This window comes from Serinus canaria, chromosome 1, assembly GCF_022539315.1.
Source record: "Serinus canaria isolate serCan28SL12 chromosome 1, serCan2020, whole genome shotgun sequence".
NCBI lineage: Eukaryota > Metazoa > Chordata > Aves > Passeriformes > Fringillidae > Serinus > Serinus canaria.
This window is the reverse complement of record NC_066313.1, coordinates 34,294,701-34,567,993: the sequence shown is the minus strand read 5'-3', so window position 1 is coordinate 34,567,993 and position 273,293 is coordinate 34,294,701. Positions and strand designations below refer to the sequence as shown.

Sequence of the window (273,293 nt, the reverse complement as noted above, 5' to 3'; positions counted from 1 at the left end):
TATTTGTGAGCAACTATTTTTTTTAACAGGATGCAAAAATAAAATGTGATCAGATTAAGTATGAACATAAGGCAGAACCAGAACAAATTATTTGACTTATCATTTTAACATTTCATTGTAAACTGCCTTTCTTGGATTAGCACATGGCAAAAGGAGGTGAGGGAAGTAATATACTCTAAATTAGAAAATAATTTTTTTTCTTCTAGAATTGATAGCATTTTCACAGTTGATGACACGCAGAAGTCTGCATGACAGCCTTCTCCACAGTTTTGTGGGAAACACAGACAATCTGCCAATAGATTTTCAGAAAGCACTTTGAGCATCTGTCTCTGGATCAAGAAAAAAACATTGACTCCTGTTTTTCTCCCATCAAGCAGTTTGCAAACACCATATCTGTGCTCCTTACTCAATATGTTACTGGGCAGCCTCCAGACCACCCACCTCTTTCTTCTTGTACATTAGCCTGAGGAGAGCTGACAGAGCTGCATGAGCAGATTTAAAAGTTAGACATTCTTTGAAGCTGCCCCTTGGAGGAGGACAACTGCTGGGCAAAGCACACATGAGTTATCCATTATTTTCTTCATCTACTACTGCTGTTAATATGAGTGGTTTTCTTGGGTTTGTTTCTTACTAAAAGCTTTGTGAGTTATTTCCTTGTGCTTAGTGGAGGCAGGAACAACAGACAGGCAAATGAAGTGAGAACTTTGCTGGGAAACGAGGCCTTTGCTGGGATCAGGAGGTCATCACATGACCAGGCTGAGGAGCACGAGGTGCTTTAATCCTGTTGGCTTCTATGCCTCAGGTATTCCAGGGGATTATCCCTTGGTCCCACTTCCAGGGAGCCTGTGATGGGGGAGCCTGGAGCAAAAAAGACAAAGGGAAAGTATTTGATTTTTCAAAAAATATTTCTAACCATAGTTCTGATGTTTACTATTTTTTAGCTGATTCCACTGGTTTTCATGTTCGGCTTGTAAAATATATTCTATCATAGAAAGGTTACTAATTTGATTTATTTTATTTTGTTTGTATCTGGCTGTTTAGGAAACCTTACCGTTTTGTTTACCATTCTTCCCATGGATGTTACTACAAAAATACTATACATGAGGAGAAGCCCATCTCTGAGGTTAGCAATATGTATTTTTTAATATCCACTGAAAACCCACAGGGATTGGGAGAAACTTGAGGAAGAGCCTCTGAGGGAACCAGAAAAGCCCTCAAATATGTATTTATGCAGACAGTGATACAAACAAATACGTTCAATACCCTGTTTCAATATTCAAATGAGATTTTATGTTCAGTGTTACAAAAGAAGGATCTGAGCCTTGAGAGTTGCCATGTGATGAGTTTCCGAAGCAGCTGGTTAACCACGGAATTCCCTGTGCAATGGTACAAATGAGGAGCTTTGAATCAGGAATGTGACTCAGGAGCAGCACACACCCCTCTTGCTTTATAAAGATGTCAATACTTACTAGAAGGAAAACTCCCAGAGAAGGGAGAAATCTTCCTGAAGCTCACCTGTTGGCATGCTTGCAGCGTCAGGATCAGATTTGCAACACTGTGCTGCAATGCTAAACTGAGCTTCACAGGGAGAAGGCCTATGGATTTCTGATGTGGTTATGGACAAGGACAAGGAATATTCCAAGTAAAAAACAATGGCATTGAATGGGGGTTCACATTACCTCATATAATTAATTCCTTGTTTCCTCAGAGCTGAGTGGGGTGATCTTCAAAATATCATGTCCTCCTTTTGTAAAATGCCATGGAAGTCTCCGTTCTGGGCTGGTAATACTGAAGCAATCAAGTAGTATAAGTGGGTTTTAAAAAATTCTGATAGCTGGATGGCACCATGAAGGAAGTATCCCTCAGTGTTGCTTGTTAATTTCTTGTTAGGAATTCATGAGGATTTTAGGTCTAGTTGGCTACGCTGAGTGGGGAAAAAAGAAACTTGTGATGGGAAAATGGAGAATAATTTTAATTGTGGTTATTTTAAAAGTCAAGCATAAAATTGTGGAGAAGCAAGGGCTGGATAGACAAAGTTGATGCTGTATCTTCAATTACCAGTGAAGATACAAATTGTCTAGAGAAAAAGTGAAAAAAATGGTTATTTGAGATTGATAAGCACAAGGACCACTTGACAATTAGAGAACAAGTGGAAAGACAGAGAGTCTATTAAACAGACAGGAAATTCAGTCTGATAAACCAGAAGACTCAGATTGTGTGAACCAGTGAATGTTATCAATTCAATGCTTTTATTATGTGGCCATGTTATTTTTGATCTGATACTGGGATACCCAGACACAAGCTTAATGCATCAGAAAACAGACATTCAGACTGGTATGAAAACACAGGCCAAATATTAGAAGCAACTTCTAAGAGCAAGAAAAATGTCATTGATCTGCAGTCCAAAACAAGGGAGAAGAGATGCTGATGCAATCAGAGCAATGAAAGTATAGAAACATTAGCAAAAGGTAAAAGGCAGTCTCTTCCTGCTATAGACTGCAGATGGCACGTAGCAGAAAAGGAGATACCAATCTATCAATCTCCAGTCTGCACAAAACTTGCCTCATACCTGTCAGGCATGATGACAGGGCAGCATCTAAGGGGGATGCTAAAGCAATATTTCCTACAGTTTCTTTACACTCCACTTACACTTCACCTCTGCTTTCAGATCTTTGCTGAGAGGCAGTCTGGCTTCTGGCTTTTGGAAGCACGCTGGGCAAAGTGGAAATTTTGGTGTGTGGCTCCGAATGCTTTCCTATCAGCTTTCAGAGGAAAAGTGTCAAACAGTTTCTGGGTACTATGTGGCTCATACCTGTGGCCATGATAGCAGGCCAGGACCTAGATTTAACTAGGTGGATAATATCGTGCTGTTTCAGGAAATTCCTGTCTCTTCTAAGAGCTCACTGAGGCTGAAAGCCCAGAAAGTTTTCCGGCAACCTACAGGGAAATTATTCATGTTTTTTCTCAGTTAATGTTCTGCTAATTTTCCAAGGGAAACTTGCCTGCTGAGGGGTCAGACAAGCAATCCACCCTGTGCAAAACTAGTGGTGGAAACAACTAAGGGAGAGGCAAGACCAGCTTTTGCTCTGTTGGGGCTCTCCTGGACTGAGTCTCTCATCCTTCCAAGCTGCATCCTCTGCCATCAGGACAGGTTCCCCACAGTTTTGTCTCAATCAGTTTAACTCTTGCAGTTCAAAGCCTGTGGTCTTCCTCCTCCTTTCCAGTGTCCTCTGATCCCAGTGACTCCTCTGCAAGTTGACCAGAGGAAGCTTCCTCCTGGGCTGCCCATAGTGCTGGGTTTGTCTTCAGAACCAGCTATATCTAACAAATGTCTCTGGGCATTCTCACAGGCTTGTCTTGCTTCATTTACCCAGCCCTGCAGAGAAACAGGAAAAGAATAAAAACTATTAGTAGCTGTGTGTTGGTTTTCTCTGTGTGCATGCTTTGGAAAACTGGTAATCCAACAGTGTTTTAAGAACCATGAGAGTGACATTTAGAACAGAGCAGGTCACAACAGCTCCTGGTGGTAAGGCAAACCAAGCTGTGCAGTGTCAAAAAACTAAATTTGGAAAAAGAGTGAGAGAATCAGTTGGGACAGGTACAGGTATATAAGTCAGCTGGACCCTTGGAGGCTGAGGTCACCTCATATAACTTCTTCTGGACCCAGAGCAGCCAGGCTTTTATTAAACCTAGCTTTTGCTTATAGGTATAAGTGCATCAAATAAGCAGTTGAAATGCATATTTTTTCTCTGAAATTCAACCATACATTATTTTATTCCTAAATTGATCTTTAAATAATCAAAAGTGGTAAGGAAAATACTATAGTTTTTCTAAAGTGTATCTGAAAGCCTTTCTGAGGTAAATAAAATCTTTATGAATGGAAAAAGAGCCTGAATTTTACACACCAACAGAATATCTTTTAAAATTTAAAAAAAAATCACAAAAAATATGTGATTAAATGTGGCCAGTTCTAGTGGAAATAAAATATGTGCAGAAGAAAGTAACACCATATGCTGCTTTCAGATTTTCCTTTGAGTATTACCCTTACCTGCAGTAAACTTTACCTCATTTCGGTTTGAAAAGAGGCTTAGCTGGCTAGACTTACAGAAACCTCAGAAAACCCATAAAACTTTGTGATTGTTATTGCCAGTGGGTTCTTAAATTCTGCAGTTTTTTTCTTCCCTTGAAATCCCCTTATCTCTGTAACTCTGGTATTAGGAGCAATCAGATAAAACTATGCTGACAGACTACAAAATAAAACATGCAGACATCTTCCATGAGATATAATGAGAGAAGGAAAGCTGTGGGAAAAAAATGTCCCCTAAATCCCAGATTGCTAGGTGCATACCTGCTTATTATTGTAAGATTTGCAACCAGAGGACTGTGCTGAAATGGGCAAGAAGGAGAGGACCTGGAGGCCCAGGGGGTCCACAGGAGAGTGGTGTGTGTCCTCCTTCTGCTTCCCCCACTCTACAGAGGGGAGATCAAATGGTCCTTCACTCCCAGATCAGTGCAGGGAGAAAATGCAGATAACAAAGAAGGCAACTATAGTAGCTCCACTCATGTTTCTAATCGTTTAAACCTCTCTACAGCATATGAAAGATAAGGGGAAAAGACACACATTGTTTATACATTGTTTAGAATTCAAAAAGTCTTATTAACCTTCCATAACTGTCTGATAGTACTCAAAGACCCAGCTGCATGAAAGACTCCATATGTGGTCTCTAATTTCACCCCCCCTTTCCTGCCAAATAATGACTGTAATGAAGAATCAAATCATACAGAATTTTACATTCTCTGTGGAACTTCACTAATTATTCCAAGGCTAAAAAATATATAAATAAGACCTTGACATTCAATTTCACTTCAATGCAAACAGCGGATAGGAAACTCTATTACTCAGACTGCAAACTCTCTGAATAAAGAACAAAATGTCTTGGTAATACATTAGGCATCTGGGAAAATGAAAAAGTCCTTCCAATGTAAAATTATTCTGATAATAGCTGACAGTTTTGAGCAACAAAGAGAAGTGGAATTACAAGACATTTTTCCTATTGTCCTCCTTAATTTTTTGCCATTACAATGCAGTGCATTTGAAACAAGCAGAGGAAGATTTTTTTTTCCTTCCTACAAGTCATAGTCAAGTTGCTATGCTCATTGTAGCTGAAAATTTTGATGAGTTCAGAAACTAACCAGACAAATTCAGGAAAGAATAAGCCACAGAATCATAGAATATCAGTGCACCATCTTGGGCTCCTGAAATCTCAGAACCCTAAATTCCTTGAGGAAGGGAGATCACTCCAGGGAAGTGACTGTATAGGCTTGTTCTGTGAAAGATCCCAGATCCACAGTGCATCTGCCAAGGGCCATTGAAGGAGCAGGATAATGGACAACAAAGTCCTTTATTTTGATCATTCCTATGACAAAAATGAATTAAATATTGCCCAGTTGCAGTGGTATCTTCAGCACAAACGTCACCAGGCATCTGGTCTATATTGCACAACAGTGCACATAATACAGCATATACCTTCTTAACATTTGTCAGCAAGATCCTCAAAGTAGTTAGAAAGAAAAAGACACAAAGATTTGGAGTTTATTTTACAAATTTTAAAAAGTAAGCCTGCTTTCAACTTTTCAGAATAAAAAGCAAAGATCTGGAACAAAAAAAGCCTAACACTTTTGTGGGTAACAAAGCAGGTTTTGTGGAGGTTATTCACATGAATACTGTAAACATTATTTGTGCATGAGTTATACACTCTGGGAGGCTTAATGTACCTAGGTAAACATTTGAAAGAAATGGGTGACCAGGTGTGTTCCTGGAATTCCTTTCTTCTCCCCAGGCCAGAGAACAAACACGTAGAACATACCAGAAATAAATAGTTTGGAAATCAATTGATGCATCAATTGTGCAGGGTACTAAAGTATTTAATAAGAGAAATCAAAAATGTTAGGTAATATGTTTATACTTCTGGCATAAGAGTAAGAGATTCTTGTGACTGAAATGGCTAAATTAATCTTAGATTGTCCCTGGTCATCTGAAATGGCCTTGACCTAAGCAATTTTACCATTCCAATCTTTTTGTTAGAATATGGTTTCGACAAAAAAACTCCAAATCACATAAAAATTTTGAAAGCCTTGAGTAGCAAGGGTAATTTCAGAAACTGTAAAGGACTGATTGGGTTCTGATCACTGGGATTCAGCAGTGATGATATAAAAATACTAAAAGCCCTCATGCTTATGCCAGGATCTTTTGTCACCCATTTGCTCATCTTCAGATAACATGTTTATCTCCCTACAAGGAGTATTTAGCTATATTATTAATGAAAGGATTCTATTTTGTGTGTATGCTCACTTACACTGATGCAAAGTTGGGCTTTTGCACACCACAGACATGGGCTGACACATCAACAATAAATTGCTACAGTTCTCAAATAAATTCATTGTCAGGCACAGAAAAGGTGTTGCTGGAGGTTTTGTGTACATTTAGTGATTTTTTGGGTGATCTAGCATTAAGTACTGCCAAATTTATTTCGAGCTTGACCTTCCACTTACAAATAACAAAGCCATGTTTGGTTTTACGTCAGGTAAAATTAATTTAAGCACACAGAAGCTGCAGGGCAATATTGTGCATCCTGACAGCACCTGCCTGGCCAAAGCATGACCAAAGATCTCTTCACCACTAAGGAGTGATAAATGCAGATTGAAAGAATGACTGAAAGTGAGTCAGAGTGTGAAAATTACTGCCAACATACATATGGTTACTCTTAATTGCCCCTTACACCAAAAATAAGAAGATACCAGTGAAGAGAAGGGACATCAATCCCTTTTGTATGAATGCTTTCTTGAGGAGTCTGGGGTTTTTTCAGTTTTGTATGAGTATTTTGCAAGTGATGATTAAAAGCAAACACTGGCACGAATGCCACATTTCAGATTCAACCATGGAGAGATGCAAAGCTCAGAAATTCCTAAAAACATTTGCCAGTAGCTTTTCTATATGAAGTGATGTCTCAAATTTTCTAGGTCTGATATTTTGGGATCTCTCAGAACTGGAAGTAAGTGTCAGTTCTGCTCTACTTTTGGGACTGTCTTCATTTCATGAGGGCAAATTTCCTCTTTTCTGTTTGAGAGCCTGAAAAATGCTGGACTTCTTACTACTTGGTGGGTCTTCCTATTTGGTGGGCTTTACAAGGCGACAGGGTTTTTTTATGACACTTTTTTCCACAGGTTACATTGTAATTGTTTTTTGGTTTATAAACTGTCCTTACATGCATTTGATTTCAGTGTGATCAGTATGTCTCTATGTGTAAAATCTTGGACTTTGAATAGTTTATGTCATCAAGAGAACTGCAAATGGATAATATATTGGCATGTTACATAATATGTATTTTGCCCTAATTCTCAGATAAAGAAAATTAAGTGGAGAGAAACAAAGCATCCCTGTGCTCCCACACAAACTTTTAATGTGTTTGAGAAATGTATGAAAACTAAAAACATTGAATAAAGTTAGTTTTCATGAACATAATGCAGAAGAGAGCTGATTGCAGTACCCTTCCACTTGTGTCCTACATGCCCAGTCATTTCACCCTGAAACAGAGGACTGTGATAATTCAGTTTAATCCCTTTCAGAAGGGGACAATTTCTCTCCATCGTTAGAAAGAAAAGACAGGACAACCAGCCCTGATGCAGGCATCTGAAGCAGGCTGAGACATAAGAAAGGGGATTTACATTTAACCATGCATTGCCTCCCCAGGGCAAACCAGAGCAGTCCTTGAGCCCAGCAGAGGTGCAATGTGCTGCCCCCCAGTATGGCACTAGCTTGAATTCATCTTCACTGAAATATCTTTCTACCTCTTGAAAGCGGAAATAAAAACATCCCTGAGTGGGTTGCTGATAGAGTTGCCAAAGACATCTATCATAAAAATGAACTTGCCTATCCATTTTTGAGCTGTACTGATAAGTTTACATTAATTCCACAAAACTATCCTTACAAAGAAATAGGCTGGAAAATGCTCTAATTTTTAAATGAGAGCTATGCCAGCTATACACTTCAAAGTGCAGATAAATCAAAGAACAGAAATTCCTGCAATATCAGCTGTTTTGTAACTTTTATTATATTTCTAGACAATCTTCTGACATAGAAATAACATTAGGATATAAGTAGCTTTTCTAACTGTGAACAGTATATTTCCTGCAAGTAAAAGGAAAGTTCACCATTACCAGATATATGAGCAAATACATGACATGGAGTATTTCTCCCTTTCCAGAAAAATAGTATTGAAGATGTAAAGCAGAACTATTTAAAGGAGTCTGTACATATGTTGACTTTAAAATGCAATTTCTATGGAAACAACAAACAAAGAGGATATCACAGAGAGTGCCAAGCTCATATTCATGCCTGGACTGATTTCAAGTCTTTTCCTTGCTGAGAATTAAAGCTGAAGGTTTTCATGCTGAATTCTATTATAAAAGTCTTCCAGCATGTTATTTTCATTCCTTGACTTCTCCCCGCTCCTTTTTGATAATAAAGCATGAATAAAACTTTTTTAAATTCTTAAAGGCTAATAATTTTGTATGCCCCAAATTTTGGTGTATCTACTTGTTAAACATTTTTTCACTTACAAATATTACCATGTCAAAGTAGTGCTGCAAAACTATGCACCTGAGTATGTCAGGCCAGGTTTTTATGATCAAAGTGGAGGAATGGATGATTTTTAGTTGCAATCAGTATGGCCTTTTCAGATATCTACATCACAAGGATCTGAAACGCATTCTCTAAACACCAATTTATTGTAAAAGGAATCTGCAACACACAGACATATATATATATATGTGTGTGTGTGTGTATTGCTAAACATAAAGATGTTATGGTTTATTACACCAAATATAGTAGGTACATATACAGTATAATCTGTTTACCAGATCATTTTCCTAGGGACATACACCCAATTTTAAAAGAATCTCGAAATATGAAGGAAAAAATCCTTGGAGACTAATTTGTATATTGATAAACTGTGAAAATCCAACAGTTCAGAGAGCTTGTTTTATCAGTAATCAATTCATTTTGTGTTTCAAGCCCTTTATTAACAAAAAGGTCTTTTTAGCAGAAATAAAAAATTCAAACAGAAATTTCAAATTTTAATACAAAAGAAATAATTGTAAAGGACAGCACTAGGAGAAAATATTAACGTTTGCAAGATATAGAATGCTGCTTGACATTAAAAATGATACATGAAAATAAGTAATTTTTTTTTAACAGTGTGTGAAAAAATGTCCCTTGTCAATTTTTTTTTAAAATGTATTTTTTTGAAAAAACCAAAGAATATTCAGGACTTTTAAAGAAGATTTTGCAGCTGCCATATACTTTTTTGGAATGGAACAGATAAAATAATAGCTGTATTGCCAGGTTTTTAAGCTTTAAAACCACTAAGTTTTCAGAGTTTCCTTAATATTGCAGCACATATTTTATAAGGGTAAAGAACAATTAAAATGTGGGAAGCAGAAAGACTTTCATCTGAAAATATAACAATGTAAAGAACACTGAGGATCTACATTTCTGAACTTACTTAAATAGGTGTTAAATTTGGAGTTTGAGTTGAATAATAGTAATTATAACTTTCTTCAGTTTAGTTTTCTTCTTCTACTTTTCCTTAAAAAAACCAAACCAATGTACATCAATAGAAAAAGAAACAGAGAATCAGTTTCTCAAAAAAAAAAAAAAAAAAAAAAAAAAAAAAAAAAAAAAAAAAAATTGAACCATTATATTTTGGGTTTATAAATTATTTGTTTAAAGGTTTTGATAAGTTTCTTGAAAGACAGCCTGAAGTTCCATTTTTAAATGAAAAGTTTGTGCATTTTATTAAAATTTCTCAAACTAAATCTTCATTCATCCTAATTTTCTCTCATCCATTTAGACAATTTCAAGCTCAATTTGCTTTTGTTTTAGAGTGATTAAACCTATATTTATTAATGAAAAACTGTCCTTTTTTCTCTAAATATCTATTCAAACATCTGAAGACACACAATCTGGCTTCAGAATACACACACGCAGGAGGAAAACTCATAAGAGCAAAATATTTCATAAATTGCTACATTTCAAATGAAAACAGCTTTATTTTGACATTTCCTTGCAAAGTTTGTTTTTGTAATGTAAAGGTTTTGTGTAGCCTTGTCAAAGAAAAGGGTGAAACTAATTAAAAATTAAACTGTATCTGGCAGATGCAGCTTCTTTTGGGAGTTAAGATGCATACATTTATTTACCTGCAAGCAGGTGCCTCCAAGGATGTGTGACAGGTGAGACAGGGACTTAGTTCAGGTCTCTGGAGATCAACATTTGAGCCATTTCAGATGGAGAAGATTAGAAGAGGAGGTAGATTGGTACCTTCTGGACCAGGCAGACAGAAAGTTGATGAAATGGACTGAGGCATCTTAAGGGAGTCCTGTTGTGAAGATCAATCTTACTAAATAATGCCATGGTAACTTTTGTCTTATTAGTCACAAAACCATGCTAACAACTGATGAAAAATAATCTTGGTGCTCAAAAAGCATGTTGTGATAACCAGCATAGATTGAATGCTGTATTTACATCCACCTTGAACTGGAGTTTAGCTGCAGGAGACAGTGGTGCACAGCAGAGCTTGAAAACCTTTGAGGAAATTACACAGGCTGAATGCATTTTCCTGGGTGGCTTTGAAGCAAAATGTGAGCAATAAGTATCACCTTTTGAGGACTCAGATTTCCCTCTGCTTGGCCATGTCCTCAATGCTTTTAGCCTTTGCTGCAGAGAGGACTCCCTTGGGTGAGATAAATCTGCACAGTTAGTGCTATGTGTAAAGCATAACACATTCAGACCTGTGCTATATCTTCAGAGCCCTACAAAAGCAAATTAATACATTGAGAAGTCTGGCTGTTATTCTTATTTTGACAATGGCCTCATTATTTTATCCTGCTAATCTGATTTTCAAAGATTTATACATTAATTTTTTGTACATTAATCCCTGAAACTATGCTTGGAAAGCCCATGCTATTAATACCACACGACTAATGCACATGCCAGGAGTAGACAAAATTTACAAGAAACAGACAAACCTCAGAATAATAATTTCATTATATCACCCTTATAAATCATCCCAGCTGTTCCGACACTTTAATTACAAAGTGACACTTCCAGTCCTAAAGTATTGTGTCCTGTGTAATAAATCATTTCACTTCATACACGTTATGAGTCTGACTACTGTAGAGGAGTCATTTTATAATCCATCTCCTTTACAAAGGCAGAGAGTATACAAGAGAATAAATAATATAACTACAAAACTCAATAAAAATATTGTGTCAGTTCTGAATTTATTACAATGTATGTACATGCAATATATGCAGTGTTTTTCACATACTCCTTCCCAGTATCCCAAATAAGCTTCTAGTGGACTGCAGGTATGGGCTGAACAGCCTGGGAGTGGGAAGCAGTTGGCCAGTTCTGGAACTATTGTGCACAAAAAGTGATATTTTATGAAAGCTCCATGTAAAGGACAAGAGTTCCAGAATAATTTCACTAAGCAACTTGTGGGCAAGGAAGTAGGAAGAAAATCTGAGTGAGGAAAAAAAAAAAAAGTGTGACTTGTTTTCAGTCTTACACACTCTCAACATAATTACAATTAAGAAAAAGCAAAAAGAATAGAACAGCTTGCTTGCTGTAAACAGTGGCTTCAGGATGTCAAAATGAAAATGAACAAAACTGAGTAATTATAGGAGTAAATACAGTCCTAGCATGGACCTACTGAGGTCTGCTATTCTGTTAGACATGTACAAAAATTCACATAATTTTAATAGAGGCTGCAGAGACAGACAGTCTTGATCCATACACCCATTCCTCCTCAAATTTACCTGCAGAGCTATTTGTTCTATAACCTTAAATCATGAGAAGCCATTGTTGTTCAAGAAAAAATGCCATATTTTCTCTTCATTTTGTGGTGTACTTCATCACAGACCTAGCACTGAAGCAGCAGGATGGCTGGCAACCATGTTATGCAGCCTTTGTGCAAAGTTGTGTGCAATAGTAGATGGGTTGGAGAGAGGTCAAGCTGTTTCCCAGGGACAGAGCCTTCCAAAGCAGTGGCTTAGATGCTAGAAATGTTCTCCCTTCTTATCACATGATCCTTGTCTCTGCTGCATCTTGCTACATTCACTTTGCTGAATTCAGTTTGTTATCATCAAGCTGTAAAGGCATTTGACTAAATCAGAAATATGAAGGTTGCAATTAACATTGATTTGCGTGCCTTGCCCTTTGCAAAGATGAAATAATATCACAGATGTCTCGGGACATGGAATTTTTATGTCATCCTATTAACCTCAGCCTAACAAGCACTAGTCCATAAGCTGTGAAGCGTTATCAGGCTGGCATAGAGATATCCATTATTTTGCTCAAAAAAGAAGCAGCTTCCCCCCACACAATCATTGCTTTCAGATATTAATTCTCCCAGCATACATCCTGGTTACAGTATTAAAATTGTGTGATGCAAAGTGGTATACATAATTAATGAGCATCTCAAATCTAGGCAGTCATTATTTAAATTTCTCTGTTGCTATTTTTGTCTTTTTTAATTTGTGAGATTTGAAAGGAAAAATAATATTGTGGCCTCTGTCCATCAGGTTTATTTTTTATTCTATACTTTTTTTCCCTATTGAAAGTTTCATCTTTTTGTCTGTGAACCAGCAAGGTTCTGCACATAAAGAAACCCATTCTGAAATCAGCTCCATATGGACAGACCATATGGGCACACTGAGTCCCACTGAAGTGAACTATGGTTAGCATTTCTTATTTCTGCTATAATAACATGCATGAGTCCCTAACCATGGGCCTGGTTGTGCCAGGCACTGCACAGACACAAGAAAAACTTAATCTTAGTGCTAGCAGATAAACCATCACATAAACCATAGCATGAATGCTGCAAGCCATTATGGTGGCAGACGAGATTGTTAAATGGTACATATTGGTATTACCCTGTCAGATTTAAGGAAATCACCATTTTTATACTGTTCCCTTTATTGTGCATCCCTCTAGAAGAGGTCATTCTCATTTCCTTTCTGGGTATAAATCACAAGGTTTCTTTCCTGCTGTCAGTGAGGTTGCACATATGTGTGTTAAGGTTACAATGAAACATCATTTTGTACTCCGGATATGTCCAGAGAGGGAGGTAGCTGTGGAATATGGGATAAAGGGAACATGTAGTGTATTAATAATCTTACAGGAGCTCATTTTTGTTAAAACTGGGTGCAGTAAACTATTCAGCAAAAATGTCCATGTGGAAAGGCACTGTAAAATACCAATTTCCATATGAATTTATGCCTATAGTGCTTTACAGATGTTCCCTTTTTAGGAAAATCCTGTATAATGACAGCAGAATTAAACCAAAGGTTTATTTCCTGACAGCTATGTTTTTTCATGGCAAATATTTACATGTAAAAGATGGAAAGAATGATGCTGATCCACCCAGCAAAGGTGAGGATGTGCTAATCTATCCTAGGAACATTATAAAGGTGAGTCTTCAGAGAAAAGGAAGAAAAGGCAGAAAGGCATGTACATATTTTGTGTTCATCAAGGCTGCTCAAGATTTCACAATCAAGCTCTTTCCAAGTAGGTCACAATAATATTGCAAACTGCTTGCTTGAAAAATAATGGTGGGTAATAATCTGGAAACTGAAGATTAAAAATAAGAGGCAAAACCTTAAGAGTTATGATAATATCCCATTAAACAGTTTATCTGGGGCTGCAATGGATTCTCTATTATTAAAATTCTTTAAATCAGGTTTGGAAGGCTTTCAGGAAGAAATGCTCTGGCTTAATCCAAAGTTATGGGCTTTACTTACAGAATTTCGGGTGAGAGTGTCTGACCTGTACTGTGCAAGCAGTCAGGTTAAATGATCATAATGGCTCCTTCTGGCCTTAAAATCTATCAATATATTAAGCCTCCCACTGTAATGCTCTGATGCAGAGGCAATTTACATCAACTTCTGAAGAGCACTTAAATTAATTGTTTCATTAAAACCCATTTGAGTGCTTCTACATCTTGATGCGTGCTACTTCTGGGTGCCTCACAGATTTCACTTGGAGATCTTCAGCTCCAAAGAGCCTCTTCTGTTTGCCTGGCCTGCCTTGTGCCTTCTGCCGGCCAGAACAGCCTGTTCCTGGGGGATTCACGTGGCGAGGAGCCCTGATGCCATGTCTAGTGCCCGTGGGTGGTTCCCTGGCTACCACTAGGAGGTGCTTCCAGCGGCTCCGCTCAGTACTCCTGGTGGCATCATGAGGAATGAGTTCAGCTCTGTGTGGGAGCGAATTTCAGATCTTTCCTACACCTACAGCCTTATGCCAAAAATAAGATGCAATCATTTGTTTCCTAGGTGATGGTGGCACTGAGCATGTGCAGCCCCTGCTGCCTCTAAAATGGTGAAGTGTGTTATCAGCCTTCCTTGCAGAGCTTTTGAGGCAATGTATCAAGCAGCTTTTACTGCAGAACAAATGGCTTCTTGATTATGTACAGAAGGGAGAAAAATGTATTGAGGTTTGCAATTCAGTCCTCATACTTGGCAAAAGTAATTTTATTCTATTTGTTTGCTTTTTCTGTGCTAAGTGAAGAGAAGAGGGAGCAAGAAATGTCAGTCCCGAGGTTTCTAAACAGTAGAAGACCTTTTAGATGTTCTTTCTTGATAGTCTTTCTTAATCTGTATCTGCATGAAGCTGCAGAAGTTCTGGTTCCAACCTTTTTTTCTCATGCAGATTTTGAAAGCTTGTCAAAGCAGAATAACATCCAAGTGTGTCTTCTATCTATAGAGCATTTGAATGCCAAAAAGACATAAATATATTTGCATTATGCTACTGTCCTTTGCAGGAGTTGGTAAAGGGTAGCATAAAAAGTATAAAAACACATTTTTGTATCCTACTAGATTTTTTTAGTTCATCTTTTTTTTTCAATATTTCAAATGTCTGCAAGTTTAAAAAAAATGCAAAGAATTTCTGAGTTCTTGAAATACTGCACTACACTTATCAACTTCAATTTCATTTTCATTTACAATAGATATTTATAGGGGATTTTATTTTAAAATGTAAAAAAGTCTACTAAAACTTCTTTGTTGTCAGAAATTCTTTACTTTTTTGGCATAATGTACACTAAAGGGCCAATCAGTGATGACTCTTGCTATGCATTCTACTCCAGTTAAGGCAAATATTTAGGTAAATTCTTTTATATTTTTTTATATTATTTTATTTTTTTATCCTCTGAGTAGTACTAATCACAATGAGCAAACTGATGGGATTTCACTATATAAAAATTTTTATAGCCCTACTTTTGGAAGCTGAAATTGCTGATTTAATTTATGGACGTTTTCATTCTGATTATAAGCAAGAGTCTAATTCTGAAGTTCCACACTCCTTTGTCCAACTGTCCTGGGATGAAAGTTGGAGCAATCTCTGTGCTCTGTCGTTGATTGGTGTAGTGAGGTGGAATTCCCATCTTCACAAAGTGAAGATGTGCTTCTTTCTCCTGGTGTCCATGGGGACTGTTATCTGCCCCTGCCACATCTAGGGGTGTGAGCATATGGGGAGGAGTTTCTTTCTCTGGGAATTGCTTTTATTACAAAGTGCTCTGCCCCTCAGGCCTCCCAAAAACATGCACATGCACAGACCCCCCCCAAACAAACAAACCAAGCCAAACCAAACCAAAAACCACACAAAAAGCCCCACAAAATTTGGATGATTGACTTCAACTTCTCCCCTACAAAAACCAGTAGATGACACGGAATTGATGAGCAGGCAAGCTTTAAAATATTTGTAGCTAAATACTTCTCATCTTGTTTTTCTACTTTAATCAAAATCCTGATTATTTTATCAGGTTCAGGAAAAGGTCACACATCAAGATGATAATCTGCAGAGCTTTCAAATCATAGTAAACCCATAAAACTTAATTTACATGGACAGTTGTGATATTAAAACCCTGGAGGATTGCAGTTCACGGGACTGAAACAGAGCAAAGTTCTGTGCTTCAGAGGGCATGATTTTTGAAGACAACATGGTTTGTTAAATTACATTTTGATATTATATCTTGGTATGAGATTATAGAAAAAAGTAATGAATCTATATCACAAAAAACCAGAGGTAGATGTGATGAATACTGATATCACATCGGTTGATCTGATAGATGGCCTAGGTGCTAAATTGTAACAGCAAGCCTTGAATATGGTAGGTGATTCTTCCCATCTTTCTAAAAGTATTTTATAAATCTTTGCTTGTTCCAGAAGCCATCATTGAATAACTCACTTCTGGCTAGAGGAGTAATTTTTTTTCAGTCAACACAAGCAACAAACTTGCTATATTTGGAAAAAATTCCTTCAAAATGGCCACAAATAAACACGGCAATGTATGCTCTCAGTGTCTTCTTTAATGTTGCAAATCATTACCAAATTTTTTGTACTCTCTGCAGTTGTTTTACAGCCTTCCTCCATACTTAGCTCCTTTTCTTTTTATTATTTCCTTTTTTTACTGAAATTATAAAGGGTATTTCTGAAGAATTAGCTAGTGTCCTCTTGCTGTGAAAGCATGTCAGTAGTGTCAATATCAAAGAGGCTGCAAATGCTTTGGGTTCAAAACAGAAAAGAGAATCTCAGCTGATATGTCTTGTGAAGTTGGTTCCCTTATTGCATCAGCAAAGCTTTTGCATCCTTGGTTTCAAAGATGTTAAACTCCGTGTAAGCAAAATCACGTTGTTTTATTTGTAAACAACAGTGTCAAAACCCCAGAAGTATTATCAGTATTTATAAAAATCTTAACGAAAAGAAGTTCTTTCCTGTGGAAGTATTGGCATAAACTCAGAAGGGAACTGTCCAGTCAAGCATGGTCCTAACAAACTTGACCATGTCATGGGAGCTTTGTTTCTCTTTTTCCATTAAAGTTAATAGACCTGTGCACAAAAAAGTGTTTTGGGGGCATTTTACATGTGGAATTTGACTGTGTGCGTAGGAGTTGTGGGTTGGTTCTTTTTTCTGTACAGCACATTTCATCTCTGCTTAAAACAATAGCTCTTTGCCTTCCTTACAGTAACACATGCACAGATATCACTGCAGTTTTGGCATTACACACAAATACCATCCATCTTCTAGGTCAGATCCTCCAGACACCTGAGAGGTTCAGATGTTTCTCTGTCTTAGATCTGACCTATTATTTCAAGTTGTTTTTATTCGTGCTGTTTATTCAGTGGGTACTGGTTTGGAACCAGTCAAAAGCCCATTCATCTCTATAAGCATTTTTCTGTCTTTGTGCAGGCTTTGCATATTACATGGCTTTGTGAGACCCATCTTCATCTCACCACAGTTTCATATCAAATAAACAGGGAGTGGCAGATTTTTGTTTACTTCCCTTAAAAACTTTAAAAATTTTTTTGCTTTAGCAAGACATGACCACCTTCAAAGAAAAGTGGGAGATGCAGGTAAGGCAAACGTTTGGCCTACCCTAGAGCTGTACTAGAAATATGGAACAGTTACTGCAGTTTTCTAATAAAGTGAAGCAGAGCTGTACCTGTGGGAGAAAACAAAAGAATAAGAGACTGATTTTTCCCTACCAAAACATAAGGAGTGTTTCACTGTTGCCTTACATATTCTCTATTCTTTTATTTCTTCTGCATTCCGAGATCATCCAAGCTCATACATGAGACCTTCAGAGATACAATCCTAATACTTTTTTTCATTTATTTATCTTATTTTCCATCCTATTTAAGACTGAAATGATGTCTCAGAACTTCTTGGGGCTGCAGTGGGATTTCTCACGTGGCTTCTTAAAATCAGAATTCATATTGGGAGTCTCAGTGGGGCCGCACTGTGATAAGCATTTCTGTCAGCTCAATGCTGTGGGAGTAGCTGCATTAGAAATATGCACAATAAGGTAGGTTTGACGAATGAATAAGCTCAGAGTGTTCTTTAGCACACCATGTGTCTGAGCCGCTTTAATGCACAAACTGATGTTTAAACACAGGAAAAGTGGAGAAGTGATCATTTAAACTTCATATTCAGCAAGTGGCCCATGCTGGGGAAAAAACAGGAGGTTGTTTCAGTCACTCTCCAAAAAGAAGTTTATACCTGAGCCTTGACAATTTCCTAATTAGACAGTTTTTTAAATACTTGTTTTCCTTTTTTATGAAAACCATGTCATCTTCATCTGGCTTAGATCTAAGAGTCCATAAGGCAGGTAACTGCTTCTCAGTTACTCTTGTTTTCATAAATTAGCCAATCTTGAGGCACATTCACTTGAGGACTTCTTAGGGATGACACTATGACACTAATTGTATCAGCCATGCACCAGTTCCTATCCACTGATCATGAAGGAAGTATAGATGACCAGAGGCAGAATTCGAGTAGCCTAAGTCTGATAAGGAAAGTTTTGGTATGTATCCACTCTGAATATCCAAGCTGTTCATGCTCACATGTTACTGTAAATGATTTGGCTCCATCAGCAATCAGTATATTGATCCAGTAGGCTAGCATGGCACAACTCTTGATCTTGAAAGAAGAATCCAGAAAAGATTTTAGGAGAAGCCCTAAGTATAGATAGAATATGACCAGTCAACTGTGGGTTTGTCTCAATAGAGCACCCTTATACATCTAGAGTCATATAGCATTGGGAAAAAAAGCTTAGTTGTATTTTCTTTTAGTGTGCACTGATAGTCAAAGGAAGAAAGTTTGACAGAGAAAAAATTTTGGGCTGTTGTGTAGGTAGATTTTCCGAAGGGAAAAACTGAGTAATGTGTAAGAGAAGGGAAATGCATTTGTTGTTTAATTATAGGTCGAAGTAATTTATTTACTAATTTTCTTCATCAGCCTCTTCCTTTTCTGGAATAAAAAAAAACCCAAAAGCAAAAACAAAACCATTTCACAAATTCAAGAGCTTACTCAAGTCAATAAAAAATTGAGGTGCACCTGCTTCTTCAATGGGCCATAGAGAATTAATTATTTTGACAGAAACTGTCAATATGTGAACAGCAGCCACATTGCTGTGTCTCAACAAAGTAGTCATCTTCAAAATACAAAGACTTTTTTGTCAACTTGGTGTTACTATGGTAACTACAGTAATTGTTTACCTAGGAAAGCAATATTGGGGATTTATAATTTAAAGACATACACCAAACTTAACATCTCCAATTACTGCTTGCCTTAATCCTTTTCCCCCGTCTTTTTGGTCCTGCAGGAAGGTGAGGGACTGAAATAATTTTGTGTCTATGTCCCCTGCCACTGTTACTGGTTCTACTTCTGAGCTGACATTTTGCACAGAAATTGCTACAAGCAAGGAGACAGAGCAGGCTCCAAGTCACCTTCTGTGGCAGGTGAACTGCAAAGCAGGCATGTGCTGATCCAAGTCTGTGCTGCTGCTAGAGCAAGGTTGTTCTGTGCTACGTATTTCCCAGTCTTTTGCCAACCTCCTTTGTTCATGGGGGAACGGGATGCATATCACTGTGTCAGCAGGAGGAATCAGCTGGCCAAGAATAGCTGGAAATAGAAATGTTTCAGCTGAAATACACCACTAAGGTGATTAGTGTGGAGCTTTGCAGTGACATTTTGCCACTTTCTTCTGGAGGACAGAGTTTTTTCTTTTTACTCGGTTTGGTTTATTTTCATGCAGGGTAGTCCTGCATCAAAGGACAGTTCTCCATAATGGTCAGTGATGAGCTGGGGTGCATGAAATTCCACCTGAGAATGAAAGAGTTTATGGGAGAGAGCAGGGACAGGTCACTTTCTAGTAGGTGTCTGTTTCCAACCAGGAACACCAAAAAGATGAGGCCTTCTATAGACAGAAAGATGCTGGCACATATGCATATGTGAGAACACAATCCAGTGAGTGGAAAAGGAAAGCTTAACACCATTTTTAAAAAAGGAAAAAAATAAAGACCATGGGGACCACTGGTCAGTCAGTCAGACAGTCAGTCTGTCAGTCAGTCAGTCTCACCTCAGTGCCCAGTAAATCATAGAGCAGATCCTCCTGGAAACCATGCTAAGGTACATGGAAAATAAAGAAGAAATTGATGACAGCCAACATGGCTTCACTAAGGGCAAATGCCTGATAAATTTGAAGGCTTCCTGACAACAGGCTAATGGTGTTGGTGGATGAGGAAAGAGCAACTGCTGTCATCTACCTGGACTTGTACAAAGCATTTGACACTGTTCTGCAGAACATCTTTGTCTCTAAACTGGATAGACATGAGTTTGACAGGTATACTACTCAGGAGATAAGAATCTGGTCAGATAGTTACAAAGGGCTGTAGTCAGCAGCTTGATATCCATATGGAGACCAATGAAAAGTGATGTTCCTCAAGGACAAGTGTCGGGACCAGAGCTGTTTAACATCTCTGCATCCAGCTCTGAGGTCTCCAACATAAACATGGATGTGTTGGAGTGTGTCCAGAGGAGGGCCATGAAAGGATCAGAGGCTTGAAACAACTCTCCTGTGAAGACAGTTTGAAAGAATTGAGGTTGTTCAGCCTGAAGAAGAGAAAGCTCCAGAGAGACCTCCTAGCAACTTTCTGTAGCTAAAGTAAAGTGACAAATAAGGAGAGGGAGAGGGAGTTTTTAGAGGTGTATGCAGTGACAGAACAAAGGGGAATGGTTTTAAACTGACAGAGGGAAGGATAAGATATATGAAAGAAATTCTTGGCTTTGAGGGTGGTGAGACACAGGCACAGGTTGCCCAGGGAAGCTGAGAATGTTCCATCCCCAGAGGTGCTGAAGACCAGGCTAGATAGGGCTTTGTGCTGCCTGGTCTCATGGATGTGTCTCTGCCCTTGGCAGGGAGGATGGAGTGAGGTGATTTTTATTTTTAAGTTCCTTCCCAACACCTGCACCACACCTATGATTCCATGAATAAAATTAATTTGTAAGAATGTTTACCTCTGATATCATTCTTTCTCATGAGTGCAAGGTCTGGATCCTGGAATGAGTTGAGTTCTCAGGGGAGAATCCAGTTCAGAGCCAGAAACTTCTCTGCCTTGTATTCATATGAATCAATGACACTGACAAAAAATAGGATCCCATTTTGTGTGGCTTTGGGGACTTCACAACACATTGGCCCCATTGCCATTTCCTCCCCACTGCTCAGCTGAAGAGGCCCAACGGGGGTTATCAGGCACGAGTTCAAAACATGAGTTCAAAACTGGTTGAGTTTCACTCATTCAATATTCTACTCTCACTGCAGAGAAAAGATAGTGTATCATACTGCAGCATAATTGGAGGTTTCATTCTGTCAGCCTTCATCAGAAGCACTCCCCCACTCAGATTGGAACTCGCTGAGTAGAAATAAGAGCAGCAGCATCAGATTTTGAATGATGTGAGATGTGTGGATGCTAAACCACTTTTTTTCAGCACAGATGAAAACATCTTTGTAGGGTGTGGTGTTTCCTGAGAACTATAGTGTTACGGAATTTTACTTTTTTAATTTTAGTTTTGTGGTCATGTAAATTTCACTCAATATTCATAGGAAGGCCTGACTATACCCTAAGCTCTCCTTTTAATTTGTGCATGCTGATTGCATTTAATTAAGATCCTCACACACCAGTTTTGAGTCTCTTGATGACTGAGCTACAATTCTTGGGTGGAAAATAGTGATTGGAATAGCATAAGATACAACAGGTAGACATAAAATGCACAGCTACTTCAAGGAAGTGGAAATAACAAAGGAAGCAAGAAGAAATCAGGTAAATATAAGGCATTTTTATTGATTCATAAAGTTAAAAATGTTTATAACATTTGAACAAACAGGAAATTGAACTTGAATAATAGGATAGATATCTTTAGTCATAAAGATAAATATAAACCAAACTTTTGCAGTTGAAGTTACTGCCCCTGAATACTCCTACTAATGTGAACCAGAGCTGTAATTCTGCAAAAGTTCCACTTACCCCTTTTGGCAAGTACAGCCACTTTAGACATGAAATTAATTCTCTAGAAAGTGCAAAGAGGGAGTTACAGGAAGGACACATAGAACAACTTCCTAGGGTAAATTCAATAATTTGCTTCTAGTTTTTTACTCAGATTCCCTGAAAACTGTTTTTTTCTTTTAAAATAATTTCTTATGGGTAAATCTGAGGACATCTGTGTGCTACAATCTCTTAGCAACACCTGACGCACCCTGTTACTCACGTAAATATCCACAGATAAATTCTTGTTCCCCTTTTAAATCCTTTTCAGAGTTTGGTATTCTGTCTTCCTCTTTCATGTCCTGTTTTCCAATGATGAACATAAGGCTCAGGCCAAACAAGATCTTATAGGCATTTCTTATTTTAGATTCTAAATCTAAATCTAAGTTAAGAATCCTTACTCAGGGCCTGAATAATGTTGAAGGAGTTTCAGACCTAGGTTCAGTTTGGAGTTTCTGATTTTTTCCAGCTTCTAAGAGCTGGGTTGCTTCCTTGAACAGAACTAGAACAGTCCTCCAAATATTTGGCATTTCGCTGTCTCTTCTACATTTATGCACAACCAAGAGTGAAAAAATAGTCAGATTCCTTGAAAGCACACAGGTGCTTTCACACCATGGATATCCCTCTGAGGAATAGGTTCACTTTGAAATCTCTGATGAGAAGTAGATGCATCTTAATGTCTCCGTCTTTGTCATCCTAAACAAAATATTTAAGGTAGATCACATGAACTGCACCCTAAAAAAGAAAATATTCCTGTATTCACTCTGCAGTGGTTTAAGCCCAGTTGGAAAATGAGCACCACACAGCTGGTCACTCAATTCCCCTCTTCCCTACCCCCAGTCTGGTGGAATGGGGAGGACAGTCGAAATAATACTTGTAGGTAGAGACAAGAGCAGTTTAATAATCAAAAATCTAATAAAAATAAAATTATGATGATAATAATAACAATTTGAGAAAACTCAAGTGATGCACAATTCAATTTCTCACCATCTGCTAACCCATGTCAGACTCCTCTTCCTGACCCCAGATTTGTTCTTTTTGTGGGTAACTCCCCCCAGTTTATCCACTAGGCATGACAGTTCTATGGTTTGGAATATCCCTTTGGTCAATTCATGTCACCTGTCCCAAATATGTTCTCTCCCAGTTTCTTTTATGCAGTGGCAGAGCAAGACACAAGAAAAAAATATCCTTGACTTAGGATAAACATGACTTAGCAAAACCTCAAAATATCTCATTCTAAATCCAAAACACAACAATGCAACTGCCACTGAGAAGAACTTAACTCTATGGTAGCTGAGACTAGGACAACTTTTAGGGGAATATGAAGTTTACATATAAATCTCCACAAAAGAGGCATATAAAATCAGGCCCTTGCATTCCTCAAGGCTGGAAGAACACAAACTAAAGATAAGGATTCTAAAAGTATTATTATACCCTAGCATGGTAGGGTATATCATGCTAGGGTATGTGTTGCATAGCATACTTTGCACCTTTTTTGTCTCCTAAATAACTGACTTACCATTTGTATACTTACTAGGGAGGCAAGAGTAATTTTCTTGATTTTAAGTATGCCATGAACTATAAGCATGTTGTATTATTCCATCTTATCAAAAAGGGAGCAAATATTGCCATGTATTTATATATATAATGTTTATAATGTGTCTATATATACATATGTATATATATTATATATATATATATATATATATATATATATATATATATATATATAATGCATATAAACATATAATATCAATTTTTTCCCTTCTTTTTTTTCTTTGTTTCAGAGATTACCTTGCAAGAAAGCAGACACTTGGCTTATTTGGTCCATACAACATCACCTTCTTGTCTTCATGTTGATTGTGCTGCCTGTGTCCCACAAGGTTTATTAATTCTTGAACTGAGAGAATCCAAATTAGTATTCCCACAGCCTCCTTATTTTCTGTCTTAAAATGTTAGTGTGCTTAGGATGCTCTTCAGAGACACTGATTATACCAGAGGCTTACTCATACTCTTTTTCCCCCTGCAATTTTCTGTATGTAGAAGTTCCTCAGAGTGCAGAGATACAGCAAATGTACAGCCTTGCCAATGTGTTAGTATTTATAGGTGCTACTGCCACAGAAGTAATAAGTATTACCAATACTGGGCTTGTAAATTGTAGTCATTATGTCTCCTTATTCAGGTACCAGTTTATTTATCTTTTGCTGGTGCTGTTGCAAACAGGAAGGGGAAGCTTTCTTTTTGTTATCTTTAAAAATAGTATCAAAATAAGAGGGAAAATTTGGTAGTAGGGAAAACTAAATCCACCATCCGTAGAGAAGACAGCAACTAATTTTATGAGTTCTGTGAAATGGTTTAGAATGATGGAAAGGGAGGAGGGGAGAAAGGGGAGAAAGAGAGCAAAGGAGAAGGACCTTTTATGTATCTGTATTTATTGGGACCCCGTTTAAAGGGTCAACGAGAGGCATTAGGAATGCAAATGCCATGGCCGCCCCCATCCATTCTGCTTGCCTCCTTTAATCTTTGATCCAGCTGCTCCAAACATCTGGCACAATGAACTCTGACTCTGGGCTGTGATTCACGGGGTGTCCTTGGGGATGTGTGTGTAGGAGCTGCTTCGTATCCCCTATGGCTGCTTCTACCCAGATCTGTGTGTCCTGCTTGTGTGGGGATCCTCTCCATCTCCTGCTGGAGTCACCCTGCTCCCTGCCAGCCAGCTGGCTGTCTCTGCTGCCAATGAGATGTGCCTGCTTTCCGACTCCCTCATCACACACACAGTCCCAGGGGAAGGCAGACAACTGCTGTGACAGCCCAGCAAAGCAATGGCACCTCCCCTCTGCCTCAATTCATCCAACATTGATTCCTTCCAGACCCCTGAGCACAACAATACCACTTTGCTTTTGGTCTTACCATTCCTTTCTACAAACACAAGCCTCCCCTACTTCAGTTTGTTTGTGCTTTTCCGCAAATATATGTTCCTTCTTCTTCTCTGGCTCCTGGCTCCTGGCCTTCTAGCAATTTCACAGCACATGGTTAATGAGAAGGAAGTGAGTCTGAGAGAAGTGTGAAGAATGAGAAAGATTAGTGTCTGAGAGAGCCATGGGTCTAGGGAGGAAGAGGAATGATGGTCCTTACCTGTCAGCCCACCAGGGCAGTGACAGGAATGGCAACTACTGGGGTGTCTCCTGTCATGTAATAACTGACCTTGATTCCTTCTTGCACCAGCACAAACACACTCACAGTGCCCTCTGCTTAAGACTTGGCCTTTTCCAGGCCTTCAGTGACTGAGGGAGCCAGGAAAGCTGGGTAAGGGTGTGAAGCAGGTGCCAGCTGATGGGCTCCCAGCCAGGCTTTGGCTGGGACTGAAGGAGGATGTGAAGAAGGAAGACGTCATGCTCCACACCTGGTAAGGACATCTGGGATAGCTATCCTTCTCAATCTGAGATGAAAGAATCAGTCAAGCTGGTAATCTGCTGGGAGAGAGACAGCAATAAAGGGATCACAGGGAATTAGGGGCACAGATGGAGTCATAGCAAGACTTTTCCTCTATGCTCTAGCAACTTTATCAAAGTTAACTCGGAGGGGCAGGGGTGTGAGTAGGACATAATGCAGTTTGGACATGGCAATGTAGTTGCACTGGGGGAGCCACCTCATGTAGTGGCTGGGATTTGGGTCATTCAGCAGCTACTTTAAAAAAAATAAAAAGAGATAATATTTTAAGCAGCAGCCCAAAGAGGGGAGAACCAGCAGGGAGTGTCGAGCTGTGGAGCAGTATCAGGAAAGGCTGTTAATTCTTGAAAATGGATGCGTGAGCTAATCCTTCCCTGCAAATACAGCCTGGTAAATGGTCAGCAGCCTTTTGAAATGCCAGATCAGCTCTTACTTAAATGGCATTTTGCTTTATTATTTATTTATTTATTTATTAATTTTACTTTATTTATTTGTTTATTTGCTAAGAATAGCTTTAAATAAAGGTGTGATCTCTGTCTGGCGTTGTGTTGTGATGTTTCCTTGGTGTTCCTTGTTGTTGCAGTAGGGCTGCAGGGATGTGTTGAGTTTGTCAGGGCTCCGGCTACCTCGGACCTTTCCCAGCCACCCACGCCTGGCCACAACCCCGCTCCCCGCGCTCAGAGCCTTCGTGCCCGCCCCGGTGGAGGAACGGAGCGGTGCGGGGCCGTGCGGGACGGCTGGGTGTGAATGGAAGCAGGAACCGGGGGTGTGGGGCTGAGCCTTGAAACGGGGGACAGAGGGAGAGGATTTGGGAAAATGCAGGGATACCGGAGGAGAAGTAAAGAATCGGCTGGCTTCCGAAGGGAAGGGTTAACCGAGGAAAGGTAAATGCGCTCTGCGGGCAGCAAGTAGTCAGCAGGCGAGAGTGTTGCTGTGGGATCTGTGGGAGGGCGGGGAAGCGGAAGGGCTCGGAGGGTACCGAGCTTGTGGGCAGAATGTAGGCAAATAAAAAGCCTGTCCGTAGGTCTGCAGATACGGTCCAGGGATGCTGGCTGAGGAAGCAGAGGGCTGCTAGGAAACTGCAGAGCCTCTGGGTCCAGAGAGCCCGGGATGCTAGAGGGGAGAGAGCCGGGCAGGAAAGGGTGGCTGCAGGTAACACCTGCCTGGGGAGGAGCGGGGCGCAGCCAGCGGGGACAGAAGTAGGGGGCACATCCCGCCCCAGGGGCTGGCAGCTCGGTTTGCCCTTGGCGGGGGCATCGCTCCTCATCTTGCCGTGCCCAGTGTTGTCACCCTGCAGGCGAGGGAAGGGGCGAGGGCTGGAGAGGGTAACCTGTCCTTCCTTCCCTCCTTTTTACTTGATATTTCCATCTCTGTGAGTGCATTTTTTTGTAGAGGGCTGGTGGCTGCTCTTGCATCCCTCTCCCTCCCTTTGGCAGAGAGCAGCAGGCAGAGCCCAAGCTGGCATGCTGCTTGGTTTCCTGGAGGGATCTGTGCCACTTGGTGGCACTAAAAAGTTGCGCTGAAGCCCGGTGCTCGCCCATACAAAAAGCCCACCCTCGCCCCCCAGCGCGGTGCGGCAGCGGAGTGCCCGGGACCCCGGCACCGCCACCTGGGCGGACAGAACAGCAAACTTCGGGGGCGCAGTTCAGTTCGCAAAAGGTCGCCGGTACCGCAGGGGTAAACTCTTCCCCGCGACTCCGTTTTAAACAGCTTTTTTTTTTTTTTTTTTTTTTCTTCCTGCTTTTGGATGATGCTGCTCTGAACCGATTACCGCCTTCTTACTTGCCAGAGGGGGAGAGAGGTGTCGGTTTGTAGGGGGACTTTACAACCTTCAGAGCATCTGGAGAGATTTCCTCACAGGGCAGAAGGCAGGGCTAGCTCACTATAAACATAGAGATATTGCAAATGTGAGGAAGGGCGGAGGTATTTAAGCAGGTGGGTCAGGCTGCAGCAAGTATTTAGGAAGACCAAGGCTGTGGTGGCAGAGAGCAAAGACCCATCTGTTGTTTCATCATTTGTTTGTTTATTCCTCCTCCTCATGCCTTCCCCCTCCCTTAAATCCAGGCACCGTTCACGCCTCTTGCAAATGAGATTTGGGCGATGCTGAGAGAACAGCGTGTTGCATGGCGTGTATGTGCATGCATTCGTGGGGGTAGGATACTCAGTCCTCAGCATTTGCCTGTGATCAGAAGAAAATAGGATGTGCCCATAGCTGGAGGAGTGACAATGCTAGCCGAGTGAGGCTCACCTGCTGGTGATCTTTGCAGAGGCATTTGAGGATTATTCAGCTCCAGAAGGTCTGTGTGAGGAGTGCTATCTCTGCCGTGGCTGAAAAGAGGAGGTGCCTACCCCTACCTGTCTTAATTATTGCCACCAAAAGGACTGTTTTGCCACCACTGTGGGAAGAAGCACTTGCTGCCACTGACAAGGTAATGCTGTGGGTTGGGAGAGGGTATGTATGTGCCCTGGATTGTGGACAGAAACCTTGTGGATGAAGGAGGGACTCTTCCCCCCCTCTCCTTCCCTTCTTGCTTTTTCTCTGTGCCCTGGTTGATGGAGGACTAGAGCAACTCCCCAGGGCACCAAAAAACCAACTGGTGGGGTACCTCTCTAGGGGCTGCAGGGGCATCACGGGGTCAGGGAGCTGGAGGGCAGCTGGCACTGATCCCTCCCTAGGAGCATGATTTGTGTGGGGCTGCAGGGACTGGGGGGGTACTGTCATACCTGGGATTGGGGATGTGTGGGATATAGTCCCTCTGCTCACAAGTGGGGATTCATCTTGCCAGGAAGGTGTAATGGAAACGGGAATGTATTTGTTTTCCAGAGACAGCTCAGCCATAGACTTTTCTGTGTGACCTTGGGACAAATCGCTTGGCTCTGCTCAGCGAGTCCCGTCTGTTACTTATTTAATAATCAAAGCTAATCCCCCCACTTACAAAAATGATTCATTATGGGTTGAGGGGGCAGTAATAGCACTAGCCGAGCAAGGAGACAGAGACCTAAGCACCAGTGTGGGTGCACACATGCGTGTCTGTCTGTGTGCACAGCCGCTTAGTTGTGGCAGCTCAGGTATCTGTGTTGGGAGTTAACCTCGTTCAGTAGTTTTCTCTAAGACCCAGATCTATGCATTTATTTTTAAAAATGCAGTCCTGCTTGCCAAATGTGACCACCGTGGCAATTTTTACCACCGGTTGATTTCTAGCTTGTTTTATTTTTGGCTCCCCCTTCCCCAGAGCTGCCTGGTGGCTAACGCCGGCGGCGGGCGGTGCTCAGCACCACGGACAGCGTCCGCTCCTCGCTGCCCCGCTGCCCTTCCCGCAGCCCGCCGGCAGCGCTGTCCCGCACCCAAGGCACCTCCACCCCGACAGCCCCACTCACACCCCATCTCTTCCCTGAGAAGCAATTCCCCGTGGTGGGGAGGGGGTCACTGGGAGAAGGGAGAGCCACGACGTTTCCTTCTCCTAGTCTTGACGACAAAGTAGGGGATCATCTCAAAAGTGGCAGAGGATCATCTTGAAAATACACCACTCTAAATCCTGAAAGGGAAAGATGTATAGAGGAGTTAACTGCCAGGCTCTTTAAATTCCCTATGGCTTGTTTTTTTAATTACCATATTCCTAAACATTTATATGGCATGCTAATCTTTTGAGAATTCTCAAATACTTTGACTACATTTTAATATTTATGTTACGCGATCACAGCATTGATCATTATTTCAAATGTTCACTGAGTATCTTTTGGGTCCCTATATGTCTTTTCTGTCATTTTATCTTCCTGCATATTGCTGGCACAGTGGTAGCACTGGCATCCCACCATAGCCACTCTTGTTGCAACTTGCTGGAAAATGTTTTCTAAAACTGCTATTGTCTTTTGTTGATCACCTCCTCCATCCCATACAGTTTTATTAATTGTTAAAGTGTCTAGGATTACAGATGAAAACACACCTGGGCTATTAGTTTCACATGGTATAAGTGGGTTTTGGTAGCAGAAGCAATATGTAGTACATTTGGCAAAATTACAGAGACAATTGCAAGTTTCCCTGGGAAGTTAAGCACCTACATATTAAAGCCAAAATTGTTTCAGCAACCTGAAAGTGTGTGTAAACACAACATGGGGAAAGATTTCCAGGGATTGCTAAGGATCTTGTCGAAAACTAAAGCATTCTCTGGTTATTAGCTATGAAGAAACGAGATCAACACTTCAGTCTGATATTTCCAGTGGATGTTCTGACCAAATGGTGGAAATTCTCCCTTTCTGCTTAGCTTTTTGGTATTTCCAAGTGGAATTACGGAAAACTGCTTTGTAGTCTCTCCTTTTGTATAAAGCCGGTTTTGTTTTTTTTCAAAGAGCTTAATCTAATGTCCAGTGGAATTTTCAGAACTGATAATATAATGAAAAATGTTGACTTGATGTTGGGGTTTTTGTTCTTTTTTTTTTTTTTTTTTTTTTTTTTTTTTTTTTTTTTTTTTTTTTTTTGTGGACAGAAAAAAAGAAACCATAGTAGAAATCTCAAAACAGAACAGGGTGCTCATATTTTATGATTTTCAAATTAAGACCATTTGAGCGTGTCAGGTTTTGTGAAACCTAAGTGCATTACCTCTGAGGAATGGGTATGGGGGACCTCCTCCTGCAAAATGAGCCTCCCTGGAACATTGGGAGATTGCCAGAATAGCTTAACTGCAATGCTTGGAGTTTGAAATGCCATAGCAGAACTCAGCAAAGCTTAGCATCCTTAGTGTACTTCCTCCTAACATTGGTCCAAATCAAGATGAGCTGAGAGGTTGCTCTCTTTACGTAACTGTTTCTAAGGCTGTTCCATATTTTGCTACTGTAAGACCTTCACCGTGAGAGAAGTGATATGACTGACTCTGAATCAATAATTCGGTTGCTGCTTGCTATGGTTTTGTCTTCTCTGATGACAAAACATAAGTTCATTCCTTGAGATATATTGATTTGATCCATATCAACATATATTATCTCATTTGTGATAGATTTAAATTAATTGTGGTAGGTATTATAAATGAATGTCTGGAAAGCATTTAATCAGCAGATACAATGGCTTAAAGTTATACAGGATAACATATAAGTAAATTTTGTCACTACTAGCAAATGGATTCTAAGGACGTAAGTTTTTGTGATTCTTTTGATCCTAAAAATCCTTTAAGTAGAACCTTAAACTTTAGATAAGTATTTAAAGATATTTGACCAATAGTATTCTTCTTCTGAGAAGCACAGAACATATTCCTAAGTGCTTTTCTGGAATGGGCCATGAGTTCTATTACATCACTGGTCTTTGATTAAGTAATCCGGTGTTTTATTTTTATTATTTAAATCTTCCTGAAGATTCAGAAACTGTGAATGAGCCTGCTGTAAACTTACGAAAGTATAACGAACAAGAAACCCAAAGGGAAGCGTTGTTACTTCTCCTTTTACATTTTTTTTTACTCCCCCATGATAGAGATGAGAATAAATAAAACAATTTCCCTGGGCCGAGTGGATGTTTTGCCTGCGAGGGGCCGTGGTGCCAGGCGGGCTCAGATTGCACAGCGCAGGTGCCTCGCTGCGGGCTCGCTAGTGGGCGCTGCTACAATAATGTAAGCCCCGGTGGAAAGGGGGTCACCCTGCAGCTCGGAACACACTCACACCTGCGGGAGCAGGAGCCCTTAACAACAGTCAGATGCATCCCTTGTATAAACTCTCAGCCACAAATATAGTGGAAAATCAGCTCTTTGTGAACCGCTGCTCGCAGTCTGATTTTTGATCAAGGTGTTTAATAATGCCCTTAGAGTGCTTTTTGGTTCTTTTGGTCTCTACAGACTGCAAATACTGATGGACATGCATTTGAGATTGGTATAATTTTGAAAGATTTATATATTTTAATAATGAAAGATTTGTGTGATGTTTCATGGAATATTACAGATGCTCATTTTCTACTCGGTTAAACCTCAACATGAAGTAGCTGGAACTCTGCCCTAAGGGAACAGCTGAGAATTTTTTCTGACAGAGTCTGGCATGAAGTTTACATTGCCAGGGAGAACAGAGGTCACAGGAACATGTTGAGTGCCTCATCAGATCTGTGTCTTCAGTCATCTGGGTAGTATGTAAACTTTAGTCTAAGGCGAGACTGAATGAAGGACTGATAGGCAGGGTTATTTTTCTGTCCTACTTCTTCTGCAATTGCCCCAAGCCTCAGGTTTGAGAATCAGAAGACTGAGACCAAAGTGTCCTCTATTGTTAAACCATGTGACTTCAGGATAAGTTTATAGCTAAATCCATAACAGATATAAGCAAGAAACATTGACACACCAGTAATTAAGTACCTGATTCCATTTCGTTTATGATTCTGTCAGTTTGGGACAAGTCCATTGATGATGAAGAAATTGAACAGTGTGAAAAATAAATGTGACCATAAGTGCTGTGCATGTTGTCCATCAATGAAAACAAAACAGAGAAATTATTAAATGGGAAACAATTCCCATCACTTTGTGCATGCACTTAGGAGTTTATTGTCTTTGAAACTGCTGATATGTCTGTTCTCAATCTGAGGGCTATGGCATGTCAAATTCCCTTTAGGATTATCTCTAACAAATTAAACAAGAGTTATATTTAGGCTTATGAAATTTTACTTAATTTTGTTTTAGTACTCATCCTGGTTGTAATAATAAGCTGCCTGTAGTAAGAGAGAATTGCAATCAAAACGTGGAGGGACTTGTATGTGATCCTTTTGGGAGAGAAGAATGGTGAAATTTTATATTTGAATAGTTCCCTTGGCCATCTTCTCTTCAGGAAGACTTTCTCCAGGAAATATTATTAGTGTGCTTAGTCTACCAGCTCGCTGCTCAACCATTTTGCCTGAAGTAGGATTTGTTACCTGATTATTCTCAGGATATCTTCTCATGCATGGCCAGATGTGCCCATCGGAAGGATGACAGGCAATAAACACAAGTTGAAACACTGGAAATTCTGTTTAAATGTTTATAAAAAGAATCTTATTTTTTTACAATGACTGTGGTCAAACAAGTTGCCCAAAAAAGTTGTTGTCTCTCAATCCTCAGAGATATTAAGAACCTGACTGGACATTAAGCTAAGAAATGTGTTTTAATTGAACTTACAGTAAGCAGAGGGAATGGACCACATAACTTCCTGAACTTGCTCTCCACCTTAACCATTCTGTTCTTAAGTTTATGAGTGCAAGACCAGAGAACCAGATCTTTATTATGCAACACAAATAGTTTGAAATATTTGTCGATATAAATTCCAAGTTGTTACTTTACATTGTGAAAATATTGTTTTCAGGTGCCTTGGATGTGAATCCTAAGCCCAGTACTATAAAATAGAAACAGTGTTCTCAGTGTAATTAGGAAAGTTTTAAGTCCCAAGTAAATTGACCCAGCTTTAATCTAGTGAAGACAGTCCATTAATTGTGGAGCAGCTGCAGCCTGCATCTGGCCTCTTCTTTCCCCTTGGATGCCATGCAGGGGAAAGGTTTTATTGCTTTCAGAAATAGGAATCTCCCAGCTATGACATATCCTAATATTGTGGAACCAGAAATATGAAGGAGACCTTCAGCTTTGTCTCATTCTTTGCCCTGTAATTTTATACTGATAGACACAACTATAAGCAGAGAAGAGCAAACAGCTGTTCTTTGCAGGGAAGGAGATAAAAATGGCCTTACTTCCCTCTCTTTCTCATATTTCCTGTATGGGAAATCTCAATCCATAAACCCAAGACCAAAAAATTTGGTGAATATGAGTAGCAGAATTAAAATGGTGGATTAGATTTTTTCATACCACAAGCTCACCCCAAGCCCCTGAACTCTCTCTGTTTGCACATCTGCAGATTCAAAGGCAGATAGGTTATAAAAAGGCATCCAATTGTATATCCAGTTACAGTCTGCAGCAGAGCTGGCATTTGTCTATATATACTTGTGTTCTGGGTATGTAGCCTTAATTTGAGAAGTTCAGAAAAATAAGTATCCATGATGTTATGTATCAGAGTACTATTTCTGTTCAAATGTTAGTAAGTTTATAAATGATTTTAAAAAATTTAAAGCCATAACACATTCAATTAATTAAAGGTATAGGAATTTAGGAGCTCTGATTTTGTGCAAGGGTATGCCCTGTAGTTCATTCTTTTTTCTGTTTCAAATTGTATGGTACCAACTTCAGAGTGATGGAATAAAGAATTGCAAGACATAAGTAATAGTGATAGTCCCAGTTAATTAGGGACTAATTAACCTGAACTGAATTGCTGTTATTCCTTAGTGGCAAAGGGTTGCAGTATTGATAAGCCAACTCTTCACAGAATAAAAAAACCCAAATCTTCTTGAAGTGTTTTACAGTTGTCTGAAACTTATTTTATTTTTGGCACTTTATATTACTAAAATTAATGTTACATTAACTTATTAATATTGCAATTAACATTTAAATATATTAAATGTTTCCTCTTTCTAAGGATTTGCATTTTATTTGGGAATACTCACTCAAACTCACTCCTCTGCGAAAATAATTTACAATTTATACATCTTGGTAAAATATTAGAGAAAACCTAGCACCAAGCAGAAGAATGTTTTTTTATTTGTGTGTCTCATCTTCAGAACCAGGAAGAATTTCACTGTGTCACTATACTGAATGAACTCCCTATGAGGAGTAAATTCAAGATTAAAATCCTGTGAGATTTTCAACTCGAAGAAACAGAGGAAGATTTTCAATGGCAATGGTTTCTTTCACTTTACAATATGTAGGCACTGTTAGAGTCATTGTTAATGGATTAGAAGTGATTGGTGGTGTCTGAAATATATGAAATTTTAAATTTTTTTATTGCATCAAAAGATTTGTGTCAATAAAACTGAGACTGTGTTTCTGAAAAAACATAATTTTTCAGTTGTTTTGTTAAAAATGAAATTGGGCATATTGGTTCCCTACGTAGCTTAGCATCTTAGATTTAAACGTGCACTTACCTTTCTGTACTACCAATGTATTCACTGGCAGGTGAGGTGGTATTTAATGTGCTCTGGGATCAAGACCTGGCAAACAACTGTTTAAGCACTATATTTCAAACTGGAAACCTTCTGCTTAAATCCACTGCCAGGTGAAGAATATTTTCAAAGATATTTTCTAGTTCCACAGGTCAACCACAGCCCAAGATGAGAAGTGTTTGCTGATTTATTTATTTATCTTTCAGCAACAGTGAAGATGAGTGCAGAGTACATTTCAGTCTATAGGTAAATCTAGCTGATCAAGTATTTTGGGGATTAGTGCATCTGTACAGTGTTTGTGTTGACTTCTTGATACCAGTGGAGTCTGTAGGGTTGTGTACAGTATAAGAATTTTTCAAATTGCTTTTTGATGATTATTGAAGTAAGGATGTAAAAAGGTGAAAATAATTTCATTGCTTTGATGTTAGAATTTCATTGCCTCGAAGCAATTTCATTGCTTTGCTGTTAGAATTATTGTTTCTTTGCTTAAAATAAATATAAATATTAACAACAAAACCCGTTTTCATAATCTTGCTTAAAAGCCAACTTATTTAACGTATCTTGCAATATGAAACCAGATTTATACATTCTGCATGCCTTAGAATAACAGCTTTGTGTGTCAGCAGCAGTTTCCTAGTGCTGGAATGGATAATAGAATGCAGTCCAGGGTACATTAATATAGCATATGTATATTAGAGATATAGAAATTGCCTAAAATTAAAGGGAGTTGTTTTAGAAGACATGTTTTAGAAATGGCAACACACTTTCTTCTGTAGAACTAATTACTTGCCAAGCTTTTGTTCATTTGAAAACATTTCCCCAAAGAATTTTTAAACACAATTGACAAAAAGAAAGAAGGTGATTTAAACCGGCAGAAGTACAAGCCCAAGATTGCAAAACACTCAAGTGAGGTAAATTTTTTCAGCTTGAAAACAATGAAAGCAAGCATATGCAGTAGACAATGTGTTACAGGCATTGATCACTGTAGAAATAGGTGCAATTTTAGAAAAGATAGTAAGATGTTGTGTCTTAATAGAAGATATATTTTGCTGACTTTATAAAGAATTTTAAAGATCTTTCTCTTATTTGTTAATTTTTGAAGGGTATGAGGATTATGACCTCCTGTGCAGCTCTGCATAGCTGTCCGCTTGGAGATGATGGTGACTCCTTAGAGAACAGATGCCAACTCCTGGTTAACAATCAGTATAGTGCTCCATCTATCCAGAAGATTTGATAACTGCTTTTCACCAGCTCTCCAACTTTTTTTGCATCATGTTGTCTCTACCAGCCTAAAATTTCCTAAAATGGTCCTTTTGCTGTTCCTTGCAATCCTGCTGTTGAAGGAAGATGTCTGTGGGAACTCTGGGCTTTTGGTTTCAGCACAGGCAAATGAGAGAAGAGTGGTTGCACACATGCCTGGTGATATCATCATTGGAGCTCTGTTCTCTGTCCATCACCAACCAACTGTTGACAAAGTTCACGAGAGGAAATGTGGAGAGGTAAGAGAGCAGTATGGCATTCAGAGAGTGGAGGCAATGCTACATACCCTTGACAGAATTAATTTGGACCCCACACTGTTGCCAAATATAACACTAGGATGTGAAATAAGGGACTCCTGCTGGCATTCTGCTGTGGCTCTAGAGCAGAGCATTGAGTTTATAAGGGACTCTCTCATTTCTTCAGAAGAAGAGGAAGGGATGGTAAAATGTGTGGATGGATCATCATCATCATTCCGCTCCAAGAAACCCATTGTTGGTGTCATTGGGCCTGGGTCCAGCTCCGTTGCTATCCAGGTCCAGAACTTGTTGCAGCTTTTCAATATACCTCAGATTGCTTATTCTGCCACAAGCATGGACCTAAGTGACAAAACTCTGTTCAAGTATTTTATGAGAGTGGTGCCCTCTGACGCACAGCAAGCAAAGGCGATGGTGGACATTGTCAAACGCTATAACTGGACCTATGTTTCTGCTGTACACACCGAAGGTAAGAGCTTGCTTTTTACCACCTAAAAATGCCTTTGAAATACTCTGATGTGGCTTAATTGGGGGTTGATGGTAGTTTGATGTTGTTGGATTTTTTTGCCAGTCAGCTGTCAACAGTATAGACTTTACTTGATAATAACTTTACATTCTCTCTGGGTCTGAAGTAGCATCTGAAGTAGCATCATGTTGCCAGCTGCTGAAACACGTGGGATGGTGTGTGCTCTAGGGCCGCTCATTGCTAAAAGTGCTTGATCTGGAGTCTCCAAACTCAATATAATTTAGTTGACATTTATTTTTCTTTATCTGCTAATATGTAGAATAATAATTATGATTATTTTCAAATCAATGGGTAGTGAGAAAGCATCTGGTCTTAGAGCAGATGAGAGCTAAATCATCATTTGAAACTGTATCTGAGTCAGAATGTGTTCCTGCTTAATGTCGGAGCCAGAGTGGCACAGGTACTAGAAAACATGCAATTTTGGCTAATATTTGAATGCAAGTTGTTCCAGCTCCTCAAAACAGATATATTTTTATCCATTTTACAGTACTCCATGGAGTATTGTACCACTTCTTCCTCTGCCTATGGGCATTGGTTTTGGGAGAGAGCGAGGGAAGTTTCCTTGAATTCCCTCACACATTTATGCTCCAGCAGGTGTCCAGAAAATCAGAACTGTATGCTAAATTGCTTTCCTCTTTTTATTTATTTGACATAGAGCTTAAGCCTTTTATTCAGCATTCAGAAGAGTATGTGATTAAAGGGAAATGCTATGGAAAAGTGTACTTGATTTCATTATTCCTTGTACTGATAGAATTGAGTTCATCTTGCAAGAAGTGAGTAGAATTTGATACTGTCTTAAGAGCAAGTTTTATCAGGCCTTGCTTAATGACGCCACCGTTCAAGGAGTTTTATGGAATTAAATTCTGTGATGAGTTTTAGGACCTCACCACTTCGCCTCTGTTCAAATAGACAGATGCTGAATGGCAGGCTCAGAATACAAACTGAGGATGAAAAATGTTAAGAGATGGAGTAGTGGTGGTGACGTTGGTGAACAGTGGCAGATGCTGCTGGCTTTATTACATCCAATAGAGAGCAGATTGCCCTTCCCACACACTGAGTATGTTTCTCTGGCAGGCTTTTTACTATTCAAAGCCCCTTCTGAGGAGATTCTGGTCCAACGGTGTAATGTTGAAATGTCTTTCCTCCTACAGATATGTAGAGAACTTATTCTGCAGTATTAAATAAAAGAAAAGTTAGAATTTGCATGCAGATTGTTGCAACTGTGTTTCCATCATGATAGTGAGAGCTGGTAAATAGCTGAAACTTCTTTTGTAGGGGGATGCATGAATAGAGTAAAAGTTTAATCTAAAACTTCAGTGTTCAAAACAGTGTATAAATCATTCTACATGACATCATGTTGTGAGGGTATTCTGTACCAGCTGATGCCTTTGGCATGGTTAGGTGTGCAGCCCGCCCTTCACAAATATGTGTGAATAATATCATGGTCAAAAATAATGCCACTAACAATAGCATAAGGTTTTATATCCCGAATACTTTAGATGACTCATCTAGTTTCTGCAATAAACAACTTTTACACCTCTCCTTATTGAGCTGGGATGTTTTTATATTCAGTGTGGGAATAGTCATGCTTATATCAAAGTCTGATTCTTTAGAGTGAAAAAAAGTACTTTTTCCACTTTCTGGGGACACTCTTTGGAGCAGATGGTAGCATATGGCATAATCTTACAGCAGAGGAACTTTGTACTCTGCACTGGAAAGAAGGGACACAAGGGCTGGAGTGGGACATAGATGCTCTGGGAAAGATGAGAAGTAAATGAGATGAGAGCTGAATGTGAAGAAGGACAAAACCAAAATTATATATCTGCCTACTTCTGCCATTATTAAAGTGGTTATGGTAGGTGAAGTATTGTTAAAACCTGAAACCTCACACATAGCATGTTGGACTTCAGTGAAAGAACATTAAACTTGGGTGAATCTTATGATCTGATCATTTAGTTGCATAATCTGGTAAGGATGATGAATAGACTCTCCAGGTAAATAGCATCAAAAGTTTTATTACAATACAACAGATGGTATTTATGATGGAATAAAAAAAAAACTAGCTGATCTAGATACTTCTTTGAAATGTGACAATGTATGATCTTCAAGGCACTTTCTAAGGACTATGGCCCATGCTATCCCTTGTATTTTTTAAAAACACCTTTAAAAAACTGTACACATTAATGATAAAGAAAAGGAATTGAGTAAATAAGCAAAAGAGAGATCATATGTTTATTTATTTATGTTGTAATTATTTTTCATTTTACTGTGACATCTTGTAACTTATGACATTCTAAATATGCCACTCAACTCAGTGTCTAACATTCACAGGTATTATTTCAAAACAGAAAAAAAAAATTGAATTCTGCTCCTTGAGATTTTTACTGATGTAGGATCCCAGATGATCCCATAGAAAGTAGTCCTTCTTTTCACACATAGAAGGTAGTTCTGACCAGCTACATTCATTATCTTTAGCTAATTTTCCTTAATTAACTTGCTTATTAACCAGTTTCTTCTGATCTTTATGATCATGTTCTGATCAATATGATCTTTGGCTTCTGTGAATGATTTCCATGGAGAGGGAAATCCTCCAAAGCTGGATGGAGAGCAAGAAAGAGACATGAAAAACCTACTAGTTTCATTCCTTTGGTAGTCTCATCAGCAGATAAATTTTTAGGTGTTTTTTTGGGTCTATTGTAAGAAAAGCCTGTCACACATTAACAGTTTCATAATAAAAAGCTTCTTGTTTGAACCTTTCCTTATGAACTTACTAATTATCATTGTCTGCAGTGGACTAATGTTTTGGAATGTTGATCTGAAGTTGTGTTGGTAAATCCTTACTTAAGACTTAACTACATTTAAAATACACAAAAAATGTTGACATATTCTTGCAAACTTTGTTCTTTTGACATTTAACACTACAAATTAAACTAGGTGATGCCTCCAGGTTTACAAGTGACCTCTAAAAGTAAATTTTTCCTAAAAATGGGAAGGTAGCAAGGACAGCTGTCAGTGTAGCTCTTGTAATTTTTAGGAGGAATGTTCTTCAATCCCTTCAATAGAAAATGTGAGCAACAAATGAATGAAAATTCTCATTAAAAAGAAGACATATTTCTGTAGTGTATTTTACATAGGCAAATCAGAAATCTTTTCAAGCCTTAGTCTCGGGTTGTAATTCTGTCTTTCTTGCCTCTGTCAGGAATCATTATCATCACCTTTCCCCTCTCTTCAACTCTTCCTTACATTGAATCACTTGTGGGACTCTACTGTCAACCAACCTGGCTTTAAAATATAACTTTTTCATGCACAATGAGGGCTGCTTTCCAAAAAGCCATATTAGTTCTGAGGTTCAGTCCACGCTGTGGCCCCATGAACAGACAAGTTAGCAGTGCATGGTAGGGAGCTGGGAGTGAGCAGAAATGAGGGAAACTGGGATGTGAAACTCTTTGTACTAAGGACCAATCACTCAAAGTCTGAAGCAACTGCCTCAAAATTTATGAATTATACAACAGGCATGCAAGGATGTGCTGAAGTTCCTACTGATCCAACTCTTTCAGTTGATGTTACAGATTTTTTTTTCCACTTCTGTGGTAGGAGCACAGCTTAAACAAACGTTCTTTAAAATTAAACCAACATCCACTTCTTAAACCAACTTCGCAGACAGACAGCAAGTCAATAATGCAGCTGAGAACTCAGTGTGTGCTTCTGACTGAGGAAAGGTAGCACAGCAGAGAGAAAGCCCCTAACTCAGTCTCACTGTCTTACAAGAATGTTTGAGATCCTTTTTTGTTGCCCACCTCTGTTGAAGGTAATGCTCACAGGAAAGTGTAGAGAGGGAAATTTGCATGTGTGTTTTTGGGTGGTGATGGCTGGCATGCAGGCAGGCCGTGCAGCTCATGCACCATGGGGATTTTTCTCAGCCTTTTCTTGCTTAACCACTTGACACCACAGTTAATCGAAAGTGGTGGGAGAAATCTGGAAGAGGCTGGCTGGCTTCTGAAAGAGATGGAGTTGCCTGTTTGCCTCATTTCCCATACGAAAGCATTCCCTGGTCTTTCTGAAAGATCAAAGAAAAATATGTGCAATTTTCTCTTCTCCAGTCACTCAGGTTTGAAAGCCTCATTCTGAAAGCCAGTTTGAACTCAGTACCCTCCTGTTAAGCAGACTGACATTTGGGTCAGGCCTTCCTAGTCAGAGACAAGATCAGTCCCTGAGAATCTCTGCTTAAAATTTGCCTGGAGTCAAATGAATTAATAACTAGAAAGGCAATTTTCATTGCCTTTGGAAATCATTTATTTTGCTGCACTGAATGGGGTGAAGAGGTGATGTATGCTGGAAAAATAGAACTGTACAAGGGTGCAATTGAAACACAATGAGCCAAATATATTGGGGGTGGCAAGGGAGGTATTTATTCTGGTTATGTAAAAAGTGTAATTTGCTTTTGAAGGCAGCCTTAAGAAATAAGACAGTTTGTTGACATTTTCTTCAGGCGGCTCTGCAGGTAAACAATGAATGAAACTCATCCTCAAAGTCCTCAAAGTGTTTGACTTTACTTTCCTCCATTTAAATTAATCATAAGTGCGTAGAAAGAGGTGGTTCACATTCATTTTCTTGGGATGTAATCTGGCAAGCATAATGAAAGCAAACCTCTTTTTCCCTGCAAATAAAAGTTATTTCACACAGTTCCTTTCATTATTGTTCAAATGTGCCTGGTTAAAAGACTTTTTTTGCCCCCATCCTTTGCTCCCAAATAAAAAGCTAAATCAAAATTAGTCATATTCTGTGAGGGAAGAAATGAATGAAAGAACTGCAACAAGTTGATGTTAAACCAGTTGCCTGGAACAAGCTGTACTTATATGAAGTCTTTCCTTTAGACTCTAGATTTGTCTCCTTTAGAGACAACAATTGTATCATGGTCAAAAATACTATTTGCTTTTCAAAAAGTAATACAATTGAAATTTGGGTTTATTTTATTTGAAGTAGAGGTGAAATTTTTTCATGCTTTATTGCAGAAAAAAACCCAACTTGAAATAATATACCGAAAGTGTCTGTGCTAGTCCATGAAAATATTTTTATTTGCAGATGAAATCTATTTCTAAAAATCCATTCCTGAAAATTAAAGGATTTCCTGTCTAAAGATTGGAGATTATTCTATTCCAGCAATACTTAATTTTTGCTATTGGGTAAAAATAATTATGTGTTTGGAGTTTTTTCTGAAATTATTTTTAAACTGCTTCAAACATAAATTTTGAGATCAGAGTTATCACAATTTGATATTCTCTTAATCATATTAATCTTCTAGCAAAACTGAAAAATATCTTTCATCTGAAAGAAAATATGGGGAAAAAATACCCAGTTCAAGTTCCAGTCCTATCCTGTTACTTGGTCATTTTTATTGAATATTGACATCTGAAAGAAGTAGCCATTTCCTTGCCTAATTTCAAACATTGATCACAGCATCCCAATTGTGAATAGTGAGCAAACGCTCTCTGCCAGCTGGGAATACTGAGACAGAAATGTGAAGCAACACTGAGTTAATGTTTGTCTTGCTCTGCAGTGAGTGACTGCCCAGACAACATTTGAACACTGCTCAGGCCAGACACACCTGCTGTGAAGGATCTTGGCTGACATAAAAATATAAAGTGGGGGATATACTCGGCATTCTGTGAGGGTAATGGGGATGAAAATTCTTAGGGAGACTACCACAAGACTGCAAAAGGAATATGAGCAAGGAAGTGTGCTTTTCTAAATCTTAAAAAGAAAATTAATTTTTAAATGAATGACAGAAGTTGGACCTAGCTAAGAGCAGGTCATTCGGGTTGTCAAAATGTCACTTTGCTTCTTTTTTTAGGGACTAAGTGTTTAATGTCACTTTTCCAGCCACTTAGACTTTACAGCAACTCAGTGAAAGTTTCAGTGTCATGAAATTTGCCTTCACTGAGAAGAAACAATGGGAGTCCAGCAACTTCCAGCTTCATCTTCCCTTTTTCCACTGCTCAAGGCCTGGAAATAGCCCAGCTACTGTCCCTGTGCCCAGGCTGTGCCTCTTCAATCAGGGAAGGATCTATAAAGCTGATGAGATTTGGAAATCTTTCAGAAAATAAAGTTTCACCACACAGTGCTTACTGGGTCAGAGCAGTTTTATCAAAGATGATTCTTCTAATATGTGTTTTCAGATGCCTAAAGGTAATGGCAGTGATTCCTTTTCTGTATCCCTCATGGATACTTTGTCTTTGAGATTAAAAAGTACATGCTATAGACCTGGTTGGAAGACAGATATTCCATGCAATTTAAAAAAATACATTTCCTGAATTAGTTTTTCTCTCAAGTAATAATTTAACATTTTAAATAGCAACATTTTTTAGTGACTAATAGCTCTGAAAAATTAGAATTTGGTAAAAATAAACTGCTTGATGGGTTTATATTAAGAGTTGATAAAAGATAACTTGATAAATCAAATGAGATCTTTGTTCTAAACTGTGCTCACTTTTAATTGCTCTTCACACATATTAGTGTTCCTTAACAGTTTTGACAAAAGGTGCTTTATTCAAGAAAGAGCTGAAAGTTTCCCTTATATCCCATTTTATTTAGCATGTCTTGTATTACCAATGTGGTACATCACTTAAACATTTTTGGATATATTGAAATGTATCCAAAATGAATACAATAGTTAAGGAGAAGATGATAAACAAGTTCCCATTATTCACTATTTGAAAACATTTGTGGTACTTCTGAATGTGTGTTCCTTATTGTTCAAACTGCATATTTTTCTTTTTTCATGTGTATTACCTAGTGGAAAATTAAATCATTAATTTTTTAAGTAATAATTCATAGATTTTAAGGTCAAAACTAAATTTATATGTAGGTAAAAAACCCCAAACCCCCAAACCTAAAAAACTCCCAAAGCATTGTTGCCTATTCGTTGAAATAGATTTTGTTATTAAGAATTCAGAGGTGATCAGAACACTGTTGAGATGGGAGCCAGGAACAAGGGGAGAGAGAGAGAGAAAAAAGCTATCCAACAGCATTGGAAGGACTAGGATTAGAACACACTTTTCAGAGTGCTAGTTTAAAACCAAAGGCAGGAAAAGACTTTGCAAGAAAGTAGGATTTAATTTCCTACAGAAACAAGGAAAAAAGGGGATGTCTTGCACTTGTCAGTATCTTTATGCATCAAAACCATATCATAGGCAGCCTAATAGTGCAGGAATAAATCAATGATTCTTCAAAATGTGAAAATTTCTGTGCATTTAAGGAGCAGAATAGATATTTACATTGGTCCATACATTAAGAACATTTCCTGTGCCTATAAGAGCTGATTTGTGATTTCTTTGAAAGCTAAGAAAGGGCAAAGGGCTGGTGCTGGATCTTTTAAACTTTTCTGCCTTCCCTAAGGCAGTTCTGACTAGCTGATACTTGAATAATGCAGGAGACAATGATCTTGGAGGAGCGCCAAAAATTATAGATTTACTTTAATTTAGCTTGAAAGACACTGGAGAGAGAATAATGTTGCATCCATCTTACTAAAATCTGATTGCAGGCTCATGATATGGAGGCAGCCCATGCTGTAATGTATGGTGTTTATATCATTATATTGTATGTGTATACATTAAAGGAGTGATTGGGAAAGTTATTAACAGAGCAGTTGCCATCTACCTTGGCAACTGAATTTGAAGACAATACTCCTCATAAATCACTGCCTTGTTTTTAAATGAACATAATGTAACTCATAATTCTGAATATACTGACTGGAAAAGAGTATACTTAAGATTTCCTTTCCTGAGGGATTTGATTTTTCTTTCTGGAAGTCTGACAACATTTATGGCTGGCCAGATACATGGTCCAGGTGATATATGTGAAAGCCTCCATATAAAATCAATTGCATTGTCAAAGGGCAAGCAAACAATGTATGGGGAATGGCTTTTCTCAAAGTGCAATATATACTTGAAAAATTGCAAAGATAATATCTGGGGAGGACGGTAAACCATCATACTGAATGAGTCCCGTGGCCAAAATCCAACCTAACTGTTGAGAACAATGGAAGTATGAGGAAAATTGCACAGACTGTTCCTCAGTCTGTTGTGATCTAGTCAGATGCCTCCCATTTGTCTTTAGCTAGGATTACATGGTTTGTTTGTACCTTTTCTTCTTGAGATAGATTTCTTCTAACTTTCTAGTTGACATTATTGGGGGGTAGGAGGAAGAATAGAGGAAGTACTGCCAAAAGAAAGGTGCAAAATAATAGTGAGGGGACAGTGATAAGAATCTAGGAAATTTCAGTGAAGAAAGCTGCAGCAGACAATTCAGTTGTCCAAGACTGAGATTCTGGAGCGCATAAGGCGAGCATATCTAAACTATGGTTGCTCACACATGGCCGAATCACAGAACATGTTCATCCTTCCCTGGTTTGAGTTTACAGAAATCTGCTCTCCATATCTGATTTCTGCTGGGTAGGACATGTAATGAAATGACAGCTAGTTATTAGTAGCTATCACTTAGGCTAAAACATTGTTTATGAAAATACACACTGAGCATCTTCACCTAAGGACCTCATATAGGGACAGAGTTGATTTCACTACCAGGTAGTCTGTTCAGACTGTGAATTACTCATTCTTCAAATGAAATAACCAGCTGTTTTCTCCAACCCAATGCCCTTTATTATGATAAGTTCTTCCAGGGAAAATCTTCTCTTCCCAGGAAGTGTTCTAATCTTTATTTTGGTGAAACCAAAGAGTTGTAGTTCTCCTGTCACTTCTGTAAAGTGGCTTTTCCAGATGCTGAGTTTTTCTTATAGTCCTTTTATAAATCTTTCCAATTCTGTCAAATTCATTTTTAAGAACATGTACCCTTTCTCTTAGGGAAATTGATACTCTATTTTCTACACCTTGAGGCCAGGCAGGACTTCAGCATACAAAGTGATATTTCTTACCTTATTAGCCAACCAATACAGCAGTGGCCTGTAAATATATACTGTTGACTTTTCCCTTTACAGTTATCTTCCTCCCTCTTGTCATAGCTTCTGCTTATCTGGCTTACTATCTCACCATTCTCAAGGTTCAGGTTTTGTTTTTTTTTTAACCCACTATTTCTTTTCTGATTTTATTAATTCTTTGCTGCTGCCCCTGGTTAAGTATGATTTTTTTTTGCCATTATCCCTCCCTGGTCAAAATAAGATTACTGAGCAGCTTCAGGTAGATAATTTCATAAATATGACAGGATGCACTGATTTTGAAATTTCTAAAACTTTTGGTTCATGTGACCCTGACTATCAATCAATGCAGACTGAGCCCTGGATAAAATAATGGCCATCAAAATTACACACTACTTTTAAAGTTCTTTCACCTAGAGAATCCAGACTCAGTTCAGATGTATTCTAAAGTTCAGGTTTAAGGTCTATATTCTCCTTTTAAAATTTATATTTCTAAGTAGATATATTTTTCAACAAGTCTACATTCTTAAAGCTTAGTGTATTACAGTGGCTAAATTTGCAGATTTAGCATTTAGTGAAAAATAGGACATTTTTTTCACATGCAAGCAAAGCATTGAAGGTGAAAGATAAACTGAAAATCTTCCTCTGTTTTGCTTTTAAACAGGCTTCATACCTAACTTCAGTCTCAATTGCATTAGGATTGGGTTCTTGAACACAATACCTGTTGCACTTGAGGAATCCAACACCATGAGGTGTCTTTAGATATGGTTCTTGTAAGGAAGAAGAGTGAGCTGTCAGGGAGGATGTGGGCATGCTCTTAGGGGTGTTCCTTAACTTGCAGAAAAAATTGTCAGTGCCTGTGATCTGAGAGCGCTGCTGAACAGACAGCAGACATGCATCCTGACAGCAAAAGAGTGAAACTATATTTAAGCACAAAAAAGGAGCAAAACTCCTTTCCCATTTCAAACTTTGGAAGTTTGGAATGGGATCTTATATCTGTGTTGATGGAGAAAAAGCAGTGCGTGTCAGCTCCTTTCCCATTTCCATGATAGCTTTGCATCTCAGAGACAAATTTTATCATAGGTTTCCAAAGAAGTCCAGGGAGGAAAATAAGTAATGTATGAGCTGCTCATTTGGTTTTATGAGTACAACAGAACTTCAGGTTGCATTTGTAAGTAGTTCTTCCTTTTTCTTCTGTCTTGACCACACTGAAGTACAGGACTCAAGTACTTTTCACATTAACAGAAGCTTTCAAAAAGACTAGGATATGTGCCCAAAAGAGAACTGTGAGAGAGTATATATTATCTTTCCAGTATAAGCTTTCCATACCTCTTCAATTGTGGTTATATATAAAAATGGTTACTTTGTTTTTTCATTCTGGCAGCACTGTGGGATGTGAAATTACCTAGCTCATTTTCATGCATATGCAAAATGACAAGCAATTTGTCTGACCTATTTCTTGTCCTAAAGGGAAAGTATGAGAAAACTTCAAATTTAAGGGGTCTAAAAAAAAAAATAAAGTTGGATCAGATGCTCTCTTTCCTGGGCTTAAATATCTGCCTTGAAAGACCACTGTACAGGGTATTTCAATGCTCAGCTTCTTATTTTGGCACATTCATGCCTTCGGAAAAGAAAGTGATATGTAGATGGCCTGTGTCTTACTGGCTATGGAGCTGAAGATTTTGTTCACTCAAGACAGAATTTCTATGGAGAGCCCTTTTATTTCCTTAATCCAAAGATATTTATGTAAAGCATGTCTGTCATCACATTTAAGTGGTTCAGAATAAAACATCTGGTGCAGAATGGATTCAGAGATCTCAGCCTTTGGGCTTTGCATAGAACACAGACTTCTGCAATGACTGGGATGGGCTAGGCACATAGTATCTTCTGGTAAGCTACCTTAGGTCCAACTGAGCTGTGTCAGCTTTATAGTTATAACAACATCCTGCTGTGGAGTTTTATTGAGAAGTGAGAGGTGCTTGACCACTAGATTTACTAATTTTCCATTTCCTCCAGCTTGTGGAGGAGCGACATGCAAATAGGTCTGGCACAGAAGAACAAAGTGCAGAGAAGAGCCTCTGTCACCTGTGGTCAGATATGCCCACATCAGGCTACGGTGAAGCCTCTGTGATTGCACGTGATGGCATGTTCATCACTCAGCCACATTAGGAGAGGAAAGCTTCTTGTGTCCTCTACTCTGTGCTGGGGACTTGCCTTTGCTGCTAGATTAACTTGCAAACTTGTCTGTTGATGGAAAAAAAGTACTCTCTCTTATAGCCACCTTCAAGAGTGGCAGTCAAATCAAATCCCCCAAACCAGAAAAGTCACCCTGAGAATACAGGCCATGGAGAGCAAGAGAGTGGAGTGGCCACTGGAGAAGGGATTTTGGGATGGCTTATGTGGAAGAGAGATCCAGTTGCTTGCTGTTCTGGACTATCTCTGCAGCCCTGATGAAACTGTAGATATCATGCCAATGTCTTATGATGGAGAGACTGGTTCAAATACACATTTGGGCTGTACCGTTGCAGTATTGTGCCCAAACTCCTTAGTCCATTAGTCCATGGAGCACAACACTCTGGAGCTGAGCATCTCAACACAACAGGCTGGATCAGAGCTGCTTTGGGGGTGCCTGCAGTCCCATCTGTAGCCTGGTGGGGACATGCCTTTAGCCATCTGCAAGGGGCCTGCTTAATGACTTTATAATGGCTTGGCATTTTGTAGGCTGAGCATTGGCCCACATGGGTGTCTTTGAAGCATTTATTCCAAACACCCACATTTCAAGTGTGTGATGGAAGTGTTATGAGGAGCAATACTTTGGAGAGAAGGGACACTGAGACACTACTTGCAATGTGGGGCAGAGAAACACACAGACATGCAGTTTGAATACATGTTTCTGTTACCAAACACACAGGGGATTGTGCCCTTAGAGAAGGTGCTCTGAAACATTGAGAAAAAGTATCTTGATTGACATAGCTCCCCTGGAAAAGAGGAAGAGAACACTAGAAACATGGGAAAATGAAACCTGTAAGGCTGGTTCCTGCTTCTCTTTTACACAAAAGCTTTTATCTGATTCTGTTTTTTTTTCTCCTCTTGAACAGTTGGTAGAGTGGGTGTTACATTCAACACCTCCATGTGACAAATCTCAGCCTACAAAGTACTGACATGTTACATTTCATTAACCATATGGGACCTAATTATACTGCCAGCTAAAATACAGGTGCAAGTCCTCCTAAAGGCCCTATAGAATTTTAAAGTATGTTTTCCTACACAAATCAGAGAGTTCATTTGACATTTGCAATATGGACAGCTTCATCAAGCTCTATAGAGCCTAAGTTTTAATATCTAGATGAAGTAAAAGATAAGTTTTTACTCACGTGATTGAAGGGCTTGGAAGAGAAGGGGCAGCATCTGTGTGTAAACTAAAAATATTAAAAATCATCAGAGTCCTCCCAGGAAGTAGTATTTAAGCTTTTTGCAGTCATGTCCATAAAGAAAACTGGCCAAAGGTAGACAGATTCCTTAAAACGGTAGAGTGTTGACATTCCCTGTCAGACAACCTGGAACAAAGTGGCCCAGATTTGGCAGTGCTCTCCCTGTCCTGTCTGTCCTGCTGAGACGTTGGCTCAAAGACATGAGCACAATGTAATGCCACTTGCAGCTATTTCATTACAGATTATCTTATCAGGTGAGCTGTGGAAGGGCAGGAGTGAACTCTGTGCAGATAGGATATGAGTGCTAAGAGGGCTCCTAGCAAGAGGAAGCAGAATACCAAAGGTCTAGGTGAAGGAGAAACAAAAGAGTTCAGGATTAAGAAAAACAAATTGCAGAAATAGCAATGGTGCTTAAGACGAATTGCTTCACTGACAGAATTTCTAGACATGATTACTTCATATACCCTAGTTCCTATTCAGAAAATGCCATCTACAGGCCCTGAAATGTTTCATTAATTTAATATAATTTTATTACTAGGAAATCAAAGACCTGAAGGCTGGCATGTTGTACTGGAGGAAAATCATGATGCCTATCTTTTTTCTCAGACCTTTATTCTTCATTGGACTGGGCTGTTTTCATGGTGATGGCCATGACCTGTTACTGTACAGGAGGTACCACATTGGGTCCTTCAACTGTTGTATGTGTAACACAAGGCCTGACGTTGTTCTTCAGACCAGAAGTGAAAGTGCAGTGAGATGCTCTCAGTACTATTGAAGACACAGTTAAATTTCAAGCTAAAGCAATCTATGGAATACAGCAGTAACTCAGAGCCGTGCTTGCATTATAACCAGTTGATTTGTGCTGAACATGTCAAGTAGAAATGACTGAATTTTGCTTTATAAAATGACTCTTCAAATCCATCACGTTAATACCTTCTCATAAGTTGATGGCTTCTCTCTGGCAAGATGTGTCATTTTGATATGATCAAAATAGTAGAGGTGCTACTTGTTTCATTGCACAAACAAGAAATTAGTAATTACTTCAGAGTTTTGTAAGGGTGCTTGTAAAAAAATCATACATATAACTATGATAATATTTGAGAGATTTTTGTGTGTATTTGTTCTCTACATAGGTGTGAAAACATATTTTTATAACACTTTCCTCATATTTTTTCTGCCGAAAACAATAAAAATTTTATAGTGAACTGAGAGGATTTTTTTTAATGGGAAATGTTTTTCAAAATAGCAAGAACTGGTGTTTGTGCATTTTCATTTTCTGTTTGTGGAATTTGCTGTGGTATTATCCCCTACTGCCCACAGTTGAGGACATCCATAGGTGACACAATATGCCCAATGGCTATTTTTACTGTCCTCCAAAAATAGCAACAGTGAATTTGCAGTGAAACTGTTTTGTTAATCTGCATTGATATGTAAGAAGACGCTCTGGCTTCAAAGATCAGAAATTTGCCATGCATGCAAAATTTGCTGAATAAATAATTAGACTGATTGCTTTGGGTTTAAATATAATTTAAAAAGTATTTGGGGCACCATACCAAGTAATTGCATATCTCAGAGGCACAGGGAGTTGGTCAGATTGTGAAGATGATCTATTTAAGGCCTTTGATTGAAATGTGCTATGTATGAAATATATTACTATAAGGTCCACAGTGAGGTTATTGACCCAGTACAATCTTTCCAACTGAAAAGTCTACAAAAAAGTTACCAAGCTACACTTTCTGATGGGAAAGATCTTGTAGTAAGAAAGGATATTTACTGCTGCATACTTTCTAATCACATACTACTAAAAGTTATGAGCAGTTTACAAACCATCACAAATTGTTTACCAATTACTTATGGGCTATATATTAGCAAGATATCTAACTTTTCTAGTAGAAAGTCCATAGTAGCAAAACACCCAGTCCTGCAGTCGAAAAAGTACCAAGCAGAGTTACCAGACCTATCTGTGAATAAAAGAGCAGTGGAAAAAGCACTCCTTGGGTCTTCAGACTAATTTTCAGTCTGAGTTACATTGCCTTGACTCAGTACTGTGCTTGTATGGTGTTCTGTCCTGACAATTTGTGAAAACACACACTGCCAATTTGGTCAACTGGAACATTAATATTTCTTTCACAGGAAAGAATTTTTTTCGGTTTTTTTTTTTTCTGCAACTCTGCCTTTGCTGTGATTCTGCTGTCTACTTATTTGCACTGAAAGTTTTTCCTCTCTCTTGTTGTGCATTTGAGTAGCATCTAGCATCCAGGTACAATCACCTTAGCCAGTGCTCATACACATAATTTTAAGGAATTTGCTAAAAGAGTTACCATTCCCAAATAGCAGCACTTGCAGTCATGACTGCCTTTACTGATGGAGCTCAAATCCTTTCCTTTTATCAACATTTTTATTTCTGCAGTCCAGAGAGTGCAAAAGAATTGGACTAAAAGTGATGGCAGTTTCAATCCATCACGTACTCTGCAGGGTTCTGGTTCAGAAAGTGCTCTGAACGCTTTAGCTATTTTTGCTCTGAACAAGTGAGCTGTCTAAGGAGCAGCAAACCAGAAAGAATCCTCTTCTGATAGACAATAGACTTCTGATTCTATGTTTGACAAATTTTTAAAATTGTCTGTTTGAACAAGAACAAGAACAAGAACAAGAACTGTTCCTGCTGATGAAGGAATTGCCTGCTTGTTTTAATTACATGTTTCATCAAGGACTCTTATTGTGTGTGGCAATCAGTTTATTAATTTTCCTCCCCACAATACTTTTCTCTGAGCAAAACCACTTGACTCTTTGGTCTTGACTGAAGCAGAAACAGGTATATTATTGTAAATTCTGCAAAACCAGCACCTTGGAATAAATATTCCCCTTGTTGGGGAATACTGGTGGTTACTGAAATGCTTGCTCTGTGTATTTGTGTAGTCAATAAAAAATGGTAGCTGTAACATGCTGGTGGCTCAAAATTGTATCTGTAAATTTTACCGTCATGGAACTTTGGGCTAGCTATTCCAGTTCTTATGCCAACACCTTATGTTTCTCATATTTCTCAGAGTAATTGTAGACTCTTTGAAATAGATTAACCTGCAGTTGTTTGGAACAGGAAATTTAATCTCCTTCAGCATGTGCATATCAGAGAATAAAAAAGATCAATGGCTGTGCGAAGGCACTGCACTCCCTGACTGTTAACTCATCCCCTCCTTCAATTATGGACTATTGCAATGACCCCTGCCCAAGCAAAGCTGCTGCAATGAAGGCTGGAACTAAGCAGTTCATGCAGAATAATTTATGTTACTTGCCCTTGTTCTGTCCATTCCATTCTCCCATTGTGCAGAAGCCCCTCTGTAAACATAAAAAGGCATCATTTTTCTTGGGAGCTTTACAGGAGTAAATGTCATGGAATTCTGATTTTTTTGGTTGCTGCATGTGAAGAATCTCAATTTGCTTTTTCTTGAAAAGCTGGTAAAATCTGATCATACCAGATCTTCATATTTTGAATACTTTGTGATTCATGCTGTTTCCAACTGTGCCTGGAAATTATTTGGGACAGTTCAGGCAAAAAAATGATTCCAGGGACTATTATAACACTTTAATATTGTAGAGAATCATGTTTCATTGCTAGTAAATGTTGTCTGATGATGAATATAATATAAATGTTATCTTTTTTTTTTTTGATAAATACCTTTCTTAACCTGTAGGCATATATTAAACAAAGCAATTATCAGTAGAAGTGCAAACACAGGTTTTTTATTCCATTTGAATCTTTGCTCAAAATACTCCTCTTTGTTTTTTGAGGATCTTAATTTCTTTCCAGCTCTCTACAGCTTCTTGAGATATTTGGTAGCTGCAAATGTATTATTATTAAATGTGCTTTGTTTTATTGGAGTGCATAATGAGACACTAAAAAATGCTGTGAGCTTACTCAGTTTTAATTAAATGAATATATTTTGTATAAACATTTTTTATTGAAAAAGGACTCATTTCAGAGGAAAAGGTGTTTGAGAAATTAAGAAAGATAAGGAATTATATAAATTAGAACACTCAACATCACAGTCGAATACAAAGAAGAGGCACTAGCAAAAATGGTGATTATTCTATGGTTCTGGCTTTCCTATGCCAGTTAATGATATCTGTAGGAATGGGATCTACTTTTAATGTATTTTCCCACTGGGAATGGAGGGAAGAGCTATGAAAGCCTTAAGGAATTTTATTTAGGTAATGTAGCATGGATATCCAAAATAATAATGAAGTAAAAATTGTGAAAGTCGAGATGAATTAAGTCTCAAAAAGTAAATAAAAACAGATAGCTAAAGTCTACTGTTGCTGTCTGCAAAGTTATGAAGAAGAACAAGAACAGATTGAGTCAACATTAAAAGTAATTCAATCTTGGTCCTAGGCCAGAACAAACATTTCTTGGCATAGAAATGGTAGAAAAGATGACTCTATTTCATTTTTTTCAAGCTTCTAACTAAATTGTCCCAAAGACCCTGTTCACACAAAGCACAGTCACTTCTGAGGGGTGATTCAACCCTCTGTTTCATTTAACTCTTCATTAGTTATTAATGCCTTCCTAACTCAGGCACTTTAGATAAAGATTTTAAATTATGTTTGCTGAATAACAGACCTAACAAAGATGAAGTCTTTAGAATATGAAGGAAAAGGCAAATCAATTGGCAGAAGAAATAATATGGAAATGACTGCAAACACAGTGGAAGAACAACTCCTCTGTAAAATTAAAGGCAGTGTCAGATAATTGTGGTCCCAAAGAAATAATAATAAAAAAATATTAACCATCAAAAAGGAAAAGAAGAGCAATTGTACAAGAAGAATTTGGTGATTTTGGAGACTAGGCTAAAAGAAATTGTACCAGGCCCTTAAAATTTTTTCTGTCTTTAGGCATCTAACCTAAATAGTCTAACCAGGGCCATAGTCATCCTAAGCTCTGTCTGTGTATCAGTAAGAAATTCTGAAACGTGCCAGGGGAGGTTCAAATTTTTAAGCAGCTTCCAGATGAGTTCTGAGGTGTGTCATGATCTCTACTGACTAAGTGAGAAGCCTGGTGTGATAAAGTTTCTGTCTTGTCTTCCACAAATACTCCTTTTTCCTTACTGATTAATGTTCATTTCTATTGCTTCCCAGGATGTCAGCACTTAGGGAGAGAGGGTGCAGGAGAAAAGAGAAGCCAGTGTGATATAGATATGAAAAAGGAAAATGGAATCTTGGAGTGGTATTTTCAGAAAAATGGATTATTTGTCCTGATGTACAGGATTCTGTAAATTATCATCTGATTGTTGAAGTCTGGCAGTCATTAATATCTGGGGAAGAGAGAATCAAAGTGAGGACAGCTGTGGAGAAGAGTTATTATTGCAATCTGAAGAGCCTGTCATGAAACCAGGGCCTTAAAGATTTGCCTTTATTTAGTGCATGGAAATGAAGCTTTAATGATACAATTAATTTTTTTAAATGCAGCATGTTGGATGGTTACTATGCCTAAAAGAAAAATGCTAAATAAATCCAAGTTGAGTATAAAAAGGATTTCCACATCCCAGGTGAATGAGGCCTAGAATAACCTCACAATGGATAAACATTTTGTTCAGTCTGCAGCTACAGTGCATGCCCAATCTTCTGTATGTCTATATGTATTTTGAAAGAAAAAACTGCACAGAGGTCTATCTGAAATGATACACTCAGAATATTTGAAAGCAACAGGTAGGAGAAGAAAATGCATATAAAAAGATCGGCATAGTTATTCTTGATGAAGGCAGTAATACAATGAATTTTCAGATAACATTATCTTTAATTCCCTGAGAAAAAACTTTGGCATTAATGAGGATTGAAATGGCCTGAGCCACATGGCTGTGAGTGGGAGAAGAGCAGATACTTGTAAACTGGATAAAAACCCTGATAAATGAAACTGAGGTTATAGAGCCTGATGTCAAAACTGCACCATCTTTCAAATAAACTAATAGCTGTGCCATGTCCAAGTTAGATAAGGAGGCCAGAAAAAATGGCCTGCTACTCAATAGAGGTAATGCCTCTTAAACAGAATTTCTGTGTCAACAAACAAATTTCTGTCTCTTGTTCTTCATTCTCCTGCCCCATTTCCTTTCTGTACTCCAGTGTGCAATAACAAAAGAAAGCAGGATTGAATGGAATGTAGTTTAGTGCATAGGAGAAACCTAAAAATTCTAAAGGAATAATTTAATAGATTAATAATTAATAGCCTAGGATGCTAACTACAGCTCAGAGGGAAGAATAAAGGAAAAGATGAATAAAGTTATCTCAGTATGGGAAATGGAAGGAAGGAAGGAAGGAAGGAAGGAAGGAAGGAAGGAAGGAAGGAAGGAAGGAAGGAAGGAAGGAAGGAAGGAAGGAAGGAAGGAAGGAAGGAAGGAAGGAAGGAAGGAAGGAAGTAAGGAAGGAAGGAAGGACGGAAGGAAGGAATGAAGGACGGTAAGGAAGGAAGGAAGTGAAGGAAGGAAGGAAGGAATGAAGGAAGTAAGGAATGAAGTGAAGGAAGTAATGACAGGACGGATTCAGTACTGTCAGGCAGTAATTCAGGATTCAGTCATGCCGTCCTTCAGTGACAGGAAGTACTGCAGTCCTTGACGGAAGGAATGAAGTAGGAAGGAAGGAGACCCACACACCTGAGTTATATCTCAATGTATTCCTAATGTTAGGAGAGAGACTGGATTTTTTTGCAGGCACAGCAGATGTTTGAAGGCTAGTTCTGGTCTGGACTAACCTCATACCTGGATGTTCTCTTATTCAGATGGGATCACAAGTGTTAACAAGGGCAAGCATTGTTTTATTTGGGGATTTTACATAAGGATGATGCAAGTTTCCCAGCTGGGTTTTAAAATCTCCATCCTTGGAAATATTCAGATCTTGACTGGAAAAGGTCTTGAGCAACCTGATTTTAGTTGCGCCTTCCTGAAACAAGGGGCTGGACTAGAGGACCTCCAGATGCTTCTTCCAATTTCATTTATACTCTGGTTTAAATGCTGCATGCAGAAAAAGCAAGGAGATACATACTATATTGAATTTTGATTTACCTTAATCTTTTCTTCTCCTACTCTAGTATTTTAGGGATCATAATAGTGTCTCAAAATTTTATGAGACAGACTGTGATCCTTTGTTTTGCAGGAGGGAGGGATACAGGATGAGAGTGGTCCCAAGATATTCCTAAACCTTGTTTTTGAAGCAGGACTTCTGAACCCTGAAGGAAGGCTGAGTCAGCCTTTGTTTCATGAATGGGATATAACTGTAACTAACAGAAATCAGAGACAGGGTTACTTTATTGATCTCACTGAAAATTGTGGGATGGGCATGGACAATTCCTACTGATCTGGGCCACGTTGGGGTGGAGCTGTGTGTCCCATATCCTTCCCACTGAACTGTGTCTGAACTAATTTGGTCAGATATGAACTTTCTGCTGCAGATGCAGAAAACTCTCCTCACAATGTACTCTGGGCATATTGAGGAAGGTAGGTGGAGGAAGATGAAGTCTATGTTTCATATTTCTTGTCAAGAAATATGTTCCTTTAGCTCTGAGCACATGGATATAAACAGTGCTGAGATTTGTAGGCCTGTGGTTTCTCTCCTAGGTATCAAACAATAGTTTTAGAAAGCTGAAAAGATCTTCAAGATGGGAGGTAGGCATATTGGTTGTGGGTTGGTATGTGATGCTGGGTTGGTGTGTGATGCCAATCTGTTGCTAAGTGTTATTTTTAAATTAACCTTTTATTATCTTCTGTAACACTAGAAATTAAAGTCGAAGTAAAAAACCTTTTACTTTTAACTGTTAATTTTTAAATCAACTTGTGTTATGAGAATCTTAGGTTGTGTGTTTGCAAACATTGTAATTAAACTGGAGAGGAGTGGAATTGTTTCATCCTGACCCTCTCAGGAGAACAAACTAGAGTTTACATGGACACTGCAGTAGGACTAAAGAGTTTCCCTGTCTGGTCTGCTTTATATCCATTTGTAAATCTGTGGGTAAGCAGTCACATTTACATGTAATTGATCCTAATAACTGTGTGGAGTGACTGTGTGGTGGCTCAGGGTCTGTATTCCTAGGTGACACAGTTATCAGTGCTTGCACTGGGAGCTGCACTGAAGTTTTCTGCTGCCCTTGTTAATGCTGCAATGATTCAGTGCTGGTGATTTCTTTTTTCCCCTGACAAATGCAGTCAGACAGCAAGCAATATTTCACTGTGTCAAAAGATCTTAAGTGGATTCTACCTTGAATAACTGACATTCACAGAAAAACAAAGGGGTTTTTTGATTTATCTATGGTGAGTAGATTTAAACAATCCAGTAGATGTAAGCTAATTGACTTTTATGAGTACTAAGTGGGGCAGATCTTTTTCATGGGTCCCACATATCTATATGTCTATAAATAAATATACACACATCTCTTACATGAAATGATTAGCATTTATTCCAAAGCTCAAAGGAAGTGCATGGGACTATTACAGCCAAATTCAAATATGCAAAAGAAGGTAAATGTATATAAGGAAAAGGAAGAGCAGAGGAAGTAATGATAGGTGTTCTGTTTGATTTTCCTTTCCCTCATTTGCAATTACTGCCCACTTTTTCAAATGTAAGGGCAGAGTTTCCTCTTTCCTAGGTTACCCACTGCCTGTTGGATGGGAAGCATGTCCAATTTCTACCCATCCATGAGCAGAGCCAAATGAATAACGTAGAGAATATATTAATGACTGATTTCTGTGTCTTGCTGATGATATGGTTCCTTTACTCACCAACCCTTAGAAAGGCTTGTGTGTTCTGAGTTTCCACATAGCTCCATAGATTTTAATGCCAGAAGAAGCCCATCTGCTCAGACACTCAGACCTTTTGCATAACACAGGGCATGAGATTTCACCCAGTAAATCAAGCTGTGGAAGAAATCATCCCCTCCTTTAATCTGAGTGTTATCAAGCCCATGAGCTTGTGACTAAACCTGTGTATATCTAATGGAAAGACATTTGGTCTAAGTGTAAGGGCTCCAGGAGATGATTAATCAGATACATCCTTTAATTATGTTACAATGGTTAATTACTCTTGCTGTTAAAAGTTGTCTTGTTTCCAATCTGAATGTGTCTGTCTCCATGGAGACATTCTTCTCTGGGAAGAATAGGGTGCCATGACCTCTTTCTTCATAGAGGTTTCAATTTGTTGCCTTTTTTTGTAGATTGTTCGTCTTAATCTTAGGCCACAATCATCCCAACTGATGGATGCATCCTGATAACTTGGTGTAAATACAGATCTCCTTTGATCAAGACAAAAAAGTGCTTTAGATTTACATAAGTATGAGGCATACCAAAGTCTGCCTCTCACAGTTCACATGCTGCTCTTAATAGCTAGAAGAAATCATTATCTGTAAAATGTTCCTCCATTTGGCTTCTCCTGAATAAACTTAATCAAAGTTTCCAGTTTTGATTTCCATTCAACTTGGCTCTCAGCCTCGGGGAGGTGAGGTGTTTTTGCCAATATCACAGATTTCACCTTCATAAAGACATATTGAAAAAGAAATTAATCTCTCTCAGGAAGGGGCTGGCCTTTTACTAATACCAGCCTGATTTTTTTCACACTGTGGTGTCACTGATCAATTAGTTGTTGGTCAGTACTTATGGTTTAACGTTCTTGATGAAAATAGCAATTCACCCCTTTATTTTAATAATTAATTTTCTGATTTTTTTTGTGTAAATTACTTCAGGTTTTGAAATCTGGGTTTCCAAGCCAGAGACTACTCAGGGTAGTCCTTGATATATTTCTGCCTTCTCTTCTGTTGTCAGCATCTCCTAAACACACACTCACATTCTGTTCAGGCTCAAACCAGTTATCTTATGTAATCCAGCATTTGGGAGCTTTGACATATGCCTGTCTCTGACTAAGCTTGACTGAAACAATCATATTTGGCTACACAGATTTTTCTTCTTGATAAAGCCTGTTTCAAATACCAGAATAAATATAGTCAGTGATTTAAAAATGGTATTTTATTGCCATGGAATACACTAGAGAGAATTGGCTAGTGACAGAGAGGCTCAGAACCACTGTACTTTGCATTTACTTTTACCCAAATGTCCTCCACTGTCCACATGAGAGGGTCTTAAAACCAGCAGCATACTGGTTATTGGGTCCTGTGCTAGAAAGGGTGTGAAGTTGCTTTATTTTATTATGCTTTTCAGATTCCATGCTTTCCCTCCATGGAGATGAGGGCTTTGAAACTACCTCACATAGGACACATCCCGGGAATTTGTGAATTGGAAAGAGTGGAGAGTCTAGGCTGACTTCCACAGACTCTGCTTATATAGCATTTTAATTCACTAATGATATCAAAAGCATTGAATAAGACATTACACCTTGCTAATAACTCAGTCTGCAAATTGCTCAGCTTTAGCACAGCAGTTTAAAAAAATCTGGTTCTAATAAGATGTCTAGAGAAACCGAAATCGCCTCACAATGTGTCCATAAAATTCTATTTGCCCCAGATTTTCATGTGTGCTAGTGTCTCACACCTCATGTTTCCAAGGGATCCTGCTGCTGGATAATTTATACCTTTATTGGTCTTCCTATAACTTCTAAGGGATAGAAAAAACTTGATGCCAAGGTGTAATCAGCCACAGCCTGCATGCAAAGACAGGGGTGAGAGGTACAGAAAGGGGTGCTGAAGCATGCCCTGAAAGAACTGGCATGATCCCAAAGTCCTTTCTGGCTGTTGGTTCATCAGATAAATCTATATTTTATTTAATATGCTCAGATTTCTGTCATTATGACCATTAGTTCCTGTACAGGCATTCAACCTTTATCTTAAACTCAAAAAAGTCTTGATGCCAGCGTAAAAAATAATAAATTTTGGAGGGTTTTTCAAGTTTTCTCTGCTCTTTTTGGAAGGCTTCAGGAAAGTATGAACTTTCCCTTAACTCCTCCATCTTTCTAGATCTGTTTGGTACCCAAGCTAGAATAATCTGGTTCCTCTGTACAGGCAAGAGGCTGCATGTAGAGTGTTACCAGCAGGTGCTACTGAACACAGCAGAAAAAGGTTGAGCTCTGCCTCCCTTTCTCTCAGGAGAGTGACACCAATTTTTGTTTTGTGAAATTTGTTGCAATGTAGCCTCTTTTTGACTTCCATTTTGTATTTTGCCTGAGGTGACTGAAATGATTCAAGAGGTAATTAGAATGGGATTGACAAATGTACTGTGTTCTGAAAAAATCAAGCTACAAGTATTAGGAAGCCTCTGTGGGAACACAATAAAGAGCAGACGTGTTTATTGCTTCCAAAAATCCCCCCAAAAATTGAATTTCAAATATACCTGCTTAAGATGGGAAAAAAATAAATTCTTTCACTATTTCAGTTCATTTAATTATAGTATGGCCTTTAAGTCTTCATTGTATTTGATTTTTTTGAACCTTGGGTACCCATAGGACAAATCTATATTCATAGTCTCTGAATTGAGTCATATAATTTGCTATCAGATAAAGCAAAATTAGTCATAGAAGTAAGATAATAAACATTTTTAAAGCTTTTTATATCTTGAAAAAATCCTGTGTCTCAAAAAAAAAACCAAAAAAACCCCAAAAAACAAAAACAAAACAAAACAAAACAAAACCAAAAAACAACAACAAAAAAACCCCAACAAAACAAAAAAAAAACAACAACAACAAAAAAAAACCAGCAATGCCAAAAGGTTATTTTGGTTCTTGAACTGTTTCGGAAAAAGACATTTTTGGGTGAATAATCAATACATAATTGTAATTCATTTAAGTACGTCAAGAATTTAAAACTATAAAATTAAAAGAATTCCTCTTTTAAAAAATAACCTTAAAAAAGATCCTTGATTGCTTTTTTATTGCAAACAAAAAGGATCAGGCTAAGTCTTGTAGTGAGGGACATTCCACCACCTCTCTGGTTTTATCTATTACAATCTCAGTCTCATAGTGAAGGTTTTTTTTTTTGGGGTTTTTTTTTTTTTTTTTGTGTGTATAGAGAAGCAATTTCCTCTGAAGCAGAAAGTTCCTGTTATCCCTTGCCCCATCCCATAGGCTGCTGTGCCCAGTGCACTGTCTTTTATTCTGTAAAGATCTTTTAGGTGCTGGAAGACAGTGAATTTGATCCCTCTCAGCTTTCTCTTCACTTCTCTAGGCTGAATAAACCCAGTTATTTAAACCTTTCTTCACATTTCAAGTTCTTCAACTTCCAATCACCTTTGCTCACCACTGGCTGTCTTCTGATTTCTCACTTTTTCTTGAGCTGTAGGAAAGCAGCATTGTGTAGGGCCAATAAGTTATCTCCATTCTCTGATGCCATCCATCTAAGCCTGGGTTTTTTTGGGACATGAAAATGCCCCTTGTGTTTCAGTATAGGGAGGGACAAGATTGATCCACTTTTTTTTCCTTTGCTCCCTTTCCTCCACTCCTATCTTTCTCTACTTAAATATTTTGCAGCCTATTTTAACTTTAATTTTATATCATACTCTATGAGGACTAGAAAATGCTCACGAAACTGAAATTTTAGCTTATATCTAGTACTTTACCTTTAGAACCATTTTCATTTTACTTAATAAAAACTGAGACATTTTCCATGCAACTCATTTCAAGGCTTATTGAACTGGTATTTATTACCTTTTTATTATTATTTCAGTTAATAATTATACATCTGAGGTATTTTTTAATTTGTTCAGAGATTAAATGTATTATTTGCACAGGAAATGGTATAATAATGGTCTGATCTTTTTTGGATCATATTTAGTAAGAGCAGAAGTATTTTTCAGACTTCTGGGGTAGAACATATAAAAATTTTTCGAACAAAATCTTGCCCATTGTAGGCTTGTAAAAATTATTTTCCTGACTTTTCTGTCTGTTCCATAATATTGTTTATAAATATTGTTATTGAAAACAACAGAAGGCAATAGAAATTAAGTCATCTACAAAAGCAGCCTACCTGCCATATTACATTTCAGTTGTGGCCAACAATATGTTTTCTATTTTAAAATCAAAAAACCTTATTGAATTATTTCACTGTTTGGTGACAGAAGAACCAGTGTTTCTCCCCAGCTATTCTTACCATCTCCCAGTAGAAAATATTGGCTTCAATGAGTTTTTCCATGCAAGTTCCTTGCTGTAGCTCACTTTTCTGTATTTAGGAATCATACTTACATGTCTTTTGATTTTGTTTAACAATTGGCAGCGTACGTGTCATTGCAGAAGCAGAATAGATGGATTGCTTGTTGCTTCTTTCTTCACCTAAATACTGTAGTGACTCAGATGTGAAAAGGAGATGAATATTTTTGCTTGATTTAGGTAGTTGTGTGATCTGGCTGTGTACTGTGTGAAACTGGAATTTCTCTAGCTGCCCTCAGGACTCCCTGGTTTTGATGTGTTCACCCCTATTTACTGAATCCATGGAGCAATACTTGATGATGTTTGGATGATGGCAAAGAGAAAATCCCAAAGATGATGTTTTTAAAAGACTTTGTGAGCAAGATGTGCACCCACAGGTTGGTGCTAAAAGGTACTGAGAGCTGCCCACCTCCCGTGGAGGCCCTGGGAATGAAGAATGCAAATCTCTCTTCTGTACAGCAGCTGCTCAGCACTGACCAAAACTTTGACAAGGCAGAGTTTTCCCATCATTTTTACACACACCTACTGGCTCCTGTCATGTAGATAATGCCCAGAAAAACATAATGTAAAAAAGAAAAGTACATTTTTCTGAGAATTCAGAAATTTGGGTGAGGTAGAAGTTTGAAAAATTTCAGACACGCTTAAAACAGCTATTCTTATTTTTAAAAAATGGACTATATACATCCATCCAGTTCTCAAGGACCAAAAGCTACATTTCTTCATGATTCCATTAGAAAAGACTCTGTACCTTGAAATCAGTGTGGTGGTTTGGTTCTGACTGTGCTGTGATATTTCACACCAGACATCTTCCTTGAATAAGGTCAAAACCAAAAAAGGTGCCCTCTGCCAGTTCTTAATATGTGAATACAAGAGTCTTGTCAGCACAGATGCCAGTCCCAGCCATTTAGCTCAGCTGTTCTTGCTGATAGCTGCCAAGTGGTGTAGTGGAACAACACATAAATCAAGGTTCTGAATGTATGAATTAAGGATCGATGAATTAAACATCCCCATGAAGCCCACACTTCAAGATGACATATCCATTTACATTTAAGCAGTGCTTAGACTTTAGCTGAGGCTTCGACAGATTTTCAATTTAAAAAACTACTCATACAAATTATATGGTGTGGACTATTTGGGGTACCCTTGTTAGTGGTCTTATCAACTATGTCTTTGTGTATCCCAGCCTAGTTTTAGCTCCCACTCCAGGAACTCCTCTGGCTCCCAGCTGGATAGTGGAGGAGCTGGCACCTGATTTCCACTGCACATGGTGAAAAATTGGCTGAGTGTTTGCCTACAGGGCAGCATTGCCAGGTATGAATTCACAGTGCTGCAAGCTAAGAGAGTCAATAAGACATTCCCATTACTTGCTGCTGTGAGTAATTGATGCCAAGTATCATCAGAATGATGTTAACATAATTCTGCTTTGCTCCAGCTTGCTGGCACCTGCCTGTGTATCATCAGCAGTGACTGGCTGCTGTATCAGTCAGATCTTGTTTCCTTTATCCTCTAGAGTTTTGTTTAACTCTGCTTCTGCCTATGGATTCTCACACTTTTTTCACTGGAGTACTGCTCTGACATTCAGCAGTCACTCAAATGCCTGGCACTGAACACTGATGCAGTCCTGGGCACTGCTGAGTATTTCCAGTTAGAGGAAAACAGCTTTGTTTCATTCTGGAGTTGTTAGAGAAAATGCTACTGAATTCAGGGAGCTTTGGAGAGCCTTCAACATGTCCCTTACCCTGAGGTTGCTATCCATGCATATTACACATCCTTTTTAATGGGTACAGTTCCTCTGCATAATTAGAATTTAAAATAGCAAAACAGAAGCTGAAAGACCGGAGAGGGGAAAGAAAAGAGATCTGAATAGCCTGGAAAACTTCCACTGACACAGGGCCGATTGAGATGAAATCTCCAGCAGCATGGGCGGATGGTGAGAGCAACACTGCCATCTCCTGAATACCCTTGGCAAGATCTGGTTTTCCACTGATTTCTTTTACTTTGTGGAGTACAGCAAGCCTGCAGGTCCATCTCAACATCCCTCGTGCTGGATGCTCCAGTCTCTCTCTCAAAAAGTAGGTAATCTAATTGGAGTCTGGATATGGTGAGAGAGAAAAACAAACAGCAAAAAGGCAGCCAGGAAACAGGAGGAAGCTAAGGGTGGTCTGGTTGCAGTGTTATGGGAAACAAGGTTCATTTCTCAAATCCTTCTTCACAGGTTTGGACTTCTAGAGTGTTTAAGAATAAGAAAATCATTAGATCATCTAGTCTGGATGCCTGCCTACTGAAGTATGTTAGGGTTTTTTTTGTTTTACATTGGGCCTCAGAGCTTAACTAAGGATGAGCTTCAAGAAAGGTGTTAGAGGCTGAAGTGAAAAATGAACAGATTGAGAAGCTCTTGGTGGTTTGAGTTACCCTCATTCTTAGAAATGTCTGTTTACAATGCAGTTGGAGTATGTCCAGCTACAATTCACAGCTGTTGCCTCTTTTCTAAAGTCACAAATTCCTTGTATTTTTGCCTCTCTGAGATTAAGTAACATTACAGCTATGCTCTCAATCTACCTTTTACAAACTGAACATCCATTTCAGAGAAAAATAAAAGCAAGTAAGACCAAACAACAGATACAAATCTAGCATATTATTGCAGCCACCTCATCGCATTGCTTCTGACATAATTTTCACCACACATTTTAATGTTGGTGTTCTTCAAGAGATACTTTCTGTCCTTTGTTATAAATTCTGATCACAGAAAAATAATTACTATGATGATATTTAAAATGTTGGCATATGAATTTAGCAATTCCTGGAAGGAATGTCTCAGTTTGAGATTTCAAAAGATGATTCCTCAGGCTTTGTGAAGATTCATGAGTATATTCTGAAAATAATGTTTGAGTCTTAAGCTGCTAGAAATAATCTTTTAAAAATTAAGCAAAGTTTAAAAACCCAAGACTATGTCGAATGACTGTAAAGCTTCCTGGAACACTTACCCCAGGTAATCCCTGCCTTTTGGGATGGCAGGGCTCTCCATTTGGGAAATGCTGTGTTAGCTAGTGTCAAACTAATGCCACAGTGGTTTTTTTACATACAAATGAACCAACTAAATCACCTCTCAGACTTCTCTAGCCCTCATGTGTCCTCATATAAGAAGGCTATTCTGCAAAAGGAAAATCTCATAAAAAGCTGTCAGTTTATTTCATCCCACTTTATATTGTTTAGGAGGCTTGGGGAATAAAAAACTCAAAATACATTTCTCAGTTAATTGAATTGCCACTCTTTAATTTTCAAATTCATATGATTTTTAGCATCCTAACAACTCAATTCACATTGATTTAAAACTGATCTGGTACATATTTTTTCCTAAACTTCAATCATGAAATGACAGGAGCATTCTCCGTTCTACACTTCACAAAGGTGTGCCAAGTGTTTTCTTCTACCATCATCCAGTGAAAGAAAACCAAAAATATTTCCAGAAGTTCAGATTCTTCTTGAATTTTTCCTCAAAAAACAACCCACTTGTAGATAATAAATTTCTAAAGTAGTTATTCAAAACACACTAACAGAAAACCCTGTAAGAAGCACAAAATGCACAGGTGTATGTTGAAGCAATTTAAATTCCCACAGTGGGCCTTCTAGGGAGTAAGAGGGCTAAATGACCTTGTTCTTTGTACTTCCTTTATCTGAATTCACATCTTCCATTCAAACATTTGCTTCTCCTTTTCACTATATGGATATTCTGTTCTGTGCCCTGACTACAAAAGCAAAGCTACTCAAAATCCCGGGCTCCTGGCCAGTTTTCTCCATGGTTTTCATCCCTCCAGTCACAGTAACATGTCCACCACACTCTTACATGTTACAAAAATTATTCCATGTAACAAACTTGTAAACACTTACATGATTGGTCTGAGTTGATGACAAATTTTACTATGTCTCACAAGTCCTCAGTAATATTGTCACTTGTCATTTGTATCCATCCATTGTTCAGGTAAAAAGTGAATAGGTTCAGTAACATGTAGGACATTTAATTATTTTTTAAGAGAGAGAAAACTCACTAAAAATATAAGCTCTTTTTTTATAAGCAAAATCAAAATATTCTTTGAGGAGTTTATTCTTTTCCCTCATGAAAGGAATTTGGCAAGTGAAATAAGCCAGACCATATCATATATGGCATTGGAAAAATGAGGTTAGCAAGGGAGAATTGTTACTGACTGATGTTATGCACCAAATTTCTCTTTTTAAGGTAGCTCTTGGACATAAACTCTGATGTTTGTGCAGACAACTCATGTATTATTCAGTGGTACATCCATACCTCCCTACAGTGCAGCTGAAAAGACACTGAAAGCATGATGAGCTGCAGCTCAGTTTCTTGTCAGGGCAAACAGTTGTTACTAAGTCAAACTGTTCAGCTGGTGTTACTTGTCAGCATTCTTGGTAGCATTGCTCCAGTGGCTGTATTGATGGAGTAGGGTTACAACATCTGTATTTGTAGAGGAAGAACTGCTGGTACTAAGCACTGCAAGTCACTACCATAAGTTTTGATTTGTTATTTCTTTTCTTTTTCCTTTTACCTTGCTTGTAGCTCTCTGACCATCAATGTTAGTGCTCATTTGTGCTGGTGTACCATAGGTGTGCTTTTTGGAGCACATCTTCCAAGTTGGTTCCATTCATTAGGAACCTACCAGACCACAATAAAAGGGGAAAATTGTGACCATTACTTCAGAAGAAAAGTTTGAACTAAATGTAGATGCATCCATTATTTGCTGAGAAGTATCTGCTACAGAATGAAGAAAAAAATATTCTTTTGTACTCATCAGAGCTTTTATTCAGCCAGTAGGAAATAAGAGCCCTGGATTTCTTTTGTAAGCTGTCAAGCCAATCTGGCCAGCAATATCTGTTTAGATGACTTTAGTACACCAGCTTGACAAGTTGTAGGCAAGGGAGAGCAGTAAAGAATAAATATCAGTGGACTTCTTGACCTTATCCCCAGACTGATCTCCTTCTGAATTGGCCTTTTTCTTTTTCTCTAAGGTTCAGCAGATGTTTAGCACAGCAGGACAGATGCAGGTATACAGGAGAATTTGGCTAGCAGTAGTTATACTGATCAGTTTAATTTGAGATTATCAAAGGCACATTAAATTTACGAGGCAGACTAGAAAGTCAGCTTTAAGTTCTCTTGTGTATTCTAACTGCCTTCAGTTTTTATAGATAAGTATTTCATTTATGAAACCCTCTTGCAATGAAATCCTTAAACGTTTCCATGGATGAGTATCTGCCACCTCTCTGGGCAACCTGGTGCAGTGTTTCACCACCTTCATAAGGAAACATTTCCACCTAGTCTAAGTCTACCCTCCTTTAGTTAAAGACTATTACCCCCTTGACCTACCATTTCAGGCACTATTAAAAATTCTGTCTCCTACCTATCTTATAAAACCCCCCTCAGGTATTGTAAGACCACAATTAGGTCTCTCCAGAGCCTTCTCTTGTGCATGCTTTGCAATCCCAACTCACCCTTTCCTCATAGGAGAGGTGTTCCGTGCTTCTAATCACTATTTAAAGTCACATAAAGAATGTTAGGATCACAAAACCCTACAGAGACTATGTCTAACAGTGAGTACCTGCTTGACTGTTACCACTTTCTATTGCATAAAAACTCAAGTGCTGGACCAGAAGGAAGGCACAAATAGGATACAGGCCCCCTAGCTATTCTTTATTACCCTCATATAAACATTCTTTTCCTGTCTTGTCCAAGTATACAGCTAATTGATATTAATCAAATACTTTGGTGTAGTTCATCCTCATTAGGCAGAATATTTGCTGGACATTTGGCATGTCAAAGTGAATGGAAAAAATTGTTCCAAGTTTTATTTTGGTAGCTTTGCTACAGGAGATTCAATCAATGAAGGGAATCCCATTTTTGGCCACAGGTCCTATCTTTAGTCCTTTCAATTTTTTTTTTTTTTTTTTGTATAAACTAAGCCCCTGTCTAATTAAGTCCCAGTTGTGAAAACCCTCATTACTTTAAAAAGAGTTTGTTGAAGCCAGTTGAAACCCATAAAACAAGCACATGAAATCTTGCATTCAAATATGGCTCTGGTAACCTGTTTCTGTCGTCCTTACATGTCAAATATTTTATGTTGCTTCTTCCTAAAGGTGCCTTACACTACCTTGCCTTTGCATTTTCTGTTTTCTGAAGAGAAAAATAAAAGGTTAGATAATACTATCTCAGGGTAAAGAAAGTAATTTCACTGCTGGAAAACTAGTTTTCTCCTGAACTTAATCTGTGGTATTGAAGTTTCCAAAGTAACAAAGGAAAGCTATTAGGGTAATAAATAAATAAGTATGAACATGGCTCTTCATGAACAATTGAACCATTATTTTAATTAGGTTAGGAAATTAATTGAGCCAAGTTTATTACAAGTCATGAATGATTCCGGGATGGTGGAGAGAGATGAGTAGGACCTGGAACAAGTTGGGAGGAATGAATGGGAAAAGCAAGTACATTCTTTACTCAAAAACATCAAAAACCTTTTCGTAGATTCCCTGGTACCAAAATTTTGAAAGTATTGACCAGCAGCCATAGGAGCTTAGGGTTCTTTTCTTGAAAGCTTCATTAGAGAATACTGACTTTGGAGTCCTGTGTCTTGAAGCACTCCTCAGACTGAAACCTATAAAAGGTTTCCCTCCCTATAAAGGAGGGATTTACCAGAAAGTTGTGTTTGTAGCATTACTGTCTTCCTCTGAGTCTCAACTGGAACTCTACTGCCAAAAGAGAACTATAGTCACCTTCAGAATGAGACTTATTTCATCCTAAGGTTGATATGTCAATGACAACAATGAATTTGGCATTAGAAGCATCTCTTTCCCCCCACTACTAACCTTAAAGAAACCCATAGGTAACAATCATGGTTATAGTTATATCTTGCTTATAAAACATCAGGTCGCTGTTTATGTATATGAAAATGACATGCTTGACTTCTTGAGAGAAAAGGTGAGCAGCAGCAGAAAAGTTGCCTTTTTCTCCTCATTGAAAATATTTCTTCAAGTCTGGCATTCATTCTGAGTTACAAATTCAACTTTCCTTGCCTATTAATCTTAATTGCCTTGCTTGGCTCCAAAATGAAGCCTCATGTGTGACAAGCAGAAGGGAAAAATCACTTGGTTTGATGGGCGTGCTTTTCTTCATGATCCCAGGGTGACTAGTTTCTATCACTGCAAGAGCGCACTTGGTATTTAAATCTTTCCCCTGGACCCTTAGCTCTTTTCCTGCAGACTGTCACCCAGGCAGTCAGGCCTCAGCCTGAACTGAATATATGACTCCTGATTATCCACCCTGTTAAGCCATTAGCAAACTCCCTGGCCTGGTAAAATGACCATTTTTGCAGAAAGTCCAGGACACAGTTGAGCAGCTGGGATAAGCAGCCAGATTGCAGTCACCCTGCTTTAGAAGGTAAAACAGAGGGACAAAGGTTGCTCCACAACAGTTTGCCCAGTGAGAAATAATGATCCAAGGCATAGCTATTCCTATTTAACATGAGCTTGGGTTACCTTCCAGCCTTGGGAGTCTGTGACACTGGCCTTGGTTTCCTCATTTTACTCTCATCAAGTTCTCACCTCCTTGTAATAGCTGATCCCTGGCATTTACTGATTGCTTTACCTTTGAGCCTCTTTACAGAACAAGTTGATGTTCTTTACAAGTGCTGACATCAACCTCATTGGTAATAAGGATAGGAAACTCCCTTCAGTTCCACAAGGATTTGCAAGTCTTTTCTTTTCTTTGTAATTTTTTTTTCAGCTAGACACATTCAAGCAAAATGTGTGGTATAGACACTACCATGCAATTTTGATGACATTTGGCAGAATCTTCAACTCTGTGAAACTTACCTAGATAGCAGTCTGTTATCAAAATTTGTCTAAATTATAAAAATTTTATTTTAATGAATTGTAGCAAAATGAGAATATTAGTGTTACTATTTTATTTTGTCTGTGTTCATTTTTCAGGTTATACTTTTGATTCCATGAGTTTAGGTGAGGAATTTGTATCCAAGACACTAAGTTTAGAATTTTACAACCATATTTCATGCAATTCTGTCTGCCTTTCCTGTAGTTTCATTGGCAATTTACTCATCAGTTCCTAATTTATCATGAGTAACATCTTTTTGCCCCTAATCTGAAAGACATTTTATTCTCCGGTGTGTAGCAGTTAGACTTGCAGCAACATTCCATCATATGGAATGATGGCATTGGGATATACATGTGCAATGGAGACCACTCTGTAAATTTGCAGGAAACGAGCTTTAAATACTATCTCCTTTGAGACTTGCCACTTCCAGCCTCATCCATCAGCTTGGCTGTCTCCTACAGCAGGAATTGTGCAGCAGTTCTGATTCTCTGATTGGGCTTGAATGCTTGTCATTGTAAGGATGTGGTGTCAGTCTGATCTTTTCAGTCACAAGAGAAATGTACTTGCAGGAAAGGGTATAAATGCTCTTTGTCACCAAGATGTTACACATCATTAACACTGTTTAATATTTTTCTTAGAAGCTTTGTATGGTACACAATCAATTCAATCCATATTTTTCACCTTGTCCTTATGTTCATAGTAACATTAAACCACAATTTGTGGTACCAAGTATAAAACCAGCTACGTAAAATGCAAGTATTGTGTTACCTAAAGGAAAAAATTAGCTGCAAGGAAAGAGGCAACTTATCTTTATCCAGTCAGAAAAGGCTTTAATGTCAAAAGTCTTTAATGTTAAAATGTATAGTGTGGGCAGCTCTTTGTAAAGCAGGTTTCTGTTTGATGTAAACAAGTTGAGGGACCTGAAAGCTGATGGACACTGATGTTTGCTTTACTTTGATGTTGGAATATCAACTCTGAGCTAAAAGGTGTGGCAGCATTTTTCCTATGGAGTCAGATATAAAGGAAAACTCATATTCTATCCAGCCTGTATAACATAGCACCCTGACTGTCACTAATTTGCTTTGGGAATTGTTTTCTTCCAGAATAAAACAAACTGCTATTTTTCTGATTTGTGGCCAATAAGAGAAAAAACTTAATCAAAGGTTTCAAGTTATAATGTATTTAATGTTTCCATTGGATACTTGTTTGAATTGCTAAGTACCTTCATATTAAAAGCATAAGTCTTACTTCCAATTTAAATTTTGGAAATAGAACGGAGAGACGCTGGAGGTTGCCAGTCAAGGCATAGCTAAATGGACATGACTTTTAACATCATGGTTTCACCTTGGTAAATAATTTTGAACTTCTGAAGGCACCTCTTCTTGCTGGTTTTTGCACCTCAGTACAAATTTTTCCCTAGCATATCTATAGAGTTTGATATTTCAACCAGAATTCTTAAAAACACCTACATTTACAAAATCTTTTTGGTTTCCAGACCTTATAAGTCCTATCATCAAATGAGATGAAGCTGGGAATTATCTTTATATGCAAGGAAATTTCCATTGATGAGTTGAGGGAATAAAGACAGCGCTAATTGGTTACATAATATTAAAATATCTGGAATGTACAAGAAGACTCAGGCTGTTAATTAAGATAAATTGTGAAAATAGTCACACAGACTATAATTTCCATGTAGGCTTTAAAAGCAAGAAAATTATCTTGGTGAAGGAGAAAAATATGATAACATATTCATCTGAGAATACGATTGTGCTCTAAGAGTTCCAAATCATCTGGTACTGGCACGTGCATTTTGGGTTTTCAGATTTCCTCCTATCTCCAGTATTACATCTCTGTTTTCTACCCAGATGGTGATGCTTTCTTCTAGACTATAATGCAGAAAATTTATCATAAACAATGATTATATTTAAACTTATAATTTGTTATGGCCTGTATGAACTCATATATGGATATCTGAGCCCCTTACGTTTCACTCCTGAGTGGAAGGTACTCAGTGTCCTCAGCCTGATTGTTAGAAATCATCAATGCTTGGTTACTAAATGTGTTCAATAAAAAAATACTGAAAAATAGGTAGTATATCATAAAACAGGATCAGAAGAATCCACATAAGTAAGTCTAGTCCATTATATTTTTCTTGGCTGTGTCATTGGTTTATCACCACTGATTTTTCTCACCTGTTCCTCAGTTTCTCTGGGAATAAGGCTTCTACTACCTCCCTTGGAAGTTTATTCCATTGACAAACTGTTATAACTAGAATACTTTTCAGTGTCTGTAAAATTGCTAACCCTTCCCTGAAACTTGCACATCACCAATATTTTGTAATGACTACTGACAAGACAAAGTTGTACATATCCCACTGGGATTAGGGAGCTGCAGTACTAGATGGTATAAGGATAAGGAAAAACCATCCCATGCATCCCTATTTAAACCTCAAATACTTCACTGTAGATCTCATACTATTCTTAGCACACTTAAAAAGTTGCCCCCAGCTTGCATGTATCTACTCTTCTAACTGATAGGCATTTATGCAGCTATTTCATCTGACAGTCTCAGAGTGGTTCAGAAATTGGGCCTGACTGCATGCCTGCAGGACAGATAGAAATGATACTGCTTTTAATGTAGAGATGAGAAACAGAGAGCACTGGATGCGTTTTACACTGGTCAGAGAATGATTTCACTAAGCTAAGGCAGATTTCACCTAAGAGTGATGTCATTGTCTACAAGGTTCCAGAGCTGACTGTCTCACCTTGTGTCCTCCAGGAAGAGCATGAGGGTGTAGATGCAGTGTCCATCTCCTTCTATTCAAGCAGACAAGTTAAGGAATTCACTGGTTATTATTATGGGAAAATGAGTTTCATGGACCATAGTTTACCTCTACTGAAAATGGGTGATTGTACATCAGTGAATTTTTTTGCAGGTAGAGCAATGTTTTGTGTTCAGCTAAAAGCTGAGGGAGGATCTTTACCATCATGATATCTTTGCCACTTTTTGAGTGTGTTCTTTTTAACCACCATCTTTTGTCTCCTGAAGGTGCAAAGGTAGAGGATGGATAGATGGGTGCATGATCTTATCCAGTATATCTTGATGACTATATATATCCAAATGTTCAAAAATATTTCAGATTGGATAGTCAGTGCACACCCTCCTGAAATTTGAAGGTATACTGCTTAGATATTTAGATCTGTAAATATACAGAAATGAGTTATAAATTAAATGGTTACTGTCTGTTCATCCACTTGGAAGAAAGGACAAAATGGGTTGGGAAGGTGATTATATTTTATCAGTATGTTATTTCTCCAAGCAAACTTCAAGGGAAAACAGACTTTATGAACTAAATTGCTAGGCACTGATTGCAAGAAGTGCTTGGCTAAAGAATGAACTGAATTTAGATGAGGGGGTTTTGATCCATAACTGAGGAGCTGTACAGTGAGCTTGTCTCTTATATTGAAAGTGCTTTGTGTGACAGCCTGTGGGTGGTCCATGATGTACTGATTAAATTTATGCAGTAATCTTCATGTGGAACAGGAAGAAGAAGTTGTCATTGTGTTTTTCCATAAAGGATTCTACTAGTGGAAGGAATAGCCCTCTCATATCTGGCAATATAGGAAAATTCTTCAGCCAAAGTCCCAGTGAACTCGGTGGCAACTTTGCTTAGTGACAGCTGAGAAGTGCAGTTGCACGCTGTCTCTCTGACAAAGATGTGCTTATAAAAATAAAAGAAATCAGTCACTGTAGCAAATTCTGTTTTAACCCCTGAGGGTTCACTAGCGTGCAAGGATAAAACCACCATAGAAATCACGCTCCTCTTGACGTATCTGTGCATTCCCTTCTGCCCCACCCCTGATCATATGAGGAGAATGAGCTGCACAAAAGCTGTGCCAAGAACATTTTTTGGGAGACATCACAAATGAACTATTCACAGCCAATAAGTCCTGTGATATGCTTTGAAGTCTTCTTCCTGGTTTTGCTGAAATTATTGGCAAGCCTGCTTTTGATGCTGGTGATGCAATTAAAGCCCCAAGCACTGTACATGAGCCATGTCATATGAAAAGCAGGAAACCTGAGGAGCGACAGGGAGCAAAAGAAGAAAGGAGATATTTTGACTTCAAAACCTAATGTCTCTTTCATTAAGCATTGATTAAAATAATTTGTATTACAGTATCATTACATAGCTGAAAGATTGAAATTATTTTATTTGATAGCTGCTTTTGAATCACTGAAGTTGCTAATCTGAGTCTGCTATGATAACCATTACGCTTCACTGCCTAATGCCCAGAATTTCTCCCTACTTGATATTTTCCATACCTAGAAGTACCCACCAAGTAGCTAACTTTCACCTGTCTGACTTCCTGCTCATAAATTCACCCATTGTCCTTCATTTTTGGCCTGCTCATTTTTTTCCTTCTGGGTCCACAGAAAAACAGGAAGAGAACTAAGGCACAACACTTTGTAGTGAGATTTTGTGTACTCCCTCTCGCCAGTGTTAGGGTGATTGCCAGATGTAGCTGGCAGCAGTCCTGTGCAGACGGAGCTTGTGTGACTGGAAGGTGCATCCATGGTGATTTTCCTCTGTGACTGAAAAGGTGGTTTTGAAAGCAGGATTAAAACTCCCAGACACTGACTATGGGATTCAGCTGCATAAACAGAGATTTGGTTGCTACTGAGACACCCTTGTATGTAAAATGCACATCCATGAGACACACAGATGTATTGCAAGACTGCAGGGAACTCACATCACTCTAATGCACTTATGACCAAGCTGGATACTGCCTTCAGTTTAGTGTTGTGTTCTGGGCAAGAAGAGAACATACTTAATAAGTAGAGCCTTAAGTTCAAAATTTGGGCTAAATTATTATCTGGTCTTCACTGAGAAGTGAGAATGTGTGTGTGTGTGTCTCTGTGTGTGTGTGTGTGTTTGTGGGCAAATGGGGTGTCCTACTGTAGAATATCTTAGCACCCATTCCTCAGGAGGAGGAGTATGATGGGAATGGCTGATTTCTTCCCTCACTTTTTTTTTTTCCAGCTGTATCTGCCTAAAGTTTTTTTAATATGGTTTTTAACACAATCTGCCTAGCAGCTCTTTTCTTACTGAATTGCAGTTCCATATAAAGCTTGTTTTTTTTTTTTTTTGTTTTGTTATTACCAGACCTACAAGCCTATGATCACTCAAGGACCAGTAATTGTCCACTGTGTTAGTATTTTTGATCATAAATAATTTCTTCCACATAAAAAAGGTACCAGTTTCTACTGTATTGATTGACACTACCAGCTACATCACACAATTTTACAAATCACAGAATAATGAAATTATTTGAGTTGGAAGATCTTAGTGATCATGTTGTTCTAACCCCCCCTGTCAGGGGCAGTGTCACCTTCCAAGTAGACCAAGTTATTCAGAGCTCCATCCAACCTGGCCTTTGGATATCCATTTACAGGGATGGGACATCCAAAAATTTCCCTGAAAATTACAGTGTTTGACCACTCTCGTGATGAACAATTTCTTCCTAATATCTAATCAAAACCTGCATTGTACTTGCCCTTGCTGCACTTCATGAAGTTCACATGGGCCAAGCTCTCAAGCCTATCAAGTTCCATCTGGATGCCATCCCTTCCCTCCACCACAGTGTCATCAGCAAACTCGCTAAAGGTGCCCTCAATCCCACTGTCCATGTCACTAACAAGGATGTCAAACAGTGCCAGTCCAAATACTGACCCCTGTGGAGTGCCCCTTGCCACTTAGACACTGAACTGTTGACCACAACTCTTGGAGTGGGACAATCCAGACAGTTCCTTATGCCTTGGGTGGTTCAAAGCCAAACAAAAACTGAAACAATTATAGGCAATTATCAGCTGATTGCTACACTACTGCTGTCTCAGCTAAGGCAAGATAGAATGAGCTCAAACCAAGGAAGACCCTACACTGTTAGGGCAAGAAAAAATCTGTGACCTTTAATCAATAATGGCAAATTTATTATTCATGTGACTACATTTTCACACCTACCAAAGTAACACTCTGAATCTGCTCTAAGGCACCTGCGTCCTTTTCCATCCAGGAAATTAGCCCAACTGCATGATCCGAGAAAGGATGAGAATGTGCCTTATTTTGTGATGGGCAATTCTGCATCTATTTGCAGACCAGGCTAGGAAGGAACAATATGCTAGGGAGAATACAGAAATGTTTGGGTAAGTGTGTTTTCTTTATAAATCTTACATCCACCTTAGTCTGTTAGTCTGATATCACCCCACTTGCATCCATGCAGATAGATAAAAAGAACTTGTCAAAATCAGGCAAAATAGTAAACAACAGCAGGAATATAGAGCATGATTTTAAACAAGAAACCATGGAGGTGACTGATCCTAACGCTGTTGATGATGTCTGAGAAAAAAAAAAGCTTGAAGGGCAACAAATTGATAAAAAATAGCTCTCAGTTTTTCCTCTGAATCTTATATTCCTTTCAGCATTATGAATCTGCTTTTGTTCAGAAGAAACAGCTTCTGTTGCTCTACATTCTCTTTGTCCACACGATTCAGAAAGGAAATTTTGTGGATGTGAACCCATGATGGCTTAAAAAAGTAATAAATGTTTTTGCTGAAGTTAGAGGCTACCCAGAAGAAGTATCTGAACTCCAGGAGTTTTTGGATAAGGAGATGGGTGAAGAGGTCTCTTAGAAGCTGTGTCAGAAAATAAAGCTCTGGTTAAAGGCTGAAATAAAAACATAGTGTGTGTCTCACCATCTTCTCTGGAAATACCATCAAGACTGGTGAAAATACCACCAAGATCTTCACATAATCTAATTAATTTTTCCCCTTATCTTGGAAAAGCATTTCTATATAATTTAGCTTATGTTTATACTTGATAAGTTTTGATTTAACAATTCCACAATCAAAAACTCTGTTGTGTATCTGTGGTTTGAAAGATTTTAATTGAAAGCCTGCAGGATTCCTTTAGATAATAAACAGCTTTTCTAATATTCTTGCACTACAGAGGTGTAGCATTCCATTTCCAAACTGCCAGCATTTTCCTTCTTGAGTTGAAAGGCTGCTGAGCAAAGCAGAACTATCTTCAGTAATACTGCCAGCAACATATTCGAGGACTGGTATAATGCTTCTCTAAATGATTCAAATAAAGAATGAACAGAATGAAAAGTCCACTGTCTGTTTTAGAAGCAAAAAGCATTTCATGGAGGATTTGAAACATTTAGTTTCTACGGCAACAGGCACTGGAATAATGCTTTGATTTAGGATACAAGAACCTTAACAGTTTACTTGTTTAAATATTATTAATAATTTTGTACTTTAGGAAAAAATGCATCATTTGCATCTGAAGATCTTAAAATGCTGCTATTCTGAAAGGAGAGAAGCAGCAGTGATCTTAAAACACAAAACAATTTGCTTCTTCTTCAGGACAACACAACACAGAGGTAGATGTGTCAGGAGAAGCAAAATGTTGAACCTCCACAATTCTGTTATTCTCTACCTTTTTCAGAGCAAATAGATCAATGGTTTGCAACTAGTGAGATGAATAAGTATGAATACCTAAAATTCTTATTTTTAATCTTCTGAAGATTTTGCATAATCACCCTGAAAGCAGAAGATGGTTTAGGGCAAAACCTCTTTCCTTAGACTTTTACATCATTGTGCAAATTAGGTTATTTTATCATTGGACATCCTTCAGTTCTCGTCTACTCATTGTGCTGCTCCATCAGTCTTCAAAAGTTCATGTTCTGACAGCCAAAAAATTGTCACATCTAATTCTCTTGATCTCTGAAAGATATTTTACTGCCTTCCATCAATCATGGATAAGTTCAGAGCCTACCAGGATCCATGGTAATTAAAACAAATGAGTGCCCTTACCAGCCCTAGGTGCAGCCCTACTGCACGGCTCAGAATTGTAATAGGGTGCGGGGCCTCTCCACAAAGGAGCTACATGCTAATAGTTTGTGTGCCCTTTTCCTCCCCCACAGACTATCCAAAACTTTCAGCCAGACAATTCCAAACCTGCAAGGATCTGCCAAATGATTTGTCATTGATTTAATCAATATTCATTCATTTGTTTGTTGGTTTACGATTCTTTCAGGCTTCTTTCTTTGGCTGTGATTTCCGATTTTCATCTGCATTGACTTTTGTGTTCCAGAAGACACTTATTTCTCCCTATAAACCACATGAATTCAGGACATGGGACTTAAAAAAAAAGTAAATTAGTTGTGATTTGCACTAAATTATTAGAGTTGCTAGCACTGTGGTCCAGACAGATTTTTATTTGTACATTGTTATCCACAGGTCCGCGGCAGTGGTAAGCAGGGGTACATATGCTAACATGCTGTTGGAACTAGACTGAAAGAAAGCATTCTGCTGATATTAGCCTCAAGGCTGTAGAAAGGAATAGGTTTATGCAAGACATTCTGTCAAGACATAGCTTATTAGAAGTGTGATTAGTATCATCTGGCAACAGGAGAGTGGTAGTGTGAAAAAACATTATTTATGCCACGAAATCTATTTACACCTATTTAGAAGTGTTATCGCAGTAAGTGTCTTACAAACAGGAACAGAATTTATTACTGAGCTGTCAGCTTTCCTGGGAAGTAAATAAAAATATGTTTAAAATGGAAAAACACCTTCCAAACATGAATTGGAGAGGAAAAATTAATGAGTGGCAATCACCTTCTTTTCCCCTGTAAAGAAGCATTTGACTTAAAAATAGAGAGAGTCTCTCTCTTAGTATAGGAAGACAAAGGCCTCTAAATAAAATTTAGGATCCAAATACTGTTTGTGCATTTTTGTCTTCTTCTTTTTTAAAGTATTAAAAAAGAGTGAATATGGTTAATTGGTTTTGATTAGGTTTTTATTATCAAAATTTGCAGCATTAATTTATTAAAAATGAGTAGGCCTTTTCTTTGTAGGCAGCACATACTAATTAGCCCTTTTTTTAATCTCTGTCGTTGTAAAAATGAAGTTTATCTGGAAGATTCAAAGCCTTAGATAAAAGGATGTAAAGTCATGTTCAGGATATTCAAGATCTTCTAGAGATAAGAACTCCTAAATTTGGTCACTACCAGCAGATTCTATTGCTATGGAAATCAGTCACAGTTTTGCAAGAGCTTCTCACATAATTTATTGACTGAATATCACAGTCTTAAGGAGGTTTCCGTTGAAGTGTAACTGAAATAGTCAGATATTTTAGGATTTGTTGGGGTTGCTCTTTTTTTTTTTTTTAATTTTATTTTATTTTTAAGCTGTGGACTTCTTGCCTTTTTTGGACTGAAATCCTAACTATGCTTTTGAGAAGAAAAGTAAGTTCTCAACCTGATTCCAAAATCCTATGCCCTGCTTTGTGAAAGATCAGATCCAGATACCTTCTTAGTTTTATATATCCTTGAAGCTCTTCTGCCAACCCTGTCTGTGTAACTCATGTGTCTGCCCTGTCATTCCATACACAAGGAAGATGTTGAAACTTTCAACATTTTCTTTGTGACCTTTGTCTTTGAGGAACATGCAATGTTCCGTGCAATGAACTAAGTTGTTTTCTATAAAACAATACTGCTGCAATATTCTTTGAATCTCAGACAATGTATACTAATAAAAGTAAATTCTGTATTATATCTAGAAGTTCTAAGCAGAGAGAGACCCCATCATGTCAGATTTATCACAAAAAGTCCATGTTATCTTGTAAGACCTTGCTATGGTGTGGCACTCCCTGGCCCAAGCTATTTTGTGAATCATGTCTGCTTGAAATGCTGCTGCCTAACCTGAGCAAAGCCATGGAGGGAAAGTTAAATGTTGTAATGCTGTTAAATGCAGTTAAAGGCTGTACTCAGCAGCAGGCCTGTGTCTGAGTCCATGGCTTAACCCTATTTCTCATAGGGGTGTGGAGGAGCTCAGCAGAAAGGTGCTGAAGGAGACAAAACTTTGCTTAGATGCAGGAGTTTCAGTTCTAGAAATGAGTGTAAAGGCAGAATTCAAAAAAACAAATGCCTATTCACTCCAGAGGTTTCCAGACATGAAGCCATATGCAGCACAAAGAACAAAAAAGCAGGAAATAAAAAATTCTGATTTCTATTATCTACAATAATGATGATCAGAAAACAAAATGATCTGCACAGAAATTTTGTGGAATTTTCATCCCTGATGGTGTTTCAAGGTTGACCAAACAAGGTGAATCCATGTCTGGGAGGGGCATTCATCCACAAGATTTACCTTCCAGCCCCGATGATTCTCCATTTCTATATAACAAGGACTGTTATTACTGGTGGAACAAAGCTGAGTCTTACCTCCTGCTGCTCTCTTACTGGCTTCAAAGACCTAAAGGCATGAGTTGAGACACTTGTAGATATATATATCTATATATATACTCCAACTCCTGCCTCCACAAGATCACAGGTACAGCGCAGAGGGAGAAGACCTTGACAGCCTTGTGGTAAATGAAGCAAAGAGCTTGGCCTTCCCTAATAATTCATTAAACAAGGCAGTTTGTGCAGTGGCAGCAGTAAATCAGTGTGGAAATATACATGTGCAGAGTTTTTCCTTGAAAAGCTGAGTCACACCATGAAGGTGGCTTTTATGACTCTGCAGGATGTTAATTTTCTCGTCTTAATCAAGTGCCTGTGCTCTCTGCATTCTGCTGATGTATCTGCTCTGATCTACCCTCCAGTGTTTCTGCCTTCTGCTGCACTTACAGGGTGTTCAGTCCTTTGGTGACATTTCCTTCACTGAATTTATGGTGTCAGGCACTGTGGGGTGTGTACAGAGCTGCTTTTGAAATTCTGTGTTTATTTCTTACACCAAATGACACATCTCATTTGATATGTTAATTTTAGAAACTAATGAAGTTTTAATTAAAATAATTTGAGTTAATAATCACAGTTCATGATTCTCAAAAAGGAAGGAGATTAATGATAATTTAAAACCGTATGTTTTTACTAATATTATTATATTATTTTTCTTAATATAACTTAATAAAACTACCAGTTATATTCTGGTAAATTGAAAGCAATGAATATTAGAAACTGTTGTAAGGGAGCTGAAAAAAGAACACTCATAATTTTGTTTCAGAGAGCATGAAAGGACAATTTACCACTCTTGTGGAGCTCTGAAGACTAACCAAGAGTGAAGTCTGGTCTCTCTGTTTACTGAAGGTTTAAATAAGGTTTATGTCATGGTGACATAAAATGGATATTGATGAATGTCTCTGTGACCTTGATTCAGGAAAATGGACTTCTCAGTTCCATTATAGATGAAGAGAAGGATGCAGTAATTAAAACTGTTTTGATGAATTGAGATTTAATAACATAATTGCTTTTCGATAAAAAATACTGACTCAGCTGATTCAGCCAAGTGTTTAAGTGTAGGCCTGTTTGTGGTTTTTGGTTTTCTTTTTAAGCAAGCTTTTAGAAAAATAAAAACCTCATTATTTTATGTGCTTCCTGCTAAAAAGAAAAGAGATGAAAATATGATCAGAGAACACTGTTTCAGCTAGAAAATGTCTTTCTTTCAAATGAAGTTATGACTGCTGGATCTAAAGATCTGAGACCTTGATAAATATTTTAGGATCAAAGAAGAAAAAATTTACCATGCAGACTATGATCTGTATTATTAGCATCCTGCTGTCTGACCTAAATAGAGGAGTGAGGAGAATGCTGATTGCTGACAGACTTGGAGTTTCCCAGGTTAAATGTGCCATGGCATGTGGAATGCATTGTGTATAACCTGTATGCATACCTGTAACTCAAATACCTCTCAGAAGGTATTGTGAAAAACAGGTTTACTGCATTTTAGAACTGAAAGCAGGAGCTAACAGGCTGGACTATTTCTATTGGGCTTTTTTTTTCATTTTGGATTCTAAGACTCTTCCTTCAAATGTTCCTCAGCATGTAGAACAGAAATTTATGATGAAAAATACAAAATATATTCCATACTGAAGCTATTGATCCCCCACAGAATGAATATTAGGGTATAAATACCTTATGTCTTTGTCTCAATTGTCAGTGGAAATGTGGATACTGAACAGTACTGGAACTAAAAGTAACTATTAAAGTCATCATGTAAAGAAAAAGGACATATAAAAATAATATGTTCTGCTTTAATAAGATCCATTCAATGAACTACATTACCTACTAATAGAAACCTGCTGACAACAACTTAGACACTCAGATGTAAGAAGCTGATTTCACCTTTAAGTAATAGCACTGAATTATTTAAACATAATTGCCTATCAGATGATTTGCAGAGAAGGTCTGATTTTTCTCCACAAGGCTGAATATTTTAAGACATTAATCATATCCCACTCAACATCCCTAGCAGCTGACTGCAATTTCCAGATATGTGGGGATTTTGGGATTTATCGACTTGTGCTCTCTTGAATCATGCATGTTCATTTCTGCTGGGATTCATATAGGACAGCATTCTTTGATAAGGGTAGCAGATAGCTATGTCTGAAACCCTTAAGCCCTATTTGATTCTGGTTTGATGATTTGGGAATGTAATATCCCCCACAAATTGTCTGTTCCCCACCTGTGTAAAACAGACTTCGTCTCCACTGCATTTACACCATTTGAGATTTCGGCCTGAGTTTTTCTCTTTCAGATTGTCAGATTCTATTCCTTACTCTTCCAAGATGTTAAATTATGCCCCTTGTCACTGGGTGGCACATAAGGAATTTACCCACTGGGCCCCTTTTTGTGCAATGATCCCCGCTCTGTGCTGTTGAACTCAGACTGTGCACATAGGTCAGACAGACCCTGGGGGATCTGTGAGGATCACACTCAGTGGCTTATATTGTGCTGACAGTGATATCAGAGGACAGTTGTGATTTCTGTCCTCAGAGACCTCAGAGTTCTCCTTGCTCTGTGTCTGAGAGGCTCAAGGGATGCTGGGGGAGATGCTCACTTCACCTTCTCTTTTGCACATGCAAAGGTTGTATGAGAGATTTAGAGGCACCAGAATATTTCCTTCTCTGTCATTTAGAACTTGGTAACAACTCATTTAAGGAACTAACAAAGTTTTTGTGACAAGGAGACTGAATAATACTGGCAGTCATCAGTGGAGCTATCAGGTTTCTGAAGCCATCCAACAGAAAGTGAATTTTAGTGTGCACAGAAACCCCAGTAGAAGTGTTATGATTTTGCTTCTCTGCTAAGTAACCCAGAATGAAGCAAAAGGAAATTTTATTTGAGTGAAATTCAGATGTAGCAATGTTATAGGAGCCCTGTGATAATCCACATAAAACTTTCCTCTGCCTATTAGAGGATTTTTTATTCAATTAGATTAATCAACATTATTTTGAGATTAAAATCTTAAAAAAAAAAAAAAGAGGAACTCAGGGACATGAAAATTTTCAGGAAAACTGTGCAAATGTAGAGAGGAATGAGGGATCTCTATCATCATAAAGCACTGAATAAAAAAATAAAATTTCACTTTAATTTTCACTCTTTTATGAATAAGGTGTAGTGGAGTTATTTATACTTCCTACAGTCTTGAGTTCTGTAGACACATGTGTTGCTGCAGGAAACTTAATAGCAAGAGACACTTTTTCTTGATTGTCCCCATAATAAATGTAGAAAATAATTATTAAGCGATTATGAAATAACTGAATCAAAGGAGTTCTTTGCATGATTGGGTGTCCTGAGTTCAGCTGGGCTTAAGCAATGACACTGGACGACACAGATTTTGCTCTTCCTCATGATTTACAGGTGAAAACCAGACTGGAGTACTCATTTACTCTCCAGGAACACTTCTTTAATAACAGATGATTTAATTCTTGGAAGAAAAAATGCAGATTTAAAATGTGCTACAAGAAACCACATGGAAAGCTCGACATGTAGAGAGAGACATATTCTGGTATCTCTGTACTGTGCTACATGAATTGTTTTGAAAGAATCCCATGTTTCCTCATGAGCAGAACAAGAAAAAAGGGACAGTTCCTGGGCAAAACTATTAGTGAATTGGGAGAATTTGAAGAATAATTTTGTCATCTTCAAATTAGATAAATTCTCAATATATTCAAAGCTTCAAAGAGTTTCTGTAATGCTATTGATGATGAAAATACTAATAATAACAACAACAGCAACAGTAATAATAATAACAATGATTCAAATAGCATTTTTAGTAGCAGCATTAGGGACCATAGCTGCCAGTGGAAGGGGAAGCACCACAGGTATATCCTGACCTCATTAATCAGCTGGACACTCACATTGTCAGAGAAACTGCACGCTTCCTACTATGCTCCAAGCTGTGGTTATCAAGATCTAGGCTGCTGGACTGTGAAAGGCCTTTGCCAAGTGAGTCACTGTGTCTTACATTTGCTATTTTCCCCGCCAAATTTCTTCCTATTCACTATTCTCATTCCCTCTGTAATCAACAGATCATCCCCATTTACTCTTTCCCTACTTGCCCTGATCTTTGTTGGCTTGATACCTTTATTTTATCACCATAGCAGTGCTGCCTTGGTTATTTCTAGCTTGGTTAGCAATTCCATTAAGCTAGTACCTCATTTCCCACCCATGATATCTCTCATTTCTACTACTTTCCATGTTGCTATCTCCTTAATGTAATTACAGCAGTCAGAGTTGACAACCTGCATATATAATATTACTTTCCCTTTCTGTAACATCATGAAATATTAGTGTAGTGTCTGATCACAGGTGAACCTCTGCATCCATGCCCTAACAATCACAGATGATCAAAACTGTTAATATAAAAAGCAAAATTCTGTTTCCAGCTTGTGTCTGGACTGCTGATTTCTTTGCAACTTCAAGTCAATTTAAAGGCAGTGATGCAGTGGTCTGTCTACCATTATAGAGTCCCAGTCCTCAGGAAATTCAGGAATGTTATAATTAATTAGGGTATCCTAATTTCAGAAAGTTTTGCATGCTTTTGTAGTGTGGAAACAGCTTCCAAGGACTTTTCAGCCAAGGCAAACACAAAGGTAGGCTTTATTTTTCTCTAGCCATTCCCTCTCCTTGAAAAAAGTTTTTTATTTTTTGTTTACCCTTATCCTGGAATAAACCTGGAGAATGTGTGTGATTTATTGGCTGTTGCGGTTCCTTTCTAAGCACACGGATGTAGGGAATGGGAAAGGATATAGAGTTACTCATAAAGAATTTAGAGAGGTAGAAAGCCAGATGTAGACTTCAGAGATTTCTCTCATTCGTGGAGAACCATAAGTTAGAGTTGCACCTTTCTACAAAAGAAAATCTATCTCTTCTTGGACCTGCATCAGGTTGGAAGGTCCCATCTGGTGAGGTTCTTTAACAATAATATGGACAAGCTATACACAGTAAGAGACAGGAAATATTCCAGGAAAAATGGACCACCACAGAATATGGGAAATGATTGTTAGGAGGCTATTGGACTCTCTCTGGAGGAGCTACTGAAGGTACTGCACAAAATACTGACTCAAGCTATTGAGACCAATCCATCCCTCTGAGCAAGAAGAAAGTCACCTTTTAGTGAGCTTTTGACAGCTAACAGGAATGGGGAGATGCCAGCCTATATATGGTAAATCTGACTAACTGCAAAAAAAAAAAAACTTTCCAGAAGACAAAAAGGAGAAATCTCTAGTGTCAGGCAAAATCAGAGAAGAAAGTGGGGAAAATAGTCCTGTTGCTTCCATAAAACTGATGGGTGTAATAATCTACCTGCAGAGAGATGAATTTGTAAGCACTAATAGTCAAAAAAAATTCTGAATTTGATGGACAAAACTATTTTTAAATTCCAATCCACTTCAAAAGTGTTGAGTACTTGTTCGATTTGGTTTTGTTGTTTCTTTGTGAGGGTTTTATTTTTCTTTCATGGTGTCTTGGGATATTTTTGTTGTGTTTTTTTCCCTCTAGTGTTGGGGTGTTTTTTTGTGGTTTTGGGTTTGCTTTTTTTTTCTGATACAAGCTTTTAGTTATTACCTCTTTTTTTTTCCTGTGGCATTTTTCAATTAAATAAATGCTTCAAAGGATAAGGGCAGAAATATAAAGACAGATACATGGTTAGACACAGAATAGAATACAATAAAATTTTCCTTGACTAATCACAATGCTGATTTTTAACACTGTGCACCATCAACAAGGGAGAAAAGGTAAGAGAAAGAAGATTCTTAAGTATTCAAGAAATCTAGTTGTAATCTCTCACAAGTTATATGGATAGTGGCCTCTTGGAAGGGAGACTTGTATTTATTAAGTAATCACTGAGTGGAGACCAAGAAATTATCATTACCATTTGTGCAAAGAATAACAAAAGAGATCAATGATTTATTCAGCTGGGCTTAGAAATGCAGATTCAAAACAGAACGTATCAAAACAGGTGCAAAGAAAGGATGCAAAGACTTAGGAAGGTGTTCACAAACCAGCTATATTTGTAAAATATTTTGGTTAGTTCAGAGTAGCTTGAAACAACTCCACTAAATCCTTACAAATGTTGGGATGTTGACAGGGAATGCTGTACTCTAGCACCTATTTGATCTGCTGCAGAATACAGCCCTAACTCAGTGGAGGTTAAAGGGCCTGATAATTTATGTTTATCATTTGTTCTTAGAACAAAAGGTTGTCATTCTGAGTTTTTTTCTATTTTTTCCTTGGAATTGATTATCAGGAAACTACTAAAATTTGGTTTATATTCATGTGTTATAACATTTTTTTCACTGGTGAACCTGATCCAAGCTGTGTCCCAAAGGAGATAACCTGAATTAGTAATGATTTCCAATCAATGTGTGTATGGACATTAAAAATGAAGCATTAGAATAAAGACTCATCAGATTATCAACTATGATTTGCAGTGTCTGCATAACCTTTACCCCTTCTGGAAGAAAACAATAAAACAGAACAGTAAAAATCAGATTAAGTAAAGTTCACTTTTAAACTGATCTTTTTTTTGTCCTTTCTGGTCCTTTTAAAGCTGTTATGGGATAGCAAGCAGTCCAGTTCAAGACAGAGAAAAGTTCTCATTGTGCACACATACTGATAACATTCACGGTTTATTACTCCATGAAGAATAGCAAAAAGGACTAGGGAAATAAAAAAATTAAAATTTTTCTACCTTTTTATACTAATTCAATGCAATCAATAATTGTGAGGATATGTGGGAGATTTAATGATGCTTGTCTTTTTAATAAGCAGTGTGAAATTCAGTGTATGGAGTCTCCATCCTTGGAGATGTTCAAACAACAAAAAGTCTTGGTCCTGGCCAACTGGTTCTTGGTGGGTCTTGAGCAGCAGTGTTGGCTGAGATGATCTGCAGCAGAGTCTTCCACCCTCAGTGTATCTGTGATTCTGTGCCAGTGTGACTGCTGTCAGCCTATTTCCACTGTGAATAAAGTCTGGACAGCCACAGGCCTGTGTCCCCTACATTGCCACCTGTGCTTCCCACATTGCCAAGTTATTAAGCCGTACCTCGACCTCAAAGGTGCACCATGAGATGCAGAAGGAATAATGCATTGCCTGCTACACAAGGTGTTTATTCACATCTAAGGAAAAACAAAGAAGTGCAGGTTTATTTAGAGCTTTTGAGCAGTCCTGGAAAGACCAGTGAAGTTTGGCAATCACCATGCCCATGGATTTTTGGATAAATGAACAGCTGCCTGTACATCCCTAAGGAACCTGCTACTCTGCGATCAGACAGACTGAATAATAAGTAATAGAAGCGATTTTTTTTGGCTGAAACAAGAGAAAATGAATGCCCTCACTAGAATCCTGTACTAAACAATTCTGTCTCAGTTGATCTGCAGTACAGATGGAGAAAACATGGATTTTTCAGACTGAGCAAAGTAGAGAATGTGACACGGTTTTCAAATAGTTGTAGCCTTCCCTCAAATTATTTCCATCGGTGCTTCTCAGACTTGAAATACATTTAGTAAAATGAAAGGGAAGAGAAAAGAGAGGAGAAAAAGAAAGAAAAGGAGAAAAAGAAAGCAATGGCAAGAAAATGGAAAGGGAAAAAAGAAAAGGGAAAAAAGAAAGACAAGACAAGGGAGGATTTGTAGCTGTCAGTACAATAATATATATAATTCATAGTACAATCTCTTTCTTTGCATCCATTGACATTCTGTTTCATTTTCTGCTGATTATTATGGGCATGTGTGGAAAGGAAGATAGCAGTTTGAACAATGGATTTAAAAATAATTTTTCTGTTGCTTAATCTTTATTGGCAGAACTTGCTGTTCAATGTAATGCAAATAAACAGGTAGATGATGGAAATCAGCATGTATTCTCCTCATTATTACAAAAAATTTTGAAGAAACAAATATTTCATTGCATTCTCAGTTCACATAATGCAGTTTCCTTCAAAAGCTGTCACAGCTTCCTCTGCTCTTTGAGATAGAGTTCATCCATTTTTTGTGCAGATGCTTCTGTGTGACTTACAGGGAAATTTGGATCACAGGTCTTAAAGGTTAAATGTAAATAGAAAACCCTTGTAAAAATGAGTTTCCAAACATGGTTCAATTATTCCTTTCACAGCTAAATTTGTGCACCAATGGAATTATTTTTAATTATTTTTAAGTGAACTTTTCAGTAAGCTAATAACACCATAACTTAAGGACCAGTGTAGAACATAAAATTGCCTTGGAAGCAGAATTTGTTTCTGGGGAGGTTTAGAAATGTGTGTTCATGTGACTGTGTTTGATGCTGGCTTGCTTGCTTCTAACAGGCTCAGTTTCAGTGATGAAGTCTCCCATTCTAGGCTGCTAAATTTTTTTGTACAAGGTTCAGAGAAACAGCAGGTTTTCCAAAAGGGGCTTGCAGCTCCCAGAAAAGGGGGTGCTCTCTCGGTTTCAGCTAGGGCAGAGTTAATTTTCTCACTAGATGTTACAGTGATGTGTTTTGGATTTGTAACAAGAATGTTGTAAGAGCTGTACTTTAACCAATAGGAAGCTGAAATTTACCATTTCTTGCCTTTTCTCCATCCAGTTTAAGGACTATTTTATTACTGGCTGCAAGGTAACATTTAATCAGGAACAAGGTTCCCCCCACCAGCTTCAAGCTGTTGGTAACATTTATCACATTTAGGTTTCTTATGTACATTATATAGGAGCCTTTTTCAAATGAGTGAGATTGGTAAACAATATCCAATGGTCCAACTCTTCTGGCATCAGCTGGAACATTTCCCTCCCAAGAATCTCCAAAAGATCTCCTCACTGTTAAAGTCTGTCAGAATCCACTTATGTTCCACACATCTTTGGCCAGAAAAGAATAGTCATGAGTTGTAGGGTATTCAGATGGCAATGACACTGGAAACAATGAGCTTCCTATCCACAATATTTTTTCCACACATTATTGACCATTTTGGTCTTTTCCAGTGATGTAGAGGTTTGTCCTTTGAGGTCTCAAGGCCTTCATTCAGCCCAGAAGCTGAGAAGGGATCATAAATGGACCCCATGAGCTTAGGGACAGGGTGTTCTCTGATGTTATCATTTATGAAACATGAAAGGGAGGCAGTATTTGTAAGAGTGTTTATTCACAATGTTGCTTTGTTGATACGTAGAACACTTTTGTAAGAACTTAACACTGATTGACACTTATTTATAAAGGGGAAAAGAAGATTTCTTCAGGTTTTATGAATGAAATCTTTAGGAAAAAATATCATGAGACCTGATCTAGGAAATTGTGCACCAGGATAAACGTGTAGTTAGATGAAAACAGAAGGAAATAATACTTACACTGAGAGGATGCATTAATGTGGAATTTACTTGTTTTTCAAAAAAATCATACGGTTGACTTATTTACAAAATTATAACAAAACCCCTTGTGCCCACCAATCATTTATTAAAAAAACACTTTGAGTGACCCTAAAAATGGTCAATATGTTGTTGCATCACTAAAAATAAAATTATTTGCAAGAATAAAAATATATTAATTTTCAAATTGTTATCTTCAAATGGCTATCAAATACCAGGTTTTTGCTGTTAATTAAAGTACTGGTGCATTCCCTTTACTCAAACCACCATATTTTTGGAAACTTTCTGTTTCCAAAATAAGGAACAATTCAGTGTTGACTTGAACCTTCAAGCTCTTGGCCTTTTTCAGTTGTTACTAGTGCATTTATAGACAGATGAACTAACACATGCTTCAGGCCATGGACTTGATTACCATAAACAGAAGTCAACTGATTTTTTAATTTTTAAAATCCCATGACAATGTGATCTAGATTTATTTTCACCAAATATTTAAACTGCAAAAGAGATTGTTTATAGTTGGGCCATTTTGAATAGTCTGTTTGGTGAATGGAGAACTCTCAAAAGTCTTTGAGGTGTTAGTAGTTCACATAGCAATTCTCCAAATGTGTTATTACTGAGAACCTACAATCAGTCATGTCATTCTTCCCTCAGATTTTGTCTCAAAATGTTCGTCTCAAAATCTTCATCCCTGGGGTAAAGACCAGTGGACACTGAACATAAGAGGACATAAAATCAAACCCTTTTATTTTCCAGGTCTATCACTGGGTTTTGCAACTGCCCTGTCTTGACATTGTTGACTCTTAGGGAAGACCATCAAGTCCCTTCTCCAGCCAGAGGCAAAAGGATTGGTTGTAGCCATTGAGAAGACAATAACATCTAATTAATACTATTTCCTTATCCTCTTGCCTTCCAGGACCTGTGAGAGGTGGCTTCTCAATTTTAAATATTTAAAAATACTTTTGCCCTTTTTGCCAATACATCACATGAAAATTTTCTTTACATTTGCTACTTTATTTTCCTTGAGGCCCATATTACAGCATATTTTTCTCAGATTATATAGACATTACAGACATTGATGTTTAAATTTTTACAAATACTCCATATCATCACCACACACTTGTATTTATTCCTTATATTGGAAAGCTCAGAGATGAATGACTTTAGAACTGTGTTAAGCTGACATTTATCTGAAAGGCAGAACAAGAGAAGTGTTAGTTAAAACAAAAGTTAACCAGCTTACTTCAACAGCTTTACTCTGAAATATTTTTCTTGTTCAAATGCTTTTAAAGAAACAGATAAGAAAGCTGTCTATGCTCTTCCACTAATTGTTTATCTCGTATTTTAGCTGTCCTATCTGGAAAGATGCTCTGACCAAACTTTTTCAGTATCTGTCTTTTTCTCAATTTCAATTCTTGGACTTGGCATTTGCTTAATTAGCTGTTAAAATCACCATTAATTTTGCAATACTGTATACTAGAAAGTGTAAGGCAAAAGTACTGATGTTTACATGGTTTTCAACTGTATAGCTCTCCTTTGTATTGAATCAGCTGCCTTTGCTGCTGCTGGTTTGCAGGGCCTAGAACCCACTGCTGATGATGGATAGTGGTTGTAACCTTGCAGCTGAGAACAGATGATTGTGGGGAAATCATGAAGGTTGTTTCACATCAGACTCCAAGCCCTACCCTGCTGTCAGCAGCACTGACACTCCAAGAAAACAATCTGGTGAAGTAAAGTATCAGGAGTTTTGTTACTGGTAGCACATCTGCCAAATATTTTATAGCTTCACACTTTTTATCCAAGCATTTTAAACAGATTAGTTGCATATTTACCTAGCAGATAATGCTAACATATTTTAGATTTAGCTTAGTAAAATCAGTTTCTTGGGAGCCATATTTTGTGAGAAATGTTTTGATAAGGATAAAACCAGGGCTGTTTTTCCTGACACACACATTCCTGCCAGTGAGTATCAACCCCTTCCTGGGACCCAGGCAGCAAGAGAACCTCTGTGTGTAAACAGTTGGTCTGAGAGGTTTCACAGAATGTCATCAGGGAGATCCCATGGCTCATGTCTCTGGTTCCATTTTTGTCTCTCACTTATCCTCCATGCCCTCTAGGATGAACAAGTTAAATCTGCTTAGATATTTTTAATGTCTAAATAATTTTATGTTTTCAGTGCTATCTGTACTATCAGGAAGGTTTTCAAGAGCAGAGTCTGAGATCAGGAATACTTACATCCTGCACATCCAACTGCATGCTGAACTTGGTGCATGTCCAAGAACTAATCTATGCAGTGATTCTCTTCTGCTTCCCCTAGCACTGTTCTGTTTTCTCGGAAGAACACGATCCCAATGTCCCTGACTGTCCCATTAGGTGTTGTGGTTTGAGGTCACATAAATGAAGACCACTCTTGCATAAAGCAACATTGTGCTCACAAACACAGACCACCCGTACCTGTTCTGCGTGGAATAATACCTGTTTCAGGTTTATTTTACATCAAATCTTTCAAAGTTCCATGTTAATATGTAAAAATACAGCTTCCGTACAGATGTTCCTGATGTTTTAAACATCACCACACTACTGTTTAAACTGGAAAAACGTGTGGTCCTCTGAATAAAGTTTGAAAAAAAAAGTGTCAACAGAAACCATCTGTTATTTTTGTATTTGTCCTGTATTTAATTACAGAAATGATCACTTAATTGGCAACTGTCTGATATGAAGTTGTCCAAAATTTATTTGTTTTATTTAAAAGCTGCCTGTTGTGCTTTCTGATGTCCTGAAACCCAGAATGAGTGACAATGTTAATGTGTACAATACCATTCTTTGTTAAGAATAGTTATATTTTCCCAAGTATCCCACGTTATATTTGCCCAAGTATCCTAAAATTGGTAGTTAAAATACAATGAATCAAATTAGTTGGGTTTGGAAGACAAGAAGGTAATTAGATGTACTCTAAGTGAATGCCTTGCAAACCAGATTACCTTTTATAAACAAAGGCTTCATTTTCATTGAGTCTTTTGCAATATGTTTTATTTTTTTTTATTTATTATAAGATTAATAATTTTTCAGATGTGAAGGAAAATGAAAGATTTACTGAACTCCTAAATAACTTTGCTTTAACTACTCTAGTTCTTTTGTTTATATATAAATAGTACCTTTTTGTATTTGTTAATTTGACTCAAATATAACCAAGAAACAAAAAATGTCTTCATTTAAATTGGTATATTAATTTCTATTGTCAGATTGTTAGAATATTTCCATATAAATTTCTACACAAACTAAGGAAAAGACGTAGAACTTTAACACTAAACTATTCCATTCTGAGTAGGTAGACAAAATATTAGTGTCTTTCACAGAGATTACCATGGTTTATAGTTGACATATCCCATCCCTATGAAGAAGATCTCAGCAAGAGCTGTAAATGTCACTGCATAGAATTATTCTTAATGCAAATGTGATTTCAATAACTTTGATCTGCTTCATCTATTCTAATTATCCAAACTATTTCTGGGACTGTCAACAGCAAGGTACATGGAAATAAGCATTAGAACCATGGTTTTGTCTTATAGTACTACTGAGCTTCTTCACACCAGCAGACAGGATCTGAGAGAACAATAGAAATAGGATAATTCACTTTTCTGATTCTTACTGGGCATTGAAGAATGAATTTCTTCAAGGAGTTTCGCTATTCTATTTCACTCAATATTTTTGCCATGACTCTTCTATTTGTTTCACTGCACATATTGATTGCAAACCATTGGCTGTGAGTGCTCTCCACTGAAAATCCCTGAGGGATTTGTTAGTTGTGGTTTACTGGGGAGGTGGGCTAAGGCTTTACTGCTCTCCAATCCCTCATCCAGAGCTGTAGTGCCAGCTCCCAAAGCACACAAGGCTACCATGGGTGCACAGGTCTTACTCCTTCCCTCATTCAGGCTGTCTGTGTGTCCCACAAGAACTGTTGTGAGAGTCTGTAAGCAGGGCAAAGAGACACAGAAATCATTGCATTTCTTCCCAGAAGAGCAGCCTGAAGAATACCAGGAGAGTTCCCTTTCTTAGTGTGGCAGAAGAACACATTCCTAGAAAGAGCAGTAGTAGAAATAAGCTGCTGCTGGATTGGTCAGCAAGAATTTGTTGTAGTTAGGTAATGTAATGCAGTGTAATGTAATCACAGGTGCAATTCACTCCAGTTAGATGAAAAGGGTTTCACAGAGTTAGGATGGCATTTAGATTTTATGGCCTTTCCACTTAATTATTGGTTAGAACATTATTAATTTCTAGACAGAATCAGGATGGCTTCTTTTTTTTTTTTTTCTTTGTTTTTTTTTAATTCCTTTTTTTTTTTTTTTTTTTTTTTTTGTGTTTTTTGATTGGGATTTTTTAAGCTTGGTGGACCTGCATATCCTGCTTCAAAGCACAGGGGCACTGGGACAGTCTGAAAAAGTGGAGAAAATGAATGCCATCACACTGAGTTAAATAAAATGTCCCTTGAAAATTGTGGGTCTTTGTTTCTTTCCATGGAAAAATTAATTTGAAAAAAGTAAAATACAATAAATCCAAGATACACAATACTTTTTTGTTGTGTAGCTATTTGTACCTATTTTCCAGAATTTCAATGGTACATCAACAGTAGTAGAGCAAAATGATGTCACTTCAGAATATGACAACTAGACATATTTTCACAACTGCTATTCCTTCAATTTTTCAACACATCTTGGTCTTTGTGCATAGCATGATTTCCACCTCAAAATCTCATATATGATGATGGATTATTTTGTGCTACAGTTGTTTACACATTGTGAAATAACATGAAAAAATTAGAACATAAATCCATGCCAGAAGACTATCTTAAATCTTAATTTCCATTTCCAAGAGGTTTTTTTTTCAAACTAATTTTGAAAAGTTTTCACAATTTTAATTTCATGGTAAGTTCTGAACTTTTTTTTCCATATATGTCTGAAAAGTGTTGAAATGCCTAATTATTGTTTTATTGTTTTGATTGCCTAAATGTTGGTAACCTCTGCTACAGTCTCTGAGTTTCACAAGTTGTTTTACTAAAACAACACTGATTTTCCACATTTCCTTGTGTATCCATAATATAATAACACCATTATAACTACCATTTTAAGCTCTGATAATGTCCCATTGAAATTTTCCAATTAACCTTAAAGAGTCAGTATGTTAACTCCACATAGTAAAGATAGAATAATAACAGATAGTCTAAATTGTCATTGTTATTCTTACTTATTTGTTTATTGCTGGCAGTGTGTGCACCTGCACATCAACCCAAGTTTTGCATAAAATTATAGGAAATTATGTGAATCCCATAGAAGCTAGAAATAAGTTTCTGAAACAGGAGAGTGATAGGGGGAGAGTGAAGGGAGAGTGATGGGGAGAGTGAAGGGGTTCTATCAGTTCTATACTGTTTTGAACTGATTTTTTTTCTCTGATGGTTTGGATAGCTTTGTAATTTTATAGGTATCGCAAAGGAAGAAGGAAGGAACTGACATCCAACTTTTGTTTTGTAACTTTACAGAAAGGATTTAGCTGAAAGCAGAGCTGCAAATTTAAGTGTGAAATAACAGTCTCATTTTATCATCAATGTGAACATTTAAATCTGTTGGTTTATGTCCTTTGTAGGAATTGTTCCAGCTGGAGAAAAGCTTAATGAACATGTAAGACAACTTTGAAAAAATAATGCTGTAACTGTTTTCAATGTCCTGGAATGTCATTATGTTCTTGAGATTCCAGCTGGAAAATACTTATCAAAATTTGAAAAATCTGCATATTACACCTTTCACTAAAGACAATCTATATAATTACTAATTTTAAAAAAACTATCAGTAGGGATTATGTGGCTTTTTTCTTCACTATTTGCTCTAGATTTTGAGAATTATTGTCTTGAAATAACATAGCCAATGTGTTTCCAAATCACTTCACCACAACCCTTACTTTGGTGATTCCTCTTTACCAGTCAGTGACTTTTTTTTCCAAGTACCAGCACTGCAAATATTAGAACAAATAGTCTTTAGAAGAGCTCATCTAACTTCTTCTTTTTAATACAGCTTACAAATTTCAAGTTCTCCCACACAGCCCTTAGATTGTCCCTGATTTTGTGTGTTGAAAACGTCTGTAGTTCATTGATGCAGCTGTTCTCTTGTTCTGTAGGTTGATCAGTCAAATCATAAACTCTTACTACCAGTTCCAAAGTTTCCAGAATAATTACACTTATAACCTGATGGTTTCCCTCCTTCAACATGGCCCATCTGCTCGCACATAGGCCAGACTGAGACAGAAATCCACTCTCTGGTGTTCTACTGGTACACTAACCCACCCTACAGATAAAATTTCTTACTTCTGTGATCATCTTCCTAACATCCCAACATCATACTAACATCATAATCTCATGCATCATAATCAAGTCACCTTGCCCTTATTTCTCACAAAATAAAGAGGTTAAGCTTCATTAGTCTGGAACATACAGCGTTTTCTCAAGACTTGGCAAATTCTTTATGCTTTTTTACCACCATTTTTTTAACACCATTTGTCAAAAACAAGAGCACTGGGGTATTTCACCATGTAGGGGTGAATTGTTTGTCTCTCCCAGTGAAGATATTGTGACATTGTTGTGACTATAACAAGGCAGTTTTATCAGAGTAGAAGATTTTCTTTCTGATGTTGATCACACATTAGGTTCACCTGACTTTTTACAGTTTCTCCCATAGTATCACTTCTAAGGTATCACTTTGCTCTTAATCTCTTTCAACCTGCATCTTGTGATTTTCATTGACCCAATAAAACACATTTGGGTGATTATGGTGGCTGTGGATCCTCATTCCTGTGGATTAAACTGTAAATTGTTGTGAAGATTAGCTGAAAATTCAAGGAGCTCCTTGGACCTGACTGATAACCATCAGAATTACAGCAGTCATATCCCAAAACTTTCAAACTAGCCCTGAGCACTAGCTGACACTGTGCTTTGAACTTCTAGCCAACAAGGTTCTCTGTCAAGTCCGCTGCAAGTCACTTTTAAACCTACCAAGTCAAGAAATTTCCAAATTAAAACTTAAGCTCCATCTTTAAATCACCCATGTAATGTCCACATAATTATTTTTATGATGATTATCCAGCTAATTTGGAGTATTGATGCATAATGAGATCAGGTAAGGACTGTATGTCGGCCATAAATCCTGATTTCCTTAATTCACTCTGCATGAGTCAGGCCACAGTATGGACATTTATTTCAGTTAAAATCCCTCATTATCTGCCACAAGTGCACAGTGTCAGAGTAGATGAGGGGGGCACAAAAAACTACTGTAAACAGAACAAGACCGTGTTGAAAAATGTTGTTCATCTGATAGCTATAGAGTCATTCAGCCTCTTCTGAGGTTCAGATTCCTTTCTCTCTTAAACCAGAACACATTCCTATCAAAAGTCATGCCTGGCTGAATGTCTCTCTGACACAACCCTAATTTGAAACCTGCTAGTCAGTGTTCTCTGTGAACCTTCTTCCATTTATCTCTCACAGGAGAAAATTGATCCTCAACTAGAACAAGTGAGGTCAGGTAAAGCCTGCTGCTGACTTTCATAAAGTGATCTGCTGCAAAAATTTATTTTCTCTGCAAGGCAAACATGAAGGTTGGTCAGTTTTATTAAACTAATTTTTTGCACACTGTCAGCCTGTGTAAGTCTAAATTTTGATTTATTTTTTTTTAATAGAAAACATGTTCTTATGGAATAGTGATGGACTGAAAATTCTGGAGAAGAAATGTCAAATAAGAACAAGATAGATGCAAAAAATGAAAGCCAGTATGATTATCTGTGTCAAAATATCTAATCTTTGAGTGTGGGCAACATGACTGAGATGATGGCTATTTGACTTTTCAGTCTTTTCTTGAAGTTACCAACATATTTGTACTTAAGTGGCAGGCCACATGTAGGGGGACATCTCCTGAGAAAGACTTATGCTCAACAAAACTTTCTCTTTTATAAGTCAGCCCAACAAACTTACAACATAGTAATGTCTGTGAGCTGCTACACCTAAAAGTGATTCCTGGATGTCCAGGAGGAATAAAAGACTTTGATATCCTTTATCATTAACAGGATTAGAATATAAAAACAAAACCAACAAGCCCAATGTAAAGCCTATACAATAACTTAGAGGATAGAAATTCAATCTTATGATAATTTTATTGCCTAAAATTGAGTACATTCTCTAGACCTACCTTTTACAGTGCCAATAGATCTTTATGTAGGTACAATATTGTCTAAGAACAGCTGTTTAGAGATTCGTTTAATTTGGGGATCATAGTGTTTGAATAATTATTGACGACCGTCACTCCAGTGAGAACAAGGACAGAGAAAACAAGAAAAAAAAAAGGTTTTCTCATTTTTTTGGACCATATTCTAGACTTACATGTGTCAGCATAGCACCAATAGAGTGCCAACAACTTTGCAGTAGAAAGAAACATATATGTATGTACAAGTGTTATGCACAAAAATACATGGACAATGTTAAAGTTCTGATTTCCTGTAAACCCCTGTGATGATTAACACTGTCATTGTTTTGTTGCCAAATAACAAAAGGAAAAAACCATGCAACAGAGTTAAAGAGGTAAGATAAAAAAGCAAATCTTTAATGGAAGCTTTCTGGTGCACAAAATACAGCCTTGCACATCGGTGATACAGGATTTCTTTAGCTTTTAAAAGGTTAATTAATTAGTATACCTAGCCTGTACATGCAATAGGAAGTCAGTTACTTCAGTAACCCACACCTTTTTCAGCCCCCTAGGGTGGGTCCAGAGGCTTCTTTGCCCTATTTACTTTTTATGTCTCTTAAATTTTTATAGAAAAGAGGATGTCTTTGCAACAAATTCTTTTCTGATGAATATTACTAAACAGAATTTCAAGAATATATTAGTAAGGATTTGTTAAACTGTGAGAGGTGACAGGAAAAATATTAGAAGCTACATAAATATATATTAAAAATCTATAAGGTTACAAAGATATGAAAATATACATAAAAAACTAAAAAATCTTTTGATATCAAATTCACGGTTCAGTTCCCTGTAATTGAAACAAATAAATTCCAAGATGGGTTTAAGTCAGTGCATAAGTTCACAGTTAGCAGGAGAGTTTGCCCTTTTGCTAACATGTCACCTCTGTCAAGCAGAAGACACTACAGATGCTCACCTAGCTGGTGCTAGACAGAAACTGCTATGAAAATCTTCTAATGCAGGTTGCAGAGATTCCTTGTGTTCAATCATTATTTGAGCTACAGAGATCCCTTTATGGCAATATCAGATAAAGCTATCTACATGGTAGACATGTGAAGTTAAATGTAATAATCTCTTTGCACATCCATCTGTATCTCTTACTCTCTGTTAAGTAATCAGAGAGTGAATGAGTCACACAAGTTGCTCTTCTTTTGGATGAGCTGAACACATTGATCTCTTACACTCTTGATGGCTTTTGTCTGAATGATCAACAATTTATCATTTTCTCTGTTATTTTATGCAGAACTAACCTAACAGCAGCAGCTGTACCAAAGCCAAGCACACAGATAAGGTGACTGTTTACTGAGCTTCAATCTGCCTCATTTTCTGTAGAGCCTCATTGCCCAGAAACTTATGCTCAGATAATGAATTAAGTCCTTTTCAAGAGCCATTGATTGTCTGAATAGAATTTTCCACTCTTCAGATACAGACTTCCTCTTCTGTTTCTAAACTTATAATTTCACATTTGGCTATATTCAAATACTTCTGTAGTTTATGTCCAACTAGCTGAATCACCCAGGATGTTCCAAAGCCTTGGTCTATTTTTGTTTATATTTTTCAGTTCATCTGCCTTCATATATTTTGGAATTGATTAACACTTCTTAATTTTTCTCCAGGGCTGTAATAAAAATGTTACATGTCAGAAGGTCTAGGATTACTCCCTGTAGGATCTGGCAACAGTATATTAATTAATTCTCCTTTTACATTAACAAACTATTGGTCAATTCTTAATGTGATGATTTAACTCTGTTAGACACTTGCTTTTAAGGTCCATGAATTAAAACATTGATAATTACTAGGCTGATATTAATATTATTGATTATTAATTTTATAAAAACAAATCTAACTTAATTCTTAAAATCACGTTGCTTTGCTAGCAGCAATTTCTTTGTACCACATTAATGATGTTACTCAACTTCTATTTAGTTGGTTAAATTTCATATTTACTTTGTTTAGTATTTATATCAAACAGTTATGCCTATTCTGCCATCTTAGCTTTGACTCAGCCAAACGTTACTGGTTTGAAGTCAGACTGTATAGGCACCTGGAAGCAGAAAATGGAAAGCCTGAAAGAAATGTTGTTCAGCTGCAGTAGGCAAAATGAAATGTCCCTTCCATTTCTTAAAAAAACAAGGTATGTTACAGAACAGAAAATTATTATCAATAAATGATTTTTTACTGCTATTGTTACAAATCCCAGGAGCACCTGTAACTGTTTCTACGTAATAACTAGAGTTTGAAAGAGGGATTTAAAGGAGAACTTTTAACTGAAGTTTACAAGGTTTTCACATTACTTGATCCATCCATTGTGTACTTGTGCTTATTTTGGGACCAAGACACATTAAATTTATTAAAGTATATTTTATTTGGCAGCCTAGTTTCAAAGCAAGCTACATCCTTTTGAAGGACATTAAGATCTTGGCTTTTGAAATTCTTTCTCGTTATTTGGTATTAAAAAGGATTATTTCATGCTAACTTAAAACGCCCTACTTTTTTCTATTTTGCATGTCATGGATGTAATATTTATCAAAAGGTGGCCTACTTTAAATACATATCCTAATTGCTTATTTTCTGTAAGTGACTGACTCACAGAACAGAGACATCCCATCCAAACTCAGTGAATCACTGTGTACTTCTTGCAGCTCCAAATCTTCTACATCCATCTGGAGAAATTTCAGCTATCCAAATAATTCTATTCTGGACACTTGGGTACCCCAGGAAAGATGATCACAATGCCCATTTTGTATCTAAGTAGGGATGAATTCCAACATATCATTGTGGTTCTAAGCTCAAAGAAATAAAAAAGACTCACACTTCAAAATCATATATAACACATGTCAGAAATGAAACCAAATAGGAATCAGAAAAAGATCAAATTGCTTCTCATTGATAGTTGATATTATTTTTATTCTTTCTTAATTGATTTTTTGCTAAATTTTTGACTTAAGTTTTTTTTGTTCAATGTCTCAGTGCTCAACTCCTTCTAAGGATAAGAGGAAATGATGAGCGAAATAATCCTGGGGATGATCGATATTCTTACTCTTGCTTAGCTGTTTCTTTTTGCTCCCAGGGATGCAACTTCATCACCTTTTTCAATTTATACGCACTTTAAAGTTATTAATAATTCTGTAAGTAATTAATTTCCCATTTAATGAAACTTTTTAAAAGTTTTTTAGAGTGCACTTTGCTGGTGGATATTAATTAAAAAATAAAGTCCTCTAGAGGAGATTAATTTCCGATTAAGATGTTAAAATGTACCTATGTGCATGAGAACTGTGATCTAAATTCCCATGACACTCAAGAGAGATCTATTCTATGGAGCCTAGAGACTATTCATCACATTAGGAAATAGGCAGCAAGTTTCCTACATTTTTCTGCAGATTGTTATCCAGCTGCCAATCCCAAAAGATAAATATATCCAGTACATCCTGAATCATCTTTGTGTAACCCTGCTTTTAAGTCTGAGCAGCACTGGTGCCTTAGATCCTACCAGGCACCCCTGGGACTGAGGCCCTGTGTGCTGGAACACCCAAGTGCTCCTGGGTGTGACACAATGCAGATACCCAGACTGGGGAGCCTTTCTGAATGCTCCTGAGCTGGCCCTCTCCCTTGCTGCCATTCAGGTTCTGTTTCCCCTGTCAGGCAACTCTGATCCAGCTGATCCAGGGTCTAGCCCTGAAGCCCAGCCCCAAACCATGTGTAGTGCAGCGTGTGCCATGCCACGTGTGTGACTTTCCAAGCCAACTGTGCTGGGGACAGTTTCCTCCAGGGAATGGAATGCATTCCCTCCATTCTATGCAGTCATCTTCCAGCACTATCCCAGTGGACCATATGTTGCACAGCACTGAATTCTGCCCTTATGCTTCATCATGCTACAGATAAACACCCTGAGTGTCTTGCTGCACTAACACAACTGGGACGTGGGCATGTGAAGCCTAGGGAAAACACTGCAGTGCACTGTGGACATCCAGACTGGGATTCAGCTGCCTAATTCTATAAATTCAGTGTTAATTTATGTGTTGATAGATACCTCACCATTCTTTCAACTGCAGCTCCAGAAGGAGATGGGTTTTCTGTAAACCTGTCCTTCGTGCCAACTCTGTGCAGATGGTTTGGATACATTAGGGCATATAAATGGCACTGAAAGCCAGTAGCCAATTTTGTAGTGGTTGTTTTTAATAACGCAGATATATTTCTTATCATCTAGTTCATAATGATAATTATAATATTGGCATGTTTTCTTTCAAATATTCCAAGTCTTTCCATTGCACAAATTGAGGAAAAATTCATATTTCACTAGAAAAATGAAGATTCAGCCTTTCTGTTTTCAGGGAACAAGCTGGAAATGTCAGCCAAATACATCCTAGATTCTGAGCACCATGAGGCAAATGAGTAGAGCCCCAAATTCACTAATGATGCATCATATCATTTTTTATCAATTTCACTCTTGCTTTAATTTTAGCAGACAGTACACACAGCATTCCTGCTATTTTTGTATACTAATAGTTGATGATATTACATTTCATCAAAGAAACCTCAGGGGCAACCTCCTTCCTTAGGGAAAAGAGCCAACCACAAGTGCACTCTGGGAAAAATTCATTAATTAACAAGTTATGGAAAGGTTGCAGAGAAAGAGAATATCTTAGGACATGGAAGCTTTGGAAGAGCTTTTATTGGCAAGGCACCATCCGTGTTCCTCTATGTGAGACAAAAAGTAATTTGTAAATAAACTTTGAGACATTAATGATGACATTTGAGAGCTGAAATCTGAAAACCTGCCCTGGTGAAACCAAAACAGAATAAATGATTCCCAGTGAGTCAGAAAATAGTTCAGAGCTCTAAAGAAATGAGTCAGAAACTAAATATACTGAGTTGGCTAAAGGCATGAAAAAAATCTTAAGCGGTCGAAAGAAGCTGCAGGAATCTCAACCTAATTCAGTCAGGCTAATATGATCAAAATCTGTAAATGAATTCATTTGAATTAAACATGGTATGAGGTATTTTGATCACTTTGAGAAAAGTAGAATTACATAATATGTTTGCAAGCAGTAGGAATTAAATGCTTAATGAGAAAGGTAAGAATTCCAAGGAAGGGAAGAAAAGGGAAAACAAGTAAGGTAACAAGAGAACCAGAAAAGGAATAATCACCAAGAAGTGACAGAAGTTTCATTGCTCCAGGCTGGACAGAGCTTGCCAGGGCAGCCTGGAGTCAATGGACAGCTGCAGTCTGGAGGGCTCAGAGGCCAATGCTGTTACTTGGACAGAGTGAGCACTTCCAGCTGCCCTGCTTACTGTGGTGAGCATCCATGTAATTACATCTCCTGCTCATGTAAATGTGACTGCAGCAATAAAATATCCTTTCCCAAAACTGAATACTTGGACTGGAATTTTGCAATACCTATAGCCATTTGAATGTTACACATAAGCATTGAGGGCACAAGGCATCACTATTTGCCCATGGTTTAGTTGTTAACTGTTAATAAATCTGCACATAAAATGGAAGCCAACTGTAGAAAGCATTTTAATCACTCTTTTCTCTATTCTAAATTATATTATCAGTCTGGGGAGATTTATACCCTCAAAACAGAGTTGCAGATGAGATCACGCTGGACATCTTACAACAAATTTCCTGATGTCTGCATTCTTTGTCTCACTCTAACATGAAGGCCTATGTAGAAGTACTCTTACAAGTGAAAAAATATTTCCTTATGCTGAAAGTGTGGGTGCTGAAAAAGAGGGAAATGTACTTTATTCTAATTTTTAGAACTACAGTAGGCTCTAAAAAGAGGGTGTACAAAAAACCACAAAGGTGGTGGTGCCTGGGCTCACAATGAGTACTTTGATTTCCATAGACAGCCTAAGAACAAAAGAACAGCACAAAAATATAGAGGGCATGAAGGAGAAATGAAAGCATCAACTGAAGTGATTAATAAGCAGAATAATAGAAAAAAAACTGTATTTGAGAGATGAACACCTTTGCAAATATTATCCAGGAGCAGATTCCTGTGGCATCCAAACAAGAGGTTCTAAATAATTCAGTGTTTCTGTTTCCATTCTTGCTATAGACAGTATCAAGGAATGCAAAAAAGGGGAAAAAAAATTAGCCTTCTTACCAGTTTTGTGGTTAAAAATAGCAGTTGAATTTCTCAAATTTACAGGATTTTTTTTCCTTTGAAGACAGTATAAGCCGCTCCTTCTTCCTTCTTCCACTGAAAAATATTAAAAAAGGCAAATCAGATCTTTCTCAGTAGAAAAAATTCCAAAACAGGTACAAAAAAATGTTTAAATGTCTCTGAGAATTTTGGAAAACTTATCATACACTAATGGGATGATGGAGAGGTGGTCAGATCATTTACTTTGAGTAATAAATTAGACATTATAAAGTCTAATCTTGCAGATACCTAGACCTTAGAATTATTCTAAGGTCTCAGACTACGACTGAGTAAAGATGGCATGCCTTTTAGATAGACAGGTGATGGTAGTTCTTAAGGTTTTTCAGAGTAATTCAGAGATACTGCAGACTTATAAAGAAAAAATCTGAGTCTGGCCATATGAAATATTAAGTCCAGGTTGTCGGAATATGCTGTGGAGAAGGCAAGTGCCTTTTTGCATTCTTTGTGATAAAAAATTGCCAGATGGAAAATAAATGGGAAAGAAAGGCAACAGGTTGGTCCAAGGATAGCCACATTACTGTTTCCTGTGTTTCCTAAAACTGCATCTCTAAAGAAAGGAAGACAAATTTAGAATAACATTTATTTATTTGATCCTTTGCATGCCCCCTGATATTTATCACCAAGATGGATGTTTCCAACATCCCTCCATAGTGTATGACCTGGAAAAATTCTGTTATCCCTCTTCAAAAGTAGTTGCAGGTTCAAGTCCTTCTGTTGGAGAAGGCATCAAATCTGTCACCCACTTCTGACACGAGTGGTTTAGGTGAGGGCCAAGTATAGAAAGAGTGAGAATTGCTGCCCACCAGCACTGAATAAACTCTTCCTTACTGTCCTTGAACACTCCAATTTGTATTACATTTGGACACAAGAATCTTAAAAATCAATTTGCATATACATACATGATATATTTTAAGCTAGTAATCCAACTTCTTGTGCAGTTTGTTTTTTTCATATTTGCAAGCTGGGCAGAGCCACTAATAATTATTGTCTACATCTCATCTCATATCTCTAGCTCTTTCCTACTGCATCTCCTTACTTGATATGTTCTTGAAACACAGAATATATATTGGTACCCAAAGTCAAATTCATTCAAATACTACAGAGCCTTTTATGCCACATTTTCTTCAATAAGTGATAAATATCTCCTTTAAATAGGAGAGATTTTGCCTTTGGAGTGCCTTTATAATTCTACATTGAATAGTCTAGATGACAGTCTGTATTTGATGTGCTGAGTTCCGTCATGTGTAATGTGGAATTTCCTTTTCAGCACCATATTTCTAAGTATAAGGGTGACTGACATAGCAAAGAGCGTGGCACCAAAGCATAGGCATAGGCACTTCAGCAACAAATTTTGAAGGTAGGTGCAAAGTAAGTATGTGAACATTCTCTTTAAGAAACTTCACAGCTCAAAAGTAATTATTTTTTAAGAGGTAGTTACATGTGTTAAAATATTAAGATACCTCCTTATCATGCCTTCCTTCACTGATGCTTAGAGCTAACATTAATGATAATAATAGGTAATGGCTATAATATTTACCAATTAATGGTGACCTCTTTTCTGAAGATTGGCTAAAAATTAAGCTTCCAGTCTTCTTGTGAAGTCACATATCCATTTACACCAATGGCAAATACATAGCATGCTCCTATTGTCATTTACCACTTTTTTACTTTCCCTACTGTTCAGTTATGATCCATTTTTACATCTTAATTTAAATTACATTTTACACCTTTGAGAGCATAATTACCAATTCCTTTAGATTTTTTATTGGCAAGAACTGCATTGCAGAACACTAATATAATGTTAATAATCCCAGGGACTTAAAAATTTATCACAAGGCTGTCAACAGTAGAGTATGAGTAGGGAGGGACCAAGTAAGAATTCTGTCAACCTACGCAGGTATTAAAGGATATTTCAATGATGAACCACATAAGCTGCATGTGGATCATCCTGAATGAGTGGCTTCACTATTTGAGAGCATTCTATGCTTTCTATTCTATCATCTTTCTGATGTGCCATCAGCATATTGTGATGGATTAATATAGAGATATGTTAGGTACCAAAATACCTTACTGAAACCACTTCATGATAAGTAATAATCCTTACAATACTGTAGGGATTGTGATTGTTATGCAGGTTGAAACCCAGAGCTGAATGAATATGTAGTAAATTTTGCTTTATTAACATAATGTATTATTTAAAATACTAAGTTTATCCTTTATTGATTTTAAGACATTTTCTTTCATGTAGACAGACAGTATTCCTCTTCTTCCTTCTTCCTCTCAACTGACTTGAATATACTTCCAAAGATCAAGACTTCTGGCAAGAATAATGGAAAAGAAACTTACATTTGATATCATAAGAAGACTGAGAATCTATATTTTTCTCATTTGATAGAAAAAAAATCTATAGAATATTTTTGTCCTAATTGGGAAATGTGCATTCTGTAAAGAAGTCCATTTCAATAACATATTTCACACCGAAATCTGAACATAAAAGTTGGACTTGAAATCTTTGATCTTCAGGGATGTCTCACATTCAAGTCCAACTGTAGAGGGAAACATTTCATCTGTACTGCTGTAATAGGTCAAACTAAACTTAATTATCAGTGAGTGTTTTGCTTTGCTCTTCTCCAATATGATATTTAAAGGTAGGTGTTGTCTTCTGGGCTGTCACATCCACTGTGACATAAAAACGCTGTACATAGTGATGAAATTGAAACTGCTAAATATGTAGTGGTGACCTTTCTGTACTGTTCCTCCTGAAAGCTCATCAAAGAGGTTGAAAACTTAAGGCTCACAACACAAAGGTCACCCATCATTTATTTTTGTTTGGAGGGACTTTGGCCAGGAATTGATTCACTAACAGGTCTGTGTTTTGAGAAGCTGCTTCTTCACCAAGGTAACAGTCCAAAAGGTGCAGTACTTACAAACAAAATGTGATCTGAGTAGAAGAAATTATTTTATCACAAACAAATCAACATTAATAAGACAAAGTACTTAGTGAACAGTCTAACATAGGTGTAAGGTAATCAGCAGATAGTTGACACTTCCTCTTCCATTCCTCCAGGGCTCATTAGCACTTGTCTTGCACCACCACTTTTTCAGACTTGGCAGTACAATCATTACTGGTGTTCTCATGCCAAACGCAGGAATAATGAGGGTAGGAGTCGTGTATTTATGAGGAAAACTTTAGAAAACCAAACTTTCCTATAAACTGTTCCACACCTTCATTCTGTACATCATTCTTCATCTTTGCTTTGAGTAAGCATTTCTGAACATTATGTGTTAAGTTATTTTATTTTCCTAACGATTATGATCAAAAATGCATTTGTTGCCTGTGTTATGTTACCTATGATATACTCTTTGAAAGTAGCTATATTACAAGAAAATCAGTTCCAATTTACAAACTGCATGTCAGTGTTCCCTCTACTCTTGGATATAAACCACGATCAGAATCAATAATACACTGACTCAATGTTTTCATTTGGGAAAGTAAATGTCTCTAATTATTTCCAATAGTTCAGTTTCATCAAATGAACTTTGCTTATAAATTGTGTGTTTTGGATGGCAGCAACTGATATTTTCATGTCTTGGGAAAGACTAACTACAAATACATTTAGTGGATGGCTGAATAGTGATATGATTTAACTGATACTTTGGAGATGGGTAGTTGTGACATGGACAACCTTGATTATTTGTTTCTTGTGACCAAGCTTACCTGCTGATTTCAATTTACTGGCTATAACACAGTGCTACTCAGCTCTGGCATAGAAATCTGGGTTTGATGTGCTCCATTACTGCATGAAGAGATGGACTCTGAGCCAATTCAGAACAAATAGCTATCCAACAGCGGTGAGCAAAAAGAAGAATGTGGGACTGTAACATTATGTAGATAGAAGAATATTTCTATCTGCATAAGAAAAAATGTAGATTCTTCTTAGGAGGGGTCACAGAGATTTTTTTTTAAATAAATAGTCAATAGTTGGATGATTCACTGATTTTGTAGAATTTACTAATTTTGAAGTTACTGTAACAGAAGAGCTCCAACAGGATTGTTCCGTCATGTTGATGAAAACAGTAACTCACATGAAGAACTAAACTTGAATTTTCATTGTGAAGGAATTTTTTTGTCAATTTTGGCATTTATTTTCAGTCCAAGAGAATGAAGTTTTGGCTTTTATTTTGTTTTAAAAGATGTAATCTGAAAAATAATTTATTTTGAGTCAGTCAAAATTGTTCCTACTAGTGACATTTTATGTATTTTTTTTACAACTTTAGATTTTAAACTAAGCTTGAAATTCCCCTTTAAAAATGCCAGAAATTTTTAAAATGTAATTTAAAAAATGATAATTTTCTAGAGTGTTATTTTCTTTAAAGTCTAATAATAACAACTATGTGGCAGGCTTGAGAATGTGGGAGGGTTTTGGAAATTTGATTCCAGGCAAGGAAGTCATAGCCAATGTCTTCACCTTCAGGATATGGATCGACAGACAGGCATGTGTTTAACTTGTCTAAAAATCCCTAATGGAGCCAGCAGAACCACTCACACAGATCTTGTTTCAGCAGCTTCTTTTTAATGTGATTAAAATTACTGACACAGGTAGTAGTCGGTTAAATAATACCAGATGGGCTTGCACAGTTCTGGCCATAAATAGCAGCAATACCTTAACTGGAGTATTAAAGTAACTGAAATAGATCAGAAAAATACCTGGTTTGACTGGTATTGTCACTCTGAGCATGGTCAGGTCTTTACAGAAAGACATGAGATACTCTTCCATGACAACAAACACCCTTTTTTGCAAATTTTGTCATCTTTTGACAAAGTTCAGCTCAGGACCTCATGGTCCTTCAGTTGCACCTCCACATTTGTCATTGTCCAGTTCTTTCCTCCCATTAGAATGTGTAACTTGTTTTTCCACAGTTGAATGACATCATGTGGTGGGTCAACCTTCTTTAGCCGTCAGTTGCCTACCAAGGGAACAAAGACTGCTCCAGGATGGGTCCTCTGTGAGGCCACAAGTCCTGTCAGCAAATCTGCTCCAGTGTGGGCTCCTCTCTCCGGAGAGCCACAGGTCCTGTCAGGAGTCTGCTCCAGCACAAGTTCTCACAGGTTAACAAACTCCTTCAGCATCCCTCTGCTCTGGAAATATGCACTCTAGGGGCTGCAGGTGGATCTCTGCTTCCCTCTGGATCATTCTGCAGAGGGACATCCTTCCTCACCGTGGTCTTCACCACAAGCTTCAGGAGAATCTCACCTCCTTTCCCGCCTTCTGCACCGATCATGGGGTCTAAAGGGATGTTTCTCTCACATATTCTCACTTCTCTCTTGCTGCAATTGTGTGGGATTCTTTTTTCTTCTTAAATGTGTTATCACAGAAGCTCTACCAAGGCCACTGATGGGTTCGTCTTCAGTCAGTGGAGAGTCTACCTTGGAGCCAGCTGGAAGTGATTCCATCCAACCACTTGGGAAAATGCTTCTCACAGAAACCACTGCTGTGGATTTTCTGTTACCATAACCTTGGCATATAAACCAAATACACTTTTGGACTCTACAACAGTCTTTGCTGAAGTTCTTCAGTCTGTCACATTTCTGCTCATAGTAAAAACCAGATGTACTTCATTAGTACAGGTGGTACTAATGATATTCAGATACTTCCAGGTACTAATGACATTCAGGTATTAATATATTCAGATACTTCCACCTTTCTCTTTCTCCATTTTCTGCAATAGGAACATGTTTACTGTATTTTCATACTTTAAAAAACTTCTTCCTTTCTTAGCTTAGCAACTAATTTCCTTAGGAAGGGTAATGGTAAAAAGCATTTCCAATAAACCCTGTCAAACCCAGAGTTGATGTTCACTGAACCCAGAGAAGAATGGCTAATATTAAACTGTAGAAGAATTTTATTTCCATTTAGAGATGGATATTAAACATTTTGGAGTGAAAAGGTTCTGAGATTAAATCAATTTGTGATACAAATAAAGTTAATATTTATTCATTCCACTTTTCTATCATGATGTGTTTGATTGATCTATTTTGCATTCCTTAATGGGGAAATTTGAACAATAAATAATGTCTTCGAAGTATTTTTTTTGTCAAAATCCCTCATTGACTTTATTATACATAATTGAACATGATAAAAACAAGATAGAAAATCTAGAAAATCTCTAAGAAAAAAATATTATAACAAATTGTTTTGTAACAGATGTATGAACTCAACTTCATACATGTAATTCTATATATTATTACATTAATTCAGTTTCAATAACAGCAAACCAATGAGATTAATTCATAAATATAGCAATTCATAGATATTGAATATTGCAATCCCTGTCCAAGACTATTGAATCTCAGTTCATGGCATGACTTCTTGCCAAGAATGAAGTTTTCTATGGAGGACATAAAATTTATTATGTGAAAGTTGCAAAGCATTTTTAGTCAATAAAGTTAACATAAATTTTAAAATATAATGCTTTCTGGGGTGACATTAAGATGCTTTTGACAGATGCTGGGAGGATCCAATTGACACCTGGTCACAATTTTTATGGAGCATAGAGAGGGGAAGAAATGGAAGGTCCCTGTGTCAGCTGTGGAGATGGTGATGGATGCAGTGGGGATTTCAGATCTACAGCATGAGAGAGGGAATATCTCTAGAATGCAGCATCAGCACTCAGTGTAGGGGGGATGCTCCAATGTTTCAATTTAAGGGCGTATCAGCCCTCAGACTTCTACATTTTGCAAAGCTCTGGAGTTATGCCTGTGACAGATAACTAAATTTTGGGAATTAAATTATGGATCATTTAGTACATTGAGTGAAGTAGAAAGCAAAGGGCCAAAGGATTACTGTGACATCCTTTGGTCTGATCTGTTTCAAAGTTTCACCTGAACAGTGTTGTCTCCTCAGTGCAATTGGAAATTATGCTCTTTTTTTTTTCTAAAACTGCATAATATTATTTTAACCACTTTTTTTCTCTGAAGGATATGGTTTAAAGGACAACAAAATTATTTGAGAATTCAAGTTGAAGTTCACAAATAAAATGAAAAAGAAAAGTGAAAACAGGATGGTTCATTTTGGTGAGAAAGAAGTGTTTAGGAACAAGCCCAACATGAACCTTTCTGTCACTGCATCTAAATAAATCCATGATGCTCCATGGATCTCTCTACTCATTCTTCTGCCTGTGTTTCCAGCTGTCTGGCATCTGTATTCTTTCCTTTAAGGGTAATTTTTGGCAGACAATTACAGAAGAGGTCGTCTCCAAATCCTCAGGAAGTGGAGATTACAGAAAAAAAGATAGGATACTGACTGAAGTGCTTGGCCAGAAATAGAGATTTGAGTTACACGCACACACATACCCACACATCTCAATGGTGTGATAATTGGATAATCTAATTTTCAGCCTGTACTACTAAAGAATTTGTTCCACTCTCCTTTTTTCCCCCTCCTGTGTTGTCCCATTGCTGCCTTGTGCTGGCTTCACAAAGAGCTTGGGAAAGGAAGAAATATTGGATTTTTCTTGTTGCAATTGACCACTGTACTGTTGGGAAAAGATGTTGAGAAGATGTAACTAGGAGAGGTGAGAGATAGTTTGACTGATGCTGTTGGGAGCAGTATTTCTGTAGATTGGCACTTCTCAAGATCAGTAATTAATATTTTTTTCATGAGGGAACAAAGTCAGACACCATAAATAACCCACGGTGGAGGTAAAGGAGACTGCCATTTTTTTTTCTTGCTAATGGCTGCCAGTGCAACATTCTTTGATCCTTAAGTTTTGCATTAAATAAAAGATACCTAAGAAGAAAGCAGGATACTAGCTGTCTTTTACCTATGGAATAGAGCTTGCTACAGCTAAATTATACCTGAGTAAGCTGGGAAATTTTTAGAACCTAGCCATTGTTTCAAATATATAATGAGTATTGACAAGTTAGCAATATTTCCTAGGACTTGCTTTTTTGTGTGTTGGAAAGCTAAAAATTAGCCATTTCAGACCTAATTTCAACAAACAACTTTTTCAGCTCACTTTCTCTCTCTACATGTTGATCAGCTATGCCAGATTTCCCTTGCTCAGAAACTATTCAAGACTAGAGACCATGTTCAACCTAAAGCACTCAGAAGACATGATTTTCTGTCCCATAATGAAATTTGGGGTTTATATGGAACAAAGTCCTAAGCAAAAAATCCTGCAAAAAAATCCCTAGAAGAAAAAAAAAGAGGAAAAAAAGGAAAAAAACCTTTCAAGATATCTTTTTCACAGAAAATAATTTTTAAAATATAAACCAACATAAATTTTGCCTTTCCATTCACCATCATAGCAGAATCATGCCCAAACTATTTATTTTGGTACAGACTGCTAAACAATGATAGAATATATGAGAAAAAATGAAATTTTTTATTAATGGAATGTTTCTCCCAGAGTGTCTCTGAGAGATAATTATACTTTGAAATCCATATTTTGTGCACTATCAAGACTGGATCTATGTTACAGCCTGAGAGATATGGAAGTCTTTTGACTTAAGCAGTTTGTAGATTCCCAAAAAAGAAAAGAAAATTAGGGTCAGAGAAAGAAAAATCAGCTCTTTTGGTTTTATAATTGCTTTAAAATTTTCTAATTGTATGAAATGTCACAAATTGAATCAGATGAGCTCTTGTTTTTTTCAGTCTGTGACACAGGTATAAGAATAATTGAGACGTGATGAGTTCTCCCCAGTATTTGACTTCAGCAACTTTCAGTACAAACCGTCCTACACAAATCTTTGTGGATATGATTTGATTCTTTACCTTCAGAATAAATTAATGAAATTGGAAGCGGTTTAAAATCAGAACAAGCAAAAACAATGGTCCATTTTAAGGAAGAAGGTGATCATATTGAGGTCAGCTGATATTACATATGTGAGGCCATCATATATTACAATATGTCACTAATTTGTTTTGGCAGCTACAGGGACAAGATCATGCTTTTGGGATGACCATGGAGGCAATTTCTTACTGGATGTATTCCCCAGCTTTTTTTCCAGCACATAGGCGAGAGGAGAAATGTTCCATAGTCCTTGCCATGTAGATGCAGCGCAAGCCTGCATTCAAAGTCCTAAATGTAGGGGCAAGAAAATATTTGTTGCTCTCAAGAGAGGTTGTTGGTAGTCCTAACATTTAGCTGTTCCTTCAATTTAATTTTATCTGTTTGGCTTTTTGATGCTGACATGCTTATTTATATGCTTATCTATGGTCCTCTATTTAGGTTTTGCTGAATTCCTTTAGGTTCCAGTCTTCTGAAAATCTCTTGAGTCCCCTTAGATATCATCCAGCCCATCTCTCAAACACTTGCTCAGCTCAGTAAATTTTATCCTGCTACAAGGGCCCATATTTCCAATCAATCTCAGGTCCATCTGTATCTCCTTCTGACCACTGCCACCTGGTTTAGTTTCTGACCAACAGCCTTCTTCATTCTGATGAGTCTATAAATCACACAGAAACCAAGACATGTGGCCTTATTTGTGCTTACAAATAGGAAAACTCCCAAAGGAGACCTCAAAATTTCTTGTATGGCAAATAATTTCTTACATGGAGGTTTGAACTCTGAGCCTCTCCATAAACTGGTTTTGAAGCAAATATTGCAATATAGAAAGGAAAATTTATAAAATTGGAAAGGTATGCAAAATACTTCAGGCTTTTCTGTGATTGAATATACAACTGAGAGTTCACTTTGAGAGCAATCAGGAGATTTAATTAGCTTGATAGGTGTATCATTTGAAAAATTTACTATGACTTCTAATAGAACGAAACTATATTTAGTTGTGCTCTTTTCCAAGCAAGGTAGAAATCCATCTTAGATTCTGAACTCTGAATAACCTGCTTGTCAGTTTGAAAAATGGTTATGTTGCTATAGAGAGTAATAAAATCTACTCCTACGGAACTCATAGCAATATGCTTTTAAAATACTTTTGCAAATCCTTGATCAATTCGGGTCAGTTATTTGTGGGATCGTATCATTCTTTGCTTAAATGCATCTTGATATCTCTCAAATAATGCAAATTGTCACAAAACCTGAGAGGTTTCACCAATGATATCACAAAGTTCTGCTTATCCCCATGTAAAAATGTTTTGGAATAATATTTTTGTACTATTTTATGTGTATAGTTCAGTGAGGACATAAGCTGACGGGGTTTGTGTTGGTATCGTAAGCAGAAAAATAGTTAAACATCTTGAAAGTTGATATTGCTTTCACTAGTTCACTAGAAATTGGACTACCTTTTCAAGTAAATTTGGTGGTTCCTATAAATGTTCAGTAACTTTGTATTTACATGGTCTGTTCCTTTTTCCAGTGAAACTGTAAAAGTTTTACTGAATTATTCACAATCAGACTCACACTCTGGCTAAAGAATATATTTTTTAGTTCTATAGTAAAAATAAAGATGATATTTTGTTTGCTTACTGTATTTATGTCTCATTTACATTACATCCTTCAGCACACCAGGCTGCTGAAAGAATTTTTTGCTCTAAAGACTGTAAAATGTGATTGTAAAGTCTTGTATGCATCACTTATGCAATGGTAAAATAGCTCTGATTTTTTTTTTCTTGATATGCTCCTAATTAAAAGAAAGAACAACCCAGTGTGCACTCTATGCCTCCATAAACACAAGGAAAGAGGCAGGATCCTATAATGTACAGAAGTAAGCTCTTCCATATGTTTCACTGATCCTGTTTTTTGCTATTGACTGAGTAGGGAAAGTAGATGTCTCTGGAAGTAATGCTGGAGTTCCCTGTTTCACCAAAAGTACAAGGCAGCATAGCCCATAGTATACACCCTCATACATTTGGCTTTTTTTACTTAGCATCCTACTGGCAATTCCAGGATCTATTTAAATGTCACCAAACATGTCCTTGACACTCAGCTAGTCAACAGTTTCATAAGGACATTTACCCTGTTTTTAAGTGTCAGGTAGGTTGGAGTCAAAAGATACCATAAAGAGCAGACTGGACTTCTTTCAAAGGCAGGGAGCTTTCCAGGCAAGGGGAAGTGAGGTTTTCTTCTCTGAATAAACTATATTTTTATTCCATTGAAGTATATAATGTGCACACTAGAGGAAACTAGAACTTGGTAACACAGCAGGCAATGCTGTATTCTCAGTGCTCCAGCAATGAAATAATTATTGAGCTTTGGGTGTGTCGTGGAATTGAAGAGGTTTACAGAATGCAACAGAGTGAGCTTGAAGATTTTTATGAAGCATTTCCCCCAGGTGTGACAGAGCTCAAAAAAGTACCTATTTCAAAATGTAGCAAGCAGGTGGAAGAGGCTGACATTGCAGCCTGATCAAAAATCAAATTGACATTTCAGGACAGTGAGTGATGATAGAGTGAGGGAGGAGAAGCTGCCTTGGGAGGGAAAACAACTAAAAGTGAAAATAAGTACTTTGGCAGAGAGACAATAGAAAGATGTAAAAAATCCTAAGCAACCCAGATCATAACAGTTCCCTTTAAATTTGTTAGAATTACTGATAATCTGTTAGTGTTGGGAACATAAATTTATATATTCTGCTGCAGAATGTATTCTTTTGCACTTCTAAAAGGCAAGCTGTCCTTCCAGAATCCCTCTGCATGTGATAAGCAGAAAAACACTCCCACTGGAACGTGTCAGTTTTTCTAAATCTTTATGATGCAAGAGAAAAAGAGATGCATTTAGCTATGATAGATAGATGTCTGCATTAATAAGCAGCCTCTTTGCTGAGGAGACTCCCTTGAGGATGCTATGTCCACATCAATGAAACACCATCAGACTGAGATATATTATCTTGGCAGCTGTTCTGAAGTGAAACTCACAAAAATCTGAGATGGTGATGCCTGCCAATACTTATTAAAAAATAGCAGAATGAAAGGATATGCAACCACTAAATCTGAGCTGATATAGCACAGAGATTGGAGAGCCCCAATAATGCAAGGCAGCTCATTCGGTTTGAAGGCTGAAAATCTGTCCTGAGTTTACTGGGTGGTCTGTTATTCTAGAGCCTTTGATGGTAAAATGGTCAGCAATTATTGAAGACCATAGGGACCAGGTAATCTAGAATTTCATATTCCAGAAGTGATTGTCTCTCTCACAAAGTGGTTATAATATGACATTGAACAAATTTATGTAGGATGTTTGAAACAATTGTAAACCTTATCTGCTTTTCAGGGTTTTAAAGGCACAGATAATAGTCAAAACTTTCACAGTTTTAAATGCAAGAATCATATCTGTTCTTATACACACATACAATAATTTTCAGGAATTAATCCCCTATTTTTAGACTGAATTAGCTTGTAACAGATTTAGCGATCCCTAGTCTTTTTGCCTTTATGAAGAACAGCCATGAAACAATGAAGATTGACATGACATCATCACATCCTTAGGAAAGGACATATTCTGCCTGTATCATGGTACAGAAGAGGCCTGACAGCATAATTCATGAGCTAGTAAACAATAATGTACTGTGGTTTAATAAATTACCAGTAGTCCCCACATAATAGTGTACCAAACTCTAGTTTCAAAAGATTTCCAATATGAGATAAATGTAAAGAACATGATAAATCCAGAAGTATCATTATCATTTACTTTTCTATACATTTGGGTACTTATGTCTTTATAATTCTAGAATAATCTTTACCCAAAGAAGTGCTCAGACATCCTAATTTTTACCTTGTATTAAACACAATGTTGATAATTGAAATTGAAACATCATTTTCCCTTGGTTATACTCAAAATCTGGACTCAGTACCCTGCTCTAAAGAAAAATGTGGTACAACTTTGGTCACAGCATGCAAGTATAAAGTTTGAAAAAACAAAAAAAGAGAGATTTTGTGGAAAGAAAAGACCTAATATGTTGAGAGTTTAGTCCAAAATATCTAATGGTGGACTTCTCCTCCATGATAAAATCATTTGAAGCGTCCAAAAACCTTCTGCAGCCCCATGAACTGAAACATAAAATTTTGAGATACAAGAGATCTAGAAAGGTTTTCCTGCTTCAGTTTGTTTGTCAAAAACCAGGAAAATATTCCATATTCATGTTTACTTGGTTTATGGTTAGCAGTTATCTCTGGAACTTGTGGTTTAGTAATCATTTAAGGCTGCTCTGACATGTTCTGATTAAATCAGGAAATTATATTAGAAGTACAATAAGCTTGAATTTTGCCAAGTACAATGTTATGCTGGAAGATTACAATGATTTTTAGAGCTGGCTTATAAACTAGCTCAAACTGAATATTCAGCATCCTTACTGAAAGTACATGGGTTTTCAGATCTTGGAGTGACAATAACCACATATTTTGAGACAATTGGCATATTCATGGAACATCTATGACCTTTGTCAGCTTGTCAGGTTGTTTTCTGTCACATCTGGAATATCTCATGCTGTATCCAGTAGTTTCTCATGGCCTACTCAGCTAAATCTCCGGATAGTCACCGACATGCACATTGCAAGAGATTGAAAATGTAGAATTTTAAAGACAGCACTCCTAATTTCTGTTCCATATATGCTGAAACTCTGGTGAATTATGTGAAGAATAGAGAATTGAAGGTAGCTTATAAGGCAAAAGATTTTGCCAGCCTAAATTTTGGGACAATCATCATTTGCATTGCTACAAATAAGCGAATTCCCGCTATGTGATGAAATGTTAGATCATCACACAAGTGATATATTACTTGATCATAACTGACCATTATATTGTTCAACAAAATTTATGGTTTTTAATGGAATAAGTAAACAACTGGGTCAGTGAGCATTAAAAAACTGTATCTGTATTTCTCTTTAGGTTTAAGTGTTCTATTTCTGTTATGTGTCCAGAGGCCAATTAGATTAATTGATAGAATCATAATATAGTTTGAATTGGAAGGGAACCTCAAAGATCAGTTAGTTTTAAGCCCCCTAACATAGACATCTAACCCTTCTACTAGACCAGGCTGCTCAACATCCCATCCAACATGGCCTTGAAAAAATTGTGGGGCATCTGAAACTTCTCTGGGTATCCTGTGCCAGTGTCCCATCATCTCCACAATAAAGAATTTCTTCTTTATGTCAAATCAAAGCCTTTTCTTTCAGTTTAAAACCACTGTCTTCTGTTCTGTCATTATAGGCCCCAGTAGAAATTTTCTCTCTGCCTTTTTTTCAAGTCCCCATAATAAGTTGAAAAGCTGCAATAAAGTCTCCCTGGAGCCTTTTCTTCTTGAGGACCGACAACCTCAACCCTCTCAGCCTTTCAACTGTATTGCTAAAAACTGCAAAATATTTAGTACTCAGATTTGAAAACTTTTACCATTTTTATCAAATTAACTTGGTTTCCAGATATATTAATCTGGGATTAAATCTGGCTCTAGACAATATTATTAAAGAGTCTAAGGAGAGTAGTATTTCTGAGTATTTCTGCACACCTATGACTCAATCTCCCAAACATTTTAAGTAAGATTTTCATAATTAACATGATACAACAGAAGCTCAACTATTCCAAAGACACTTTTTATTTTCTTCACTATTTTAAGCAGGAAAGAGGGTATTTCACTAGGATTGGGTTTATGTGTAAATGAGACCAAATCTCAGGGTCAAAAAGGTTCTATGTCAAGAGCCCTGCCAACAGGGCTATTTTCAAATACTCTCTCTGCCCAGGCGATGGTTGACTAGTAAAGCAAGTAGAGAGCTAGAGGGTGCATAATGGAGTGTGTGTTTTCAGCAATTTTGTTAGATTAGTCCTTAGGCTCCTCAGGCATTTCTTTTTCTCCTCTGTTTTACTGCTAAACAGTTTAGCTTCATACGGGTTATATGCTTGAGCAATTGATTAATTATTTAAGGCTTGTTGTAATCGATCTATTGGAATGGCCCTTGCAGACCACCTATGTCTCACCTGAATTGTGAGCAGAAATTAGGCAGTGATTATATTCATCTGGGCTTTCCATGGTGCCATGTTGTTTGAATAATTACATGGCTCTCTCTGTTTGCCTAATTCCGACTTCTCAGATGAATATTAGTGACTGGACATTCAATCCATACAAAGACATTGGGCATAAATTCAGACAGGAAAAGGTGTCCTGCTCTAATCAGAATTTCACACCACACGTCCTACCAGATAAAATATGAAATACAATGCTGCACTGGCCTTGATGCAACATGCATGTATCTTGTGATCATGATCATTCTCAAAGATTTCTCTGCTTTTCAGTAGGACTGACAGACAGCTGATTAGATTTATAATCTGGGGAGTGATAGACTATGACAGTTTTTTATAGGTTGTCAGTTGCGAAAAGAAGAAATTTGGAGCATTTACTAGACTGTATTGTGTCTCAGGTACCGTAGCAGAGAACATGAGAAAATATGAACATTCATTTTTAACTAACACTTAGAGATCCATTGATGACTTATCCAATAAAAAGGAAAGTTATTACTACTAATTATTATCAGTTTGGGGAAATAGACTTAATATTGTTTTCTTCATGGTTTAATTCAGCTTCCATGTTCTGTGGTGGATTTTTTTTTTGTATTTATCTATTTTGCCTCTAGTTTGAGTAAGTCTTGTTTCATTTCAAGAATATTCTAATTTTATTCTGATAATTTTACCCAGCTTAGTCACATTTTCTCTTAAAGTCCTGTTGATGCTTACAAGACCATCAGTAAGGGCCAAAGGTTCCTGAGGAACATTAAATAAATGAAGTTGGACCAAAACCCCATTAGCTTTTCAACCTAAATAAACATTCATGTCCTCATGGGATTGATGTGTTTTTAGCCTACTCAAAATTAAACTTAACATTTTTTTATGGCCCACAGAATTGATAATTTGGAGTGTCTCATCTCTATTCCTCTGTGTGTACTAGACTCTGGAAGCTACATTTTTTTGGATGGAAAATTGCTAACCAATGCTAAGGTTAAGGAAAAGTGAGCATACTGGCACACTGTGGCCTTATCTATTTTCAGGGAGAATTTATCTGGTAGAAATTCTGACTTCTATGTAAAATGTATTTTGTTTCTCTTATGTCCCACTCCTTTTCATGTTTTTAAGCCATTGTATCTTTCTCTTCTATCACATTTTGAACATTTTTAGACTGAAAATATCCTTGATTTTTATTTACAGCAATTAGTACAATTGATCAATCTCCTTTGATCCTGGCTTTTCATTAGAGTGAAGCTGATGATGGCAAAGCAGTTATGAATGGCAGCAAAAAAGGGAATGGTGTCACTGGATTCTTTGGACACTAATCAAGACCTAGTTGTGACAGATTATACTGACCACGCTCTCCCTAGACACAAACAACAATCTTCTTCAAGGCGCTCAAATCCTCATTTGTCCTCTTCATATTCCCTTGCTCCCTGACCATTTTCTGCCATATCTCAGAATTCTGGAGGCACTTTGCTATCTCCCTTATTTCACAGGTCCAGGTTCTGTGCTTTAGAGAAAGATGAGAACACATGATGTCATGTTCAAGTGACAGCATACTGTAGCTTAGCAAGGACAAGACACCATTGCAGATATCCTCCTCATTATTACCTGAACATCAGGTTAAAAGCATGATTTTTGTTGTAGACCTTACTATTAAATTGATTTTATTAAACCTTAGACAAAAAATAAAATACTGCCTGCATTTTTACTCTTCTTGAAGAGAATTCTGAAGAATTTGCTGTAACCAAAAGCACATAACTAATTTCATGAAAACATAAAAGATGTGTTTCTTTTGTTTTGAAAGATAGCACTGAGATGTTCACAGCAGGTCCTTCTCTGTTTGAAACCTTCACATGCTGAAAATCAACTTGGAAATTTCATAGGAAATTTTCAATATCTAATCTTTCTGATAGGAGAGGCATTGAAAGAAAACCGACTGTTGTTAAGCAGGGTATTGTCACATAATTATATATTGCTGGTAAAATGGGGTTAATAAAGATATTGGCAGATACATAAATAAATCATATAAATCACATAGTATTTTAGAGGTAAATAAGAAAAAAAAAGTTAAAAGTAATATTAAAAAAAGTAGAAGTTTGCAGAACTTCAATCAGAATTTTCTGCTTTACACTGCAATACTGAGAGAAAATCAACATAACAACATTAACTTTTATGCAGGAGCAACACACAGAAGCAAAAACCTCTCTTTAATGTTGCAATACATAGTAATGAAAAGCTGACAAACGTTCAGGAGTCCACCAACACAGGAACACATATAGGGAGGAACGTGATCGTTTGGAGACCAGCAGGCATCATTGCAGATTTCCACCTGCCAGACTTGTTAATGTTATTTTTGACTAAATTTTACAGCTTATTGCAGACATTGGTTAAAATTGCCTCCATTATTCATGTGCTTTCCAGAATTACAAATCATACACATGCTGTGGGGATAGAGATCTTTGCAAAGCAGTTTTTCGTGTACATACCAACAAAGCCCAGTGCAAATCTTCTCAAACGTATCTATCGGAGAATTAAAGCTGTTTGCTCATAACAAATTGGAAATCTGTGGTGCAGAAATATTATGCATAACCTTGTAAATCAGATTAACTGGTGTTCCCTCTTTCACATAATAAATTCCATAAGGAGCATCTGTTCAAGCCACTGCCTGATGACCTGGCAGCAGATCAGAGAGCTTGCTGCTTTCTGCACTAATTTTGGAATCTGGTCCAAGTGGGAACATCATTACTTAGAGTCAAATCTATTTTACACTGAGATTAACATACTGTGATACCTGCTCAGTGGGGTCCATTACTCTTGGTGCCATTTGAGGCCTCAGCTGTGGTGTACTCAGTGGCTCCTCTGCTCACTCTGAAGTGCTGCTTCATTTCATTACATCAACATTCCACACCACTGTGGCCTTTTTTAAGCAAACACACCATTACAGCTGATGAGGTAATAGAAATGCAAAGAGATCTGAAAAATCAGAGAAGTTTGCCACAAGAACAGATCTGCTTTTTAAATGGAATGTCATTGAATTTGACAAGAAAACTATTAATATTATGAAGACAATGCAAAAGTTATTGGAGACATATCTGTTTAGGACTGAGGATGAATAAGAGTGAGGGCAAATTGCAAAGGAAGGGGATGAGTTCATCGTGTCCTCAAATAAGAAGGGAAAATGAGCTTTAGATGTAATTGACTCTTGGGGAGGATCCAAGGTGAAATCTGCTATGCACCTCAGGTATGGAGATTTTATCTTTGTGGTAAATGTTTGTTTGCACTGCCTGACATAGTCTAGAACTGGGCTTGTCATGATGGAGTCACTTGAATAGAGGAATGGTTAACTGAGGCTTAGGATCTCAACATATTAATGTAAAGGATTAGGAAGTCAACAGGCATCTAAACATACTGAAATAGGAGGCGAATTTTTGCCCCAGCTGCTTAAAATGAAAAATAGCTAGTTTTGCAGAGTCATCAATTTCAAATAATGGAGGATTACATACTATTGCAATGGTCCAGATAGTCAGTAGTCAGCAGTTTGGACTGTAATGCCAATAATGAAAGGCATAGCTGCCACTCTAACAAACATTTTAAATTTTCACAGCTGGTGCTGAGCCATCTAAAAGAAGATAAAGAAAGTTCTCTATCATCTACTGTTTACAAAATATTATTTGAGAGAACTTCTTATTTTTATTTCATTTTCCATGATGTAAAATCAGCCAGTGGAACCAAAAAATCCCACAGAAACAGGGGAGGAGAGGTTTTCCAATATATGCAAAGATTTTAGGGGTGATAAACATTCTTTTTCAGGTCCAAAATTGCACTGAACATTTGGTGAAAAAATACCCTGCAAATCAGGAAGATTTTCCCTGTCATGCGAGGGAGGAAAGATTTTTTTGGAATTAGATTAGTGAATGTGAATGGCCAGGGTCCATGCCAGATTGGAAGGAACTTAGAGCAATACATCAAGTGGAAGGTGTCCCTGTCCATGTCAAGGAGGTTGGACTAGACGAGCTTTGAAGGTCCCTTCCAACTCAAACAACTCCATGATTTATGATTCTATGATTTAGCGTGTTTTGGGCTTTTTTTTTTTGGATATCTGAAAATAAGGCAACTAGGCCAATCAAATTATGCACTCTGCAACTCTAGTCACCTCTTCTATCAAAAAAAAGAGGAGAGATGTGTAAAATAGGTAGGTGTATCATCTCCTGCAGTTGCTGGTTCCACTCTTTTTGCTATAAATGGAACAAAGGCAGTGCCCAGGAGGACAACTCAAGATCCCTACTGACAGGGTTAAAATCACAATTATCAGGTGTTACAGTGGGAAATTTAGCTAGTCTTCCTTTAAAAATATTCAGATGCATGAAATTTTGCAAGCACTTTTTTTTTCTTTTTTTCTCTTAACGTGATTTTATTTCTATTCTTATTCTTTGCTTTTCTTGTATAAATATAATTATTTGTTTTAGAAAAGGTGCTCTCTTACCCTATGTGGTAAGAGAGCACCTTACTATGTGTCATGCTTAACATGGTGAGGCCAAGACCTTAGCAGGGGCCTGCAAACAATATTAAGTACTAGCTGAGTTTATAATGGCAATAATTATTAATACACCTTTTAAAGGTATAAATACATACCAGTTTATCTATCTGTCTGCTCAATACTTTTCTTTATCAACAAAGTAATATCTAAAATATATTGCCCTCATTCACTTTCTGCCTCCTTTCTTTTTGACTGGTACATATGGTTATGTGTCTGTGCCACCTTTGTAAGGGAAATTTTCATTAGTTACCATTTGTATGGGCACTGCTTGTTACAGTACACTGTGGTCAGACATCCCTGAAAATCAACTGCTCCTGTGGTGTGGTTGATTTTTATGATCTCCATTGATATCTGAAGTCAATACAGTGTGCCAAGAGTATGCATGATGAAAAAAGACTTTTACTTCCCCAGTCAGCCTTGAGCTTTGCAGTTGTTAGGGATATCAGATGAAATTTAATCTGAGGCTAAAATCATGAAGAATGCTGTCATATTTTTTTCACTGTTGTTGAAAACTGCCACTTATAACTGCCACCAGTATCAGGTCTTTAACAGGTTCTTGAAGTTTGTTAGAGCCTTGTAAGTTGTTGTTTTTGAAAACATAAAAATAAAAATTAAGTTTTGAGAAAGCTACAAATATGGACAGAAACAAAAAGCCCATGTGACATTTCAGTCTATTTCCTGCTTCTTCTTTCTGTGTGCTCCTTAGTTACACTTTTAATTAAACTAAGTCCTGGCAGGTTTAGATTTACAATTAATTTATAAAATCACATGGGGAAGGTCTCCTGACACAGCCTTTCAGACCTGGTCATGCCTAGTGGTTATACATCTGAAAGGAAGGTAATGTTAGGTATCTTTCTACCTCTTTTAAAAGTATATGTTTCTTCTGGAATGAGATAAAAATTAGCCTCAGAGATTGTTGGGAATGCAGTTTCTAATATCCTGATTTTTGTTTTTTCAAATTGCAGCTCTGAAGGAAAAGTAATTTTTTTTAATTCTTAGCAAATGGAAATTCTCTAAAGAAAAACACCTGAAACAGTTCAAATAATTAAAATATTTAAAATATTTAGCTTAAGCATTACAGAAAGGAATGTATTAATTTACAGAAAATTTTTGAATCTTTTGGCTAATTTTCCCAGAATTTTTGGTTAAACTATGACGAAGAACCTTTTTCTTTTGCCCAATTTCTAGTCAAGTCAACAATATCTTCAGAAGACTGTCCTGCCTGGCATCCTCAACACTGTCCAGTTACAAGCCATCTGCAAATTTAATTAACATTGTTTACTAACTTTTCAGATCATTAAGGAACAAGCTAATATGATGGATGACAGTGTTTAGCACCATGAGGCCATCTTATTGAAACTTGAGCATGTTTCATTCAAAAAGACCTTCAGATTCTCTGATCACTTTAGACAAAAGGCTTTTACTCTGTTTCCTTCTAGGGGACCTCAGCACTCTGGAATAACTGCATATATTTTTAATGCCCTCTTAGGTAAAACCTATCTGAGGTGCAAAACCTTCCACAAAACTGAAATGAGGTAACGCTACCTCGTCTTGAAAGAGAAACTAAGGAAAGAGCTCCACCAACCATATTTCACTTCTGCAAAAATAAACACTTTTTTTTGTAAGAAATTAGTACTTTCCTTCTGTTGTCATAAAATTCTTAAAAATGTATTGTCATGTATTCTTAAAAATAAATCATATCAAGTCAACCTAGTATCCAGTTCAGATAATTTGTGTGGAATGAGTGATTTTATCTTAAAACCATATATTAAGAAGCTAGGAATCTAACTTCCCGGTGTTAGGTGCAAAACAGAACTTAAATCATTGTTCAAACTGTACTTCTCAGTTTCTAACAGGAGACCTAAACACAACGGCCTTCTCAGGGATCTGCCTTGATTCCATTTTTAATTATATTTCCAGTGATTTGCATTATGATGAAAGTATGGTTATTAAACCTGTAAAGAGTACCATGTTGGATGACACTGCTCCTAGAACAGAACACGCTAATGCTTAAATACTGGATGAAGAATGACTGACTGAGAAGCAGTTCTGCAGAAAACAAGACCTAGATAAATAAAATGAATCACAAGTTATACTTGAGTCAACAGTGTCATTCCAATTTTAAATAAGCGAAATGTCCAACCAAAAATACACAGAGGTAATGAGTTTTTGAGGCATGAAATAGTCTTTCAATTCTACTCTGTCCAGGCAAAGTATAAGCTGAGAAAACACCATGTCTTGAAAAAAAAACTGCACACTATCCTGTCTGAACAACAAAAACTAATTGGAAATCACCCACAAGAAAACCATAATAGTGGATTTGTTTAAACTTTTAAAAGTAAAGTTGACACATGATGATTGTCTTAAAAACTGTTGAGGGCTTCTGAAAATATCAATTTGAGAAGCTATTCTCATATTTGATAGAAAATATTTAATAGGGCCAAATTCAAAGAGAATAGAGAAAACCAGGTTAAGAACCAGGGAAGAGAAAGACTAGTTTGGCTTTGGACAGATAGTCCAAGGTAGCCATGAAATCTCCATTACTGTTGAGAGTATTATACAGTTTTTAGTTACTAATTATCTTTTTGTTATAGGGAAGCTTAGTCTGAAATTCAACAAATCACAGAATCACAGGATGAGTAAGGTTGAAAGAGGCCACAGTGGTCCAACCTCCCTGCTCAAGCAGGGCCATCCCAGAGGACCCTGCCCAGGATTGTGTCCAGATGGTTCTTGAATATCTGCAGTGAGGGAGACTCCACACCCTCTCTGGGCAATCTGTTCCAGGGCTTGGTCAGACACACAGTGAAGATCAAATTCTTGCCTTCAACCCTGTTCTATTTTCTGTCTTCAGTTTCTGCATCCCAAAGCTGAGGATCACAGTGTCCTAGCGATATCACCTGAAGGTACATTTCAAAACCTCCTTTACCCCAACAAACTCAAATACTTCTTTCAAATATTGTAAGAATTCAATCTCTGCTATCGACCAAGGGGCAACAATTATGCAACATGTTCCTGAAATGAGAACATCTGCAAGAGAGTAGCTGGTCCCACAGTATTGGTCTTCTCATCGTTCTTCACAGTATACTCTAAAAATATACTCCAAGAAACTTCATATTGCCCTCTTCAAACTTTTTTGAGAAACATTCCCAGGAAATACAGTCAATAGACCTGCCTTCCAATTACCATACTAAACTTTCATGGATTCCTCTCTCTTCCCCAAGTTTATACTGAGAAAGTCACAAAACTCACTCTTATCCCAAATTAAGGTTCTGAATACAAATGTACATAATCATTTAGAGTGAAAATAAGGTGTATTTTTAGCAGTAGCCTTGCCATCAACTTCAGCTACTGTTGGGAAATTTTAGGCCTTTTTTTTTTTTAAATGAATGTTTAACAAACAGTGATTGTTACTACAATAAGTGTGATGTGATTGTCGTTGCAGCAAAGCAAATGTGGGTTTTTGTGAGGCAAAACTGTCATGTTTCATTCAGTCTGACCAATGTAGATAGTGCTCTTTTGCTACAGTTGTCTGAGATTTTCATAATATGTTTATTCTTGCACCACAACCATCAGGGAAACATTTTTACCTTCATTTCACATGAGGACAGAGGGCAGAGAGAAAGGCACTTAGCAGAAAATTCAAGATTAATTGAAGGCCTTCAGAATCTAATAAACTCTGAATTATGCTTCCTTTTGCTGGATGACTTCTGGTACAGCTCACCTACTGCATCAGCAGAATAAGACATCATGTGTACTTCAAAAAAACACCAGATGCATACCATAGCAGAGTAAAGAATTAATATTACATGATGTTATGTTCTTGTTTGTGAATTTATAGAAGTGTAATGTTGTTGATTGTAGAATGGACCAGCTCTTTTAAGAAATATAATAATTGAAAGCCTAAATTACATGGGCACTAGGTCCAAATGCCAGTGAATAAACCCCAATTCCTTGGGAATTCACTACACCCACAATGAAGGATGCAGAATCATAGCACAAAGAGTTCCCACTGCAAAACCTTCTCCTTTCTGTCTTAGCTTTTGTGTCCTGGAAGAAAAGGCCTCCAGTCCAATACTGTCAGTCTCAGGTATTCTCAAATTGTTCTTTATTAATGGAAATGTCTCAGACCCAGGTAGATAGAAAGAGCTATTTCCCAAACACAAAGTACAGAAGAATCTTAATCTCTCCAGCCTGAAAACAAGGAGAGCAGTCAGAGACGTCAGCATGTTTCTGCAAGAGCTGTCAGACTTTAAATCCTCTAGCAGACATTAGCATCATGTAGGACTTCAAACATTGCTCAGTGGACAAGAGCCACAAAGCTGCAGACATTCCAGGCAGCTGGAGGGATCAAAGGAAGCATACAGAAAAGGCTGCTTCCACTCTGTTCCCTTTGCTCACATAATAGCAATGTTTAAATGAGTTTCTCTTTTAAAGTTGTGAGGTGATAATTTAAAAATACATAAAAGTGGGGTGCATTAAACTGTGAAACTAGGTCGTCATTATCTTGAGAAATTAATTTATTATTTCAAAATAGCTCAGAGAAGATGAGAGAGAAGCGACTTTGATATCAAACTGATACTTATGAGATCTCAGATGAGGAGATAATAAACAGATTTTTAAAAATTAATTAAGTACAGTTATGTTTGGAGTATATTATATGTTCTAAAATAGTTTAAAAGTTGGTTTGTTAAACAAATACCTTATGAATAGAGCTGGTCTAAATGCCTTTGGATGAGAATTTCCAGTCAGAAAATACCTAATAGCTGAAACTACTAGGTATTTTAACCTCATTTACCTTATTTTATTTTAACCTTATTTACCTACCTTAACTAGGTACTTAAACTAATAGTAAATAGGTAATTATTTTCCTAATTAAACACATTAAATTTGTTTTTAAATGTTCAAATATTTTAGGTAATTACTTTAGAAATAAAAATAGTTTCCTGATTAAGAATACATGTTTAATTTTATTTTACATTGCAGAAAGAAATATGAATCTCATATCACATGATAAATTGGTCAATATCTAAATTAAATATTATAATTTCCACACATTATTTCATTGGATTGAATTTTAAGACGATTAGAAATGGAGGGGAGGGCTTTCTTTAGCTAACATTTTTGTGATTATGAAAACATTTAATGTCTTCAAACGTGGAAAGCTAAAAACCTCAAAACTCTTCACAGAAATGGAAATTAGGCTTATAGCAAGCATGATATCATGGTAACTAATGCTTCTTTGTATTGACACACCTTGAATTGCAGTAGGCAACATATGTAGGGACTTAGGCAACCCTTTTGGGTCTGAGTTTTGTGAGTACTTGGTAACAGATGAATGCTGTTTGAAGAGCTTTCAGTTTGAACAGATAAGATTAACACCCAAGAAAAGAGGTAAATGATTCTCCACTATCATATGGACAGCTAAGGACCGAGTCCCAACTGCAGCCATCAGTTGTGATGGCCCCTATGAAGCCTCAGAAGTGAGATTTTGTCCTTTTAATCACTTTGAGACTGTCTGTGCTTACAGAAGGCAAGCATAGCAATTTCAAAGATGGAGTAAATAAACTCCTAATTTAATCCCTTATGGAAATTTTTGCCCTGTGCTGATCCTTTGCTGAGTAGGGCAGAGAGAAGATTTCTCCAAGCTCAGTCAACATTCCCTGTCTTCTTCAATAGAGAGGTCATTTCTTGGGAGAAACCTCTCCATACAAAAGTGCGTACGTATTTATCCCTTTTTTCCATTAAATTCAGATTTTCATGTTTAATATTTTATGAGGAAAAAGCCCAAAGAGCTTCAAGTTGCTATCTAACACTTGAGATGATTGAAGTGGAACAGTCTCAAAGTGATTTTAAGGATAAAGGAAATATTGGAAATATTTAAGTGGAATATATTTGGACGAACTATTCTCATTTAAGTTGTTTTTAATAGGTTGCTTTCAAAATGAACTTTTAATTTTTTTTTTATTGTTTTACACATATATATTTTGTATAGAAACTGAAATCCCTTAAAATCATTTAAGTATTTAGATCAGATGAAAAGAAGTTGGGTTTTCTTTTTTTTAAACACACATAGACAACTCCAGAATTTCAGGCATATGTGTTTTGATTTCATTTGGTTTGTACCCTTTAGAATAAAGTAACACTCTATTGTCATGTTCTATTTGCAGACATAACTACACAGAAGGCTGTGATTTTGATCATGTTGTATCAGTGGCATGTGGTTGCTCCAGCTGCTCAAAAGACTTGGTTTATGCCCCTATTCTTGATAGTGAGGTACTTTAAAAGATCCATAGTCAAAAGAGCAAAATGTAGAAAAATTCTAGCAGGTAGCAGCAGGTACTACTGGTGTTTTTCCGTGATTAATTTGAATTTTAATAGTCTAACATTTCCATTTGGGAAACACGCCCATATCTTCAACTTTTGGGAAGATCATCATGCTAATCAACCAATATGTTGCCTTTCATAAATATATAGTATTACTCCCACATGCATTTTCAAAATTATACCAAAGCGATACCTTCTTTTTTTTTATATTCTTGCAAAGTTCATCCTTTTGGTGCAAATGGAAACTAGAGGAAAATGAAGCTCTGTACTCCCTTTATTTCTTGCAAAACATGTACTGCAAATTTTAACCTGTCTTGACTTCTTTTCTGTGGCTCAGACACAGCATAGAATTTTATTCTGGTTTGCACTTCCTTGTCTAAAAAAATAATGAGAGTATTTCTTCTTAAATAAATGTGCTTTGTGACAGGTAGGATTATTACCAGCCTTATGAATGACATAATGCATTTCTTCTGTTTCACTCAAGGCTCCTCTTCTTTTGCTTTGTGAATTTTCACTGTGACCTGCCAGAAACAATCCTACATCTTAAAACTCTCCTAAAGGTTGATGCTCATCCATGGTCAATGAAAATATCCTAAACAAAAGAGCTGGCCGATAAAAATTTGCATGTGCAGCTATGGATAAAAAAAGCTCTTTTATGCAAAAAGGCATACATGACATCCCAAAAATTCCTGAGCTGGAGAAAAAACAGTTTGTTCTTCCATTTAATAGTAAAGACTTTTCACCTCCTATTGATAGCCTTTAATCTGATAGGGCAGATGTCAATACATTTTGCTAAATATTTTAAGAATTAAAACGTTGTTTTGCTTTGTAATGCGCATAAATTCTTAATGGTTTATGGTTAAGTAGTTTAATTGGCTCAATTACTGGGCAGGAGGGGAAGCAAGAGCTGCCTGCAGTTTGCCTGACCCTTTTCTATCAGATTGAAGTATTATTATGTGCTGTACTATATTAAGCATCATCTGGAAAAAAAGCACAATCTGTTCTTTTTAAGCTTCTTAATAGTTTCTAGTACTGACTCATTGGAAGTGGAACCAACAGATTGTTATAGTTAGACTGTAGGTGGGGACACATATGCTTGAGTTTTGAACAAAATTCCAACTCTGCAGCAGGGACAAGTCTTTTGCACGATGATATAATTGTTTTAAAAAAAAAAAAAAAAACATGAAGAGACATATGGGGGTAGCTTTTGACTGGGCTTAGGGCCAGGTCTTAAGGTAGGCAACATGCAGGATCCAGGCCAGTATTTTAAAAGAACCCAGCTACCACTTGTTGCTAAGAGGACACAGTTACAAAACCCATCTACTGCTAATAGCTCTGATTACGGCACCGAAGACAAAGTTTCAAGAGGACAGGAATATCAACTAAAAAACTGTGATATGTCCTCCAGCAGAACCAGTAGCAGTATAAAGGTGTCAGTTTCCAAATACTGAAATAGAGATGGAGTTTGGTGGGGCAAGAGGAGCTGAATTTAAATTGACTGTATATGAGCTCCAGCTAGTGTTGTTTGTTTTGCAGGGGTCCCAAGGAGGAGGTGAGAGATGAAAATCTCACCTCCATGTTTCAGAAGGCTGATTTATTATTTTATGATATATAATAAATTAAAAGAAAATTATATACTAAAACTATACTAAAAAAATAGAAGAAAGGGATTTCATCAGAAGGCTAGAAAGGAAAAGAAAGATAATAAAATCTTGTGACTGCTCAGAGTCACAACACAACTGGACCTGTGATTGGTCATTCATTAAAAACAACCACATGAGACCAATCAAAGATGCAGCTGTTGGTAAACCATCTCCAGACCACATTCCACAGCCATCAGACAGTTATTGTTTACATTTAATTTCTGAGGCCTCTCAGCCTCTCAGGAGAAAAATCCTAGCAAAGGTATTTTTCAGAAAATATATCCATGACAGTTTGTGGAGTCTTTTCTGGTGAACTGGAATTAAGCAAGCAAGAGTAAACCAATCCCTCCCTTCTGTTGAACATTTATTTCAGAATTTACATTTAAAAGCAGAAACAAAATAGATATAAGGGTAAATTCCCAGGATGCAGGCAACTTTCATCATATGGGACTCACCAAAAAATGTTAATTTGTTTCCAGCTAAGGAGTTCTGAATTAATTTTAACTTGGAAGTGAAACTACAAGTTGCATAAGACATCACCATTGTCCATTCATTTGTGTAAATCCTGAAGCCCCTATATCTGTTTTCTTGTGTTGTAGGCTTGGCTGAACAGTGGGAACTGCCCCAATGGTGGAGACTTGCTCTTGTTGTGGCAGTTTTGGTAGTACTGCTATAGGTATACTGAAGAATAATGTCCTTGAGGAGACCAATTCCATACAGAAAGCATGCAGATTCTCTTCCACTGTGAACCTTACATCCTCAAGGAAATGACAGAATGTACCTTTCCTTCTTTTCCACTCTCATTTCTTCAATGCTAAATGTATATGTTTATGCACATACATGTTTTATTCCGAAAGAGAGCCCAGATGAAATTTTTGCTAATATATTGTGCAAAAAAAATTTAACAGAAAAGATTTTCTTTTTCTGTCAAGGAATGTTCATTATCCCCACGGTATATCTCATACAAGTTATACATACCTCATCAAAACACTTGCACAACAGGATAATTCACTATAAATAACTAATTGCATAGAGTTTAATCAGCAAGTCAAAAGCACTACTGGTGTATTTGTATGAGTGTCTTGAAGCAAAGCTGCTTTCTGTTTTTATCAATTCTCCCTTGAGCTCATGTCATAGAGCTGTAGTTTTCCCAGCTGGAGACCTCAGTGACTCTCAGATTTGGACTGCCAGGATGTATTTTCTTCCAAATGTTAAGAACATAACATTTTCCTAAGTACTCCTGGTAGTTTAACATGTTTCCTAAGATTTTGGATGACACATAACTTTTTGTATGTTTTCATAAAATCTCCCTGTCTCAATGCTTGATGGTGTTTGTGTTTGAGCAGATTTTATTGGATTGGAAAGGAGTTAATGCACTTTGTGCTCTCTAAAAGACCTGCTATTTTTCAGTACTGTAATTAAACCTATTGTCAACTTTACACCGAGCCTGAGGATAGCAGAACTCAAACAGAAAAGTTTGAATGCTCATAACACTTACAAGCAAATACTGCAGTATTTGCAACATAAAAGATATGCAGTTCTGTAAGTAAACTAGACCTGGGTGGGAATTTTCCACTGAGGTTTTTGACAGAGAATGAGATCTTCAGAATTTCAGTGTCTTTGGGTTTCATAATTTAACCCCAGCCAGCAATGAAGCACCAGGCAGCCTCTCATTCACTCCCCTACCAGCAGAACTGGGGAGAGAATCAGAAAGGTAAAAGTTGAGGAACACACATGGTTCAAGATAAAGACAGTTAAATAAGTAAAGAAAATCTGTGCACACAAGCAAAGCCAACAGGGAATTAAATCACAGCTTCCCATGAGGTGTTCAGCAGTCTCCAGGAAATCTGGGCCACATCACATGTAATGGTGATTTGAGAAGACAAATTCCATCATTCCAAACATCCTTCCCTTTCTCCGTCTTCTCCAGACTTTATGTACTGATCATGATGCCACATGGTCTGGAATATCCCTTTGATCAGCTGGGGTCACCTGTCCCATCTGTGTCTCCTCCCAGCCTCCCAGGTACCCCCAACTTCCTCACCAGCATGAGAGCATGATAAGTAGAAAAGGCCTTGTCTCTGTGTAAGCCCTGCTCAGCAACACATTATTTCTATATTATCATCCCTGTGTTCAGCACAAATCCAAAACATAGCACTATACTAATTACTGTGAAGAAAATTAACTCTACCAGAGCCAAAACCAACATATTGAGATATATAGTTTTTCCTCAAACTTGCATCTTCTATGGCAAAGATTGACAATGTTTCCTTATTCTTTTTATTTTCTGTTAAAAGTGAAATAGAATATTTAATGTTGATCCAGAATGACCTAAATGAAAATAATTTTAGACAAAGTAGTTTATTTCCTGTCAAATGGCTTATTTTTTTTTTTTTTTTAAGAACTCTGGGTCTGCTGGGAGTTAAGTATGACTGACCCCAATTTTTCCTTCAGGCTGGCTTTGGCAGCTATAATACATATTTCATGAGACACCATGGTTTTGACCTCTAGATGAACTGTTTCAGCATCCCATGGGAATCACTTGATGCTGGTGTACCACAGGAAACACAGTTTGCCCTAAGGGCATGACACAGGGGTAAGCACTGGACTCCTGATTTATTATTCTCAGGAAGCACTGCAACAACTGAGTTTAAATGACATTTTGTCTGGGCACAATTTGCATGATAATGTGGTTTCCATTAGGCCTAATCAAGCAAGGAAGAAAATGAAAGACCCTTCAGATAGAAAGACCTGAATTCAGGTTGTCATTCTGGTTGGGTGCAATTTGGAAATTTAGTGGTCTCAAGGTCTCAACGATTCATTGCTGGTGTTAAAGGAAGATAATGTTACTTCCTGTCTTCTTGTTCTTTGCCTCTTTTGACTATTTGGATGGTAAGAGCACTGTTTTTACATCATATTCAGTTCTGAGAAAGCCTCTGAGCTGTAGCCCCAGAGTGATAGGGATGACATCCCAGGTGGGTAAGATGAATTCTTGATGGCTCCAATGTCCAAAATAAAAAAAAACCAAAAACCAGAAACCAGTCCAAATCCATGTCTGATCCTTACTGCTTTACATGCATTTTCACTGTCAGTGCTCCTGTGTACTTGTAATTCTGCTGGTAAGCAAGAGAATCTTTCTTACAGATTGTTCCATTTGCAAGCTAACAAATTTGTGAAGGATCAGTGGTTCCTTGCAACATCATCACTTGACACTCACAGTTTTATTAATTAATTAACTGGTTGTATTTCTGTGGAACATTGCTGAGGGTTTAAGACATTACTTTTGAGAGAGATTTCCTGCCTCAGAGGCCTTCTTATTTAAATGAGACATGAAACAGATTTCAACAGCCAGATGGAGGAGCACAGGGAAGCAGAAACGCAATCCTGGTCGGGATGACTGTCAGTGGTATCAGTACATCCACTGTTTAAGCACTGTGACTTTTATGTAGGCCAGGCAGTGAAGAAAGTGTCTGTGCTAAGACAATATAGAAGAAAAACATATCTTTCTGTTAATATCTACTACTAGTTTATCCCCATAGAGGAAGAAGATATTTAAAGAAAATATGAAGATTTTCTCACTGGTAGAAATTTAATTCAGAACAAACAAGCAGGAAAAAAACCCAGAAAAATATTAAAGTACATTGAATTCATCTGTGCTCTGGTGATGCCTGTAATACTAATCCTCAATTTTATCATTCATTCTTCAGTAGAAGTTTTTCTTCAACAAATTTTACTCTTTTCACTCTAACTAAAATAAAAAATTTCTTTTCAGATTGCATTATGAATTAGGTGATGTTGTGAGCTTTTTTTTTTGCTTATATTAAAAATATTGCACCCAAAAATTAATTCTCAACATATTATTTTTTTATTTATTGAAGAAAATCAAGGAGCATTTTTCCACATTTTGTCAGTTTGAGAGAAGCAGAAGAGATTGCCATTTGTGCATACACTGTTGTACACATTGTGGACCAGATCCTCACACAGCCTTTGGTTTAAGCAGAGATGCAGTCTCTTGGAGAGCAGGGAATTTTCCAAGAAAATTTGACCTTGTCTTGAAAAATTGATTAATTAAAACATTAAAGTGATATTGTTGAGATTGGTACAGTGATCTCCCTGCAGATATGTAACACATTTAAAATATGTGATGTTTCCCAAGGAAGTAAAGCTGCTGCAGATTTTAACGTGTGCATTTGTGTTTCTGTTTGTATTTAGGAAACTACGGTGAAAGTGGAATGGAAGCTTTCAAAGACATGGCAGCCAAGGAAGGGATCTGCATTGCACACTCCTACAAGATCTACAGCAATGCTGGTGAGCAGAGCTTTGACAAGCTGCTGCGAAAGCTTCGGAGCCACCTGCCCAAGGCAAGAGTGGTGGCCTGCTTCTGTGAAGGCATGACTGTCAGAGGCCTCTTGATGGCCATGCGGCGCCTGGGACTCGCCGGAGAGTTTTTGCTGCTAGGCAGGTGAGTAATACTGTGCACTTATAGCCTGCTGTTTTGGTCAGTAGTGCAAAAAAAAGAAAGCTATCCTGTTTTCTGGACAAGAAGAACATCCATCACAGAGTCATGGGCTCTCCTATATCTGTTCATATCTAAAAGATGGGAAGTAATGTCAGCTCTGTCATAGCAGTACAAACTCTACAAAGACATGCATCATTCTCATGACATGCCAGGCAAACACAAGTCTGCTTGGCCACCCCTAGCAGCAATGTGTAAGGGAAAGCTGGCACAAAAATCTTTGATCTATATCACCTGTTTTGTTCACTGCAGTTTAAAATGCATTGTGTACATTTACAGCCTGAGGCTGTGTCTCATTCCAGGAACTTTGTGGTAAGGATTGCTGATGTGGCCTCTGGGTGTACCTGAAACAGAACTTCCCTAAACAAAATTTGTAAACTATCACCTTTTCTTCCTGATTCAGTGTGTTGATGTGCATAGTGTCCTAAGGGCAACGTATAGGTGTAATCCTTTCTCTTGGCTCAATGGTATCAGTGTTTCCTTTCCTAACTGCCAAAGGAAGAAAGGAAAAGTCACTTAGTGTGTGTTCATCCAGAAGGAAAAGATCCTGGCTCGTAAACAGAGAAATAAGTTATTGATGTGAACCTGAAAGGATCTTTACATTTTCCCTTTATTCAACAAGTGGATCCTAAACAAGACAGGAAAAAGGATGTATTGAAAACAAAATGGAATATACTGGGAGTCAACTAATGTAACTCAGCGCCTTTTTAATGCATTATTACAAGGATGGCCTGTTGTTGTCCCAAGCATGAACCCTACAGGAATACAAGTAAAATGATGTTAATGAAACCAGAAGTCATGTTAAGACCTCCAAGGAAACTTTCAAGGACTGCCTTGGCAGCTGGGAGACTGAGTCTGTCCAACTGGTAGGACACCAGCTTTTGTTCCTAGTCTGCCCTGTCGCACACAGCTGCCCTTCCCTCTTGGGCAAAGGGGAAAAGCAAACAGGCAACAACTGTGGCCCTTGTTTCTGCCCTTAGTCTTTGACATCAGTATACATTTTGGCATTTTCATATGGGAATTTTTTCATTCTTTCTCTGATACATAGCAACCGCCTCCATCCTTCTTTTCAAGGACATTTTATCTGTAGGGACTTCCATGGACTGTCTTGGCCCTTTTATGGACAGACACCTAAAGGGACCATGATCCTCAAGGTGAAATTCACAGGAACATTTATAGATGTCTACAATTTAGACACTTCCATGTACCCATCAGTATTTACTCTACAGTTAATTAAGCAAAATAGGACCTTCTTAGGTCCCTTGTTTGAAACGTGAATATTTCAAGTAGCTCTGAGAAATTATATTCTAGAAAAGGACTTCTACAAAGACTATCTTGATAACTACCTTTGGTGGAAAAGCCTACTCATCAGTTTAGAGTAGACTGGAGCAAATACCACCTCCATTATCTCTAGCTGAATCTGGTGCCATAGGATGTTTGCTATCTTCTTCTGTTCTAAATACAAGAAATTGTCAACTATCTGCAGCAGCACCCAAATTTAGAAGCACATAAGCATTGTTTTAAAAATTATGTTGGCCCTTAACTACTCCAGACTCCAAACTGTACATATTTTTTTAATGGGATTTATGTACAACAGTGCTAAATTTAGCCCTCTGAGATGCTTTTATGAATAAGGACTTCAGGAATTGCTGATTGTGAATAAGAGAAGAGCAATTCAGATTATCTCTTCAAAAAAAAGCAAGGTTGAAAGAGAACAGGCTTTAAGGCTTTTCTTCAAGTTTTTGTTTGTTTTGTCCATTTTGTTTTGTTTCTTTGTGAAAGTACCTGTTTCTAGCTGCAATGGAAATTGTCAGGAGTAATTATAAGAAAGTTGTTATTTGGTATATGACTTTCATTGAGTAAATTGAAAGTGGTAGCTTCTCTTAGAAACCTAAACAGTAAAGTCTTTCCAATTGAAACAAAAATCCTTAATTGTACCTGACCATTGGGGGTGTATCCATGCCTGTGGCAGTACTACACAGTTTAGCTGAGAAAAATGCAGCATGAACTGGAAGTGTTAACGAAAAAAAGAAAAAGGAAAATGTAGGGATTTTTTTCTATCCTTTAAATTTATTAGCAGAGACTCCAAGGTAATAGCTGAGAAGTGGATATTCAGACAGAGGTTAATATGCCCCAGCCAGTAACTGCTGAATCAGACAAGGATGTTTGGAGAGACATAGTCTCTCTACATTTGGCTCTGCACTTCAGAGATCTCGAGGATCTTGGGCATCCGGTATTTTTCAACAGATTTGTTTCCAATTTGATATCAAAATCTGCTACAAGCCAGGGAAAAATAAACCAAAAGAATAAACAAACAAAAGCTAACTAATTTTGCCAGCTGAGGACTTCTGTTAGGCTTTGAGTTGCCCTTAGTCTGTAGTGTTTTGTGTTTCTGCCATGCAGCAAGAATCAAGTGTAGAGTGTAAGAGGTTGTGGAGTAACAATGTTCCAAAAAGATGTTCATTCTTTTGAAAATATTCTCCTTCCACTATGGGCTAATCTCTAGGTTTTGAGGCAGAGGCAAAAGAAAAAAGCAACAGAAAAAACAGAGGACTTAAAGGAATTTCTTGACATAGATGGGATGTAAAACAATGATATTATTGTCCAGTGATCATCTGAGTTCTTGTAGAGATTTAAAGATCTGTTTTCCAGGACCTTGATGTATTGTGTGCTCTCTTGGTTTTTGACTCTTCGGCTCTGTTGTCTGTAAATATTTACCTGTTGGTTGGAAGCTAGAGTTGTTGGCTGGTTCTGTAGAGAACAAGTTAAGGCACTGACCTGGGATGGATATGACACCAGTACAAACCCAGATCTCACACAAGAAGATTGTAATAGGAACCTTTTGTGCATCATTTGTAGGGGTGAAAGACAGTAGGCAAGATTTTGAGAAGAACAGATGGTTCAGAGTGCTCTAAGGGGAAAGAGCTACATCAGAAATTAAAGAAGGCTCATAAAATTACCTTTTCTTGCAATTCTATTCAGGAAAATGGACTAGATAAGATTTATACTTTTATTCCTTGTCTGATGCAGGAGTTGCTCTGGACTACCCATTCAAGTGAGAAGGTTATAAAAGGCATTCCAAGTGTAGTGAGAGTGCCATTCACTGGAATGCCATGGGCTTACAAGAAAATCTACATCTACTAATGAATACTATTTTGTTCCCCAAAAAAATTCTTCCTTGTTGTTTTGTTAAGTGGCAAATTATTTTGTTTCTTTTCCAAATGCAGAAAGAACTAAAGTCACAAAGCCACATAGTAGATTTATGGGAAATCATAAATTAATCAACATTTTCACTTCCTCTTTGCGTTCATTTATGTTCCATTTTTTATTTGGATTCACCCCTAATATTTTCAATCCAAAGCCTTACAAAAATATTGGGATTTTTTTAAGCTATGGATTTCTCACTGCATCTGTTTTATGCTCAGATAAACAGAAAATGGATTGGGCAAGAGGAAAACACATCACATAAATTCCCTTTACAGCCCCAAGGGGAGGAAAAAGATACCTTTCAATAAACTCTCCACTCCTGACCTACTATGCAGTGTCTGAAATTGCATTTCCTGCTTGTGACAGATATGCAAGGTGGCATGTCATTAGTGATTGTAACATTCCAGAGCTTTTTGATTCATGGAAAACATTTTAAGTGCTTGGCAAACATTTACCTCATGCATCTTGAAGAATTGGACTTAACCTCAAATGAAAAGGCGAGTGTGCTGACTTTTAAATGGGAAAAAAATGTTATTTTAACTTAATTGTTACTCAGCTTAATTGAGGTGTGGACACCAAGCTTCACCTGTTTGTCTTCACTGCTTCTGTCAGCCACAGGTCATATGCCAGGAGATATCCTTACGTGTAAATTCATTTGAGAATAAACAATACATTCACATAGCAGAATAAATTTGAAACAGATTTCAGAAGGAACCATGGAATTATTACTGTGTTAAAAACCCAGCTTGGTTATACATGATTTCCAGCTTTTCCTCATTTTATGTAATATTCAGACTCAACAGCTGAAATTTTCTTTTGTGTTGTATGCCCACCTTCATCCTGCTTCTCTTAATGCCTAGTTTCTGATCTTAGGACAAAGTGATATTTCTCTACAATAATAATTTTATTTGTTGCCTTTCATCTGCAGGTTTTCCAAGACTTGTCTCAGAATGACTAAGTACCTTAGTGCTAAGTCACATGATTTTCATAATAAATTAAAAACTATTAGTTGCAACAGAAATTATAAATATTGACTATTACTGTCCTAATGAAATGGATTCAGAAAGCACTACCACAGCACTAAATAATTATATTCCTTTTTTGCTTGCTGAAATTATTTTATCCTATATCAATTAACACTTTTGAGATGGGATTCCGCATGGTGTCGGTGACAGCATTTGGCAAGGGATTGCTACCAAGAAACATAGAAATACATAGATACTCTGTTTTGAGGTAGAAGAACATCAGGATTCACAGATGCAGTCAATATGTGTCTTTTACCTCTAGACAAGAGAACTTTTCCTGGTTGACTTTTTTATTATTAGAAAAAAATTATTGTAAAAACCTAAAAATCAAAAGAAATAAATTTTGCAAAGAATTTATGATTCCTAGTGCAAGACAGTCAGACTACTCCTACCCAAAGGAGGGAGAAGGGAAAGAACAAGGATATTGGAATGGTCAGGCATTGAAACAGTTCCCTGCCCAGGGAAGTGGTGAAATTATGATCCTTGGAAGTGTTCAAAGTGCATGTGGCGCTTCGGGATATGGTTTAGAGGTGAACAGTCGGCCTTGATAATCCTTAAGGTCTTTTTCAACCTTAATAATTCTCTGATTCTAAAGGGAAGGTAGATGTACATAAAGATGAAAACTACTTGCTCAATGTCTCCAGCTTCTAAATGACATTCCACAAGCAGTTCTCATCTTCAAGAAATTACTGGGACTTCCATTTGCTTCATATGTTCTCCTATGCATAGGGTGATGCAGATTTACTACTGTATTCGCTATCATATCTGATTTAAAAAAGGAGCTAATTAAAATTATCCAGGTTTTTCTGTTGTATTTAAAGACAAAATTCTACACAATGAATAAAAACATTTATCAGAGATGGAAATATGTCCGTAGGCTCTAGGACTGATTCTGATTTTCAGCTGTCCAACTGAAGAAACATGACCAAAATTTATCAGTCTGATTTAATCTCTGACATGACTCTTAGCTACTTAACTTATCCAGGATTTACACAAATAATATAAAACTGTGACTTGGCTTCAATATCTACGGCAAAGGAATGGGAAATCTAGGGCTGCAGGGCATCCCTCAGAGTTTCCATCTCCTTTGAAGTAGTCAGGAATTGATGTCTGTGTTCTGTAATGTCCTCATAAAGATGAGGAACCAGCTCCTGCATTTTCAGGATTCACTCTGTTCTGTGAACAGACAGAACAGAGTTCTGTCCTGCCCATGGGTAAGGGCAGGACACCACTTCCAGCAGTGCCGTGATCACAAGCAATTCAAGTGAGGTTCTGCAAGAGGGCAGAAAGACCACTGAAGCAGTGCCCATTCTTCTCAGAACAACACAGATATTCTCTATCACAAATCACCTCTCCTCATAAGATATCTGCTTAGCTCCTGAGGAGATGGATTGGAGGAAATTGTTATTGATTCCAAGAGATATTGCAGCAAATGAGCTAAGTAGAAGGTAAGTAATCAAAATGAGGATAAGGAGGGAGAATAAAATGTGGAAAAGCATTAGTTCCAGGAAGCCCCCAAAGTAATTCAGCTAATAGGAAACTCAGAAATATATATGAAAAAAAGCTGGTTAGCAAATAAAAAGGGCAACTATAGCTGAAGGAAAATTAAAGCAAGATAGATGATCTGAGGGAAATGAGTTATTTTTAAGAGTTTAAAAAGAAATCTTTTGTGAGATTTTTAAAAAGCGTTTGTTGGATGAAGAACAATCTCACTGTAAAGGATGTAGTGATTTCCTTCCAGAAAGTATGCTGTGTGTTGTGGGTTACATGCCTTTTTTTATCTTTGTACAAGTTCAGCTGGTGAAGAAGTTTTTGCAAAATAAATTAGGATATGAATTTTTGTAGACCTGAAATGTGTTCTAGATTAATTTTTGGTTGTTTCTGCTACTTCTGGGAAGTATTAAACAAAATACTTCTATCTAGAATAGTTCTTGCTGTCTAACCTGCAACAAAATTGTGGAAGATAAATGCAGTATAAATGTGCAGATCTTTCCTGCAAAAGAAGCAGGTGAAAAGGTATTTTTAGAGTAAAATTGTGCAACCCCAGCCTGTATGAGCAGCCTGATCCTTTTTCTTCAATCCACAGTAGGCAGGAGTTCGGTGCAGCCTCACCTGAAAGCTGTTTTCTCTAAGACAGCAGTCTGCTGCCCACTCATTATTTATCTCTGTTCTCTTGTTCAGGCGTGAACGTGTAGCCCAAGGTATCATTGTATATCTAGTAATTAAATGCACTGAAAATAGTAACATTAATTCAGAATCTTCATTACTACCCAAAAACCCCAGGAACTTAACAGCAAAACAAAGGTTTGCTTTCTAGAGATGTAAAAGAAATTAGAGAAGTGAAAAGTTGTCTTCCCTCCTATATCCATATCTATGTTTAGAAATAAAGCAGACTAGAAGGCAAAGAATAACTTGGTTTTCAGCAGGAGCTTTGTGGTCTCCATTTGAGGCAGCCTCACGGCTCAGAGACCCTCAGGAGCAATAGCAGCAGGGTCCTGCTGCAGATGGAAGTAGTGAAGTGGTTGTTCAAGGCTGTTTGTGCAATGATTCAAAAAACCATCATTTCCTTTCTGTGGTTCAGACCCCACAAGCTATGCTGGAGGATTTTACGGGGACAAGTGAGGCAAACATATCAAACATATACACTGAAAGCAAATCAATCTGCCTGACTTTTTGAATTTTCTTGTACACCCTTAAAATCCTTTTCTTTGTTTTTTCTCAGCACCTATCTGGCCTGGTTCTAATAAATATTGCACCTGCTGTCCAATTTTAGTCACTAATGTAGAACAAGTAGTGGGGATGGGGCTCTAGACCTATTTGGAAGAATGTCTCCATTTTGCTGTTTCAGAAATGAAATCTATTTCTTGGGGTGGCATTGGTATGGGGGTGGATGTGTACCATGGCATCAAGCAAACAATGAAGAATTTCCAAGTGTGCATAATGGCATGTAAGCACACCTTCTACACATCTGAAAATGTGGCATTAGAAAATACTCTACCAGGTCAGATCCAAGGTCCATCAAACCCATGCATTGTTTCTGGGAGCAGACAGCAGCAAATGAATGGTAAAAAATGACACCAGGCCAGGATGGAGCAAAGTTCTCCTGGAGAATTCTTGGCACCTTTGTGAGGGAAGCCCTTGTGGTTATCTTCCTGGCCCTCCTTGGGACTCCCTCCAACAGGTCCACAGCCTTCCTATGTTAGTACCCCAGAGCTGGAAGCAGCAGTCCAGGGTCTCATGAGAGCAGAGTAGAGGGGGAGAATCACTTCCCCCCAAATGTCTTCATGCATACTTCTTTTGATGCAGCCCATGATGAGTTTGAATTTCTGGGCTGGAAGCTCACACTGCTGTATCATGCTGAGCTTTTCATCCAGCAGCAATCCCATGTCCTTCTCCTCAGGGCTGCTGTCAATCCATCCTTTGCAGAGCCTGTACTTGTGTTTGGGATTGCCCCTTGCACTCAGCCTTGTTTGCCTTCATGAGGTCCACATGGGGCTGTGAGATTCCTTCTGGATGGCATCCCATCCCTCTAACCTTGTCATGACAAATCATGTGTGTCCAACTGAATTATTCACTTGTATATAATTCAATTATATTATTGAAGTAATAATATAAGTAAAGGTCTACTCTGTCTCACCTACAACTAGCATTACAGCCAAAGGAAGGTAGCTTTCTTAGTCAATATGTTTGAATAGAGTTGTGCCTCAGAACTGTAGAAAAAGACGGTGGCTCCTTCAAGACTTTTGCTTCTGCACAGATTCACCTCTACCAATTTATGCTAGATCCATCTTTGGGTAGATCTGCTTAAAGTATTTCAAAGACAAAAATTACACAGCCCTCTCAGTCTGCTACTTCCCAAGCTTAACTACTCCTTATACTCTTCCTAATGTCAAACCTACAATTCTTTTAAGCCCATTACTCCTTGTCCTACCCAGGGGAACAAAGGAAGCAGTTTCTAAAACTGCAAATTCTATATTTAAAGATTTATGCTTACCCTTGTTCTGCTTTGACAACTTTCAGTATGAACAGAAAACAGGTTTTACACTTTGGAACAGCACGAGATCTCTGTTATCCCAGCGGAAATGAGACACGAGGCAAAGTACAGAAAAAGAGATGTCAAAGAATCCTGAAGAATTATGTAAGGTTTATTTTCATTGCAAAATGACAAATTCATGAGATGACCTACGCGGTTGAAAAATAGACAGAGCGGCGATCTCAAAAATAACTCCATATTGCCAGCAGACCTGTGCTTGCAGCTCTGTGTGAAAGCAAGTCAGAGGCATTGCTGGGAAATTGTGTGTGTCTGTGGGTGCCTCTCTCTTCTCAGTCAAGAGATGTGTGCTTCTGATTTTATATTTGACTTAGAAGCTCTACTTTATCCCACAGCTTATTAAAATTCAGAATGGAAGACATCTATGGGTGGCTGACTTAAGACTGTTCTCTTCAAATATGTCTTCTGAGAGTGATAGGCAGCAATCAGAGAATTTTCTGATTTAAGCCTATTTTGAGAATGAGAGACTCTTCCAATTCTAAGAAAAGGAATCAAAAATACCCTTGGAACAATAAAAACACTTTTTATTCAAGCTTGAGAAAAGATTGGATGCTTTCTTCTCAAAAACATAAATTCAAGTGGTAAAAGTATATTAGGATCTAAAACCCCAGCATTTTTATTCCACAATTTGCTGCAGGCTACATGCTAAAATATAACTTTTAAAAACATTAAAGCTAAAATGAAAAATGTGCTCCAGTACATATTCCTAGAAAAATTTAAAGGCACTTGGAACAGAATGAAAATTAGCATTATGCTTGAGATTTTCTGATCTTCAGAAAAGCTACAGAATTTTGATTGATGAAGTTAAGAGAGCCTAAGATTGTCTTTATTAAAAAAAAATTGTTTCTTTTCCTCTAAAATTAACACTTTGACAAATAGAATTTTGCAGTAAGGTACTGATTAGCACTTAGACCTGTTTCATTTTTGTTGTCCTTCTCTGCAGCAAGAGGGTATGATATTTTCCATTACTTCTTTTTAACTCTTTCTTTTGCTGACTTATCTGCATCACCCAGAGTCTACACCCAGGACTAGTGAGTCACTGCACACACACAAACCACACACACATGGCTGCATGCAGAGAAGGTATTTGTGAAAGGGGAAGACCCAAGGGTTTGTAGCTCCATGTTACTGTGTCCTGATAAAGAGAATCTGTTCCAAACCATGGAGTCCAGGAACTGTCGCTTCTCTTGGCAAGTCTGCCATCAATTCTGTTCATGTCTTAGTTTCTTAGCTACAGAGATCCTCTGTGTAGGTGAGACGCAGAAAATTGTGTGGCAGACAAATGGGAAGAAATGTTCAGCCACTTGGACAGCAATTGTTCACTTGTCCCAGCTTTGCAGCTAAGTTCATGGGTTTCCATTTTTCAATAACAGGATAGTGGGACTGGGAAAGGCAGGCAGATTTTTTCTCCACCTTCACATTTGAGTTGATTTAGTTGTACTTCAAAGACCTAGAAGATCTGAACATAAAAAGATTACCTGCACAGCAGAGATTTATACAGGTGAACCCACCCCACTAACACTGTGATTACAGAAGAGTCTTACCCGGAGTAATCCAAACTTCTGATTCGTAAACTTGTGGTGTAATTCATTTTTCTATCACTCTATTAAAGTGACAAAGCACACACAGCAGCACATTTCGCCCTCACTATGGCTGAATTGATAGTTTTTAGTGAAGCCATTGTCTCTCCAGAGATTAAGGCTGAAGGCAGCTGACAAGGTGAATGAAGTACCAGAACTCACTAAACCTCATTCTGGTGGAATTACATCCACTCCTTCCTTGAAGAGACATTATAAATTATGGCAAGAATATACTACTTTCAAGAAGACCAGATTAAAAAAGCCATGTACCATTTCAAGGAACAAGGCCCAAGCTGAACTTTGTTGGTTATTTTCATATTAGAAATCTGTAATAACAGAATTGATTAAATGAATAGTATTTTAATTAGGAAGCTAAAGTTAATAAAACTTGTATTTGCTAAGGGGTCATACTGTTCAGCCTTTATTCATGTTGGTTAGTGACACTGAAGGAGGTAAAGACAGACTGAATTTTAATGAGTAAATCATCTCTGTTTTGGGAAATTGTATAATTATAAAACACGGTCACTTAATACATTTTAACTGGTATGTTTTTAAGCATTCCATGTCTTGAAGTGCTGATATGCACAAATCAGTATTAATCTTGCATGCTGACTATTTTGAAATATGATTGGCTGATATGATTTTTAATATAATTCTACCAATCCATACCAAAAGGAACATTATTACTCACATCCTAGGAGTTAAAACAAAGTAAATTAAATATATTTCTGAAACTCTTCATGTGTTCAAAGGTTTCAAACCTTAGTTAAATCAGTTTACTTATCATAACCAAATGTGTATCATGTGGATGCTACCTGAGTAAAAAAAATATCATGTTAGCCACACAAGATCTCATTTTATCTGAGCATTTCAGATGTGAGGAAAATTATACTGTAATATAAGGTCAGATCAGCAATATGTTGAGGAGGATGGCCATCACAAAATAAAAGGGTTGATGTTACTTTTACACTTAATAGAGATTTTATGGGGCTTTAAGCAAAATTAATATACAAAAATGTGTTATTTAGCTGCTTGACCTGACACCAGATATTTATGCAAAGAGCTAGAAACTCTTGAATAGAAGGGAATGTCAAGAAACTGAAACAACAACTGCAGGTTGTTTGCCTGGTTTTGTTGATAGCTCATTACTTGAAATTGCCTTCAGAGAAAGACATTAATGAATGCACAATTGGTTTTGGTCTTTAAAAAGCAAAATCAAAGACAGAACTGCTTCTGAAGTTGTCATCTCTTAGCTGTATTTTTGAGAAAATTGATGTGGATTTTTTTTATTTTTAAGATAAGATATATAACTGATATTGTCTAGCAATAAGAAAATAGACAGCTTAATTACTTGTGCAGCAATTTCTCTGTCAGAAATCTAATTACTTCTTCCTGCTCCATAAGTCCTTGTCATGGGGAACCCCCCAGTACAAGGGTTGGGTAAAGGTAATTAGTTTTTTCTAATCATGTCCCCCCTTATTTACCACTACATTGAACTTAATATGCCAGTTTCACCTGCTGTCAGCCAGAAACTCCAAGACATGTTATTTCATCCTAGCTGTGCTCTTGTAACCAGAAGAGTAAGTGATTTGTAGCCCAACAAAGCATTAACTCCTCTCTCCCAGCTGAAAACAACAGGGCCAAAGGAGCACCCTGAGAACCACAACAAAAAAATAGTGCAGGGACCACAGAGCCTGTAGTTTGTTCAGCTGCAATATTTTTGGTTTGGTGCAGAAATTCCTAACCACAGGAAAGCAGCAAGGTGTTTCCAACAGACCAGCTGAAAATTAATACCTTCCTTCAGAAGTGCTCAGGGTTAGAGCATAGATCCCAGGCAGGGAAACACTTTTTTGGGTTTTATCTGAGGCTTTCTTGTAGCAGGTGGTGACTGCTAAATTTCTCTAAGAGTGATGCTAATCCTGAACTCAGGTTATATCCTCTTTGATTCTCTAACATGAGTGTTGTCTGAACCTCAAGTCATACATATTAGAGAAAAGGAGATGATTTCTCTTCAAAATAAGCACTAGTGGTTTTATGTCATAATTTTATTCCTATTTTAAACAGATTTTCTATCTGATCATTATATAGCACTGACAGAAGCACAAGATTCATATTAAGGCCAGTGTTAAATAGGCCTGAGCTAACTCCAATAACCAATAGCAAGGTGTAGGCATTGTACGCAGTGATTCAGACAAGGATAAGGAAAATTGTCCTCTGCTGGGGATTTGGGGTGAATGCCTCCAAACATCCATTGTGTGCTGAGAAACAGGGAAGATAAAATTTTCACTAATGTATCCCTCTCTCAGATGGGAATATTGCCTTTGTGGGAAAACAGAAATGTCACTTTTCTTCTGAGGGTGGACAGATGTGGAGTCAGGGAACAGACATCTGTTCTTTAAAAGAAGGGTATGTCTGTGGTGAGAATCTACTCAAGGGTATGAACCTACACATGTTCAGGAAAGAAAATTCTTCACCCTGAATCCTTTTTTCCTGGAAATGCCATAGTAAATTCACATTCCTGCATACCTTTGCACCTTCTCTCTGTGCTCAGAGGCAGGTTCTGACATCTGCTGCTGCCTTTTGCCTATAAAAGGAGCTGTCACTTGGATGTGCCAAGGAACAGCTGAGCCTACCAAACAGCCTGAGTGCTTCCCCTGACTCTGAGGAAGCAAGTGCCTGAAAATTCTTCCAGGTTTAGGAATTCCCAGCCAGGACTATCCTGGAGGCTACAAACTTCTAAAGCTTAAAACAGTTATTCGTGAGAAATTTCAAGGCAGAAATTTGTTTCCTGGTCTTGATTTCAGCTCCACTGATTCTGTCTGAGGATGTTGCATCCTGACATTTCTAGTGATTTAGTGTCTGGGAGCTATCAGAGACAGACCAAGGTGGATCCAGATGCACAGATACACTACAAAATAATTTCTAGGATTTCTTTCTCTTCCAAATATGTAGCAGCTTTAATGGTGGCCTTCTCCCTCAGGGCTCTTAAGACAGAATCCAAATCCTTGTGCAGTGATACTAAAATTTTATATGCTTGTGACAACTGAAAATTTACTATCAGAAGATGGTAAATTACTTCTAAGATTAATTGTATACTTCTGCAGATCATCTGCAAGGGTATTTTTGAGCTGCTGTCTTTTGAAAATTGATTTTCTAAAAAATTACTAAGGTTGTACATGCTCATTTTGTTATTACAATCTGTATCAGTGATCAAGAACCAGAAATGTCATCTGATTCAGGAAAAATCAACTATTAGTTTTTAAAAAATTACTGATCAGTATTCATTAATAACATTGCTGCATAAACTTTATTGAAACTTTATTAAAAATTATTTTTCTTTAAAATACTCACTTTAGACAAATCAACTTTTATCTGAGTAGAAGAGAAATTGAAAAATCCTCAGCTATAATAATACATGTTCTTTCAAAATTCTGAAAAAATGACCTTAAGAACTAAAAAAATCATTCTAGACTACTATAAATTACATGGTTTTCAATCCCAAATTACAAAACTTTGCAACTAGAAAATTCTTCTGTTATAATAATTTTTAAAATTTTTTCTTTGGTGGGCATTCCCCTCACTGTCATTCAATTCATTATAGTTGTATTACACTGGGAATGTAGTTCTCACAACTATTTTACCAAAACTAATTCAATTTTGGCATTTTAAAGGACTTTCAAATCAATCACAATAGTTGTAAGGAATGCTAAAAAACTTTTTTTTTTTTGACTTTAGAGAGGTTTTTTTTTTGTTATTTTTCATCCCAGAAAAAGAATTATTTTTCATATGAAATGCCGACCTTATTCTGTATCAAGTCACAAGGAGCAGTCAAAAAGTTATGTGAACTATGTTTCTGACCATAAGTACTTCAGGAAGTGGTGATTTCTGAAAAGCACTCTTTGCCCTAGCAGCCTTTTATAGCTGGGACATGCTTCCTCTCAAGATTCACAAATGTCTCATCCTCCTTTAAATCTCAGTTTAGGTGTTGTTCTCTATGTTCCTTCTAAAAACTTGTCAATAGTGAGCAGAAAGTCAATATCATATTACTTCATGATACTGTTGATTTTTATTCTCCTATCTTTATGTATTTTTGTGTTGTTTTTACTCTTTTGTCTGGTTTTATTTCTAAGTATTTTATGCAGCTTAGTCCTGCAGAGGTCTTAACACCCCAGACTCCTGGACTATGTATATGAATCTTGGATTCTAAAATAATATTAATGACAGATTGTACTCACTACTCCTGGTTAGGTAGATTTCCAGCTATTGGTTTCAGGCCTTAAAATTTTTTAGTCCCTTTTACTCCCTGTCAGAGCCTTTTAAATATGTGAGAGAGCTAAATCCTCTCTCACTTACTTAAAAAGACAGCAGGAGTTTGAGCATTCAAGAAAAAACAGGTAAATCACTCATTTAAATCAGAGATTGTTCTCATTTGTTTTTATAAACAACTCCTAAACCCAACAACATTGTGTAAATCACAGGATACAATTTGCCTTTTAATTCAGAATTAGCATCTTAATTGGCTATCTTGTTATTAGATCTTAGAAAAAAATGTTTCAACGGTCTGTGATATTTAATTAAGATACATTAAATTGTTTTCTAAATTGAATTTGTATTCCAGTGGATGTGGTTATTGGAAAAATCAGTTGAATGGAAACAAGTATCTTAATAAATGCTTTCCTTCTGCAAGTTCCTTTCCTTCCTTTGAAACAAGTTCTCGTCTTGAATTAATTCTGATTAAGGAAAATTCTCCAGAGCCTTGAATTATCTTTACCTTGAACTAAATGCTTTGCACACAAATAAACCTGATTTTGCTGTATTTGCCTTGCTCTTTACCCAAAAATGTGTTTAAGAAATGAAAAACTCATGTTTATGAGGTATTCCCAGATTCTGCACCATCCCTTCAGCTTGTCTTTGCTATATGATGTTCTCTTGAAGCGTTTGGTTAGGAAGACTAACAAATTACTGTGCTTTAAAGTCCCACACAGATTGATACTGAGTGTGTAAGAGGAATTTGTCATTCATTAACTCCCTGTTCAAATACAATGTTCAAAAAAAATGTGTTGAGAGTAGATAACTCTGTCAGTCCTGAACATTACTTAAGTGACTGTTTTGAACAAACTAATTTAATTGACACTGTTCATTACTGGGCTTTTGTTAACAGCTGGTCTGTGTTTTTTTACTGTTACTCCTCCATCCAGATTTATGTTCAGCAACCCTAATCCAGAGATTATTAATTATCCACTGTAAAAGGATGTGCATAAAAAAAATCATTCCCTATCTGTATAGAGAGAAAATTTAACCCGTAAAATTGTTTTAAAATATTGCTACTCAGCAAAATCCAAAACATCAGAATAATGTTTCAACATTATTCTCATTCAACAAAATCTGAACCACAACACTGTACCAGCTACTGAGAAGGAAATTAACTCCATCCCAGATAAAATTAGGACAGCTTTATAAACCATAATGTTAATGATCTACTTCAAGAAGATCATTACATTCAGTAAGCTCACATTTAGTATGCATGCTTCTATCAACCAAATTGCACCAGGGAAGTTTTAGATTAGGTATTAGGAAATATTTCTTCACAGAAAGGGTTGTCAAGGATTGCAACAGCCTGCCCTGGGAAGTTCTGGAAGGATTTAAAAGATATGTAGATGTGGTGGTAGAGTGGACACATTTTAGTGATGGAGCTGGCAGCGCTGTGTTAATGGCTGAATGGTTGAATTCTTTTCCAACCCAAATATTGCCATGATTCTTCTTGGAAAATAGGGACACTTTCAATTCTTAATGAGACAAGAACTTCCACATTTAAAAGGATTGTGGACTGCAGATCCTAAAAGACAGGTTTTACTGGAACAATCAGATTATTTGTTTTATTATAAAAGTGATTTTCTATTTCCATTCTGTAATCCTGGTAACAGTGCTATTCTTGGAGAGTAGATATATATATATATATATATATATTCTATGCTTTTCCTCACTTTTGATGTTTTTCCCTTTGATTTTGTGTTTATCTGCATAATCTCTTTTATTACTTCACCCTCCTGTAGGAAAACTAAGCAAAGTAATTAGAAATTATCATGGAAATCTATGTGAGATGTTTATTAAGCACTTTACAAATGAATATATCATGATGACACTAATTTAAAAACAAGCTGTTTAAAATTGTGCATTTTGTTATGGCAGCTGAACTACTGGCATGCCAGGCAGCTCACAACTCAGAGAAGCTTCAAGTAGGCTGAAAAGCCCAATAAAGGAAAGTCACTAGTTTAAAAATACCCAAGGGCTTTATGCAGGCATGAAATATCATTGTAAGGGAGACGAAGTGTGTTTGTTCTGAACCAAAATTCTTGGCTGGCTGGTGATTGGGCAGAGCCATTGGGGTGTTAACAGGAAGGGAAAAGTTGCTCGATTTTATGTACACCAGAGGGGTTTTTTGTGCCATGGTCTTTCAGTCCTTGAACCTCCAAGCATTTTTCAGATGCTCCAAGTATTGCCCTTTCATGTGGGAGGCCATGTCTGATGTTTTGGGCCCTGGAACATCTGGGAGATAGGAGTTTTGGGTTTCAGGTGGGGCAGAGTCTTTCATCCTCTGTGCAGGACACATGGGTTCAGTCACTCTGAAATTACAACTGTATGGGTTTGCTCCTCCCCACGATTAATGGGCAATTTCTGTTCAGTCCTATTCATAGGACTCTTCTGGGGAAAAAAAAAAGTGGTGAGCCCTAAACAGATTTTTTAAGATCAATATTAGCTAATAAGTTTGGAAGAGACTGTACATAGTATTCATGGTGTTTCTTTAACATTTGGGTTGGAAATCTGTGGTTCCTGCTATAAATCATCCCCTCTGTTCTGTATAGAGGGAAATCCAATCAATGTAAACAACTAATATTAGACTCTGAGACTGGATGTTTTGAACAACCCAATAATAAGGTTTCTCATAATTTTAATGAGGAAAAATGTATTTCATGCATTAACTCAAATGAATTGCTTGACTTTACTTTCCTTAATAGCTGAAAATTATATTTCCTAATAACCAATTGCACTCTTGGAAATGAACTTGTGGGCTGTATGTGCAGAATAGGTAAATTCTCCAGTCTCAATTTGCATGAAGGTGGTGTCTCAGGAAGAGTGTATTCACACAAGTTCATTGACATTCTAATGGTCTGAACCTGGAGTGTGTTTAAACACCTTCAAATGCAGAAACAGGAACCCACATCCATCCACAAGACTATTACCAAAGTCACTTGTTCATGCTCATGCAGAAATTCTGTGGGAGCCCTTAAAATCAAGACTTGACTTTGCATAACCAAAAAAGAAACCTCTCCATTTTAATTCATATTACATATCTTTTCAGTGTCCAAATTCTCTAAGTAAAAGAGCTGCTCTTCGTGCCTACAGATTACTCAGAAGACTCTGAGATGTTTAAATCAATAATAAATAACACTTAAGATTGGTTATGTAGGTGACATTTTCTCTTTCTGCAAAAAAACCCCAAAGGCATTTTCTTTCGCTTCCCCCTTGAAAATGTCCAATCAAACCAGTCTGGCCTTCTTTAATTTGAAAGAAATGTCAGGTCGGGGGTTTGTCCTTCATTCTACAATTAATTATGACAATGGATTTATAACCGCTTTAAAACCATTGCCCACCATAGCTAGTAAGAAAACAGCATTTCTATTACTTTTATAGATGAATTGCAAACTTTAAAATGTGAATTCAGCTAGTGCAAATAACACTAATAAGACATGTATAAATGTCATTAAATAGTAGTTCAATTTTCATTTTTGTTCTCAAAGCCCTTAGAGAAAAATAAAAAAGAAATTCAATGAGGAGATGAGATGCTGCATGCCAGTATACAGGAAAATTAAGGAAAAATTAGGTTGTTAATACTCATTTTCTGAATATTTAAGTATAATGGCTCCTGATCTTTAAGGCTAAATCCAATAATAGGAAAAAATAAATTATTTGGTAAGGGCTGGAATAAATATTATCTAAAAATGGAGGAAGACTTGCTGTAATAATATATTGGAAGGCAGAAGAAATAACTTATACACTCAGAGCAATGTAAACCCTAAACTGAATGGAAAGGAAAAATGAAGCAGAGATGTTGATGAGCAAGAAAACTGCTGTGATAATTAATCAGATCATCAGCTGTTTACATACTTTGAAAAAAATTTACTTAGGAGGGATTAAAATCTTCCTTAGTTCTTCTGGGCCATTTCCACCATCACAGTTCCATCAAAGAACTACACTGAAGATTGAAAAATAAGGGAGGTTTTTTGTCTATCTGTATGTCAACCCTAAACAGCTCAATTGAACTAGTGGCTTGAAATGCATTGTGCTACTTAAAAATAAATCAGATGATCTCATTCCATTTACAATCTCAATATGTGCTGATTCATCTCAACGTTTCCAGATTTTAAAAAACACCATCAAAGGCTATCTAAAAAATACATATGGTATCTCTTCAATTTTCATGAGTCCTTTTTCTTCTGTAATTTCTAGAAAATAAATAATTATGAATGTTCCCAAAAATCTTAACAGTGGTGAGCAGTAAGCCCTATACCAAGACAAACATTTTAACTCAAAGAGAAAAGGAGTTGTGTCTTGAAATTCCTTTCCCACTTGTGTATGCTTAAGGGTGTGAATTAGGTACTGCTGAAACCAACAATTCCCAGAGACATCTCATCACATGAATTTTGTAGAAATGTGAGTTTAAAACCATCCTCAGGACTTGAAACTTTTCCAGGCAAAGTGATTACTTTTAAGATATAACATTTGTATTCATGGCAAGCCAATATCATGTGACATTTGATGACAATGGAATTGTGCAGCTGAATTTGTGATTATTTAAGAACCAATATAGAAGAGCTGCAACACCAGTTGGTTTTTTAATTCTGTTATTTTATGACATTTCAACAGGAAGCAGAGGCAGCTGGAAATGACTTACCAAGATCTCTTCCACAGTGATTAATTATCAACTAGTGGCACATAAACAAAAAATCATTTTCTGGACTTGGTGGAAATTTTACAGAAAGGAGTTGGGCTATATATTCATGCTTATCTCCTTCAAGTCAAATGATTTCAAGTTTTTCAAAAGCTTCAGAGGTTACCACACATTACCTATGGACATGTTTTGTGGTAACTTAGCATGTTCTCAGGTTTAAAATCTAGCATCACCAAACTTTTCTTTGTAGATACTGACAACCTGTGGTTTGTGACAGGATTTCCAAAATCTTATCCATACACACTGGCTGGCTCAGTTCTTTGACTAAATCTGTAGGATAAATCAAGACAAACAAACTTACAGGTTAGGAGGAAAGGTCTAGTCAGTATATTGCCTCAATAATATGTGTATGGCCTGTAGACTAGAACTGTTTGACTTACATGGAAACACTTCTGATCCTTAGAAAAAGTGTGTTGCACTGGGAATGCTTGAGACAGGACCCATTTTACTGAATTTCAGACTGTAAAATTTGAATACATGACCCAATCAGGTAAACCAGATTTGCTCTATGATAAATAGAAAGAGATAAATATTTCTGGGGGACAATTTATCCTTCCCTAAAATAGAATGCTTTGTCATTTCCAGCAGCCACTAGAAAAGTGGGTATCCTTAAGTCCTGTTTTGCATCCACTATCCTTTTTCAGATGTCTCATCTGCTACTATGTGAAGTAGATACTTGCATAAATGCAACTGCATCAAATTCCAGTTGACGAAATTTAGGTAGATAAAAAATTTACAGTTTATTTAAATTTTAAACTTTAATCTTACCCTTGATGGTCTTGAAAATCTTTCTCTTTTCTTCCCTGCAAAGACCTGTCCATTTACAATAATCAGCAAAGTAAATTTAGTTCAGAATAGCACTATTTGATAGACACATAATGTCAACATCATGGTCAAGAGCAGGAATTTAGAGATTTCTTTCTCCTGAAGGTTATGTAAAACGTATATAAAAATAAAATCTGCATGAACCCAAGCACATGGGAATGCTCAAAGCGCAGTCTAAAATAGAAAAAGGAAGGAGGAGGAGATTCATATAACCCCCTAGTAAAAATGGGGTTTTTGATACATTTCCATAATTTTCCCTGGTGGATATTTTTACCATGTGTCTTGGGACAGAATCCCAGCTAGTTATTTGATTATATATGTGTGAGTATGAAGAACGTGTGTATTAATTTGCCTAGAAATTTGCCTTTGTCTCAGAAAGAAGTAGGAAAGCATGTAAAAACAAAATGTATTGAATAAATACATTTTCTTATGGTTGCATAATTTATCAGTAGCTTTAATCCAAAAAAGTTTTGTTTTCCATGAAAAAAACAATGAAAATGAACATATATTTGTTTATTTTTAGTTGCAATCATCTGTGCCCAACTCTAGAGTTTATTTCCCAAAACCTTTTAATATATGTGGCTGTTTGCATATGACATTTACTTTGGGTTTTTATTCTTCATAGTTTGAGAAGATATTTTGAAAGTGTTTCATGTATGTGACAATTCATTTTTGCTACAGCTTATGTATATGTGTGGGCTTGGGAAGCTACATATAATATTTTGAATATATTCAGTTACTTATTTCTAAACATTTACATGATTTCAAACAAATTTTTGACACTCATCTTCTTTCTGAAATTCAAATACAGACCTTGAAAAATTTTATGCATAAGCTTAATTTTATTTGGCGTTAGATTCCTCCATGCAGTTAGAATGTTTTTAGGTAATCAATACAGAACTTTTTAGCTTGTGACTGAGCCACCTATCCAAGAGTGCATTTTCCATCACTGAATACGCAGAATCTCCACATGTGATTCTCCCTATCCAATCTGCTCCAGCCATTTGATTACCTTTATCATCCTCCTCTGGACTTGCTACAGCAGGTGCACATCCTTCTTATGGTTGGGGTCCCTGAGCTGGACACAGCACCCCAGGTGGGGCCTCACAAGGGCAGAGGGGCAGGATCCCCTCCCTTGACCTCCTGCCCGTGTGTCTTTCATGCAGCTCAGAGTGTGATGCACCTTCTGATCTGCAAGACTGTGTTGAAAACTCACGCTGAGAATCTCATCAACCAACAACCCCAAATTCTTCTCAGAACTGCTCTCAATCCACTCTTCACCCAGCCTGTATTTGTGACTGGGCTTGCCCCAACCTTTCCCTCGAATAACCTGTCTTTTGAGAGTGGAGGGGAGCCCCCGTGTTAGTTATGGCTCAGAATTAATTTCCACGTGCAGTTCCTGTAGCCCCAGGCACCTCGATGATTTTCAGTTGTATCACAACTGTAGTTCTGTTGAACATATTTGTTTCAGTTTTTGATTTTAATATTCAAAATTCACTGTTAGTATAATGCGAAGATTGGGGCCTTGATGAGCTAAATAATAAAATGTGTCTAATCCTTAAATATTTATACACCCTACAAATAATTTTGCAAAGGTTCAAAACTTTCAGCGTATCATTTCCCTCTCAGTTCATCCTGATTATAATGGATTCTAATCAACTGAAAGTAGCATGCAAATTAGCCTGAAGTGTTACTTCTTCTGAGATTTTTTTCATAAGTGGAAAGGTTATTTTGTATTGGTTTCTAAAAGATTTGATTAGTAAGAGTTGGGTTGTTTCTAGAAAGCGCCTCATCAAAAAGGATTTTCTTAATTTCTACTACTTGTTACAATATGGAAGACAGTTTTGACTTAGACAAAAGTTAAAGAATCGAGTGTAAGAAGTATAACTGAGACCTTGTTAACTTGCATCAGTCTCCTGGTAATTGTTTACGCTTATTCATGTCAATCTTTTATATTAATCTCTAAATCTAGTCTGTGAAGTAAAAACTCTTAGGAAAATATCTGAAGAAATGTCACTAGCAAACAGAAAACAGGAGGTGTGGTAGCAGAACTGGCATAAGAGTGGCCCATGCTGAGCAAATACTCCATAGCTCCTCAGCATTCATTGGCAGTTCTGCATTCAGGCGTTGCTGTGAGAGTCAGATGCCACAATCTGCGGGTGACACATGCACAAAGGGAAAAGGATAAAAAAATTACCAAAACCTATCCATCAGGGCCAAGAATGTTAATTCTCTTCCTGCTTATACCTACCCTAAAGATGCAATATCCAGCTCTTTCCTCTGCAGTGATACAAATTTCTTCATTCACATGTCATTTCAGGTCTTGTCTCCTTTTTATGCACCATTTTGTAGCACAGTGCAGAAGGCATCTATGCAATGGGTTTGGGTGTGTGATGTACTTTGTGCATCACACACCTGAGCCTCATGTACCCAGTGCCATCATTCTCATCAGCTGCAACAGAGAAGAAACTAGTGAGGTATGACTTTACCTGAAATGCTTCAAAAACTTTAGAGATGTTATCCACCTTCAGCTGCAGGCCTAGCAGAGGAAAGCTTTATTAATGCTTGGAACCCAACCTAATATTTTATTTAATTACCAGTGTTTCTTGTTTATTCCACCTTTGCCCAAATTCCTGTTATTACAATACTCCAGGGACCCCTCTAGATTACTTGGTCCCTTTATTTCAGATGACTGCATTTCTCTGTTAATTTTCACATGCCTTAAATGTCATATGGATCTCTTTTGTTTCACCATCTCCTTGTTACCTATCTTTTTGTCCCTCCACCTCTCTGCTTACAAGGCTAAACCTTTCAGGCAGTCCTGAATGTCTGGCAAGAATTGCAGCCTTGCAGACTTCAAGAAGCAGACCCCTCCTGAATCCAGATGGAATGTGCTGTGACTCAGCAGTCCAAGTGGTACCAGCCCTCTCCCAGGTATATCAGCCCCAGCAGAAGCAGTTTAGGGCAAAAATGCCCCCAAAGCCATTTGTGTGCGTAATTTGCACTACCACAGATTCTGTGTAGGATGTGGGTGACTCTAAGTGTAATGAGCTATGTAATTTGCTCAAAAAAGCTTAGAAAAACAGCTCCCTACCTCGGAATATATTTGTGTTACTAAGTAACAGATGTTGCCCTTATATCATTTAAGTTTAAATAGTTATTACCCTCTGCCTACACCGGGTGAAATACAATAAGTTATAAATTTACCTAAAGAAATTAAATGGTAGAAGCAGCAATTAGATGCTTAAAACACACAGGAAAATATTACCTCAGCTGAGAAGAAAGACATTCATGTCACAATCAGGGAGGACTCGGTCTTCATTAGAATTCTTTTGGTTTAAATACCTTCTTAGGAAGTAATTGATGGATTTATTTAGTAGAAGTTTTCAGAAGGTCATGATCTAGTTTTTCTACAGTTTTGGTAAACTTCATATGTAAAATCTTTAACCTGAGGATGTTTATATTTTGCTAACAACAGCAAGGCATTTCTTTTGTATATATAACTCTATAGCTGTATTTAAATCACACTTTTATATACTATTACAAATTAAAACAGCTGGTTTTGTTACAGGATACATTAAAGGCATTGAATGTCACCCCAAATCTTCTCCAACTGATCCTGGCATGAAATCAACATCAATTTGTCCATTAATCACAGTCAACCAATCCTGCTTGAAAGGGATGGAGTTTAAATCAGTAGCAGCACCCGACCATTCCACCCAGCAGATTTGGGAGAAAAATACTTCCCTCACACTTTCCATAAAAATAGTTTTTTCCAAATATGAAAGAATGAGGCTGTTCATTGGTTTATCGGATATGGAACTGAAATTCAACTATTTGAGATGGGAGCCAAATTCAGGGCATACCTTAACCCTCTGCTAAAATTTGTCTTTAGCAATATGTCAGGACTCGAACCTGCTGCTAAGACTAAACTGAGAGTGTGAAAGTTCATAAGGAGTCAGAAAGTAATTTTCAGAGTATGTGAAAGCATATCTGAATATGTCAAATGAATCAACAAACAGCTGGACATGACAGAAAAGGCATCTTTGTGTTTGCCCAGAGCAGTTGTATGGAGCAACAAAAGGTGGAGGGTAGAGAGTTCACGGTTTACACCACTTCTGGAAAAGCTTGTTCAGGTTGATTGAGATGTAGCTGGTGCACCCAATGATTCAAGAGAGCAAGTTTTTATTCAACAGTGTGGCTGAAATTGATAAATGAATTTGTGAGGGTCATTGGAAAGCTTCTTGATGAAAAAATTTCTATATTTAAGAATGGTGTTGGAGATAATAAGTATCTTGCAAGTATCCTTCCAAAGTGTAAAGAGATAGGCAGGAAACGGAATAAAATTAAATAAAACCCAAGATACAAAAGGTAGATTGCACAGGAATTATGTGCTAACTTTCTCTGAGAAGACAAATAATCCTATGGAAAAAGTGAATGCATTCCATCTATCACCTGAGTTTCTGCAAGGCAGATGATATGATGGCACTGAAAAAAAAAAAAAAAGCTGTTATAGGATTAGTGCTTCAGGATGACCCTGCTTCACCACAGGGGTTGGACCAGATGATCTACTGTGGTCCCTTACAACCTGACCCATTCTGTAATTCTGTGAAATTAAATGAAGTAATCACAAAAAGACTTCATGAATACTAGTTTTGGCGAAAGAGAAAATATTGCAAGTAGAGGAAGGGTCTTGGGTTCATGTTTATTATTTTCACAAAGGCAGATGGCACAAAAAAAAAAAGATCATCTATCATTTTGATAGATCAAAATTGAGACACACTGCCAAAACGAAGAAGAATCAGAAAATTGAAGAAGACAAAAGCAGTTTTAATAATTCAAAAGGGAAAACATAATACTACAATGTTCAAAATTGTGCATCTCCACACCAATTCAGTTTTAGATGGTTTGGCTGAGGTGTGATCTTCCAGTATTCGCCATTTATGAAGAGACTTCTACTGGAAGCATGCAGTTAAATAGAAATATCACAAAGCAAACACATTCACATAGTAATTTGCTAGTGTTTATGTTCTATGACTATGCTCTTCTTGCCTTAAAATGAGCTGATAATATCTCTAACATGAACCAGATAATAATGCTATGCTTATAGAACCACTGTCTAAGCTATGGCAGAGACAAGATACTCAGACAGTAAATAAAAAATTTTGGTCTGATCCTTCTTATAGTCCCATCTGGAAGACTCCATGTTTATAAAAGTACAGTATAAATGGAACAGGCATGAAAAAGCACTGTGGTATGGTTTGAAAAATTAAAAGTCCACTTGAGAAACTGTAAGAGAGAAAGGTTGTTCAGTGTGGCACAGTGAAGGAAGAAAGATGCCATTTTTCCTTTCAGTTAATGCAGTAGATCAGTATAAACATAATGTAAAAGTTGGAGAGGGAGAAATGTATCTTAAAAATAATCCCAGGGCAAAGGTGATGAACAGCTTCCTGGATGGCATTAGGAAAAGCACTCCTGGTATGTTGAGATCATTCTCTCCTGCTCAGAACTGGTGACAGATGACTGCTCTGCTATGTCCACTGAAGGATTCTTCTGTCTGAAAACTTTCTTACACATCTGTTGAACGCTTAAGTAGTAACAATGAAAACCAAACTACCAAAATCCATTCATATTTCAGAGAGAACCTGAGAAATTTAAGAAAGGAATCACGTCACATTTATTTATGCCATCGGGAAACTGGTTTTAGTAATCCAGGAACTCTTTCCCAGTACTATGTTTCTCTCAGATTTTTAGTGAGACTGCTGAGCAGTGAGTGACTCACAGACTTGCCACCATCACTTGTATTTCTAGGTCTTCTAAATTCTTTTTTGCAACTCAGCAGGAGCAAGCCACAGTAAAAACATACTCAAGTGAATTTCCAGCACAGTTTAAAAGGCTTTGAATTCATCAGAACTGGGAGATGGTCATAGGTTTATGTTCATCTTAAGTATTTCACAAGAAGCAGTTCTGTGTACTTGTGTCTTCTGTCAAGCAATACCAGGACAAGAAAGAACAGCTATTTTGACTGCTCAAGAGTTCTAACAAAGACTTTAAAATGTTTGAAGGGGAAAGAATCTCACAGCTGAGGACCCCAAGCAGAGCTGGTCAAGTTTCACAGTGCATGAGAATAGCATTGATCCTGGATATGACTACCTTTCCCAAGAAAAGATATTTTGTCATGTACCCAGAACCACTATACTCAAGTTTACCTTTAAATTGATGCATCTTACTCAAATATATTTGTCCATGTTTCCTGCATTGACACTGCCCAGCTATGACCATGTGGCCAGTCTTTGCAGCCTCAGATATTATTCTAGTACAGAGTAAGAAAGAGTGCAATATCTTAGTATTTATGAGGATTAAAATTAGATAAAATGAAACAGGAGCAAAATAAAAGTAGGGGCAAACAAGTTATGGCTAAAGGATGAATTAGATGACCTCTAAATACATCAGCAAAGATACAAAACCAGTTGAATGCTAGAATAAGTTTTGCAGGAGCTATTTAGTGGCATTTTTCACTGTCATTATTCTTTTTGGTAAATACTAGGTAAATACTGAGGGTTGAGTTTAATTCAGCTGAGTTTGAGCCATCTGAAACTTTTCATCCTTGCAGTGCTGTTTTTCTGCTATTTGAATGGCTTGAAGGGAAATAAGTGTCTTTCCTGACATCAAGTTGTACTTCTATAGTGTACCTTTGACTCACTACTTTTCATTCAGTCTTCTATCAGGATGAACTGCAGATAAAACCTTTCTGGACATTCAGCCCCGTGATGTAGGGTCTTTGATATCTTTTCCTTATGAAGTTTTATTAATCTGCAGCTATTCCCTTCCTCCCTTCTAATTCTGACTGTGTAATAGAGCAGTATCTTCTTATAGGGAATAAGACCCTGCTCCAGAATTAATTTCTCCCTTAGGCATAAGTGATAGAAAGTCTCTATAAAGAATCTCTCCCTTAAGCAAAGGTGGGTTCTGTATTTGTTATCACTAGATTTCTGAAGTGAGGAAGAGCAACAGATGCAACAGAGGGATATCTGATTTATCTCACTAAAAGATGAAAAATTATGGATTTTCTCACCCTCCTCCCCTAGAGTGAAAAACCAGGAATTATGCATCTTTGTAGTAAACAGAAGAAAGCTCACTGGAAAGGAGGTACAGACACTTTCATTCTCATGTGTTAATGTTCTGGAAAAGCTTGTGGAAGAAACCGATTTGATTCCATTCAAAACTAATTGCACTCCTTCAGTGCAGGAAAGATCACTGCTGCTCAAAAGACTACATTAAAGAGAGAATTGTCTGTGACTTACATTCTGATGGTTTAATAAGGAGTTTTGTCTACAGTCAGCCTAACTCATATTCTGTTGAGTCAGTAACAAGCCATGTCTTTTCCAGCACAAAACTTCTCCATCAGAGATGGATTTCAGAGCATGAAATGAATGTCAGAGTTTGGGTCTGACCAAAATCCTCCCGACAAACCATTAGGCAAAATTATATTTATTTTTAAAAAAATAGATTTTCAAGATCTTTAGCTTTTTTTAAAACTTTAAAACTGGTTTTAAAACTTTAAAACTGTCACCCAGGTAAAATCACCACATCTTTAAAACCTCTTTTCATATACACTGATGCCATCTTGGGCTCTTTTGCAGTACCTGGTGGGCTACTCATCAGTTGCTTTAATATTGAAAAGCTGTGAGCTAACTGTTAACAGATACAATAATTTGTCGCTAAGGATCACTGAATCAGAGTGAAACTTGTTTCAAGTTTCTCCTGCTCAGTTTTGTCCTTCTAAAAATCTTTTATTGTGGGGAAGGGAAGGGAAGGGAAGGGAAGGGAAGGGAAGGGAAGGGAAGGGAAGGGAAGGGAAGGGAAGGGAAGGGAAGGGAAGGGAAGGGAAGGGAAGGGAAGGTAAGGGAAGGGAAGGGAAGGGAAGGGAAGGGAAGGGAAGGGAAGGGAAGGGAAGGGAAGGGAAGGGACCAGGGAAGGCACGGGAAGGGAAGTGCAGTGAAGGGACAGGGCAGGGACGTGGAAGGGAAGGGAAGGGAAGGGAAGGGAAGGGAACTTAACCTTTTGAAACATCATAAACCACTGCCCTACAGTAGCAACTGTATTTGGTTTTTAATAAAAAAAATATAGTGCCTTTTCTTCTGTTTTTTGCTGGACATAATTAAAGCCTTGGTTCCAAATCATCATATTAAAAAATGGGTATGAGAATGGGCGTCCATGTAAGACTTATCATTTGGTACTTCATTGAAACCCATGCAAAGCTGTAGATGCAAGAGAATTGACCACAAGCTGGAATAGAAAGAGCTGTATGCCAGCAGAAAATAGGTTGCATACACAGAAGACTTAATTGTTTTTCTTGTTGCCATACTAGTACTGCCAGTGACAATAACAATTACAACCATTTAACTTTGTATAATCACTCTTATGCCAAAACACATAGCAATTCAAATTATGCTTTTGGTTATATGGCTTAATAAAGGCACAGATGCTTCCATTCCAGAGTTACACTCGTGCCACAAAGAGCAATTTTGTCTTTATTTTTCACAAAAAATGAAGAAGGTTAATATGAAGCCCTCTTTTGAATAGGATGCAAAAGTATTGCAGACATACAACTTGGAAAACATGTTTTTTCCTTGGGTGTAAAGGAATAATTTGAAAAATCTTAGAAATAGTACCTAAAAAAAAGTGTTTTATCTATGAAAAGTTTACAGCAGAAGTCTAATATTTCCTATTTGTAACAGCTCCTTCCTTGATGATTTGCATCACAAAAGTAACAATGCAGCTTTCTCTAAGGACTGAAAGTTACAGGAAACCAAGAGCATAGATAAGTAAAACACAGCAATATGCTAACAACATAAGCATTATTTGAGCCAACCACCTGCTAAAAGGTTATTGAATAAACATAATGTCAGAACATCCCATCTTATTCAAGCACCAAGAACTTTAACTCTTCACTGACTGACCTTTTGTAGAGTACAATGTCACTTTATCTTTTGCACCACTGACAAAATTTCCATATCTGGTCTCTCAGTCTGGATTTTGCCAGCCTATGCAGTAAATCTTACAATTGTTTTTTGGGTAGATAGAAAAAAAAATCAAATAAATATAAATAAATGTCAAATTGGACCACATTTTAAATTTTTAATTTTTTTCCCTGTATTCCTTTTGCTGTCAGAGAAAGAAGCTGAACAAAAGGTAATGCTTCTTCTTATAAGAAAATTTCTGGTTTCAGTTTAATTTTATAATTTCACACTATGATAATCCTCCAGCCAAACACATTTTCCTGTGAAAATGCAATGTGTGTCTAGCTGAGTAATTCCAGAACTAGATTCTCTACTGTGTGAAAACCTCCAATTCTGGAAGAGTGGTGTTCTCAAATGCTGATTGAAAGCACATGTTTTCTATTCCACATACTTCTGCCACTGGAAGACTTGGTTCCTCTATATCTCAGGATAACACTTTAAACACCACTATATAATCACAGAATATCACTTTATGCACCATACTAACATAAAAATATTGCCAAAACAATTTTCTTTTTCCTGGATGATTCAAACCTTTCTAAAATTATTATAAAAACCAGACAATAAAAGCTTCAAATTTCAATTCACTTGAATTCATGATTCTTCCTGTTATCACGCCGGTTTGGTTCTGTATAACTTGAAATCAACAAATAGATACATGAAACTCAAATTTCAGGTTAGAAAATATAGTAGAATGTTATAGCTTTAATAATAAATAGGGCAAAAATTAGGAAAAGGAAGAAACCATTAGGAACCCCAATGATGAGACACAAGAAAACCCTGCAGAGTTAACTATCTCCCTTTCAAATTAGTAGTTTTTAAGGCTAGAAATAGGACTAGAACAATAAGGCTAGAAATAAGGCTAAATATTAAGGCTAGAAATGTCATACAGTGCCATGACTTGTCTGCACATTTTTCTTTGCCTCTAACTGGCTTGTGAGAACACGGTTTTATTGACTTGCTTTCTGTCATTTAATAGTAGTCATGTAGTCATTATTGATCTGCACCTGAAGGAAAATAACATCTTCATTTTCTCTCAGAAAGTAGATATCTGTGGTCTGGATTTGTCTTTCTTAAATGGAGCATTAAATGATGTTGCCTAAGTTGGAACTGGTATTATTTACATATCATGTATGAAGAATTTTTCTTGATGGCAAAAATAATAATTATATATTAGAATCCTTGAATGGAGCTCAGAGAGGACCCATGAACAAGGGCTGTCTATCCTGAACATGACCAGTGTCCTGGTTTGGGTCTAATTTAGAGAGGAATCTCTGAAGTGGTCTCCGGCAGAAAGCGAATTCAAACAGCCTGTCCCCCAGCCTGTTCAGGAGATAAACCTCCTTTGAGAAAAGTGGAAAAACCTGTTTATTTAATGAGCAAAGTAATCACAAGCATGAAAAACTTAATAATGTTAAACAATGGAACCTCTCGTTGTTCTGAAGAGGTGGCAAATTCAGGAAGTCCTTTTAATGGAGTGTAGCTCAGCTCACCCAGTCTCATTTCCTCCTGTGCTGGACAATGCCATGTCCCAGGCTCTGGTGGGTCACAGGTGTGCGCTCCCAGTGCTTTTCTGGGTTTTTAGTCCAAAACGGGGCTGATCAGTTCTAAGAAAAAGAAAAGCCACAGTCTGGGGAACATCTCTGCCTCAGCTAGCTAAAAACAAACTAAAAGCAAAGGAGAGCTCTCTCCCACTGTCTGTCAGTGCTGCAGACAGCACAGCCCAGGAGAGGATGCGGGGGACCAAGTGCAGCTCCTGAAAACAAACTGAGCACTTCTCTCCCTCTTCCCTCTTCAAACCAGTCTTAAAGGTTCAGAGCTTAATATCCAGTACAAAGAGAGCTGACAATTTGGGATACAAACATCATAAAGTCACCCTAGGACAACTGGTTTGCACTCTAGGTTTCAAAGCCAGGCAAGTGTCTAGTGTTGTTTTATTTTCTATTATAGATATACCCATGCAACATGTAGTGATGCCAAGCTGTTGGAGAGCCTTGCAACCCTCCAGCTTCTCAGCTGTATTATTGGAGAAGTTACCCATGTCACTGTGGCAAAATCTCTAGATGGCCACAGATAAGTCTCACTGCAAACTCCAAGCACACTGAAAAGGAGGGATGAAAAAAGTGCATCTGCTACAGAAGTGAATAAAACATAATATGGAATAAACCAGTATGATGGTAAACATCTCCTGTACTTATTTCTTTTCCTGCATTTCTGTGATCTACCTCCTGCTCACACAGTGTTGCCTTCATATGTGTCTGGACTAGCATTCAAAATTATATCAGGTCAAACTGAACAATAACATTTTCAGACTGTGCTACAGGAGTGAACTGAAAGCCAGGCAATAAAGCTGAACTCAGGTTAACGTTCAAATGAATCACTAGTGAAATTTGCAGATTATTCCACTTTTAAATTTAAATTGAAAACTAGTACCAGCAATCTTTTTTTTTTTAGCAGAACAAAAATCAAATCTTTTATAGCTGTGCTTAACATCAGTGCTGTAAAGCTGAATTTATAAAGCATGTATGATAGATGCTGAATTTATAAATCATATGTGTTTAGATTTAAACATAATTGTTCAGTAACTAGAATGTCCCTCTAGGTTTAATATTGGTTGCATAGAAAGAGATACTTCTTTCAGCTGAGTTATGAAATTGTTAAGGATTCCAGTGCCAGCTCCAGAAAATCCAGAGGAAGTCAGCGTGGGCAGACCTGCAGGACACAGTCTGCATTAATTCTTGCCATAGTCCTTGAAACCACAGGGCAGGAATACATTGACAGAAGGTGAATATTTTGTCCTATTTCACTGATTTCACTGGCATCTCAAGCACCAAGGAGTTACCAATTATTTTAATTACTTTCTCTCTGCTAACAATAATGCTTGACTTCTTAGTTTTTTGAAGATCTTTTTCTGGAAGACAGATAATTTGTAAATGTAGATAGCAATCCAGGACAGATTCTGATGCTTTTGCTCACACCAAGTAGTAAACTGCTCTAGAACTAGTTCTTTTAGTTAGCACAGAAAAAGTCTATTACTGGCAGCAGGAGACATTTCAGGCCTCCTCTCTGAATTACCAAGGCAGATGGTAGAACCTCCTTGAATGTAGACAAGCATGAACAAAAATTTATGTTTAAAATACATCTTTAAATGAAGGACATACTTTAAGTTTGTCACCCATTTGAAAAGGACTTTTAGGCAAGATATTTCTGTGAGGAACAACAATGAGGCTTGTAAGAACTGCTCAGGTGAGAGGAAATAAAAGTAATCTCTGGGCTTCAATCTGTGTTGCTGCTGACAGAGTGGCACTCAACAAGTATGTTTAGGTAAATAAGAAATCAAATACTAGATTCCTTTTTAGTTCCACTGTTTTCTGGGTGTATATATTAGAAAAACAAGCTTCTGGAGTGCACTGCCTGATGCATGAATGCTGTGGGTCTTGGAAAGGACTAGATTTTTTGTTCTGAGGTTTTCCTATGGAATTTTAATGAAGCACAGTTAGATTCTTTGTTTTTCCATAGTCGTGGATAAACACATGAAGTAATAAAATTATTTTAAAAGTTAAACCTGCAGGCTTTGGCCTCCATGTCTTTATGTAAAAACCAAAACATCGCAGTCCATGTGCAGCAAAATCATCTTCAAAGAGTTTCAGCCTTGGGGAATGATAGCAAATATTTTCCATATAATTGTCATCTGCTGCATACCGTTAAACCAAGAACACTTTTCTAAGGTGGCCATGATTATTGTGTTCGTTGTCATCAAAAAAACAACAAGGAGGTCCAAGCCTGGTTCTCCTTAGGAGAAGACAAGCAGAATATTAGTGAAAGGCAAGAAGTTGAGAGGCCTTAATAGAGGAGGCTGAAAACTAGAAAAAAATCAGGATGAAGAGAAGATAGGGACAGAAGTCTGTTATTTTGGTTGCTAAAGAATTCATGATAAAATAGGTATATTACATGCAAATATGCATGCTGGAGACACAAAATAACTGCATTTTGGAGAGAGGAAAATAACTACATTTTAGAGAGAGCAAAATAATAAATGGCCATATAAGTCTCTGGCACAAAAGAATAACAGTTAGTCCATGTATACACACAGTGATTTATGTATAATTTAGTTTGCAATGATGTTGATGACTTATGAGCCCTATACAAAAACTGTAGACTTGCACCACTACAGAAGTTTCATGGGACAGCAGCAACCTTTAGAACAAACAGCCATGTTTCAAACTGAGGCCAATAAACCATGTTTAGTGACACCAGGAGATGTGACAGATGCCACATTTATCTGAGCTTTCTAAGCAAAGCACAGCTGGGTGAGAAGTACTCTTATAAATTCAATTTCTTGGCATCTGTTCCTAAGGTGAATGAGCAACACATCATTATTGCCACTGTGCTTTTCACTTTGGCCCATACTGACTCCATCCATCACTGTACTCTTACCCGGGGGCCCTACCTTAGACACAGAGCCACCATCTGTACAGCCAGTGGCAAACAGGTGAGGCATGCAAGAACAATCTAGGCTAATGAATAAAACAGCTTAGGGACCATCCCTTGGCTTTGAGACTTACAAGACTGGCACAATTTGTGTAAACACAGACTAATTATCCCTCTCCCAAAACAGGGAGACAACAACCACATTGCTTTCCAGAGTGGGCTGTTACAGACCATACTTGTGGATTGACTGTCCTCAACAGTGCTGGTTGGCATGGTCTGAACATATACCAGCTTCCCTTCATAGTAACATTTGAGCAGTAAAATTGAATGATCTTACCTCTCTTTTACTGCAGTAATGAAACAGCTACAGAGGATACTTTTAACCCTTTGTCTTTCAAGGTACTTATGTCTCACATCTTGAGTTACAGCTCTGTAGCTTGGATGTGTTTCCTAGATATTTTAGAATTGTTGTATACGTTTCTAAACAGTTGCAATTCATATCATTATTGAAATCTTTGTAAGATATAAAATACAAGGAGAGGAAAGCAAAGATAAAAAAATGTCTTAACTCCATATAAACCAGATTGAAGAACCACTCTTCAATAAGCCTCTAATTTTTAAGTCAGCCTCAAGCCCAGTGGTATTCAAAAAGGGTTTGAACAACATAATTAGCTATATGATTTAACTTTTAGGTTGTTTTGTGCAGTCAGGAGTTCGACTCAATGGTCCTTATTGGTTCCTTCCAACTCAGAATATTCTGTAACAGTCTGATTTTAGTATATATGGCTAAGTTCAGAGTATTGTAGTCTATCAATTTAAATAATGTCATTTTCGTTTACATAAAGCTAAACGATAAGGTTCCATATACTTGGATTTGAATCAATATTTTAAAGTCAAAGTAATTGATAAATATTTTTAAACAAAATATATTAATTTGACCCATCACCTTTTATTACTTCAGTGGCTAACAATAACCATTCTTTCTCAAACTCAAAGAAAAATCATTGTGATTTTCATGTCCCTTGAACAGTTGTGGCTCAGGTAGATTTCTCTTTTTTAGATCTAAATTATTTTTTTCCCATTTTCAAAGAAAACTACCAAATTTTTTCATTTAGACCACATTACACGAGAGCTGAGGAAAGAGTAGAGGTGATTACTCTGCTTTTCTGAAGGCTTTTATTGGCATGCTGTTGAACAGTGACATACAAAGCACAGTTTCCCTGGGCAACCCCACAGAAAATTTTAATGCACAAACCTTATACTTGCTTTCCAAACCTTCCAGGAATGCAGTCCAGAGATACAAAAAAAAGAATAATTTCAAAATTACATTAGGGAAAATATAGGAGCAGAAATGTCTTCCTGATCTGTAGACCTTGGTGTAAAAGATTTACTCATGTGGTTTGGCATTTTTCATGTATCTGATTTTGGGCAGGAACCAGGAGTAACTTTTTTATTGTTTCTTTGAAGGCTTTATACTCATGATGTAGTGTGCTTTAGGCTGATCTGGTTCTGCTTGTTTTACACTGTTAATGTGTAAAAACTCAAACTGTCCCTCTGCCAGCATGTCAGCCTCATCCTTGGATCCCAGCAACTGTGTTGATCCTTTTGGTGCATCTCCCTTTGCTGGCCCTCTAAGTATGTTGTTCCACATCCAAATGCTGCTGCATGCTCCTTTTTTCCCATCAGTCCCATCCCTTTGTTTGGCATAACCTATGTCTCTTTCTATGTCTCTTATGTTCTTCCTTTCTTTTCGGTTATGTTTCTTCTTCCTCCCTACGCTTGCAGTCTCTCTCTTCTCAAACAGCTTTACAAAGGAAAGTAGTTATTACATATCTGTCCTTAGATAAGGAGAAATTGAGAGGTGATCTGTCCTCCAAGGTCATTCCTTCAGAAGGGCAGCACTAGACATAGATCTGGTCAGCAAAACCTCACATGGAGGCCACTCATTGCAGTTGACTTTCACAATCTCTGCTGGTTTTTGCTGTGGACCCTTAGCAATAATCAGCTCAACAGGCTTGACAGGCTAGAGAAATAAACCAATGCAAAATCTATAATGTTCAGCAAATCCAATGTGAGGTTCTGCACTTGAGCTGGGGCAACCCCAGATATTGATACAGGCTAGAGAATGAAGAGATGGAGAGTAGCTCTGTCAAGAAGGATGTAGGAATAACAGTGGAGTAAAAACCAGACATGACTCAGCAGTGTGCACTCACAGCCCAGAAAGGCAACAATGCCCTGGGCTGCATCCAAAGCAGGGTGGGCAGCAGGGCAAGGGAGGGGATTCTAATCCTCTACTCTGCCCCCACCTGGAGTGCTGCATCCAGCTCTGGGGTCCTCAGCACAAGAACAACAGGGACCTGTTAGAGCGAGTTCAGAGGAGAATCACAAAAATTGTCAGAGGCTGGAACACCTCTCATATAAAAAAGAGCTCTGCAGAGATCTTACTGCAGCCTTTCAGAACTTAAAGGGATCAGAACTTAGGAAAGATGGAAATAAACTTTTTTTAGTAAAACAGGCAGTGACTTTGCTGATGCATGGTTTTCTAGATTTAGACACTAGATTTATTTCAGAATGTCCTTGTGCTGCTGTGACACATCTGGGGCTTGGGCAGGAGTCCTTCAAGAATGAAGAAGATAGAAACAAATGAACTAATTTATCAAATAGAAAATAGAGTATTATGCAGCAGACTCATTAATATAGCCTTACTAAGTATTTCTTTGGTATATCTACCAACCTTTATAAATACCTTACTTTATATCTGTAAACTTACAGAGTGTTAGCAGAATAAAACAGAAGCACCTCGAGTGTTTCTCGAGTAACAGCTTTGCTTTCTCTTTGGATAAACCAAAACCAAACCCAAAACTAAATCTGTCATTTTTACCATTTTTCTACCTTTACTTCTTTCACAAAATGATGGCCAAAGAAATTAGTTCTGTTTTGGAACCCTGGAAGAACAGAATCTGGTTGTAGTTTATATAAGCAATTCTCTAAATAAGAAATTTCTTAATCTTAGAATATGATGACATCAAATCTGAACCTTCTATTTGAAAAATGAGAGTTCAGTACAAGGTTCTTTGCTTTTCATTTATTTGGAACAAAAGCATCTGGAACTGAGTGACATTTTAGAAGAAAAAATGAATAAGAAACTCTTTTTGAAATATTTTTGAATATGGTAATCTGTAGACCTTCAGAAAACATCAAAATCACTGCTGTATAGCAATTTGTAGTTAAAATGATTTTTGGATAAGTTAAAGTGTAGCATTAAATCACAGGCTAGTTGACACAACATTAAAAAGATTTGCAATATGGATTGTTTGCAACAGAAAAAGGTAATAGTGGCTTCTGGCTTCTTATATCTGTGAACCTGGGGCAGAAAGGACTGGATAGGTCTCCAGTAATGAGTAGGCAAACAATTTTCCCTCTAAAAAGTAATATTTCTTTGAGGGAATGCATTCAAACTCTCCTTATGTCTACACACATTTGTGCATAGTTTAGTATGGAGAGTTTTATTTTCAGCTCTTAGGGTGCAAGGTGCATGGTAATTGTAGGATACATTAAATCTTGCAGTTGCACAAAGTTTTTACTTATGTGAGCGCTGCAGCACAAATAATGAAACACTGCACCCATCTCTGTCGCCCTCATTCCTGCTCTAGTGGTGGTGGACTTTGAGCAGCCTCACCAAGAAATGCCTGTGAGCAAAGGAGTAAGGGGATGTCACATGGCCTCCACCATCCTTCCTCTGTTCACCATTGTCACACATCTCCTCCAAGCAACTGAGGCACAGGGAGGCAGAAAAATGGGGAATGGGAAAAGTACACATTTGGCAGTCATGAGTTTGTCATGAGTGCTTGGTGAGGGCTGTTAAGACTGAATATTTCTTACATGATCTATGGGATTGACTGTCATACCTAATGCAATGGTAGCACTTTTGACCAAGATATTTTCATCATTTTGAAAGATTAATTCTGTCTGTGATTGACAGAATTTCCAAAATGAATCAAGATCTTAAAGTTCTGTAAGTGGATGTCATGGACAGACTCATCTACCTTAGAAATGAGATGGTTTCTACTAGTCCCCCTGGGCCAGATATGGGGTATCATTTTGTATTTTCGTGTAATTGTTCTCAGCAGGTCTTTTAAGGTTGTTATGACTAAAGGTTTTCCCTCTTTTCAAATTACTAGTACGGGATTCATTAGTCAGATACTGACATCTACTTTGTAGACGTTTACATGTCGTGTTAATCCTAAATCACCTTTTTTTTGATATTGCTATAAGTGATGTCCTTGGGACGTGAACGAGACCTAAAAGAGTCAAACAGAATTAGACTCCAAAACAATACTCTCCAAAGGTATAGATCAGCACCATTTCAATGACACTGATGGGACAATATCACAGCTCCAAACTGCAGTAACAATAGTTTGGATAATGCAGCAAGTATTAAACAAAAATGGGAAAGATTAATAAAAAAATGTTTGTCTCTCCCTTGAATCTACTAAAATAGATTTTAAATTAGGTCAATAATTTTACAGCATACATATTAGCCTGTGAGAAGAGAAAATTAGAACCAAAATGCATATTATATAATGTAAGCTGACAAATATCTGTCACATAATACCTTTAATTGCATCTGTCATGAAAAGTTTTGCAATTCATGGGTGGCTTGTGACTTCAGCTACAAGTCATCCATACATAAGTTTTGTGAGCAAAGGTTTATTGTGTTTATTGTAGATAACCAGGACATCTTCCCAGAACTGCAATATGTGAAGCATGATTTAGTGATCACTGCTGAACCAGCAGTTGTAATTTGGGTGGGATACCCTTGGGCATCTCAAATAGAACTAAATACTTATAATTAGGAAAATTACAGTTCCCCTGTGTGTGTTTATTTTGAAAAATATAAAATTTTAAGAATTTTAGAATGCTGCTTTACTCCTTATCCTTCCTAGGCTCTTGGTATAATCCTCTACCCTTTCCAGTCACTAATGGATGACCTATATGCAAGTGGTCTACTTCTGCTTCAGATGTCTTTTTTTTTTCTGCCTGGCCCTCAGCAGTCATTCTTCATGGGTAAAAGTTTCCCCCATCCCTGTATTGTATCCTTCAGTCCAACGCAGATGTAGAGCATTTGAAATGGCTCTAGACATTTACAGAAAATGTTCCCATTATTACCCTTTTCTTGGAAATAAATCCTGCCAGCCTTAGACAAGGCACTAAAATTCTCAAGCCTTGCATAGCACTTATCAGGGATGAAATAATTGCATTGTGAAAGGTGTTGGGATTGCACAGATCTTTCAGTTTGTTTTCTAAGACATAAAGGAGAAGCACATTTTCCTTCAAGTGACTTGAACTACACCAACATCCCAGACAAGTGGCTGCATCATAGCTCCTCTGACTACCAGGGAAGAGGTGTAGAGGATAACCAGTTTCCGTGGCATTACCTATTTCTGTTAAAAAAGCATTAAATATCAGTTGTACTATAAAATAAACCTGACTGGATTTGCCTTTCTCATGCAATGACTATGTACAGGTTTTCCAATGAAACAATCCCAGTAGTAGAGACCTTTAGGCAGACTGCAATGCAGATGCCAGAGCATTCAAATTTGATCAGCAAAAAAAGAAGCTTGAGCTCCTAGTTTCAGTCAAGAATAGGCATAGTTTAGGTTAAGAAGACTTGAAGCTCAGTATCCTTTAGCTGGAGAGGATGCTCTCAACATTGGTTACTTTAAGCCAAAAGAAAAAATTCTGTCTGACATAAGCACTGGAAGCTGATCAACACTTCATGTTGAAAATGAGACAGAAAAATACTTCCTGAAATGCCTGATTCCATTCAATCAACTACATATTTTTTCTGGAAAAAGACCAAGCACTTTTTCCTTTTGTATCAAATGAGATGGTTAACCTGGAAATTAACCTTATTTCCTGTACTGGTGTTTTCTTCTCCCTCTAGGAACTATGATAGACATAACCAGCCACAAGAGTCTAACAGAGGTTAAAAAAGGGATTCTGAAATCTTAAATATTCAGAGCAGTCAGATTGTCACTGGGAAGTCTTACCTGCAAAGTGTGTTTGCATTTTTCAGAGAAGTATGTCACCAGATAAGCCAACACTTTGTCTCTTTGCATTTCTTAAGGTTCTTTCATAGTGAAATCAATGCACACACAGCTTTATATTCTAGTTACATAACAGCTGTTTACTGACCAACACACTAACAGTCATAAAACTGCTTTATCTTTATTCTTATGAGTTTACCTATCCCCTACTACCATGTGAAACCTTTTCCATCAGCAGTCTTAAATTAACTAACTCTGTAACTGAAAATGGCTGGTTTTGAAAGCAGGTTGTGCATACCTAGAAAAAGACCCAAAATCAAGAGAAAAAAAAGCTTGTAAAATCTAGACTGATGTTCGTTTAGAAATCTCCTTTGGCTGCATACTTGTGACCAGTTGCCTCCAAGTGAATCATTTCAGTCTTATTTTCATATCTTACATAACTGTTATTTGCTTTCTCTTTGCTTTGGGAGCAGCATGTCAGAACAATAGTGGCAAATTCATAGGAATGGTGATGGCACACTTTATTACATTTGTAGATCTCAGATGTAAGACCAAAGGAAATGCACGATTAAAATAATTTGCTCTCAGTGGCAGCCTGATTTTACAAGAGAAATAGCACAGATTACACACAAAGTGATATCAAAAGCACAAACTAATGCAAAGTACACAAATTCCTGAGAAATAATGGTTTGCAGTTCTGATAAGCACAAGTGTTTTCATAATAGCAACCAGTAAAGCAATCTGAGACAGAAATATAATTTAAAATTTATAGTCTCCTTTGAACATTACAGCTCAAAGCATAAAAGCTGTGTATCTCTGTGCCTGCTCTGTTTTGATATGACATCCAGCTGGGCTAAGCTTTCTCTGAGTGAGCTGTCCTTATAATCCACTCAAATCAGTACAGTCATAAAACAAATGAGGATTATCAGCATCTGCTGCAAAATGATGCAGCTTCTGTGGCTTCTAGATTATCTTTCTATTTAAAATACAAATTCTGTTGGTTAAGCAGTAACTGCAGGGCTCCCAGTATTTGAAATTTAAGTATATACAGTGTTTTGATGTTGTGATGATCTATCACCAAGCAGCTCCCGTGTGGCTTCAAAACTTTGTGTGGGAAAAGAGATGCATTGTGTATGGGGATGGAGAGAAAGGAAGAGGTGTTACCAAAGTAACATCCATGGTATGAACAGAGTCTTACACATCCCAATGAAGGCTATTTCCAGCAGCTTTTTGCTCAAACCATCAAAGTGTAAGTAGTACTGGTAGGTAGAACATTTCCCCCATGAATGAAAACCCTTCTCAAATTATGGTAGCTGGAATTATGGAAGCACAGGTGGCAATGCCAGACGCAGGCTCTTTGACTTTCTTGGCACTACAACAGTCTCCCCCTCCTTAGTGGAGGGATGAGGAGTATCAGTAGCTCACATACCAGCAGGCAGCCCTGTACTCTGTCTTGTTCCCCTAGGGAAGATGTCATCCTCTGATCCAGGCTGTCTCTCACACCTGATGGCACAGGTACATCAGTTCTGACCTGATGAACACTTCATGGCTCATCAGTTGTAACTCCTGAAAGTTACTGTAATAGGGAGTGAATTTATACTTGGTTAACTAAAAAATATACTTTTTCTGAGAAATGGAGGTTTCAAACAGATGTGTTTGATTCCAGCCATTACTGCAAAGAGGTAACTCTCTTCAGCTACCTTGGCAACACTTTGTGTACTTGGAAAACTTAAGACAATAGGTATCTTTATTTCCAGTGGTACTTTCATAGGAGAACTCCATATAAACTGTGATCCTTGCTTATTTAATAGAACTTTGTTCTACTTTAAACTCATTCTCTCTCTGTGTATTTTTTGTACGCATTATATACATATGAAAACACACACGAAAAAGAAAAAGAGCTTTTTACAATTAAAATCCAATAGAAATGTTAAGCCCTCTTCCCTGATTGGCTGGTAATTTACTTTTGCAGGTGATGAATACCTGCAAGAAATATAAAGAAGTTTTAACTCACAAAACTATCTATGTGTGGCAAAACACTTGTTTTTACTAGAAAATTAAACTCTGATAAAATAATTTTTAAAAGTTTTAAAACATACTTCCCCAAATACAAATATGCTTTTGATTCCCTTAACCATATGTGTGTGTGTGTGTGTGTGTGTTGGCTTCATCTGTTACAGACCTGTTGGATATTTCTTTTTTCTCTTTTTTTTTCTGACTGCTAGGGCATGTGCTAAAATGAGCATGATATTCCTGGCAGCTCAGTTTCAATCTGGGCAGTTCAGTAGATGATGTCTCTCAGGCATTCAGCTTTTCACCCATTTAGGTCAGTAATACATTTTCATTAAAGGGGACAGGAATATAATTGTGGTTAGGTAAGCAATAAAAGGATTCCACCACTTTGCAGATATTGTTCTTTCCCTCATTTCCATTACAGAAAGGCAACTGAGCATACTTACAGACATTTACTCTTCCATTACATTACAGGTATTTCATTTCCATTTTCCTCAGACTGTTTCTATTTTTGGAAACACCCATCAACCAGCCACTCTCTTTAGCCAGTAAGTTCTGTCTGTGATAACTAGGTATCAGTTGTTGGCAAGATATACAGTACAACCCCAATCTGTTTTTCTCAAAAGGAATGAGAAAGTAATGAGGTGTGTCAATATAAAAGAGAATTGTATCTCACTGTCCCACAGCTTTGTGTGTGTCAGGCCCTGATCTTCCTTTTGCCCATTCATTTGCCAGCCTGTTCTTTGAGTCCAATCTAATGATAATGGAACAAGGTAACAATGGGAAGCAGTGGATTGCACTCACTTTTAGGAGATTTTGTGAACTGCTCACAGCAAGAAGGAACATTATTCCAATAAAAATGAAACAGTACACTTCTGATTTCATACCACTTGATTGACATGTAAAAACCTCTGCTTTCTATTATCGTGGGAAGATAAAAAATTAGTGTTAGAGAAGTGGGTGCCCTGTGATAAAGATAACTTCATGCAGAATAAGCAACAGCACCTATTCTTAAAGGTTTTGTATTGTATTTTGTTTCAACTGATTAGAAAAGCTTCTACAACTTTTGATAGCATTAACAGAACCTGCTGGTTCTGTCATGGTCCACAGGTCTCCCATTTAGCACACACAGGCATAGTAAGTCTTCAGTTATGATTTGACTTATAGATAAGAACACTTTTTCTTCTCTTCATTTTGTGATATCATAATTTTCTCCACAGTTGTTACATGTTAATTCAGGTTAAGCTCTGATTTGAGGTCAAAACAGATAGTACAGATAGGAATCTGGTGCCCATCCTAAGACACCAGCACAGTCAGCAGCTTTGGCAAGGTAGGTCACCCATGCAAAGTAGAAATGCCAGGTCTGCCTCTGTGTCCAAGCAGACAGGGCTTCCTATACAAGTTTCTACTTCATTTTAGAGCAGCATTTTTGTGTGACACTGTAGTGGAATCCAGGATGGAAAGGTCTGCTCTAAAAGCATGTTTCCCCAGATAAACTGCTCTGGCTTGCTGAGAATTAGAACCTCCCAAAACAAGTCTGACAACCATACCAAGCTGAAGCCACCTCTCCACAACTGAGGGCTGAGAGCTAGAGCTAGTCAGAAGGAGAAGCAGTCTGAAGTTAGTGACAAACTATGTTAGACTGTACAGAAAAGGGGTGCAGGTGACTGTGCTATAAGGAGAAACAGAATGAGCAGAAACAGAATGAGCATGAATAAGAAAACTTACTTCAGAAAGCACTGAAAAATCCACTGAAAGCACTTGAGGAAAAATCCATTTTAGTTCTTTAACACTGCTTCTTGGACAAAGCACTGCAGAACTCCACAGGGTAAAGGGAGTTTACTTCCAGTCAGAGTTGTTGTTACAGGAACAGATTTGAATAAGCAGCTGTGAAATTGAGCTAAACCCCTCCCAGAGCACTTAGAAGTGCAGGGAAGATGACTTTCAGTTTGCATGTGTCTCATAGATCTATACCACAGGGGTTAAGGAGTGATCATGCTGTTAAGAGTGGTCCAACCTTCAAGGGTGATCCAAGGAAAATCTGTTTGTTTTTGGTTAGTTTACTGCATTTTTCCACCCATTATTTTGAAAAAATCTCAGTTATTCTATTTAATTACAGCTCAATCTCTGGTATCATTATTTGATATCTGTTTAATGAATGAAACACGAGATTGATTTTCTTACACCTCTGGACATAAAAAAGGTTCCTGTAGAGTTAAATATCATGCAGAATTGTGCACTGCAAAGTCTCCTCAACCTCCACATGTTGTACAGAAAAGTTATTTTTATTCCTTCCAATTTAGCATCTGTTTCTGCAGTACAGCAGTCCCATGCAGAGCTTCATTTAAGTCTGGAGGTCTGTGTCAGTATTAAGGTCTCTGATAACAGATTGCAGAGAAAAATTGAGAAATGATTATACACCACATTAGTTTATGCAATATAGAAAAATAGAAAAGATTTGAAGAATATCTCTGTTGGAAATGAAAGATCAAAAATGCGCCACTGAGTTTAATTTATTTTTTTTTAAATTGGGTAGCGGATATTTGGCACATGAAACAACCTTATAACAAAGCTTCTATAAAACATTTTAGACCTCTGAAGCTGAAAAACATGTCCTTTTTAATGCTGTTAAGAAGAAGCAAAATTCAAAGGGTAACAAGTTGTAATTGCTTTTTGAAAAGAAGGCTGCCTAAAGTGATGGTTATTTTTGTCCATTTACACAGTGTACTGCATTTTCTAGCTAAATTATAGAAAATTATATGCCATAGTTTTCTTTCTGCGCTTTAACTAGCTTTATATGAATCTTAGAGTTCATGTCTAAAATTTGGTTGCATTGTACCAGTCATATTACGTTTACAAAAATATTCTACCCAAACACTCCAGGTTCCTGATGACTGGCTTTCTGCAGGGACTAATGATGAGCATATTATTCTCTTTGGTGTAAAGCTCTTCAGGGGACCATCTTTTTGTATCTACTTTGTCTCTACTACCCTCAATACCAAATCAAGTTTATGTTCTTTGAGGTTCATCTTGGGGAACCATAGATGAATTTATTATAACCAGCACCATGAAACAAAGAAGCAATGATATGATTGTTCTGCTACTTTAAATTAAAAAGTAAAATAGTAAATAGGCCAAGTTATCCTTATTTGATTCAAACAATTTCTTGGTTCCTGGGCAGTATATAGAAAACAAAATAAATGTGGAGATAGTTTCAAGTTTTTTCTCATTCTTGAGTAAAATCACGTAACTCATAACGTGCTTTAAAAATATTATATAATAAAAATTGTCTTTTATTTATCTACACTTAAATATGTCAGTGTTTTGTAAAAGAGTAATGGATCCTTTATATTTAGAAACAACTGGAAACAAATACAATCATTGGAAACTGTTTTCATTATGGGAAAGGATATGAAATGTCTTTTGTTTTGGCCTTTTTCCTCTGAACCTGAGGCTTAAGCTCTGATATTTGAGCACAAAATGCACAATAAGAAAGCATGAGACAAATTCAGGAAAGGTAAACTTGGTGAATATTGAATTCCGTAGGTCCAAACACAATCTCTCGTTCAGGGAGCTGCCAAGTGAGAAGAAGTAGGAAATGAGCATAAATCAGCAGTGAAAAGATAAATGTGTGCTGTATTAGCCAATTCTGGCAAATACTGGAGACAGAGTACTGATCTCTGTGTCCCTTTGGTCTGACCCACTGTGTTAGCACTTATGCATTTAGATATTTACTTTCTTTTCTTTTTAAAACATAGCTTGAGTTTTCTTGGGAGTTGAAACAGCTCTCTACCAATTGGTATGTGGACAGGCACTCTGAAATGGGAACTTTATTGCCAGACTAAGATATTTTCTGTGTCATTGCTTGCCAACAGTCATAATGCTTTCCAAATTCAAGTTGAGCAATTTTATTGCTGTTCCAGCATCTATATGCTTGGAATAAACAGGGTGCATTTCTGTGTCCTTGGACTTGTTTGTTACTGTGTACCAAGGCACAATTGTAGGAGATAAGAGAGCTTTTGTGGCTGTGTTGGATGGACATGTGTAGCACAGGTTAGTGTCCCATTATGGGTATTAGATCAACACATATTCGCACACACACAGATGCTGGAATACTTTCCAGGTTGAGAATGAGTGGTGTATGCTCAGGGCATATTTTAAGAGCACCTGAAATCTTCTCCAGAGAGGCTGGGAGATGCTCTGCAGCCCCTAGGTTTCTATCACATCTTGTCAACCTGATATGCATTGCCTGGATTGTTCAGTGTTTCTAAGATTTGTTAGGAAAATGATGGAAGAAGGTTGAAGTGTCTTTAGCTGGTTCACATCTTCCAGGTTTTTTATTGCTGTCTCATCTGATAGGGAGAGATTGTCTGGAAGGCTTTCCCAGTATTGTGACAGGGTTAGTATGAGGGCAGCAGTCAGCCAGAAAAGTCCAAAGCTGAGAAGACAGAAGCAGCTCAAGAGGCTTAAGGGGAATTGCTGAAGGACACAGCTGACTTACATTTCAGTTCTTTACTGAGGCTCTTTTCATCAGCATTCACAGCTTGAGTGTCAGGCTGACAGCTTCCACACTAATAAATAATATAAGTGAATGCATTGGCTTTTTATATACTACAGTCTGGCCAATGCTCTTGTGCCTATGTGCGTCCAACTTAACCCTAATTTTAATGAGCTTTTCTTACCTCTAGACCAAATTATTTAAATTCATCTTACACTGCATACAGCTAAGACTCAAAATCATTCAGAAACCCTCAGCCTTCCACAGCATGTTTGATGTAGCCTCAGCTTCACATGAGCAGCCTAAAGTTTCTAATTTGCTTCTCAGTCCATCTTCAGCGCTACAAGTCAAGAGGTTAAGATGAGAGTCTGCTGGCTTGCAAGCCAATTTGTTGTGCTCTGAAGGCTCCTGAACTTTTTATCTTTGTTTCAGACTCTGCTTTTACTTCTGAGTAATATAAAAAGAATCACATACTTTTTAATACGTCTGTCTACATTAACAACAGAATCACCCCATTGCAAAATGGTTGAGGTTGGCAAGAACCTCTGGAGGGCATCTTTTCCAAACCCCCTCCTCAAGCAGGACCACCCACAGACAGTAGCCCAGAGCCATGTATCAGATGGCTTTTGAATGTCTATCAGAAAGGATGGAAATTCCACAACCCCCCTGGAAAACCTTTTTCAGTGCTTGGCCACTGTCACGTGAATAGAATGAAATTATTTCCTGATATTCAGAAGGAAGCTCCGGTGTTTCGGTTTGTCCCATGGCCTCTGCTTCTGGCACAGCACTACTGAAGAGAGCCTGTTTCCAGTTTCTTTGCATGGTTCTTTCCAGTGTTTATATACATCAGTAAGATCCCTTCTGAGCCTCCTCTTCTCAAGGATGAGCTCTCACAGCCTGTCCTCAGAGAAGAGATACTCCAGTTCCTCATTCACCTCTGGGGCCCCTCATTAAATTTTCCCCAGTATGGCTGTGTCTCTCTTGTACTGGGTTGTCCAGAACTGGGCAATAGAAAGATGACATTTAGCATATTTAACATGAACACCAACAACTATCATGGTATGAAATTAATATTTTTAACAAACAAATCTCATTCAAAAAATCACTGCATAATTTTTTATCACTTTTCTATGTCTTACTTTGCTGATGAGTAAATTTGCAAGCACTTACAACTACAGACAAATCTGGTTTAGTCAGAGTGACAAAACAACGCAGAGGCCCAGAATTTGCCCCTTTGCTAGGAAAGTAGGTTTGAGCCTTCAGATGTCAGCAAGGAAGAAAAATATCAGGGGTAATCTGCTGATCAGAAAGGGAGGATTAGTGATTCTTAAACTCAGCTCCCACTGAGAAAATAGAGCTTTGGTTTTGATTTTGTATTTGACACCTGAAAATTTTAATTTTTCAAGGAATTAAGATAATTATGGGATGTTTTTAAAAAAAGAAATCTCATTTTTTAGAAGAATTAATTTGACTAATAAATGAAAAGGCTTTTTTTTCCCCAAAAGTTGAGTTTACAGTGCAAGGAGAGTTCTAGTCAGATCTTTCAGTCTATGTACTGTTTCCAATAAGTGGCATAGAGTGGCAAACAAACTTGCTATTTTAAGGACATATTTCATGTTTAATTTACATTGAACCTGCTGGCTTTATAGGGGAAGAAAGTGATATTTGAAACCTAGGTGTGCAACTAAGCTGACTTTAATCTGAGGAGAGCAGGAAGTCGTCAGAGAGCAATTCCCACTTGGAATCCGTTCAAAATGAGCTGCTGAATCTTTTCATCCAATCTAGAAGAAACTCAATTACAAGAAGTGATATTATGCAACATAATAAAAGTAGTGTCAGCTCCAAATCTGTGAAAGCGTGTCGACACAGGGAATGACTCAAACTGATGGGACCATATGGTGAGAAGGAGTGTGTGAACAAGCCTCCTTATCTTCCAACCAGAGAAGTTTGTGGCAGCATTCTTGACTGAAAATAAATCTCACGCCCTTTAAATCCATCCATTGAAATGCCATGCAGAAAACATGAATGGTGGTGAGCTTATCAAGGTGTTCTATGAAGGGAAATTGTGAATGTAGCTCAAACACAGCTGGGCACAGCCCAAACTCACTTACACCGACCAGGATGTGCTGGTGTGCTGCCACAAGGAGCCTTTATGCAAATTGTCATAAACAAAATGAGTCATTACACAGGAATCCATTGTCCCACAATGGAGTTTTAAGGTAATTTATTTAGTGATGAAATGGGAAATAAAAGACTTAAGATTGTCACCAGCTTTAAAGCACCCACACTGAAAAGGCCATTTTTTCACAGAAGACTAGATAGTTGATAACTTTGAAGCTAATTACAGACTTTTAATTGACTTTACCTGGACTCAAATAAGCCTGAGAGAAGAGGCAGATCACCTAAGACACATTGTTTTTTTCCAGTCAGATAAATGCTGATATGAAAAACTCTGGTAGAAGTAGTTCATACCCTGCTCTGCCCTTAGTCCCACAGAGTTCTATTCCAATGGGAATGAGAGAGGCTTACTAAGTAAGCAGTGAGTCCTATATTGTAGGAAAGTTAGACAAAATGATTTTGCTGAGTTAATGGAGAGGCTTGCTAGAAATGTCACATTTTTCCATAATGGTGGGAAATAAACACTAATGTTCTTGAGCAGCCATCCAGAGAAGAAAAACAAGGAAACCAAGATAACTTGAAGAATAACAAGGAAACCAAGATAACTTAAGGATGGAGTCTCTGTCCAACTTTACAAGAATCTGTTGCCCATGAAAAAAAAAAAGGTTGAGTACTGTAACTCTCAATGTGCTATTTTGTGTGTTTACACTAGTTAAGGAACAGGATAAGGACACCAAGTGCAACACTAATCCACCATTGTTCTGACTGCTACATGATTAGCTCACTCCCAGGCATGGTTTTAGCCCCAACCCAGCAGCAGTTTCCTGGACAGGAGAATGGTTTGGGAAATAGTACATGCCATAGATTGCTCTCAGCAGGCAGTATGAGACCATATTGCCAAGGGAAGTGAGAGAAAGAAAGCATTTAGTCATGGGCAAATTTAACAGTGTCATTTCTCAACAGTGACAGGGAATGGCCTCAGAATATTTTAGAAGTAAAAATATATACTTTATTTGTTTTCCTTTCAACTTAACTAGTCATTGTTAAAGTGAAGATTTAAGTGGAGATTTAAGAGCAGAGAAATGGCTTTTGGAGGCTGGATACAGCCAGCTGCTATGGTGGTATTGCAGTGAGACTTCCAACTTACCAGTAGCGTTGGCCAGTTTATGGTGCTAAGCTGGTCTGCACAACCTTGTGTTTGGAATTTTTTGTGAAATGAGGTTTTTTTCCCCTATTTACTTATAAAATCCACAAGTCATTTTATTTCTCCTGAGGCTCTTGCCAGAAAGACTAGAGGTCAAGTGCTACTTTCTTCATCCTCTCACTCCTAGGTACAGATTATCTAGAGTAAATTAGAAACCTTTTTTCCCTTCTCCAGGATGCACTTAAATAGATTGGTAAACCTTTCATTCAGGAAAATTCTTGTTACATGCTAAATTTACACAAAATATCCAATGCACATAATAATGGACCAAAGATATTCCTGCAGTGTAATCCCAATTAGCTGATTTACAAGTATGGTGGCTAACTTTTATGAACAGCTAAATCTCTTTATGCAATTAGTTTGGTTTTTTGCTTTTGTTTTTGTTTGTGAGGTTTTTTTCCCCCCCTTTCATGAGCAAAATTTTCAGTTGTTGCAGTTTAATTCTGGGAGGTAAAAACTAAGTTCATTAAAATGACACCATTTGCAAAGATTTCAGTGTTCTTTATTTTGGGTTCAAAATATTCTTTCTCATAGATTAGAATCATTTAAAACCATTTCATCAAAGAACAGGTAACTATAAGAGGAATCAAGTTCAATAGGATGCAGACAAAATTCAGAGCCTAACTTACTTGGTACTTCATCAAACTCTCCTGCAAATGCTTCAAATGGGGATATCCTTTATAAGGTTATGGCTTGAAAAATGGTTTGTCAGGATTTTATTTTCAAAGTTTTGGTTTCAATGTTTTTTCATGTGAGTTGATACATTGCCTGAGAATACTGACAGGAACCCAAATTTAGTCTCTTTGACTGGTGTCCTTAATCTCTCCTTAGCTTTGAAACATAGAATGTTAAGCTATGCAATACTTTCTAATTTATTTATCTAATTTACAGCTACCTGAAGTACTACTTACTTCCTTATTCTCCTAGGTAATTCCATATGACCTTAATGGATATATATCTTAAATAAATCAGGTTTGATGCTTGAATCAGAAAAAAGAAACCTAGCTTACTGATGCAGCAAGCCTAAAATGAAAATTACAGCTCCCAAGTAGGTGATTCTGCAAAAATAGTGGGGCCTGCTCTTGGGTTTTTTAATGATCTGCAATGCACCAGAATGGCCCCTGGCATGTAGTTAAGCTACAGAAGGAACATTTTCCCAACTCAGCTGCATTCATCCATCTTCATAATTTCTATTTCTTTGCACAGACTTTCTGTTCTTGAGGCCACTTGGCTGACAGTTTAAAAGTGCCACTAAGCTGGGTACCTGAAACACCCATATCTGAGAAAGAGATTTCATATGCAGAGGTAATCCTGCATCACTACCCATTCCAACCCAGCATTCCAAAGCATCTCTCTAACTGTTGCCTCATCTTTTCAAAAATCTTCTCTTCTGTCACAGTTGGTTTGAGACAAGAACTGCAGCTTTATTTGCTGGTTGTGTATTACTTAGCATGTCAGAGCCCTGGTTTGCTGCTGAGATTCTTGTGTGCTGCCACCAAGCACACTACAGGAATTTGGGAACTGAGCTCTGGTTGCCATGTCTCTTCAAACCATTCACAGATTTACTTGTTTAAGCCAGTCACTGCTCTGTGCCTCTGGAGGTGCTGCTTGCCAGCTTGCTGAGCAAGACAATTAAATGTTATTCCGCTATTTTCTTTGAGCTGGGATTTTTTTCCTTTCCTTTTTCCAAATACTGGGTAGAAACCCTCTTTATCTTCCTTGCATCTTGTCTGAAGCATGACTAGCATGTCTCCATTCCTATGCATTCCTTGTCATACTCACTACATGATTGAGAAGGATGTTTTTATGTACAACTTGCAGGTTTTGCTCTACATTTTTTGCTCTTGTTGCTCCATTTGCAGAAGCTTAAGTAGTGTTATTTTAGAATTTGGCTATTCTGAGGGTGTGTAGCACTGATTGGAATCAGTGCTCTCTTCTCATCCTGATGCTTTTTTTGTAACAATCAACTTGTGATACCATTCTTACTCTAGTGCTTCCAGCAACACCTGCATTCACCACTGACTTTTAAGTGTGTTTCCAGACATTTTAGTCTGTGCTAAGGGAAAGGGACATTCCTTAAAACCTCTCTTCAGGTTACAGCCCTAAGCTGCCAGGCTAAGACTGCAAGTCCAAGAATTGAATCAAGGTGGGATCCTAAATTGCTGCATCACATCACTGTACATAGAAGATTAAAGAAATCTGAGTAGAATTCACAGATTTTATCTAAGCTGTTTTGCTTGGCTTGCAGCAGGTAACTGCTAGTGTATTTTACAGGGGTGGTGAATGCCCCAGGCTCATTCACATCTGAAGTGAAATCTTCAACAGTAAAATCAATGTGATATTGCACAGGGATGTAAACCCAGGTGTCCCTGTGCTTGAGAATTATATGAGTTAAATCACAGAAATGATGAATATGCTTCATACTGAAATTTTCAGAAATGCCTCATGAGATGAGGCTGAGCTGACTACAAGGACTTCAGATCATACTAGCTCCTTGAATTCCCAGGCTGCTACACAGGTCAAATTTGAGCAGTAGTTTTAGCTCTATTGCTCCAAGGCAAAACTGCCTGCTTAATGATGTAAAAGTAGTTGACCTTTTTCTTTCTCTTTTATTACTCAGTATGTCCCTTCATATGGCCAGAAAAAGGCTGGTATGATGGTTTTATGTTAATTACAGACTGCTTTTCAAGGGAAGAATCCTACCAGGTCTGATTAAATCTGTATATGAAAGGCCCCTAGATACCAGCAGAGCAGCATGGAAAAGGCCAGAGTAAGAGTGAATTAGAGTCCTAAATTTTAATTATTATTAGCTACATACAGACAACAAGCAGTGCTCTCTTGATCAGATCCCTCCTGGTCTTATCCTACTGCACTATGGTTCTCATCCCTCCAAACTGAGCAAAGTCCTTCAGGCCTCAGAGGGTCCTGCTCACCTTGCTGCCTCACTTGTCTGCCTGACCAGTGCTCTGAGACATGGGAGAGGCCCCAAGTCCATGTCATTAGGACGTGTGGTTCTGCTTCCACAGACCTGAACAAAGTCATGATATGCCATCATGTCCCATCACCAAAAGGAGGTTTGCAAGGTAGACATCTCAATCCTCTCACAGGTTTAATTAGGGAAAGTGCAACAGAAAGCTTAACACCTACTGAATGGATTCCCCCAAGTAGAGTTACCATTACCACTTTTGCAGAGACTGGTTGTTAGAAATAACATGTTCCTTGCAGGTAATAGCTTAACATTCACAGGACTTGGCCAGGAGATAGGAAAGCTTGTCTTCTGGATCCTCCATGATCCAAGGGAGACTGAGCTTATGTGTCTCAAGCAAAAACCTCAAACCCTAGATAGATTTGGGAAAAAAATATGTTAAGGTTTCATAACTCCTTGTTCATCTAGGCTGGTACATCCTGTGAAGTGAGCTACCCTGGGATGGAGAGAGAATGTGGAAAGGCTGTCTGAATGGCATACAAAAAGATGTTGGACAGATTTGTGGCTCTACTCAGGAGTGAAGTTGCAGTTTGTGTGAAATAGTCATTATGCAGAAGATGAAAGTAAGGACCAGTCATCTTACTTTATATCATAAGGTTCCTTTTTGGTTATAATTTTGGTCATATAAAATAAGAAAAGAGCAAAACCAACTTAGAAAGAAATGCAAAAATTAAAGATATTTCTGAATTTGTATTATAGAAGGTTGAAGTCCCACTGTTCAGTACTGTAGGCAGCTATTAAATATTTCATGCCTTAGAGGACACAGTCATGAGCTGACACTTCAATGTACCCTATCACAAAACAGAAACCATTAGGACTGTCTATCTTTTAAGAGATGGGAGAGAAAATCATGTCGTTCACAAAGTTCTGAGAATCTCAAACTTTTTGATAGAATGAGACAGAGATTTACTGCCTTACATCTATTTCAATGGAAGTGAGGTTTATGTACTTCAGCCTAGATACCTTTTTCCTTTTTTTCTTTACTAAAAGGAAAAAAATAAATATACTTCTGATAAATTTTTCATGTAATTTCTCATGAGGAAGACATATTATTCAGTTTCACTTAAGAGTTTGCACTATCACTCTAGGCAGTTGGAGCAAAAGTTTCAGGGAATAAGATAAAATTAACATCTTATTCTTTATATATTCCTAGAAGAAGAAATTTAGTTTGCATACTCTGAATTAAGTTATAATACAGTAAGCAATTCTAATTACACTTCAATTTAGAGCAGATGACAATTGGAATTGCAATTGCTTTACAGAAAACCTCTGAATCAAATCCATGTTACTTTTATAGCTGGTTCTAATGAATCAGCATCTTACACAGCACACATGTACATCAGTAGAAATTTTTGTCTTTCAAGAATAAATATTTGAAAATAAAAACAGAAAGAACAGATGCTTCACTGTAAATTCTCAGGTCCGAGGAGTTCTCAAATCTGATGAATGCCCAATGAGAGCTTTGTTTTAATAACTTGGGCTTCTTCATGTGCTGCTAGGTCAAGAAGACCTCAAGGAGCAGTTTAAAAAGAGTGGATCAGACAAAGTCCAGCATGTTCTGCTGGAAAAGGACACCAGATCAAAGAGACAGCACCATATCAAAGAGATGGCATTCTGGCACCATGGTTTGTCATGGAATGATAGATGGCAATCGCAAAAGCAATAATTATTATTAAAAGTCATGTTTAAGAAGATGAAACTAAAGAAAGTCACTTAAAAGGCTTCTCAATGACCATGGTTAGCAAACTAAACCTCTGTTTCTTTACTCCCCTGCATTTCACCACCCCATATTTTCTCATATAAGTAGCACTTCTCTAATGTTTCCTCTTAGATTTGGAGTTGGCACCACTACCTCTTTTCTGGAAGGTTTTACTCTTGTCCTTTGGCACTTAAAAACATCCTAGAAAATAAAGTAAAGGAAAATTTATCCCTCCCACACAGAACTAACTAACTGCAATAAGTTTCTTATACTTTTACTGTAAATAACCTTTAACTTTTTTTTTCCTTTTTTTTTGGTTGCAGTCTTTAGTTATGGCTTTCTTCCTTTTTTGATTTATGCTCCATTTGCCATGAAATTCCAGACTGAATAATTCCTGAGTTACTTTTTTTGGCAATGTGGCTGCACTTTTGTTCTATTATTAAATTGCATTTCACGTATGTGTTTTACCATCAAGACCTCCTTCAATGCAGAAATAATTTCAAGATCAGCAAACACTCCAGTAAAATACAACCAGAATTCTCTGCTGTCCTCCCATTGGAAGTGTTGCACTTTGAGCTGAGCAGATACATAGGAGCATAAAATGTTGCTGGTTTTATTGGTTTGGTTGGATGAGTAAAAACTATACAACTTTAATTTTTTCAGGAAATGATCCAAGTATTTTCTGCCAAACACAGTCCCATGAAAATGTCCCGAGCCTATTGACAGTAATCTGCTGGAAAACACCAAGAAAGCCATGAACAACAGAGAAACAAAATAAAACACCTCTGTTATGTTCCCCACGCCCTCAGTCTTTTCCTTGTCACACGAGCTTTAATCAAAGCCTTATATTTTCTTTTGCTGTCACAAGAGCCTTCTGGTAGCTTGACTTGTAACTATATTTTAGCCAGAGAATGCTGATGCTATAGCCAAACTAAGTATTGCCTGCACAACATAGGGATGTTGTGCAGGCAATGTTCTGGATCAATTATTCCCAGTTTTTATAAGCCAAATTTCACACCAGCCAGAGCAGATCCCATTAAGAGAGTGAGCATCAGAAGAATTTATCAGCTTCTCTTGTGTCCATATACTTGGCTCATACTTCATGGTTTTGGAAGCTCTGCCTCAGATTAGGAAAATAACTCCTATTCAGGTATTGTCATGTCTTTCTTCATTTTACTCTTTTTTTATAACAGTACTTGTTAGCATTATCTTCATTTTTGTCATTGAAAAACAATAAAAAACCTCTGGGACTTTTAATTGCTTGGAAATTATGTACAGAAATCTTATATTCTTTTTTTTTTTCCTTAGGAATTTCAGGGGATTAGGCTGGGATTTTTTCCTGCGAATTAAAGTTATATGTTTCTTTTTAGAAACCATGTTTATTTGCCTCATAAGTTTTTTTCTTCAATTCTTATTGTCTAATTCTTTCTCATCACATAAGCACTTTGATTTCAGAACACCAAGCAGTTTCAAAAACTCTTTTATCATTCTAAACTTTCTGTGACTAATATAGGTAACTCAGATAAGGTCATGCTTTTATTTTAGAAGCCTCTCTGGGATGAAAAATCCTCACAAAATACTTAAATTTCCTTTATAATCCTTTTGGCAGACCTTTAAAAGGCAGTCTGGGCTATAAAAGATCAAAATATAAGAACTCTTTACCTGTATCAGACCCTGGCTGCTGAGTCTATTTTGAAACAAGTTCTTACAAGAAAAATACTTCTGATTTCTTTTTTTTTTTTTGAAGGTGTTGGTTAAGGCTGTTTCATCTCTCAATGTCCCCACAGCTCTTTTTCATCTTTTTTCTTTATGAGCAATTCAAGAGGTTAAAACAAATATAAAAATATAGATGAATATTAATAGGTGTGTGACAAATACAGACAAGCATGAGTCTTGGGTTCTTAACTCACCAAAAGTTCAGAAATTAATCCCCAAATTCCAAATGTACTCTGATCTTGCTGTCACTGTTTAACTTTCCCAACTGAGAAATCAAATGCATTATCACAGTAAAACTAATTTGAGTCTCATTCTTCCAGCCTGTATAGGATTGGATAGTCCACAGCACAGCAGGGAATTTAAGAATAGAAGTTCAAAATAAGACCCTTAAATGTCACAAAATACAATGATGACATAATCTTGGTTTGGAATTAAGCATAGGAGTATTTACAGGTTTCTAAACTTTTCAGAACTATGAAATTATCAGCACAAGTTACTTTATTTCATTAAAAGTATAGTCCACACCTCTTGTCACACTAATACTGTGTGGATAGACACTCAGCTGTAACACCCTACACTATTCCAGCCTAATGGAATTAGTGGAATTCCTGATTTGCAGTCAGAAAGAGAGAAAAAATTCCAAATCATTGTGCAACCTGTCATAGGAGAGTATTTTTTTCATGACATCACTGGCCTGAACATTAGGTGGAGCCATCTGCTCGATGCCTCTTCAGACCTCAGTTGTGATGGAACTTTATCATCAACAGCATTTTGCTTTTAGGTATTTCCTCCCAAATTAAAGTATTTTTCCCAGTACACTTAATCTCTGCAAACAATAAGAAGGAATTAAACTGGTTTCTGTATATTGCTAGGTTCTTCCCTGGAAAATTGTGCATCAGCAATGACCTGGTTTTTGTTTGTCACTGTATTAATTGCACTTCTATTTTACTTTTCCCCATGCCATATTAGTTATTAAAATTCCACTTCTAGTGTGAGGCTAAGGAAATTTAAAAAAATAAAAGACATAATGCAGTATGTGACTTATTTATTTAAGGAAAATGGTGTTTTGCTGGTCTGCTCAGGCCCAAAATTACTGCTGTTTTTTTACACCAAGGTTCATAAAATCATAGAATCATAGAATCATTGAATGATTGGAGTTGGAAGGGACTTTAAAGATCATATAGCTCCAACATTCTGCCATGTGCAGAGGCACATGATTTGCCTTTCTCTCCACCTTTGCTATGTAGACCTAATTTTACCTTGTGCCATGTCTATGGGGATTAAATTACAGTTCACTTTTGTCCACCTCTGACATTTCTGTCTCGGAGTATGATGTAGATGTGTTTCCAAAAAGCAGTCACCTCTCAAGGCTGGGTACCATGCAGCACACACCAAGGGCTCCACCAGCCATCTGCAGCACATGAACTGCTGTCCTACCCCTACTACACACTGCCATCATTCCAAACACAGCATTTTTTCATGATGAGCTTTTCTTCTATATATTTACCCAATAGTATTTCCTTCTTGCCCTTCCTGTCCCTACAACAGCCTCAAGGAAACCAAAACTATGGCAACACAACAAACACAATTAATTTTGTCCCACTGCACTGCAGAAGCTGTTTTTCCTATGAATATGTATCCTTGGCTGCCAGCAAACACTGTTGTAAGCTTTGTGTCACTGCCCACTCACAAACCACAGGGGCACCTCAGTGTCAGTGGTGCTTCCTTGCATGGCCTGTTCAGAGGCAATGACTGCTTGGCTCTCTGCAATAGCTGGTTTTCACAGCATTTGTTCATGTCTTTGAGAGTACCACAGGCCTGTTTTATTTGCTTCATGTAGGCTATTCATAAGTTTCCCAGGATATTGCAGAGAGAGTAGGCACACATGTCTGATGGCATGGCAAGAAGAGACTTACTTATATCTCTGGAGAAACATGCTAAACAATAATTTGTAGTATAATGCCACAGTTATTTCACCTGTGACAAACCAGCAGTCATGAGACTGTGGCACAAACCTACATCATGTTCACCTTCCTGGGAAGAGTGTTCAGCTCCCCTCTTCCTCCAGTCAGGAATAGAAATTGATCTATCAGTAAGTTCCTTAGAAGTTATTCTGAGCTATTTCTCTTTCAGTCTCTTCAGTATTTCTGTTCTACTACCTAGAAATCATCAAAATGTTCTCATGGCACCTGGGGATGTGTTTTAGTGGTGGACTTGGCAGTGCTGGGTTAATGGTGGGACTCAATGACCTTAGAAGTTTTTTCCAGCCTAAGGATTCTATTCCCAAGCTCAATGGTCTAACCACCAAATTGTTTAGTCATGTTCATTCACACTTCCAATTAATAAATTGATGTAGACAAGATTTAATAAAAGAATAATATCAGCTTGATATCTACAGGGAAAGGAATGACAAAAAGAGGTCTGATGATAAATATTTGGTTCATTTTATTAAGTACTATAAACAAATATTCATGCCAGGATATTGAATACAACAGGAACTGAGAATCATCATCCAATAAAACCTTGGCATAATTTGTTGAAGTACTCAGAGTTCTGGCTGATACTGAAAAATAAAAATAAGTAAATATATTCTTAAGATATATTTATTAATTTATTAAGAATTAGCAGGACAGACTTTAATGCTGTATTTTAAAAAAAGGAACTAAGTAAAATATACATATTTTAAGCAACATTGATTTAAAATTATGAAATAAAATGCTCAATGTAAACAGGCAATTTTTATTTAGTTATCATAGAGTTACAGTCAAATATAACTATTTTAAATATCTAGGTTTCATACTGCCAGCCAGTTTTGCTGAAAGGTTTATCTGGCAAAAAAAAAAATCCCAAGAGCTTTGTTTCAAATTGATTGGTATTAAATAGATTAGAAAATGTATTTCAATAGATTTTGAAATGAAAATTAATTAAAATTAGCATGCAGGTTCTTTCTACTAAACATTTAAATGTCCCTAAATATGGAGAATTGAGAAGATTTGTTTCTTTTTTTTTATGTCGCTTCCTTTCCTTTGCTCCTTTTAAAGCCTCTCAGACTGCTAATATTGGACTACACAGTGAATTTTCAAAAAGTTCTTGTAAGCTTTCTTTGAAAAGGTCAGGTATGTCCATTGATTTACTATTGTTAAGTACTTCTAAGGTCTTTAAGTGATTTAGCAATAGTTTATGGCTCAAAAGATTTATAAGTAAAATAATCAAAATAAACCCTTTTAAAAGATTCTCTTTTTTTTCTCCTTGGCATAATTCTCTTTAAAACAGAGCTTCTACCAGTCTATTATCACAAAATTTAAATAACATCATTCTGTAGAGAAAAGCTGCTTTAGAGACTTGCTGTTACAACCAAAGTCTCTCCTGGCACTTACATGATTTTGTACTTCAAGCTCAATTAGGCACTATAACCCTACTTAAACTAACTCTTTTCAGAGTCACTTCTCACTTTACTTTTTATCATGCTTCTCCTAGTTAGGAGAGCAAGTTTATACCCTCAATCAATATTTCTTTTCAGCCAGGGAAACAGAAGGTTATCTACTGACACTTTGATTCAAGAAAGTACATTCAAACATTTAACATGGCTTAGTGGTCTGCTTTGGCATAGATCCCATCTTGACTCTAATATTTCCCCCTATATTTTTATATTTTCTTAGTTGAAAACTGTTGCTTGGCAACATGGGTATGGATTCAGCACTTTTCATTTTTTCTAGCTTTGAAAGATTACTTCTTTGTTTGTTTGATAAAGAGACGTGTTTCTTCATTATTTGCAATGTTATGAAGATGTTCCCATAAAATTTTATGAAGCATCTAGAGTATTGTAAGCATTGAAATAAATTATGGAACCAAAAAGTTCATGATATGTAAAACAAAGCTGTGATGTAGAGGCTTTGTTTTTCTCTCTTCATGCTGACCAATGCAAATCAAATTTCTGGAAAATGTTCTCTCAAGATAAATATAAAATTTGGAATCAATTTTCCAGTGGAATATTCATGTTAGAATTTGGCTCAAACAGAGCCTAACAAGAAAATTCATTAAGCTACTCCCAGCAATAAATAACGTTTGCATTTCCCATGAAGTTAGTGATAAACATTTGCAGTCATCAAGAGACTTGCCCTTGAGTAAGAACCCTGAATAAAAGTGTTTTAAACTTAAATGTGTAAATTAGATTTTAAACTGGGGATATAGCCCTACAATTAATGTGCTATTTACAGAGGAATAGATAGAAAATGTATTATCATATGTGAGCCATTTTAGTTGGAGACATACTTTGCTATTTTAGTTGGAGGATTTCACTTACAGTCCTGACACAAGGAAAGGTCTTGCTATGCATGAACTGATAAATCATGATAGATGAGTACCTATTATCATAATTTATCACTGGTTTGGGACATGGATGCACTAAGAAAAGTAATAAAAATCATTGCACCTTGCCCTATGTCTTTCATGTCACTTGGAAATATTACCACAGTACATCTCAAATGTCAATTTTCAAACAATGAATTTGTTCAAATTTTCAGATTTTTTTAAAAACTGTGACATATAACTGCAAGACAGACAAGCATTCACTTCATGAAGCTACAATTCATTTTACAAAAAAGAATCAGGTATTGATTTTGCATCACTCTTTCCTGAGTTTGTGCCATCCATGTGATCTGTATATAAGTTAATTCTGGAATGTATTTTGCAATACAATTTTTGAAAGAACTTGTCAAAAAACAACCTCTTCTGTTATTGTACTTCAGAGCAGATATTTAAGCTTTTTAGAAAACCCCAAAAACCTATTTTTTTTACTGTAGGCCATTAACAATCTTTTATTTTCAAAGCTTTGTTTCGATAGATTTAAAGCCAAAACCCCCCAAACCAGATCTAAATATTTGGAGATGAGTGAGGAGTTCTAGTGATAGACTGTGTTCTCAGAGGCAGACGTGGAGATGCTGACAAACTTCACTTGCAGGATTCACTGGTGGTAACCATAGCCACATTTCTGAAACCTAAAGCCTGATCATGATGTCTTCAGGGCTTTGCATGAGTATAAGCATTGTTTTCAGTAATTGCAACAAAAATAGGTTAAAAGTATATGCTAATACTTTCTTGGCAGACTTACAGTTAAATACAGATAATGTGTTAAGGGATACAATTTTTACTTGAAGTGTGATCATCTCATCACATTTTTGTCCCTTTTCTCTCAATATAGTCTGGATGGCATTTGTATTCAACTTTACACTTTGACTACTTGTATTTTTAAACAAATTCCTAATGCAGAAGGCAATTTCACAGGGTACAGATCACCCATGGGTCTCATTCTATTTTTGCTAAGGCAAATCTCTGTCAACTCAATGCAACAAAGGAGCCGTAAATGTGCTGTTCAATGAAAATCAGGCCCACTTGAACAGAGAAACTAGGCAAAATTTAATGGTCCTGATCTAATGGGCTTCATATCTGTGAGTTCTCTCACCTTATTTTAAAAATATTCCTCCTCCACATGGGTTAGCACAGTGTAAAGAAATCTCAGCAAAATTTATACTGAGAGAAGTTACTTTTTAAAATGACATACTAAAACAGGAAGATGTGGTAAAGAAGCCACTGGCTATGAATTTTGAAGGTTTCCTGTATGTCTTTGGAAAGAGGTATTGTAAACAGGCATTATGATTTACAGTCTTCTCTTCACCCAAATTGAAATGATCCTAAAGACCACTTCAAATCAGACTTATTTTGTTTCATGCTGCTGACATAAATCCTCACCCATTAAACTGGTAGAACATGTGAGCTGCTGTTTGCTAAACTTATTCTAATTCTTCTTCTGAGCCTTGACTACATATAATTTTTTTTTTACTGAACTCCATTAGAGGGAGATTGCTGGGTTTCATGAGCTTTGGTTTGAGCACAGTAAAGCAAGTTCTGTCTTGTCTGTGTGGATGGCAACACAGAAAACAATCCCTCATTGTGGCAGTTATGGTCACTTATTCAAAATGTCAAACTCCAAGCTCTGGGCAACTCAAGTAATTGATATAAAATTAGTTGAGTGCATAGATGTGCATTCACTTTTGAAAATGATAGTTCTAAAGCTGTAGAAATGAGAAATAAAAAATGCTTCAGCAAAAGAAATCATAAAATCATAGAATGGCTTGGGTTTGAAGAACCACCTTCCACTAGACCAGGTTTTTCAAAGAGAGCCAATTAGGTTAAGAAATAAAACAATGAAAGTCACTCTGGTTTCAGATTAGTTTGTGCCACCAAGATGTAAATATATTCCTGTGCTCTGATTCTTGTAAAAGATTTGTGATTTGCTGCAGTGACGAATCCCTTCGACAGACTTCTCAAACCTTGTGATGATGCACATATGGCATCATAGCTCTGAGGCATCAGCACATTCAATATGACCCACTCTTTTCAAAAGAAAAAGGTGACTTTGGATGCTGTAGAGCAAGAGGCAGTCAGACTGCAAGGTCTTTGACACATTTTCTTCCTCTGAAGCCAATGACTGTCTAGTGATGTTCTTTTCCTGACCGTCATGAGTCCTCCTCAAAAAGCTGACAGAAGAACGTCATGCCTATAGCCCGTGACGCCTGAATTATTCTGAACTGAGCTTATAAAGGGCTTATAAAGCTGCTCTGTAATTCAATTCTCTGTATATCCATGGATAATACCAATATGAGTGGATGGCATGAGCTAGTCATCACACATTATATTGTCTGAGGGCAGGCACTGAATTAATTAGAGGTATATGTCTTGATCCGAGCAAGAGGCAGTCCTGACTGATGCCAGTGGCAAAACTTCAGCTGATTGCAGCAGGAGGAGAATTTCAGGATATTTTCACTGCTTGTGTCATTACCTAGGTCTAGCTTGGTTTCCTTTGCTGTATTTGCCTCCATTTGCTGAACAGGATGTTAAAAAATTATTGAAATTACTAACTCCCTGGGAGGCTGTGAATATTATTTTATTTGTATTTTTTATTAACTGTGTGCTAAATATTGCATTTAGGAGCTTGAAATTACTTATTCTTTCTCTGAAAAAATCCTACATAGCCTTTTGTCATTTAAAAACCTTTGCACATGCAGAATTTGCTATGCATTGTTCAACTAGATATTTTATATTAGCCCCTCTAGGTCTACTAGAGTATACACCAAAGTCTGGAGATTTAAGACTTTTTAGAAAGTAATATTCTGCTTACCTCTGTACTGTTGCACCAGTGCAACCTTTCTAGGTAGGCATGGTTTTAAAAAATGTCCTAAAATAGTATTGTAACATACCACCCTTACCTTTCTGGTCCATGTACAAAGGTTCATCCTAAAGTTTCTGATAAGTCATAAACAAATTCCCTCCAAAATAATAAGGTATAGTGTTAACATATGCATTGCTATTAAGAGTAGCTACAGAAATATGTTTCTTTAAATTTTATTTTGTGTTGGCCAACTTTTAAACTCATTTTTGTTTAATGTTTACTTCTCTATGAAATACCTAGACATATTAGTTTGCACTGATTCAATCATACTGCTCCTTGTTTATACATTATATATGTTATTTATTCCTAAAAGTGTTATTCTGCAACAACAATAAGAGGTAACATCTCAAGTGTTGTTTTGAATTATATTTCATAGCATAGTTTAGTAACTGTTAAATGTTAAGAAAAGCACTTAGTAGCTGGAGTACAGACACGAGAGATTATAGCATGCTGATTATTGCATGCATCTTTTCAGGCTGAAAATCTTGTAAATACATACTCATAGGAAAAAAATAATTATGTATGTATATATAAATCATATGATTATGTGTATTACATTTTCTGTCAAATAAGTAAATGGCTTCACTTAAACATTTTTTTTCCCATTTCTGAAATATTTTTAAAGTAGTAAGGCTATCACAATTATCTGTTCATTCATATGCCTGTGTTTGAATTTATCTTAAAGATTGTTGTTGCATGTCCCTAAAAGTAGTGGCTGGATGTCTAGTGGGGAATTATTCCATCTCTGGCAGCTTCAGTAAATTATTATCATAAGAAAAATTTCATTCAGAATAGGGTTTTTTTCTCCTGGTGCACTTGATGTCATGAAGAATCCTGTGAATCTATGGGAGCAATCATGAGCAGAAATGCAGCACTGGTTTATATATCTGTTCTGCAGCAGAACAATCTGAGGATCTTTCTGGATTTAGGGTCATCCCAGAGATGTTTCCATTCCAGAGGAATGGGATGTGAAGAAAATAGCTTTGTGACAGCATTTCAAGACAGTATTTGCATATCATTTCTGCCAAGCCCCAATTTCTGTTCATGACTTTTTTTGGTATTTGTTTATATACCTTTTGTAGATTACATAATATAGCAATGGACACAACTTTCTGGTGCCCTGAAGCTATTCTGAAGTTTGGGATTCTGGAGGAGATAAAAATCAGTATTTTCACAGTAAAAATATACAGTATTTTCACATACATATGAAATTGAAGTGCTTTAGACATGAACCATTCTTTTTCCTTTCCTTTTTTTCTGCTGTTGCTGACATTATGTAACTGGTGGCTTTTAGGCTGTCACTGGGAGAGGTTTACAGTTTGAGGAGCTTAGAGTGAATTTTAGATATGACTCAACAGCATTTACATTGTTGAAAAGAAAAGCTGCTGCCATATTTGAAAATACACTTCAAGGATATGATGTAATCTTTTCACCCGGTAAAAAAACAGTGATGGAAGCAGTCCTGATTTCTGATGGCAAGTTCCCAAAGAAATTTTAGGTTTTCCTACAGGGCACATCCCCTCATTTGGTTTTACTCTCTTTTAACCATCCTTATCTAAGGTTGGTTAAAAGAGATTAAAATTATGGTTTTATTCTCCTTTAACCATCCTTATCTGAAGAAAAGTGCTTTCCACTCCTTTTTTTACCACAAGCTGTCATCACAAACTTGCTTTCTCCTCCCTCCCTGCCCCTTGTTAGAGGTTTATCAGTTTCTCCTGGCAACTATAGCCAGGAGACTGGACATAGTGTGGGAGCTGCCTTCTTGGAATGTCATCAAGCATTAGCTTGGGATAGGACATCCCTATGTCTATTCATACCACAAAAAGACACCCCATCACTGGCCTCTCATCTTTAGCCCACAGAGCTCTCATTTGGATTCTCACTGACAGCAGCACCCAGGTCACATCCCTGACACTGCCAGCATTATCAGAGCATCCCCAGGTAGCACTGAGTCTGTAGAGACAAGGACCAGCTGGCACTTCAGGAAGAATGACACCCTGAATGAAAGCAAATTTAGAAATCAGCTCATCAGAGGAAAGTTGGATAAAACTGGGTTTACTTAGTCTAGACAAACATGAAAGCCTTTACAAGTAATTGATCTAGAGTGAACATAACAAAAATGTAAGGGACTTCCATTGTAGCACAACTTTGCATTTGATCCCAAAAAAAACCCAAATTTTCTAGCCATCCAAAATTCCTTTCTTCTTGGAAGTAGTCAAATATTTTCCTTCTCCTCATGAAAGAATTATTTGAGAATCAAGAGAGCATACTGCACAATTTGAGTGTTCTTGGTGTTTTCAGGAGTTTCAGGTAAATTTCCCCTCAATTTAGAGGGCACCTCATATGTACAGATACAACTTTAGTTAAAATGGTCAGCTTTGACACCTTTCAAGCATAAATAAATAGGAATCACACATTGGGAAGTGTACTTTTTTTGCACACCCGAATACAGTCGGGCTGAATTACATTGCAGCTCTGAACTACAGATGAGCACAGCTGCAAAACTCTCTGTTTTCATGCAAATTAGATGTTGCTATAGGCTACCATCCCTCAAGTTGCCATCACAACCTTTCTCAGCTTGGGGAAGTTTGGATTGCCAGCAAGTAATTAGTACCAGTAATCCCCTGTGTAAGGTATCAGCCAAATTCATTGCATAGCTACTTCTAGCTATCATATTGTAGAAAACTGAGGGCCAAATTGCCTAAAAATAATCAAGTAATATTTTTTGTTTGAATTACCCTTAAATTTATTTTTCTTTATAATATGCATGAAAAGGAAGAAAAAAAAAAAAAGAGGATCTGCAATCTAAAAAAAGCCAGGCAGCAAAACAAGAACTCATTGCATGCACAGTTATTATAAAAAGAGCTCATCTAAATGCATCAGTTTACAGCAGCTCAGCAAAAGCAATGCCACCCTTCCCTCAGTATTAACCAAACAAATTTACCTTTGCAAGACCCATAGTGCTTTGAGAAGAGCATGAGGACTCTTTAATACTGTTAGAGCTTTTAAAATACATGGGAAAAAACCTTGGAAGAGCAGAGAAGTAGAGTGAAATTAATTTCAAAGCCACTTAGACAAAAACTCCTACACAGGTGGAGAAATATATTTTCAAGTGCTATCGGTCAGATTTTTGGCAGGAGAGTGATTATAGATGTGGGCAGAACAGCAGTTTCCATCATTATGTGGCCTGCCTGCAAACAGATTTTTGCATAACAAAAAAGGGACCAGTCTACAGCCTAATGAATGCACTCATTAACTGTAATAATGTTAGCTATAGCTTGAAAGGGACTTCAGAGAAAAAGAAATCAGCTCAACTGATTCCAAGACCCTGCTGCATTTTCAACATAGAAAATAAGTGGAACAGTTCACAAAAGGGAGTCTATTTTTGTTGTACACCTGTGTCTCTCAGTATTTTGTCTAATCTTAGAAGCAGAGGTTTAGAATGTGTGCTGAATTTTCCAGATGGTTTTCACAGGAATCCTAAAGCTATGTTTGCCAGCTCACTGGTACTAACTCACAACGTTTTACTGATCATAATTTGTCCAGAGCCAAGAGCTGAAAACTTTTTTCAGTCTAGTGAACCACTTAATGGACCAAACCATGGGACATCTCTGCAGCTTTCTGTGCTCTAAAGAACTGCTGTAAAAAGACAGGGCACAAGGTAACATGGGGAGGAGCTTCTGCAGGAACATCACCTCCAGCTGGTGTCCTGGACATCCAGCAGATTGCAGTTGTAGCTGGCTTAGCATTAGACATCTCCCTGCTACCTTCTCCCACCCTGAACTAGAGCAGACAACTGCACCATCCCAGTTAGTTAGTTAGTTAGTTAGTTAGTTAGTTAGTTAGTTAGTTAGTTAGTTGGTAGTTAGTTAGTTAGTTCCCAAAAAAATCTTTATATCTTGATAGTCTATTCCTAATAATACCTGATAGATCCTGATAATATATACCTGATATCTTGATAGCTTATCAATGACAACCTTTTTTTTTTTTAAAGTGAGCAGCTAACAAAAATATCTCCAATAGTCAAAAAAGTCATATTTGGAACTCACTGTTGCTTAATTTATTAGTACAATAAAACTAAAAGGAGTTGGTTTCCAAACATTCACAAATTAGTGACTGGAAAGGGTTGCAGTAGTTTCAATTTGCACTGTGTGCCTCTTTGTTCTGCCCTTCTTGTATTATCCAACATACACTCTTGCTAAATTTTGAGGAGGACAAATGGTCTTCAAATCAAAGGTTGTGTGTTGTTTTCTGTAATTAGATTCTCAGAACAGCAAAGTTCCAACTCTGTCAGAATACTGGAATGAAACAAAATCACAACAGGCATTGACATTGTTTAGGAGTACTTAAATCTGAAATTGTCCTTGAAGGATATTCTGGTACTGAATAGAAAAATGGTCAATCATAATATTTATTTAATCTCTTTTTCAGCATAGGATTTTCCAGTCTGAAACTTTTTTAGTCCAGCTGTCCCTAAGAAGTAGCAGATTTTGCCTACTTCTTTGAAAGGTTTCTCAAGAATCTGAAAACTTTCACTGAAATCAGTATTATAAACCCTATAACTGAGATTTTAGAAATTTCTTAAACAAGTGTAAAAGACTTGTAATACTTAAAAATTAAATCTGTGTCTATTTAGTGTGTAGGCATATCAGTTTGGGCAAATAATTTTGTAGTTGTTCAAATATGATATCTTACTGTTGACTCGTTGGTTTTGGAGTTTCACGTCCCATGACAAAGGTCATTTTGACTATATAAGACACAAGACTTCCATATAAGGCCAATATTACAGAATTAGTGCTATGGGTATTCAAAACTGAGAAAGTGGCCTTATGTTGCCCGACCTGTTTTTAAGTCAGACTGTCAACCAAAATGTCTAAATCAGGGAATGTAGAATTTCTTTTCTGTTTTAAAACCTCTAAGGATTATCTTAATTATACTGAGATAGTGTTATTTGGGTATTAGATGTAAAAACCTTCTTTTCACCCAAGAAAAGAGAGATAAAACAGTTTCATTTTCATTTAGAGTAATTCTGACCCAGTGTACATTCCTGCCTACCCTGACTGCATCATTGGAATTAGCTCTGTGCATAGCTTAACACATCATTTAGCCTCAATAAATTTCTCTTCCTTGTTGCTCCCCGTAGCAACTACAGAGAGAGAAAAAATACAATAATGAAAAAATAACTAAGGCAAAACATTACGAAAAGCTGGGGGAGCTGTGAAGGAGAGTTATTGTTTTAACTTTCTTTGAATTTTTTTTCTAACCTTCTGGGTTTTACAGAATCATTATTTCCAGACATATGTCAAATCTCAGCAACTACTAATGCATAGTAGATGTCAAGAAGTCAGATAGCCTACTGCCATCCTTTCACCAAGGCAGGGACATTTATATCAGATGGATGCTTGTCTGTCTTGCTCTCTGACACCCCTCAGAGTTTTCACTTCAAGCTATTCTAGTTCCTCATTCTCTTTGCTGTGAGGAAAATTTCCTGGTGTCTGAGTCATTCTCTTTTCAGTTTAAGTCCTGAATGCTTATCTCAATATGATAAACAACTTGTGATCTTTTAGCTGATGGTTTTGATGTACCCGAAGACAAATAGGACATGTCTTTCCAAGTATTGTGTTTGGTTCTTTAGGCTATAAATCTTCAGCTGATTCAGTCAAGCCTGTTTTCTAGATCATCTCACTTTTTGGTTCACCCTTCACCTCTGAAACTAACAACTAGATTTTTTAAACAATCATTCTACCCTGTAGAATACTCCACTTTCAACAATTTTGGGATAGTAATTTAACAATTGCTTTTCCACATTGTCCATCTGAGGCTTTGTTATCTCTACATTGTTTTCTGTACAACACACACTTTGAGTAGGTTTTATGGAATATTCCTAAACACCTTTAGCCCAAGAAGCTAAGCTGAAATACTTATTTGAATGAGAAGCATCTCTGTTGAATTAAGAAGCTCTCCTGCAGAAAGGTTGAGAAGGAGGATTACGTAATTGTCATTAAAAAGTTGTCACTTCCATATTTTTTAATAATTTAAAGGTATAAAATGGTATCTCTGTTGCAAATCTTCTTAGACGGGTAGCTAACCATAAAGTAATTCTGTAAATTTTATAGCACCCTTCTGGATTAGATCTACAAATCAACTCATTTGAAAATAATAAATAAATTAATTACAAGAAAACAGGCTTTTTTCTAGTTTTGGTTTGTTGGCTTTTTGGTTTTTTTTTTTTGTTTTTTTTTATGAGACAACTCATAAAGCTGGGATACTGACAGCATGGCTTCAATTCTTTCAAATTCTACCCAGTTTAAAAAATGATCCCACACTACAAAGCCTATTACTTCCTGCATTCAAAAACTTGTCAGGTTTCATGAGGGTGGATAAAACTGCTTTAAAAACTTGCCAAAGAACAAGATGAATCTTTTAAAGGAAAGGTTAAATCAGTCATAAATATAAAACACCTTCTGTGGCTTTTATCACAAAACAACCCAGAACAGTTTTTAATTCTGTCCACTAAACATTCCTGGTGGAAGTGGGAGCTGTTTGTCTTACTGAGCCTCTTGAGTGCAGTTGGGAACATTAACACCTGTGTTAATCCCTAAGCTGGAAGGTAAATTTCCCAAATGTTATACCCGAGCTAAACAGCAATGTTCATCTTTCTCCTTTTGTGAATGCATATTTTACTCTTCTGTGCTAAGTAAATCAGAGCATTTGAAATCTGAAGCATATTTAATGGTTCTTTCATTTTGATTCCAGACACTGGAAATGTTTTTCCCCCTGGTGAAGCTGCTATTTACTGACATTGCAGCTGTGCTAGGAAGACATAGTCAAGAGTCCAGGCTCTGCTGAAATGGTGTTTTGTGCAGGAGTAACTCTCTGGGGGTGTGTTTGCTCTGTGTGGACAGCTGAATGCCCAGCATAAGGAAGGAATGTGCTGGGGACCAGGTGTCTGCAGCAGGATTCCTGCCTGCTCTGCAGTACAGAAGAAATTTTTGGACAGGTAGTGAATGATCAAAAGAGAACAACAGATCCACACACATAAAGGTCACCAACATCACTTAAAGTGTGACTAACTTAAAGAAGGGCTGGCTTTAAACCAATCATGAAGATTTAAAATAAATTGAGCTTATTTTCTATCCTTCAATAATTCTACTTTTATGATTTAAAGGTACTCTCTACAGTCAACATCAGTGACTTTTTAGAGAGTGGAAAAATGCTAATCTGAGATTCTTCTCCAAGTATCTGACTTTTGAAAAACTGAAATATCGTGTTCATGATGAAAGAGAAGTAATCTGAAAAGTTCTAATGAGATAGGTACACTTTTAGGATTGAGTGAAACTTCATAAATGGCAGTACTTCCGGGAAAATCCATTGTGAAAATGGGGAGAGGGAAATTACCCTGAATGTTTGTGACATTCTGTTTGAGTAGGGTTTTCAGTTGCCTCTGTCTCCTTGCGGTTTGAGTGTTACAAACTGAAATGTTAACAGAAAGGGATTAAAATTCTGTGTGCAGTACAGTATCACACAACTCCATAAAGCTCCAGCCACAAGCAACAAAGAAATAGGAGCAACACCTGGATCTGCATAATGCTCTGCCTAGCTTCATTAGCCATGTCTGCAGAAAGGATTAATTGCTTCAGATGCAATGCCATGTTGTCTCTGTGCTGGTGTTTCTGCCCGAGCAGTGCCAGCCCATTCAAGACTTGCTTCTGGCTCCTTGTTCTGTGCTCCATCAAGAAGTAGGGACATGGTCTGCAACACAGTCCTGCCCTTTGCACTGTGAGAGGTCCTGTCCTCAAAGTCACGCCCTCTCAGGTAAGAGTTGTGCCAACCCAGTGCCAGGGAAACTCTGGACCCAAGGTTTTCTCCCCTCAGTGAGGTTCATTGATGCAGAGATGCACTTACACACAGCAGATTTCAGGATCTGTGATTTTTAACATTGTTTCAATTACCCAACGTGGAGGATGTGGAATAGAAAATTTAAGTAGAAGGTGCTGTTGTCAAGGAAATGTAAGTAAAATTCATCCTCTAGAAGAATTACAGGTACTTTACAAGACTCCACTCAGAACCACAACTTCTAGTGTGTGTGCTCTTAGGCTCTGATCTTCAATGTTAAGGAATCTCTTTTCTTATTCTTTTGAATGATCAATGTTGTGTCCCTTTCCTTTACCCCTGCAGTGACGGCTGGGCAGACAGGTATGACGTGACAGAAGGGTACCAGAACGAAGCTGTTGGTGGGATAACAATCAAGCTGCAGTCCCCAGATGTGAAATGGTTTGATGATTACTACCTACAGCTCCGGCCAGAAACCAACCATCGCAATCCATGGTTTCAGGAATTTTGGCAGCACAGGTTCCAGTGCCGGTTGGAAGGGTTTCCTCAAGAGAACCCTAAATACAACAAGACCTGCACAAGTAAGTGAATTTATTGCTTCTGCTGAGTGAAACAATGTGAATGAAGGTCTGGTCTGATGCAGCACGGTCTGGTGAAATAGTGAGTTGGATTGGAAGGAAAAGAAGCTGTAATTGCAATGCTTGTGGTTTTCAAAATGATAAAAAGCACATTTTTAAATGTTCAGATTTCTAAAGAAACAGATAGAGCTTCAGTACCTAACTAGTCTCTGTATTTGAAAAACTTGTTGCTACTCCACCTCTATAGGCATATAAACACTTTCAAAAATGCTGCAACACAAAGTTAAATGTACCTTTTCAGAAAAAAAGCTAATCATATTGCTTTGGCTCACAAAAGCAATGAGAGAGCTAATATACTAAAAGTTATCTGAAGCCCTTATGGCAGAGATAAGTATTTATGAACTTCAGAAAAAAGGTGATTTGAAAGGTGTCATTAGGTTTTCTTTCAGCCATGGGTCATTTCAGGATATGCCATTTTAAGCTGATTAATTTCATTCAATTGTACTAATTTTAACAAAAACTAACACATATTGTCATTTCTGCACTACAGAGAGATGTGGTACATTTTTCTGGGGTTTAGTAGGGTGCTTTTTTTTATTTATTACTTCTGTTAATTGCTCATTATTTCATGAGATGCCAAGCAGTACTAATGTTGTCTAGGCTGTGAACTGGCACCCATGTCTTGCATTCCAAAGGGTTTGGGGACCTGTGGCACCAGTCAAATGGCAAGAGACACAGCAGGAACCAACGACTCAATGCGTCAGCGAGAAAACCCCAGGTTCAGAGTCCTTCCTTTGAGGCTAGGAGGGCTGTTTCACAAGCCCCTTCTCCTTCTCTGAAACTATCTGGGCAAATTTTAAACTGTTTCTGACCCTTGAGAAGTCACTCATACCATTGTATTCTGATATTCTTGTATTCTGGTATTCTGGCACAGTTGGGGATAATGTTGTGCTGTGCTGGGGTTAGTCCAACCACAGCTCTAAACCCACAGGGTTCTTCCCTCATCAAAAAGTGAATATCTTCCACACACCCATGAGACCAAGAAGTATCTTACAGGATCAGACTCTTGGATTTACACAACACAAACTCATACCAAAATCCTACTTAATGATCTTAAATTCTTTCTTCTGATTTGGACAAGGTCTCAGGGGAAGTTTGTGAGTGAGATGTAAATTGAATCTAGGAACCCCAAAATCTCGGTGTACACCTTCCACACTCAACTCACTTTCCCCCATTATTTTTGTTCTGTTACCCTTCCAACACAGTTTGAAACAGGTTTTATTTGCACTATTGACAGCTACTGCATATTGAGCAGCAAACTTCATTGATTTCCCCATGATAATGTAGACCTGTTCCCTGAGATGTCAATGAAGAGGGCATAGCAGGATGCAGGTTTCCATCAGTGTGCCATGTAAAAAATATTTCAATTTGATTTTTGTTGATTCTTTTTTAACTTACCTTTTAACAACAATGTGATAATGAAATTTATGTTTTATATGAAAGATTGGAAGTATGAAATGTAAGTGCCTGAAGAGTCTTTTATAGCACCTAAAATAAAATTCACCACCACAGAAAAACTATCATGAGGGTGCAAGTACATGTTATTTTATACACGAATTCACCAGTCATGGATATAAGACAATCATTAAGCTTGAATTGTTTGGTTTGAACAACAACATCACTCATGGCTGGAAGATTTCCCACAAAGAACTGCAACTCAAACAGGTTCCTGAAACCTAGGAATGTCAAAGAAACAAAAAAAGGTGCAAAAAACCAAATCTTCTGATTTGCAAAACATGAATAGAGAAGAAGGCTTTTTTCCCAAATAGATAGCTCTAATTTCCTTTTCTTCAGTTTTATTTTAATAAAGCATGGCATGGGCTGGACCATGATGCGTACAGTAAAATAATTAAAACCAGATTATAAAAGCTTTAATTCTCTCTTTTGCTGTAGGGCAAAAACGTTAATTGTAGTTGTAGAATTTCCTGTGGATTAACCAGCAAGAAAGACATAAATGTACTCACTGAGAATTTCAGGAGTGAGACATTTGATGCTGTGAATTTAAGATCAAAATTACCATGAATGTTTGAATTGGCATGGTAGTTGTTGTTTCTGCCTCATTTCCTATCACCCATATGAATTTGAAAGTTATGTCTTTTCAATATTACTATTACCATGTCTTTTCTATATTACTATTTATTTATTTTGAACAGTCAAAATTGTGAGCCCTAAATTCCCGCAGTTCAGACTTCACAATTGTAAAGATGATACTTGCCCTCAGTGGTCATAAATGTTCCACAGTCTGTCCTAAGAGTTTCTGCATGATGAGAAATTAGTTTTGGTTCTGATTTCACCTGGTGAGAAAACAGGACTAGGTCCTTTTTTTTTTATTTAACTAAATACATGGTGTTCTCCAGAAGCTGCATTAAAAAAAATAATAAAAACCTCAAACACACTAAAAAATTAAGCTACAGGTGTTTCTTAGCATTAAAATTAATGAGATTAGGTTATTGAGAAATGCTGGAGAGAAATCAAAACCTATTTTTTACATCAAAAGTCAAGCAATTCTTTACTTCTTGGAATAAAGATGAAAAGATAAACATGGAGTTGATGTTAATAGACAAGGTCATTATAAAATGAATGTGTATAAAAGGCAGTAACCATTATATTAGTGGAAAACAAAATTAATTGTTCTCTCTAATCCAGTTGTGTTGTCACAAAGAATGATTAACAGTATAGTCAAGTTTATTCAGTAAGAAAATAATTACAGGAAGATATGGCTGAAATATAAGTAATAACTGACTTCACCTATGCACCAGTTATGAATTTGGCTGTTAAAATATCCTCATTTGCTTTGATGAATCCTGCGTAGTAGGATATTAGGCTACATTTATCCCTGTAACAGAAAATGCATGAAGCCATTAGCCATTGTAATCATCTCCAGTGATTTGTGAGTATTTTTCTCACTTTTTGACATAAACTGTTCATAGACAGTTTCAGGGCAGGTATTATTATTAAGGAATACATGATTCAGTATGATATGTATAATCAAATTATGAAATCAGTTGAACAAAGAGAATCTAAAAGACAATAAAGTTTTTTTCCTCCTTTCATTTCTATTAAGGACTAAAAAGTTTCTATTCCTTCACATAGATTTAGTTCATACTGAGATGAAAATTTCAGCATACAGCTCATTTTTCATTTGCAGATTAGAACATACTTGCCTAATCCAAATGTGTGTCACTGCTGTCGCTGCTAAGAACATTGATTTTCTGCCCAGCTGGAGCACTACAGAAAGTGAGAAGCTCACAGACTTATCTGACTTGATTTTCAGTGTAATCAGTTCCATTACACAGGAAAGCTTCTACAAGCACCTCTGAAGAGCAAGAATCAGAACAAAGAATTTAAAATCTATGTGTAAAAGGAGACATTTAATGGCCTCCAAACACTAGGGATTTGACAAGATTTGGGGTTGGTTTCACCTCTAGCGCCAGTCAGTCAGAAATTTTTTAATGACTAAGACCATAATTCAAAGAAGTTCATAAATAGGTGGGCTAGCTGATCCAGATGAGTGACTCCAATCAATGACCAGCTTCAGGTCTCCAAAGGCTAATCCAATCCCTTGGTATCAATTGCCTTTAGACCTTTGAAGATGAGACGTTTATGCAATTGCTTTCTTTCAGATGGAATTCCCAGATCTCTAATTCCTAGTACCTTTTCATCCTGGAGAGGTTGTTTTAAAAAATGCATCTTTACACCAAGCAGCAACAAAACCCAACAAAAGTTAATTAAGTGGGGAAGCTCTGGCTCAATGGACAGTACTGGAAAAAGACAAGTCCTCAAAGCATATTTATTACACTTACCAGTTGTTAACCATTTATTTTGCCTGCACTGATAAGTGACATTATTTTTCCCATGCTGTGCAAGAGCTGGAGGCATGGATGGAACAGCATTATTTATGGTGATACTCAAACACAGAGCACAGAATACACATCCCAAGTATCTGTGATCTAAGTCATAGACAATAAAGAGTAAATAAATAGAGGCTGATGCTTCTGAAGTATCTTATTTTGGTTATCTGCAGTATCTTACTTTGATTGGCAGAGGCTACAGACTTAAGAAAAAAATAGCAGTTTCATGTAAAGGAACAGTGGGAACAGGAATCTGGAGGGAGGTGATAGGTCACTTGTGTAGGTGCTTACAGCAGGGTCCTGACATTAAATACTGCAGTCCAAAGCAGTGAAGTAGAAAACAAAGGGGAATTATGGGGGCTGGGTCATCACAGACAAAGGTCAGCCACAAACAAGACACAGAGGGCACTGAAAGTGAGGAAAGCAGCTTGTGTCTGCCATGGCTGGGAGCAAAGACCCAGTGACAGGGTTTATAGGGAAGGAAATCACACAGTGATGTACAGGTGTCCTGGATACAGCTCCCAGGAAAAATAGACTTGCAGCAGCATTCTGAGTGCGTCTTAGAAAGGTGCAAAAATCCCAAATTCCATTCATGAATTAACCATATGGCTTCTCTGAGATAAAAGGGCTTTTTCTGAGGGTGTAAAATTTCTCTTGAAAGAAGGATGACCAATGTATCTCCAAGCAATTTAGAAGAACGAATGAGTTTATTTGCAGAAAGGGAGATTAGGGAAATTTGGGATAAATACAAGAAACGTTTTTCTGCTAAAGATACAAATGTGCACATAAAATGAAAGTGCAAAAAATACCCACCTGTTTGCTGAATCTCATCCAGTTCCAGCTATTTTTAATGAGTACAAAGAGACACACAGAAAGTCCACGGTTTCAGATGAACAGAAATTTGGTTTAACAAATGTCCCTTTTGGGTTTCCAGATAGAATGAAGGAATAAAACATGACTGTCTAGTCTTTTGAATTGCAACATGCAAATCTGTTGATTAAATGTAGGCTCTAATGCCAAAATTGGTTTGATCAGAACTCAGCCAACAAAACATAAGTGCTGTCAGAATGGAAAGGTATTTCCCCTATTTCAAGGAATGTGTCACATTTAAACATTATATTCTTCAGATTTAACATTCCTATACTTTTATTTTTAGACAGCAAATAAAAGCAGAACAAAGTTAAAATTAATTTCTGTTTTTTAAACAGTTTATTAGAAAGCATTTTAATTTTCCTGAATAAATCCTGTGTGTCATTCAGTATGATATTCATTCTTGGGCACTGGCAAGCCAAATTATTGTCCAGCCCTCATTTTTATGCCCCACATTTCAGACCTGGAACTCAAACACAGTTATTACTACTTTTACAGTGATGCTGGGTCAGATCCAGACATTTCCAAAGGCAAATCAGCTGTAAGGCAAAAGTCCAGATCTGAATTTTCTAGCAGCCTTATATAATCTGAGCCAGGAGCCTACACAGACATGTTACTATTTTTTTTTTTTTTGATACAGAGAAAGAAGGAGTGTGGCACTAAAAACTGCTATATGCTCTGGTTTATATTTTTGAAAGCCTTTTTGATATTAATTGAGGCTGAATTTAACACATCTGTAACTCAAACACTTTCATAGCTTGAATCTTCTCATTGTTGTTACAGCATTCATCAAACTCCTCCAAAGTCTGTCTACAAAACTACATTTGTTTTCCCTTCCCTTTATGTTCCCTGATTTCTTCCTTCAATATATTAGATGCATGTGATGCTACCCTCATATGACATCCTTATATTACCATTCCTTTTCCAACTGCCTTTCTGAGCATTGGAAACTATCTGGATCATGTCTCTCTAGCCTTAAAAATTAACTTATAAATTAATTTATTCAGATTATATACATTTTATATTGGATGTTTCAACTGGAGTAGCTACTGCCAGTCTTTTCTCTCAGCAGCTCAACTTTCTATATAGATTAAAATACTTCATATAAGCACGTTTGCAAGTACAGAGAGTTTTATGCCACCATTTAATGTACTTTTGCACCTATAGCAGTTGAGCTTTTTTGCCATTTGTGACCAATGAAACTGAATTCTGTAGAGAAAGAATAGTACTGTTTAAAAAAATTACGTGGAGAAATAGGTATCTATTTACTTACCTTCTCCTAGGACTGCCTGTTGCTGATACTCTTTTTTGCTGATTATACTGAACTTGACAAGAGAATCCAGACTGCCACAGTTTTGTGGGCACCCAGGGATGAAGGTCCACCTCTCATCAGATTTGTGAGTGCTCTGAGATAGCCCCTGTACAGGTTTAAATAGATGTAAAACACCAAAGTCATCTCAGTACTCTGAAAAAGCCTTTTCAAAGTCATCTCTGGATTTCAATGTATTGAATTTGGTCTCTCAGTCATCCTCAACATTTTGGTGCTACTCAACATGTAAGATAGTGCTGATACTGGCTTTCAGTTAAGAAGAGTGAGAGTTAGAACTGGTCAAAAGCATTGGAATTCCACTGGAAGGTACTTCCTTGTGAAATTTCAAAAATACTCCATAGCAGCATTAAAATGGGTCATTTTTTGTTTTCCCATTTCAGTAACGCTGAAAAGCTTTGTTTCAAGCTTTTAATTTACCTTCACATTGTTTCAGTTTTATGTTATGTGTTTTGCCTCAGCATCAAAATTACATTTTCCAGAGAAAAAGTATATTTGAACTGCATGAAATTTCCCATAGAGCAAAAAATACCTCTTCAGTCCAAGAGCCTGTAATAAATTAAAATAGGAAAACAAATAAATAAGTAAACTACTGCAATGGATTTTTAGTAGCCAAAAACCACCCAAAACTTTACAAATTATACAGAACTGAAAGTTACTTTATCATTTCACATTGCTTTGCTAGAAAGCTCTGATTATAGACTCTGGAAAAGGTTCCAAAATCAGTATTTTTTCTATATCTTTAAACAATGATGATTTAACTAGATATGAACAATATGGTTCTTGTGTACTGCCTTTTGTCTATTTTACAAGATGCCACACATTTCTTCAGTGCATGTTTCTGGGATGAGTGACTTGGTGGCATGTCATCCAGAGCATACTGATCCAGGGAAAGTTACACTTGTTCCCAAGGAGCACAACAGGGACAACATTGACCTGCTGACAGAGCTAAGAAGCCACACACTGTATCCTGTAGAAGACAGACATTACCATGGTTTTGTTGGAAAGACTAGCCTGTTCTGATTTTTTTTAAGAAATTCACTAAGGCCAATGAAAGAAAATAAAGTTGATGGGCATTGGTTGATGGACTTCAAGTACGTTGAGAAGTGAATGTGGGACATATCTGCCAGCAAAACTAGAACTCATTTCTGTCAGCCTCTTGTTCCTCAAAACAAAACTTAGCACAAAGAATCTCTGAATATTTTATTGGCATATTTATAGAAATTGCATAGAAATTAAATTGTGATATAATCATGGAGAAACATTATGAAATAATTGGAGGCTATGCTGCTGGTTTTCATCATAATGCCTCTTTTGCCTTTGTAATAAGCAACCTTTTGATCACTGAGAATTTTTTAAAATTATTATTATTATTAATAATAATAATAATAATAAAAATAATAGTCACTAATAATTTCCTTCATTTCAGTGCTAAACTCATTGCAAACCAGGCAAATTGCTCTGCACTTTGAAAAAAATATTCTCCCATATTGTGTCTCATATTTTGCTCTCCTATTTCTCCTCAGGGAATGAAATAAGGGGGTTGAGGGATTGCCTGGAACGTAAAGTATTTTTGCTCTTCTTTTCACCCTTTATTCATTCTTTAAAATGCAAAGTATTGTCATCTTTGGAAAAGTTAGAAAGCAGAAAAAGCATTTTAACCATAGTAATTTTGTGCTCTTTAACATCCTTGCTTGATGAGGCTTTTTAGTATCACAAGCTGGCAAGCAGAAAAAATTGTATTTCATCTTCCTTGAGGCTAAAAATCTGGAAAAAAAAAGAGGAATGAAGTTTTATATCACAAATGTGTAAAATAATGAAATCTATTGAAGAATGCTTATTTCATGCTCAGTACTAGAAACAGTAGCCAAATTTCAGAATTTGCTGCAAAGATGTAAGTTTGGTTTGGTTTGTTTTTCCATATTTGAAAGGAGGGGATCATTCTTAGAAGAACTATTTTATTAGTCTCACTTGTAGCCAGGACCACCAGTTCTGGGAGCTGCTGGAGTAGCTCTGGAGCATGGGAAGCAGTCCAGAGCTGGCTCACCATGCACAGGGACAAACAGCATCCACAAGTGCTTTCTTGGATCACTGCCCATAAGTACACTAATTGTTTCTAAATAGATCCAAGAAATGAACCGTTGCTAGTTGGAATCACTTTCTCGGTGAAAGAACACGTTTCTTTTTCATCATCTACATATTTGTGTGCTTTGGAGACTTGACAAAAGAAAAGAACAAATTTAGATGAGGAGTTTAGTGCTGGGCCGTCTCCATACAGTTAATCATACAGTAGAATCATGGAATAGAATGGTTTGGATTGGAAAGGAGAGACCATAAAGATCAAGTAGTTTGAGTCCCCTGCCAAGGGCAGGGACATTTTTGACTAGACCAAAGCCCCATCCAGCCTGGCTTGAACACTTCCAGGGATGGAGCATTCACAGCTAATCTGGGCAACTGCTCCCATGACTTACCACCCTCAATTTCTTCCTCTAAACTTGACCCCTTTCCATTTAAAACCATTCCCCTTTGTTTTATCACTATGTGCCCTTTTGAAAACTTCAGCATAGATTGATGAATAGGTTGATATATTCCAAACACTTTCATCCCCATTAAATTCATCCGTGCCACCTTTCCATCTCATGACCTTGTTTCAGGAAAGGTTCTTGACTAAAGACAGCACTCATGGATGACTAGTAAGGGCAAGAATATGTGCTAGAGTTCCCGCAAGAAAAATGTACAAGAACTCTTGAGTGAACAATGTGTTTAAGGATTCCTAAAACATAATTGTTGTGGAGATAGATTTAATTTTTTTTAACCTTTTTTGTTTTTGTTGTTGAGTGAGAGACTACCTTTCAGCTTGTGTATTCAACCTTCCCTTAAAACCGCTGCTAGGGTTACTAGGGTAAGTAAGGGTTACTTATATGCTTCAAGTCTGACATGCCAAAATACTTTGTGAGATGGGTGGAAAGTAACCCGTTTAGATTTGGTTTTGATTGGGGTTCTTTTAATGCTGACATTTTTTTAAGGCCTTATTATGATACAATAAAAAGAGGAAAAAAATTCTTTTGTCTTAGTTTTTGTGATTTTCCCTCAAGTACAGAATCTCGTGGTGCTATAAACTGACCTTGGCAGGTTGAATTTGCCTCTATGTAGCCAAGTGAGGCAATTAATATATCAGGTGAATGTGTTCTCCAGCTGCAGGAAGTATATTAAAATTCTCACAGCAGCTAAATCCCTCACAACTCCATTGACATTTGCTAGCAGCTTCTAGGAAGAGCTAAGCAGCCTCATTATAAATCATCAGGTGAACAGAATGAGGTTCAGTGTTTAAAGAAAATCAGAATAATCATTTCATAAAATTGAAGCACAAAGCCCAGTGGAGAGTAAGAATTAAAAAATAACTTATTCGATTTTTAAGCAATCATATGCAATAAAGCAGCTGAAATATTATTTTATGATAAATAAGATTGCCACTGCAAATCTGATTCATTCTAATGGCTACTACAATTAACTGCATGGTGTGTAAGGTGCTAATTTTGTGGATGAATAATTGGTTAAAACTACTTTTATGTATTGCAGTGTAATATGCTTGTTCAATTTTCCACATAATTTCAATTAATATAGGTTTTTCATGTACTCCACTGTTGCAGTTTTTATGCCTATTATTTTTAATTAGGGAAAAGAAATACCTTGGTAGAACAGAACAAATGAGCAGCACTCTGTGTTTTTCCAAGTTTATTTTTTTCATTAACATACTTCAAATTTGTATTGTTTAGCCTTCCAAAATGTTAATAATCACTGCTCCTGAGTTTGACTGGAAATGGTGATGCCAGCTTCCACATAAAACAGAGAGGAAAAAGGAATATTTCAGTTCTCTCATTTACTTTCTGACCTCTACACAGTGTTTTTCAGTTCAAACTATGTGTTTTTTTACCCTTCCTGGTGTTTCCAGTGCTGCAATAGATTTTAGTGATTAGAACTGTGGGGTGATGCAATTGTTCACCACTGAAAAGGAGTGCTTGTATGTAGTCATAGCTGCTTTATGACAGAATTGATCACCAGCTGGAGATTCTTACCCTTTTCCAATAAAGGTGCCTACCCATCAGAATGGGTTCTTGTCTTCTGGATGGATATTGTTAAACTTGATGAGTGCCACCCTGAGAGTCATATCTTAGCCTTACTTTCTTTGAAGAAAAATATTGTCTCTGCCTCAATCTTTTCAAGGCATGAAATACTTCTCTGATTTTGCTGCCTCTGCTGCTCAGACAGGCAGGTGTGAGCACCATCCCTGCCCCTCACTAATGCCTCTGTGGCAGGCAGACTCACATGTTGTAGACAGGTTATTTACATTCCCTTTACTCTGGGCTGCCCACACGAGGGACTCTTTAGCTCCTACGGTCGCTGCTTGGTTGATAAAAGCAGAGCAAATGTTCTACTAGAGCTTTTTGTTTGTCCTGCCTCCAGAGAGAAACCTTTCTAGGTGTCAGATAAATATCCAACACCATTGATGCAGTTGTCTGACTCTTCTCACTTCCACAGTATTAAAGATCTTGTGGCCAGAGTGCAGATGGAAAGAAAATCCCCAACCTACCCTTCCTTAGTTTGCCTGGTGCTGTCAACAGAGGAAATCTGTGTTAGAAATAACAGTGTGCTATATAAAATAAAGGTATTCAAGGTGCTGCTGATTTTTTTTTTTCTGTGCATTTTATAGAAGCATAAATAGAGAATAGAAATGCAAACATCATGTTTTGAAAGAAAAAAAAAAGATTCACCAATTCTGGCTGAACAGAGTCAATGCCAAACCCACACAGTCAAACCCTTCACAGATATTTTAATGTATCCATCTGTATTGCATTGTTATCTTCACTTGGTAAGGAGAGAGGAGCAAGAGATGTAGAAGTACAAGAAACATTGGGAGGAACTTTTGGTACAGAAAAGGGATGGTGCCTAGTTCATCCTATTTGCATAGGATTAGCTCCATGTCTCTGAAACAAAAGTGATTTCACAGAATTATAGAATGGCTGGGAAGAGATATTAAAGATAATATTGTTCCTATTCCTCTGCCATGAGCAAGAACACCTTCCACCAAACCAGGCTGCTGAGAGCCCCCACCCAACCTGGCCTTGAACACTGCCACAGATGGGGCATTGGCAACTTCTCTGAGCAACAGAGTTCATCGATTTTCCACAACTGGAATTTTTTTATAAGGTTTTTAGGGAATAAACCTCTTATTAGCATTTACACTTCAGCAAAAATTTCTGAAGGTTTGCAGAAATTTCTGCAGGTGGAGAGAAGTTTCTGGATTCCTTAAAATATTATGTTGTAGTGTCCAAGGTGCATGCTTTAAAAATACACATGAAAGAGCAGCACTTTAAAACCAACATATATGAGGTGAGCTGATGAGCTGCAGAGAGAAATATATAACATACATAATAAAATACTTAAAGGAATCCTCTGCTTTCCTTTCTTCATTTTTGTTCTAACATGGTCAGCATGTGTACCAATAAAAACATATTTTATGAGCTATTTAAGACCTCTAAAATGCTGTCCCCACTGTTAATAATTAAGCCACCAGCAGATGTCTGAAGATCTGGCTGTGTATCCCAGCCCTATTCACTAAAGCCTCTGCTTGTTCCCTGACAGGCCAGATGACTCTGAGGACGCAGCATGTTCAGGACTCCAAGATGGGCTTTGTCATCAATGCAATATACTCCATGGCCTATGGGCTCCACAACATGCAGCTGTCCTTGTGCCCAGGCTACGTGGGCCTCTGTGATGCCATGAAGCCCATAGATGGTCGGAAACTCCTGGAATCCCTCATGAAGACTAACTTTACCGGGGTCTCTGGGGACATGATCTTGTTTGATGAGAACGGTGACTCACCAGGAAGGTAACGTTGACATTTGTCAAACTGTTTGATAGCAGAGATGATAACAGTACATGGCAGGTATGGTGCAGACTTGACAACAAAGCTAAGATCTCATACTCCTAGTTTTACATTTCCTGATTCCTCTGCTTATTTTGCAAAAAAAGGTTGTTTTTTTTTTAACATGCATTTTTTTATGTCATTTCAAAGCAGAGATGTGGACTTTCAGGTGTAAAACATCCTGCATTAAATTTGCATTTTCATCTGTACCATTTAAAAGAATTATTATTGAAAACAATAATATGTTTCAGATGTTTATGTTTGTAGACCATGATGTCCAAAACAGCTTATTTCTCTCCTTATGTGGGTGTTTAAGTGTATGTGTTTGGTTGACATATAAACAATTATAGCTGACTTAGCTCTTTTATTAAGAAAGCTACAACAATATCAGAAATATTTTACTGATGCATCTGGGATTTTTTTAAATCAGAATTATGAAAAACCTGCTTACATAAATTCCAAATGAAATCTTTCCACTTGCATAACACACTAAGTTATGAATCCATACTGTGCTGCTCTAAGACAAATTGAATTTAAATAAAGCTTATTTTGCTGGTAGCATGCACAAATATGTATACATACATCTACAAAATATAAGACAAGTTTTTCTATGACACATGTATCCATAGAAAAACACATTGGAAACAGTCTTGAGGTGGGAATTTTTCTGGATTTCTACCTATTGAATTTTCAGAGGAAGAGCAGCAAGTATGATAGCATTCAAAGTATGTTTCCTATATTTCGATGTATTTTCTGCCTCGTTCACCGATTTTGCTCCAGTATTGTTTGAGATAACCCATGATGTCCACATTATTGGAAGGTTTTAAACATCTTTGTTAAGGTGCCACATAAACAGATGATTAGAGAGAAAAGTTGCATCTTATATACTCGTTTAAATTTTGTCTCCTCCTGCTAATGTGAACAAAAAGGAAATCATTAACTTCCTAGTAGAAATGGGTTGGAAAATTTAAACTCATTGGTCAAAATATTTTGACATTTCCAAAAATTTCTGCAATTTCAAACCTGATTTTTTTCTTCATTCTATTTGCAAACCTGTAAATTCAGCATTCTCCCCAAAAGCGAGCAGGACAGCCACCTACACAGCAGTCTGTGTCTGTTTCTGGAGACACAAATTTTCAAATTCTTCTGACTCAGACTCTGAGGAAGGGCACTGTGAGCTAGTAGGAGAAATCAGGCACAAACTGGCAGAAACCTAGGAAAATTCAGATGGAAATTTATTTTCAGAACTTTTTTAGCTTGAACAAGGCTGTCTTCCGCTAAATGTTTCTATTTTTACAAATAGCTGAATTTTGAAGAAAGGTGTTAAGTCTGAATTTTTCTGGCCAAATTCTTTTTAAAAGGCATCACAGACTTCTTTAAAAGGATTTCTTTTTCTGTTTTAAAGGTGCTCAGATGCAGTGGACTGTATCCTACCCCATTCCAATCAGTTTCTTGTATAAAAATGACTGTGATCAATGAGCGATGTGTGACCTGCCAAAAACAAATATGTGACTTGACAACATCAAGAACAATATCTAAATATTGCAAGGAGATCTCTTGTTTTCTGTTTCTTTATGCTGTCATTCTTAACAAGAAGAATTTAACACCATTTGTTGCAAGGAATTTAATTTAATATCTTGGATATTTTTAAATTCTAAGAAAGATGATGAAGAAATTATATAATGTGAAGTCATTTGCTCAGTCACAATTGGACATAAGTATTTCCCTGAAGAGCATGGGGACAACATGCGGAATGTGTACCTCAGGATAGCCCAATTTTAAGAAGGTCCTGCTTCCCTGGATTTGTGTGATGTTTGTGTCTACTCAAATTAATAAGCTATGTGTGGTTACAAAGTGGTACCAGAATTTGTTTTCTTTTGAATCATAGTTATTTGTCAACAATAGTCACATCATTAAATCTAGTCTGTGTGCTTAAGTCAGACAACATTGAGTCAAAATGTACTCTTTCATGACTAAGAAGATTTTACAGGAAGTTCCATTTCTAACTTTCAGGTTTTGAGTAGTATATAGTCTTTTAGGCACTGTCAAACCCTATTTGCAAGAGCTTGGAGATGGTGCAGTCAAACTGGAACAACTCATCTGCCCTGTTCCCTTGCACTGATAACTCCATCTTCACTTTGTAAAACAGGAATTTAAATCCTCCCAGATGTACTGTGGTGGTGGTGTTAAGCAGGAAAGCAGAACATAAAAAGATTTTCTGACCTAGATAACTCATGATTTTAATGTATAGGAAAAAATGTTTTGATATTATATAACAGATGATTAATCCTACAAGATGCTTTGAATCCTGACCCTATTTCAAAGTCCTTTATGTGCATGAGTTTTAAGCAGTCTAGTGTAGGGCCTGTTTTATGTGAGTCAGGAGACATGGAAATAAAAAAATAAAACAGTATGGAAGCCATGATTCCTCAGGAAGATAACAATTATCTGTAAATACTATCAAAACTCTAAAGAAGAAATAGAGGAGGGAAGAACAGGCAAGAAAAAACAAGATGCTGATGTTTTGACTGTGCTACCAGTAGAATATGTATTCCTAGCAACATCATGGCACTTCTGTTTTGAAACAAGTATTTTGCACAGTGATTAGAGCACTGCTGGAAATGTGCTATTGTACCATCTGGTCTCTCCTATCCTAAAGTGAAAAACTGTCCCTGTATTATCTCAAGGAACCTCCAGGGAACCAGTGACTCATGAGCCTTCACTGTAGCAATGGGCTTACTGAATCTGGCTACTTCTACCCATCCATCAATGCTGCTCTCCACAGAGAAGAGAGACAAGACTTATTGAGGCAACACCGTATTAAATTTGTTAGGTTCCTTTCCAGTATTCCCCTTGTGATGTATGCATGGAACTACTGCTGGGGGGAATCATTGGTTTAGGTTCTCTGGCCTGTCAAACACTGGCAGCACTTTTGTTAGTCTGTCCGTGAAACCCTGAACTGAAAGCTTTAACAAAGTTATACTCATAGGTGTGTTGAGTGTCTGACATGGCTGAATAATGGCTCTAGTGTGGCTTCTGCGCTAACTTTTTGGTTAGTCTGTTTAATCTTAGACAAACTGTTCTTGTGGCTGTGAACCTCAGAAAAGAGTTAGTTTATAACCATGCACACAAGTCTGTTTCTTTGGGTTTGTGCTTGTGTTTCCTGGATTCAATTACTTTGTGTCAGTCTGGCATTCATATCTCCAAATTTGAGGAGATCATTGTTGAAGCTGTGGACATTTCCTTCTTTGTACAATATGGAATGTGAAATATTTCAAAATCTAGAAGTATAACAAATATTTCATTCTACATGTGCTTATTTCTTCTTCTTTGTAAAGATTCAAGAACAATATAATGTGTGTAAAATCACAATGTCCATTCTGTCAGACTCCATTTTCATTTCCTTTTAGAGGCTGCTTGCAGTCCTGATCCTGCCCTGCATATGATTTTGGCATTGAATCCCTGCTGTACCATAGTTTCACCACTGTGACAGAATTTTTCATGATGCAAAGCATCTTGAGATCAATAGATGGACAATATTATAAAACAGTTTTCCTGTATTTTTCTTTGTTCTTTACATCAGCAAGGGAAAAATACTGATGTTAGATATTGTATGGCTACTGCTTGTCTGTCTTAAAAGTGCTTCCTGAAAATTTAAGAGCAATATCTGTGTATCTGTCATGGTTTACCCCAGCCAGAAACCAAGTACTTTGCAGCTGCTTGCTCAGTACTGCATCAATAGAACCAGGGAGAAAACTGAAATAGCAAGAGCTAGAAAACTCATGGGTTGAGATAAAGACAGTTTAACAAGAAAAGCAAAAGCCCTCCGCACAAGCAAAGCAAACAAAACCAATAAATTCCTTCATTTCTTCCCAGGTAGGCAGGTGCTCAGCCATCTCAAAGAGAACAGGGTCCCATCATGCATGGTGGAGACTTGGGAAAACAAATGCCATAGCTTCAAACACCCCCTCCTTCCTCCTTCTTTTTCTGCTGAGTATGATGTCATGTGGTCTGAATACTCCTTGAGTCACTTGGGATCAGCTGAGTCTCCTCTCAACTTCCCCTTCATTCCCAACCTCTTTGCCAATTTGACAGCACAAAAAGGCCTTGGCCCTGTGTAAATCCTGCTCAGCAATAACAAAAACATCTCTATATTATAAACAGTTTTCAGCACAAATCCAAAACACAAACCTGTACCAGACACTGTTTAGAAGAAAATTATTCCAACTAAACCCAGCAGGGTATCTTACTAGAGAGATTGTTTGATTTAATGAGAAAGTTATGTTCCTCATTTCTAAATTGAACTCCATAATTTACACTCTTACAATACCACTCTTAATGCAACCCTGTCTCTGTGCTTTGCCTTCAGGACTAATTTGGTGCTGACTGACAGGAAAAAGGTTTCTCCTTGTTTACGAGGCAGCTTTTCTGAAGTCAAGATTGTCTTAACCTTCTTGGTCTATATTGTTTTCTTGTTTTCCGTCAGTAAATTTCATACTGCTTAGATGTATTAATTCCAACTCAAATAAAGAGGAGGCAAAGAAAAGCATGGAATAATTTCTCCAGGAGCTGCCCAACTTTTCAAACATGCCTATAAAATAGTGCTAACCGAACAGGCCTGGATGGCAGAAAGGTGGGCTGGTGTTCAGCTGTAGGAGGAAGTGAGTCCTACGTGGCTCCACAGACTTTCTGCAAGAGTGTGGGAACTGAAGAGAAAGTAGGAGGAATAGGAACATGAAACTGAAATCTCTGATGAGCTCCATCTTTGACCCAAAAGCAGCCTAGGACTGAGTCATGAGTACTTTTTCTCTTCCACACCATACTGTACAAGGAATGAGCGTTTCAATCACCAAGGAATTACATAAAAATGATTGTATAGATGGAAAAGACCAGCATTTACTGATGCAATGTTGGAGAAGAGAAAGGGGAAAGGGAAAAAAAAAAAAAAAGAAAGATTCCTGGACTTTGTGCCTTAAGAGTAATGCCTGATTCCTTTCTGGGTGTCACATCAAATTTCATTTTGCAGTCTTAGAGCATAGGAACTTTCCTTTGATCACATAGAGGTTGCTTCTACCTCACTTTGAGAGTTTATCTATCGTCTTCTTCCCTCAGGAGGGGAGAAGGACCTGCAGACAAGTGCTTCTGTGAGGAGAACATAATGTTAAGAATTGGCATTATAGGTTTAGATTACTCAACATCTGCTATAGAGGGAACTGGGGCTCCATATGCAATTGGCTTCCAGGGCTGGAAAATAACTTTTGGATTAGCACAGATTTAATTATGTTTGACTCATTTCATTGTTTTCTTTAAATAAATAGTCATTCTCATAAACACAGTCACTTAAGCTCAGAGTGTTCAGGAAACTTTTTATGGTGATAGAAAAAAAACCCTAAAAACCCCCAAAATAACTCCAAAACAAAACTTAATAAAAAGCAAACAAAGAAAACACCCCAAATCCCCAACTTAACATACAAAGGAAAAGAAAGATTATGATATCACAGAAACTATTGTGAAATACTCAAGGGTATCGTACTCATAATTCTTTAAATTTTTTCTCCTTCATTTCAACATGCTTGGGTTTTGACTGTAAGGTATTCCTTTAGTTTGAAATATTTCATGAAGTTCTCCTCAACTCAGCTATGTCTCTTTTTTCTGTTTCCAAAGATATGAAATCATGAATTTTAAACAAATGGGGAAGGACTACTTTGATTACATCAATGTTGGCAGCTGGGACAATGGTGAGCTGAAAATGGATGATGATGAAATATGGTCAGAGAAAAGTAATATCATCAGATCTGTGTGCAGTGAACCCTGTGAAAAAGGCCAGATAAAGGTAAATATTTTCTTCATTTACTTCAGTCTTGCAATATGCACTGCCTTGAAATTTGAAAGCAAGTTTTTCTTGACTTCTACATGGAGATAGTATCCCACACTTTAATTAAAATGTACAGACTTATGTATTTATTTCTTACTCTTATCATACCACTACTTTAATAAGCTGCCATTTTCTTGACTCCTATATCTGTGGACTGCTGACTTTTTTTTTTTTTTAATTTATATTCTTAATGCTTTCAAACAAGCCTCCTATTGTTTGGAGGCTTTTTGCTGCATATTTTTAGAGCAACTGATTCAGTGGAGTGTAAATCCCTGACTGGGACTTTTCAGTACAATTGCAGGTAAATTATAACTAATAATTGCTACTATTTCAATGCTAGACATAGTCACCCAGACTGGAATGTCATTAATCAGACCTTAAGTCTATGGTACCATCAGAGAACATCAATTACACTACTTCAAACTTCAGGAAATATAGGTAAAATATTTTTTTAATCATACCTGTTTTACTGCTTCTTTGTTTCCCAGTTTTTTTATTTTTCCTTCCTCCCTTTCTATGCTGCAGTAAGCAAGGAGTGTAGATGAATCTGTCATATATTAATTATACACTATTTTCCCTCAGCATCCCACGATGCTTCCTGCAGAACAGTTAAAATAATGCCAGTCTGTAGCTTACCTTGCAGCCATTTGTAAAAAAGCCAGTGGAATGAGGAGATGGGCATGTTCAACCATAAAAAAACCAGGTGATTTCTGACAAGTCTCACTGGAAGCTCAATTTTCTCATGTGTTAAAACAGCATGACTGAAAATTGGGAAGCAGCTGCAGAAAGGGGCTGGTGGGAGCATGACCAGTCTCTGCAATACAAAATTAATCTCTTTAGCCTGAGTTTTACAGAATTTTAGGACATGGACACCAATTAGTCTTTGGCAGAGTTATTTAAGTGAGGTTCATCAGACAGATTGTGTTTGTCTCCAGTGTAAACATAAGGAATTATGTCAGATTTATGAATAACATGTATTCCAGAGGAGTCATCTCACCCTTGTGTAGGCTTTGAAAACAGTTAAGATCAAGCTTGTGTGCAGAACGACTTCTTTCTCTTCAGTGACAGTAAAAGACACCCAGACAGGATGGCTGGTTCTGATGAGAATACACCTTCTGCAAGGGTGTTCTCACACATAAATGCACATAAATGCAGGTGCAACAAGCCTCACAATCACTGAACTCGGGTCTCTTAGCCTGCTCCAGGCACAGTCACATACTTGGGAGGACAGAGATGGACAAATAGCTAACATCTTCAGAACTGTGTGGCTCTGAGTTCCTTTCTGATCTGTTGTCCCAACACAGCTGAAGGGAAGTATCTTGTGATCTTCATTAACACAGTCACCTTCCACCTTCTGGCCATGCTCCCAAGGATTCTCTCAAGAGGATCCTTCACTACGAAGCCAAGCCATCACACACTTAGATATATGCTTGAAGCCCAGTGTCAAAAATGTTCTGTTTGCTCCTTGTTATTGAACATAAATCTCAGAGTTTACCTGTCAGTCTTTATCTTCATGGTCCTCACAGATGACGGTGGAACCTTGACCCTACCAAGCTCTGTGGTGGCTTTCCTGCAAACTTCTGTGTGACTGAGTTATTATGGAGGAATTTAAAACATTAAATACAATGCAATCCAACACTCAGCTAGAGTTGGGGAACCCATCCACAGGGTCTGATAAAGCCCAAATACAACCCAACTCTATACATTTGAAATAATGTGAACATATGATTACTTAAATAAATACAGGTTCAAAGAATTGTACAGATTACAAGGTGAAAGGAAAATAATATTTGTTTTAAAGAAGATTATTTCTCTTACAAAGGACAGAAAAATAATTTACAGTTAAGTGATACAACAAAGAATTATGCAGGAAATGAAAAATAAAGTATGAATAAATTGCTGGCTAAGAAATTTAGGACAAAAAAAAAATCTGACTTTACTCCTAGTCTTGAAAAACAGTTATCTTGATTTCTAGAGGAGGATAAAAAAATCCTTCTCTGGTAAGAAAAGTTCTAGGTAAGAAATTATCAGTGTACCAGTGTCGTGATTGATATTTCAAATTCCAAGTATTTTACAGAATATCAACATTGACCAGAAAGTTACATGGAAAAGGATAAATAATTTTATTCACATAAAATTTTAAGTGTTTTGATAATAACATAGGGTTTTTATTTTGCCATTTGATTTTCTTTAATATTTTAAAAACAAAATTATGGATTTTTATAATGTGTCAAGATAATTAGTACAAGCTTTCTAAAAATTGGTTTTCCCAAATACAATAAAAATTGATATTTTTTCAACTTTTCATTCTATTTCAAAATAAAAAAAATCCCAACATTTGACTTATTCTGGAGGATAGATATTCTGTTTTGAAAGTAGTTCTAGTCTCAATTCTTGCAGAATAAATCACTTAACGTCTTATAGTCTTTCCATCAATTTAACTGTTTTGGTGTTGTTGTTTTTCTTTTCATACTCTACAACTAAAAACAAAACCAAACAAAACCAACTAAACCACAAAAATTTGAAGTTTTTCAGGTCCCCATATTGGTGATGAAAATTAGTTAATAGAATTTGTGTTTCACTGCAGCATTGCAAAGAGCAATCCTATTATTTTTGATTGTGCTCATTTACATTTTTGGTTTTTTAATTAAAATTGCAATGAAGACATTTGGCTTTAAATACACTTTCTGAATTCATAGTTGCAAAAGATAAAAAAAGTCAACCAATTTCTTATGCTATAATTGGAAGTATTTGTTTGTAAACTATTTGGGAAGAGGAGAGAAACTGGGAATACTTTATTTCAAAAGAAAGACATATTGACAGGAAGCACAGATGTTCCCAGAGATGATAAATAAGGGTCTTTAAAAATCTGCATTTCAATCCTAAGAATGCAATAACATTTGGTAGTAAATGATGAAATGAGTAATTAGGTCAGATGTTAGAATGGAGAAAGATAAGATTCTCACCTTTAAATGGTAATTAGAAATGCAGTAATTAAATAATTCTGGAAAAAGCATGTTTAGTTTGCAGTCTGGAAAATCAGTTTTTAATAAATCACTCACTATTGGATGAAGAATAAGCCTTTGGGTAACCAACACTTAGGAACATAGTACTGTTGACATGTTTCTCTGTATGGACCACCTTGGAGTGAATTATGTGTCTTCACTATCATGCACTGACTTCTGTAGGCACATTGACATCTATGGTGCTTTGCAAATGCTAAGAGGAAATAAAACCATCTTTTTTGTCATGCTGTATACCTCCACTTATACTTCTCTGGGATTGGTGGATTCTTTCTTCTGGTACCTACATGGTGGGAGAACTAAGAATTTTGTCACATTTTATTTTGAAAACATATAATGAAATAGGAGAATTAAATTTCAAAAACTCTTTTATTACAAAAGAAAAATACATTAAAAATTTAAATTAACAACTGGGCAGCACGAGTGTGTGTTTATGCTGCTAAAACAAAATGTCAATTTTTGTCTCAGGTGATCCGTAAAGGAGAAGTGAGTTGCTGTTGGACCTGCACTCCTTGTAAAGAAAATGAATATGTCTCTGATGAGTACACATGCAAAGCCTGCCAGCTTGGCTCCTGGCCCAACGAGGAGCTCACAGGTAAATGAGTTGAGGTTGTGCTTGTGTTGTCAATGGAAGTGTTCATCTAATGAGCTGAAGAAACAAATGGCAGATACAGGTGGGTATGAGGATGGTTTTGGTCAGAGGCAACATGGGGATAAAGCTAAAGTTTGAACTGAAGCTTATATTTATTTCCTGAATATGATCCAGGAATTACTCACATAGTTCAACTCCTTTCTAAAGACCTGAATTACTAGATCTTGAAATAATAATAATAATAAAAAAAATAAAGTCCCAATTTTGTTTTCAGTCCTGTGCTAAACTCAAGCTAGTCATACGTCTTACCCTTCCTATACAGAAAATAAGTGCTTATCAGAGAAATTATTAAGAAAGAACGAATTTAAGAGTTTTATTATCCCCCCTCCCAAGCAGAAGAAGAGTGCACTACCTTCTATTTTAACCTGACAAAATTCTGATTTCTGATTTAGTTCCTGTAGTTACTGCTGCTAGAAGCTCGAGTTCTCCAAACAGACTTTGGTTTGCATTAGTTCTTTGTTCATCAGAGTTTTCTGGAACACAGTGTTCATCCTTGCCTTGGCATAGACCTCTGTGCTCTTGCAGAATACCAGTTAGGTTTCTCTGGAGATAAATTACTCCAACATTGTATCCCACAGCCTCTCTTCTTTATGACTAACAAACAGAATTCAAGTTTTTAACCGCTCGGAGCAAAAACCACTTCAAAACATTGTTCAGGGATCATGTTCTCACTGTGCCAAGTTTATACAGACAAGAGGAGAAAAGACAGGTTTTATTTTCTTTTTCTAGAAAAAGTCACAGACCTGATTTACATATAGTTTCTACAGAAAGCAGAAGCACTTTGAGGTCTGAGGAAGACAAAGGAAAATGCAGTTTGCTGCATGAATTTATATAAGTAGGAGAGCGTTAAGCAAGGCTTGGCCTCTAGGCAGATTTTTATTTACAAAGTTAATTCTTTCCTCTTTAAGGACTGCATTGCTGTGATAAATGAGTTTGGCTACCAAATTATTGCAAGAATATTATTTAACCATTAAACTGATGGGGTACTTTTCAGAAAATGCCAAACATGACACTTTCCCTAAGGAAAAAAATATTTCAACTGAGAAAACTGGACTAGCAGTAAAATGGACTTTCAAGTTCTGCTGCGTGTATGCTTCCATAGCCCTAATCCTCCAGTTCTGCCTCCCTGGGCAATCAGCAGCCAGCCAGCAAATTCTTCTTCTCTCATGGAAAGATTTCTCAAGCCAGGAGAATGGAGAAGGGGAGAAAAAGAGAACAGGCTGCATGTGTCCCCAAAACCAGAGTATTGAGGGTGTGGTTACAATGTGGGGTACACTTCTCAGAACCTTCCAAAGGCCACGCTGCAGGGACCAGGTTACTGCACCAGGCTGGTCAGTTCATGGAGGTCCATTAGTGCAACTGGTCAGCTCTTCAGCCTCCAGGGATTTTGTCTGAGATCCCAGCTCATGCCCTTGCTCAGATGAACACCTGAGGTTTTACCCAGCATAGATCAGCTAAAACAGGAACTGCTGCAAGTCAGTCAGGAGGGCATTTGTTCCAAGTGCCAACAGAGAAGCCAGAGAGCCAGTGGTGGTAAGGAACTGTCCACGGATTTGGTGAAGTTTGTGTAATTGGACACTAAGCACCATATGTAAGGCAAAGTGGAGTGACCAGGCCCCAAGCTGACCCTCAGGCTCTGTGCTTTGAGCTGGCTCCCCAGGACATGCAAATTCCCAAGGTTCAAGCATGGTTCACCATGTCATTCAACATTGTTCCATGTTCAATGACATGGTGTTTTGGTTACCCGGGAGGATTCACCCTCTGAAAGTCTCACTTTGCTGTCACAATGGAAAAGTAAGATGGGTTGGCCTCTCAAAAGCTTTCATAGGCTGAGTCAATGGTTTTCCACCTATCAGTGATTGTTTTTAAGGAAATTAGTTGTATTTTTACTCAAGCCGACACGAGCAAACATTTTGTGTTTGTTCACAAAATGACGTTTTGCAAACCATTCGTCTGGCTGCAGACATGCATTTTATGCCTTTATTGGGACAAAAATCAATCTGTACACAAAGGAACCCTTGACATCAATGCAAGCAACATTCCCCAGGAGATCTAAAGCTTGTTCCTCAGCCAGGCCCAAATTTGGCAGGCCCTGTTTGGAAGCCCTGTTTGGCCTTCATGAGCACAGCTGGTGGAATGTGCCTTCCTAGTAATAGAACACCCATCTCACAACTTCAGAGCTGCCTAGTTCCCACCCAGTTCATTATCAGCATGGTTGTTGGATCTTGTCTAATTTAACTTTGTATCACAAAGAGATTTTAAGAAATCTATTCCCAGCCTATCCATACAAAATAATGAGTTGTATTTTTAATGATCATATTCCTAGTGCCAACTTTTGTGCTTATAAGAAAAAACTGCCTCTCAATCTTGTTTAAACTTAGGATTTAACAATAAAATTGCATTAAAGGTAAGGAGAGGTTGGTGTATTTTGTATTCTGGCAAGGAAATTTCCTTTCTGTTTATTAAAGTATACAGCAATCTCCTTGAAATGTCCCTACATCTGATACTGCAGCATACTAAGTCTCTTTGCTTGATAAAGCCATTTCCCAGGGATTGTCAGCTCCACAAAGCTACATATACAAAACCTCATTAAAATAAGTCTTCCCTGCATGCTCACCTTCAGATGAGAGTCCTGTAAATTTATCAGCCACACACCTGAAATGGCTTTCAACATGAAGCTGCACCTCACTGTTTGCCAGAGATCTGACCTTGGATAAAAAACTTATTTGGAATCCTTTCTTGGCTCACATAACAAAACATTACATCTTTCTTATGCTAAGTGATCAGTATCAGTTTTGTGCCACAAAGTTCACAAAATAAAACATGTAATGGCAGGGATGTTACTGACAGAAGGAAGACAGATTAATGCACTTTTTCAGCCACCTATGGAATATCAGAATTCAGATGCAGCAGGGGGATGCAATATGTGTAGGAAAACAAAGTTATTCTCAAAACAGAAAAAGACATTGAAGTGCTGAAGTACAGAAAGGCACAGAGAATCCAAAGGTAGTAGAAAAGGTAAGTGGGGACAAGAGTTTCTTTTGATTAAATCAGTTATTGGAAAATGTCTCCACCTAGAAGTGAAGGCAAGGCAAGAAAGAGAATGTTAACTGCCCATATTTTATTTTGTCACAAATTTCAGATTGCTTTTGCATGCAAAATTCCCCAGGGATCAGGCTCCTCCTTGGACAGAAACCTAGTAAGTTGCTTCCTTTTCTTAAGATTTATATGTACTGCCCCAACATGTACCAGAAGTAATTTTCTTCCTCCTGGCCTAATATCAAGTTATGCTTCCCAGTCTGCCGTAGCCCCTCTAAGTGCCCATGTGTTGTGTTGGCAGCATCCACACAATACAGCACCAATTTAAACATTATTGTGGCCAGCATGGCTGAGCCACAGACTCAGCTACAGCAGGAGGAACTCAGTGGTTAAAGCCCAGAAGTGTATGCCAGTCAGTCCTCTCTTCCTCAAAGCTCTTCTTTGCGTTATATTCACAGCAGGTAGAAGAGAAATAGACCCCACACAAGATTAGAAACAGGTGGAGGGATTTTCTCAGTGCTGAGGACCAACACTGATACTGATTTTTCAAAAGCTTTAGGAGAATCTGAGGATGTGACCTTCTGCATTCAAAAACAGTGCTCTAAAAAGACCAAATAAATTTTGTTCAATGTCTCAGAGCTTTTCCAGCATATGTAGGAGCATCTTGGTTCAGTTACCAATAACATTTAAGGACCTTTTGAGGTGAGAAAGAAGCAATTATGAATGTCTTTCTGACATTCAAGGACAGCATACAACAATACCAAAACTGAAGTTTTTTCTAGTGGTCTCAGGAATTGCAAGAAAACTACATTAATTTCAGTGGCAATTGGATTATTTTCAGGTTGCATTGAAATTTTTATCAATATCTGTGTATTCCAAATATGCCAACTATTTGATTTTCTTTATTGGATTCCCATGAAAGTAGGAGCTTAACTATTTAAACCTCTTGAAATGTTTTCTTTGACATTCAAGGGTAAGAGTATATATCAGAAATATGTATTTTTTTCTATAGCTACGAAAATGCTCTCACCAAATAAAGTACAGTAAAGCCAGGATAACAGTGTGATTTTGCTGCCCATCTGGAAGTGACAGATAAGAGATGGATTATCCAAAAAACCCTTGGATGGAAAGAACTGAAAAATGTGTGTGGCAGGATCTGAGCCTCAGCTGTCTCATAAGACTGAGTTCTGCCCCTCACTCAAGCAAATCATGATCCATTTCTTGCCCGAAATATTTTCAAAAGGTAACTGCTTGCTCCCATCAGGCTGCTTTCTTGTATTCCCTCTTGCAAAAATGTTGCAGCCATTGGTGATTTCAGCAATTGTCTGATGCAGATCAGAACACAATCTAGTCTGTGATGACATTGATTTTTCTTCAGAAACATTACTAGGGCCTTGCTTTTTGATCATAATTGTTAAAGCTATAATTGAGGCTGAGGGTAGGAGAACACAGTTTTCATCTGGTTATTTCTAGTGTTATAAATGCACATCAGCAGAGATGTCCTGTTTTCTGTGCCCCTTATTTCTCTTTCCTTTTTATTTCTTACTCCAAAGGAAATGTAACCATTGTCATAAGTCACTTTCACTCTATTCCTCTTGGAAAAGGTGTTTGTGGATGAGTTAAGGGTTCAGGTGCCAATAGTATGACCAGGATCTCATTCTCTGCTCCCTTGGTTCTGGGTTTGCACACTTTTCTTCCCTCAATTGCTTGTTCCAGATAGGGTGTGAACTTCAGCTTCCAGTCCAGCATGAGCTCAAGTGAGCTCAAGTGAGCTCATTCAATGCAGCTGAGCTCAACAAGCAGCACTTGGAGTCTCCCAGGCTGGATGAAGAGGAACTCACCAACAAAGCCAGAAGAATCCACTTGTGATTGTGCCTTATGTTATGGAAAGTTTGCATTTGGAACAAAATATTTACAACACACAAAGCCAGCATTTTTTAGTGAAACTTAAAACAAAACAGTAGAGCTGGCATAAGGATAGACCTGATTGTTGTAATTCATCAGTTGTTCCCATCATTCTGCACACTTGTGTAATTAAGGATTAATTTCCCATATGGTCACAAAGTAACTTTAATACACTATTCTAAGATTCATGGCCTTCCCTCTTACTGCAATGCACAGCTAAATCCACATATTCCAGTTACTGGGGACTCAAACCCCTGAGATGCAGCTGCTCCACCCTTCATGGTTTAAGATGTAACCAACCCCAAATCCTGCCCTGCAGAGGTGACAGAATGCACACAGGCCCAGTCATCAGCTGCCTCTGTTGCCTGTTCAAAGCCACCTTTGCTGATAGTTTCAGCAATGTGCCAGTCTGGGAGCTGCAGCAGCTAAGAAGACACCTCTACATGCCTTGCTTTTGTAGCAAGTTTGAAAGGTGCCACCAGAGTAGGGCAAAGGACTGATGACCGCAGTAATTTAACATAGCACCAGAATGGAGTTCTGACATGTTAATGTCCTCTCTCCCTTCAGATGGTCCAGATTCCATGTGAGGGCCAAGGGTCTGATACATCCCCCAGGACTCTAGACAATGTAGCGCTCTGTTTGGATAATGTAGGGTTGAAAAAAATTAACAAATTATAAAAGCTACCCCATCAGCTTTACGTAGATTTTTATTCTGATGCTGACATTTTTGCATCTCAGCTTTCCATATATGTGGAAGCCTAAATAACTAATCAAGATATCCCTCTCCCATCTTTTGGGATTACAACAAGAGAAAAATTCAGAAGCATCAATATAAAATATTTAATTTCATAACATAAATAGACTTTGAATAATGAGTGCTAAATACCATATGAAGACACGTTCATTACTAAAATGTGGTTAGGTTGTTGTTTGTGTTTCAACCTTTAAGTATGGACTTCTGATAACCTTGGAAGAATGTCTGAAAAGTTACCAAGGAAACAAAATCTATTTTAACAGTCAAACTTGCTGACCAGGATGCCAAATCCAACTAAAAAATATTTAGAGCTTACTAAACTAGCAGCAATTTTCTGCCAGTTTTAGTCTCCATGCACAGATTCAGTGAGCTTTAGCCCATGATGTTAACTTAAGAGAAGTTATCAAATTACCGTCACTTTTCAGTCTCAATCCTATTCACAATCCCTATTCTGTCAAGTTTTCCTTTGAAAATAGTTTAATTATGTATTTTATATTGATTACCAAAGAAGGGATTACTCAGTGCTAAGCTAACACATTTTTATGGATTCTGAAGGCATCTTCTAGGTGTCAAGGTTGTAATTGCAAATTAAAACCACGCTAAGAGTCAAATCCACAGAAAATGTGGTCTATAATATAGTGCTTTATATCTTTAAACTCTTCTCCCAGATGAACTAATTTTAATGCAATATGAAAGATCAGAAGTAAGGGACAAATTTGCCTCTACAGAAAGAGGACAGTATAGTAATAGACCATTACAGTGGTCAGGCCTTCAAGAGCACTTCTCCTTGTTCTTGGCAAAATAAAAGATCCATCCATGAAATAGCTAGAGGCTTTTCCAAAATATTAGAAACTACTTTTTTATCTCAGAAGATCCTTAGACATCCCGATCTGTGTTTTCTTGGTGATTTTTGGGGGTCCTTCAAGAAAACCTTTCCATAGACTGTTAAATGGAATTCTAATTTTTTCTATCTGCTCATCTTGCTATTCACATGTGTACCTGGTGTCTGCTCCACACTGGCTATCTTTCTAGCCAGTAGAGCATAATAGCAGTTTCATGCCAATTTTACTGGAACTCCAGGCATCCTTGAGCACAGAACAACTCAACACCTGCTCCAAAGTGGACTGGGCCCAAACAGCCTTTCCACAAGCCAAAGACCACCTTAGTGCCTCAGCACATTAAGGCACCATAGGAAAAGACTGGGCACCATATGACAAGACTACCAGCTTTTTCTGAGCCAGCTAGGAGAGAAAATTTTCCATGTTGATAAAGTGTAAGAGATAGGCTGTGGGGAATTGTCATGGCTGTTGACAAGAATGAGTTCTTTTTGAGGTACCATTTTTCAGCTCTTGTCTTCGTGTAGTCCAGGTCATCAATCTAACATGAACACTCACAGTGCTGTTTTTCCCATCTTTCTTTTACTTGATCTAGTTGTCCTTCTCTGAAAAGTGCCATTGTCAGAAACCATTACCTGCAAAATTATTATATGAAAACTTCACCAGTCATTGTTTCATGAAGATGATCCAGTCTTTAAATCTTAATTGAGGAATAAATCATTGCCAAGTTTAGCCATCTCCTTGTAAAGTATACTCAGTGATGGGAAAAATACAGCAAGTTTTCAACTTTTTTCTCAGGTATTTCATCAAGAGAATGTAAAAAAGAGTAATAAAGCAAGGAAGGCATGAAATAGTCTGAAACTAATGAGAAACACTTGGTTATGATTCACCTCTGCTACAAAGTTAGAAATGAGGCAAAATTTAGCCCCTATATCATTGTCTGCATGCAAAGGCCAGCTGCCAGATAAAGACCTTTTCTCTTCAAATCTCCTGTCAAGAATATGTAGCAGTGCTAGAAGCTTGAAACCAATGGTTTCCACAAAACATTAGTTAAATCTTGCTAAAATCAGAAATAGGTTTAGAGGTCAATTACTTGTTACTTATAAAACTTCCTGGGGAAGAACCCACAGTGGGATATCTGCACTCAAAAAAGGATTCCTTCTTGTTTTCACCCTTTTCCCCTACTCTCACTTGTGTAAAATGCTGATTTTTATGATGTGATTACTGTGCTACTTTAAAATTGAAAAAGTCAGAAAGAAATACAGTGTCTCCCTCACACTGAATACTAAATAAGAAAACTCATAAAACCAGCGAGAGTTAAAAAGACTATCATCAACCAATGCAGTGAAAATGTTTCATGAAAATCTAATGTCTTTCTTATGTTTAGGTGTGGTAATAATTTTATTATATGCAAGATAATGCTTTTCACCTCAAAGCAGGCAAGTATGGATTGCAAATTAATCTGTATTCAGTAAGGAGCCCAATTCTCTATCATTAAAGTGACTGTAAATTTGTATACTTTAATTGCACTAACGTCAAAGACTCATTGACCCCCATCCTACGGATTTTTCCACTCTCTTTGAGAGCAAGGAATATCTGCCTAGTACTTTTGCCTAATTGAAGGTATTATGTCTTCAAAAATATTATTTCTGCAGAGATACAGAATGCAAAGATACTTGGAGAAGAAAGGAGTTAGGCCTAATATCTAACCATAATGTTTCATGAAATGATTTTTGCCACTAAGAATGCTAGTGGCAGATTTGGAAAACTCTAAACTCAATATACAGGAAAAGGCATACAATAGATCTCACAGGTAGACATTCCCAAATTATAGTCCTGATATCTACATTTACTCCTGCTCTTCAATTCATTGAGATCCCAGGATGCCTAATTAATTGAAATTTCTTGGCATCCAAATATCCAGCAGACAGTCCTAACTACCCTCACTGCAGAAAATACAGATGTGAGCACCTGGCACTCCATCTTCGCAGGGAGAAATGCCTTGTCACAAGCCACAAGTCAGAATGACACTCTCTTACATGACCTAACCAGAAGACAGCAACATGATTACAAAATCACAGAATTTTGAAGTAATTTAGATTTTGCAATCAAGCCTAACGCAAGTATAGGAGAAATAAATGCTTCTAGTTGCATTTTCTCCATTCCATCATCCGCTCCCTGCTGTCCTGCCCTGGCTGGCAATGCCACTGCTTTCAAGAAGTTGCAGTCCAGAACATCAAGATCCTCCCCTTTGTCATTACTGGGTCCAGCTGAGATGGAATTCCTTTTCCCCATAGCAGCCCTCGCAGTGCTGTGCTTTGCATTGGTAGCTAGAGACACGTTGATAACACAGCAGTCATTTTTCAATATCTCTCCAACATTCCTGCCTCACCAGTGTGGTGGGTATGAGCAAGATCTTGTGAGGGGGCACAGCCAGGACAGCTGACCCAAACTGACCAAAGGGTTATCTGGTACTATATGATGTCTGCTCATCAATAAAACCTAAGAGAAAGGTGCGGGTCTGTGCATTTTTTGTCATGACATTTTTGTTCTAGAGAAACTGCTACATTTACTGAAGCCCTGCTTCCCAGGAAGTGCCTGCTGATGGGAAGTAGAGAACCAATCTTTTGTTGTAGGCACTGCTATAATATACTCCTCTGTCACAGAACACAGAACCCATCTGCATCTTGCATGAAAGTCATGAAAACAAGCAAGGTCGAAGGACCTGAACAGGAGATTCAGTTTTTGGACATAAAATGCAAGGATGGATGCTTATGGCTGTAGTCAGCAACACAGAAGCCATGCCTGCCCAGAAATCTTGGAAGAGATCATAGACTGGCAAGAAAGCAAAAATATCTATCCAGCCTCGACAGCGCAGACAGAAAGGAAGGAAGAAGAAGGGATGCCAGCAACAAGTTTTCTGACGGCTTTTACTTGTCTATTGATCTATACACTGAAGAATTAAAAGCCTTTTTGACTTCCTATGACCCAGATGCATGGAATGGTTTACTAAAACCTATGCAAAACTGAAAAACAAGTGTCCTTAAATGGGTTACACTGCTAATTCAGCTATTTTGCTAATTTATTAACTTCAATTTTATTTCATAAGTTAGATAAGGTTTTAATTTTTCAGAATTTTCAGAAGGATGAATGCCAGGAAAAGTAGTGAGTACAGTGTGCCATTCCAAATTACCAATTACTTATGAATCCAATTCTAGAAAATTTTTGTTAGAAAAAAGGTAGCAAATCTGAGAAACTCTCTTTTTTTGACGGATAGAATCTGCAAGATTTCTCTCCACAATCATTAAGCAAATATCAATATCCTTCACAGTGTACAGTATAATTAGTAGGATTGACATCTAGTCCTTTATGTGCAAATAGTAGGCAGAAAACTCTGAAGCACTTTCTACTGAGGTAGTACAACTTGCTGTGGAAATTTGTTCACAAATTCCTATATGTCATAGAATTTAAAAGGCAATTTTGTGCTGTGAGAGCTGACTTATCTTAATCAGCTTGGTCATCATGTTATATTCCAGATAAAGTGTACTACTGGATTAAGCTGTCATTGAAATGTACCTATTGTGCCACTATATTGACATTATTTTAACACAATCTGAGCCTGCACTCCGCACAATGGCAGCTTCCTGAAAAACAAAAAAGGAGAGAAATACCAGGAAAACCCCTATCATTAAAGAATCTCACCTCTACACACTTCAGTTTACCTTTCTCTTTTTCTTTTTCTGCAGGTTGTGACCTCATCCCAGTCCAGTATCTCAGATGGGGCGATCCCGAACCAATTGCAGCCGTTGTTTTTGCATGCCTGGGTCTGTTGGCCACGCTGTTTGTTACAATTGTGTTCATAATGTACCGTGATACTCCAGTGGTCAAATCATCCAGCCGAGAACTATGCTACATCATTCTGGCCGGCATCTGCCTGGGTTACTTGTGCACTTTCTGTCTGATTGCAAAACCTCAACAGATTTACTGTTACCTTCAGCGAATCGGCATCGGCCTCTCGCCGGCTATGAGTTATTCTGCTCTAGTAACTAAAACCAACCGCATCGCAAGAATCCTGGCTGGAAGCAAGAAGAAAATCTGTACAAAGAAACCTAGGTTCATGAGTGCCTGCGCCCAGCTGGTTATCGCATTTATCTTGATATGTATACAGTTAGGCATCATAGTTGCCCTCTTTATAATGGAGCCACCAGACATAATGCATGATTACCCAAGCATCCGAGAGGTCTACCTGATTTGTAACACCACCAACTTGGGTGTTGTGACTCCCCTTGGATATAATGGGTTATTAATTTTGAGCTGCACCTTTTATGCGTTTAAGACAAGAAATGTCCCAGCTAACTTCAACGAAGCAAAATACATTGCCTTCACCATGTATACCACCTGCATCATTTGGCTGGCTTTTGTGCCAATATACTTTGGAAGCAACTACAAGATAATCACCATGTGTTTCTCAGTGAGTCTGAGCGCCACGGTGGCCCTTGGCTGCATGTTTGTGCCCAAGGTCTACATCATCCTTGCTAAGCCGGAGAGGAATGTGCGCAGCGCCTTCACCACGTCGACGGTAGTCCGCATGCACGTAGGGGATGGAAAGTCATCCTCAGCTGCCAGCCGCACCAGCAGCCTGGTGAACCTGTGGAAAAGAAGGGGATCCTCTGGGGAAACGCTTAGGTAAAGTTTTCTAATGTGGGAGTGTGGGGAGGCAATTGTCATCTTCTGAGAGTTACTAATAGTGGAAGGACAAAGGGAAGTGTGCTAATTTCCTTTGCCTCTGCACAGGGAGAGGAGTGAGTCCTCTGTCCCACATCTGCAAGTTTTGATTTAGTCAAACTGCTGTGCAAAAACTGTTGACAAAGAAATGGGAAAACAAAGTTGGAAGTGCTGGCTGTGACAACTGTTCATGAATCTAGGGAGAAAAACAAGGCTGTAGGAGTAAAAAAACCCAAGAGAAGAAAAACAACTCATTGCCTTGTCCTGAATGGACCCATTACAATCTCTTTCCCTTAAATGAACTTCCTAGTGTCCGTATTTTGCCTCTAGTGACAGCAGTAAGACAACAGGGTTGCTTCTAGAGCTCCATAACCGAGGTGGAGTGTTAAACACAAGAGTCATTATGAGCAGCCACTCTAAGGCATCTGAGGATTTGTTCTGTATGACTCTTCTGTTACACCTTTTATCTCCTGCTCCCTCGATTTTCCTTTCTTATACTATCTCTTCCTGATTTCTTTTTTTTTTTTGTCCTCACCTATCTTCTCTTCCTTACCTTTCTCTGTAAACATCTTCCTAATGCTAACAAATTCAGCTGCTCACCAGCCCAGCTCTGTCTACCCTTCCTGCCATTGAACAGATACTTCCTTATATTTCTTTGTTTCTTCCTAACTTATTATTTTAATTCAGCAATCATGAAGACAACTCATTCAATGTATAAAACTTATCTTAAGTGAGCACTAAAGAGAAAGGAGAGCTCTGGAGTGGAAACTGCTCTGCTCCATAAACAGAACCTGTAGTGTGCACCTTCCCCAGTGGTTGGTTTTATCCTTTGATCATTTCACTTTTGGTATGAGTGCTATGAGAATAATTTAGGTTATTTAACTGCTGGCATTAAAAAAAAAATGTTGATAAGAAACTGCAAAGAAGCAATTTTGTCATTCCTCAAGTATGTATGTCTAGCCTGAAAGTGACATGTAGCTTCATTTTTCTCCTCACTGAAACACACATGGATTTCAGGATTGATAATATGAATATTTCCAGACATGTCATTGTTCATAACTGCAGTTGGCATGGAACAAGGACAATTTGTACTTCCATTTAAATGTGAATCACAATTTAAACCTGAGGGAGGACTTTATTAGTAATACCTGCAGGATATATTACGCCAAAGTGATTATTTTTTCTGTCAGAATATTACTAATGATTCTCTTTCAGAGACTTTGAAGTGGTACAAAAATGACCAGCCTATTACAAGATATTTTATACTTATGATCAGTGAATTATGGGGTTTTTTTCAGTTCCTTTCCAGATGCAGAGTAGGATGATATTTTCAAATGACAAATCATTTTTCAGATTAAGTGATGGCTACCTGAAATATCCTTTTCTGCAAATTTTGTGTCTATGTATAAATGACCTGAGGTATTTGAATTAGAAGCCCTGTAGCAACTTTTGGGACTGTTAAAAGAGTCATTCTTCAAAATATATCTTCACTAGAAGGCATTCTTCATTGAGATCATCATTATTTTCCCTTCCTTTTGCCTCAGAACTCATTTGCCACCTTGCAACATTTTTACTTGACAAGATGAAGTTATAGATCACAGAAAGATCTTGGGCTTGGGATAGAATTTTTTTCATGTGTTCAGGTCTGGTTTGGAAAGACCAAAAAAAATCCTCTAAAATCTTTGTTTTGTTCTGAAAAGCAAAGAGCATACATCATTATTAAATATCCTTAATGACAAGATGTATTTTCTTCTTTTTGAGGACTCTCTTTTCATTTCTTTACATCCCTCAGTGCATAGATAATATCTGCAGCAGGGAGATATTAACAGAATATAATAGATCATCATCAACCAAGACTTCTTATTCAATAGCACTGTCTTGGGAATTACTTCAATCCAAAAGAGCTTTGAGAGTGCCCAGTATGTGTGTGTAGGGATGAAAATGCAGCAGAAAGCTGATACATTGACATATTTTCCTGGATGCTGAACTTGAACTTTGCATTTGAAACTTGGAGAAAAACTTATATGTCATCAGCAGTGTTCATCAATGCACAAAAGTGGAGCAAAGAAGATCCTCCTGATACAGGTGTCTGAATCCCCAGCCAATTAAGCAGTGATGGTGCCACTTAGTTTAGTAGTGCTCATTCAGTGTGTGCCTGAAGGATCAAGGCATCCAAGAGCAAAATGATTCCATCAGTCCTGGGAAATTCTCTCTAGTCAATACCAATTTGATTACATGAAAGAGAGTCCTGAAAGGCAATAAGTACATTTAAAATGGTGCTCAGGACTTCACCTAGGTCTGGTATAATCTCCAAGAAAGAATAGAAAACCACTGTCAGCTTTAATTCCATTTAGTGTAGAAAATGAGCAAATAGAGTTCCACCATTTCACTTGATAATCAAACACTTCTTCGAAAAAAATCTGGTACCCAAAGCAATAGGTTTCAAGGTATTGCTCAGTACAATGCTCAAAAGATTGTTTTGAAAGTTATTCAAGTAAACACCAAAGTATTTAGACTCAAAGGAAGTATGCACTAGAACTTCATGGCATTATTTAAATAGCTCAGAGGGGCTTTATTTAAAAGAGAGTGAGTCACTGTTGAATTTCAAAGAAACATGCTATTTAAGTCACCAGTGCATAGAGGGGCCTCTATCATTAGCATTTTGCTTCTTGACACTAATTTATAGCACAATGTAGCATTGCATCAAATCATTGTCAAACACATAATGCCAACGCTCCATTCAGAGCTTTCACATCAACCACAAAATGACAGATAACAAGAGTGCTTTTTCCTAAATAAAGCAATGCATCTGTTACAGTCCTAAATGACTTTTTCATGGGGTGTTCTTCAATTAAGAAAACCCAGGCAAGCTGTGGTTGTGTGTTGGAATGAATCTTCACATACTGAAATATGTAGAGGGAGAGAGTAAAACTATTCATCACCCAGTGAAAGGAAAGCCATTTCATGGATACTGTTGTGATTCAGCAGTACTCACCAAAAGATATTCCAACCTCATTTAAGGTGGGGTTAAGGAACCTGGCATTATCAGAAGTAACTTCACAGAGGAGAGTACTAGAGAGCTGGAGTCAAAGCCACATAACTGGTGTAGAGAGGCATCTGGAATTTCTGATTCCAGTCATCTTACCAGTTAGTTTCCTAGTGACTAGGAAGACCATAAGTACATTGAGAAAATCTTGCCTTGAAAAACCGGAAATTATTATCACATATGCCACACAGCCTTTTTGCAAAGGCCAAAAGAACAGGGCTAATTTAGCCTCTCCTCACTCTCAGATAACTTGCTATTCCAAGCAAGAAAAAGTCTGTATATTTCTGCTGCAAGAGCTGCTATTATGATATTTCTAGTCAGGACTGCACATCAAAGGGTCTCAGTCATGTTACCCTGACCTGGAGAATAGTGCAGATGTTCAAAAGCTCCTCTTGGCTTTCTAATATAGTTACCCTGGATTTCACACAAAAAATAACCGCTAGTTGTTTATGTCTTCTGGAAGATGTCTTTAAATGGCACTCATGCTCCATTTTCTAAGCTTCACCCTCATCTCCCCACAACTACCTGAATAGCAAGATTTCTTGCTTTTAAAGCAAGAAATAAACTGTTCTAAGTAACCAGCAAAGTATTTAAAACCTCCCTAAATACTGTCTTTCACAAATATATGTGCTATTTATGTCTTTAAAATCCTACCAGTATTTTTCTCAAAAGAGAGAAGCTTATAGATGTCCAGTGCCAGCCAAAAGTACCCTCCTGAAACAAAACAAGACTGATTATCATCTTACTGATAATCAGTAACTAAGCCAGAAGGTAGAGCAGCACTTTCAATCTGCAACCCAGGCAGGTAGCTATGATCACTCTAAGGGAAAGAATCATCAGCAGCTCAGCCCGATAATGTTAGGTATATTCCAGATACATTGGCTGTGCTTTGTGCCTTTGTGAACAGCACAATACTAGACAAGAGAATAACTATGCACATAAATTTCTGCACTTTATCATAGACACTTCTCTCACAAATCTTTTTTAGACTAAAGCTTAGTAACTCGGTGTGGCAGTGATACTTTCTTCTACTTGGATTTACTATGTGATGAAGTATTTCCCAAATATTTAAAAATATGCTAAGGCTGTGAAACTAAACAGAAAACTCACCTGGTTTTTAATGTATTGTCTTGCCCACTTAAGAAGTTTTTCCTGCACCATTTGATTGCAGAGCTGAGCATTGCTCTGTGTGCATCTGCAGAAGTGATAGTACTGACAGCTTTCATCAGGACTGGGGATCCTATGTCCTAGTGAGCCAAACTCACTTTGCTTCATCAGGGGAACCACAATTTTTTTCTTGCACAAATCACCATCATTTTGTTTTATCTTACTAAAACAAAAATGCTCACACATCCACACCAGAATGAGGTTTCTTCCCCTCAAGCACTACAATGCCACATCAGAAAAAGCCATCAGGTGCCTGGGCTAACAGGCTCTTAATTGCCATTCCATTTCTTCTATGAAGAAAACATGGTAAGCAAGGTTGATTTTTTCCCACTGAATTGGATTCAGTCCTGGACCACCAGTGTCTATAGTTAGTGTATAATTAGACATCATGCAGTCCCAAACTGTGCCATAATGAAATATTTTGGAAACAGGTGTCTACCAGCACACTGCATGCTCTGTTTCTGCAAGGAACAGCTGGTTTTCTCCCTTCCCTATTCCATTTTCCTGCTTATGGTTGACTGTATATATTTTGTTACAGTTCTAACAGGAACTATTTTGGACCAAAAATAAGAAAATATTCTGGTATCACTCTAGAAGCTGCCATTCATAGTTAGAAATATTCCAGTCTAAGTATTATATAATGCATCTGCACACCATATTTCAGCCCTGAAATCTTGGGATGAGCTTTTTCAGAAGTCTGAGTTTAAGTTCCTCAAAAAGTCCACTCTTTTTTCCTCAAGAATTTATTAAGACAATACTTCTAATGTTGAATATAAATAACATCCATATAAAGTACTGAAAAAGACCAAGAGAATTGAAAATGTGAAAACTACAAGGTTTCACTAGGGCTATGCCGCATTATGAAGAAAGTCCTGGGAAGACACTGATTTTCCAGACAAATGGGAAACCCCATCAGAATAAACTTCTGCCACTGTTACACACAGCATGCCAAGGTCCCCAAGATGCAACCCATGCCATTCCATGGAAGCCACATACATGAATAAGCAGATAGATTTGAAGTCATGGCCATTGAGCTGTGATCAAGTCTTTAGAGCATGTTGTGTATTATCAGCATGAGGATTTCAAATGCAAAAGGGAAAGATTTAAATCTCTTATGCCTCAGCAACTTGCCTGAGATATGAAACAGGCCTGTTGCTAGACACAGAGGTTTTAGTCCTGTAAAGAAGAAGGAGTTCAAGAAAAATAGAGAGATTTTTGTGGAAAGCTGAATCTGGTTCTCATTCCTCATGTGCAGATCCATTGAGAATGATACTCTACTTGAGTTTCTGCCACAGCATATTCTATTGAGACACATTTTTATAGTGCAAGTGCCAGTTTTCACTTTATATATATGCAGCTTGAACAATTTCTCTGACACATTTTGAACCGTGATAAGAGAACACTACACCTCACTTCTAAACTAATTTTTAAAAACTTTTTATTTACCAGACTTCTCCAGGTCACAGCCTATAGGTTCATACTCAGAGTTTTCATAACCAAAGGTCTGAGATACTCCTGGTGATCTGATTGGTCATATAGTACCCTAAGACTAACACTCCATCAGGTCCATTGCCTGGCAAAACAAGGCAAAACACAACTTTCCTAAACTCTAGACTAACAGTCACAGATTTCATAAAAGTCATCAATTCTGCAGTTTCTGCAGGTAGATTGGAACATGGAAAACATGAAACTCAATATAGAACAGGTTGTAAACCCACAAGACTGAGCTCAAAACTAATGCATACCCTGTTGTATGGAGTAATATCAGCAGCTTGTGATATATAAATTGACCCCCAAAGCATGGGTTGCTTTCCTACTGGAACTTGGTGAAGCCATTCTGTCTGGTATAAAATAAACACTGATTGGGAAAAAAAAAAAAAGATTGGAAAAAACCAGTTACTCTCTAGCCTGGTGAAAAGTAAAATGATTTTTACTGTCAGTCAGTGTCAGAGGAGAGGTCCCAGCTCACCTGTCTTACACCCATCAGACTGTTATAAAAGCTTTACAGTAAAAGATCTTTCCAATTCCAGTTTTATTTCACCATTGGGAAAAAAAAAAAAAAGGTAGGGGACATTATTTGAAATCCTGAAGTTTTATAAACTAAAGAAATAATTTAGAGGTGATTTTTAGTTTTGCTAAACAGTTCTTGTGTGTACAGAGAATTAATTGGGAGATTATCAAATGATGTGAACTGGGAGCACTAATGTTTAAGATACATTCTAGAAATTATTGGTACCACCTTTCAACTAACAGTGGTAACAGTGACCACCTTTTAGCCATTGTCCACCTCAATGCAATAAATCCTTTTCGAAACTGAAAAGTAGAAAAGATGCTCAAAATAGGACCACAAATTACTGTAGGGCAAAAGATGTCATGGAAAAATCATTGTGCACCAAAAAATAAGTTGATTTCTCCAGATCTTAATAGGACTCTTGACTACAAATTGCACAAAAGTACTTAGATGCCTCTGTATTATGAGTTGATGGTCAAAAAGTGACTTAATGTATTTAGAGCAGATAACAATTTACATGAAGTGAATGTTTGGCCCAATGGGTATCGTTCTTATTTAAAAAAAGAAAATCTAGGCATAGTGATACAAGATGCTATTTGTTTGCTTCATAGCTTGCTAAAATTTAATTTTGAAACATTCAGGATAAAAAAATTAACTCTTCAGAGAAAGTCATTATCCTTTTGAAGGATTAGTCTGCATTTATTAATGAATCAGTTCGCAAATGGATCATTGGGAGCTATTTTAATCTAATATGCTACAAAAATTTAGATTGAGAGATTACTGAATGATTTGAGTCCTTCATTTTCCCTAAATAATTAAGTCTTGGTGTCTTTTTGGACAAGCTTGGTACTGTGATTAATTATACTTCAAATACTCTGAAATGACTGAAGAATATTTTATAAAACTCAGTGAAAAGTATTACTGAAAGCTTTTTATAAATTGCTGCTAAAACATTCCATCTGTATAATGAATTTATACTCTTGAATTACCTTATTACAATCGTTTTTGTGTACTGTTGTCTCGAATTTCACCCTCATATTTAATTAAATATTGACTGATTGATTGATTGATTGATTGATTAATTCATTGATTGATTGATAAATTTATTTTGGCTGCATTAGCTGAGCACATGTCTTCAAGCCTAATATTTGGCACTATTCATATTATTAAGACACTGTTACCATCATTTGGAAACAAATATCATAGCTGAAGTCTGCAAACTAAATGACATTGTGAACAGTTCCCTGCCTACTGTTACCCACATATGCTTTAGGTTGCAAAATGAAATCTTGCTACTGCACTGCAAAAAAAAAACCCAAAAAAACCCCCAGGAAGGAACAGTGAAGATGGGATCCAAAAGTTCATATTTATTTAGGGAAAGGAAGAATTTCTATTTTTTGTAATAACAGTGTTCATCCTTTTTTACATTGTTTTTTTAATCTTCAAGCCTGTCTCCCAAAATTCTTATGACAAATGAAGGCCACCATATACTGTATCACCACTGCCCTTATCACACATGCTGGAGAGCACCCAGAGGAGCCCTGCAGATGGTCTCATGTTCATTAGCATGCACAGTGTAGGTCCTGTCTACCACCTTTGTCTTCCAAAGGAACTTCTGCTTCTTTCTACAGCAAACTTTGATAAAAACTGGCATTGCAATTGATTTGATGCACTGTAATTAATCTGATAAACAAAAGGCTAGGACATGCACCCCTCCTTCCAAGGTCCACCAAGTCAGGAAGCAGTCTGCCATTGTGGGAACACCTGTGTGAATTCTAATGGATGCAGTTGTGCTTGCATCCTGAATGCTGATGTGGACTAGGGGGAGAGATGGCATTTCATCTGGCTGAGAGTTCTCTTCAGTGACTGATACCTTTTCATAACTGTGATTAAAATTTAAGGCAGATGTCTGCAAAAATATGTGATCTTTTCATATGTTTATAATATATAGCAATTTTATTCTGCTGTAGTTTTGACTATAGCATTATATATTGAACATTCATACAGGTATGACTCTACTGTATGAAAATCCTGCACATTGTTTTGTCCAGCTCTTCAGAAAAAACCTTTCTGGAACAAGGGAATTAATATTTTGCTATCAGTCTAATCTTCCCTTGAGCCAGTATAATGCTTTGTATATCATTCCAACAAAAATGTCATTTTAATTCACCAGCTGCAATTACATATGATTGCTTAATTAGAATAAGCTTTAAAAAAAATTGAAATATTATGCTGAACTTGAAAAAAGAAATTGTAAGTTTGGATCTAAAGCAATTTTACATGCTGAAATTGTGCTAATAAGCAAGTAATGTTTATATGTTTTTATTTTTAATGAAAAAAGGGGCATGCTTAATAATATGCAATTTATTTAAGCCATTATATAGATGGGGAAATTTTGCACAATAAACAGAGACTCTTTCAAAATATTCCATGCAATATGCCACAATTTCAAGATAGCATGACCAATCTCACAGAATCAATTTCCAAGAACAGAGTATGTTTGTAGTTCAATGCAGCCCCTACAGTAAAAACATTAAATATTTTTCTTATTCCATTCTTTAGCATTTATGCAGAAATCTTTAAACATATTATCTAATCTAAAGGCTAGCCTTAACTCTGCTGCTATGAAATTTAAGTTCTTCATTATTTCTTAGTATCAAGACCAAGGAATATTGCAGATGGAATATACTGCTTGTATATGAGTTAACTGTGTCCAGCACATATTGGGTGCTCAATAATCAATAACACTTCTACATGGCAGTATGAGATTACATTTGAAATAGGGATTTATGACTGATCTCCATCTTCAACACAATAAATTACATTTGATTTGCAATTTAAAAACCTGAAGGTACCCTGAGATATCTTCAGTTAGTTAAACTTTTTTGCTGAAAAAGAGTAAAAAAACCTTTATGTCAAAAAGTAAAAAACAGTTTATAATTGGTCATATTCTTTTTTCAGAGAACACGTTGTTTGAAAAAACTACTTTTTGCTATTGCAAGCTCTTGTCTTTTGAGAAATCTCTCACCCTGCATGTTGTGGGCATTTTAACAGAACCTGTGCATTACCATCCACATTCTATCTATAGATTATTTTTCAATGATTCAAGAATGTCTTTGATCAAACTATTCACAAATGTAGGCCATGGCACAACTTCTAGGTCTCCTCTGCCAACATCCTCCAGACAGGGGATGTACAGCCATGTGAAATGTGTTGCTGATCAAGGTATCCAACACCTTCTGCATGGAAACTGGGAAAGAGCAGAAGTACGAGGGACCATGGACAAAGATGGGTCTCACCCTAACATGAAGTCAAGACCACCAGGATACCAGCACCTGGATCTACTGTGCAGGCATAGTCTAAAAAACACCCATATCTAGAGACTTGTCAGCACAGGAAAAAAAAAACCAAAACAAAAAATCAAAACAAAACAAAAAACCGCAACCAACCAACCAAAAGCACTAGAAATCCACACATGTATAAAAGCTGATTTTTACAGATTTTAGTGAATAACTATTGATCTCATTAGGGATGATGATACCCATATTCCCCCTTTGCTTTCCATAGTATCCTTTAATATTGGCCTACAAGAGGAGTTTTATTGGAAGGTGAAGACCAGAGAAAGACTTTCAAACCTGAGCAGTCTCATTGGTGCTTCCTACCATGTATCAAATGTACACTGACTTCCCTAAAAACCAAGGCAGTGTAGTCATGGTTTCTGAGCCCAGGAGTTTCTTTCTCTCTAGTGAGGCTCTCTGGAGAGAGCAGAGCACTGCTGTGTAAGATGGAGTGATGTGACCAAGCATTTGGCAAAGGGATAAGCCCTGCAGTGACTGAGTTACTGGGAATTACTTCCCAAATTTCCTGTCCCTGATCAACACTTATAAAACGTATTAGTATTTAACATTAAATATTTTCCTTAAGAAAACTTGCTCCTGTGCCAAAAAAAATGACACAGATCACCATTCCCCCCCAAAAGATGGGAAAAAGAACACTTAAAGATGACTAAAAATATTTTAAACCCTATAACAGATTTTAGTTGCTGCCTTTCTGCACAGAGTCAAAATCTTATATCTTTTTTCTAGCCAATATATAGTCCTGGAATTGGAGAAAATGAGAAAATAAATTTGTTCTTGTGAATACTGCTCACACTCAACTGTTTTATGACTCTTCCAAAATACCCGATTACTTTTCACATTAGTAGTTCTTATGTCAACTGCAAAGAAATGCCTGAGGGTTTTCCCTCTCAACAGATTTGCTCTTTTAAAGCAATCCTCGGTTTTAACAACCTGGAAGGGGACATTTTCCTAATGCAAGATGTTCTGAGCCAAAGTAACATCATGTGTCTGCCCTGAGAGCTGAAAATATTTTATGCAGAATTGTTGGTATGCCTTTTCAGAATAGTCATTCAAAGAAACTTGTAGTTTCATTTCAAGTTAGAGGCACTTTCCACACCCACAGGATTGATTAGAGTTTGGTCACTGTTTTCACAATTCCATGGACATTTAACACTGAATGAATGGCAGAGCAGCAGTTACTATGGCTCAAGGCTTTGAGGTTTTAAGAGGCCACACGTTGTTTCTCATGGTGTAATTTGCTCTTGAGTGGATGGATAAACTTGAGAGATTCATAACAGTGTCTCTGCTGATTTTCATGGTAATGAAATTTATGCTAATATCAAATGCACAGTGGTGGAGGTTTATTTATGTGGGTGACATCTGTTGTAACCTGGAATTCTTCAGGATAGGATTACCAAGGACATTTATCTCTTGTTCCTTTTTGTTGGCTACTTTCTAGAATCCTGCCTATTGAGAATATTTAGTCTCCCAGTTTTTCCTAGTTTCACTTTTTTCCTGCCTTGCTAGACAAAATATCATTTTCAGTTATTTACTCTAAACACAATTGTATTTCCATCCTGCTCTTCCTAAATTCTACTTTCTGATGTCCACCTTCACTCCAAGTTTATTTCCTTTTTTTCCTGTGAAGTTTCTACACATTCTTTTCTTTCTTCTCTTTTTCTCTGGCTATCCCAATTAATTTTGTACAATCCAGTTTGACTTCATTTGTATTTTTCAGTAAATTTATCTACTCCCTAAACCCATCCACTTTTCTCCGCTCTAGGAATCGACTTCCATTTAGTCCGTGTGTCCTCTGCAAGCTTCGTGCCTATCTGGGAGCACTACATATTCCACACTCCAGATTGTCTTAAAACCTTGGTAGCCAGTCTGCAAAATTGCTGTTGTTCTCCTTTCAGTAAGGTTACAATTTGTAAACCAAAGGACTTTGCACTTATACACCTCATTTTGCTGTCTCCGGTTCACTCCCAGATTCACTAAGCTTCTTCATCAGTGATTTATGCAATATACTCTGCATCTGAGGGTCTACTTCATCTGAACCCAATATGTAGTTCACTTTCTCTGTACTCAGGTTATTTATCTTTTACAGGGTCATTCTCTTCAAGGTACTTTTGTTATCTAGATCAGATTAATGAATGAACACTAGAAAAGTTCATTATTCTGTGATTTTAACAATGTTAATTTCACAATCTTCCCCACAGCAGTGTGTTAAAACCCCACAGTGCAGATCACAGGACTTGGGGGTGGGATATCACTATCTATTTGAGAAGACACATGCAGGTACTTTGCCCAAATTTTCCTTAAAGGACTTGAATAGGTATTTCAACAGCTAGCACAAGAATTTGTACAATTAGGGTGAAGTTCACTGCTGGGAGGAGAGACAGTGAGACCTCTACATTACTCGCATCCCAACTGAGCCTTCAGAGAGTAAACAACGCCCAGGTCTTATCTCGTATCCCATCCATGGATTAATTAGATGATCAAGTATTAAACTGTTTATCCAAGTGGGTTTTTTTCATCAAAGTGTGAGGTCTTGTGCATAAAATACACATAGTACCGCACTGGACTCTAGGTTTGGGATTGATCTCACTTGACTTTATGTCTAGATCTCAGGAAGTCATCTAACTTCAATTTGTTGCCAGTGGAGAGAGGAAGTCCCATTCACAACATGAACTGCGATGTAACACAACCAATTTCACCCACCCACTACACTGGTGTTTGCTTTGAAAAGTGAAACCAGCCATGTATTACAGAGATGTAGGATCAGGGAAAAAAGTTATGGCTGAAAACATGGCCACCAGCTGATTTCCCACTGATTCTTGACTTAAGTGTTGCTTCCCTTAAACTGTAGCTCTCTTAAGAGATTTTTTCTCTTTTTGGTCTAATTTCTCTGTTTTGCTCTAACTCCAAAAAATAATAAACTGTTAGCATGTTATTTATTCTGTAAGACTATTTGGCTCCTCCTATATAGAGTTACAGATATATGTATATATATAGATATATATAAAGGAAATGGTGAGCACCTGTCCTGCATATCCCTGTTGGCTTTAAGACTGGTCTGGGGTTTTACACAGTTACCCCACCACTCCCACAGCTGCTCTGCACTCTTCTCTACCACTGCCACAGTAACATTCATGTGCATGGCCCTTTGCACAGCAGCTGACAAAGAAAGCTGAGCACACAATCACTTCTCTCTGTTTGCTCCTGTTGTTGTCGTGATTTATTAGGTACAAAGGCAGGAGACTGGCCCCCCCGCACAAGTCGGAAATAGAGTGTTTCACCCCAAAAGGGAGTATGGGGAATGGTGGGCGAGCTACAATGACCAGGTAAGCAAAGAGCAAGTGGCCTTAGGTCAGTGTGATATGCCTGTGAACAGAAGGTGCAGCCCTGGATAATTCCAGGCTAGATCCTCTGTCTGTAATTCCTGTGTATCCCATAAAGAATGTATAGAAAAGAAAAAAAAAGGATAAAAAAAAAAGAAAACATGTTGCCACTGCTGATTTATGTGTTCCATCTGACTACAAAAAAACCCTACACCGTGTTCATTCCAGTGATCTGAACCACATGTCCTGTGTGATGTTGTTGTAATATGGTGCTTTGGGGAGGAGAAATCTTACACCTGACTCATTAAGCCAGTTGGGTAGATGAAAAGAAGCAGCATCGAAACCTGTAGGAAGGGTAGGTCTGCTACATGTTAGGGATTACATTAGGTCTAAGCAAAAGAGCTTTTTAAAAGGGCAGACAAAAAATGACTGATAAAAACATATTCAATATGAAAATGTTGGATCTTCTCAAATATCTTATGGAAAAGTGCTGAGTTTTATAGTTATTTTAAGGAAAGACTTCAAATTAATTTTAAATACAGTTTAAAGTATCTTTTTTGTAGCTTTCTCAATTTAATTCATATACTTATTTTTGTTTCATTGTCATTATATTTTGCATGACATTAAGCAATGCTACAATTTATTGAATATTAAATACTAGATTTTTTCAATGTTAATGCTTTAGTAACAAGGATTAACTTCTTTAGTATGGCCATTTTGATGTTATTCCCATTGAAATACTTCAAACTACATAATTCTGTGCAATACTTGGAGATTTCAGCAATTCTTCTCATTTTGAGTCCAGCCAGATTTCCAAAAGTTGAGCTCTCCCACGGGACACAATTTTCATTTCTCCATACATGTGCTTATAAATATATAAACACATACATGCCAAAGATGGTTATACATCTTTCATGAAACAATGCTTTAAAGAAGCATTGTGTCATTGTGTTATGTCCTGCTAAGCATAAGAACCATTTTACCATTCATTAAAAGACCTATTCATTCCTTATCAAGCCCTGTAGGATATTCATAAATGTAACAGCAGAGCACAGGGTGACCACATTATACCATCACTTTTCCCAAGTGTTACATCCCTTGGGAAATTTTATCATTTCAGGAGGGTGTTCAGGGAGACACTTGCACAGTGTTATGTTTCCCTTGGGTACAGCATTCACACACATAGGTAGGGCCATCAACACTCACAACAAACAGCACACACCTGAGGGCTCCTGCAGTTAAAACAACATCAGAAACATTGATTGCTGAGCACTGCACACAAAGTACATTTTTTGTCAGCTGGTGTGGTTTCTTGTCTATGTGTCATCTGGAATTTTTTTCTTACATTGCATTGACTTCAGAAATATTTATGCTTCATTTAAAAGCTATCTGAAATCAATAGACAATGGAACTTTGAAGACTGGAAAAGTACATGCAATTGTCAGACAACTGTATTTTGTTATAGAGTATTCAGCTCTGTTTTAACTGGCCATATATACACATTGGAAAAACTTCTTTTTTATATCTTCACAGTGAAGAATCTGTTTGCATTCCAGATTGTAATCGATCGGAGTCAAGTAGAGAGGAGAAAAAGGTTCCTGTTAAAGAGGATGCCCTAACAGTCAAAAAGACTGGAAAATGTGTCAGTCTAATAGTTCCACAGCAAGACTGTCAGCTACAAGACCTGCTCAAACTGTTAAGAACACCTGCTGCTTAACAGAGAGTGCAATTGCATTTAATGGCTGTGTTTTGTTGTCTCCAGCCACAATGTCCTGGCCAATGGTCCTTGTCCAATTTTTGAGCTCAGCAGAGTTGCCATTAGATAGCCTGGGAATCTCCCAGAGAGAACTCACACATTGCAGGACAGAAAGTAGATACATTCTCATGTCCCAGTAAGTATCAGACCAGTGCTAGAAATCACTGAGATGAAGAGCAAATGGAAAAAGGCATACAGGGACCTGACCATTTGTGAATGATGAAAAAAACTCATCATCTCACAGGACCCATGATACTGACCAAATCCCACTTACAGTCTTCCAGTCTAAATCATGCCATGCAATTCATACTGGGCAGCGTTGTTCACCACACATCCTCAAATACCTCGTGCAACAGCAGCCATCACAACTTCAGTTCTTTCGCATTTCTTGCATTTTTTAGTCACTTGAATGCAATGAGTAAGAAACTGCTTAATAACTCACAGGAGTAATTTTCCTGCTGATAAATCCCATGCACAAAAATACTTCTGTAACTATTTATTAGGCATGCCAAACATGTAAAATTCCTCCAATTGCATGGTCTTTGCGGAAGATAGAAGTCAAATTAACTCTTGACTTTGGAGATACAACTGGGAGAGTTAACTTTTTTTTCCCGTTGGTTTATTTGTTGGTTTATTGGTTGGTTTTTTGTTTGTGTTTTGTGTGGTTTTTATGTTTCGGGGTATTTTTGTGCATTGCTTTTACACTTGATTTCAGTGTCAGGTAAGGTGATAGTTTCTATTTTTTCCAATTCTCACTTCATACCTTTAGCAATGAAAACAATGAAAAATCAGGTTGACCAAGTCATGCTAAAAACGCCTTAAAGAATGTTCTGCTTTTAGTGGAACTTAGTGGAGCTCAGAGCTCAAGAGGTGTCATTTTCCTCTCTCCATCCTGTGAATAGAATGCTCCAGTGTAGCAGAGATGTTCTCAGAGATGCTTGAAAGGGCATTTTTTCAGACAAAAAGCATAAGACAGTTCTAGTTAGCTTAATTTAAAATAGCAATGAGGTCATGGTTGTAGAGGAAAGAAGATACGTCTCATACCAGGATCATTTTTGAATTTTGGGTAATGATCACTGATGTACTAGAAATGTTAAATTCAGATACCAGACTTTCCATTTCCCAGTGTAACCAGGCATGATGCTGAAGCAGTTGCCAGAATCAGCACCATTGGTGGCTGCACTGGGAGGTCACTGGCAAAGGTTTTGTCCATCAACCCCCTCTCACTTTGTAGTTTCTTTCATATTTACATATTAAAGCCACTCATGTAAATGTCAGCTGGGATTTTCATGAGGAAAGGAGGTGTTGACAGATTACAGTTTCTAGAGAAATACAAATAATTGCTCTTGCTGTTCACAACAAAAAACTACTCTGAAAAATAATTGCTAATAATTGTTTATTTCTAGAACTCAGGACTTGACAAAATTATATTTTGCCCTGTATCATTCCTCTTTTCTCTTTTATTGTCATTTATTTCCACAGAAAAAGCAGTATGAGATTAATTTAAACTAAATAATTTGAGTGATATATCACTAGCAGGTTATTTGTGTGTGGCAGAATTGTCTTTTACCTAGGGAAACAATTACATAGGCATGCAGAGGTTTTCTTAAAAGCTTTTTAAAATTAGAGGAATAGCAACGAAATAAAACACTACAGTGGCAGAATTGACTTATTTTAGACATTTTTGGTTCTACATCCAGTTGTCCAGGTTGTTGTATATTTCTGGGAGAAACTATGACTTGCTTCTTCATAGTTGTGTGCTGAAGTTCACCACTTCTACTACTTATTTCATTTCAGTGTTTTTGGCATGCTGCAAGGCACTTGCATTCTCCCAGGGGTGAAGGACTTGGGTCACTACAAGCAAAAGAAATAATGATCTGAGATTGCAGGAGGCAAGATGAAAGAAAATGCATATTTGCCCCTACTTGAATTCATCATGGGCACACACACATGCACACACCATCCCTGAAGAAGAATCAAGTTTTAATTAAGTCTGCAGATAGCCCACAAATCCTTTTCAGGCAGAATGATTATATCATTGAGTCCTTAATAAGGTTTCAGCAGAGGAGTCTAAAAGGAGAACAGGTTCTTGCTACTTACTTTGAAAAACAAGGGTTCTCTTTGGCAGAAGAGAATTGTATGGGCTGAGCCAAGTACAGAAGTTTATCCTGCTTATCACTGCCAGCTGCTTCTGGGGATAACATGGGAAGAGCTCACCTTTAATGATGCAAGAAGTCTGCACACTATCAGAACTATACATTAATTGCAACACTTCAGCCATTGAAGCATCTGGGCACAAATTTCCTACCAATTTCAGCTCCTTAAAATTTAGACCAGTGTTCCAAAATATGAGCTTCCATTCATGAATTTTAAAAAAATAAAAATTTGAAATCTTTCCCTATTGTAGTCACATGAGGACAGGCTGCAAACATATCATACATGTCTCCATCAAGTTATTGTCCAGTGTGTGTTTGCAGTTGTACCATTCCAAATTTGGAGTTAGATACCCATATTAGTATGTGAAAGAGAACAAAAAATTCCCTTATATTTTTATGGTTCCACTTATATTTTGGTTTCCACTATGCAGCTATGCATTCTGGGCTTTTTTAAAAAATAATGAATTCCATCACTTCAAATTGATTTTCCTATTTCAGTCAAAGATATTAAGAGAACAAGTGACTTATTTTCAAATTGCATATGTTTTCCCTAGCTGTCCCCAGTATTGGTCCCTAGGCATTCAGCACCAGAAATAATTTTAGCAGCTCTTGTTAATTAATGAGAATGGAACGCTTGTTAAAATATGAGAGTTTTCAGCTGCTTTGTCTGTAAATTCCTCTTCCTGTTTTTAATTTCTTCTTCATTTTGAAGTACCATACAAAACAAATTTGCTTCACTAGCACCTGGCTAAAGAAGCACTTGTGGCAGACCTACGCACCATCTCATAAATAATCATAAAACAGAGGAAAAAAATACTGCAACAAAAGTTCTACTGCCTCAACAAAAACAAAAGACCAAGTGACCCATTCTAGACAGTTAAAAAAAATATTCGTAAAAGGAGGGGAATATTTTTTTCACACCTAAGGGTATAAAAAGCAGTTAATAGCTCTCATGAACAGAAAAAATCTTTAAAGACAAAACTCAAGTGTCTCTAAAGAGATTCTGTAAGAGAAAATATTAGAAACAAAACTAATTGCTGTTCTGTCATCAAGCAGACAACTGTAGAAGAAATATTTGAACTATCAGCTACTTCAAAATCACTCATTTATTCTAATTTCTTTTCTTGTACATATTATGTAAGTCTAGAAGGCAGGGAAAAAGCCAGTCTATCAAAATCAAAGCAGCTTTTAGTAAAGACAATGGAGAAACAATTACTGTCTGGTTCTCAGGAAATCTCTCTTGTACATAAAGCTGAACCTAATTAACCTATGGCAAAAGAAATTAAAAACCAAAATAAAGGTCTGCAAAAGGCTTTGTTTTACAAAAAAAAAAAAAAACCCAAAAGATATCTGAACATTTTGGTATGACTGGTTGAAGTTTGCTCCATTCTCCTCTGCTCTATTCAGTGCAATGTGCCAGCAGAAGAACTGGCAGAGTAGAAGAGTGGGATAGAAAAATTTGTATTCAGCCAAACTTTGTAATGAAATTCCTTTGGGAGGTCAAAAGTGTAATTCTTCTGTTTTCAACTGATGGAGCCAAAATCTGTTTAAAGAAGAATCTAAAATTTCACTATCTTTAAGTTTCCCATCATTGAAGAGTCAAGGCAGAGCTGGGCATAGTAAATGTAAACAATTCCATTCCTAGAGATTCTATTCTGTGTCTGTGATCTATCTTTATTTCTCTGGTTTTAAGTTGTGAGCATTGTGTGGTTTCCAGTTAACTTGACAGAGTACCAATCAATATGCAGTTAGAGCAGGATCTTAAAGTATTATCACAGCAGTTTATCCACAACCCATTTTCATGGCAATATAAGAAAACAAGTGATGCTCCTTTCACAGAGGAAAAAAATGATTGCATGCTTCAGTCCAATGCTGACTTCCTAGTAAGTAGGTGCAGCATGATAAAGCATAGGATACATTTCTGATGCAGAAATTCTTTAGCTATAGGGTTCACTCCTTACTGAAAAAGAATAGAATCAAAAAGGTTGGAAAAGACCTCTGAGATCATCAAGTGCAACTGTAAACCCAACATCACTGTGTTCACCACCAAACCATTTTCCCAAGTGTCACATCCAAACATGTTTTGAGCAGTTCCAGGGATGTTGATTCTACCACTTCCTTGGGCAGCCCATTCCAAAGCCCCACCACCTGTTCAGTGGAGGGTGTCTGTGTCCTATTCACTTCGTAATATCAAGGAATTTGCAGCGAATAATGGACAAGTCTTCAGAGTTTTGCACAAAATTTGTATTAAACAGCCATTGGGTCTCCTTCCGAGCCCTAGGATCAACATGAGAGCCACATGCAGAGATGACTCTAGGGCAGAGTACGAAAGAAGTGTGAGTGTATCAGCCAAGAGTGACTAATCCAAACTGAGATTCTTAAGATTTAACTGTTCATGATCTTTCCCAAGGGTTTGATGCAAACTCAGATTTCATCCTTTCCCTTTCCACAAGTTCTTCAACCTCATATCCCTCCTTAATTATTGTCTCTTTTACTGTGACCAGGGAGTAGCAGGTTGCCTTCACAAACTCTTACAGTCTGACCTTCAGGCCATTAAAATATTTATATGTATTTAGTACACTTTTAAAAGGGTTTGAACATCTGTACTAAGCTAGTGCTTGAAGTCAGGAGTGGTGCTAGAAAATCCCACTTTTTTTGGGCAAGCATTTCTATTTGCATTGACTAATCCTTCATGTTAATGGCATTTATTCCACCCTTGGGGCAGACAGGCCGGTCACAGGTCCTTCTAAGACCTCACCAGGAGGACATCCAGGGCTGGATCTGCATCCTCTCTTTCTTCCTGATCAAAATTACAAGTGCCAGATCATTCTCCCTCCTCCTGGTCCAGGTCAAACACAGCAGCAACTGGGACAAGGTTTCATGGTCATCATAGCAGAACTAGAGGCAAGATCTCATCTGCTAAACAATCCAAATTCTGCTCCTGCTGCTGTCACTGAGATCTCACTGAGCTCAGGACTCAGCATGACCAGTGAGCCAGGGTTCTCAAACAGTTCTCAACACCCACAGAGTATGTGTTGCAAGGAAAGAAGTGCATGGTCTCTCAGAGGGAATGGTTTTACTTTGCAAGACATTAGTGTCATCTCCTGCTCAGTCCAGAACTGGACCTCCAGAAATTCAGGGAGTCAAAGTGAGCAGTGCTACAGGAGAGAGTTTGCTTTTCCTTCTTGCTCTGATTGGAGTACAGCAGAAGGAAGGATTGTCTGAACAGCAAGTTACAAGCCACCAGCTGTTTTGCCTGGCATTTTGGGGGTAGGGGCCTAACAGACAGCTTCCAAGACACAAATATCATCCTGGTGACCATTGCAGCAGAGGGGGGAACCCATATGTACTTATACAGCTCCTTTCCCAGTCCTCCCTCTCCTAAAGTACCCATTGTTTTACATTGTGTTTGTCTTCTGGATTCTGTCATGCTTCTTTTGAAGGGGAAATCTGTTGTAATGTGCTGTGTTACATGATCCATCGTAATTCCATGTAATGTAATCACAGACGTGAACCCACCAGGAGGTTTCATTTTACATTCAGCATGCAACTTTTTTTTAGATGGCCAGAAGAGCTATTAAATGGGTAGTTTGAAGGAAGCCTCCACATGAAGGCTTCCATATGACATAAAGTCATCTGTATTTAGTTAAGTATGGGCTTTGCAAACTATTATGCTGCAAGATAACATGTGTGGATATCTATTGCAGACTGAACAAGCAAACAAAAAACAAATTTGCAATAGTCTGCCAGGGTCTCCAATGTTGTTGTCTTTTCACAAATCCTAAATGCCTATAGCAAATATTTTGGAAACCAAAGCGAATTGTCTAAAGTTCTGATGCATTTTATATATAAATCATGTTTATTTGTATGTGTGGACTGTTTTCCCTGTTGACATCATTTCAGAGTCATTGTCTGTTTCAGCTAAGAAATATTTATAATATCTTCCTTATTTCCAAGAATATATATTGATGTATGTGCAAACACCAGCTCATCAGACTGAGGAAGATGTAGAAGGAAATGCTATGTGTTTATAAGGGACACAGCTGGCTTTTCTTAGGTATCAAGAGAAGACAAATAAGGAATTTTGATAAATAGTATGATGGGATCTGAAGAGAATTTACCCCAAGAGGACTCATTTTCCAGAAAAGTGGAGCAAAATATTTATTGCTGTCTCCAAACTCATGTTACCATAAGGAGTTCCTTGTATAGATTGTCTGGTGTTTCTTTCCTACTAGGAACATAGTTTCATTCTCTGAGCTGGCCTGCAATTTGAAAAAAATTAATTATTTTTTTAATTTAGTGGCAGGTAGCTTGCCAAGTACCCTGATGAAGAAGTTGTTCCCCTTACCTACAACCAGCATAGTCCTTTTCTGTGTATTGCTCCTATGCTTTCGAACAGTGGGACAAAAACAGATTATTTTTCCCCAGCCTTAGCAGATTACACTTCTTTATCTCCCAGTCTATAATCCCTGCTCCATACCATGAACCCATGTTCAGAACACTATACCAAGCTCCTTACCACTGAAAGCTCCCAGGCCAGCCCACATTCCTGCCCCTGCACTCTAGCCAGTCCGAGTCTCTCACTCACTCTCTTCAAGCATTTAATTCTTCCTTACTCCTCTATGCATCCCTCAGTCCCACAGGCCCTCTTCCTGACACCAGTCCAACAGAAGGGAACCCATCAAGCTGCTCTCTCCCCCAGCCTATGTCCCAAGGGCCTTGACAGAGGCCATGATCTAGCACAGGACAGGTGGTGGCTGGGTGCACAAGTGCCCTCTGAAATGAGCTGATGTGCTGCTTGTTTTCCTCGAACATACGGGTATAAATGATAGACATAGATATACTGCAATAAACAGATATAGGTGAAGTTACAGTCAGCTTTATGGTGAATATAAACTCTAAAATACCATATACCCTTGATTTAGGTACAGCAATTCAATTTTTAACTTTGCTGCAAGTTACCATCTTATCTCCTTTGTGTTTACAGCTCTAATGGGAAATCAGTTTCCTGGGCCCAGAACGAGAAAAGCAGCCGAGGAGCACACCTTTGGCAGCGGTTGTCAGTCCACATCAACAAAAAAGAGAACCCCAACCAAACTGCAGTGATCAAGCCTTTTTCTAAAAGCACAGATAGTAGCCGACACAGTAGCAGCGCTACATTTCCCGAGGCTAGTGCCAAAACGCTTTATGAGGTTTCGGAAGCAGAAGAGCAATACCCAGCTCAGTACCGACCACAGACTCCCTCACCAATCAGCACCTTGAGCCACAGAACGGCCTCTGTCAGCCGAACAGAAGACGAAGCCCCCACCTTCCAGTCAGAGCCTCCCCAGCGAAGCAGCTCCTCCCAAGGCTCCATCATGGAGCAGATCAGCAGCGTGGTTACGCGCTTCACAGCCAATATCAGTGAGCTGAATTCTATGATGCTTTCAACATCTACTCCAGGGACAGCGGGGGCTGCTCCTCTCTGCTCTTCGTACCTGATTCCACGGGAAATCCAGCTCCCTACAACAATGACCACGCTTGCAGAGATCCAACCGCTTCCTGCCATTGAAGTCAATGGCGCTTCACAGGCTGCTAGGAAACCCTCAAATGACAGCATCAAAGAAGGCACTTCAGAGACCCCAACAGCCAAGCAAGACCTGGAGGAGTTGGTGGCTTTAACTCCTCCTTCTCCTTTTAGAGACTCCATCGATTCTGGAAGTGCATCTCCCAGCTCTCCAGCTTCTGAATCAGCTCTCTGTATCCCATCCTCCCCCAAATACGACACACTCCTCATCAGAGATTATACTCAAAGTTCTTCTTCGCTGTGAATGTAGTGCAAGGTGATGTTGGAGCTCAACAACTACAAGCAAGTAGTGAGGGGACAGCCAAGTCTTCAGGATCTCCAGTGTTTACGCAGACAGTGAGAGGCATTGGGTCATCTTGTGAGGAATGGAAGGGAAGAAGAGGAATCACTTGAGAGGCGGAAACATCAGATTAATTATGCTGATTTAAAGACAAAATGACTCTTGGCAGATTATCGTGGCCTTAAAAAAACATGGGCTTTTCAGAAACACTGAATCTATTTTTGAGGGCTTATAAGGAGTCTGTTAATCCAGTTACATACCAAGTGCTTTGCTTTAGTATTACAATGAACTGTGTGTACAATATAGGGGACAGGGGGGAACTAGATTGTAAACAACTGTACAATGGTTTGCTTGTTTACTCTGATCCCTTGCCCAGAAGTGAACCTTGATCTTTTATCAAGAATAGAAGACCAAACATTGAATGTACATTTTCTAACAGACTCAAATCTGGGACCAACATGTCAAGCTTTCTTTTTTTTTTTCTATGAAGATCACAAAAAGCAGTAATGTATGTTACTACAAAACTTTTTGCTGAAGAATATTGTGTCTGTGATACGTTACACGTGGATAACACTAAGCTGAGGCTTTGCAGTGAGTGACTGCAATATGGAGGGCTTTACAAGTGACTTCTCAACCTACGCATTTGTTTATGAAATTCTCTTCTATCAGTATCAAATTTCAACTTGTTATCATTGGATTCACCTTCACAGCAACAAAACCCAAGGAAGATTTCCTGACTATTTCACCATGTTGCCAACTAATATTGAAGTAGCAAAAAATATTTTCTGGAGTACTGTTTTGTAATTCCCTTACCAGGGCAAATTGTTGAGATGAATATTCTCTTTCTAGCAGCACTACCAAGCTACATTACAGCTGCACTCCCTAGAGAAATTAACACATTTTTATGGACATCCTCATGATAATGTTACCAGTTAAAATACTTATTCAGACTCCCATCTTTGCTTGTAAAAAACAGGTAAACACCCTAAGGATTTTCTCCATCCTTTGAATGACAGAATTCTAGGATACCAATTTAGATTATGACAAGTGCTAACTATCAGTGGGAAAGGTTGTCATAATCTTAATTAATATACACATATACATGGAAAAAACCCTGTGTCAAAGTCTGCTTAGAGGTGATTAAGCTTCTCTTTAATAAGCAACAATTTTAAAATTTGTTTCGCTGCTGATGCCTTGCAGCTATGAACAGTGACAAAAAAAAATACATTCAAAGCAATACAGAGTAAAGGTTAAAACAAAGAAGACCTAATGAGATATGAACCATAATAATCTTTGTTTCTTAGCAACTCACAGAAGAAACAAGGGGATTCCTCAAATTTTTTTCCTATATCAAGGTAGTACAGTTTAGTGCACTTCATACTGTCACAGCACTTTTTTAATACAGGCAGGGAAGAGTTTTAAAGTTTGAATAGTAGCTAAATAATTTTTGATAGGTGTAGTTACATAGAACTTGTAAGTCAGACCCTAAACGCACACTGTATTTGCTCTCTTCTTCATGACATAGCTGTCCTCAGGTGCCAAACTTTTTGGGTTTGTTTTACTTTATTGAAGGATAGCATGAAGTGATGAGTAATGTATTTCAATTCAAAGTTGAGTTGATGTAGCCTTATACAGAAGACAGCCTCAAGGAAGGGAGCCTTGAAATAAGGCTGCTATATTTTATTTTAAAAACCTTTAGATCTTGTTTCTTCAAAGATAACAAATATTTTGTAATCAAAGTTCATACCTCCTTTTCTCCCCCATGTTCAAAATAGCTATTTGATCAAACAAGTAAAAGATGAAAGCACATTCACATATTTTGACAAAGAGCATTTTCTATTCCTTTGGGATGCTTGTTTCACTAGAATGTGTTGCGCCCCAATTTGCTGCTCAACAGCATTTAAAAATGAAGAGTAATAGATGACTGAATCCAGACCAGCACCTCACAGAGGTACTCTAGTGACTCTAGAGTCAGGCAATGTTATCCAATTGCAGTCTGGGCATGCTTGTCTTGTCAGGTACAGTCATTTATCAACTTTGCCTATAGCATAAACAGGCAGGTCACAAAACAGCTCTACTCCAGAAGGCAGATCCCTACACTAAGGCATGACTGAAGGTCCTCGTTGCCCATATGCAGTTCTTGCATCCTCGCTTGACTGATCAGCACAGACTCAGTTCTGTGCATCTGCACGGCTCCCAGACTAGAGCTCGGTTTTGCCCTCTTGGTTCACAGTACTAGCATGTCTCATCATTCCCTTGCTGTCCATGTCTTCAGGAGAAAACATCTTCTGTCACAGGTTGCAACCCACATTTAAGAGAAAAGCATGTCCAATCAGTCTGTGATACAAACATTCTTATTAGGGGAGTCTAGACCACTTAAATGTTGTTCATGGAAGACTTATATGATAATATTTGTCTCCATCAGTGCAATATTGTTCTAATATAGAGTGTACTGAGATAACTAATGTGAATTTCAAAGGTATTCTATTACTACCTGTTCTCTTATACTTCAAACTATTCACCAATATTCTTACAAGAATCCTCCACCTTGATCCTTCCTTAGCATTTTAGATCCCCTAAAGTCTTTTCTTATGGTGGTGGACAATTAATAGAATTGTATTCCTGCTAAAATCTGTGGATTTCACTGCACTGTGAAATAATCAACAATGGAAAAAAGGATTATACAGACAAACATAAAAATCTTCCTTTAAATACAAAACTGGTAAAAAGGAGTGAAAAATAGAAACTGTCAAGCTCAGCATAAATATACCTCTTCCGCTCTCAAACTGCACCATAGCTATTGCTCAGAGCTTCCTGGAAATGGCCATGTGTACTGTCATGACAATTTGGGTGAGGATGCATCATGTGCCCTGAATGCATGTTTTAAGAGCCTAAAACCCTAATGTTGTGTAACCCAAATTTTAAACACTTTTGTTCACTCTCACTTTCGGTGGAGTCATGTGTCTTTTGCATATCTATCAACCATAGCAGTCATTTTAGTGACACAAGGAGCCATGAATGGACCCTGCTGAGGAAGTATCCTCTAGGAGTCAGTCTATTTTTATTGAAAGATGGACAATCTTAGGGGCATTTAAAGATGAGAGAATCTTCTTTAATTGTGCAGACTAGAGTGCATCAATGTCATTTTCTATTATGGGTTTGAATTACAGCGAAGTGAGGAAAGGCTTTGTGGAGAAGAAGGCAAAAATGGTGTAATGTCTGTAGTAATAATCCAAATGAGCCCAGTGGGAAATTTGCAAGACTGGAAAGTTCTTTGGGAGAAGCCAGTGGGTTTGACATAAGAGGAGAAAAATTATGAATGACAGACATCATGACTTCATTATGCTGCTTGTATGCTATAAGGACACTAAGCTAGAGTGGCAAGGGTCTTCAGACATAAATGCAAAAGTTACAGTCATGAACACTTTTCAATCTAACTAAAGAATGTGGAAGTACCAACTGAATGGCTTGAAATTTGCCTTCCAATATAGTGCTGCTGATACAAAGGGAGTTCAAGGATTTGAAATTTCTGTCATTCTTTAACCACATGGACCTCAAAAAAAAATCTCTTATTTCTTTTGTGCTTGAGGCCAGCTTTAAAGGGTGATGGTGTAATCACCTCTGGATCTATGTTTTTAAAATAAATTGAGGCACTCTCAGGCCACTTAGGAAGGAGCCTTTGCAATACTGAAAAACTATATTTTTAAATTGTCTCTGAAGAATGATTGCATGACTTTGAAGATGTGCTTCCTTGTACTTCTATCTGAATATTTGGTGCCTAGACTCATGCAGATACCTTAGACCAGAGATTTTTAGACCACAGTCCACAAATCACTTGTTGATATTTCATGGAGCCTGGTCAATCATAAGGTGCTGGCTTCTTCCATTGATTTCCAGCTACAAAAGTGAGATAGAAATTAAATGCTAATTCAAAAACTGTATAAGTTCTATAAGCAAAAAAAAAAAAAGCTAGTTTGCTTGGATGTTTATTCAGTTGCTGTGTTTGTAAAAGGAAAACTTTTGTTAAAAACTGAGAGAACAAGCTATCAAAAGAGAGTAAATGGGAAGCTAAATCCACGACTCTTGTCTTGATGATAGAGGAGTTCCCCTGCAAATGTTTACTTTAGTGTGCAAGACCAAACTGAAAAATAGCATAGCTGTGGGTGTAAGTTCTGTAAAGGAAAGTGTGCAACCTTGTTATTCTGCTTAATACATCATTTATGAGGTGAGAGAATAAAAGATGACAGCAACAGACAGCATAAAAAAGAGTCAGTTCCTTAGGGAAATCAGAGCATTATGCTCAGGAGTAACAATGTGACCACAAATTTTGTATTGGATTGGAGACCAGTCAGGTCTGGTTTGGCTGACCCCAAAAAAGAGACTTTGGAGCCTAAAGTTAGGATTTCAGTAGAATTTATTACCTACATTTTAAACTCAATTTTAAAACAACAATTCAAATGCCACCCTCTTCCAGCATCTAGCATAGTATGTCTGTGTATGCTCAGAACTAACCTGATCATCACACATCTAAGGATCTTGGTACCTAACTCATGTTAAAACCCATCAAGGATGCAGAAAACACAAGAGAGTACACAGAATGCACTGTACAGTTTCCTGGCTGGAAATTGCTCCAATGACTCAGTGTTGAGATACTCTCTATTCATTTCCCCAAGGCAGCTTCACAGGACAAGAACAAATTCAAGAGTACTGCAGTGGAAAAGGAACAGTACAACCTGATAAGACATGCACTGAATAAAATTAGAGATCATATATGACCATTTAATACAAAATACTTTTAAAATTTCTGCAGCAGAGACAAGGTATTTAAACTCCAATGAGGTAGAGGCAACTTTTTGTCTGTGCTACATATTGGCTAAAAAAAAAAAGTTAAATGCTTCCCCAAAAATGTTTTTGTGACAGAAGGATGTGCCCTTAGATAACTTTTTATCTGCAGAAGTGTTGTCTTCCATCTGGAGTTCTCAGACCCCAACAAAGAAAGGAGAGATTGAATCTTCTTGGATAGGTGAAGGAATTAAACTTGAATTCCTACTTTTCTGCAGAAAAAGAGACTTATTTAATTTTCCTCCATCCACCTTTCACAAAGGTGACCTGGCCCATCTTTGAAATAAAATGTATAGATGTCTCCAGAAATTGATCCCAGAGGAAAATTAGCATTTTCTGTACAATTGCATTTGCATAGTGGTTCAAGTAGAGTATTCCCAGACATCTCTTTCCTTGTTTTGTTGCTTTCTTGGGCACTAACTCTTCTCACAAACTCCACAGAAAGGTTAGATATTTAACAAAAGGTCCTGACCTCCACACTAGAGCAAAAAACAATGTATTGCACTGAATAATTTTAAGTGCTGAAGTCCTTTGTTGGCACTGGCCCTTAATCTATTTGGGTCAATGGAATCATTCCAGATTAATATCTATATAAAGATAATCAAAGTTGTACAGTGGCCACTGAAGTCTAGATTTTGACTATTTGCTCTGCAGAGAATGATAATGACAGCATATTCTTCCCACTCTCTTTTGAATCAAACAGCAGATGGATTTTACTAGGTTCATTCCTGAAGCTAGGTTTGGTGAGTCATACTCTATCTGGTATCCCAATGGGAAAGTCATCCTCTAACCAAACATGTTAAGGAATGTTAGTGAACATGTCTAAAAATACCCAAGTGGTCACAAGTTTTCTGTCAGTTTTATGAATCTCCAAAAATTAAATCAATACTCTCCATGAAAATCATTAACCTGCTACCCATTTCAGTGTGCACTTAATTTAGTAAAGATTGAAGTTGAGTTACCTGAATTCACTTTTTTTTTGGGGTGGTTTATTATTTTATCCTCAGTTCAAATATCTCCAATTGCCACCCACAATTTTATACTGTGAAAAGGAAAAGAGATACAGGCCAGTGAAGCATAAAGGTAAGTAAAAAATTCATCTGGGTGATGAATTGGTGTATATGGCTGGTTTTGTCTCACCTGAGCGATGACAGTATTAACAAACAATAAACATTAAGTCACTCCAATCTGCCAAATGGGAACAAATATACTATGTATATTACATGTACTAATAGGATTATATGGCAGCTGCTGGTGGTATTTGTAATTAGAAATCTATATAGAATATAGATGTTTTAGAGAGATGGTGCCAATTCCAAAAGATTTATGTGGGCTACAAGTGCTTGTAATTATTTTTTTTTAATTTGCTAATAACTTATGAAGAACTGGTTTCAAACATTCTGTGACCGTTTGTTCTTTTTTATGTTGTTGCTGCTTATACTATTAAAACATAGAGAATGTAAAGTTATTATTTTGATGTGAACTGAAAAAATTTTTCATAAAATTTAACATTTTTATCAGCTTTGGTTTGCTTTCTACCTGTACAAATGTAATTTATTTTAGCATTGAAGAATACACTTGCTTGTTTCTCAGTTGTCTACATCATGTTATAGCTGGTGTTTATGTAGAGTCAGGTACTTTTTGAACAGTATTAAAAAGAATCTGTGATATGACTGAAAACTGGATTTTTTTTTTCTCCAGAACACTTACAGCTATATTTTCAGTGCATTTTTCTACAAATCAGGTATCCTGCGCACAAACCCTTGAATTACAATCTTTCTTTTGCTCCTCCCTCTCTTTTGCTTTAAAGGATGAACTTAACATTAATGGTATCATAGTTACATAACATTCTAGTACAGTTTGATCTTTGTCTTTTGAAGCACACAAAATCTCATTGATGAGCCATAAACAGATTTGAGAGAAAATAGTAAAATAATCTAGTCTTGAGCAACAGAAAACAAAGCTCTTCCTCTTGGAATCATATACCAAAACTTTATTTTTATAGATGTCCTAAGAAACTACTTTATTCCTACAATTGTAGATTCACATCTAATCTTGAACTGCAAAAAATATCAGAGGAAATTTTTTATATCTTTTAACATTTGGTTTTTAGAGTTCTGCCTTTTTGACCACTAGGAATAAATGTATAAATGTCTTATCTCACATCTGGCTACATTCTGTTTGCAGCCAACAGATTTTTCTATCTTCCCTGCTACGTGCTAAAAAAAAAAAAAAAGAGTAGAAAAAAAACAAAAACAAACAAACAAAAAAAAAACAAGGAACCTCAAAAGAAACAAGAACAAAACAACAACAAAAAAACCAAGAAACCTCAAAAGAAACAAAAACAAAAAACCAAACAAAACAAAAAAAAAAAACCCAAAGCCATTACTCAATAAACCCCAACCAAAAGCAACCTAAAAACCCTCCAGAAAACCAAATGGAACCAAATCGAAAAACCAACCAACAAAACAAACAACAAATAAATCCCATAGAACAAAACCAACTTTACAGTTTGGAAATCCTCTCCCTCCCATTCCAAAATCTGGGGTTTGTAATAGTCTTAGTATTCTTACATAGACTGGCATGAATTTGGAATAATTATACTGCATGCAGTGAAATGCAGAGTATGAACTGCAGCTCTCAGATAAAAGTAAATCATACACATTATTTTCTAAACACATCTCTAGAGATACTGCTGAATCCGTTCATTTGCGGTTGAAAAATGAAGGTGACTAATTCATAACACAATGGTAGGTAAAATGCCCTACTCCAGCTAAAAACAATGTGAATTCATATCATGTCTTTGAACCACCTAAAACTCTGCATCCCAAAGTTAATTCCTTCAGTGCAGAAATCTGCAGCAACTAATCCAGCGAAATATACTGCTTTGTACCAAAAGAAGCATTGCAACTATTGCAATTTGAAGAGAAAGACTTTGAAAACCATATGCAACATCTTGTTTCATTGCAGAATATTTTTCAAGCAGTGTCTGAAACAATAGATCAAATTTGCTTTGTTTGCAAGAAGAGTTAATTTATGCCATGCTCTATGACCACCTCTCAGCCATGTTTGTTCTGAGTTTCTGTTATCACTACAGAATGATGACATTTAGAAACTAATAAACTAATTAATCCCATTCCAAATTAAATCACAAATCAGTGTTTACATTGATTAAAAAGAGAGGAGCACTATTGTATAATACACCTTCAGAAATATCAGGGCAATTAGTAATGACAAAAGTAAAAGTTCAGTTTCTTAGAAAGTTTAGAGTTTAATTTCTCTGTCTGTCTGGAGCTTTATCTTTCCTTCACATTTGGTCCATAATTGCTATTTGATACCAGAGAGAGAGAGAGAACTTCCTGCCAGTACTGCCCTCAGCTAAACTAATACATGGACTGGGTACTGCTCTCCTTCTCACATCCTCTGTCTGCTCACAGAACACTGGGAAAAGGGTTGGGATTTTAAGAACTGCAATTGCCCTTTGTGTCCATCCAGGGACTATTTATTAAATTTGTTTTCCTATGGTAGTAGTTTAAGACCAAATCACAGTGGAGAGCATGAGGTGTTTATTACTGCAAAGGAAATGGATGAGCTTTCTTTTACATATACAGAGACTTTTTTGGTGTATTAACATTTTTTTCAGGGCAGTACTTTCAAATCACCATCTGCTTTTATTTGTTTGTTTGTAAACCAAGTCTTACAACTTAGTCAACTTTTTAGACTAAAACTTAGTAATCATCCTGCTCACTATGATTTTATTTAACAGGGATTCAAAGCTTACCTCCACAAAACTTACTTAACTTATGTAACTTCTTTCCAAAGATTAGCAAATGAAAACCTTCACTGTTAAGAATTTCCTGGGCCTTCTTACATATGTTGTAAGAATATATGTGTCATAGAATCACATAATTTTTTGTTTTGAAAAAGACCTCTAAGATCATTAAGTCCACGTTAACTCAGCATTGCCAAATCCACCAGTAAATCTTGTCCCCTTGCCTCACATCCATGTGTATTTTTAACATTTCCAGGAATGATGGTTTCACCACATCCTGAGCAGCCTGTTTCAATGCTTGAAATATGTTCACATGAATATGAGGAGTCAGTCATCAGATTTGTGCTTGTTGGGTGAGGTGAGGAGTAGGCTCAAGTGCTCATCACAGGATTGATGTAGTGTGTTACACACACACTGTGAGCTGGTCCTTGGCCCTCACAAGAGTAATTCCCAGAACATGTTTCTTTTCTCCTGATCAACTTCTGCCTAAGCCTCTCCTGAGGTGCTCAAGAGCTTCCATTATAAATACTCTTAAACATGTGTGTAAGCATCAAGGATGTCAGTTAATCTCAGCTTAAAATTCACTTTAGAGTGATATTTAACTAATCATGTAGACACATCACTGATGAACCCAGAGAGGAAAATGCCCAGAGGATATGGAATCCTAAAAAACTCAGTCTAAGACTGGGAGGATATGATTTACTTCCAAGTAGAATATGAACAATAATGGGGGCCCCAAATTTTGGGTATCAATGTCAAGCTTACAGAAGAAATGCCAGTGAGGTAAAATATGAAAAGGAGGTGGCCTGTAATCTATGTAGAAAGCATAAAAGCAACATGTAGAATTGAGATAAATTAAGGAGGAAAAATAAGGAAAAGTACACCAAAAGAAAAAATTCAAGACTGTATTAGAAGTGAGATATTACTGGAGGAATAATCATGACACTGTGAATTTAGAAAGCAATTAAAAGGCCAACACAATTCTGGATCCCCACCCGAAAGCAGACCAGTCAGAAGTGCTAAGTATCACACTGGCATAAGGCAGATTTTACGGATGGAAGATCAGTAAAGAGCAGGAAAGAAATAATGTAAAGATGTTATTGAGGTCACTGGATTTTCTTGCTGGCATCGTACCAAAATCCTATCATGGTTATAAAGTGTGTGAAATGACATTATTTCCTGACAGATTATTTTGTCCCATTTCCTCTTCTGAGCCTTTGTTATTTGATGACCAGAAAGATGCTGAACAGTTAGATATTTGGTAAAGGAAAATCTGACACCAAGTTTGTGCAGCAGAATTGGGGAAAAGCCAAAGACTTGCCATGCTCTTTGGCAAGACAAGGCTGGCCATATGTGACTACCAAATATCAGAGAGTATTCATCCAAAGAGGCTTTACCAAGCTTCATCTTAAAGCAATATAACAGGGTGCCTTGGCTTGTGCCACTTACAGTTTATCCCTGCTGCCTCACAAATAGCCAGGCTTCTTGATTGCATTGATGCTCCAAAGCAAACTGCATCTGCTCAGGCTAGGAAGAAGCACAACAACAGCCCAGTTAGAGCACAATATTAATGTCTCCAATGAATTAAAGCTCCCAACCACAAATGAAAACCCACATTTGAACACAGCTACAGAGAACTCGCATATGATGCAAATACCCACAGAAATAAAGGGGAGCTCACTAGGCAATGACAGCTTGAATTCAGACCAAAAGGTGTACATTTTCTTGCACCATACAGCAAAACTCTGCCTGTAGCTTTGTTAGAACAGTCTGAATGCCAAAGGAAAGCAAAGAAATATAAAATTGCATAGAAAAGTCCAGCACTGTTGGACTTACACGAAAATATAGGCATTACCTTTGCCTCTATTATACCTCAGTTGCCTGATGACAGACCATTGAATAGTGGGTTTTTAATTTCTTCATCATCCTTTCAGTACCCCAATCATACAACAAATAGATAACACAGTAGCTGACATCTCACGCTGCATCAATAGCAGCTGTCTTCCAAATAGATTGGGAGATACAAGCAATGCATCAACACTGGCTCAGAGGGAGCACGGAGCCATATGAAGGAAGGAAAACATGTTCTACCCAACAAGGTAAAAAAGAGACTCAGATTACAGCAATATCAATCCTGAATAACTTCACTGAAAATAGTGGTGATGAGTGTGAATGAGACTTCTTATGGGTGTGTAGCAGATCAGGGTCTGAGGCTGTGTTCAGGATGGCTGGCAGCATGATACTTCACAAATTTGTTTTTTCTTAGTATATTTCCATAGCACAATTTTTCCAAAGAATGTGC

At 37.4% G+C, this 273,293-nt stretch overlaps 1 protein-coding gene across 3 annotated transcripts; it reads left to right on the top strand.

Annotated features, from left to right (window-relative positions):
* Positions 1 to 35,669: 35,669 nt before the first annotated feature.
* Positions 35,670 to 262,341, top strand: GRM5 (glutamate metabotropic receptor 5). Of its 3 annotated transcripts, XM_050974064.1 has the most exons (10): positions 35,670 to 36,348; positions 135,495 to 135,744; positions 206,641 to 206,876; positions 218,625 to 218,871; positions 224,572 to 224,740; positions 228,274 to 228,400; positions 238,738 to 239,677; positions 252,524 to 252,622; positions 254,153 to 254,314; positions 261,519 to 262,341. In XM_050974064.1, exons 1-10 carry the CDS (start codon positions 35,670 to 35,672, stop codon positions 262,339 to 262,341), a joined length of 3,732 nt encoding a protein of 1,243 aa, XP_050830021.1. The 3 variants fall into 3 exon arrangements, with proteins under 3 accessions (XP_050830021.1, XP_050830026.1, XP_050830031.1); XM_050974069.1 differs by lacking the exon at positions 254,153 to 254,314; XM_050974074.1 differs by lacking the exons at positions 252,524 to 252,622; positions 254,153 to 254,314.
* Positions 262,342 to 273,293: the final 10,952 nt, after the last annotated feature.

Excerpts from the sequence above, each read along its gene's own strand:
- GRM5 (XM_050974064.1), top strand. The coding sequence starts at position 35,670 with ATGGTCCTTTTGCTGTTCCTTGCAATCCTGCTGTTGAAGGAAGATGTC. Across the intron at positions 218,872-224,571 it reads AACGGTGACTCACCAGGAAG|ATATGAAATCATGAATTTTA; the intron begins GTAACGTTGACA and ends CTGTTTCCAAAG. Across the intron at positions 239,678-252,523 it reads TCCTCTGGGGAAACGCTTAG|GTACAAAGGCAGGAGACTGG; the intron begins GTAAAGTTTTCT and ends GTGATTTATTAG.